The 284,244-nt window shown below is 49.6% G+C and overlaps 5 protein-coding genes and 1 long non-coding RNA gene across 24 annotated transcripts; 2 read left to right on the forward strand and 4 right to left on the reverse strand.

Moving 5' to 3' along the window:
• Window positions 1-21,998: 21,998 nt before the first annotated feature.
• On the reverse strand, window positions 21,999-61,622 carry RNF8 (ring finger protein 8). Of its 8 annotated transcripts, none has more exons than XR_016234614.1 (8): window positions 61,416-61,622; window positions 52,626-52,754; window positions 39,362-40,102; window positions 37,092-37,154; window positions 33,802-33,891; window positions 30,958-31,196; window positions 27,650-27,854; window positions 21,999-22,488 (listed from the first exon to the last, which is right to left on the reverse strand). XR_016234614.1 is itself a non-coding variant. In XM_008262860.5 (8 exons), exons 1-8 carry the CDS (start codon window positions 61,518-61,520, stop codon window positions 22,472-22,474), a joined length of 1,458 nt encoding a protein of 485 aa, XP_008261082.2. In that variant the 5' UTR covers window positions 61,521-61,622; the 3' UTR covers window positions 21,999-22,471. The 8 variants fall into 8 exon arrangements, 4 of the variants coding, with proteins under 4 accessions (XP_008261082.2, XP_017200579.2, XP_089190108.1 ...); XR_016234615.1 differs by having other exon boundaries at window positions 31,089-31,196; window positions 33,770-33,891; XR_016234616.1 differs by having other exon boundaries at window positions 33,770-33,891.
• Window positions 61,623-88,513: 26,891 nt separating this feature from the next.
• Window positions 88,514-165,441, reverse strand: TBC1D22B (TBC1 domain family member 22B). 9 transcript variants are annotated; one of them, XR_016234621.1, is made up of 13 exons: window positions 165,244-165,441; window positions 149,190-149,246; window positions 134,055-134,362; window positions 131,693-131,872; window positions 131,121-131,191; window positions 129,293-129,421; window positions 127,683-127,748; window positions 123,145-123,194; window positions 105,799-105,905; window positions 105,321-105,396; window positions 103,444-103,571; window positions 103,080-103,175; window positions 88,514-90,401 (listed from the first exon to the last, which is right to left on the reverse strand). XR_016234621.1 is itself a non-coding variant. In XM_002714652.6 (13 exons), exons 1-13 carry the CDS (start codon window positions 165,297-165,299, stop codon window positions 90,273-90,275), a joined length of 1,518 nt encoding a protein of 505 aa, XP_002714698.1. In that variant the 5' UTR covers window positions 165,300-165,441; the 3' UTR covers window positions 88,514-90,272. The 9 variants fall into 9 exon arrangements, 2 of the variants coding, with proteins under 2 accessions (XP_002714698.1, XP_069930228.1); XR_016234619.1 differs by having other exon boundaries at window positions 105,799-105,943; window positions 123,080-123,194; XM_002714652.6 differs by having other exon boundaries at window positions 123,080-123,194.
• A 102-nt stretch (window positions 165,442-165,543) lies between these two features.
• TMEM217 (transmembrane protein 217) lies at window positions 165,544-204,278 on the forward strand. Of its 3 annotated transcripts, XM_008262852.5 has the most exons (4): window positions 165,544-165,649; window positions 184,265-184,333; window positions 197,195-197,232; window positions 203,228-204,278. In XM_008262852.5, the coding sequence occupies exons 2-4, from the start codon at window positions 184,296-184,298 to the stop codon at window positions 203,812-203,814; spliced, it is 663 nt and encodes a 220-aa protein (XP_008261074.2). In that variant the 5' UTR covers window positions 165,544-165,649; window positions 184,265-184,295; the 3' UTR covers window positions 203,815-204,278. The 3 variants fall into 3 exon arrangements, 2 of the variants coding, with proteins under 2 accessions (XP_008261074.2, XP_069930230.1); XM_070074129.2 differs by lacking the exon at window positions 197,195-197,232 and having other exon boundaries at window positions 165,580-165,649; XR_016234625.1 differs by lacking the exons at window positions 197,195-197,232; window positions 203,228-204,278 and adding an exon at window positions 194,639-194,778 and having other exon boundaries at window positions 165,586-165,649.
• Window positions 176,451-178,349, reverse strand: LOC127493045 (uncharacterized). Its single transcript, XR_016234626.1, has 3 exons — window positions 178,220-178,349; window positions 177,836-177,965; window positions 176,451-177,110 (listed from the first exon to the last, which is right to left on the reverse strand). It is a non-coding gene; the product is annotated as an uncharacterized LOC127493045 (long non-coding RNA).
• Window positions 204,279-213,071: 8,793 nt separating the features above from the next.
• On the forward strand, window positions 213,072-214,515 carry TMEM217B (transmembrane protein 217B). The gene has a single exon (XM_089333985.1). The coding sequence runs from the start codon at window positions 213,803-213,805 to the stop codon at window positions 214,355-214,357; it is 555 nt and encodes a 184-aa protein (XP_089190111.1). The 5' UTR covers window positions 213,072-213,802; the 3' UTR covers window positions 214,358-214,515.
• A 32,439-nt stretch (window positions 214,516-246,954) lies between these two features.
• PIM1 (Pim-1 proto-oncogene, serine/threonine kinase) lies at window positions 246,955-252,059 on the reverse strand. 2 transcript variants are annotated; one of them, XM_017345082.4, is made up of 6 exons: window positions 251,544-252,059; window positions 251,320-251,426; window positions 251,169-251,219; window positions 250,651-251,017; window positions 249,152-249,328; window positions 246,955-248,478 (listed from the first exon to the last, which is right to left on the reverse strand). In XM_017345082.4, exons 1-6 carry the CDS (start codon window positions 251,623-251,625, stop codon window positions 248,321-248,323), a joined length of 942 nt encoding a protein of 313 aa, XP_017200571.2. In that variant the 5' UTR covers window positions 251,626-252,059; the 3' UTR covers window positions 246,955-248,320. The 2 variants fall into 2 exon arrangements, with proteins under 2 accessions (XP_017200571.2, XP_089189386.1); XM_089333260.1 differs by lacking the exons at window positions 250,651-251,017; window positions 251,169-251,219; window positions 251,320-251,426; window positions 251,544-252,059 and adding an exon at window positions 249,489-249,755.
• Window positions 252,060-284,244: the final 32,185 nt, after the last annotated feature.

Consider the following 284,244-nt stretch of genomic DNA (forward strand, 5'->3'; position numbering starts at 1 on the left):
ATCACTTTAAATAAATAAAAACAAATAAATAAAATCGCAGGTGGAGGATTAACCAAATGAGCCACGGCACCGGCCCCACCTGTAACTTACTTTCAAATGGTTCATAAAAACCCTATGTATGTGGCCAGTGCTGTGTCATGGTAGGTTAAGCCACTACTTTCATCAGTATCCCATATGGGCACCTGGTTCATGTACTGGCTGCTCCACTTCTGATCCAACCTGGGAGAGCAGCAGAGAACTTAATCTCTCTCTCTCTCCCTCTCCTTCTCCCTCTCCCTCTCCCTCTCCTTCTCCCTCTGTCTCCCTGCTTTAAATAAATAAAATAAATATTTTTTTAAAAACACTATGCATTCATACAGATAAATGAATGAGTACGTGCATGTCAAATGATAATGAAAAAAACCATGGGTGTATAAAGAGATGTATTTAGTGAGACAGAAAATAATACAAAGTAAATGTGGCAAGCTGTTAGCAATCGGGCAATGTAGGTCACAGGAATACATGGCAATCCCTTGTATTATTATTACAATTTTATCTAAGTCTGTGGGCAGGCATCTAGTGATAAAGGTGCTGGTTAGGACACCAGTGTCCCACATTGAGATAACTGGGTTTGACCTCTGTCTCTGGCTTCTGACCTTCAACTTCCTATTAACAAAGACCCTGGGTGGCTATGGTGATTGCTGCCACCCACCTGGGAGACCTGGATTGAGTTCCTGGGTCCTGGGTCCTGGGTCCTGGCTCCAGCCCTGGCCCAGTTATGGGCATTTGGAGAATGAACCAATTGATGGGAACTTTCTCTCCCCCTCCCTCTCTCCCTCTCTCCCTTTCTCCCTCTCTCCCTCTCTCTCTCTCCTTGTATCTCTCAACTAAAAATTTTAAAAAATACATGTTTATATGTCTGAAATCAAAAACAAGTAAGTTAAATCAACGGTTTCATTTTTTACTTATTTTGTATCTTTTCTGTAAAGCCAATTTAAAATGAAATGCCAAAGACAAGGACAGATGGTGGAAATCAAGTATCACTTTCATTACTGAATATTATGGGATGCTGAAGCCAGGGTGGGGTGTGTGTGTGTGTGTGTGTGTGTGTGTGTGAAAATTAATGTCAATTGCAGTGCCCCATGCGCCCAGCCTGAAAGGGCGCCTACATCAGATGTTTGTGGAGGGACATCTCTCAAGGCAGCCAGCTCCCTCTTTGTTTCCTGTACGCACGCGGCTGCCATCAAAGAGGAATTCTTATTTTGTGAGTCCCTTTTTTAAACTACACAGGCTGTGAACATTTTGGAGACGGTGAAAGGATTTTTTGCCAAGTAAACTTTGGAGTGAAAGCCTTCCTGCTCTGCACAGCTGGGGCCTCTGCCGTGCTGGGTAATACATCCAGTGTCGCTGCCTTAATGAGCAAGCGAACACTTCATAACAGCACCACTTTATTTATTTATTTATTTATTTATTTATTTATTTATTTATTTTTACACAGGCATGCACTGACAACAAAGATTCGCCTAACAATCCTGGAGAAGAGATTTTGCCAAATGCTATCAATGGCATCAACTTAATTAGAGGCAGATCTTTGAGTCAAACACACTTAAAATGTTTTCATCAGGATAGGAAAGCACAAACATGAACTGCGTCTCTGGGATGCCCAAGTTCACTGTGGGTGGGTTGAAGCACTCTTTCACACTAAGGGTAGAAGTCTTTTTTTTTTTTTTTTTTTTTTTACAGGCAGAGTGGACAGTGAGAGAGAGAGACAGAGAGAAAGGTCTTCCTTTGCCATCGGTTCACCCTCCAATGGCCACTGCGGCCAGCGCACCGCGCTGATCCGATGGCAGGAGCCAGGTACTTATCCTGGTCTCCCATGGGGTGCAGGGCCCAAGCACTTGGGCCATCCTCCACTGCACTCCCTGGCCACAGCAGAGAGCTGGACTGGAAGAGGGGCAACCAGGACAGAATCCGGCGCCCCGACCGACCGGGACTAGAACCGGGTGTGCCGGCGGGCGCCGCAAGGTGGAGGATTAGCCTAGTGAGCCGCGGCGCTGGCCAGGATAGAAGTCTTAATTTACTGAGATAAGGGCGGATTCGAAGCCAGGAGCCAGGAGCTTCTTCCGGGTCTCCCACACGGGTGTGGGGCCCAAGCGCTTAGGCCATCTTCCACTGCCTTCCAGGCCATTAGCAGAGAGCTAGATCAGAAGTGAAGCAGCTGGGACTCAAACCAGGGCCCAAATGGGATGCTGATGCCACAGCGCTGGTCCTGAAAATCCAATCTTGAGACAGTTTGAGGACAGGAATTTCATGGATGTGTCAGCTCACATGGCTGGCACCCAAAACCATGTTGAATGGGTTTAATCTTTCAATTTCATGTCATGAATTCAAGATTATGGATGTTATTGGAAAAATTAAAAACATTTTTAGCCAAGTGGTTGATAAGGAAGAAGCTGGAAGATGCAGACTTTTCTGAGATGGAGCTGTAATAGAAAATTCTCTGTTATTTTCTTTGAAAAGAGAAATCTATAAATTTCTGGAACACTTCAGAAGTCTTCCAAAAACAGTTTCTATCTTCATGGCTTCTAAGTTGAACCACAGATCTGCAATCCATTTCTTTCTCATCTACACAGAATCAAAGATGTTAAGATGTTGACCTAGCTGAAGAGGAATTCTTGATCTTAGGACCAAAAAAAAAAAAAAAATACAGTTGAAGTTGAACTCAAAGATCCTTGGAGAATTACTCTATTCCTTGAGGATTATTCTTGCCTTGATTAAAACAAAAACAAAACTCTGGAAGTTTTCATCGTCTTTGCAATGGTAGTTTTTTTGAATCTACAAATGTGGATTTTCAACACTTACGACCATTGAAACACAAAACTAGAAACTGAATGTCCAACAAAGCATGCATGTCAAAAATCATCTCACAACTTTGTTTTATTTAGGCTAAGTAATGGGCTTCTCATTGATAAGGAATTTTTATTTAGGTAAACTTTACATAAAGCAAAATTGTGGAGAGACGAGACATCGAGGGCTTTAACAGGAAGTAGTCTTTTTTTTAAAAAAAAAGATTTTATTTATTTATTTATTTATTTGAGAGGTAGAGTTACAGACAGTGAGAGGGTCAGAAAGGCTTCCATCTGCCGGTTCGCTCCCCAGATGGCCACAATGGCCAGAGATGTGCTGATCCAAAGTCGGGAACCAAGAGCTTCTTCCAGGTCTCTCATGCAGATGCAGGGGCCTAAGGACTTGGGCCAGTTTCCATTGCTTTTCCAGGCCACAGCTGAGAGCTGCATCAAAAGATGAGTAGCCAGGACTAGAACCAGAGCCCATATGGGATGCTGGCACTGTAGGTGGAGGATTAATCTACTGTGCCACAGCACCGGCCCCAGCAAGTAGTCTTTCATTATTATTTATGCCAGCATAAAGCCCGGGTGGAGTTTCATCCCAAAGCTTGAGCCGGTCTCGGCTCTTCTCTCCTGCTCTCTGCTCTCTCTTGGCTCCCCTCCTCCTCTCGTCTTTTCCTCTCTGTCTCTCTCTCTCTCTTATACTCCCCTTCTCTCCCTTTTTCCCTCTTCACCCCTTCCCTCCGGTCTGCTGGGTTTTCTACAATAAACCCTTTCCCTTAAAAAAAAAACTTGAGTTGGAATCAAAGAGGGGTCTTTCCTTACCTATGGTTTCAGCCTCTTTGTCTCCCTGATATGGCTACATGCATACATTTGATTGGATGTTCTAATGTTACAGCCACAGGAATTGATACAATACCGTGCATGGGTACTTAGTTACTGATGGTGTTTCCTCCCCCACACCATCTCTCAGTGCTAACAAGCAGATAATAACCCCACAGGCAAGCAGGTGACAACCACATTGCATTCCCAGGACAGGGCCCTCCCTTCTTCTCCTCTGACCTTGGGAAGGCCTCTACCACACTTCAATTGTATCAGTTAGAAACAAGTTTAATGAATAGACAAAGGCCTCTACTCAAAACCACAGATCTGAAGTGAACAGTTCCCTGAGTTTTTTTGTTTTGTTTTGTTTTTGTTGTTGCTGTTTTGGTTTGTTTTGTTTTGTTTTGACAGGCAGAGTGGACAGGGAGAGAGTCAGAGAGAAAGGTCTTCCTTTGCCGTTGGTTCACCCCCCCAAATGGCCACCACTGCCTTTTGTGTGGTAGTCAGAGCCCACCCTGGGGTGAGCATTCAGCACAGCCACTAAAACTGCTGTAGGGGACACCAGTACCCCACATCACAGTGCCAGCGTTTGAGTCTCTGCTCCACTTCTGCTTCCTGTTTCCTGCTAATGTACACCCTGGGAGGCAGCAGGCGATGGCTTAGGTAATTGGGTCCCTGTCACCCACTTGGGAGACCTTGATTGGGTTCTAGGCTCCCAGCTTCAGCCCCAGCCCACAGCTTTGGTTGTGGGCATTTGGAGAGTGAACCTGAGGATGGGAGATCTAACTATCTGTCTTCTCTCTCTCTCTCTCTCTCTGCCTTTCAAATAAAATAAATAAATAAACACATTTTTACCCTCACTCCCAAGTCCTAGCAACCACTCGTTTATTCTCTGTAGTTTTCTGTTTTCCAGAATGTGGATGGAATTGTATATTATGTAGCTATCAGAGCCTGGATTCTCCCACTCAGCATTTGAAATATGTTCATGTCATTACACATGTGGATAGTTTGTTCTTTTTATCACTCCCATACTATTCCACTGTATAGTCATACACAGTTCATTCATTCATTGTCCTGTGAAAAGATATCTGAGTTGTATCTGGATTTTGACAGCTACAAATAGACCTGCTACAAACATTCATGTATGGTTTTTCTGTGGACATAAGATTAATTTATCAGTGGTAAATAGCTCGTGAGACTGCTGATCATAAGGTAAGCAGATGTTTAAGTTTTGTCATAAGAAACTTCCCAACTGTTATTCAACATGCCTGCACCATTTTGCTTTTCCACCAGCAGTGTATAAAAGTTCCAATCGCGGGGCCGGTGCTGTGGTGTGGGGGGTAAAGCTGCCACCTGCAGTGCAGGCATTCTATATGGGCGCCGGTTTGAGACCTGGCTGCTCCTCTTCCAATTCAGCTCTCTGCTGTGGCTGGGAAAGCAGTAGAAGATGGCCCAAGTGCTTGGGCCCCTGCACCTAAGTGGGAGACCCAGAGAAAGCTCCTGGCTTCTGGCTTTGGATCCACACAGCTCTGTCCATTGCAGCCATTTGGGGAATGAACCAGTGGATGGAAGATTTTTTCTCTCTCTCTCTCTCTGCTTCTGCTTCTCTGTAACTCCACCTTTCAAATAAATAAATAAATCTTTAAAAAAAAAAAAAAGTTCCAATTGCTGGGGCCAGCATTGTACTGCTGTGGGGTCTGCCACTGCCTGTGATCCCAGTATTCCATATGAGTACTGGTTCATGCCCTGGCTGCTCCACTTCCAGTCCAGCACTCTGCTAATGTGCCTGCAAAAGTCAGAGGAAGATGGCCCAAGTGCTTGGGTCCCTGCCACCCACATGGGAAACCCAGAAGAAGCTCTTGTTTTCTGGCTTCAGCCTGGCCCAGCCCTGGTCGTGGTGGCCATTTTGGGAGTGAACCAGAAGACAGAAGATCCCTCTGTCTCTCCCTTTCTTTCTGTAACTCTGCCTTTGAATTCTTTTTTTAAAAAGTTATTTAGTGGGGCCGGTGCTGTGGCGTAGTGGGTAAAGTTACTGCCTGCAGTGCCAGCATCCCATATGGGTGCCAGTTGGAGTCCCAGCTGCTCCACTTCTGATCCAGCTCTCTGCTATGGCCTGGGAAAGCAGTAGAAGATGGCCCAAGTCCTTGGGCCCCTGCACCCACGTGGGAGGCCCAGAAGAAGCTTCTGGCTCCTGACTTCAGATCAGTGAAACTCTGGCCATTGCAGCCATCTGGGGAGTAAACCAGCGAATGGAAGACCTCTCTCTCTCTCTCTCTCTCTCTCTCTCTCTCTCTCTCTGTCTTTGCCTCTATGTAGCTCTGCCTTTCAAATAAATAAATAAATATTTTTTTAAAAAAGTCATTTAGTTATAGAAGACAACCTCAGTTACATTTGCCTAATGTTTCCCCATGATTAAGTTGGAGTTCTGCACTTTTGGCAACAATACCATAGACATGACACTGGGACCCTCGTATCAGGACCACGCCTGCAGTTGACACCATTACCAGGGATGTGCACTCTGAGCCTCTGTCAAGTTTCTCCACTGTGAAGTTATATTTTTCCCTTTGTAATGAAGCATTTCAGCACCACGTGCATGTTCTGTGCTCATTAAACTGAGCAGCTGGCTTTAGCCTTTAACAGGGAATCTCGCCTCAGTCAGTGTTTACTGTGGCATCTGCCAACAGCTGCTTTCCCGCACACCCTCCCTTCTTCCCGTGCAGGTTAGCTGCTTTTTTTTTTTTTTTTGGTAAGATGTATTTTTTTTTATTTGAAAGGCATAGTGACAGAGAGAGAGAGAGAGAGAGAGAGAGAGAGATCTTCCATCAGCTGGTTCACTCCCCAAATGGCCACAATGGCCAGAGCTGAATCAGGCAGAAAGCAAGAGCCAGGAACTCCATCTGGCAGGAACTCAAGAATTTGATCCATCACCTGCTGGCTCCCGTGGCCCACGTTAACAGAAAGCTTGATCGGAAGTGGATGTAGGAGTCAAACCAGGCACTCCAACATGGCATGTGGATCCCCAGTAGCATCCTAACCGCTTGTACCAAACACCAGCCTTGTTTTGTTTTTAGTAACACTAAAGATTTAATATCACTAGGGATTTAATATGCATTTCCCCAAGAAGTTATGTTGTTTTATAGTGATTAGTGCTTAATAACAATTTGTATATCTTTTTTGGGGTAAATGTCTATTGAAATCCTCTGCTCATTTTAAAAATGGGCTTGTCAGAGGCTGGTGCTGTGGCAGAGTGAGTAAAGCCATTGCCTGTAGCACCAGCATCTCATATGGGCACTGGTTCGAGTCCTGGCTGCTCTTCTTCTGAGCCAGTTCTCTGATAATGCGTCTGGGGAAGCAACAGAAAAAGGCCAACATCCTTGGATCCCTACACCCATGTGGGAGACCTAGAAGAAGCTCCTGGTTCCTGGCTTCTGCCTGGCCCAGCCCTGGCCTTTGTGGTCATTTAGGGAGTGAACCAGAGGATGGAAGATCTCTCTTTTTTTTTCTCTCTCTCTCTCTCTGTAACTCTGCCTTTTTAAAAAAAATGTTAGGTTGTCTGTTTCATTCTTGTTTAGTTGCAGGAGTTCTTTATATATTCTGAATATTAGTCCCTTCAGATACATGATTTGAAAATGTTTTTGTCATTCCATAGGTTGCTTTGTTATACTCTTTTTTTTTTAAACAAGACTTAATTATTTATTTGAAAGGCAGAGTTACAGAAAGAGGGAGAAAAACAGAACTTCCGTCTGCTGGTTCACCCCCCAAATGCCCACAACAGCCAGGATTGGCTCAGGCTAAAGCCAGGAGCCTGGAACTCCATTCAGGTCTCCCCAGTGAGCAGCAGGAACACAAGCTTTTGGGCCATCTTCCACCGCTTTCCCAGGCACACCAGCAGGGAACTGGATAGGAAGCGGAGCAACTGGGATTCGAACCGATGCTCATGTGGCATGCCTGCATAACCCACTGTGCCACAGCGCTGGCCTCTCCTTGTTATACGCCTGATAGTGCCTTTGATGCACAAGTGTTTAATTTTGATGTGGTTCAATTTGCCCTTTTTTTTTTGCTGTCTGTGTTTTTGGCATCACAGCCAAGAAATCATTGCCAACCCCAATACTGTTATGGTTTATTTTTCCCTTATGTTATCTTCTAATAATTTTATAGTTTTAGCTTACATTTAGGCCTTTAATCCATTTTGAGTTAATTTTCTATGTGGTATTGGGTAAGGGCTCAGCTTTAGTCTTTTGCATGTGGGTGCCCAGTTTTCTCAGCACCATTTGTGGAAAAGGGCCGTTCTTTCTCCACTGAATGATTTTGGCACCCTTGTCACAAAGCTTTTGACAAAAGATGGAGGATTTATTTCTGAGCTATCTATTTCATTTGTCTGTATGTCTATCTTTATGCCCTACTCATTTGCCTGCCTCTTTAAAAAAAAAAAAAGTATTTATTTGAAAGGCAGAGTGACAGCGAAAGAGGGAGGGAGAGACAGAGAGAGAGATTGTATCTGCTGGTTCACTCCCCAAATGGCCCCAGTAGCCATGACTGGACCAGGCTGAAGCCAGGAAACAAGAACTTCTACCTGGTCTCCCACATGTGTGGCAGGGACCCAAGCTCTTGGACCATCTTCTGCTGCTTTCCCAAGCACATTAGCAGGGAGCTGGATCGGAAGTGGAGCAGCCAAGAACCCGCTGCTCTGATGTGGGATGCCGGAGTCACAAGTGGCAGCTTACCTGTTGTACCACTACACCGGTCCCTGAGATTGCCACTTTCATCAGTGCCACTGCTGGACCTGAACATTGTCCACTGCTCCAAACTGAGTGAGTCCTCCATTGACCAAAGCAGAGAGGCTACTGGTCCTGACAGGCTGAAACAGAAGCAGCAGCCCCGGGCCAGAACACTGCAAAGGCCTTCTCTTACCTGAAGGTCAGCAGTTTTCCAAGCATCAATATTTCCCAGGTTGATTTCTGACTCCGGGTGCTTTCTAGGGCTCTGGAATGCTTGCTTTTGTCAATTCCGGTTCTTGTCAACTACTGCTCTGGTCGATAGCTTCCTTTTTGGCACGCTGATCCCAGTTGGTTATCCTTAAAAGTCTTGCCTCTGGACTTTTTAATGCTCAGTATTTTTCAAGGAAAAATGATACACAAATACTACCTGTACAACACACCATGTGTTCATGCCTTTACTTCAAAACACAGAGCAAGTACAAAAGGAGAGTTGAAAGCAAAATTTTTAAAAAAGAACTTTGCGGGGCTGGCACTGTGGCATAGCAGGTAAAGCCGCCGCCTGCAGTGCTGGCATCCCACATGGGTGCTGGTTTGAGTCCTGGCTGCTCCTCTTGGGATCCAGCTCCCCGCTGATGGCCTGGGAAAGCAGAGGAGGATGGCCCAAGTCCTTGGACCCCTGCACCCGTGTGGGAGACCTGTAAGAAGCTCCAGGCTCCTGACTTTGGATCGACCCAGCTCTGGCCATTGAGGCCATTTGGGGAGTGAACCAGCAAATGAAAGACCTCTTTTTCTTTCTGCCTCTGCCTCTGTAACTCCGCCTTTCAAATAAATAAATAAATCTTTAAAAAAATAAAAAGAACTTCGGCTTTTTGCAGAGCTTGTAATTGTAAATGTAACAGGTGCACCACGCGCTAGCACTGAGAAGTGATCTTAGCTAGTGCCCTGCAGCAGTGACCTCAACCGTTAGACATGCTTGCTCTTCCTTAGTCCGCACCCTGAGAACGCACGCCTAGCCACGCTTCCAAAGGCCACGCTGGCTTCTGGAGAGCCAGGAGTTCCCCTTTGAACTGTCTTGTTTACAGACCACACAATGGAGACAACTCACCTCTTTTTTTCTTTGGTCAGCCAAAAATTTTTGACAGAAATTCCTGGAAAGCAGCAAAGAGATCTGGGTTATCAAGAGGAAAACACAGCTTCACTGCTTGCTGGCTATTTTTATTTTTTGACAGGCAGAGAGAGAGAGAGAGAGAGAGAGAAAGGTCTTTCTTCCGTTGGTTCACCCCGCAAATGGCCACTACAGCTGGCGCACCACGCTGATCTGAAGCCAGGAGCCAGGTGCTTATCCTGGTCTCCCATGTGGGTACAGAGCCCAAGCACTTGGGCCATCCTCCACTGCACTCCCTGGCCACAGCAGAGAGCTGGACTGGAAGAGGAGCAACCGGGACAGAATCTGGCGCCCCAACCGGGACTAGAACCCGGGGTGCTGGTGCCGCAGGCGGAGGATCAGCCTAGTGAGCCACGGTGCCGGCCCACTACTTGCTGTCTAAATGATTACTTGATTCAGAGTGGCCCGAGGGTTGCACTGCATATGCCTAAGCAGATGGAAGACTGTAACCATGTGTGATCCAGTGGTGGGTCTCGTCTTACTGACAGCCTGCAGTTATGAGGAGGAGCAGGGATATTTTGAAACAGCCACAAGCTTAATACCCAGGGCCTTCAAAAAGTTCATGGGAAAATGTGCATAATGCAAAAACTATGAATAGATTTCAAAAGGTTGTGTGCCAAAATGAACTTACATTTTTAAAAGTTGAGATAGTAATTCTATAAAATTTTTATTTATTTACTTGAAAGGCAGAGACAGATGGAGAGAGATTGTCCATCTGCTGGTGTACTCCTCCAGGTGCCCACGATAGCCAGAATTGTGCCAGGCCAAAGCCAGGAGCAGAGAGCCTCCTCTCGGCATCTTTTGTGGTGTGTGGAGTACAGCATGCCCTATCGGCTTCAAGTCCTGACTCTGATCTGATTCCAGCTTCCTGCTATGCTCACCCTGGGAGACCAAGATGGAGTTTCTGGCTTCTGACCCAGCCCTGGCTGTTGTGGGCATTTGTGGTAGTAAACCAGCAGATGGGATCTCTTTGTCTCTCTCAAATAAAATGAAAATAAGTAAATAAAAATTACAAGATTCTGTATTAGCCTAACCCAATTCTGATATACATACAGCATCTAATTTCTCTTTTTAAAAAAATAATTATTTATTTTACTTGAAAGTCAGAGTTATACAGAGAGATGAGAGGCAGAGAGAGAGAGAGAGAGAGAGAGATAGGTCTTCCATCCAATGGTTCACTCCCCAATTGGCCACAATGGCTGGAACTGCACCAATCTGAAGCCAAAAGCCAGGAGCCTCCTCCGGGTCTCCCATGCGGGTGCAGGGGCCCGAGGACTTAGGCCATCTTCTACTGCTTTTCCAGGACATAGCAGAGAGCTGGATCAAAGTGGAGCAGCCACGACTCAAACTGGTACCCATATGGGATGCCAGCACTTCAGGCCAGGGCATTAACCAGCTGCACCACAGTGCCGGCCCCTTACAGCATCTAATTTCAATCTCACATAAACTCTGGGAAAGATTGTATTAGCCTCATTTCCTAGAAAAGGAAATCATAGGATAGATGAGTTGATTTGCCCAAGTTCATGGACAGAGCAAGAGTCCAAATCCAGGCATGTGACTCCCCAGCCTGTGCTCATGGCTATCAGCAATCTCAATTCTCTGCAATAGCAATAGAGGTAATCATAGCAAGAGCCCACACTCAGTGAGTTCTGGTCGTGTGCCAGGCACTATACTACCACTCATACACTTGTCAGTTCATTTAATCTCTGCAACAACTCCGTGAGGTAGGGGTGACTATGACCATTTTACAGGCGAGGAAACAGGCCTGGACATTTTAAGTCACTTGTGCATGACTCAAGCAGATATACAGGTGACCACAGCATGATCTCATGGATGCTTTAGAAAGTGAACCCTGGAGGTGGGCACTGTGGCGCAGAGGGTTGAGCCACTGCTTAGGATGCCTGCATCCCATGTTGGAGTACCTGGGTTCAAGTCCCAGCTACTCTGCTTTTGATCCAGCTTCCTGCTAATGTGCTTGGGAGGCAGCAGATAATGGCTCAACTACCTGAGTCCCTGCCACACATGTGGGAGACCCAGGTGGAATTCCTCACTCTCGGCTTCACCCTGGCCAAGCCCTGGGCATTGGGTAGTGTCAGCAGATGGAAGTGCGCGCGCTCTCTCTCTCTCTCTCTCTCACCCTGCCTTTCAAACAAACAAACAAACAAAAAACAAAAAGTAACCTCTGGGTAAGGTGTGCAAATGGGCTGGCGAGGGAGCGAGCAAAGCGCAGAGGCTTAGACATAGGGCTGCTGCCAGATTCTGGGAAGCAGGGAGGAAGGCCCACGCACTTGCCCACTGTGTGCCAGGAGCTCACTTCAGCTCCCGAGTTCTGTGTGCCCCGAGGCGGCTCCTTGCAGGACAGCTCTCTGCAAGACGTGAGGTTGAGGACGTGTTCGCCTCTCTCTTCTCCGAGTTTCTGGGGAGCTCCTGCAATCACCTCTTTCCTCTCACCTCTGCAGCCTCTGCGATGTCCACCAGAGTCTGTGAAGGGAAGAGCATGTGGGCAAGAGAAGAGCTGGTAAACCCATTTGCTTCAGAATGTCATGGAAGAGGGGCTGGCACCCACTGTGGGGTAGCCGGTGGAGCCACTGCCTGCAGCACCGGGATCCCATACGGGTGCCAGTTCAAGTCCTGGCTGCTCTACTTCTGATCCAGCTCCCCGCTGACGCTGCCTGAGAAGGCAATGGAGGATGGCCCAAGTGCTTGGGCCCCTGCACCCATGTCGGGGAGGAAGCTCCTGGTCCCTGGCTGTGGATCGGCTCAGCTCTGGCCATTGCAGCCATGTGGGGAGTGAACCAGCGGATGGAAGACCTCTCTCTGTCAATGCTTGTCCGCAGTTGTGCAGGAGAGATCTCGAAGCAGCGGCTCACCTCTCCCGAGCTCACGCACATTTATCTCAGTGACCGATGCAACAGAAGTTGGAATGGCGGGAGGGTGTGACATCACGTGGCACCCAAAACATGTGACCGTTCACCCGTGGGCATGGCAGATGAGTACGTTTTCCAATCCGTCTAGTGTAGCTCTGCTTTAATAACGTCAGGTTTTGCCATGGAAGATAAGCGTCCAGGTGATGAGAAAGAACTAACGTTTGTGTGGATGTCGGAGGGGAACACACTGATACACGCGCATCGGCATTTTGTAGCCACTCCGCGCAGTTTTCTTTTTTGGCATCTCATTAGCCTCAGTACTCACTGTCTTCACCCCAGATGGTTTTCTCTTTCTGTGTTATTTCAGTGCACACTATCACCAGGATTATCATACAAAGCCGACAGAACCCACGGTTACCCTGAACTCCAGGCTCTCCTCCCCGCCCCCACCTCCACGGAGTCACAAACCTTGTTCAACACACCTGCCCCATATTTGTGAGATTCTCCACTCCCACTACCATCTAACATCTTGCCTGCATTACTGCAGCTGCCAAAGAGGTCTCGCTGAATCCTCTTGTCCTCCCCCCAACCAGAAAAACCTTCCCCAAAACAATGGAAAATGACACCCTCACACACACACACGCCCCCATGGTGACCTCCAATGGCTTCCCCCTGTCCTCAGGGTAGAGTCCTAACTTCCTCACAGGACTTCTCCAGCTTCACTTTCTCCACTTCGGCTGGGGTGTGCGGCCTTGGACAGGCACTTGATCTCTCCGTTGCCTTCTGCAAGCTGAAGGTACTAACAAGGTTGGTACAGAATGTGCCAGCAACAATGCATAACAAATTGCATTGTGCTCTTAGTGGCTGACTTTCTTCTCTCCCAGAACTCTGCAAGCCAATCACACAGAATGCCTTTCCCTCCTTCAAAGAAGCTATGCTCTCTCTGGCTCCCTGCCACACCTTTCCGCGTCTCTCCTTTGCCCCTCCCCAGCCTACTCTCTTCCTACCCTTACTCTGCTGAGCCCTAGCCTCCTTCGGGTCTTGGACTCCAGGAAGGCTTCCGTGCCCCTCAGTCTGGGCTAGGAGCTCTCACCGTGCTTTCCTGGCTGCCAGTATGCACCCCCCCCCCACTGGCACATTGCTTATTCAGTGTGTGCACCACCAGACCAGGACTGTGCCTGTTAGAGTCCTGGCACCTACCATAGTGCCAGGCCTGTAGAAGGTATTCAGTGAATATCTGGAACAAATGGATGAATGTTGAGAACTCCTCCTCCAGGGGATGTCAAGGATTCAGCCAAGTTCTGGGGCCAGCACTGTGGTGTAGCAGTGAAGTCACCAAGTGCAGTGCCATTATCCCATGTGGGTGCTGGCTCGAGTCCCGGCTGCTCCACTGCTGGCACAGCTCCCTGCTTGGGAAAGCAGCAGAAGATGGCCAAGTCCTTGGGGCCCTGAACACATGTCGGAGACCCAGAAGAAGCTTCTGGCTCCTGGCTTCGGATCAGCCCAACTCTGGCTGTTGTGGCCATTTGGGGAGTGAACCAGCAGATGGAAGACCTCTCTCACTCTCTCTTCCTCTGCCTCTCTGTAACTCAGCCTTTCAAATAATAAACAAATCAAAAAAATAAAAATAAAAAGACATTCACTTCTCAGAAAGGTTGGCCCTCAGGCCCCATTGCCTTTTTATCATTTAAATTTTAATTTATTTAATTTAATGTTATGTAAAAGGCTGAGACCAGAGACATCTCATCTGCTGACTCACATCCCAAATACCTACAACAGCCAGGGCTGGGCCAGGTTGAAGCCAGGAGCCAGGAACTCCATCTGGGTCTCCCACGTGGGTGGCAGGAACCCAAGTACTTGAGCCGTCACCTGCTGCCTCCCAGGGTGCACATTAGCAGGAAGCTGGAATCAGAGGAATGGGGACGGAATCCAGGCATTCTGATTTGGGATATGTGTACCCCAAGCAGCATCTTAACTGCTGCACCGAATGTTTGTCCTTGTTCAAAGATTCGTGCAGGAAGACAGCTTGAAGAAGTATAATGGGGCACACTCACTGACTGGCTGTGCCGAGGGCTGAGTCTCTGCTGCTGCTGACTGCATCCCTTCCCCCTACCCTCCTCTCCCAACTGTCTGTCTTACCTACATGGATGGCCACCAGGTTCAGGTAACTGAGGAAGCAAATGGCGGCGGCGGGGGCAGGTGCGGATCCAGAGGGTGGCATGACACCCATCTTCTCCTGGGCCTCTGGGATGCAGTTGGGCCCCAGGAGTTGTGAGACTGGTGCTCAAGAGCTGTTTTGGTGACTCCAAGGGTGGCCTTATAGGACCCAGAGCCGTGGGCAGAGCTGTTCTCCTGGCCTCTGTGGCGCCACTGCAGAGCTCCGGGCGGGAGACAGCTCCTTGGGCCTGAATGGTGGCTTTCTCACCAGAACTGGGACGACGCAGGGTGAGAAGGCTTCAGGAGGTAACACGTGAGGACACGCCATGATGCTCCAGGAGACGTTGCACTGGCTTTGGGGTAGGCTTTGTGGCAACTACCAGTCTGTGGTGTGACTACTCCCACCATGGCTGATGTCAAACTACCAAGGCGACCCTGCTGGTGGCAGGGTTGGGGAGCCAGGGGAGGAGGGGAGGAGGAGAGCTAAGTAGCAGCGAGGAAAGGGCTGTGAGGTCAGGAGAGGACCTCACCGCCAGGTATAAACACAAAGACTTGCAGTCCAGCAAAGCTGTCCAGCCCCAGGTACCACCAGGTTCAGTTCGGTGTCTTTATTCAGCCAGAAACAGTCAGTTGTGCCTACTTTGGTCCAAGTAGCATCACTGGAAGCTTCCTCGGGAGGCTCCTGGGTGCCTGCCTCCCCAAGACTGCAGGGTGTGGTGCTTCAGGGCTATTCATGCAGAGAGCCCCAACATGCCACACATGTCCTTGATGGCCCTGGCTAGAGCCGGGGAGGGCAGGCGAGCGTGAGCTCTAGGGAGCTCTCTGCGCCCTGATGGGGGAGGTGAAAGCAGCACACTGCAAAGGCTCAGGCTGCCCGGGTCCCGCCTGCTGGCGGAAAAGCCCAGCTTTGGATCTTGCGGTGGGCCCGGGGGGATGCGCAGCAATACCCAGGACTGGGCTAGGTCAGTAGGCGGTACACCTGAACCCCTGCCACACAATCTGTCCAGGCTTCTGTGAGACGCTTCTGACCTTTTCACTCCTACTAGAAGGCTCGTTCACAGAGGGCAGGCTGTTCTGCTCTCTACCAAAACACCTAGGGCAGTGCTCAGTTTAAAAAAAAAAAAAAAATGCGAGGGTCGGTATTGTGGTGTAGCATGTTAAGCCACTGCCTACAACACCAACATCCCATATGGGTACCAGCTTGTGTGCTGGCTCTCTACTTTGGATTCAACTCTCTGTTCATGCGCCTGGGAAAGCAGCAGATGGCCCAAGTGTCTGGGCCCCTGCCACCATATGCGAGGCCAGGCTCCTGGCTTCAGCCTGGCTCAGCCCGGGCCATTTCGGTCATTTGAGGAGTGAAAGAGTGTCTGGAAAAGATCTCTCTCTCTCTCTCTCTCTCTCTCTCTCTCTCTGCCTCTCCCTCTGTCTCTGTCTCTCTCCTCTGCCCTTCAAATAAGTACTCCTTTAAAAAAAAAAAAAAGTAGACATTCCATAACTATTGCTTAGACTGAGTGTCTTGGAACCGTGGGTGAAAAAAATCACACCAGATTCAAGTGTTCATAGAACTGGAAGGAAAGGGAAGGGAAGGGAAGGGCAGGGTGGGTGCGCGAGAAAACTGGATCTGAGGTTGGGATCGGGTTAGAACTTGTAACGCGGCACCAGAGGGGAGAACTGCTTGGGGCTGAAATGTGCTCCTGCGCCTCTGCGGTACCTTGTGCGGGCCGCAGTAGAAGGATCGACAACGTCCGAGTGCTCCTTGGGCACCGGATACAGGCCCAGCCCTTTCCCAGGGTCCACAGGCTTTTCTGACCTGAAGAGCCGACCGGACAACAGTTCCTTATTCTTCACCCACACAAGGCCCCATTTTCTTTCCAGGAGCACCCTCCCGCCCACTGCACTCCCAACGCCTCAACTCCCATTTACAGAAAAAGCTGAAAACTTAACCAGGAGGGATTTTTATTTCTTCTCAGAATGAAGCTAACTAGTGTTCAGAAAAACAAGCCCCTGGCCTGCTACACCCAACGGCAGCATCCTGCCCAAATCCCGCCACTGCTAAGACTGCATCTCTGGGTTCTCCTGTTCTTCCTGGGCCTTTCTTAGATTAGAACCACACTGCAAGCTAGACATTTCTTCTCTTCCTTTCTATGTCAAATTCAGCTAACTGCAGAACTCCTCAGAGGCCTGGGGTCAGACATCTCTAGGTTACCCTCAGATGCAGGGTAGGCAGATGCCAGCCAAAGAGACAAGCCGTAAAAAGCACACAGGCAGAGGGAGAGCTGCCCAGCCCAGGCATTCCTGCAGCCATGCTGCCTGCCTGGATGGTCACTCACAGAGGAGAATGGAGTGAGAAGGGCTGGACACAACAAAGGGGTTAATCAGGTCTTTCTGTAAAAACAGCAGCTTCCGGGGTTAAACTGCTGGGGATGCCTGCACCCATGTCAGAATGCCTGGGTTTAAGACCTGATTCTGCTTTCTTTTTTTTTCTTTTTTGACAGGCAGAGTTAGACAGTGAGAGAGAGAGAGACAGAAAAAGGTCTTCCTTCTGCTGGTGCACTCCCCAAATGGCTGCTACAGCTGGTGCACTGCGCTGATCTGAAGCCAGGAGCCAGGTGCTTCTTCCTGGTCTCCCATGTGGGTGCAGGGCCCAAGCACCCGGGCCATCCTCCACTGCTTTCCCAGGCCACAGCAGAGAGCTGGACTGGAAGAGGAGCAACCAGGACAGAACCCGGCGCTCCAACCAGGACTAGAACCTGGGGTGCTGGCGCCACAGGTGGAGGATTAGCCAAGTGAGCCGTGGCGCTGGCCCCTAACTCTGCCTTTTTTTTTTTTTTTTTTTTTTTTACAGGCAGAGTGGACAGTGAAAGAGAGAGAAACAGAGAAAGGTCTTCCTTTGCCGTTGGTTCACCCTCCAATGGCTGCCGCGGCCGGCGCACCATGCTGATCTGAAGGCAGGAGCCAGGTGCTTATCCTGGTCTCCCATGCAGGTGCAGGGCCCAAGCACTTGGGCCATCCTCCACTGCACTCCCGGGCCACAGCAGAGAGCTGGACAGGAAGAGGGGCAATCGGGACAGAATCCGGCGCCCCGACCAGGACTAGAACCCGGTGTGCCAGCGCCGCAAGGTGGAGGATTAGCCTAGTGAGCCCCGGCGCCAGCCTAACTCTGCTTTCAATCCAGCTTCCTGCTAATGTGCACCCGAGAGGCAGAAGATGATGGCCCAAGTGCTTGGATCCCTGCCATCCCATGTGGGGAGGTTTGGATACAATCCTGACTCCTGGTTCCAGACTGGCCCAGCCCCAGCAGTTGCAGGCATTTGGGAAATCTCTCTCTCTAAACACAAAACAACAGCTTCCAATCAGAAAAACAGATGACGAGCAGGCAGCAATCTGGCTCACACTGGGCAGGGTTCCGCCTCGCACAGTGTGACTGCTGGGATGTGGGTAGCAGGCCTAGAGGTAGCAAGTCCATACTAGGTTAACATAAGCAGATGAATATGAAAACACCTGCCATTCATGCAAAGGCGCTTTGTATAGCTGGCTGCATTCACGGGCTCCATAAAGTCAGGATGTGAAACAAATCCTCTTTACCCATTTCTCAGGGTCCTGTTGTAGGGAACATGCCTTTAATGAGAGCCAGCCTGCAGAGCAGTGGGTCTCAGCTATACTGCAGTTTGGTGCTGCAAGGCAGAAAAGTTACCATGTATTTTTCTAGGCAAGCAAAATGTAGATATTTAATATCAAGTATCTCTCCAGGGAAAGAACTTTCTGTAGCTCAGAGAAATAATGCAAGTTTGGTTTAATTTTTTGGTTTGAATCCTTTAAAAATAGAACATTCGGGCTTTTGTTTGTGAGTAGTGTCAAAATAATGGGAATATAGGCAATTATTTCAGCCTTATTTGGCAATAATTTAGAGATGAAGGAACCAAGAATCAGAGGTTGAGTAACTTGCTTAAGGGCGCACAAATGATAGGGCTAGAATTCAGACCCAACTAGGTTGGCTTTTATTTATTTATTTTACTTTTTTGAAAGGCAGAAGTTATAGGTAAAGACAAAGTGAGATCTTCTATCCTCTGGTTCACTCTTCAAATGGCTGCAACAGCCTACGCTGGGCCAGACTGAAGCCAGGAGCCAGAAGCTTCTTCCAGGTCTCCCGTGTAGGTGCAGGGGCCCAAGTACTTGGGCCATCTTCCACTGCTTTCCCAGGCACATTAGCAGGGAGCTGGATCCTAAGTGGTGCAGCTGGGACTCGAACAAGCATCCATATGGGATGCTGGTGTTGCAAACGGTGGCTTTACCTGCTATGCCAGAACACTGGCCCCATAGTGTGACTTTTAAATTGTAAGGTTTGGGGGTTGGTGTTGTGGCTTAGTGACAAGCCGCTGCCTGCAATGCTAGCATCCCAGGGGCACTGGTTCATGTCCCGGATGCTCCACTGCCAAATCAGCTCCCTGCTAATGTGCCTGGGAAAGTAGTGGAGGATGGCCCAAGTGCTTGGGCCCCTGCACTCACATGAGAGACCTGGAACAAGCTCTTGGCTTCCGCCTGGCCCAGCCCCAGCCATTGCAGCCATTTGGTTAGTGAACTAGCCCATGGAACATCTCTGTCTCTCTCTCCCTTTCTCTCTATGTAACTATGCCTTTCAAATAAATAAATATTTAAAAAAAATAACAGCTCCTAAAAAATAAAAAAGAAATTAAGGTTTAGGGCCAGTGTTGTGGCTCAGCAGGTTGAGCCACTGCTCACAAGGCCAGTATCCCACGAGTGCCAGTTCAATTCCTGCCTGTTCCACTTCTGTTCCAGCTCCCCACTGATATGCCTAGGAAAGCAGTATCAGATGGCCAAAGTACTGGAGTCCCAGCCACCTACGAGGGAAACTCAAATGGAGTTCCAGACTCCTGGATTTGAGGACCAGCCCGAGCCACTGGAGCAATTTGGGAAGGGGACAAGTGGGCAAAGATTATGTCTCTCCCTCTTTGTCAATTTGCCTTTCAAATACATGAATCTTTTAAAAAATTGTTTTAAAAGTTTACTTTTATTTGAAAGAAGAGTAACAGAGAGGGAGAGATAGAATCTTCCTTACACTGGTTTACTAACACACCAGCAACAGCCTGGACTGAGCCAGGTCAAAGCCAGGAGCCAGGGACTCCTGGTAAGGACCCGAATACTTGAGCCGTCATCTACTGCCTTTCAGGATGTGCTTAGCAGGAAGATGGATCCAAAGTGGAAGCAGGACTGGAACACAAGCACTCTGATTTGCGATGCGGTGTCTCAACCCACTGTCCCACCACATCCACTGTATGTTTTCAGTCTGCCTTGTAGAGCTCACTTTTTTAAAAGACGTGGCACACTTGACGAGGAAGCAGCGGTCTGAAAAGGGGATCGTGACTCATTGTGTGTCCAGGAGCTGTGGGAGGAAACAGGCAGTCTGCGAGGCCAGTCTCGGCGGATGGTCTTCAGGCTCTCAGTCGAGAGGTTTTTTCTTGAAGGATCCTTCCCCTGGGGCAGGTGTCTGGCCTGGTGGCTAAGCTGCCAGCCCAGCCACCCGCATCCCACACTGGAGTACCTAGGCTCAATTCTCAGCTGTAGCTTCTGACTCCAGCTTTCCACCAATGCCAAACCCTGGAAGGCAGTGGTGATGGCTCAAATAATTGGGTTCCTGCCACCGCATGGGAGATAGGATTGAGTTCCCAGCTTCCGGCTTCAGCATCCCCATGTTGTGGACATCTGGGGAGTGAACCGGTGGATGGGCACTCTCTATTTGTCTCTCTGCCTCTCATGTAAATAAAAATATTTTTTAAAAAAATTATAATAACTTAAAAAGACAGGATATATAAAATTTATATATACACATGTAATCATAAAAAAACACATATGGGAAACCGTAAGTTATTTCAACAACACTATAACAATTGTTTCCTTTTGTTATCTATTTTTCCAGAGTTTTATGACATGGCTATAATAAATATTTTTAAAGTATTATTTCTAGGCTTAATTTTACTTCTTTGACTCTACAGTACTTGAATCAGTAAATCATGGGGAGAAAGAGGAAAACAAAGATCACGGACTTGGGGCCTGTGCTACGGCATAGTGAGCTAAGATTCCACCTGCGGCGCTGGCATCCCGTATGGGTGCCGGTTTGAGTCCTGGCTGCTCCTCTTCTGATCCAGCTCTCTGCTGTGGCCTGGGAAAGCAGCAGAAGATGGCCCAGGTACTAGAGCACCTGCATCCGTGTGGGAGACCCAGCAGAAGCACCTGGCTTTGGATTAGCTCAGCTCCGGGCATTTGTGGCCACTTGGGGAGTGAACCAGTGGACAGAAGACCTTTTTCTCTATCCCCCCCCCCCAACTCTCTCAAATAAATAAATAATATCTAAAAAAAATGATCAGGAATTCAAGCATCAGATCATTCACAGTATTTTCAAAAAGGAACAAAGCCCTAACATCTCTAAAAAGCTGGCAAGTCAACAGTTTCCGATTCTCTACACATGGGCTAGGGATAGGTGTGTGGCATAGTGGTTAATTCACCATTTGGGGTGCCTGCATCCTATATCAGAGTGCATGGGTTCAAGTAACCGCTCCACTTCTGATCCAGCTTCCTGCTAATGCAGACCTGGGATGCAGGAGGTGATGGCTGCACTACTTGGGTCCTCTGCCATCCACATAGGAGTTCTGGGTTCCTAGCTTTGGCCTGGCTCAATGCCAGCTGTTGCAGGCATTTGGGGAGTGAACCAGCAGATGGATAATCTCTCTTGGTTTGTGTGTGTGTGTGTGTGTGTTTTTCTCCGTTGCTTTTTCAAATGAATAAAAATAAATAAAAGTTCAAAAAGAAAATATATGAGGTATAAAGAACTTCAAAAGAATGGCTCTCTAGGTAGGCAGTAAAAAGGGAAGGACAGCAAATCACTAAATGCAGTCTCACATCCTGCTAGAGGGCTCCTAGTTTCCAGCGACCCTCATGTTCTGTCATTCTATCAGAGGTAGCCAAGATACCACGGGCTGACCTTCAGTCACCACCAAACACCCAAGCTGGTTTTGTTTCTGTTTAAAAAGGTGAGGTGGATGAAGAGAGGTAACTTTCAATTAAAAAAAAAAAAAAAAAGGCAAAAATCCCTCAACAATCCTCATAGAATCATTGTTGTGCGTTCATGACATGGGGACACAGATCTGGAAGCCTCTTCAGAGTGCCAGCTGAAGGGAGCACCCAAACACCAAACCAGGGAAGCAGGGACCCACCCCTGGAATAAGGAGGGAACCCAAGAGCCGGGGGTTTCACAGAGCCCTTCTGCTGTGGCCAAGATCTCAGGCCCAGCTTCCTGGGCTGACGTTTACTTGAAGTCTATCATCTGATACAGTCACTTTCTGGGTTGTAATCCATGAGCTGCCAGTGTTTACTTGTGAGACTGTCTGGGAGCTAGCAGGGAAGGAAGGCAAATACACCAAAGCCCAGCTGAGCAACTGATAGGTTTTACACTTTATTTCCAGGAAATGACATCTTGTTTTTACAAAGAAGAGTTAAGATATCCTTTCAAAACAGAGGTTACCTTCGGGGTGGCCATGAATGCACCCAACTTGTCCAAAACAAATGTCAACAGAGGTGCTTCTAGGGTATCAAAACAGTAACAATAACAACAAATTTCAAAAAACAAAGCAGAACTCCAGTAATCCATTCAACACGTAACGAAGCCAAGTCTATTAAGTACCCTGAAGCAGCCGGTGCCAAGGCCCACTGGGGCTGCAGACCATGATGGCAGCAGGGCTGGCCAGCATGGAAGGTGAGTGACCGAGGGCTTCCCTCTCAGTCTGTCCCAGGTGGCCTCTTGGATGATCCCTGGTGCAGCCTGCGTCACGTCCAGAGAAAAGCCTCCAGCCCAGGCCAAGCTCCCACTGCTTGGCAGTCTTTCGAACACCCTTAGGGCAGTCTTCAGGAGAGCCTCTTTGCTTTGGAGAGAGAGAAAAGAGAAATAAAGGAGGAACCTACGTTTCTCTTCCCTGTGCTCCCTACCTACCTTGCCACACAGCAGGCAGGGTGAACCCGAGAACGTTCGTCAGATCTTATCACTCTGCTCCAAGCCCACCCACTTTGTCAGAGTCAAAGCCACACCATCTGCCCCCTGCCCAACCTTCCTCGCCTCATCTCCTGTCCTCCCTGGTTGCTCTCTCCCTCTGGCCAAGGTGGCCTTCTGTTCCTGCTCTTCCCTATTTTCCTCTTTCCTGCAAAGCTGTTCTCAGAGACGCCTCCTCAGAGACGCCTCCCTCGACTGCTCCATCCAGAGTTGCCAAGTTTTCCCATCACTCCTTCGCCCTCGCCCTTTTCCTGCTTTACTTTCCCCCACAGCACTACTCACGTTCAACTCACTAGAGCTTCCCTTCTCTATATTTCCAGCATCTAGGATAGTGCCTGGCACAAGTCGGGCCCTCAACAACTCTGCCGAAGGAGACCATGAATCACAAACCCAGGAACACTCCAGACAAGTTCTTCCTCTGTCCTGAGAGGGCGGGGCTAAGAGCCTCCAGGTTTTTCTGGTATTTTCTGCTGCCTTGGCCTTGGAAAAGCAAGGACCCTGGCCTACATGGGGATACAATATGGACACAATAAAGCCATCAAACTCCCTAACAATGACATCTGGAGTGCTCTGGAGGGGGGCTGAGGAAATTATAAAAGTTATTTGTCTGGGCTGGTGCTGTTGTATAGCAGGTAAAGCCACTGCCTGCAATGCCACATCCCATATGGGCGTGGGTTGGATTCTCGGCTGCTCCACTTCCGATCCAGCTCTCTGCTGTGGCCTGTGAAAGCAGCAGAAGATGGCCCAAGTGCTTGGGTTCCTGTACCAGCGTGAAAGACACAGAAGAAGCTCCTGGCTTCAGATCGGCCCAGCTCCGGCCGTCGTGGCCACTTAGGGAGTGAAGCAGTGCCTGAAAGGCCTCTCTCTCTCTCTCTCTCTGCCTCTCTGTAACTCTGCCTTTCAAATAAATAAATAAATCTTTAAAAAAAAAAAAAAAAGGCTATTTGTCCCCTACTTCTGGGAAGCCTTTGACGTCAGGCCTTGGGTTGGGCGTGCCTTCAGCCGTGAAGAGATGGGATGACGCAGAACCCCCTTTGCTAACAGCCTCATCTATTTGCTTGCTGAAAAACATGGAAGCCACAGAAATACTCTCTTGACTCCTCTACGGCAAACTTTCTTGTCTGCCCACTGTCTCACCTCTTCTCTGGTCACAGAGGACAAATCCTCCTGGTGTTAACTCCAGGGCCCCGCTCTGCTCTCCCTCTCCCTCCCAAAGCACCGTGCCTGACTCACTCTCCCTGCTTTCCAGCCTCCCCTGCTCCGCAGGCTCCTTCTGGTCAGCACCTGAAGATGCTCAAGGCTCTCCTGTCTTACACTGAGGGCTCCTCAACTCTTTCTCCTCCAATGACAGCCTCCTTTTGGTGCTGGTCCCACCCTCGTAGTCACAGCAAGTTCTTGAAGAAGGTGTCTGTTCTTGCTCTGCTCTCTCACCTCACACCCAATCCCCAATTCACTCCAAACTGACTGCTGACCCCACCCGTTCCCAGAACTTGTACTAAAGTCGCCTCTTACACACTTGCCACGGGCAGTTTTTCATCTTTATTTTATTTAACTCTCAACAGCACTTCAACTGCTGACTTCCCATTTCATAACCACTCACAAACATCCCTTTACTGAAGACATATTATGTGCCAAACCCTTTTCTGGTTCCTGAGAAGACAGCACCGAGTAAGTTTCAATCCCTGAATCCTGCCTCTAACGTGCACCCCGCCCCTCAGTGCCTCAGGGCGCCTCCCCGAGGCCCGTGCCTAGTGTCCTTTCTCAGCCGCCCCTCGCTGTAAGGAGCACAAGCTCTGTGCCCACACGGAAAGCTCCCGAGGGCAGGGGCTGCACACGCCCTGCTCGCAGCACCTGGCACTTAGTAGGTGCTGACAAGGAAAGGCTCAGAAGCAAGCAAGCACAGGAGAGCTGTTTTTTGTGGCCGGATCTGGCTGTGGTTTGAAGGGAAAAGGGTGGAAGAAGTCCCAACTCTCCAGGGTAGGAAAAGCAGAAAAGCCTTGGGTTGAAAGTCACTTCTCTAAAGGATTGCCAAGATTCTATTTCTAAATTATTGGCTTTTTTCTTTTCTGAGCTCAACCCAAAGACACTGCTAAGGAAAGCAAAAAGTGAGAGCGTTAGCACTCTTGTCAACCAACTGACATCTAATGAGAAGGGAAGAAATGGGGTGGGGGAGCAGCTGACAGAAGACTGCTCCCTCCCTCACCAGCTACCCTTTGGGGAATTCCAAAAACCTCTTTCCTCCAGAAAAATCCCATGTCAAAATTCCAGAGAGCCACATGAGACTAACTGCACGTGTACTGACACCTAGCCCCACAGCATCCTCCCATGGCTCGGGACCTGGCATCCTAACTTCCTCCTCGCCTCTCCTCGGCCTTACAGACTTCACAAGAGATCAGGGGCTGATCAGTTAAGCACTGCTCCTCAAGACAAGCACCAGCTGGGGAGTCCCAGGAGCAGGGCTGCTCTTGATGAACTCAGAGCACAAGGCCCATCTGCGGGGGAGCCACGCGCTGCCACAGGCAGGCAGGCCGCCCTCTGAACTCATTAAGAGCAGACCCCGCCAGGCCCTGCCAGAGTGTCAGAACTCTGATGATTATAGGCTTGTCAATCCTACTTCCCAGATCCTAAATTTGGCCCCTTTTTAAAAAACTTCCCATGCACTGGGGATTAAATCAGCTTTCAACTGTCCTGGAACTCATAAGGAAGGTTGGTGTTGGAGCTGAGAATTTTCCCCAAACGCCACACTGCAGCACAGCGAAGCTGCTGATGGCTCTGGCACGTCCCTCCCTAAATCAGGTCTCAGAACCTCTGTCTGCCTCTAGAGAAAACCTCAAAGCTGCTCTCACTGCGATAACTGCAGAAACCAAGATGGGTGCCAGAACTGCTCTCAGTCAATGTGCGCAATAGGCAGGCAGATTTGGTTTATCCTGTGGCCCCCTAGTGTTCCAGAAAGGCTGGGAGGCGGCTCTGATATTAGTTACTCTGTAGAATTAACTCCCTGTAAGGGGAGTCAGAGGTGAACTTAGGACATGGCCCCTCTTTGCCTTGGCATGTTCCACTGAAGCCATCTATGAAGCTTGTGGGCCAGCAGAGGGAACACACTGATGTCCCCCTGCCCACACAGACCCAGCACAACACGTTTCACAGGCCATAATTTGATCTTGGTCACATCTAGATTCCAGGTCACTGCTGCTCTAGAAAGGGCAGAGGAAAGAACAAAGTGTTCACAAGGTCTCAGGTACTCGCTAAGCCTGGGCTGTCGTCCCGATGCAAGGCTGGCACCATGTACACATGACGTTGTACACGGCCGCCAGGGGAAGGGCAGGGCCGGGCCGCTCCTGTCTGTGCTTTGCTCGTGCTGCTGCTTGAGCTAGGGAACCTTCAAGGCGCAGTTCAAACGTCACATCCTCTGTGAAGCTCTCTCCCCTACCTCCTGCCCAGGGCAAACTGAGTGAGCCCTCTTCTGCCGCTTCACAGCACCCTGTCCTGGAACCACCAAACTGCTTTCCTTTCTGTCTCTTGTATCAGACGGCGAATGTCGTGAAGGTTGGGACAATGTCTTATTTATCTCCTTAGCCTGATGTCTGGTGTAGTGTCCCTACAGATGCATATGGAGAGATGGGAAGTGAAAAGGAAAGACAATGGGAACCTGTTAGAATCAAGTGGCTTTTGGAGGTAAAAATCTGTGGGGCTCAAAACCGGGCACAAAATCTTATTGGACACAGGTGTCAGAAAAGTGAGAAACACTTTGGTTCCAAAGAACCAACTGAAGGCCACCCAGCCTCCCCTCAACCTCGGGTCAGAATGTCTTTCTTGGCAATAAGAGGCTCAGGCACACTTCTGTTCAGCATCTATACTACCTGGCTGTGTGACAAGCCTGCTGCTTCTGTTCTGCCTGACTGACCAAGGGCCAGTTTTATACCACAGCTCCCTACAAATCAGCATCAGATTCCTGGCCTCACTCAAAGTGCTGACATCTGTCAGTAAGGGTTAGAAGGAAGGAGGTAGACACAAGATCCTGTTCTGAGAAGCATGTGGCCTTAAATCTCTCAGCTTCTCTGCATTTAGAGAAAGGTACAAGCCAAGACAAGTGCACATGGGTTTCCACAGGCCAGGCGGTGGGAAGCCTTCCGCTTCTTCTCCTCTGATGGGCCCGTTACATGCAGTCAGTGCACACCATAGCACTTTGGCTCTGAAGCTTTCCTGCATAGCAGTGCTTTACCGGACTATTAAAGGGACTGAACATGATAACTGCATCCACTCTGCTTCTACGCACTCTCATCCCTGCCCATTAATCAGTCCTTTCTACCCATTAGCTTCCAGGTGCTGTGCCCCAGGACACGTTCTTTTGTCACAAAGATTTCAAGTCTCAAGCAGAGAGGCTCTTCATAGCCTTTAAGTCAGCAAGCCCCACGTGTGCTGAGATCTCTTAAATGAACAGATACTCACTACAGAAACATAACTCATTAGGGAAACTCACCTGTTCCTCCCCCATCTCTTATCTACATTCTGACTGGGAGACTTGTCAGCAAATCCCTCAGGACCCTCAAGGACAGCACAGAAAGATGATGTTGATAATCTCTTTAGCTTAACATTATGCCCAATTTGCCTAACTAGGCTTTGACTCTTAGAGATAAAACCTGTATATGTGTTTTCTTTGGGCATTCCTCAGGTTGAGATTCTGACTTGTAACATGCTATTTAGAATTCATAATCCATTGTCTGCCTGACTCAAGGATAGCAGTTAAACTGGCTAGAGCAACAGCACCCTCTGCTGATCAGGACAGTAAACCATCTCTGGTGAGTTTGGTAATCATATTTTTTAATCGCCCACAACCCAGGCATACACACTTAAGCTCCCTTTCCAGCTGTTCAAATAACAGTTAATTCCACCTCAACTCTTTCTCACACATTGATGACCTTTAGCTCCTTTAGTCTTTCTCATTTCTTCTACCTCTTCCTTAATTTAAGAACTGTTTGTATGACTCCCTCTCTTCCCCAACCAAAAATCTTTGAAAGTCAGTCAGTGCTACTCACCTTTCCGTTCCCTGATGAGGGCAATTCGTCGCTCTTTCACTTCTGAGCTCAGATTATCTACCATCTTATTAATGCAGTTGTCCAGGACCAGGGAGTAGGTTTTGGACTCAATGTCCTTGCGACAAATGGGGCATTCTATCTTCCTCTTCATCCATTCTTTGATACAGTAGGAGCAGAAACTATGGGCACAGTTCAAGGTGACAGCCTACAGTGCGAACAGGAACACACATCACAACTTTCACACTTACTTTCTTGGCAGTTAATTCTCAAAGCTAGGACAGGAGCTATTTTCCAAGGCCAACCAAAAAGATAACTACACTTCTATGTGGATTGTAGTATCAGAATCATTCTTGGGCTGGGAAATTTTAGGTTTCATGTTAGACGATCTGTGCTGTCCCTTCTCAAAGTTAAGGTTATAGACTCAGGTCCTGGATAGGCTGATTTGTCTGCTTTGTTCCCCTAAGTCAACCACACTGCCAATGTGGGTCAACCATCCTGAGAGTGACAAATGCCACTGGACACAGCAGGATGAGTAAGTGTATGAACATACAAATGTAAAACTAATTCTCTTATTAAAAACAAACTAATTCTATAATTAAAAACAAACAGCTACTGCTACTTGTGAGTTACAACCTCAATTTTAGTATACCAAGTGTAAGTGAATACTGACCACTTAATGCATAGAATGGTAGGAGGTATCATCTTTAAAGAAGCCAAAATGTGAAATACATAATGGGTTCACTGACAGTGCCTGAACTTATAGGCAAACACATCCACAAAGAGAGACCGCAGGACAAAGCCTGTGATTCAGGGCTTCTCTGAGCACTCCCTCTGGTCAGATTTTTTTTTCACTCCCAAGAGTATAAACCATTCTCTCTCTCTTTTTTAAAGATGTGTTTATTTATTTGAAAGGCAGAGGGGCAGAGAGAGGGATAGACAGAGAAAGAGAGAGGTCTTCCATTCACTGTTTATTCCTCAAATGGCCCCAACAGCCAGGTCTGGGCTAGGCCAAAGCCAGGAGCCTGAACTTCATCCTGGTCTCCCACATGGTTTCAGGGGCCCACGTATCTGGGCCATCTCCTGCTGCCTTCTCAGGCTCATTAAGTAGAAGCTGAACCGGAAGCAGAGCAGTGGGGACCCAAACCAGCACTCCAGTATGGGACACTGGCATTGCAAGCAGCAGCATAACCTGTGGTGCTACCATGTTAGCTCCTTCCTTGTCACTCTTGTTCATACATATATATATATATTATATATATAATATAGATACACATATGTATGGATGTATGTATCTTCTAAGATACAACTTTTTCTGAAGTTTAAAAATCCTCATTTCTGCTTTTAAGATAAGCAGTGGAAAATAACATCTAAGTTATACATTTTTCAATAGCAAGCTGAACTCACAAAATCAGAAAACTAGAATATATTTTTCATTATGAAGTGTTATGAAATTCATGAAGTAAACCCTCATAAACAGGATTAAAAATGCTAAAAATGCTTTTTTTAATTTTTTTTTTTTTTTTTTTTGGACAGGCAGAGTGGACAGTGAGAGAGACAGACAGAGAGAAAGGTCTTTTTTTTCCATTGGTTCACCCTCCAATGGCCGCTGCGGCCGGCACACCGCGCTGATCTGAAGCCAGGAGCCAGGTGCTTTTCCCGGTTTCCCATGCGGGTGCAGGGCCCAAGGACTTGGGCCATTCTCCACTGCACTCCCGGGCCACAGCAGAGAGCTGGACTGGAAGAGGAGCAACCGGGACAGAATCCGGTACCCTGACCGGGACTAGAACCCGGGGTGCCAGTGCTGCAGGTGGAGGATTAGCCTATTGAGCCGCAGCGCCAGCCAAAATGCTTTGTTAAAATGAAACATCTAAGACTGACTTTAAGCGGTTGCTAGCAGAATAGGTCAGTACTCCGTGACAAAACATAGGTCAAAGCGTTTGTCTCTTTCATGTCTATGCAAATACTCTGAGTTGGATAACTTATCACCCATTCCAACGTCCCTTTCCTTGTCTTTCTTTACCAGAGACCATAAGCCCTGTCAAAACAACACTGAGTTTCTCCAAAGTAGGGAATCATCTAGCTAAAAACTATGCAGGAAATTATGACCAGAAGTCAAAATGAATCCAGAAAAAAAAAAAAGAAAAAACAGGTTGCCCAGGAGAGAGAGGTTTTTTCAGGAGGCTAACAGACTCAGCCTCCTCAAAGACTGCTTGAGAAAAGGATGCAGTGTGTATGTGTGTTTGCCTTTGTTAATCAGTCAGAAAAGCACTGTCGTCTAACAACCTGAGTTTAACACTTGTGGTCTAAGCTGTACTGGTCACAAATGGGAGGACCTGTGAAAAATACAAGAGCTGGTGCTTGTATTTATCTTGTACAGGGGCCAGCACTGTGGTGTAGCAGATAAAGCCACAGCTTGTGATGCCGGCATCCCATATGGGTGCCGGTTCAAGACCCGGCTGATCCACTTCCGATTCAGCTCCTTGTTAGTGCAGTTGGGAAAGTGCTTGAGGCCCTGCACTCATGTGGCAGATTCAAAATAAGCTCCTGACTCCTGGCTTTCGCCTGACCCAGCCCCAGCCATTGTAGCCATTTGGGGAGTGAATCAGTGGATGTAAAATCTGTTTAAAAAAAAAAAAGAAAAAGAAAGATGACAGGACAATAAATGGGAGCCTTGGGGAGAGGTATTTCATTTCACAAGGAGCCTGAAGGTCCTGAAATATATTCTATGTGGCTTTTGAATTCTGAATTCCCAAAATGACCACACATCAATGGCACTGACCATTCTGCTTTGAAAGGCTGCATGGCAGGAGCAGGTATTTAGTTTAGCAGTTAAGATGCCAGATCTCACATCTGAGTTTGATTCCTGATTCTGGCTCCCGATTCCAGTTTCCTAACACAGACCCTGGTAGGCAGCAGTGAAGGCTCAAGTAATGGAGCTCCTGCCATTATGTGGAGACCTGAACTGCAATTCTGGCTCCTGACTCTAGTCTCCTGCTAACTCATACCCTGAGAGACAGTGGTGATGAAGCAAGTGAATGGGTTCCTGCCATCCATGTTCTGAGGCCTGTCACTGTGGGTATGTGGAGAGAGAACCAATGGATGGGAGCTTTCTTCACCTGTTTCTCAAATAAATTTAATTTTAAAAACTACACTACAAGCCTACTCTTAGCTTTGTGTCCATTCAGAGTAAAGAGAGAGAAGTATTTCCAGGCTGCTTCATTCTGATACTTCGGCTATGTGATCTGGTTTCCCCCATCCTAACAACAAAGAGAGAAAGGCTTTATTGCAGCTAAAAATGTTAACCATACCAAACAAATAGTTATAAATTCCTAGAAGAAAAATCTCTTCAGAGTGTTTCTTTGGCAGAAGCAGCATGCATGGTCCAGGTTCCGTTCCGTGCTGGGAGAGTGAGAAGGGGTGCGCCACTGGTCATAATTACCTCAATGAAGTATTCTGAGCAAATAATACATTGGAGTTCATTTTCTAGCACGTCATTCATCTGACTAAGAACTTCCTCCTTCTGTGCTTGTACCTTCTCCTTCTCTTCCTGTGAAAACACACACAACCCTGTCTGTCATCTGGGAGAACCAAAAGGAGCACAAAACAGGACGGGGAACTGGGTTAATTGTCTGGAATAAGCTTCAGAAGGAATCTAAATTAAAAATTCATTCTGGCACAGCAACTCAAGAATAAAACACTCTCCCTAAGGGTTGCTATTTCTCAAGAATTGCTTTCTAATATAAAGCATGAACTCCCTCTCTCTCCTCTCCCACTTGCTATGGTCTGAATGTTCGTGTCACATCCTGCCCCTCACCCTTCATCTGTTGAAATCGAATTCCCATGTGATGGCACTAGGAGATGGGACCTGTGGGAAGTGACTAGATCATGAGAGTTCTGCCTTCATGAACAGGATCAGAACCCTACTCAAAAGGTCCGAGTGACCCTCTCTGCCCCATCCACCATGAGAGGACACAGCAAGGCCAGGCCCTCCCTGGACACTGAATCTGCCAGCATCTTGATCTTGGATTTCTCAACCTGAAGAACTGTGAAAAACAAATGCCTGATGTTTATAAGCTACCAGTTTATGGCATTTTATTACAGCAGCTGGAATGAACTCAAACACCACTTTGGAGCCTTTCCCCAAAATTAACCAAACGAGAAAAAATGAAGGCAGCACCCCATCCCACCACAGTAAGAATGAGGCAGTAAACATTCTGTATGGCAAGTAGTGGTGATATAAAATTACCCCCAAACAACAAAAAACTCAGACGTGCAGTGCTAAAGGTCCAGAGAGAACTAAAGAACTCAAGTCGAGAGAGGCAGGAGGCTTGAATTAGTTATCAGGGCCCTTGTGTTCTCTGCAGCTGACTCTGCTTAACGTAAGGCGCCTGCCCACGTTCCCCAGAGGCAGGAGGCTGTAGAGACAGCCTCTGAAGTCCCTGCCAGTTCCAGCCTTGGATGCTTGCCACATGCTTCTCCCACAGAGGTTAGCTGTGCTCGCATTCCTTGTGGACATACTTTTTAGGACACCTCCTAGGTATACTCTCTTGAAGTATTTAATACTTCATTCCCCAGACAGAAAGGATCAAGAGCCCCTGAGGCGAGGACAAGCCATTTGGGGTATATAAAAGTGCTTCAGAAAGTTCACGGAAAAGTAGAGTTAAACAAGTTTAGAGCAAGCGCTGTGGTACAGTGGGTTAAGCCGCTGCTTGTGACACCAGGATCCCACTTCAGAGTACTGGTTCAAGTCCCAGCTACTCTGTTTCTGATCCAGCTTCCTGCTAATGTGCCTAGGAAGGCAGTGGAAGACAGCCCAGGTGCTTGGTTCCATGCCAGTCATGTGGGAGACCCGAAAGGGGTTACTGGTTCCTGTCTTTGGCCTGGCTTACATTTGCTGGCGTGCCCATTTGGGGAGTAAATCACTGAATGAAAATATCTCTCTCTCTGCCTTGTAAATAAATCTTAAAACAACAACAATAAAAAAGATAAATCTTATTTTGGTGCCAAAAAACTGAGATCTATGTGGTTCCATGCATTTTGAAAAATCCTCCTAAATATAATTTCAAAAATATTATGCACCAAAATGAACTTGTCTTTTAAAAAATTCCACATTCCATGGACTTTTTGGAGCACTCTCGTATGTCAGTGGTGGGTTCATCTTTGACTTTCCTTTCTCATCAAGGCAAAGAATGTCAGACTGCTGAGGGCAGAGAACAGGGTTGGGACCCACTTCTACTTAAAATTAATCTTCCTGAAAACTCACCCATCAATGAGTTTTAAAAGTTGCAGTGGTCTCTGAAGCTGGGGAAGAAGATACCACATGAATTAACCAGAGGACAGGCCATCAGACAAACTGAAGGAGGAAGTCTCCTGCTCCTCTATGTACTCAGCTCTAGGTCTGTATGTGGAGTGGGGTGGGACGAGAGATGCAGTCGGACTCATGTAATTTCAGGTCAGCGGTAGCCTCCAGACTGGGCTTCATGGTATTAATAGACACAGGCCAAAAAAATCTGAATTTGTTGCTAACATTTGAAAACTGAGGTTTTCAAATAAACATTTTGGTTTCTTCCTGCCAGGGGAAAACCGAAGGACCTGACAACACTGAGTCTGCACTTCTGGATACAACAGCTGGCTGAACAGAGAGGTGCTGCCTCCTGGGGTTGGGGGGGGATGAGCACCCCCCCCCCCCCAGCCCACCACAGTCCCCACTGCCTGTCTCTGTGCTCCCATAATGAGACGGCTTCACTCTTGTTAGCGACCACGGCCTGGTGGGCATTTAAGCTCGAGAATTCAATGATCTGACAGGAGAAGAAATCAACATCAGTGCATCCAGATGAACTGTTCAGTACTCTGAGTCCACCACCCTTCAGGAAGCATCAGTGTCGCACCCTGAAAGAGCACCCACCATGCAGAAAGGATTACAGTGCAGGATGCTAGTCCTCGGCCCAGCAGTTTGCTTCAGAACAAGGGAAAGAACCAAACGTTGTCTAAAGGCAGAATCACCCACAGGCTTGGATATTCTACAGATTATTTCCCCTGAGGCAAGGAGCACCCATAATCTTTCTTCATTCTCCACAGCAACCCCTGCTCTGCTGGAAATGCTGAGTTGCATGTACTAACCAAATTCTAAACCTCCATCTTCCTTCCAGTACCTTGGTCTGCTCCAGCTCTCTGTTCTTAGCTTGAATGATTGCTTCGAAGTCCTTCTTGCTGCGGTTTAGCTCCTCCATCAGGGCCCGATGCTGCAGAAACACGGCAGAGTGACACCCAGCATGAGCTACAGTGTACCCCACCCTCCAGCCACATACCTGCTCTCTCTCTCTAGTCTGTTTCTTTAGTTCAAGGATCAATGAACTGGCAATTAAACAATATCACCTTCTATCTTCTGTTTTGTTTTGTTTCCCCCCCCCCCCAGGAAAGGGGGCAGACAGGAAGGGAGGCTGTCAAATCCATTATCCCTCAGGAACTTAGCCAACCTGTGACCAAACAAGATCAGCTGAAGAACTTTCACTGTCTTTGAGAATCTGATTCAGGAGGTTTGGACTGAGCTCCAGAAACAAGTATTTTTTTTTTCGTTAAGATTTTATTTATTTGAGAGGCAGAGAGAGAGAGAGAGAGAGAGAGTGAGTGTCTTCCTGGGGCCAGCGCTGCCGCACAGCAGGTTAAAGCCCTGGCCTGCAGCGCTGGCATCCCATATGGGCATTGGTTTGGGTCCCAGCTGCTCCACTTCCGATCCAGCTCTCTGCTATGGCCTGGGAAAGCAGTAGAAGATGGCCTCTGGGCCCCTGAAGACCTGGAGGAAGCTCCTAGCTCCAGAGCAGCACAGTTCTGACCGTTGTGGCCAACTGGGGAGTGAACCAGCAGATGGAAGACCTCTCTCTTTCTCTGTGTCCCTATCTCTCTTTCAAATGAATAAAGATATATATATTTAAAAAAAGAGAGAGAAAGAGAGAGAGAGAGTCTTCCATCCACTGATTCACTCCTTAGATGGCCACAATGGCCAGAGCTGTGCTGATCTGAAGCCAGGAGCCAGGAGCCAGGAGCTAAGGAGGGAGCTTCCTCAAGGGGCCCAAGGACATGCGCCATCTTCTACTGCTTTCCCAGGCCACAGCAGAGAGCTAGACTGGAAGTGGAGCAGCTGAGACTCGAACCAGTGCCCACAGGATGCTAGCATTGCAGGTAGCTACTTTACCCACTATACCACAGCGCTGGACCCAAACATGTATTCTTTTAAAAAGCTACCCACATGATTCTGGAAATGGTACTTAAGAACTGGTAAGCATCCATAAGGCGACCCTGTACTCAAAGTGGCTTTTAAGAAACAATCATGGGGCCGGCACCATGGCGCAGCAGGTTAACACCCTGGCCTGAAGTGCCAGCATCCCATATGGGTGCGAGTTTGAGTCCGGCTGTTCCACTTCCCATCTAGCTCTCTGCTATGGCCTGGGAAAGCAGTAGAAGATGGCCCAAGTGCTTGGGCCCCTGCACCCATGTGGGAGACCCAGAAGAAGCTCCAGGCTCCTGGCTTTTGATCAGCGTAGTTCCAGCTGTTGTGGCCAATTGGGGAGTGAACCAGCGGATGGAAGACCTCTCTCTCTCTCTCTCTCTGCCTCTCTATAACTCAGCCTTTCAAATAAATAGATAAATCTTCAAAAAAAAAAAAAAATTCGTGGGGAAATGGGATTTGGGAAACCTAGACAGCCACTTTCACTGAAGTAAAAAAAGCCATTTAGCCTATTTATTCACATGCCTATGAGGCAACGCTGCCTGCACTCTGCCAGTATCTGCTGGACGATGGCGTGCCCAAGAGCTAACAGCTCATCCACTGGGACCAAAGGCCTACCTCAAATGTCAAGAAAGTCCATGTCTGTGAAGCACACTTTATGAGTTTATGCTCTCACCTCACTTAAAATTCATTTTAAAGGCAGGTGGTATAAAAGTATGTTTGTTATTATCAGGAAACAAATGGTAAAATGTGTGATGTCCTAAAGAAAGCAGTCATGTCAGAAGGGCTGGGTCTTCATCTTGACCACTAATTAGATGTTTGTGGCTTAACTTTCTCAATATAACATCAGAAAACAGATGCCCCCCTCTCCACCTTGATGTTGATAAGAAAATAAGAGGTATGAGAAGCATTCAGAAACGTTTTTACAGCTCTATGACGATCTGTTTTTATAAGAGCCTGGTAAAGATAACAACTTCAAAGGACCAGCAAGATGGAACAAAGACAACCCACTGCTTCAGTTGAGAATGGCAGCCCCCAGGCAGGATGGTATAGAACCATGACCAGGAAGTCCGACCTTTCAGCTGAATGACTCCTAGGCCAAGCACCCCCTGCTCCATAGCAGTGTGCTCCTGTCTGTCTCAGGACAGGGCGAGGCACACTGAGGTGCAGGTGTTCAGGGACCCCTCAGGGATCCCCACCAAGCTGAATGGTTCTTTTCCAGCCAGTTTTTAAACATTAGGCTTGAAACAGTATCTGAACATTAATTTAGTAACGCCTAAAGGGAAACATACTTACTCCTCACTCTACAAAGTAAACAAACTCAGAAAATAAAATTCTCAGAAGATTGAATTAATGTCCACCTAATTCTTTCCAAATTTACTTGTGCAGCCGTCAAGGGAATCAAGGTGGGTACCCTGTCATGCACATGAAACTGTGACTGTGAGCACTGTGCAGCGGGAGACAGGCGACAGGCATGCAATAGAAGCACATAAGGAGATGTTCCCCTGAACACATTCTAATGCAATCTGCTCGGTGTGCTAAGGGAAATTCGAACCACCCCATTTACCTCCTGACTAAACTTGCAACAAACTACTAATTGTAATACAGGAAGGACAGAAGATAAAGCAGGCTTTAAAGATGCAAGAGAACACATAAAAAGCAATCAAATGAGAGAAGTAGTCAAGTTAAATGAAACAAATTACAGGCAATCTTTTAGGAGCATTTTATTCCTGGGAGCTTTACTCCTGCGTTAAATCAATGTTTTGCTGACTATTAAATAGCACACTGTCAACCTGACCTAAAATGTTTAATGGCAACATTGCTGAATGGTTTCTGGATGTCTAAAGCTCAGGGACAGTGGGGTAATGGAGGCCCTCCCCAGCCCTAGCGGCCAAGTCATAGCTTGCATTCCCCCACCTTTCTAGAGAAGTAGAGCCACTTCCCCAGAGAGCCTCCTTCCTAATTGCTACAGGCTCTGTTCCATCTTCGCCAGAGCAACTTCTGCTCAGATGAAGATGTAAGTTTTCACGCTGAGAGCTGGCATGTCTGTGAAGCTCCAAATCTCTGGCCTGATGTCGTGAGCAGCTGCCACCTGCTCTGTTTGCAGACTGGAGATACCACAGAGGTGTGGGCTGAGCAGCAGTGGCCATGTGATACCTGGCTGCTCCCCACTCGCAGCTCACTACAATCTCAGCACAGTGGCAAGAATTAAGTTACCTCCTGCAGAGCCTGGACCAGCTGTTGCTTCAGGTCCTCTTCTCCTTGCTCTTTCTCCAAATCCTGCAAAGCCAAAACAAAATGGAAGGTTGCTCTGAAGGGAGGGGGAAAGGGGAACAAAATCCACGACAAGCAAAGCAAACTAGCTGCTGTGAGCATCTGGAAACGACAGGGGGCAGGGAGCAGGTGGCAATCTCCCATTTTACTTCAAGCTGCTGGCAGTAAAGGATTTGAGCAGAGTTATCTGCCCAAATACTGCACCCCTCAGCTCAGGACTGTCAGCTTCAAGCCACCATTTGGGTGGTTCTGGAAAAACGATGAGCTAACAGTCTAGGTAGGCCTCCATCACTGGCTGATGCATGCTCTGACACACTGAGAACTGAGTCACCAAATATTTACACTCAGGTAATAATCCCCATGCCAGCATGCATGAAATCCACACTCATGCTGTCAATTCTGGCCACCCCATCACCACTTTCTCCTCAGTCCCTATCACTTTCAGCCTATAAACTGTCCTTTCTTTCCTCCACTGGCCCCTTCTGATGTGGGCACCATCCGTTTAGCATAAACCTATGGCCAGCACCTTCCACAGGAACCTCTGGGCCCTTCTTTCCTTTAGAATTACCTACCCACTTAATATGCCAAATTGAAACTGTTGTCTACTTCAACATATTGACTGAAATTGTTCTCCAATTATGTGACGCATATGACGTATCTTGTCTCCTCAGTAAGATAATTACTTAACAGCAAAAACCACTTAGCATTTTTACGTCCACTAGAACTCCCTAGTGCCAAACCACATGGATGCTCAAAATAAAGGTCTGTGTGAGGCAGTAAGGGTTAAATGAGTTTTTGAACATATAATAGGGGTAGACAGATCCCCCAGGGCTTGGTGGGCAGAGGGAAATGCAGCTGATACAGGAGACTAGATGTACTTCACTACCAGTGATTTATACATGACCTTATACCTAGAAAATTCTCTAAACCAATCTTTTTTGTCTTTTTTTAGCATTTTGGTACAGAGAGAAATTTTGCAGTTGTGCCTTGAAACATGCCTAGAGCAGTCACAATTATTAACTAATAGTGACTTTTATGATTTAAAGAGAATTCTGCTCTGGTGGAGGTGCGAAACACTAAATATGCAAAGATAAACCACCCTGTATTAATCTCAGCAACTAGTTTAGGTTGGATAAGGGAAGCAAAAAGATGTACACATGCAATCACTGCATACCCTTAAAAGATCCATTTAATCCATGGCCTTTGCTAATACTAGCAGTTCAAGGGGCCAGCAGACATTAGAACAAAATCTGTCAATTGCTCAGAAATAAGCCAACACTATTCCTGGTCATTCCTTCCCCTGAGCAACTCACACAGAAAATAAAGGCTTATTTGCTTCAGTTGTATAGGTCCTTCTTAGTCCTAAGTCAACAAGGGGGAATTCTTGACATTCAGTATTACCTGAACAACTGGTGGGAATAAAATGTGTTGTTCCTGCCAGATGGGAACTGACATTTTGAATAGGGACGGGATCAGCTCTACCCTGAAGCTCTGTGTTAGAGCTTGTCATCTAAGCAAACGACTCAGGGATGGGGACACATTCGGTCTTTCCTTGACAACAGCTAAGATAGTCATTATTCTGCTTTCCTACTAAAGGCATGATGGAAGGTGGCTTATCACTCAAACCAAAAACAGAGTCTTGGTGTGTCCAACCTCTCTCACACTGGCTGCTTCAGATATAAACAAAAACACTTTCTGCCCTTGTAGCCTCTCAACTCCTAGGTTAGTTGCACAACTAATGCTCACAGCTAACAAACTGTAAGGCACAACAAGGGCAGAGTGACCAGCTGACCTGCATGAGCCTTGAGGTTAGGTGACTTGGCCATACAGAAAAGATAAGTCAAGTGGAGAACTAAACTACTGGATTGATTGGAGGACACAGGTTTTGTGCATCCTGATCTTCATTCACTTATCCCTGAATTTACCTTGGTTCTGAGATGCCTCGGCTTTGCATCCTGAGGTCAATTATGTCCTGGATGGCTTTGCAGGTCACTTTACCTTTCCTGTCTTGATACCCCAACTCCTGCTCCTGATGACAATCAGGCATGCTTACACTTTAATCTTCCACTCAACCTCTTAACAGTATCCTGTTCTCATTCCATATCCTGTTCTTGGTCCTCAGCATTTGGTCCTTGACCCAAACACAGAGGGCTCTGGCCAGAAGCTCACAAACCGCCACCCACCCTCAGGGGCCTTTCCCGCCTGTCTGGTACCTGGAGATGCTGTTCCTCTTCTTGGAATGTCTTCTCTAGTTCTTCCATTCTTGCCTGCTGCTGGGCCTGCTCTGCACACAGCTGGGACTGTAGAGCCTGCAGTTCCTCCTCCATTTTTACAATTGTCTTTGAGTTCCCCTTTTGCGTCTGCCTCTTCACATTCAGAACAGCTATCTGTTTTTCCTGCAACTCTGTTTTCAGCTTCAGAATCCTGGACATGGTCATCTTAAACAGCTCTAGGCTGCTCTGAGATGTTGAAGGGTTTGAGCCTTTCTGCTTGTTATGGTGAGGGGCTATGATTTTGGGAGGGGTGGAGTAAACATCAGCCCCTGAGACTTTCTCCTGTGCCTCAGGAGAGGTCAACTTAGGATCCAAATATTTGGAGGGTAGACTGGCCACTTTACCGTTCTCATGTGACTGCACAGGCTGGCCAGGTTCACAAGACATCTCATTCATTTTCGATTTCAAATTTGAGGGGCCTTCAGCTCCAGAACCCTCTAATTCATCCAAACTAAACTTGCGTTTAGTTCTCAAGCTCTTATTTTTTTCCATCATCTGCTTACACTTCAGGGCAAGACGAGGTACCACCTGCTCCCAGTCTTCTTCAGAAACTTCATATTCATACTCTGCATTCTCTTTATTATCCAGAGGTACCCCAAGCTGGATGTGGTCTCCCTGACGGATGGCATAAAACTTCAAAGGCTCCAGACGCACTCTGTTCAGCCAAACACCATTCAGACTCTGGGGAGAGGGAAAGAAGACAAAATAAGCTTTATGATTTTCTTCCTTTTAGTGGGATTTCTCTCCTGTTGCTGCAAAACCTTCTGCCTCTTCAGAAGGAAAACCCTTGAGAACAAATAGAAAAGAAAGGTTCATAAACTACCGTCCTTAGAAACAGAATTCTTCAGAGCCGGCGCCGTGGCTCAATAGGCTAATCCTCCACCTTGCGGCGCCGGCACACCGGGTTCTAGTCCCGGTTGGGGCGCCGGATTCTGTCCCGGTTGCCCCTCTTCCAGGCCAGCTCTCTGCTATGGCCAGGGAGTGCAGTGGAGGATGGCCCAGGTGCTTGGGCCCTGCACCCCATGGGAGACCAGGAAAAGCACCTGGCTCCTGGCTCCTGCCAGGATCAGCGCGGTGCGCCGGCTGCAGCGGCGGCCATTGGAGGGTGAACCAGCGGCAAAGGAAGACCTTTCTCTCTCTGTCTCTCTCTCTCACTGTCCACTCTGCCTGTCAAAAAAAAAAAAATAAAAAAAAAAAAAATAAAAAAAAAAAAAATAAAAATAAAAGAAACAGAATTCTTCAAAGAGTGTGTTGGCTTTTTACCTGTATTTCCCATTCATGCCTCCACAGAGGACTGCCTGTACAACAGCAGGAATCACCTTAGTACTGGTACATGAATCACTCAAACAAATGCAACAGCACCAAAGGAAACAAAGTGAATAGCTCCTACTGACTTGCACTGGAGACAACTGCCCAAGACTGCAAAAAACACTGCTAGTGAAGGAAGCAGCCTCTAGGGGTGAGGTCCAGGAAAGTCATTCAAGTACTATTTCTGGATGTGGCCGTCTCTCAATACGTTGGTGAAAGAGCAAAGCACTTCCCGGAACACACAAACCCAAAAAAGGGAGCACTAACACCCTGTACTGAGGGTCAAACTGCAGGTGGGACCTGACCCAACTAACACCAGGGGAGGTCCGTGTGCATTCCAGTACAGCGGTTAAGACCTGGGGCTCTAGATCCAGTTAGACTCGAGTTCATGGCCCAGCTGCACCACTTTGGGTTTATTAGTTGCATGATCTTCAGCAAAGATCCCTGTCTATAAAACAAGGATAATGTAGAGACTACCTCATGCTATGCCTATGAGGAAAAATTAAGATAATACATAAAATACTTAGCACAGTGACTGGTATATAATAAATGCTTGATAAATGCTTACTTTTCTGGTTTTAAAGAAGTCATAGTGAGGCCGGTGTAGCGGGTTAAGCTGCCACCTGAAGTGCTGGCAGCCCATACGGGTGCCAATTCAAGTCCTGGCTGTTTCACTTCCAGTCTGTGCCTGGGAAAGCAGAAGATGGCTCAAGTGCTTGGGCCCCTAAACCCATGTGGGAGATCCGGAAGAAGCTCCTGGTTCCTGGCTTCAGATCTGCACAGCTCTCTGGGCGTTGAGGCCATCTGGGGAGTGAACCAGTAGATAGGAGACCTCTCTGTCTCTTCCTGTAACTCTGCCTTTCAAATAAATAAATAAATCTTAAAAAAAAAAAAAAAAAAAAGAAGTCATAGTGTAGGGGTGAAGAATATGGACCCTGGAGTCAGACTGTCTGGGTTTATAATCTGGCTCTGTCATTTAACAGCTGTGTGACTTTTAAAAAAATTTAATTAATTATTTTTATTGATTTAAAAAGCAGAGACACAGATACAGAGAGATCTTTCATCAGCTGGTTTATCCCCAAATGCCAGCAACAGCTAGAGCTGGGCCAGGCCACAGCCAGGAGCCTCAAACTCAATCGAGGTCTTCCACATGGGTAGCAGGACCCAATAAATGAGCCATCACCTTGGTATCCCAAGGTTTTCCTTAGCAGGAAGCTGGACTCAGAAGTGGAGATGGGATTCAAACTCAGACACTCTGATATGGGATAAGGTATCCTAAGGAGCATCTTAATCCACTGTGCCAAACGTCTACCCCCCAGGCAGATTTCTTGATCTCTCCATGGATCAGTTTATGCATCTATAAAACAGTGGATAACAGCAGTCTTTCCCTCATGGTGCTTGTGTGAATTTAACATAAGGAATGCTCTTACAAAAGTGCATGGCATGTAGTATTATATAAATGTTCACTACAATTATTATATCCTGGTTCTACTGAATGATCACCAGTCACTTCAATTCCATTCTTAGTACTTACAAGGTAAATAGATCAAGTGCAAAAATAGAAGAAATGAAGACAACTTTTAGCAGCTGACTATAGAGAGGACATCAGAAGGGCACAGATAAGTAAATGTGGAATTACATGGCACAGCCTATAAATGCAAAGGAGCAGCATGTGGAGCTAGCTTAGCTACGGGATGCTAAGTGAAGATGACAGGTCTGAAAACAGACTTGAAATAAACACAGACTTCAGAGCTAAAGATACTGGTAAGCATTTTAATGCAAATCAAAGACTTACCTTTGGGGGACAGGCCAGAAATGCAGCTCATTCTGAATCAGCACTAACACTCAGGTTTACATTGACAATTACAGCTACCTACTTTCAGCCAGAAAAAAAAAATCTTTTTCCCTGGTCAATGCGGTATGAGGAGCAGAGGGCTGGACCACAAGGCACAGAGGACAAACGGGGAGTGAAGCTTAGTTATTGGCTCTGGTTTGGTATTAAGCTTTTGCTTCTGTTTTATAGTATTTGATTTGAGCTGGAAGTGGGCGAGAAAGACTGGCACAGATACATACCGACTGGTCTCAACCCACCACCTTGGACCTAATCTGGATCCTCTGTCAAACTTCTCGCATGCACCCTTTCTATTCAGCCTCAGAAACTAAAGTCACGTCTGCTGACTTCTGAACCAACACAGGGGCAACAATACAGGGGGACAGAGCAATCTACTTGAGAACAGTTTCGGAGAACAGTCACATGCACAGGACACGGTTCTCAGGAAAAGTAACTTGATGAGAGAGCACCTACTGCCAACATTTAAGAAAAATCTCAAAGGCAAATATAAAGTAAGTAAGGTTACGGAAGAATCCCTGAACTATGGAAAACAAGCAATCCTAAGAAACTGGGGCAGCAAGCCTTTAATACCACAGGCCATTAGACCCCTGGCATTAACCCATCTCCTGCAAAGTCCTTTTGGTGTGGAAAATAAGCTGTTAGAATTCTCCTATCACAGTTTACCCTTGGATCCCTTTATGTTTACCCACTCATCACTTCTTGGTGACACCCAGTGGTATAACTTGGACCGCAGCCCTCCTGAGTCAGGTGTGTTCACAAGGTGACTGCAGAAAAAAGATGAAAATTCTATGGCTGCCTAAGAACACTATGGCACAGCCCAGGAGATATGATCTTAAATACAACTGTTTAAACAAATCACAGTCTGTCAAGGCTTTCTTGATGGTGGTGTTTTCAGTCACCAGCTTCAACAATGTCAGCAGCAGCAAAATGATACCCAAAGGAAAACCTGCCCAATGTCTCCTAGCCATCAAGGGGGAAAAGGCGGAAAGTTACTTCACTTGATGCTCAATCTCTCTTTAAACAGATGTTGAGAGTGGAAGTCCAAAGCCGAAGGTAATATTTTCTTGGTGTTTTCTAGATGATTTATGTAGCTCAGTGGTTCTCAATTCTGATTGTACAGAAAAATCACATAGCTAAACAGAAAAATCACCTGGGAAGAGTTAAAGCAAATAGTGCTGAGGTCTCATCCTAGACTAAGTTAACTGGTCTGAAATTGGGATGAGGTATCCATATATTTTTTTTTAAGCCTTTTTACGGGTTTAAAAAAAATGTTTACTGGACTGGCATTGTACGTAGTGGGTTAAGCCACCTAGGATGCCAGCATCCCATATCAGAGCAGTGGTTCGAGTCTTGGCTGCTCTGTTTCCAATCCAGCTCCCTGCTCCTGTGCCTGAGAAAGTAACGGAAGATGACTCAAGTACTTGGGAGACCTGGCCCAGCCCCGGTCACTGTGGCCATTTGGTGAGTTAGTCAGCAGATAGAACTCTGTCTCTCCCTCATAGTCATTCTGCCTTTCAAACAAATAAATCTGTTTAGAAATATTTCTTATTTTCATATTTGAAAGGCAAAGTGAGAGAGGGAAGGAGATAGAGATTGGGTGGGAGGAGGGGAAAAGGGAAGCTTTCAAGCTTTCATGCACTGGCTTACTCCCCAGAAGCCTGCAACAGCCAGGACTGGGCCAGGCTGAAGCCAGAAGCCAGGAACTCCATCCAGGTAGCCCACATGAGTGGAAGGGGCTCAAGCACCTAAGCTATCACCTTGGGAAGCTGGATGGGAAGGGGAGGGACCAGGATTCAAACCAGCACTCCAGTGGCATGTGGGATAAGAGCCTACGTCTTAATCCACTGGGCCATACCACCTACCCCAAGTACCAGCATTTTAAAAGTCACCTTTATCTATAAACACATACAATTATGAATGTATCATAGATGGAATCATATACCATGAATATTCATTTGAGTCTGGCCTCTTTTATGTAGCATAATTCATCTATGTTGCTGCTTGTTATTTTTCATTGCTGGGTAGTACTGACAGTATGGGTGGACCAGCTTATCCATTCTATAGTAGTGTTTTTCAGTTTGGGAGATTACGAATAAAATCACTATAAACACTCATGTACAAGTTTCTGTCAGAGCATAAACTTTCATTAACCTAGGACAAGTACACAGACTGGATCACTAAGTAAATGTGTGCTTAAGTCCAAGAAACCACCAAACTATTTTTCAGAGGGCTACTTTGTTTTCTCACTTTCGATGTTTAGAGTTCCAGTAAAAGGGCCAGTACTGTGGACCAGCAGGTTAAGCTGTCACTTGCAAAGATAGCATCCCATATTGGGGCACTGGTTTGGTCCTGGCTTCTGATCCAGCTCCTTGCTAACGTATCTGGGAGGGCAGCAGAGGATAGTCCAAGTGCTTGGGCCTCTTCCACCCATGTGGGAAACTTGAAGAGTTCCAGGCTCCTAGCTTCAGCCTGGCCCAGCCAGCTATTGCAGACATTTAGGGGCTGGACCAGTGAATGGAAGATCTCTTTCTCTCTTTCTCTCCCTCTCTCTGCCACTCTGCCTTTCAAATAAATAAAATAAATCTTAAAAAAAAAAAAAAAAAGGTCCAGTTATTTACTGGATGCTCTGTTTGCGATCCAGCTCTCTGCTTCTGTGCTGGGAAAACAGCAGAAGATAGCTCAAGGACTTGGGTCTCTGACATCCATGTCAGAAACCCAGGTGGAATTCCTGGTTCCTGGCTTTGAACTGAACCAACTCTGGCTGTTGTGGGCATTCTGGGAGTGAATCAGCAGATGAAGATCTATCTCTGTGTCTCTTCATCTCTCTGTCATTCTACCTTTGTAATAAATAAATAAATAAACAAACAAACCTTTAGGGGAAGTGTTCCAATTTTGGGGCAGGCATTAGACCTAGCAGTTAAGCTGCTGGTTAGGAAGCCTGCATCCTAGTCCCAGTCTTGTCTGCTAATTCCAGTTTCTTGCTAAAGCACAAGCTTGAGACTTTGCCATCCACGTGAGAGACTGAATTCCTGGCTCCTGGCTTCAGCCTTGCACAACCCAGCCCTGAGTGTTGCAGGCATCTGAGAAGTGAACCAGTGGATGGGAATGCTCTTGCTTGCTCTCTCTCTCTCTGCCTCTCAACATAAATTAAATAAATGAGAGACTAAAAAAAAAAAAAGTTCTAGGGGGGCCGGTGCCGCGGCTCAATAGGCTAATCCTCTGCCTGCGGCGTCGGCACACCGGGTTCTAGTCCCAGTCGGGGCTCCAGATTCTGTCCCGGTTGCCCCTCTTCCAGGCCAGCTCTCTGCTGTAGCCAGGGAGTGCAGTGGAGGGTAGCCCAAGTGCTCGGGCCCTGCACCCCATGGGAGACCAGGAGAAGCACCTGGCTCCTGCCTTCGGATCGGCGCAGTGCGCCGGTCGCAGTGCCCCGGCCGTGGCGGCCATTGGAGGGTGAACCAACGGCAAAAGGAAGACCTTTCTCTGTCCCTCTCTTTCATTGTCCACTCTGTCAAAAAAAAAAAAAGTTCTAGGGGCCAGTGCTGTGACACAGCAGGTAAAGCAGCCACCTGTGGTGCTGGCATCCCATACGGACACCAGTTCAAGCCCCAACTGCTCCACTTCTGATCCAGCTCTCTGCTATGGCCTGAGAAAGCAGTAGAAGATGGTCCAAGTGCTTGGGCCCCTGCACCCACATGGGAGACCTGGAAGAAGCTCTAGGTTCCTGGCTTTGGATCGGCTCAGCTCCAGCCGTTGTGGCCATTTGGGGAGTAAACCAGAGGATGCAAGACCTTCCTCTGTCTCTCTCTGCCTCTGTAATGCTGCCTTTCAAATAAATATTAAGAAAAAAATTCTAGCTACTTCACATGTTCATAAGTACTTAGTATTTTTAAGCAACTATAACACATTATGTATCAATTTTTAATAAAATTAATAAAAAATAATAAAAAATAAAATTAATAAAGAGGTCTTCCATCCGCTAGTTCACTCCCCAGATGGCTGCAACAACCAGAGCTGCGCCGATCCGGAGCCAGGAGCTCCCATGTGGGTGCAGGGGCCCAAGGACTTGGACCATCTTCCACTGCTTTCCCAGGCCATAGCAGAGAGCTGGATTGGAAGTGGAGCAGCCGGGATGCAAAATGGTGCCCATATGGGATGCCAGCACTGCAGGGGGACAGTTTTACCTGCTATGCCATAGCGCCGGGCCCATCAGCTCAGCTTCTGATTCCAGCTTCCTGCTAATACACACCCTGGGAGGCAGCAAGCGATGGCTTAAATACTTAGGTCCATGCCACCCATGTGGGAGACATGAATTGAGTCTGGTAGCCAGCATGGCCCAGCCCTGGCTATTGCCAGCACTTGGGGAGTAAACCAGTGGACTGAAGATCTTTCTGGCTGTCTCTTTTTCTCTTTCTTTGCCTTTCAAATAAAATGAAAAAATAGAAAAACAAAAATCCAGGGTGGGCATTGTGGTTTGGCAGGTGAAGCCGCCGTTTGGGGGTAACCAACATCTTTACCAGGGTGCCTGAGTTTACTGAGTCCTGCCTTCCAACCTGGCTCCTGCTCATGCACACTCTGCAAGGCACAGGTGACTGCTCAGGTGCTTGAATCCCCACCACCCATGTGGGAGATCTGCATGGAGTTCCTGGGGACCTGTCTCCCTCACTGCCCATGTCTTCCAAATAAATAACAACAAACTTAAGAGAGAGGGAATTTAAACACAAAGAAACATGTTATCAGCATTCCAGAAATCCCTGGAGCCTCCTTCTAGTCAACAAGCCTGTTTCCCCAAGAGGGTAGTTACTATCCTGATCTAGCAGCACGTGTTGGTTCTGCCTCCTTCCACTGGATCAATGGCATCATATAATATAATACGTATTCTTTTGTGTCTGGCTTCTTTCCCTCAGTATTATGCTTGTGGGAGTTCACCCATGTCGTTGGATACAATAGTGGTTCATTCATATACCTTGCAGTATAGTGTTTCACAATTTATTTATACACTGTGGTTGTTTCCTGAAAGTGAAAATACAGTGTCAAGAGCTACATGGGTATACTTCAGGGTCTTCCATGAACTTTCTGTAGTGCCTTTGTATATACATTCAACTTTAATAAACAATGCCAAGTAATTTCCCAAAGTATTTTTTTTATCAATTTACACTCCTACCAAATATGTAAAAGAGTTCTATTTGCTCCATATCCTTGCCAATTCCTGGTTTGCCAGCTTTAACTTTTCCCTCTCCGGAGGTGAATGCGTAGTAGTGTTCTGTTGCAGTTTTAATTTGCATTTCCCTGACCATTAATGAGGTTAAACAACTTTTCATGAATATGGAACATTTGTATACAATCTTTTGTGAAGTGTCCATCTTTTGCTCCTTTTAGGAATTGGGCTACATCTTTTCCTTATTGATTTGGAGTTCTAAATGTATCTGAGTACAAGCCCTTAATTAGGCCTATGGATAGCAAACATCTAAACAGAGTTTGCCTTTGACTCTTAATGGTTTCTTTTGATGGATGGAAGCTTTTTTTTTTAATTTGAAAGTCAGATTACCAAGACAGAGACAGACAGAGAGACAGAGAGAGGGAGAGAGATCTTCCATCTGCTGGTTTACTTCCCAAATGGCTACAATGGCCGAGGCTGGGCCAGGCCAAAGCCAGGAGCCAGGAGCTTCATCTCGGTCTCCCATGTAGGTGCAGAGGCTCAAGAACTTTGGATCATCTTCTGCCGAAGCAGCAGATGACAGCTTAACCTGCTGTGCCACAGCACTGGCCCCATGGATGGAAGTTCTTAATTTCATTGAATTACCATCAGTATACCAGGTAAGGGCAAAACAGGAAACAGGGTTAAGAACCACTACTCCAGCTGCTGAATGGGCAGAAGCTGAACTGTAGTATAAGCAAGGTTTGTTCACACAGAAGAAACAATGTCTTCAAATGCCGCAGCCTGAAGGGCCAAGGTAGGAATCTCCAAGCAGCAGGTGATCAGCAATAGCAGAGGGTGTGAGGAGAATGGGAAAGGCTCACTCACATAAGACATGTCTGAGCCTCTACAGCATTTCAGATTATAACTCTGAAATGACAGATTTCCTAAAGAGCTGGATACCTATACAAAGAAAGCATGGACCATCTGAAGAGTTTCCCAATTAATTGCAACCTACAAAGCACAGAACCATTTGTATATTTTGTGTGCAGGTTTAGCCTCCCTCCCAGTTTTGTTTCGTTTTTAAGAATTATTTTATAGGCCTGGTGCCGTGGCTCATTTGGCTAATCTTCCACCTGCGGCGCCGGCATCCCATATGGGCACCGGGTTCTAGTTCTGGTTGCCTCTCTTCCAGTTCAGCTCTCTGCTGTGGCCCGGGAGGGCAGTGGAGGATGGCTCAAGTGCTTGGGCCCCTGCACCTGCATGGGAGACCAGGAAGAAGCGCCTGGCTCCCGGCTTTGGATCGGCACAGTGCCAGCTGTAGCGGCCATTTGGGGAGTGAACCAACGTAAGGAAGACCTTTCTCTCTGTCTGTAACTCTACCTGTCAAATAAATAAATTAAAAAAAAGAATCATTTTACTTTAGGTTCTTTAAAGTCAATTTTAAACCAAAATGTACTTGTTGCAATTTTTTATTCTATACTTAAGCTCTTAGTTTCTGGCAATTCCAGTATGAGAGTTTTATCTTTTTATGACAAAAGAATGTAGCTCTGAGCTTTGGACTATTAGAAACAGCTACCCCTTGAAAGAGATTTGGCAAAAGACTTCAAACATGACCCTAACAATAAATTCTGCAGCTGAAATTCAAATCCCTCATCACCAGAAGAGGGCTGAGGTGGCACCACTCCAAGAAATGGCAGAAAGAAGGACAGCATTTATTAAGCCAAAAAAAAAAAAAAAAAGTAGGGAAGTTTATTTGTAAGTATTGCTCCAGGCCGGCGCCGCAGCTCAATAGGCTAATCCTCCACCTAGCGGCGCCGGCACACCGGTTTCTAGTCCCGGTTGGGGTGCCGGATTCTGTCCCGGTTGCCCCTCTTCCAGTACAGCTCTCTGCTATGGCCAGGGAGTGCAGTGGAGGATGGCCCAAGTGCTTGGGCCCTGCACCCCATGGGAGACCAGAAGCACCTGGCTCCTGGCTCCTGCCATTGGATCAGCGTGGTGCGCCGGCCGCAGCGCGCCAGCCGTGGCGGCCATTGGAGGGTGAACCAACGGCAAAAGGAAGACCTTTCTCTCTCTCTCTCTCTCTCACTATCCACTCTGCCTGTCAAAAAAAAAAAAAATTGCTCCATTAGACATCTCAGTCACAGCTTCTTTAATAAATCAAACCAAGCTAAGAGGTTTAAAACAACTGCACAGAAAAGACTTGAAACAATCAGGAAGCTACTTTTCCTTGTTATTCTGAGAGGTAACAGCCCTAGAAGAAAGAGTGCAAAGCAAACCCTGGAGGGCAGCCCCAGAGCACGGCTGTGATCTGTCTTTGGAACAGGCTGCTTCTGTATCCCCATGGCTGACCTTCAGAGAACACTTTCTAACCTATCAAAATCTGTGTGCCTCAGAGACGGATCATGTCCATCCTGCACACAGTCCAAGAAAGCAGCTGCAGAGAACCCACTTCTATAATACTGCAAGCCACATAATTATTTTCTATAATAATACAATTATAGTTTTGTTTTAAGTCAGGAAGCCAGTAGAGCCAATTGCTTACGTCCTTTATTGCTATCTGACAATAGGGTACAGCAGGAAGGCTTAGTCCTGGTTCATTCACTCACTCACCAGTTATATGGAAGGCTTTGGCCAAGATGTTTTCTCTCTCTGTGCCTCAGGTTCATCTATATTCACATAATAAGGGATTAAACTAAATAATCTCAATGCTAATTTCTCTTTTCTTTTTTTTTTTTTAAGATTTATTTATTTGAAAGGTAGAGTTACCAAGAGAGATAGGGAGAGACAGAGAGAGAGTGATCTTCTATCTGCTGGTTCACTACCCAAATGGCCACAACACCAGGGACTATGCCAGGCCAAAGCCAGGAATCCAGAGCTTATTCAGGGTCTCCCATGTGGGTGCAGGGGCCCAAGCACCTGGGCCATTTCTCACGGCTTCCCCGGGCATACTAGCAGGGAGCTGGATCAGAAGTGGAGCAGCTGGGACACAGCTGGCGTCCATGTGGGATACTGGGGCTGAAGGTGGTAGCATAACCCCTTACACCACAATGCTGGCCGGCCCCTCAATGTCAATTTCTACTCTCCTCATACTGCCTTGGTAAAAGTGCTGAGCAAATTTATTTAGCATTTATACCGTCTTCTTTAACACAGTGCCGATTCAGTTCCAGAGCAGGAAGGTATGAAAAAGCTAGAACTTAGTGGTTTTTAAAAACACTTATTTATTTATTTGTTATTTTTTTTGACAGGCAGAGTGGACAGTGAGAGAGAGAGAGACAGAGAGAAAGGTCTTCCTTTGCCATTGGTTCACCCTCCAATGACCGCCACGGCTGGCACGCTGCGGCCGGCGCACCGCACTGATCTGAAGCCAGGAGCCAGGTGCTTCTCCTGGTCTCCCATGGGGTGCAGGGCCCAAGCACTTGGGCCATCCTCCACTGCACTCCCTGGCCATAGCAGAGAGCTGTACTGGAAGAGGGGCAACCGGGACAGAATCCGGCACCCCAACCGGGACTAGAACCTGGTGTGCTGGCACCGCAGGCGGAGGATTAGCCTATTGAGCCGTAGCGCCACTCTATATGTGAGAGAGACATACAGAGACAGACAGACAGACAAAGCTCCCATCCACTGGTTTACTCCCCAAATGCACAAAACAACTAGGGCAGGACCAGGACAAAGCTAGGAGCCACAAGTCAATAAATGTCTCTCACATGGGTGGCAAGAACCTAACAACTTGAGCCATCACCTACTGCTTCCAGGATGCACACTATCAGGAAGCTGGAATGGTGACCAGAGCCGGGATTCAGACCCGGGTCCTCTGATAAAGGGATGTGGGAAAACACTTGCCCCAATCTAGTAATTTTCTTCCACGCAAAATGAGGCTGCTGGGCAAGCAAGTTGGATATCCTGGTTCCTTCCAACTAGAGCAGTGAAGTAGTGTGAACGGTTGTCTGAAGAAACTTCATTGAAATGACAGATACACTGTATACACGAATACATTGTACACCTGCACTTTAGCTACTTCCTAATTGCTGAGTTCTATATACTACTTTACCTCCTTCAGTAAATTCACCATTAGACTAGTGGTTTTCAATTTTTTTAAAAAAGCAGAAAAACCCTTTATTCAAAAGAAATCTCCCTCAGAATGAACAATATGAAAACAGCAGGCATTGTGGTACAGCCGGCAGCAGGTTAAGCACCTACTTGATACCTAACCCATCATGAAAGGCAGCAAATGATGGCTCAATTGCCTGGGCCCCTGCCACTGAGGTGGGAGACCTGGCTGGCGTTCAGAGCTACTGGTTTCAGTCTGGCGCTAGCTGTTGTGGCAATCTAGGGCCTAGTAGTTGTAGACATCTGGGGAGTGAACCAGCAGATGGAAAATAACCCACTGTCTCTTTGGATTTGTCGGTCTCTGTTTCTCTGCTGTTCAAGTAGGTGAAAATATATAAAATAAACATAAAAAATGTGAAAAACAGGTCAAGTAGGGGATGGGAGTTTGCTCTGATTTAAAGCAGTGGGGAAAGGAAGGAGCTTAATGCAATCAGCTCACTTTCTTTCTCCTCCCTCTGGTGAACTCCAAAAGCTGCAAAAGATTCTAGAGTTTCTGGATCTTGCATCAAAAGGGTCAATTCCCACAGCAATTTAATCTAGTTTCTGGAACAGGACCTACGGCCCCCAACGCAAATGTTCACTTTAAGGGCACCAACTTCAATTTAAGTCTTGGGAAATTATTTTAGCATCATCTAATCTCTAGCAAAACAGAGCAGTAGTTGCCTCTGGGAAAGAGAATGGGGTGGGAGGGCAGCAGGTAAACCATTTGCATTTTGCTTCATAAATTATCTATGCAAAAAAATTAATAATAAATTAAAAATTTTAAAAATCTTTAGTCCTCTTTCTGTGATTTCCTGTACCTTGTTGTCCATAATTGTCCACTGGCCCTCAGGATTCTGCTTCAAAACACAGTGCTTTCTGGAAATCATCAAAGGGCAGACTTTTGACACCAGTTGGTATGTGACACTAAATCCTCGTCCCAGAGACACCTAGGAAGGTAACAACAATGAAGAGACACAATCAATCATTATGCGGAATAGGGAGGCCCTCTACAAGCTTATCAACTAGTGTGGTACACAGATCCTGACCTACGAAACCCGGATTCCTGCAAAACCTACATAGATCCTCGGCGATTTCCTCTTCAGCTGCCACAAAGCCAGCACACAGAAAAAGGAAAGAAGTTACAAAAAGAAGAAGCTGAAAGGGATTAACCATGGAATGTAAAGGTTAGGAGGTCCTGGAAAGGTCATCTGGTTCAATCACCCATGACATTAAGGAATTATTTCCACACATCCCAATCAACAAATCTAAAACACAGCCAAGAACCACAGCGTTTAGATGAGACAGGCCCCCTGCTTTTCCAGTGGTCCTTTCTCCCTATACATTCCATCCATTGGCTGAGGCTCTGTCCTGGGCACTATCAGAAAATCCCCAACTCCCTTTCCAAGTCACAGCTATCTGCCAAGTCTTCTCTCTTCCTGGCTCAGGAACCTAGTTACTTTAACCTTCCTCCAATGTACGGGTTTGAATCTCTGTCATTCTGATTGATCTGTGAAAGGACTCCTAGCTTATCTTTATTCCTGGATGCCATATTAAGAAAAATAAACTTAATTTCCATTACATAATCAAGGCCAAGCATCACTTTCCCAGTTCTTGATATTACCACTGCAGCATATAAATGGCATTAGCTTTCAAAGCAGATCCAGTGCCCTGGCAGGATATCCTCAAACTTAGAGATGTTTCCCCTCCCCCAAGAACTGCTATGCTAAATCATGTTTCTTCCAGCCTGTACTGACTAGTTGGAAAAATCTGGATTCCAGTGCAGGACCTTACATTGATCCCTATTAAATTTCATCTTGTTAGTTCAGCCTATCACACCGGCTTGTCAAGACTTTTCTGATTTTTAATCCGCCATCAGATCAGACATACTCAATATTCCTTGCAGCTTTAAATCATTCACCAAATTGATATGCTTTCTGTACCTTCATCCAAGACACAAATATACTGAAATGGGATGTAGCCAAAGACAAAGCTCTCAAGAAAGCTTCTACTAAACAGTCTGAGTGTAGCCTCAGTCATAATCCAATCCGAGTTTCTGCACTGAGTCCAAGTCCTCTGTCTCCCACAGGGACAAGGCTGAAAAGAACGCTAATTCCCAACTGTCATGCTTTCCTGACTGACCTGTCTGGTTCACACAGCCCAGCGAAGGTGGGAAGTGAAACTCTTCTGTCATCTAGGCTTAGAATTCCATGCTTGCTGTTCTCAGTGCATAAACCACCTCCTTAATGATCCACATTGTAAACGTAGCTGGCAACATTAAATTAAAACCTGTGGTTTTTGAAAAACTACTCTTTATCGATTTTAAAATCTTCAGATTCACGCCTGTTTTCCTCTGTCCCTCAGACTGAGGACCGTGACTCTCTCTGACCTAATCTATTCGGTTTCCACAAACTCTCATCTCAGTAACCGACACTGCCATCTATACAAACTGCTCAGCCCCAAACCCACAAGCCCTCTTTGATCGATCTGTTCCTCAGCCCCAGATGTCAACTGGCAGCGATTCTATGGCAGTGACTCAAACACATCTCAGCCTACTCATTTCTATCCCCATGACCCCTACCCAAGTCCAAACCACTGGGCTTCTTGTTCCTGTTCTCATCCTCCTTAACTCTGTTCTTCACACACACACCGGCTGAAGTGGTAATAAGAACTTTAAATCAGGTAACTTCCTTTCTTCCTTTAAAATCTTTCAATGATCCAAACTTCTTCCCAAAGCCGTAAAGCCGCCAATGTCCTGACCGCCTTCATGCCTTTCCCTTAGTGCCATGCACAGCCCAGACGCTAGTTGTTTCAGCCATCAGGCCTTCTCTTCATTCTGTCACCTCCCGCTCCAACATCCACTGACCTGGGAGCCTTCTCCCTTGTCCACTTGGCTTGGGGCACTCACTTCTCAGATCTTTATGCGGTGCTTTGTCACCTTTCAAGTTTCAGCGCCTCAGGTCTTGTTGCTATCTGCTCCCCTCCCCCATTGTATTTCTTCATGTTATTAGCATGCAGTTACCATGATCCAAAATTATCTTGTTTTACTTTTCCCTTCCCCTTTACTAGAATATGAACATCATAAGCAGGCACTTTATCTTTTTTTTTTTTTAACAGCCAGAGTTAGACAGTGAGAGAGAGACAGAGAGAAAGGTCTTCCTTCCTTTAGTTTACCCCTCAAATGGCCACTACAGTCAGTGTGCTGCGCCGATCCGAAGCCAGGAACCAGGTGCTCCTGGTCTCCCATTCGGGTGCAGGGCCCAAGCACTTGGGCCATCCTCCACTGCCCTCCTGGGCCACAGCAGAGACCTGGACTGGAAGAGGAGCAACCGGGACAGAATCTGGCGCTCCAACCAGGACTAGAACCCGGGGTGCGCTGCAGGTGGAGGATTAGCCTAGTGAACGGACAGAATAAAGACAACTTGCTTGGGGGTCCTGCTAAACTCCAGGATGCGAGTTTTTGTTTGTTTGTTTTACAGGCAGAGTGGACAGTGAGAGAGAGAGAGAGAGTAAGGTCTTCCTTTACCATTGGTTCACCCTCCAATGGTCACTGTGGCTGGCACGCTGTGGCCGGGCACTGCGCTGATTCGAAACCAGGAGCCAGGTGCTTCTCCTGGTCTCCCATGGGGTGCAGGGCCCAAGCACTTGGGCCATCCTCCACTGCACTCCCGGGCCACAGCAGAGAGCTGGTCTGGAAGAGGGGCAACCGGGACAGAATCCGGCGCTCCGACCGGGACTAGAACCCGGTGTGCCGGTGCCACAGGCGGAGGATTAGCCTAGTGAGCCGCGGCACTGGCCCAGGATGCGGGTTTTATACGTCAGAAGTTGAAAATTGGATTATCACAAGAAAACAAAGTAGTAACGAGGAACTCTCATAATCTGATTTGTTTTCCTTTAAAATGTTGCGGGGATTCTCCAAAACTCTTATTCTGAAGTTTTTCAGTTGATGGTTTGCTACAATTTCACTAATTAAAGAAGTTCCCCTGAATTAATACATATTTTCTTTTCTTTTTAAAGATTTATTTGAAATGTAGAGTTAACATAGATGGTAGAGACAGAGAGAGGTCTTCCATCTACTGGTTCACTCTCCAAATGGCCACAACAATGGGCTGGGGCTGAAGCCAGGAGCCAGGAGCTTCTTCCAGGTTTCCCACATGGGTGCAGGGGCCCAAGGATTTGGGCCATCTTCTACTGCTTTCCCAGATGCATTAGCAGAGAGCTGGATCAGAAGTGGAGCAGCAGATTTGAACCAGTGTCCATATAGGATGCCTGTACTACAGGCTGGGGCTTTAACCAGCTATACCATAGTGCCAGCCCCCATATTTTCTTTCAAAATGGAATATTTAAGAATTTATCTGGGGGCCAGCACTGTGGCATAACAGGTAAAGCCGCCGCCTGCAGTGCCGGCATCCTATATGGGCACCGGTTCGAGTCCCGGCTGCTCCACTTCTGATCCAGCTCTCTGCTATGGCCTGGGAAAGCAGTGGAAGATGGCCCAAGACCTTGGGCTCCTGCACCCGCATGGGAGACCCAGAAGAAGCTCCTGACTCCAGTCTTCGGATTGGTGTAGCTCCGGCCGTTGCAGCCAAATGGGGAGTGAACCAGCGGATAAAAGACCTGTCTCTCTGCCTCTGCCTTTCAAATAAATAAATCTTAAAAAAAAAAAAAAAAAAAAAAAAAAAAAGAATTTACCCATAGGGCTTGGCATTGTGACCTAGAGGGTTAAGCAGCTGCCTGCAACTCCAGCACATTTTTTTTTAAATGATTTTATTTATTTATTTGAGAGGCAGAGTTACAGACAGTGAGAGGGACAGACAGAGAAAGGTTTTCCTTCTGCTGGTTCACTCCTCAAGTGGCTGCAATGGCCAGAGCTGCACCGATCCAAAGCCAGAAGACAGAAGCTTTCGCTGGGTCTCTCACACAGGTGCAGGGGCCCAAGCACTTGGGCCATCTTCCACTGCTTTCCCAGGCCATAGCAGAGAGCTGGATTGGAAGAGGAGCAGCTGGGACTTGAACCAGCACCCATATGGGATGTTAGTGCTACAGGTGGAGGATTAACCTATGGCATCACAGAGTCGGCCCCTGCTCCATTTCCAATCCAGCTCCCTGCTAATGGCCTTGGAAAACCAGCAGAATATGGTCCAAGTGTTTGGGTCCCTGTTAATCACATGGGAGACTCAGAAGAAGTTCCTGGCTCTGGGCTTCACCTAGCCTGGCCCTGGCAGTTGCAGCCATCTGGGGAATGAACCATCGGGTGGAAAAACTCTGTCTCTCCTTCTCTCTATATATAACTGTAACTTTCAAATAAATAAATCTTTAAAAAAAAAAAAAAAAGAATTTACCTGTCATCCATATTCTACAACACTCTCCAGTTAGGTGGCTTCTTTTCTAAGAGAAGAAGTATTTCAGATTCCATTTTAACAGACTGCCACCACGGGTAGCTGGGGCAAACAGTACAGGAAAGGTAGGAGACGACGGTACCTTTTTCTGAAATTGCCTCCTATATACTTTGAGTCTAGAGAAAGAAGGAGATATTATTTTCCATCTTTCCCTTCGCTGTCTGGTGCGAGAATTTGCTGTATGCTGATGTTTCACCTACACTACAGTTAAGAGTGCAATCAGCTTGCCCAGAAATCTTAGCACTACTCAAAACATAAAATGAGGGGTGGGTACTTGGTGCAGCAGCAGCCTGAGTTGCTGCCTGCGCCATCTGACACCCACATCCTGCGTCAGGGAGCCTGGCCTCAGGTCCAGCTACTCCGCCTCCGATTCAGCTTCCTGCTAATGCACATCCTGAGGCAGAGGATGCCAGCGCCAGTACTTGGGTTCCTGTCCTGGCACTCGGAATCCAGATGGAATTCCAGGTTCCTGGCTTCAGCCTGGCCCTGTCCTGACTGTGGCAGGCATTTGGGGAGGGAACCAGCACAGAGTTCTGCCTTTCAAACAAAATGAAAATGAGTAACAACCTGAAAACAAAAACATAAAACTAAATTTCCTATGGAAACTGAGTGTCAACAAAGTGCCAATTCACACTGGACGTTGTTCCCATCGACCACAGCTTCACAAGTGTTTGTACTTGATGACACTATTGATCTAGATCAACCTAACCTTGCCCACCTTGACTACTTCGATCTCTTTCCTCCTAGGCATGGCATCCAGAAGACCAGTGAATTCTCTAGAAAAGAGAATTGTCTCTTTCCCTTAGGGGAGGAAGCTTCATGAAAATCAAACTAAAGAAGAAAAGGGGAAAAAAGACGCTGTGGCTTTCCCACACCCTAGGTATTTACACGGCCTGGGAACTAGCTCATGGGCAATAACTCTAGTTATTTTTTCGCCACAAGTCTTTGGATTAACTTAAGAAGTTTAAAGACATCCATCCAGATAATTTGCAACGGTCCCTTCAATAAAATGGGAGGAACCCTGAGAATTTGAGGGGAACTGGAAAGGGGGGAACCAATCTTTGTTACAAATGTAGCAGCACACCCCCTGAAGTCTTATGCAAACCAGCTTGTGCTGTGGTTGGAGAGCCATTACACCAAGACTTCACTTCCTAGCTTTGATTCAGATTTCTCTTCACACACACTATAGGCCATGCCCCAGCTATTGCCTTTGACCTGATCCTGCAGGTAGCCAGGCCTGGAGGGCCTCTCCTCCACAAGGGTCCTGAGTTAAGTCTTCCCAAGATGTTTTTACCATTCACTTAGTTTGTACAGTCTTTCCCCCACAGGAGTGGCCCCACTAATCTACCCAATAGTTTAGAATATGTCCGGGAGTGCTTTATAGTCTTCCTGCCCTTGCTACAGGTACTTTCATTCTGCCCATCCCACTGCCCCAAAACTCCAGTGCTACCACTTAGTTTGTACAGTCTTTCCCCCACAGGAGTGGCCCCACTAATCTACCCAAGTTTAGAATATGTCCAGGAGTGCTTTAGTCTTCCTGCCCTTGCTACAGGTACTTTCTTTCTGCCCATCCCACTGCCCCAAAACTCCAGTGCTACTGAGCTATTCTGGAGAAGAAATAAACTAATCAATAGCAATTAAACCTAAAGGAATGAGTTAACACCTGACTATTCTACAGTTAGGTGTGAAAGAGCAATGAATGTGCAAGGTCTTGATGCAGTTATGTGTGGACAGGTATCTGGCCCAGGGTTTAAACATTGCTTGGGATGCCCACATCCCATATCAGATGGCCTGGGTTTCTGTCCTGCCTGGCTCCAGTTTTGTTTTAAGATTTATTTATTTGAAAGACAGTTACAGAGAGGCAAAGGCAGAGAGAGAGAGAGGTCTTCACCTCCTGGCTCACTCCCCAGATGGCCACCACGGCTGGAGTTGGGCCGATCTGAAGCCAGGAGCTTCTTCTGGGTCTCTCACAGGGGTAGAGGGACCCAAGGACTTGGGCCATCTTCTGCTATCTCAGGCCATAGCAGAGAGCTGGATCGGAAGTAGAGCAGCCAGGACTCAAACTGGCACCCATATGGGATGCCGGAAACTCCAGGTGGCAGCTTTACCAGCTCCGCCAGTGCTGGCCTCTGACTCCACTTCTGATTCCAGCTTCCTGCCAGTGAATACCCTGGAAGGCAGCAGGTGATGACTCCAGTACGTAGGAGCTTGCCACCTACACAGGAGTACTGAACTGAGTTCCAGCCTCTGGTCTTGGTGCGGCCCAGCTCTGGCTGTTGCTGACATTTGGGGAGTGAACCAGTAGATGGAAGATCTGTCTGTCTCTCTCTGCCCTTCAAATAAAAAACAAATTGAATAGGTATAGGAAATAAATTCTATGTGTACACAAAAACAAGTGACCGTGTAAGTTAATTTTGTGTATAACTACATTACTCAGGTGCTAGTGTCTTACTCGGTTAAGTTTCTCAAAGGTATATGCCTTCGGAAAGGGCCATGCAGAGAAAGGGCAGCAGGGCTCAGGCTACAGGAATGAATGCCTAATGTGACTCCCAGAACTAACACCTGGACAGCAGAGACACTTGGAGGCAGAGAGGTCTTGCTGATCTTAACCAAAGCACAGCATACAAAGTCACCCTCTGCTACCCCCTCCTCTGGCAACATTTAAGGCCGGACTGAATCCCTGCAGGACTGGAAGGATCACCCCTCTAGCACAGAGCAAATAATCCAGCACTCCATCACACAGCCCCCAGGTTGTTCTCAGACTGCTGTCCTGTGCCAATCCCCTTTCCCCACAAGCCAGAACAATTTTTTAAAAAAGATTTATTTATTTTATTTGAAAGGCAGAGTTACAGACTGAGAGAGGGAGAAAGAAGAGAATATCTTCCATTGCTGGTTCACTCCCCCAAATGGCCACAATTGCTGGGGCTGTGGCTGGGCCAGATATAAGCCAGGAGCCCAGAACTCCATCTGGGTCTCCCATGTGGGTGGCTAAGGCCCCAGCACTTTGGCCAGGCACATTAGCAGGGAGCTGGATGGCAATGACGCAGGCGGGACTCAAACAGGGGGCTTGTATGGCGGCAGGTCCTGGCTTAACGGCCTGCGCCACAATGCCCGGCCTGAGTTCTTTGAGGGCACAAGTTGGCATCTGTTCCTCTCAGCGTTCAACAAACATTTGGAAGACTAAATTAAGACTATCTAGCTTAAAAAAAAAAAAACACTAATTAAACATACCTAATAATCGAAGTGTCTTTAAGGCATAATAACCTATCACCAGTATTACTGCCAAGTGAACCTTTCATACGTATTATCTCTAAAGTCCAGGGGGCCCCCAGTCACCCCGGTTCTCCTTCCCAAACTGACAGCAATCGAACTCTAGCGATTCCCTCGGCCTGGCTAGGCCCATTACCCAGAGCTAGCGGCCGCCAGCAGGAATCGTGCCTTGCCTTTCCTCAAAAAAAAAAAAATTTTTTTTTTAATTTGACGCTGATGCCTTTATTAACAAACACCAGCCACCTCCGGGGAGAATTCTGAATCCCTACCCCTGTCCCACCTCAGAGGGATGCCACTCGGCGGCACCCAGAGTCACGGGATAAACGGGATCCATCCCCAAACGCCAACACCCCCCCCCCAATAAAAAAGTTGAAAAGAAGGAAGACGGTTCTCCATTAAAGTCTGAGTATTTTAAGGGGCACAATCCCAAACTCGGGATCATCTTCGAAAGAAACTCGACAAAGTCGGCGCCCTTGCCCTGCGTCCGCCCCAGCCCCGCGACAGTTCCTCCGTGAGACCCCGGCCCCGGCCTTCTCCTCAGCCGCCGCACGCCCCCTCCCGCTGGGCCCCTCCGCACGGCGGCTGCCCGCTCGCCGGCCTCCAGCTCAGCCCGCCCCCCGGGCCCAGGCCTCTCGGAGCGGCACCTGCTGGCTCGGCTGCCCTCGGCCCCGGAGGGCCCGTCTCGTAACTCCGCGGGTCTCCCCTCGAGCCCACCCCGACTTTCTTCCCGTCCTCTACTCGATCCCCAGTTCGCCCCGGTCCTTCCCACTTCGGACTCCTCAACCATCGGCACCAGAACCCCTTTCTCCCTTCTCCCTCCCAGGACCCACCCGTCACGCCTCGCTCCCCTCCCGGCCCCCAGCTCCCTTCCCCACCCCCGCACCCGGCCCCCCGGCTTCCTTCAACCCCTTCCTCCGCTTCAACGGGACCCCTCCCCCTCACCTCGCGCCCGTCCTCTAGCAGCAGCCACTCGACGTTCATCCCCACCCGCCGCAAGCACCAGCTCTGGCACCGCAAGCCCGTCGCCAAGGAGCCGGGCTTCTCCATAGCCCACTAGGCCCCGCTCGGCGCTCAGCACTGAGCGAGACCCCGACTCGCGTTCCAGCAGCCTCTGTGTGGCCCGGCGCGCGCCATAGCTAAACAACAGACAGAAGCAATCGCCGAGCGACCGCGATCGATGCTGCGAGATCGGGCTGCGAGCCCCGCCTGATCCGGTAGGAAGAGGGAGCGTTGCGCCTGCGCAACAGGAAGGCTTGGCAGGGTGGGGCGCGGACGCCCGACCCCTGCGTGGGCGGAGGCGCAGGTGTGGTGGGCGTGGCCAGAGCCTGTAACTGACCTGGCCCACCGTCCAGGTTCTACCATACCCAGACTAGAGTTTCACTTCAATTTTCGTCTTAGAAAATTTGTTTTCGCATTATGAACGCGTGATAACGATGATGGCCGCCTTTATTTAAAACTAGCCCACTTTTCAACTGTAGGGTTGCGATAATTTTTAAGCCTGTTTGTACCTAAAAAGCATCTATCTTGAGAATCTCCTTTCATTGCCGGATTTTAATTTTATGTATTTGAAAGGCAGAGAGAGACGACAAACACAAAGCTCCCCTGTGCTGATTCACTTCCCCGATTCTGGCAAAGCTGGAACCAGGAGACAAGAACTCAGCGGGAGTCTCCCACATGGGTGGCAGGGACCTAATCACTAGAGCCATCACCTGCTGCCTCCCAGGTGCCCGTTAGCGGGAGGCTGGAGTGGAGAGCACTGCCAGGGCTGAACTCAGAGTCCGCTACGGGATCAGGGTCCCAGGTGGCATCTCGACTGTTACACCAAATGCTCACCTCTGATTACCAAATTTTTAAAAAATTATACTGGGCAAAACTATATAAACACAAAGCAGCTTACTTGGGGCTGAGGTGGGAGCAGGACTGAATGCAGATGGGCTTAGAGGAATTTGGGGAGGTGATTAAAATGTTCTGAAAGTACACACGTGTACGGATTTATGGATATGTCACTGAAATACACACTGCCAATGGGTGAGCTTGATGGTATGTAAATTATTCTCAAGTCTTCTTATGTTAAATTAAGGGAAGTATATATATATGAATCATGCACAGTACAACAGTAAATTATTAGTGTTTACTAAGAGGTAAGTGGGAGGCTGGTGCTGTGTTGTAGGGGATAAAGCCACTGCCTGAAGCGCTGGCATCCCATCTGGGCACTGGTTTGAGTCCTGGCTGCTCCACTTCCGATCCAGCTCTCTGCTGTGCCCTGGGAAAGCAGTAGAAGATGGCCCAAGTCCTTGGGCCTCTGCACCCATGTGGGAGACCCAGAAGAATAGCCTGGCTCCTGGCTTTGGATCAGCGCAGCTCTGACTGTTGCGGCCAACTGGGGAGTGAACCATCGGATGGAAGACTTTTCTCTCTGTCTCCTTCTCTCTCTCTCCCTCTCTTTCTCTCTCTCTCTCTCTCTCTCTCTCTCTCGACAGGCAGAGTTAGACAGTGAGAGAGGGAGACACAGAGAAAGGTCTTCCCTCCATTGGTTCATCCCCCAAATGGCCGCTACGGCCGGTGTGCTGTGCCGATCCGAAGCCAGGAGCCAGGTGCCTCCCCCCATCCCCTATGCGGGTGCAGGGCCCAAAGACCTGGGCCATCCTCTACTGCCCTCCCAGAACACAGCAGAGAGCTGGACTGGAAGAGGAGCAACCAGGACAGAATCCAGCACCTCCACCGGGACTAGAACCCGGGGTACCGGCGCCACAGGCGGAGGATTAGCCTATTGAGCTGCAGTGCCAGCCTTCTCTCCCTCTCTTAAAAAAAAAAAAAAAAAAAAAAGGATAAAAACAAGGCCCATGGCCGGCGCCGCGGCTCACTAGGCTAATCCTCTGCCTAGCGGTGCCAGCACACTGGGTTCTAGTCCCGGTTGGGGTGCCAGATTCTGTCCCGGTTGCCCCTCTTCCAGGCCAGCTCTCTGCTGTGGCCCGGGAGTGCAGTGGAGGATGGCCCAAGTGCTTTGGCCCTGCACCCCATGGGAGACCAGGAGAAGTACCTGGCTCCTGCCATCGGATCAGTGCGGTGCGCTGGCCGCAGCGGCCATTGGAGGGTGAACCAACAGCAAAGGAAGACCTTTCTCTCTGTCTCTCTCTCTCACTGTCCACTCTGCCTGTCAAAAAATTTAAAAAAAAAACCGAGGCCCACAGGAGGTCAAGAAAATTGGTGGGAGCTGCAGCTAGACCCATGGACACACTTCCCTAGGCTGTGTGTGGGTGCCTGTTAGTGCACGCACCTCACCTGAGCCTTCTGCCCCAGGAACAGCAGGTGCACCTAGAGGCCATCCTTATACTCAGTCTGTATTTCTCTTTAGGCTGCTCTTGGCTTTGATGGCTTTCCAGGCTTTCTGTTTTTGAGGCCTTGACAACTTGAGGCACACTGGCCAGGTACTTTGTAGAGTGACCCTCAGTTGAGATTTGTCTCATGTTTTGCTCACCATTAGACGGGAGTTCTGGGCTTTGGGGAGGAAGACTGCAGAGGTTATGTGCCATTTTCATCACATCATATCAGGGATACATGCTGTCAACACAAATATCACTGTTGACACTCATCTTGATCACCTGGCTGGAGAGGTGTTTATCGGGTTTTCCCCTCCTTTCATAGTGTACTCTGCGACAGGAAGCCACCACTCACAGTCCACACTGCAGGAGTGGGGAGTGATGCTCCATTTCCTTAAAGACAGGGTTTCTACGTAAACCATTTGGGTTTGTCAAAGCAGGAGGTTTGTCTCTTCTCCCCTGTTTATTTATATTAGAGCAGATTCATGGATATTTACTTTATACTTTGGGTTATAAACCAATACTGCCTTATTGATTGTTAGTCAATTCCTATTTTAGCCACTGAGAACTCTTTCAGTTGGTGGTAATAGCCCTTTGTACATACTCCTATCACTGTGTTTTATTGAGGAGCTCCTTAACTTCTGCACAGGATGCTCTGGACTTAGGACAAGTCATTTTCCCAAGGAATCCTGGTTCCTTTTATTGGAAAATGGCGTCAGACACCACGGTGCATAGGGCAGGTTTGGTGGTGCGGGTTAAACTGCCACTTTCCATATCAGAGTGCCTGGGATCATGCCCCACCTCTGCTTCTGATCCAGCTTCCTGCTAATGCACCTGAGAGGCAGCAGATGATGGCTCAAGTACGTGGGTCCCTACCACCCATGTGGGAGACCAGGGTGGAGTTCCTGGCTCCTGGCTGTTGTTGGTATTTGAGGAATGAACTAGCAGATGGAAGTTTTCTTTCTCTTTCTCTGTAAATCTACCTTTCAAATAAGTGAATAAATACAGCTTTAGAAACCTGAATTTGGGCACCACCTGTTCTCATTGCTACTAGGATTTTTTTTTTAAAGATTTATTTTATCTATTTGAAAGACAGAGTTACAGAATAAGGTAGAGACAGAGAGAGAGGTCTTCCATCTGCTGGTTCACTCCATATGGGATGCTGGCTCTTCCGGCCAGGGCTTTAACCCACTGCACCCCAGCGCTGGCCCCACTAGGATGTTATTGCTTCTATGCCCCCTCTCAAGTGACAGAGACAGAAAGTCTATGGTGAATACTAACCCTGTTATTAATGCCCTGGCCTGAAGTGCCGGCATCCCATATGGGCATCGGTTCGAGACCTAGCTGCTCCACTTCTGATCCAGCTCTCTTCTATGGCCTGGGAAAGCAGTAGAGGATGGCCCAAGTCCTGGAGCCCCTGTACCCACATGGGAGACCCGGAAGAAGCTCCTGGCTCCTGATTGGCACAGCTCCAGCCGTTGTGGCCATCTGGGGAGTGAACCATTGGACGGAAGACCTCTCTCTCTCTTTGCCTCTCCTCTCTCTCCTCTCTCTGTGTAACTCTGACTTTCAAATAAATAAATATTTAAAAAAAATACTAGCCCTTTTATATATACACACTCATGAATATTTATACATACATACAAGAATATGTGTGTACAGCTGTCCCTTGGAATCCATGGAGACTGATTCCAGGACCTCCCACAGATGCTAAAACTCACAGCTGTTATATTTTCTTATACAAAATGGCACAATATTGGTATATAACTCTACACATATCCTCCCCTTTGCTTTTAATCATCTCTGGATTAGACATACTACTTAACAAGCAACATAAATGCCATGTAAATGGTTGTTTTACTGTATTATGTATGGAATCCTAACAAGAAAAACAGTCTGTACGTGTTCAGTACAGACGCAATTTTCCCCAAATATTTTCAGTTTGAGATTGGTTGAATCTATGAATTCAAAGCCGGCAGCTATGGTGGCCAACATGCTAACCATGCGTCCATACTGATTCCTTTTTTTTTTTTTTTTTTTTTTTTTTGACAGGCAGAGTGGACAGTGAGAGAGAGAGACAGAGAGAAAGGTCTTCCTTTTTGCCGTTGGTTCACCCTCCAATGGCCGCCGTGGCCGGCGCGCTGCGGCCGGCGCACCACGCTGATCCGATGGCAGGAGCCAGGAGCCAGGTGCTTTTCCTGGTCTCCCATGGGGTGCAGGGCCCAAGCACCTGGGCCATCCTCCACTGCACTCCCTGGCCACAGCAGAGAGCTGGCCTGGAAGAGGGGCAACCGGGACAGAATCCAGCACCCCGACCGGGACTAGAACCCGGTGTGCCGGCGCCGCTAGGCAGAGGATTAGCCTAGTGAGCCGCGGCGCTGGCCCCATACTGATTCCTAACACTCTAACCCACGACCGCCTGGATCATTCCAGCTATCTGCTGTGCTTAGCTGTCACCTTGCCCTGGAAAAGTGAGAAACATGACCCACACCGACTGTCAGCCCTTTGCCTGGTGCTTAATTTCCAGCTGTAGCAGCGGCAGAATTGTTGGCCTATACATCTATGGAAACAAGTTTACCAACTACAGTGTGGTGCTCCTATGCAGGTCTTTTGCTGTGAGTCTTACAAACTCCACTCATTTCCAAAGTTACTCAGCTCAGCAACCCTTTTCCCTAACCCCTGCAGAAAGGTTGTTTCATATATTTGTAATACAGAGTCCTTTTGTTAAAAGGTTTTATTTATTTATTTATCATTTATTTGAGAGGTAGAGTGACAGAGAGAAGGATATATATATATATATATATATATATATATATATATGTGTATGTAGGTAGGTAGGTAGGTAGGTATCTGCAGATCCACTCCCCAAATGCCTGCAACAGTTAGGACCGGGCCGGGCTGAAGCCAGGAACCAGGAACTTCATCCAGGTCTCCCACAGGGATGGCAGGGGCCCAAGCGCGTGGGCCAGCGTCTCCTGCCTCACAGGTGCATTAGCAGGAAGCTGGATGGAAAAAATAGAAGCAGGATGCAGAGGGCATCCTAGATGGTAGCTTGGCTTGCTGTGCCGTAATGCCTGCACCCAGAGAGTTAAGATTCTTTGGTCACAATCTGCATTTTTATCTAGGATCCCTGACTTATTAAATGATCCTTTATAATGTGAATAGTTGGCATTAATAATTATTGGTTAATGTATACATTAAGGTCGATGTATAATAAAGATTCACTCACTGCAAGAATCTATGGGTTGTTGATAAATGCAAATTGTCACATATCCACTATTAGAGTGTCACAGAGACCAGCTTCACCCTAGAAAAACCCTGCCGTCTCCACTGACTCAGTCCCACCCCTACGCTCAGCACCTTGCTTGGATTTATGTCTTTCTTTCTTTCTTTCAAGATTTATTTTTGTTTATTTGAAAAGCAGAGTGACAGAGAGAGAGGAGACACACAGAGAAAGATCTTCCATGCACTAGTTCACTCCCCAAATGGCTCTGGCCAGAGCTGGTTCAGACTGAAGCCAGGAGCTTGGGACTCCATCTGGGTCTCCCACATGGGTTGTGCAGGTCCAAGGACTTGGGCCGGTTTTTGCTGATTTGCCAGGTGTGTTAGCAGGGAGCTGGATTGAAAGCAGAGCAGCCAGGGCTTGAACAGGCACTCCGATACAGGATGCTGGCATGGCAGGGGATGGCTTAACCCACTTCACTACAACACTGGCCTCATCTTGTTCATTTTATTTAAAGTATACCCTGGATGTGCTCACTTCTGCAGCACATATACCAAAGTGTGCCCTGTAGTTTACTTTGTAACAATGTATAATATAGGCCTGCGCTGCAGCTCACTAGGCTAATGCTCTGCCTGCGGCGCCAGCACCCCGGGTTCTAGTCCCGGTTGGGGCACCGGATTCTGTCCCGGTTGCTCCTCTTCCCAGGCCAGCTCTTTGCTTTGGTCCGGGAGGGCAGTGGAGGATGGCCCAAGTGCCTGGGCCCCGCACCCACATGGGAGACCAGGAAGAAGCACCTGGCTCCTGGCTTTGGATCGGCACAGCCTGCTGGTCATAGCGGCCATTTGGGGGGTGAACCAACGGAAGGAAGGCCTTCTCTCTGTCTCTCTCTCTCACTGTCTAACTCTGCCTGTCAAAAAAAAATGTATAATATAAAGTTCTATTCTGTTGCATAGATGTACTATTGATTATTCAATCAGTTCCCTGTTGATACATAGTAGTATTATTCCCAGTCTTTGCAGAGTTCAATGATGAATTAGTAGGTACCACTTTTGGCTGCCTGTTATATACTTTTCCTGCATTATCACACTTAATACTCACTATTATCCTGAAAGATATCCTCATTTTACCCACAAAGGACCTGAGACTACTGGGTCACTCAAGGTCTCACCTCCATGGGCTCCTGAGGGTTATGTCTTCTTTTCCGTGTAAATAAATGGAACTCAGCTAGCAGATGGCAGTTCAGGCAACGGAAGTCTCCCTGCGAACGTAGCTTTGTCCAGCCCCAAAGGTTATGTTCATTACAATGGAGCAGTCGGAATGGCCATCCTCAGGGCATGTACAGGATGACCTGTGTATGGTCAGAATACATCAGGATGTCTCGTTAGGTTTTTGCCCCTCCCCCTCCTTTTTTTTTGGTTTTTTTTTTGTTTGTTTTTTGTTCAGGCAGAGTTAGACAGTGAGAGAGACAGAGAGAAAGGTCTTCCTTCCGTTGGTTCACCCCCCAAAATGGCCTCCACGGCCAGCGCACTGCGCTGATCTGAAGCCAGGAGCCAGGAGCTTCTGATCTCCCATGCGGGTGCAGGGCCCAAGCACTTGGGCCATCCTCCACTGCACTCCCTGGCCACAGCAGAGAGCTGGCCTGGAAGAGGGGCAACCGGGACAGAATCCGGCGCCCCGACCGGGACTAGAACCCGGTGTGCCGGTGCCGCAGGCGGAGGATTAGCCAAGTGAGCCACGGTGCCGGCCATCCCTTCCTTTTAAAAACATCTGCTTTGTTAGGCCGGCGCCGTGGCTCAATAGGCTAATCCTCCACCTAGCGGCGCCGGCACACAGGGTTCTAGTCCCGGTCGGGGCGCCGGATTCTGTCCCGGTTGCCCCTCTTCCAGGCCAGCCCTCTGCTGTGGCCAGGGAGTGCAGTGGAGGATGGCCCAAGTGCTTGGGCCCTGCACCCCATGGGAGACCAGGAAAAGCACCTGGCTCCTGGCTCCTGCCATCGGATCAGCGCGGTGCGCCGGCTGCAGCGGCGGCCATTGGAGGGTGAACCAACGGCAAAGGAAGACCTTTCTCTCTGTCTCTCTCTCTCACTGTCCACTCTGCCTGTAAAAAAAAAAAAAAAAAAAAAAAAAAAAAAAAAAAAACATCTGCTTTGTGACTATTTTATAATTACATTTAAGAACAACACGAATAGCAAATACTTGAGCAAATGGGTGTGCATATGTTGAGGCTGTGCGCTCAGACATTGTTTTGTTGCTAGGAGTGGGTAATCAGCTTGAAGACCACTGTCCTCTAAGATTTTTGGAATTTTACTGACTCCACCTTCTGTGTATATCCTCTTGTAACAGAGGTTCTTATGGGGCATTGATTTTACCCCCTGCCAAAGCACAATGTCTGAGGACATTTTTTATTGTTGTGATAAGGGCAGGGGAGCCACTGGCATGTCAGGAGTGGAGACCAGGTATGCTGCTAACCAGCCTCCAACTCACAAGGAGTTAGCCAGTCCAAACTGTCAGTTACTTAGAAGGTGAGAAGCCTCATCTTCTGCCCACCTCAAGAGGGAAAATAAAGGGGAGAGAGAGCAGATGTAGAAACGCAAGGTGTTGTGTGGTGGATCTGATGCCTGTCAAACGTTATGCTCAGTTAATGTCAACTGGATAGAGCTGAGGAATGCTGGAATGAGCTGACTGTGGAGCGGCTTGGAGACTGGGGGAGGGAAATGACAAGCAGAGGAGAGAGCACAGGGCAAGAAGAAAGGGAAGTGGAGGGGAGCCACCTGGGAGCAGGTGTGGGAGCTTCCGCTTCCACACGGTGGTTACAGGCTCTCCCGTCCCACGCGCTCACTCCTCCCCGTGCAAGAAGGAGCCTGTATTTCCTCCCCTTGGATCTAGGTGAGCCTACAACTCCAGCAGCGTGACCATGTGGCAAAGGCGACAGAGGTTGCACTTGGTGGAACTCACCCAGTGTAAGTGGAGAGATCAGAGGGAGAGGTGATCTGCAGATAGTCCAGCTGATGATCCAGCCGACAACCACACGGGGGTTCGAACAGACATCTAGCATCCCCCGCCAGACGTGAGAATGACGAGGCCCCCTGACGATGCCAGCCCCACACAATGAGTCACCCCAGCCTTTGGGTCTTTGCAGCCAAGGTCCCAGACATCACAGAATCAGTCCAAACCATCCTTGTTGTGCCCCGTCTGAATTCTCCACCCACAGAGTCCGTGAGCCCAATCTAGTGACTGTGTTAAGTCACGTAGATTTGAGGTGGTTTGTTACACAGCAATAAAGATTTATTTTTATTTATTTGAACAGGGATCACTGTTTTGGTGCAGCGGGGTAAGCCGGCATTTGCAATGCCAGCATCCCATACCGGAGCACTGGTTCAAGTCCTGGCTGCAGCTTCCTGCTGATGCACCTGGGAAGGCAGTGGAAGATGACCAAGGGGTCCCTGCCATCCAAGTGGGAGACCCGGATGGAGTTTCAGGCTCTTGGCTTTGGTCTGGCTCAGCCCTGACTATTGTGAGCATTTGGGGAGTGAACCAGCAGAGGGAAGATCTCCCCTCTACTCCTACCCCATCACTCTGCCTTTCAAATAAATAAGTAAGTCTTTCTAAAAAAGAAGAAGAACTGAAACAGGAAGGATGTGGGGATGTATTGGGGACTCTTGGGCAGTTAGTTGTTGGTTGTGTGCTTTATCTATTAGTTAAGGTAGTGCCAACTGCAGAAACACACAAACTGCAAGTTTTAGTCATTTAGCACTATGGGAGCTTATTTCTTACTCACATGCAGTCATCCCTTCGTGTCTTTGGGAGATTTGTTCCAGGATCCTCGTGTATTTGCACATAACCTATTCACATGAGAGAGAGAGAGAGAGAGAGAGAGAGAGAGAATATGCACAAATGAGCCAGAGTTCTCATCCACTGGTTCACTCCCCAAGGCTGAACCAGCTGAAGACAGGAGATGAAAACTCACTCCAGGTCTCCTAACTAGAGGGCAGGGACCCAATTATTTGAGCTATCACTGCTGGCCCCCAGGTTCCATATCAGCAAGAAGCTGGAGTCAGAAGCCAGAGCTAGGAATCAAACTCATGCACTCCAAGGTGGGACCCCGGGATCCTAACCTGTGGTTTAACCACTGGGCTAAATACTCAGCTTTTCAGATGCAATGGTTTAGTTGAACTCACCGAGAAGAAACACACAGACATGGAACTGTGTTCAGTGCAGTGTCCCCAGTAGGTGGACGGCCCTCCCTGGAACCACTTAGGAAGCTGAACCACCATCCCGTGGTGGCTTTGCTGTTCCCCAAGGCTTGGAGTACTTTGCATTCAAAAGCAAAAACAGGGAGAGAGAATACAGAAGGCACACCAGCATTGTGTCCCATAAGTGGCATACACTCCTGCTCACGGGGACACAGGCCACACGACCGCACCCACATCTGAGGATGGTTGGGAGGTGGAGCCCCCCCCTCCATCAGCCACTCCCCAGAAACAACTCTGGCATGGGGCGCAGGACGCTGCCAGACTTTAGGACTTGGCCTTGATGAATTACAATGATGATCATAACAAAATGCTCTCTCTCCAACCTATTTCCTTTCTTTCCATCTCCCTGGAACAGAGGAGAGTGAAAGGGTAGGATTAAAGAATGACAATTTGCTCCCTCTATGGCTGCTGTGTGAGGCTGGCTCCCCAGGTTTCCCAGCGAACTAGAGGCTGCTGTAGCATGGTGGTCGGGTGTGTGGACTCTGAGCCAGGCTGCCTGAGTTCAAGTCTAAGCTCTGCTGCTTTTTAGAGCTGAGATCTTGAGCCAATGGCTTGGCTGCTCCAAGCCTTGCTTTCCCTACTTGTGAGATGACAATGATGCCAACCACAGCACCTGATTGTTCTGAGGGCTAATTCTTGTTAGATAATTATGCCTGGTACTTAGTAAGTGCCGGGTAATCGTTAGCTATTGTCCCAGGAGAACAGAACAGAGGGTCCGCTTCTGCAGAAGCTGTCTCCTGCAGGTATAAACGCTGGCTCGCCGGGCCTTTTTTGTGCTCCAAGAGATATAAAAACAAGATGTTTTCCCCTCTTTAAATTGGTGAGGTTATAAAGTAGAAATCCCTTCAATCAATTTTAGACTTTTTTATAACCTGTGTCCAAGCAAGATGAGTTTTTAAAATGTCTACACCAAATCGCTCCCTCGGAGAGCCGGGGCTGATCCACTCTGGGGCACGGCTCTGCCAATTGATTCGCAGTGTGGCTCCCCTGGGTGAGGTTCAATAAAGGTGAGATGGAACTTTTTCATTATGTTTGTGAAAGACTGAGCCGGAGAAGGCGGGAGTCTTGCTGTGGCGCCGCAAGCAAAGCCCCGAGTTGCTCCCAGAGCGCTGGCTTTTCCTGAGGTCACAGGTCGCACGCCAGCTTTCCCACGGTTTGCCTCACTTAGCCGTCCTGTCCCGGGGGTGGGGTGGGGTGGGCAGTGAGTGCACAGATGGGTGCGACAGACTTGGAGGGATTAGGGGGTCCCCGCAGAGGCTGCGGGGATGTGTGTGTTGGGGACAAGGCTGGGGGTGGGAGTGGGGGAGGAGCGAGCCAGCTCCACATCCTCACTGGTTCGTCCTTTTCTCTCACCCTTTTATTCCGCCACCATTTCCTCTCCAACCACCCCCAAAATGTCAGACTCCGTGCTAAAGGGACCAGGGGAAGATGGCTTCTACTTATGAAACATAAATATGTCCATAGCATATGTTTTGGACAGCTTGTGTATTCAGCGCTATTTTATATAAACAGAGGGTCTCTGTTTACACAGTTGTAAGGGATTTCTGATACCTTAAATCAAGTTTATTAGATTCTGGAACTACTTAAAAAAAGGAATTATTTATTTGAAAGGCAGAGTGATACAGAGAGAGATCTTCCACCCACTGGATCACTCCCCAGATGGCCACAATGGCTGCGGCTGGGCCAGGCCAAAATGAGGTCTTCTGCATGGGTGTGGGTGGCAGGGGCGCGAGCACTTGGGCCATCTTCCACTGCTCTCCCAGGTGCATTGTCAGGGAGCTGGATCGGAAGTGGAACAGCCAGGACTCGAAGCAGCACTCTGATGTGGGATGCCAGCATTGTAAGCAGTGGCTTACCCTGCTGTACCACAACGTCAGACCCTGGAAGTACTTACAACGAGTCATCCAGTTTGTTATATTCTGAAGATCTCTGTCGTCAGTCTTTTAGGTGGACAGTCTGGAGGTACTCCAAGTTAGTATCGGAGGGAACCACTGCATATCTTTTTAGTTGGTCCCGGCTGGTCAAGCATCCACCTCCTTTAACTTGCCAAGGATCAGTCTCCAGCTCAAATATTTATTACCCATCTGGGTTTATTAAGGCGGTAGAGGAGGAGGAAGGGAAGACAGGAGGGAGGCAAGAGAGTGAAAGAAGGCAGGAGAACGGGGCACCAATTACGCAGCCATTTCCCTCGCCGCTGCAGAGCGGGCTGTGGGCTGTTTGTTTTCTAAGTTATGCATGATAGTCAAGCACCTGATAGGAGGTGGAGGCCTGAAATGACTTACGAATGAATCCCAGCACTTGGAATTGTCTATTTCTGGACTAGGAAGATCTCTGGGTGAGCTCTCTTCTGTCCAGGGCTGGGGAAAGGGGAGGTGAGAGCAAGGGAGTGCTTCCCACAGCCCAAGGTCTGCAGCCCAAGGTCAGGATGCAACTCTCATCACGCTTTTTCCAACTCACACATTTCTTGTACCGTCAGCTGCGCTATAGGTTATTCAGGACTTGTTGAAATGCGCTTCGGTTTATTTCAGCAGGAAGCAGCCTGAGCTCTTGTTTCAGTAACAGCTGTGCTTTTCAAACATGGCTCACGCTGAGTAACGAGTTTTAACCATCATTTAAAAAAGAAATATAATAGGACAGGTTAGAGGCCGCCACACAAGGATACACACTGTGAAACACTGATCAAATCTCTCTGTGTGTGTGTGTGTGTGTGTGTGTACTGGGTCTCAATGTAAAATGTGTTTTTTTTTTTTTTTAAAGATTTATTTATTTATTTGAAAGTCAGAGTTACACACAGAGAGAAGGAGAGGCAGAAAGAGAGAGAGAGAGAGAAGGAGAGAGAGAGAGACAGAGAGAGAGGGAGAGAGGTCTTCCATGCACTGGTTCACTCCCCAAATGGCCACAATGGCCGGAGCTATGCCGATCTGATGCCAGAAGCCAGGAGCTTCTTCTAGGTCTCCCACATGGGTGTAGGGGCCTAAGGACTTGGGCCATCTTCTACTGCTTTCCCAGGCCATAGCAGAGAGGTGGATCGGAAGTGGAACAGCCAGGACTTGAACTGGCAACCATATGGGATGCCAGCACTGCAGGCCAAGGCTTTACCCACTACGCCAAAGCGCCGGCCCCTGTTTTTTTTTTTTTATTTATTTTTATTTTTTTAACTGTATGTTGTGGCTTAAAAAAAAAAGACTCTGGAATCAGATAGGATGGAGTAAGTTCATTGTTTTTTTTTTCTCTTTTTTTTATTTTTTTAATTTTTTGACAGGCAGAGTGGACAGTGAGAGAGAGAGAGAGAGAGAGAGAGAGAGAAAGGTCTTCCTTTTGCCGTTGGTTCACCCTCCAATGGCCGCCACGGCCGGTGCGCTGCGGCCGGCGCACCGCGCTGATCCGATGGCAGGAGCCAGGAGCCAGGTGCTTTTCCTTGTCTCCCATGGGGTGCAGGGCCCAAGCACCTGGGCCATCCTCCACTGTACTCCCTGGCCACAGCAGAGAGCTGGCCTGGAAGAGGGGCAACCGAGACAGAATCCGGCACCCCAACCGGGACTAGAACCTGGTGTGCTGGCGCCGCTAGGCGGAGGATTAGCCTAGTGAGCCAAGGCGCCGGCCCATTGTTGTTTTTCTCTGCCACTGATTATGACTAATAATTGGGGACAAAACATCAAACTACTTGAGGTCTCTGAAAAATAAACAAGCAGGACCAGCACTGTGGTGTAGCAGGTAAAGCCACTACTTGTAACGCCAGCATCCCTTGTGAACGCTGTTTAGAATCCTGGCTGCTCCACTTCTGATCCAGCTCCCTACTGATGTGCCTGGGAAAGCAGTGGAAGATGGCCCAAGTGCTTGGGCCCCTGCCACCCACATGGGAGACCCAGAAGAAGCTCCTGGCTTCTGCCTGGCCCAGTGCTGGGCATTGCTGCTATCTGGGGAGTGAACCAGCAGATGGAAGATCTCTCTCTCTCTCTGCCTTTCCTTCTATCTCTGTAACTCTGACTTTAAAATAAATAAATAAACCTTTAACAAAAATAAAATGAGCAGGCCGGCGCCGTGGCTCAATAGGCTAATCCTCCACCTTGCGGCGCCGGCACACCGGGTTCTAGTCCCAGTTGGGGTGCCGGATTCTGTCCCGGTTGCCCCTCTTCCTGTCCAGCTCTCTGCTGTGGCCCGGGAGTGCAGTGGAGGATGGCCCAAGTGCTTGGGCCCTGCACCTGCATGGGAGACCAGGATAAGCACCTGGCTCCTGTCTTCGGATCAGCGTGGTGCGCCGGCCGTGGCAGCCATTGGAGGGTGAACCAATGGCAAAAGGAAGACCTTTCTCTCTCTCTCTCTCACTGTCCACTCTGCCTGTAAAAACAAAACAACCCCCCCCAAAACAACAACAACAACAAAAAACAAGCAGACAAGTTAGGGGAGGGAGTCAAAGCTTGAAGACACTAGTAAATGGGGTGACTGTCCCAAGATGGTTTCCTCTTTTGTCCCTGGGAGTAGGCCCCAGCTGGGGACTACATGGGCAGAGAGAAAACTTGTAAAAGCCCCACCTCCAAGCAGAGCCTGGGCAGAGGGTCCCTGCCAGCCCGAGAGGAGGGAAATCCCCTCTGAACACCTTTCTTTTACTCTCTCCCAGATCTGAACCAGGGCAGGTTTCAATCAGTTGGTGGCAGCAGTATGAGCAACTGAAATTTCAAGAGAGGGGCTGGTGTCGTGGCAGGTTAAGCCACCACCTGAGACACTGGCATCCCATATATGCGCCGGTTCAGGTCCTAGCTGAGCCCCTTCCCATCCAGCTCTCTGCACATCTGCCTGGGAAAGCAGCGGAAAATGGCTCAAGTGCCTGGGCCCCTGCCCAGACCTGGAGGGAGCTTCAGGCTCCTGGCTTTGACCTGGACCAGTTCTGGCCATTGCAGCAATTTGGGGAGTGAACCAGTGGGTGGAAGATTCTCTCTCTCTCTCTCTCTCTCTCTCTTGTTCTCACTCGCTCTCTGTCACTCTGCCTTTCAAATAAATAAGTACATCTCTCTTTTTTTTTTAATTTTTATTTTTGACAGGCAGAGTTAGACAGTGAGAGAGAGAGACAGAAAGAAAGGTCTTCCTTCCTCTGCCGGTTCACCCCTCAAATGGCCGCTGTGGCCTGCGCATTGCAGCCGTCGCGCTGTGCCAATGTGAAGCCTGGAGCCAGGTGCTTCTCCTGGTCTCCCATGAGGGTGCAGGGCCCAAGCACTTGGGCCATCCTCCACTACACTCCTGGTCCATAGCAGAGAGCTGGACTGGAAGAGGGGCAACCGGGACAGAATCCGGCGCCCCGACTGGGACTAGAACTGGTGTGCCGGCGCCGCAGGCGGAGGATTAGCCTAGTGAGCCACGGCACTGGCCAATAAGTACATCTTTAAAAAAAATTCCAAGGAAAATCCTGTTATGTTGGCAAATCCACTAGGGAAAGGAGCGCCTATGATCCGAGAGAGTGGGAGGAACCCCGGAGGGAAGGTAGATAGAGAAGGGGTTCCTAGTTCTCTGAGTGAGTTTTGCATGATCCAAACAAACCCATCCCAGCACACCAAAGCCTTTGAAAAACAGAAATGACATGGGAACTGCCGCTCACAGCTGGGGAGGGAGGCGGAACCTGCAGCTGGAACCTAACTGGAGTGCTTCCTTGCTTAAGCAGAACAAAACCAAACCAGTGTTTTCTAGGGCCAAGTGGTCAGCACACTTGTTCCATAAAGGTCCTGAGAGTAGATCTCTCCCTCTTTAAGATTTATTTTACTAATTTGAAATGCAGAGTGACAGCGGCCAGCGCTGTGGCGTAGCTGGTAAAGCTGCTACTTGCAGTGCCGGCATCCTGTATGGGCACCAGTTTGGGTCCCGGCTGCTCCACTTCTGATCCAGCTCCCTGCTATGGCCTGGGAAAGCAATGGAAGATGGCCCAAGTCCTTGGGCCCCTGCACCCGCATGGGAAGACCCGGAGGAAGCTCCTGGCTCCTGGCTCCTGGCTTCAGATCAGTGCAGCTGCTGCTGCGGCCATCTGGGGAGTGAACCCGTAGATGGAAGATCCCTCTCTCTCTGCCTCTGCCTCTCTGTAACTCTGTCTTTCAAATCAATAAATCAGAAAGAAGGAAAGGAAAGAAGAAAGGAAGGAGGGAGGGAGGAGAAAGAGTGACAGAGGGAGAGGGAGAGAGAGATCTTCCATCTGCTGGTTCATTCCCCGAATGGCCTTGATGGTCAGGACTTGGCCAGGCCAAAGCCAGAAGCAGGAACTCCACCTGGGTCTCCCACGTGGGTGGAAGGAGCTCAAGCACTTGAACCATCTTCCGTTGCTTTCTCAGGCACATTAGCAGGGAGCTGGCTTGGAAGCGAAGCAGCCAGGACTCAAACCGGCACTCTGAAATGGGATGCTGGATGTAAGCAGCAGCTTACCCTGCTGTGCCACGACACGGCCCCCAGATAGCGGATCTCACAGGCTCCATGGGCCAGACACTCTCTGTTGCAATTGTTTGACTCTGCTTCTACCCAAAGCAGCCACAGATAGTATGTAAATGAACGGACAGGGTTGTGGTTCAATAAAACTTGGTTGATTTAAAAATAAGGGGCGGGCTAGATTCAGCCTACAGGTCAAGGTTTGCTGAAACCTGCTATGGAGGATTTAAAAAAAATTATTTATTTATTTGAAAGAGTTACAGAGAGAGAGAGAGAGGTGTTTCATCTGCTGGCTCATTCTCCAGATGGCCGCAATAGCCGGAGCTGTGCTGATCTGAAGCCAGGAGCCAGGAGCCAGGAGCTTCCTTCGGGTCTCCCACATGGGTGCAGGGGCCCAAGGACTTGGGCCATCTTCTACTGCTTTCCCAGGCCATAGCAGAGAGCTGTTTTGGAAGTGGAGCAGCTGGGACTCAAACCGGCACCCAGATGGGATGCCAGCACTGGAGGTGGCAGCTTTACCCGCTACGCCACAGCGCCGGCCCTGGTGTGGAAAGATTTTAACAGGAGTCAGAGTTGCACAATACATTGAAGGTGTCCAAGACATAATCCAAAATGACTCAACAAAGACACGGGAACAGGTGACCAATTTTAATGGGAAAAGACGATCAAGAGGTGCCAACCCCAAGATGACTCAGAGGCTGGGTTTATCAAAGACTTAAGGCAGCTATTACAACCTAGAGGAAAAAGCAAGCATGCTGTACATGACGGGAAAGAGAGGAGCTCTCGGCGGAGAAGGAGACACTATAAAAGAGCGTACACGAGAACGTCAGAACCTACAGACACAAAGTCTGAAATAAAAATTCCCGGGATGGGCCTAACTGCCAAGTGGAAACCATGGAAGAAGGAGTCGATACCTTAGAAGACAGACAGGGAGAAGTGGTCTGATCTGAAGAGCAGTGCGCCCTCCCCTGCGAGGAAGCATCCTATGCCCTGGGGGTGCCCTTCGGGGTAGCCCCTCCCTCTGTAGGGGAACCCGGGGACACACCCAGCCGCATTGACCCGCGTGCACACTGCCCGTGTGTGCACATTGGCTGCTTGCTATTTAATGCCTCGCACTCTGCCACAGTGGTGTGCATTCCTGCCGCCATTGGCCACTCCAGCAGTAGAACAAGCCCGTGTCTCCCAGTCAGCCTGCGGGGCTGTGTCTCTGGAACAGGCGAGCACTATGCCTGTGTCCTCTTGAAGCTGGGGCTCCTGTAGCATGTGTAGCATGACAAATAGGAAAAAAAAAAAAAAAGACTGCAACAATGATCCCAAGAAAATGACCCATAGTCTCAGGGATGGAAGTTCTAACATCCTGATTTTGGAGTCCTGGGGGAGGGGCAAGAGGTTGGTGTAGAAAAAAAGATTTAAAGAAATATTCTCAAATTTGGTGAAAGACATAAAACTACAGATTCAAGAAACTCAGTGAATCCCAAACAGGACGAATGCATCTGACCGGGGAAGAAATCAGTCTCTCCGTCCTCTCACCCAACACAGGTGATTCTGATGCCACGTGTGCGCATGTGTGGGGGCTTCTCCCCAGCAGCAAGCAAGCGATCAGGATCTCCAGCTACTTCTCAGAAAAACCGTGGCTCCCCCGGGACCCTGGGGTGGTGAGAGTGCATAGTCCCCACAGTGCAGACACCAGGGGACTCACACACCGCTGGCAGTCCGAGGGCACTGGTAGGACACAAACTCACGCAGCACAGGAGGCCAACTAGGAAGTCAGTCTCTCAACCTTAATGGAGGTGTCTTGCCTTCCCTTTTCATATTTTAACTGATACTGTGGGTTACCTGTGGCTGGTCTTGTGAGTGAAGACAGACACTTATTCCAAGGCACATCCTTGCCCAGGTCTCTAACAGTCTAGGATCCTAAGAAACCCAGAAGGGCAAAGAATATCAAGTCTATGCAAATAAGACTCAAAGACCCCACCTCTTACCCTGGTAAAGGACAACATTCCATTCGACCCAAGGGCAAAGGGGACCTACAGACCATAATCCCAATGTTCTTCAAGTATGGGCTTATGAAGCCTTGTTAGCTGCTTGTAACTCACTTGTTCTACCCTTAAAGAAACCAAATGGGGGATACAGACTTGTGCAGGATCTGAGAATAAGTGAGAGTGTGACCCCTATACACCTGGTATGTCTTCCTCCACCACCCTATTCCTGTTTATTTTTTTTTATTATTAAAGATTTATTTATTTGAAAGAGTTACAGAGAGGCAGAGGCAGAGGCAGAGAGAGAGAGAGAGAGAGGTCTTCCATCTGCTGGATCACTCCCCAAATGGCCCCAACAGCCAGAGCTGGGCCAATCTGAAGCCAGGAGCCAGGAGCTTCCTCCAGGTCTCCCATGCGGGTGCAGGGGCCCAAGGACTTGGGCCATCTTCTACTTTCCCAGGCCATAGCAGAGAGCTGGATCAGAAGTGGAGCAGCTGGGGCCGGTGCCGCAGCTCACTAGGCTAATCCTCCGCCTGCAGCGCCAGCACACAGGGTTCTAGTCCCGGTTGGGGTGCTGGATTCTGTCCCAGTTGCTCCTCTTCCAGCTGCAGTGCACCAGCTGCAGCAGCCATTGGAGGGTGAACCAATGGTAAAAGGAAGACCTTTCTCTCTGTCTCTCTCTCTCTCACTTCTAAAAAAAGAAGTGGAGCAGCCGGCACTTGAACCAGCGCCTCCATAGGATGCCAGCACTGCAGGCAGCAGCTTTACCTGCTATGCCACTGTGCCAGCCCGCCATTCCTGTTTCTTAAGTGTAATGCCTCTTCCGGGTCCGATGCAACTGTTGAGGTTTCCTTACAAATACACTTAGGCCAATTCCTTCTTGCCCATGCACTCTGAACTGCACTTGATGGCTTCCCTTGGGTTGGAGCAATCTAGTGTTCTCTCTGGAGGGGTGACTCACCCTTTGTTTTCCCACTACCACCTGCTATAGTGAAACCTATGGAGGCCTGACAGATGGCAGCAATGACCAAGGGTCTGTGGGAAGGCTGCTCTCTTCCTGCCGCAGATTTAATAACTTACCTGGGTAGACCAGATGGGGAGACTTGGAAACACCAATGCATTGACAAATATCAACATTGGGGTGAATATTCAGTGGGAAACTGGGCTCCAAAAGGTGTCTCTCTCCTCCAAACATCAATGCTGACCTGCAAGAAGTGGGCCATTGGGCTGATCTTTGCAGGCAAGAGGGCAGCTATTGGATAGGCCGCTTCTAGGGGGAGGCTATGCTTACCCTTAGGAAGTGTAGAAAAAAAAACCCAATCTCACTCTGGCTAGGAGGGATCTGGCCCAAACCACAGGCAATACTCATGTCACCTACAGACCTGTCTTGGCCCTGGCAGGTTTGGTTCTTGATAAAAAAAACTTGGCCTTGAATGATAGTTGAACAAGGTGGAATATTCACTGTAATCAACAAAATCTGCTGTACCTGCATGAACTGCTCAGGCACAGTGGAATTAGATATTAAGAAAATTTATGACCAAACTAAATGGTTACACTCCTTTGGACAAGGAGCGCCAACAGTTAACTCCATCTGGCAAGCGGTGAAGGCTGCCCTTCCAGGCATCCTCTCCTAGGACCCCTAATGGCTGGAATCCCGTTACAGGTTTTCAGGCCAGGTCTTCTCAACCTACTTGATGAGTTTGTCTCCTCTAGAACTCAGCAATAACATGGTAAGATGATGACCATGCATGGATTCCAACCATGGGCAACTGAGCCAGACCTGGCTCCTCACTCAACGGCTCGCCACGGGGACCCCTAGATCAGGTGTCCAGAGAATTCCATGCCCTGGATGACCAGTCCATACACAGCACTGCAGACCTTCCCCCTCATCAACCCCTTAAGATGAAGGGCTGGAACTCCCCAAGGCATAGCTCCTGTAACCTCAAGGCCTACAAGATCTGGGTCTGGTTCCTCTTGTTCTGAGGATAAATGGATTCTCTTCCTGGACCAGGTTCATACCAGGCTAGGTGGCCAAGGCTGATCTAGATTGTACGTTCACTGTAATACATCAGCATGCTGAATGACACACCTACCAGCTGCCAGGACAGGAGACGCTGGACCATGTGGGGAGTGCGACAGAGTGGCAGCTGGATTCCAGGACATCCCTGTCTGCTTCCCAGGAAAGCCATGACTATTCTGCCCCTTTATTAGAAGGTAGCTCCTCATTCATTAAACGAGCCATTTAATGTGAAACACGGTTTGGCAGTGGAGCCACTGCCTCCCCTCCCCCCAGGGAGTCTACAACTCTTTGGAGCGTGTACTTTTGCCTTCTCAATACAACACTTACTGCTTGCTATTTTTCATTCTCCAATTAGCTCCTGAACTTTTCCTGGAGGCAACAGCAAGAACCTGGGTATCTGGCAGTGAGCACTTGCTGTCCGGGGCCAGTATCATCTCACCCCACACAAAAGAAGGGTGAGTATAATGCAATATGCTAATCTGAAAAAACCATATTGACATAAGTAACCTTTATTATAGCATATTTTTTATATATATATTTTTTAGTTATTACTGCTAATATCCCATGAGCTCAGTTTATAACTTACACCATCTCATAGGTGTGAATGTATTGGAGAAAACATGGTATATGTTGGGTTTAGTGCTGTCTGTGGTTTCAGCCAGCCCCATCACCATCAAGGGATGTTGGAACACTCCCCTGCTGGGGTAAGAGAGGACAGTTGTACCACATTTTGGCTATCTGTCCACGGATATGAGGACTGCCTGCTCCTTTTGACTGTCCTGACTAATGCTGCCATGACCATGTGTGCGCAAATATTTCTTTGAGATCTGCCTTTCAATTCTTTGGGTTATGCCTGTTACAGAACAACCGCCAAAACTGGCTGCTTGCCCAATGCTCAGAAAGCCGATGGCTGAACTGAGGTGGTGGCAGAAGGATTTATTGCAAAGCACAGAACAGAGAGCTGGGCAGCCATGGCTTAGCTCCCGGGCTCCCCAAGGGGTGAGGGTCAAGGTTCCTACAGACCGCAGCTGGGACTGAGTGCTGCATGTTCGGCTCATGTCCAGGTTCCTGGCTGCTCCGCAGTGCCTGCGCCGCTCCCTTGATGGGTCAGCAATATTGTGTCCTTTAGGGAACTCTGATGATGGTCAGTCTAGGGGCCACCTGAAGGTGGTGTTACTTTTTGCTCAGGGCCTGGGATTTCTGGAAAGGAAATTCCTGAAGACAAGACTAAATGTCAAGATGTCATCTATAGGGAAATAAATGATCTCACAGGTCCAGTCGGTAGAACCTTACACTGGTGGTGAGCAGGGGCTTTGTAGGGCTGGCTTACCACCCCCTCAATTCGGTGAGTTCATTTTATTTTTAAAGATTTGTTTATTTATTTTAAAGGCAGAGTTACAGAGAGGCAGAGGTGAAGAGAGAGAGAGAGAGAGAGAGGTCTTCCATCCACTGGATCACTCACCAAATGGCTGCAATGGCCAGAACTGTGCCGATGCGAAGCCAGGAGCCAAGAGCTTCTTCTGGGTTTCCCATATGGGTGCAGGGGCCCAAGAACTTGGGCCATCCTCCACTGTTTTTCCAGGCCATAGCAGAGAACTGGATCAGAAGTGGAGCAGCCGGGTCTCAAACCAGTGCCCATATGGGATGCCAGCGTGGCATGTGATACTGTGAAATGTGTACTTGGTCTTCACCTCATTTCTAGGCTTGCAACTCCTGAAATCCTTAGAATCCTCAGGGCGTTGGTCTTTTGTGTACTACAGAGCTGAGGGCTGAGCACTGGAGACATCAAGGCAGGCTTGGAGGGTGGGACTTCCAGCCTTACACTCAGTCTGGGGCTGGGGAGAGGTTGAAGGTTGTCAATGCAATGGTCACTGACTTAACTAACGGTGCCTTAGTAATGCAGGCTCCACAGAGGCCCCAAAGCACGGGGCTCTGGAGGGGGCACGGGAGCCCCACACCTTGCCCTGGGCAACCTTGCACGTGGCCTTCACAGTGAGCCAGTGAACATGGAGCAAGTGCCTACCTTCCCCCCGGCACCATGAGCTGCTGGCGCAGGTGAGTGGAAGCTCGAAGAGGCGTGGTGGAACTGTGGGGCACAGTGGGCCAGTCAGAAGCACAGGTTAGACAACCCAGGGCTTGCTATTGGCATCTGAAGTGGGATTGGGGGCAATCTTGGAGGCGGAGCCCACCCACTGTGGGATCTGATGCGGTCTCCAGTGTCAGAACTGAATTGGACTGGAGGATGCCCAGCTGGTGTCCCCCACCACCCCCGCCCAGACCTGACTACTTGTTTGCTTCTGGGGAGAAATCCCCACCCACATGGCATCAGAATCATCTATGCTGGTGGTGAGAGGACAGGAGAGACCGAGTTTGGTTTTCCCTATATCCTATCCCTAAACATCGGAATGGTATTTGACCTTTACAGAAGGGGGCGATTCCGACCCAGGTTATGCCTTAGAAGAAGCTGGGGAACATTAGGCTGAGTAAAATAAGCCCGTCACCAACAGACAAATACTGTGTGACTGCATTTATAGGGAGGACCTGGGACAGTCAAGTTCAGGGACAGAAAGTGGCACAGTGGTTGCCAGGGGCTGGGGGCAGAGGGGAAGTGCGAGCTGTTGCGTCATGGCGAGAAAGGGTCAGCTTTGAAAGACAAAGGCTTCTGCAGACATTACTAAGGTGCAGGCCAGGCTTCGGCACGGTGTTTAAGTCTCCTGCACCCCATATCGGAGTGCCTGGCTTAACTCCCAGCTCCTCTGCTTCTGATCCAGCTCCCTGCTAATGAACAGCATTTGACAGCTCAACTGGTTGAGCCCCTGCTTCCCCTGTAGGGGACCCAGATTTAGTTCCAAGTTCCTGGCTTCAGCCTGGCCCAGCTCTGGGTGTTGTGAACCAACAGATGGAAGGCCTTTGTCTCTCTGCCTCTCCTCTCCTCTCCTCTCCTCTCCTCTCCTCTCCTCTCCTCTCCTCTCCTCTCCTCTCCTCTCCTCTCCTCTCCTCTCCTCTCCTCTCCCCTCCCCTCCCCTCCCCTCCCCTCCCCTCCCCTCCCCTCCCCTCTCCTCTCCTTTCCTTTCCTTTCCTTTCCTTTCTTTTTTTAGTTTTGACAGGCAGAGTGGACAGTGAGAGAGAGATAGAGAAAGGTCTTCCTTCTCCGTTGGTTCACCCTGCAATGGCCACTGTGGCCGGTGTGCTGCAGCCGGCGCACCGCGCTGATCTGAAGCCAGGAGCCAGGTACTTATCCTGGTCTCCGCGGGTGCAGGGCCCAAGTACTTGGGCCATCCTCCACTGCACTCCCAGGCCACAGCAGAAAGCTGGACTGGAAGAGGAGCGACTGGGACAGAATCCGGCGCCCCGACCGGAACTAGAACCCGGTGTGCCGGCGCCGCATGGCGGAGGATTAGCCTAGTGAGCCACGGCGCCAGCCTTTGCCTTTCAAATAAAATGAAATGAACTTTAAAAATTTTAAAATAATCAAGCTGGTACACTTCATGGTAGATACATTTTATCACAGTTTTTTTCTTTAAAAAGTCTGAGAAAAACAACAAATGGAATAGAAACAATGACTTCGATGACTATGGGCTTAGCAGAAATCATGGAAGAAAGAAGTGGAGTGGCATCTTTATAAAGAGCCAAGAAAAAAAGTAACCAGAGGCAAGGAATTCAGGAACCAGCCACATAAAGACGCTATCACACGGTGACAGCTGGGAGAATGCTGGCCGCCCGATGGCCCGCCGGAAGGAAAGAGCTCCACAGGAGCCAACTTGGAACTGAAGGAGGGAGTGAAACGTAATTGGTCGCTGTCACCTCCTCAGTGCTGTAAGCATTCGCGTGGTCACTGAGGACAAAACTGTAGAGGATCTGGTGCGGTTTCTCAGAGGACGGAGACGTCATTCACACGGCGGCCCCAGCATCCATGGAGATGGCCGCGAGGCTTCCACACTGGACTTGAGGGGATAAGCCAGCAAGTTTAAACAGAGCATGCATGGTCCGCTGGCATCCTTAGAGCAACCTCTTAAAAAAGCCCAGCCCAAAGGCAACCGACAGAACATTCAAATCATTCAAAAAGGATTCCGCTGAACAGAAAAACAGAAAGAAAACAAAACGGTAGAAATAAATCTAATCCTATTTACAATCTTTGTATATGGCCTAAATGAGCCATGAAAACAAGGGATTGTTACACTGGAGGGGGGAACAAGACCCAACTGTATCCTTTCTTTAAGAAATTCACATTAAATACAGAGACACAGATAGGTGAGAAGTAAAGTGTGGAGACCAGTGGCTTGAAGAGCAGCTCTGGGTTTTCCTCCTTGGGGTACCTGCGAGGAGGGACAAGTGATGTGGGGCTGTCCTTGAGCCATCATGCTCCGACCCTACAGGCAAAGGCAGCCGAGGGGCTGGCTCCCCACCCCCACCACCGCTGTCACTTCTGGGAGAGGCTGTCACACTCACCCCCTGCGGAGCCATGGACAAGGGGTCTCCTTGCTTCCAAGCTTACTCAGCCTTTGCTGAAATAAGGAGGGGGGGCTTCCTCGGGGTGTGGGCTCGTGGCAATGGACTCTGTGCTCTGTGCTTCGGCGTGGAGCTCATCTTTTTCATCATGAACCTGAAGTCATCACCTGTGTGCGTAGGCGGCTTCCCAAACTCTCCAACCAGGAAGTGAGGGTTGGAAGTCCTGAGAGAGGTATGAGGGGCTCAGTTTCTGGGGCTCTGTTCCTGCCCCTATCCTCGGAGCTTCACACGTGCAAAACCCAGCCATGCGCTGGCAACCAGAGGCTGTTGCCTGGAGCAGCAGAAGAGGTTACAGTTCGAACATCCGTGCCCGATCTTTTCACAGATGAATGAAAACAGAGGTCAGGCCTATTTAAGCACAACTGTAGACATTGCGATTGCATATATATCAGACACCATGCAGGCCAGTCTATGCCGGAATTAGTTTCAAGGATTTCACCAACTGTCCAGTCATGAGCAAACGCTATTTTAGAAAACGCCCGACTTCAAAGCCGAATTTGTGAATGAAGACTAGCTCATGTTACTTTCAGCCTCAGGGAGTTAGTGGCCTCGGATATGGATAATGTTAAGTAGAAATAATGTCCATGTTTCAAGGCAAAGGTTAAGTTACAAAGTCGCCTGCAACTTGTCACTTGCATTTCAAAGTCAGCTTTCCCTGGGAAAGTTCTGTCTTCCCAGATTTCAACTGGAAACATTGCTCCCCACGCCCTCGCGTCTGTTTTCCTCTTCCCCCACAGGAACAGAACCCTCATTTTCAGCCGGGGTATTGTGGTTGCCTGGAATGCACCTCCCCTTGAACCTGCAGTGACCTACTGGAGGCTACTTCTGCCCAGTGCATTGCAGGAGGAAACACGACAGGGCGGCGTCCTCACACCTTCCTTCAAACACCGCCGTGGGCCGTGGGACAGCCACTGCAGGCACAGTGGGTTAAGCTGCTGCTTGGGACGTCTGCATCCCGTATCAGTATGCCTGGCTCGAGTCCCGGCTACTTCAAGCTTCTGTTTCAACTCGCTGCTAGTGTGCCCAGACAGCTCATGTACTTGGGCCCCTGCCACCCACACGGGTGACTCCTGGCTTCAGCCTGGCACAATCCTGGCTGTTGTGGGTATTTGGAAAGTGAACCAGTGGATAGGAAACCTGTCTCTCCAGGCCGGTGTTGTGGGATAGTGGGTTAAGCCACCTCTTGCGATGCTGGCATGCCATAGGGGTGCCAGTTCGAGTCCTGGCTATTCCACTTCCCACCCAGCTCTCTTGCTAATGTGCCTGGGAAAGCAGTGGAAGATGACCCAAGCCCTTGGTCTCCTGTACCCATGTGGGAGACCTGGAAGAAGCTCCTGGCTCTAGTGTTGCAGTCATTTGGGGAGCGAACCAGGGGATGGAAGGAAGATCTGTCTCCCTCTCTGTAACTTTCAAATATATAATCTTTTTAAAAAATCACTGGTGGTGCATTTGCCCCTTCTTCTTGGTCCCCTCTTTAATCCATCCTGTTGCTGGGAAAGTGGGTATAAAAACAGCTGGGGTTACCATCCTGATCACGAAGACTGAGGAAGGATGCCGGGGCAGGCGGCCAGGCTCCCAAGGGCTGCGTGAATCACATCAGCACACCAGCCCTAGGTTTTCCACTTCTGAGCGTCATCAAGTGTAAGCCATTGTTATTTTTGGTTTCTGACACGTGACTGAATTTAATCCTTATTTGGGTCCTAACAACTGAAACCAAGAAACTCTCCCAGATGAGCCCTGGGGGAGCAGGCGTCTGGCACAGCGGATGGGACACTGCTCGGCACCTGCAGCCCATCCGAGTGCCTGGGTTAGAGACCAGCTCCACTCCAGACTTCAGCTTCCTCCTCATGCGCATCCTGGGAGGCAGCAGGGATGGCTCTAGTGGTTGGGTCCCTGCCACGCAGGAGGACCCGGATTGAGTTCCTGGCTCCTGGCTTTCACCTGGCCCAGTCTGGGGTTACTGTGGGCAGTTGCGGAGTGACTCGGAGGATGGAAGATTGCTGTATCTGTCTTTCAAATAAATTAATAAATTAAAGAACTTTAGAAATGAGCCCTTTGAAAAATGAAGTAGGAAGAAGTTTGTTTTGTATTAAGGAAATGGCCGCGCCAAGCGCTCATCTCCAGCAGGGCGCACAAAGGCCCTCTGTCAGTGGTGAGGGACCCTGGCCCACACTTCGCCGAGCAGGCGTCGCACCGAGTGGCCACTGGCATCCTCTGGCTGAGGCCCTGCTTGCCCGACTGAAACCTGGCCCTGTACTTACCAGGAGGAACAAGAAAAACTCGAGAAAAGGAGACCACAGGGGTTATGTGAATTGGCGAGAGAGAAAGCAGCAGATAGAGGAGGAAATACACTATTTATTTACAGTTCTTTCACTTTATCCACAATTTCCCATACAAACATGAAAACTAAAAAAATAAAACCACCACTTGGGAACACAAGTGTCTGTCTCTTGTCAGTGTCGGGAGGGCGGGCCGCAGCCCTCCCACTGTGTGGAGGGGACTACTGAGGCCCACTGACGGGCAGAGGAAGAGGGCTGGGGACAAAGAACGCCTGAGAAACAGCTCCGGAGGACCTGACCCTTCCCAGCGGGCTGTGGGCGGGGGCGAGGCAGGCTCCATTGGCAGAGAGACTTGAGGGTGGTGCCCACTGGGGACGCTGCTCGGCTTCAGGAGGGTGACAGGTGGTGGCCAACCTCCCACCACCAGAAACCAAATGGGGTCACGAGCTGTGTGGGGTGTGATGGCGGCGGCAGGGGACACGGAACGCCGCTCTCTGAGAAGAGCCCCCGGCCCAGGGACACGGGCAGCCTTTGCCTTGGCACTGACTGGTCAGCACAGCTTCTGCCCTGAATTCCACGCTGACCTAAACGTGTGAGGTCGAAGGCGCTCTGCAGATCCTGAGGGAGGGGCAGGGACCAAATACTTGCAAAAAGGGCTTCTGCCCCCACAGTCCGTTCTAGGGGAGGCTGCTGGGGGACAGGTGGGGGCTCTGTGTGCTGCGGGGGGAGGGCAGGGCAGTGCTCCAGCAAGGCCTGGGACGGGTGGGAAGGAAGGGGAGGAGAGAAACAGAGACTGAGGCTTGGAGGGCTGCTGCTGGCTCCCAGGCACGGCCACACTCCGGCTGGCAGCACCCCCGCGGCGCCTCGGTGCAGGGCATCCTGACACCCAGCTGGGGGCGCGGCAGCCCCGCGGGCACCTGCCTCTGTGCCAGCGACCTACACTGCGTCCACATGTTGATGCACATTATAAATATAAAATCATATCTGCTACAAAGAGGACATATATTTGTACATCTTTACCCATATACATAATAACACAATTTACACATAATATCTTGGAGTGGGTCATCATGGAAAAAGGTTGAGAGGGAAAGAGCCCCTTCTCCCTCCCGCCCTGATCCTTCTCAAGGGCCGCTCGGCCGCTGGGCCCTGGGGCCCCTCCCAGCTGGGGCGGTCGGGCTGGAGGGGACGTGGAAATTCATCCGTGTAACTAGATGCGGAGGGCGTGTGCGCACACAGACGTCTGGTGAGGAAGGAGGAACAGAACTCCTAGCTCTGGGGTGCCGGCCTCCCTCCTCTGGGAACCACAGTCTAGCAGGCTGCCCCTCACTGGCTCAGACTAGGCAGAAGGGGAAGGGCTAGGAAACCAGGGAGAGGGATGAGGGCCAGGAGACTTGAAAACATAGGTGTTTTTGACCTGTGATCAAATCAAACTAAGTCACAAAAAGCAACAGTATCAGTTGGGGCCTGGAGGCAGAGACATAGCCAGCCCTGGTAGGGACAATGTGAATGGGGACCCTGAGCCTTCCCCTTCTTTTGTCCAGTTTGTTTTGAAGGGGCAGACAACCCTGTACCTCTTCTTCTGTCCTCTCCCAGAGCTGGGCCCATCCGCACAGCATGGAATACTGACAGTGGTCCAAGAGACGCATCCAGAGACTTGGAGTGCTGGATGCCAACAAGTTAAGACCTGGGCGGTGGGTGTGAGCTTTGTACAGCACGAGTGGTTCCTGGCCGGGGTCCGCGGCTCGCACAGTGGCCACAGTGATCAGATTGCCATCACTGATGGGGCAGTCTGGGTCCCCAGGGAGACAGCACCTATCGGCGGTAGTGATTGGGGGCGTCGGCAAACATGTACTTGAGTCTGTAGGCCTCGGCGAGCAGCAGCCCGATCTCTTCGTTGCCCCAGTGTATCGTGGGCAGGTTCTGCAGCAGCATGAGCAGCCCCTGGAATACGAGAAAGGACTTTCACACCAACCCACACTGCAGACCGAGGCCTGGCATGGGGCCCTGCCTGCCGGCTCAGACTCCCAAAGGCTCTCCCCTTCCTCGGCGCCCTAGGCTCTAGCTCGCCTCAGGAACACTCTGAATGCTTTGGTCAGTTCTCTGGTTCACTAACACCTGCCTCTTTAAAAATAGCAGAGACAGAAAGATTGGGAGAGAGTGAGCGAGCTATCTTCAATCCACTGGTTCAACAAAGTACAACAGCCCAAAGTACAACAGCCAACAAGGCTGGGCCTGGCCAAAGCCAGGAGCCAGGAATTTAGTCTGGGTCTCCCACATGGGCGACAGGGACCCAAGTACTGGGGCATCATCTGCTGCCTCTCAGGTGCATCAGCAGGAAGCTGGACTGGAAGCAGAGCAGCCAGGACTTGAACCAGATTCTCTGAGATGGAATATGAGCAGACCAAGCAGTGGCTGACCCTGCTGTGCCACAGTGCCTGCCCCAACAATAAAGATTTTTAAAAGAATTTCTTGTCATCCAAACATACCTCTCTTAATTTTCAAGTATGTATTTTCAGTCTTTTTCTGTGCATTCTTTCTTTCAGTAGATATAATCGTAACTACTGACTTAGTACGTGCTTTAATCATCACTTGGTACTACAACTTTCATGTTTTTCCACAACAGCCTTCAAACATGATTATTCTTGGGGCAGGAACTGGCCCGGCAGTTAAGACACCGGGAGTACCTGGATTCGAGTCCCAGCTGCACTCCCCCATCCAGCTTCGTGCTAACGCAGACCCCGGGAGACAGGAGGTGATGGCTCAAGTAGCTGGCTTCCCAGAACCCACGTGGGACACCTGGACTGAACTCTCGCCCCTGGCTTTGGCCCAGTCCAGTGCCAGTCACTGCAGGCATTTGGGGAGTAAGTCATTTGATGGGAGTTCTCTTTCTGATCGTTTCTGTCTCTTGACCTCTCAAATAAATAAGAAACAAAACATTTTAAAAATTATTCTTAATGCTACTAGTCCATCATGTGCTATATGCTCACTTACTCAACCATTTCCTTTTTGTTAAATACTTAATTTGCTACTTTAAAAAGCTCCCTATTGATAATGACTGTAGCACACACCCCTTGGCATCTGACACCTTTCTCCACATCTTGCTTTTCAGTAGAGAGCCCATGGTTGCCCTTGGCCTGGTCCCCAGAGGCTGGCCTCTACCTGCCCGGCCAGCTCATCCAGCCAGGCCTACTTCAGCCATATTTACTACACCTGCATGGTTTAATTTTTGCTGTCCTTTCACTAGGAACACTTTTTTCCCCCTTCTACTTATCTAAATCCTATTGTGGGGTGGTGAGAGGCGGGGAGCACCTGGCCTTGTGGTTAAGATGTTCACACCCACCTCTGAGTGCCTGGGTTTGATTCTGGCCTCTGGCTCCTGACTCCAGCTTCCTGCCAAGCTGAAGTGATGGCTCAAGCTATTGGGTTCCTGCACCCACATGGGAGACGTGAATTGAGTTCCTGACTCCCAGCTTTGGCCGGCTGAGTGTCAGCCATTGTGGATGTCTGGAGAGTGAACCAGTGAATGGGAACTCTGTCTCTCAAATAAATAATTTTCTTTTCTTTTTTTTTTAAAGTTACTAAGGGCCGGTGCTGTGGCGCAGTAGATTAATCCTCTGTCTGCAGTGCTGGCATCCCATATGGGTGCTGGGTTCTAGTCCCGGTTGCTCTTCTTCCAGGCCAGCTCTCTGCTGTGGCCTGAGAGGGCAGTGGAGGATGGCCCAAGTGCTTGGCCCCTGCACCCGCATGGGAGACCTGGAAGAAACTCCTGGCTCCTGGCTCTGGATTGGTGCAGCTCCGGCCATTGCAGCCATCTGAGGAGTGAACCAGCAGATGGAAGACCTTTATCTTTGTCTCTCCCTCTCACTGTCTGTAACTCTACCTCTCAAATTAAGAAAAAAATAAAGGTTACTAACAAAAATTTATTTTAATTACTGACAAAAATTCTCTCCAGTTTTCAAAGTCCATGTCCCTTAAACAGCTCCATGGAAACAGCCTATTAAAAAGAAGATTAGAATAAAAAATGAATGTGACATTTTAGGTTTTCTCTACATAATTCTGAATCTATTTAGCATTTATCATGAACATTTCCTCTAATATTAAATACTCCTGTAGACATTTCAATGACCAAAGAATTTTCCATGATGTAAGGTGGACCATAATTATCTTCCTGTTTTGAACCCTTAATTATTTCTGGGTTTTCACCTTAATAAAATTATAATGAATATCTTTGTGCAAAAAGCCATATCTTGGATTGTTTCTTTGGGCTAGGTTCCTAGAAATGAAATTACTGTGGCAAAGGGCACCGAATTGTAAAGGCACTTAATGTTCATCCAGAAAAAAGTGCATTCCAGAAAAAAGCCCATATTCCTGGGTCCCCGCCAGCACTGACCACTCTGAGTAAACATGTGCTTCATTCACTGCAACCACTTTCTCTCAGACCCCTGGGAACAAACGCCTTTGTGGACACAGAGGTGAGCCCACAGGAAGAGGACAAGCAGAAGGGAACTGGGGTGCCCTCCACCGGTGCCAGCAGTCAGCTCCCTCCCTGGGCCCTCAGGGCAAGGCCCCTCCCCACCCTGCTGCTGAAGGTCACTCATCAAGGCCACTTCCTCAGCCAGGTGCTGGGCTCCCTCAGCCCTCCACACACCTCTGGAACGCCCACTCCTCACCCAGCAGGTCTCCTTCGGCCCGCCCTCGGCCTCTGTCCTATGTCTGTCACAAAGCTGCTGCTGCTTTTTTTTTTTTTTTTTAAAGAGAACCACCATTTCTATCTCAACTTCAAAAAAAGTTGACATTGGAATATAATGCCACCCATGAGCTTCCTGACCCCCGGGCCCTCTGCTTCCGGCTTCCTTCCCCAGTGCCCGCATCCCTGTAAAAGGGGTTGGTCCCACGCAGGGAGCAGGTTCTGAGGCAGGCAGCCTCTCTCCCCGGGGTCTTAGCTTCCACACTTCAGACACCCTTGGATGTCTTTGGGTCCCTTCGCAGGACAACAGCTTTACAGACAGAAAATAAAACACAGAGTAAGCACAGCATTTCAAAAACAAACTCATTTGCTTACTGGAATGTTCTGCTTTTTCTACAATGGTTACTATACATGAGTTTAACTGGTAAGAAACACAACCAGCACAGGGCTGAGCTTCTAGAAGGGAATAGTATTTGCCAGGATGGGAACTACCTGTAATTTCTAACTCTTCTACCGGCAACAGAAACCTCCCAGAAGCTTCCAAATAATTCTACCCCTGGACAAGTCAGTGTTCCACCTCCCCCAGGGAAGTGAGGCTTAGTTATAAGGAGCCACTCTGCCACCATGTGGCTGTGTCTGGGAACTGCAGCATCCCCACCACCACCCCAAACCCCTCCAATGAATGGAGCAGAAACTGAATGACAGCGGCTGGGGGACAAAGGTGTTACTCGCAGGTCAGGAGTAACCTAGGGGTAGAGCAGAGGCACTCCTGGGGCAGGGATGGCTGGTGGTGACTGGCTACAAAGCCAGTTCGTGGGAACATTAAGCATGACATGCAGTCAGAGGAAACACTAGCTGGGAGAAGACAGCTTGTAGGGTAGGCATCAAGCAGCGGTTCCTAATTAATGCAAAGGGACAATGGCCTTCCACAGAAGGGCCTGGCACCGGGACCTGCAGGAAACCCTCACGCTGCAAAGGAAAAGGAAAGGCAACAGGGGAGGAATCTAAGCCTTGTGTGAGGAGTGGGGAAAAAACCCAAACAAACAAACAAAAAAATAAGTTGAGGGGCAAAAGGAAAGAAGCAATATTACATAATAAGCAAAGAGACTTTACTTTTTAAAAATTATTTTTGAAAGACAGAGGGAGAGAGAGATCGACCTTCCATCAGCTGTTTCACTCCCCAAATGCCTGCAACAGCCAGGGCTGGGCCAGGCCAAAGCCAGAAGCCCGGAGCACCATTCGGATCTCCTACATAGGTGGCAGGGACCCAGAACTCGAGCCATCATCTGTTGCCTCCCAGGGTGAACATCAGCAGCAAGCTGGACTGGAAGCAGAGTTGGGACTCGATCCCAGGCACTCCAACATGGAATACAGGGGAAACAATCAGTGTCTTGGGCCATTTTCTACTGCTTTCCCAGGGCACAACAGAGAGCTGGATCAGAAGTGGAGCAGCCGGGACTTGAACCGGTGCCCATGTGGGATGCTGGCACTGCAGGTGGTGGCTTTACCCGCTGTTCAACAGCGCCAGCCCCCCAATCAGTGTCTTAACCACTGCACCACAACACCTACTCCAAGACTTTTCTTTAAGTAAGGAAAAGGTACACGGGAACCTCATTAGAGCATGCTCTGGGCTAGAAATGAGGGGCAGGGGAGAACTCAGGGATTCTTAGAGGGGAAGTGACCATCGATTGAGCACCTGTTACAGGCCAGGTGGGGCTCTAATGCTTTACACATAACTTGGATTCATTCACTGAATCCTCACATCAACTCATGAGATGCATATTATTAAATCCATCCTACAGATGAGGAAATTGAGGGACACAGGGTAAGGAACTCGTCTAAGATCACAGAACAGTCTGGGCTGGGAGTGGAACCCAAATAATCTGGGCCAACCCAATAATCGATGCATATAACCACAATCCTCTATGAAAGTACTTCAAACAGCGTGTGGAAAATGGAATTACAAAATGAAATTTAATTTGGTGCAAAAAAGACACTGAAATCCATGCATAGATTTTTCATAGTACACACTGTCCATGAACTGTCTGAAGGCCCTGGAGGGAGAAGAGAAGCAGGGGCCTAGAGCAGAGGAATAAAGGAGTCAGAGAAGAGGCACTCTGAAGGAGCGGATTAATTTTACCTGGAGCCAAGGGCAGTGCAACCAAGGACAGGCGAGTAATCATTAACAGCAAAAGGCCGTATCAAACACTTGCTATTAAATGAGACTCTTACAGGGAGTCACTGCGCAATGCTGGAACACATTCTTTGCAAGTGTACAGTGTATTTAGGCATGAAAAATACTTTCCTAGTCAAATAAGCGCTATGCAACAAACCTCTTGTGTTTCTGAGAATCAGCGAAGTAGCACAACACTTCCTGTGGTCACAGTGCATTTTCACAGATGCATCTCTGCCTGTTAGTTTCTGGGTCCATTCACTGGGGTGTCCCCCTGCCCCAAAGCACTCAGTGCACTCGGCGAGCTGTCCCATCAGAGTGCCGTCAGAGCGCCCCCAGCGCTTCCCTGAACCTGAGCCTGACCCGGCTGAAAAGCTTCAGTCCCCCTGAATCTCTCTTACGGCAGGATGTAAACGGCCAAGTCAGCAAACGTCTGTAAAGACGGGGTTGGGCTCGCTTCCACATCGCACCCTGGAGTCCCTGCAGAGGCTGTGGGTGGATGCCATCTGGTTCAAGGGAATTATTTACATTTAGTGTGTGATTTAGGCCTGGAACATCCCACGGGCCTGCACTGTTTCATTTAATAACCCCAGCCTGTGTCCTCAAAAGACACCTTCGGAGTGGGAACCTCGCCAAACTTATCTTCCCTAAGACAGAAGCAAAGAATTCTGAGACCACTTGGCGCTCTGGTTTGAGGTCCTCAGCTGGTCCCACTTCCTGCCGTTTCCCTTTTATGTACTTAAAGGCACGCTATGAGCGCCCAGAGGCCCTGGCAGGTGCTTCTCAGAACCAGCTCTGAGCCGCCGATGCCCTGGCGGCACTGCCCCGACATCTTCATGGGCTACCACGTGCTCCCACAGGGCCGCTTTCCCAGGACGGCTTCCGAGACTGCGGCGCCCGAGTGCGTGCTCAGACGCCGACACAGGCGCACTCTGCTCCTGGAAACGCCCTGCTGCAGTGAGACGGCTTCCAGGCCTCCTGTGGGGCCCTTTCTTCCAGACCAGTTTCCGGCATGCTTTCATCTGGGAGCCTACGGGCCTCTAAGCACACACTGAAGCCTGCTTCCCTTCCTCCAACCACTCCCCGAGTCTTGGGTATAGTTCTGGGGGCGGCCGCTGCTCCTTCCCCCTCATGGAGGGCACTCGGCACTGGGCCATCCTTCTGGGTTTGACATGAACCTGCTGTGGGACGTCTTCCTCTCAGTCTGACACCTGTGACCTGCTCTGATGGTGTACTCTGCCGAAGGCTGTCAGGAATAAAAATGTTTCCCCGTGACCTGATTCCAGGGTTCTGCCAGTCTCTTCTGGTACTCTAGGGTTAGCCTGGGCCAGAGGTGAGAAGCTGAAAGTCCACTCTTAATGCCAAACTTTTGTTACTGAACAATGGAGTGGAGGCTGATGTTGTGGTGCAGTGGGTTAAGCCACCACTTGAGATGCCGGCATCCCATACTGGAGTGCCAGTTCCAGGCCTGGCTAATTTACTTCCAACCCAGCATCCATGAATGTGCCTGAGAAGGCAGCAGAAGATGGCCAAGTACCTGGACCCCTGCCACCTACATGGAAACCTGAATGGTGTTCCAGACTCCTGGCTATGGCCTGGCCCAGACCTGGCTGTTGTGGCCATTTGGGGAGAGAACCAGCAGATGGAAGCTACATTCTCTCTCGCTCTTTCAAATAAATAAATTAAACAACAACAACAGAATTTATGTCTGACACTCCCCTGTGCACTCTGCTGGCTTTCTGAGATGGGAACAGGTACCCTCCTCAGCCCACCCCAAAGAGTAAGCAGTGTAGGTCAAGGCCTAGAGAGTGCTGGGCCAGGCTTAATGATGGGCACTGTGGATGGACCAAGGAAGGGGGCAAAAACGCCTCTGTGTTTCAGAAGAAACCCCATTTCCTGCCCTGGCCTTCCCTGCAGTGGGCCTGGCTGGGCCTGCCTGGCGCGCTGTGTCCTCTCTGCCTAGCTCCTGCAGAGCCTCGGCTCCGGCGGCCTCTGTGCTAGAACTCTTCTGCAGGGCTCCGGGGGCTGGCCATGCTCTAACATCCCTTCCTCGCCATCAGGCGGATGACACCTGGCCCAGTGCAGGCCGGGGGCGGGCGCTAGGAAGGGCTCGCGTCAGTGTGGCTTCCATCAGGCAGCCACAGCAGCCTCTCCCCACCACATCTCCACCCTCCATCCCCTGAGGCCCCTTGGCTTCCCTCCTTCTTCCAGGACTTGGGGGGGCAACAGGAAGTCTTAATGGGAGGCAGATTCCCTACTGCCAGCCTAGACACAGTCCTCCTGAGGCTCACGTGGGGAAGAGGAGTGGCTGCTCACTCCCTTGGTGGCGCACCACTGAACATGGCAGTCATGGGAACATGATGGGGTGGTCCCGTCCCAGGCAGACACCTTCCTGACCATGACCACGGCTGCCTGTAGCAGGGAAGGTTTCCCACCATTACTGCTCGTGTCCCGACACACTCGGTGCTGCACACTCCCCTGCACGGCCACCGCCCCGCACCCAGGTCCTGGGACTTGGCAGTCCTGGATCCCAGTGGGCTCACTCAAGCATGCAAGATGCTAACAACTTGGAGACCCCCACTTGGGCCCAGGGGTCCAACACTCTTTGGCCTTCCCACGTGAGAAAGGCAGCATCTATCCGCTCCGCTCTGGGCAGTCTTTACACGGTCAGCTGTCTACTCAGCAGGTGGCCTCATGACCCAGGTCTTAAGTGTACAGTGGACAATGTTTTACACATGTACATCCCCAAGGAAACCACCACCCAGGGCTGACATGGAACACCTCCTGGGCCTCAGAGGACCCACGTCCCTCCCCACTCAATACCACCATCCTCCACAACCATGCATCTGACCAAAACCCAACCAGAACCTGACCACTCCATGCAGCCTGGGTGGTGGGATCCCACACACAGAGTCACTCTCTCTCTCGAGGGACGCCTGCTGCAGTTAACCCTTAAATATTTCCTTAGCGACAGCCAATGAGGGGGAGGCTAACTGGTGGGTGAGGAAGTCTGGAGAGGAGGAGGAGGACTACGCAGATCCTTGCCTGGGAGCAGCCCCTCGTGTGTTTGTCTCAAGTGCTCCAGGAAGCACCCAGCAGTCTGAGCGAGAGGAACCAGAGCACAGTGGTCCAGAGACAGGGTTCTAGGTCTCTGCCACTAGGGCCTAGTCACACAATGCTCGCTGTTATGGTCTGCTCACAGGGCTGTGTGAGGAATAAAGGAATTACTATACATAAACATTCAGAATAGTGCCCACACACTGGAAGTGCTAAGGAGGAGCTATTATTAAGAGTGGGTCTTATGAATCTGCCAGAAATAATCCCATATGATGCAACCTAAATTATCACCATTGTTCTGTGACACCTGCCCAGCCTGCTGGTAGGTCCTCCTCCTACCACAAAACAACTCTGGCCCAGTTCTGCTGGAAGCTCAGGCCATGCAGCCAGGGGCCCCGGAGGACCTGGTCATTCTGCCCCCAAATGCCTCGGGTTCCCCTGCTCAGAGGCCTCAGGGAGGAAAGCCCTTAGGGAGAGCCTCCCATCTGCGTCTGTCTCCAGCAGTGACCCCAGACAGCCGCTTGGCCAGGGAGACACAGGGCCCCTTCCTTCTGGGGGTTCCTGTAACAGCACGCACAATGCCTTTCACCTCTGCACATCTGCTGCCTCCTCCCCTGGCTCGGGTTTCACCCAGGATGAGCCTGCCATGGCCTCATTTTTTGTTATGTCAAAAAAAATTACTTAATTAGAAACTTGGGGTCTTAAGGCTCTGTATTCACTTCATTGATCCTCAGATTTGGGAGTATGGTGCACATAATAATGACATTAAGGAGAAAAAGCATGCTGCTTTGAGAACTAAGTCAAGCGCTCCATTCCTTTTTTTTTTTTTTTTGACAGGCAGAGTGGACAGTGAGAGAGAGAGAGACAGAGAGAAAGGTCTTCGTTTTGCCGTTGGTTCACCCTCCAATGGCCGCCGCGCTGCAGCCGGCGCACCGCGCTGATCCGAAGGCAGGAGCCAGGTGCTTCTCCTGGTCTCCCATGCTGGTGCAGCATGGGCCATCCTCCATTGCACTCCCAGGCCAGAGCAGAGAGCTGGCCTGGAAGAGGGGCAACCGGGACAGAATCCGGTGCCCCGACCAGGACTAGAACCTGGTGTGCCGGCACCACAGGCAGAGGATTAGCCTATTGAGCTGCAGCGCCGGCCCAAGCGTTCCATTCTAACTGCTTCACATAGATTAACTTGTTTAACCCTCGTAATAGCCCTAGGAGTAGGTATTACTGTCCCATTTTACAGACAAGAACTCTGAGGCACAGAGAGCCAAGTTACTTGCTTAAGGTTGCATATATAGAAGAGCAGCAGGGCTGGGATTTGACCAAGGCATTCTGGCTCCAAAAACTGTGATTTAACACTGGACTATCTTGCACAGCTCCCACTCCGGCAGCAGGGACAGGTGGCTCTTACCCCTGCTCTTTGAAGCTGATGGTGGCAGGTCTGATCAGACTCCCACTTGTACTTCCATAACCACTTCACCCAGTTTTTCTCCAAGTCACTCACTGAAGCTTTTAGCCCGGAAATGCTGGCTTTCCAAGAGACCTGTGTTCATTCCCAGAGCTTCCTTGGCAGTGATTTAATTGCAAGCGGCCCCTTAGCAGTGAAGAAGCACACGCCTACTTTGTCATCAAAGGCTGCACGCAGTGGCTCCCAACGCTACACAGTGCTCTCGTGGCCTTGTTCCTCACACCTCTGCCGTAATTCTGTCTCCTAAAGGGTACTGCCTGTCTGGCCCAACACAGTCTTTCACTACTTAGAGAATTTAGAACTGGGCCAGGGGGTAGGGGGAGAGAATGTGCAGATTACCCCATCTAACTGCCTATTCCGTTCTGTGTAAAACAGAGTGAGACCCCTGCGCCAGGATTACCGAGACACTGACACAGCACACACAGCAGGCCCCGGGTTCCTCTGGGTCCCAGCTGAGACCTCCAATCCATCAGGTAAGGAATGTGCCACCTGGTCAGTAATGTCTTCATGATGAACACTGTCTTCAAGTCATGGAGTCTTGTCCTCTGCTCTGTGGACACTGAGTCACTGAGAGCCATTTCAGGAATCGCCTCCACCTCCCTCTGCCAACGCAGGGAGCACTCTGATCCGCTCTGACACGGCTCGCCCAGCCTGGCTCATGATAACTCAATTAGACCTCATGCTCTCGATACCCTGCCCACCTCCAGCACATTACCAGGATTGATAGCTCACCCGGCACACGGCCGTTCCAGCCCCTTGTCCTCATTTATCTCAGAACATCACTTACGCTGCCGCCTGGCAGAGGCTGTGGGTCTTAATCAGCAGCCTGTGGCCTTGGCACCACGGCTAGCATCTACTCTCTGATGTCGACCCCTCCAGAAGATGTTCCCTTGCCTGACAGGTCCTGTCTCCCTCCATCTGCTGAGTGGGCTTCTGTTCTCTCGTCACCTAATACCAGCTACAGAAGGGCACTGCTTGGGGACCACACGGAGACACTGCCACTCCTGACAACACCTATGTTACAGTTAGAACTCAGAAAAATGTTCAGCCTTCTCTGGCTTTCTTTTTCCTATAAAGAATATATCTTGAAGGCTAGTGCTGTGGTGCAGCGGGTTAGGCTACCACCTGCAGTGCTGGCATCCCATACAGGTACTGACTCAAGTCCTGGCTGCTCCACTTCTGATCCAGCTCCCTGTTAATGTGCCAGGGAAAAGCAGTGGAAGATGGACCAAGAGCTTGGGGCCCTGCACCCATCTGGGAGACCTGGAAGAAGCTCCTGGCTCCTGGCTTCAGCCTGGCTCAGCCCTAGCCATTGTCACCATTTGGGGAGTGAACCAGTGGATGGAAGACCTCTCTCTCTAGAGTCTCTTCTTCTTTGTAACTTTGCCTTTTAAATAAATAAATGAATCTTTAAAAATATGTTTATTAAAAACAAACAAAAAGCCCATTCAGTTCAGAAACATACAAAGTCTGCCCCCACATGGATGACCTCGGGCTGGTCTCCCTCTGACTGCAGAACCTGAGGAGACTGCCTGCCCCCGCGAGCAGCTGCCCACCACTCCCCACCTGACACAGGCCCTTCCCCAGTCTCCTCACCTAGGGCTTCCAGGAAGCTGCTGTCTCACTGGTCACCCCCATTCGGCCTTCTAGGCACAGTCCACCTCTTCTCCCTGACCTCTCGATGGAGGAGTGTGCCAGGCCTCGGTCTGTTTCTCTTTTCAGTCCACACTCACTTCCTTGGCAACCTCACTCAGAATCCGGCTTTAAGTCCAGCACCTGGCCAATGGCTCCTAAATTTCTGTGTCCAATCTAGACCTCTCCCTGCTGACCCCCAGACTCATCAGCTTTATCTGTCCAGTCCACGTCTCCGTTTGGCTGGCTAACAGCCCCTCACACAGAAACTGCTGCCACCGGGACTCCCCGTTAACCCACCACTCCACAGCCCTATCCCCTTCTGTCATACTCCGTGCTCAATTCACCAGAAAATCCTGCTGCCTTTATTTATGAAGTAGATCCCCAACCTGGCGCTTCTCACACCCCTACTGTCCCCCACTCCACGTCCTACCTAGAAGACCACAAGATGGTCCCTTGTGGTTTCTGTTTCCACCTTCCCTACCCCAACTGCCTGCACAGGCACCAGAGCAAGCCTCTGAAAACGGGTCAGTTCATGACCCTCTTGGGGTTCGACTAAACTCAGAGTAAAAGGCAAAAGTCCTTGCAGTGGTTTTGATGTCTTTTTTTTTTTTTTTTTAGGACAGGCAGAGTGGACAGTGAAACAGAGAGACAGAGAGAAAGGTCTTCTTTTGCCGTTGGTTCACCCTCCAATGGCTGCCGTGGCCAGCGCACTGCTGCCGGAGCACCGCGCTGATCCGAAGCCAGGAGCCAGGTGCTTCAACTGGTCTCCCATGGGGTGCAGGACCCAAGCACTTGGGCCATCCTCCACTGCACTCCCGGGCCACAGCAGAGAGCTGGCCTGGAAGAGGAGCAACTGGGACAGAATCCGGCGCCCCGACCGGGACTAGAATCCCGTGTGCCGGCGCCACAGGTGGAGGATTAGCCTAGTGAGCCGCGGCGCCGGCCGGTTTTGATGTCTTATGTGACCTTGTCTCTCTGCCACACTGGTCACCACCATGCTCACTTGGCCCAGCCATGGGCTGCACTGGCCAATCCTTTGGCCCCAACTCCTCCCTGAGAGGTCCCAAGGCTCTCAAGCCCTTGCCCAATGTCATCTTCTCATTGGGCCTATCCTGGCTACTGTATTCAAAATTGCAATCTCTCCCTTCCCTGCCACCTAATCATCCCTTTACCCAGTTCTACTTTGAAATATTACTTTTTTCTTACCACTTTCTGGCATTTTAAAACATACTGTTTACTATGCTTTTGCTTATCACATGCTTCCTCCCCAACTAGCACGTCAGCTCTATGAGAACAGAGACTCTGACTTCTCAGGACACCCTGCACCTTCGCCATGCCTAGCACACAGCAGGCACTCCACAAATGCTTGTTGATGAATGAATGACAGACCTCGGAGGCTTGCCCAGTCACTCTGTGGCCTTTCCTGCACAAAGACCCTTTTCATATGGACAACGCTACTGGGGGGGGCAACCTCTTCTGAGCACCCCTCCTGTCTTCCTACTCCTAGCTGGACACCTACCGCAGCACCCTTGTTCTGTCTGCCCACTCAGGGACCAACTCCCATTCTGGCATTCTCCCCAGCCCAGGCCAAGCTCCTTGGCTGCTCACCTGAAAGTCCTCCTCATCCAGGATCTCTTTCCTCCACTTGATCAAGAAGGCTGCACACACGTAGAGATGAAAATGAGAGAACCCTTCTGGCTCAGACTAGGAAGGAAAAAAAAGAGACGGCCTCTAAGCCCTGATAAGGAGCCAGCTCTGGTCCTCTCACTCCAGGCCTTCTGGACAGTGGGAGAGCAACACCTGTTTCATGGTTGGAATAACAGGGGCCTGAAAAGATCCACCCGGGGCCCTGCCTGCAAGGCTACGGCACACACGGAGGCAGAAAGGAGGCGGTGGGGAAGGCCTGTGCCGCTCACTGTACGGCAGGGCAGGCAGTGAAGCCTGGAGGGAGGGGGCATGGGTCTCTTGGTACCTGGTAAGTGTCCCACAGGCGGATGGTGCAGCGAAGGGGAAGCTCCCGCATCAGCAAGTTGTTCATCCAGCGAAAGGCGAACTGCAGGTATTCGACCTCGTACCTCCTGAAGTGGTTATGCACCTGCTCTGAAACAGGAAGCATCGTTGGTCCCATGGGCACAGACCAGGGGCTCCGACCCTGGAGGGCCACAGGAATCTAAAGGGCAGTTTCCATTTCTTCACCCCCCAGACACAGAGAAGCAAACAGGCATCTGCGTCCTTCACGTTTGAGTCCACCCCTCGCAGCAACACTGCACGGAGCACAGCGTATCATCACACAGTGACTTCTGGGTACTCGTCTTCCTTCACGGACTGCTCTGGCCACAGAGCAGGAGATGGAAGGTCCGTGCAGCTGCCTGACCTATTACTCATCAGAGGAGCTGGACTGGGAAAGAGGGTTGAGGGCACCTTAGTCACCCTTGTGCGGTGTGCACTGCTCTGCAGCACCCCTGACAGATGGCAGCTGGCAGGGCCTGAACGACTGGCTGCACTCAAGGGCAGTCTCCTGCGTGGACACGCTGTGTGATCACTGCCGGGTGTCTCCTGTATCCACAGGACCAGCTGCCTGCCAACCCCCGCCACTTGGGATCTGTGTGCGCTTCTGCAGCAAGCCAAAATAAGCCTGACTTCCATTCTACATGACAGCCCCCCGATCGATGTTCACTTAGTCACTGTCCTCCTCAGTTTCCTAGCCTAGAAAATGGGGACAAGTGTTCATACCTCTGTGGGCTTGGGGGATAAAATGAGAAAATATAAGTAAACATAGCAGCACCTGGCATGTGGTAAATATTTAATAAAGTTCTTGAAAGAACTACTAACAATGACTACTTCTGGTAAGTAGAATTTAAGGAAGGGAGATGATGCCTACTAATTTTGTGCTTTTTTTGAATTGTTTTAATTTTTGGAATGAGCAAGTCTGAGTATTACTTCTCTAAAGCCAAAACCAATAAGGATATATCCATTTAAAAGTCCTCACTCCTGGGGGTGGTGTTGTGGCACAGCAGGTTAAGCAGCTTCCTACAATGCTGGCATTCCATATCGGAGTACCAGTTCGGGTCCTAGATGCTCCACTTTCAATGCTTCTCGCTAATGTACCTGGTAAGGCAGTGGAAGATGGCCCAAGTGCTTGGGCTCATGCCATCCATGTGGGAGATCGAGATGGAGTTCCTAGATCCTGGCTTCAGCCTGGCCCAGCTCTGGCTATTGTAGCTATTTGGGGAGTGAACCAGCAGATGGAAGATTTCTCTCTCTCTCTCTCTCTTTCTCTCTGTTACTATGCTTTTCAAATGAATAAACAAGCAACTCTTTTAATGATAAAGGAAGTCCATATTCCTGAATCGCTGTGCCTTTATTTATTAGGTATGTGTAAGGGAGGAAAAAACAAGGATAGGACAGAAAGTGGACAAAACCACCGCCTCCTCCCACTGGCAGCCAGCTCAGCACCCAGGAGAGGGCAGAACACACCTGTACTGGGCTGGGGTGAGGGATGCACTGGCCCAGGCTTGCACGGGGCCCCACCAAGGGAGCCAACAGCAAGTCATTCTCAGAGCAAACTGCAGAAACCTAGGGGTGGCTGGGCCAGAGCCGCGGCTCGAGAGAGGCAGCAGGGTGAACTGTGGAGAGGTGCTGAAGCAGAACGGCTGCAACTCGGATGCAGAGCACCAGGGGAAGGAAGCTGACATGGCAGCAGAGTTCTCAGCTCCCTTTCCTGAGACGCGGGACACTGGAGCTGCCCCAGCAGTGAGTGCACTGGAGAGAGAGGGCCATGGCTGGGAAAGGAGCTGGATCATGTCAGAATGCTACCGGGCGAGGGCAGGAGAACCGCCCAGAACCTACCATCGATCCGGCTGACAAGCTCTTCCAGTGCCTTGACTTTCTTCTGGATCCCTGGCTGTGCAAAGGTGTAGTTATCCTGCAAACGATACAGAGCCAGGGTGAGCAGGGACTCCCTGCTGTGCCATTGTCCCTCAAGCTCACTGAAACATGTTTAAAAGCAAAAGCTGTCTTTCCAAAGCCAGTGCCAGTGTTTTGTGGAGAATGAAGGGAAAGCCTAATGGAGCTTTCCACTGTGCTGTGGAAGCAAACCCACATGGCTTGGGGTGCCCAGGGGGAATTTATTCCATTGGCAAAGCCGGCACACACAGGGCCATGGCTGTTTGAAAACTGTAAAGCTAATGAAAGTCACGGAGACAGATCAGAAGTGTGTGTGCGTTATGTGTGTGGTGGGCAGACCCTGGGGGTGGGTGGTCCTGCCTGATACAGAAGAGAAATGAGGAAAGCAGAGGCCTGCAGGCAGCTCTGGGCCCACACGCACCTGGATGCCGTCCAGCAGCTTGCTCATGCACCAGAAGCTGTCGGCCTCAATGCTTCGCAGCATGTCCTGAGACAAGTTGGTCACATCAAAGTTCTCCACATCCTCTTCTGTAAAACAAAAGGTGAAGAGAGTCCAGAGGTCTTATCTAAAATGGAGAGAGAAAACAGAGCCTAGTGTCTTCAACAGGGTCCTCAAGGCCAGGGAGAAGCAGGCTAAGCCAGTGCCATGGGACCAGCACCTGCCCTCCCACTCCCACTGTTGGGTGGGCAAACGTGTCCCACATCACAAGTTCTCGAGCACCTGAACCGGTGGTTCCTCACATCAGTCCCTCCGGCTGGGCGCTCTGCATCTGTCCTCTCAGTTTGAGAAAATGACAGTGAGCTACACTCTGCTCCCTGGTGATGGTCTGGGAAGTCTCTGATTTCAGAAATGCAGAGAGCTGTCTAGCACCCTGACACTTACATGCAGTGAGAACAGCTGGCATCAGAGCCCCCATGGTTGAGTTCAAAGACAGAACCCCCGATTCTGATAAGGCAGACCTGTGGCTTTGCCACTCACAAGTGTGCGTGGAGGAGGATGAACCAAGCCTGTGGGTGCCTCTGGAATTTAATTCCCCCAAGACAGTTTCCCAAGATGAGTTCTGATGCACCAACCCCAGCAGGTACTCCAGAAATAAGTCTCATAGACAACATAGCTGAGAAATGTTACATAGCCCCATCTTGGAAATTCACAAAGATCACAGCATACAAAATGATTTGAGACGCTGTAGGAAATTCAGCATTAAGTGAATCTACTTAAGCTTGTTTTTCCAGCATTTCCCACACTTAAGAGGGTACTTCCAAAGGCTCATGGAAAATGAAATTAAGACAAGCTGGGCTGGCGCCGTGGCTCAATAGGCTAATCCACCACCTGTGGTGCTGGCACACTGGGTTCTAGTCCCGGTCGCTCCTCTTCCTGTCCAGCTCTCTGCTGTGGCCTGGGAGTGCAGTGGAGGATGGCCAAAGTACTTGGGCCCTGTACCCACATGGGAGACCAAAAGCACCTGGCTCCTGGCTTTGGATCAGCGTGATGTGCCGGCAGCAGCGGCCATTGGGGGGTGAACCAACAGTAAAAGGAAGACCTTTCTCTCTGTCTCTCTCTCACTGTCCACTCTGCCTGTCCAAAAAAAAAAAAAAAAAAAGAGAGAGAGAGAGAGAGAGAGACAAGCTGGGGCCAGCACTGTGGCGTAGCAGGTAAAGCTGCTGCCTGCAGCGCTGGTATCCCATATGGGCACCGATTCGAGACCAGGCTACTCCACTTCTGATCCAGCTCTCTGATATGACCTGGGAAAGCAGTGGAGGATGGTCCAATCCTTGGGCCCCTGCACCTGCGTGGGAGAGCCAGAAGAAGCTCCTGGTTCTTGGCTTCGGATCGGCACAGCTCAGGCCATTGCGGCCAATTGGGGAGTGAATCAGCGGATGGAAGGCCCCCCACCCCCTGCCTCATTGCCATGAACTTTGAAAACTCCTTGTATTTAGCCATAGAATTTCTTTTACAATAAATTTTTTTTTTTTTTTGAGAGATGGGGATGGGGGTGATATGAGAGAGGGAGAGAGAGAGAAAGCACTCCCATCCACTGGTTCATTCCCCAATTATCTGCAATGTCTGGGGTAGACTTGGGGCTGGGCCAAAGCCTGGCACTGGGAATGCAATCAGATCTCCCAACTACCTGGGCCATCACCACTGCCTCCCCAGTTTGCATTGGCAGGAAGCTGGAGTCAGGAGCAGGAGGCAAGCATTTGAACCCAGGCACTCTGATGTGGGATACATAGGTGCCCTAACCGCTGGGCTAAACATCTGCTCCCCACATGGCTTCCACAAAAAAGGACTACCAGCTTCTCATAACCCCAAGCTGAGTAACAGGTGAGAGCAGTTCTAGTCTGAGATTCAGTGGGAGAGAACATAAGAAGCTCTTAGGAAACTTGCAGAAGGAAAAGGCCAAGTGATATTTGCTTCCTAGCCATCACCAAACACTTCCCTCCCGCTGCAGAGAGGTGCAGCAGTAAGAAAAGCACTCTCTGCCCAACCAGACAGGCCACCATCTATCTGTGCCAAAGGCAGCTTTTCTCCTCAGACCCGCAAGCCCTATTTTGAAAACAGGTCAGTGCTATGGCATAGTGAGTGGGCTAAGCCTCCGCCTGCGGTGCCAGCATCCCATATGGGCGCTGGTTCATGTCCCGGCTGCTCCTCTTCCGAACCCACTCTGAGCTATGGCCTGGGACAGCAGTGGAAGATGGCCCAAGTGTTTGGCCCCTGCGCCCACATGGGAGACTTGGAAGAAGCTCCTGGCTCCTGGTTTCGGATCGGCCCAGCTCCAGCCATTGCAGCCATTTGGGAAGTGAACCAGTATATGGAAGACATTTCTCTCTGTCTCTCCTTTTCTCTGTAACTCTACCTCTCAAATAAAGAAAGAAATATTAAAAAAGAAAGAAAAGAAAAAAGAAAGAAAACAGGTCATTGCAGCCCCTTGTGCTACACAGACACAGGTGTTGGACCAGATGCATTCAGAAGCCACCCCTTTCATTTAAGGGAATGATTACTAAGATCTGTATCTGAACCTCCTCATGACAACATAAACACTCCTGGATTCTCATCCTGCTTAAAGAGCTGTTTTTTATGGACATCAAGGGCTATAAAAAAACCTTTTTGGGGAAGCTGGGGTACTTTGCCAGAAAAGCTATGACCCTGGAAATGACCTAACAGTCTGAGCTGACGGACGTATGGCCACAGTTAATGCACATAAAGTGCTGACCGCGGAGCCTGGCATGCAACAGGCCTGCTGCCGTTGTTTTAGGTGTTTGCTAGGAGTGTGCAGTGACATGGGACAGTGTTACAGGGAGAGAGCAAGGCACAGATGATTTACGGAATACTTTCAACTACTGTACATGCAATATTTATGTGTTTATAGAAGCACAGAGGAAAGAAAATATATCACAAGGTTTATAGTGTTTATTTCCCGGGTGGCAGGGATAAAGGATTTTATTTTCCTTAGGCTTTACTGGAATTTTCAAAATTTCTATAATAAGCATAATTTTCAGTCAGAAAAAAATGCACATTATTTTAGAAAAAAAGGAGTCACAACTGACTACAATTTGCCTTTTATGACAAAAAAAGAAGATTTTATAAAATTAGCTTGCAGAAGCTAGTTAAAATCTGGTAATATAAATTTGAGAAATCACATTTTTATAAAACTCTTCTGAGAAGCATCATTTTCCTACCTTAAACATTTATTATGTAATGATTTGGGGGGTATATATATAATTATTACATACAATAATATCATTTAATATTACATTTATTATTAATTTAGTTAAATGATACTGGGTTTTAACCGCCAGCTCAGAACCATCTGTATTCTTTTTGCTTCAGATCATATCCGTGTTACTCTACACGCCTCTAGTTCTTGCCACGTGAAGTGCCTGCACCACACGTGACATATCCATTCCCCCATCCAGGAACAGGCACCCAGGTTGCCTCCAACCTTCACAAGCACCAACAAAGCCCTGAGGATTTGCACCTTTATGAGACGGCTATGGGTCAGGGGCTCAGCCAGAGCCCTACCAGTGTACAGGAAGGGGCGGCCTTGCCTCATTAGCAAGCGAGGTGGCTCGTGCTAACCAGCGGAGGCAGCAGCTCCCTCTTTGTGAACAGGAAAAAGCAAAACCCACAAGGATGGCTCAAGGCAAAGTTATCTCACAGCTCATACACAGTTCCCAAAGGAAGGCAGAGCACCGGAGGAACCTGGAGGGTCTTTTTCTACTTGGGGATGCTCCGTTCCAGATCCCGGCAACAGAAGCGCCGCAGGAGTGGGAGACACCTGCTGCAGAGCAACAGGCGAGAGAACCGGGTCCCCAAGCACGATGGGGACACAGCTGCATTTCAGCCCTGGCGTACCTGCCATTTCAACCACAAAGCCTACAGTTGCTTTGTTCGACAGAACAGGACGTGGTTAAGCCCAGACTCTGGAGCATAGTTCCTGGCTTTGTCACTCACAAGCCATGTGACTTTGGGCAGATGGTGTTACCCTCCGTGCCGCAATTCCTCATCTGTTAAGGTGGGAATATCAGTACCAGAGTCTTAGGATATTGTAAGGATTAAAACAGTAATACATGAGAAGTGCTGACAACAGTGCCTGGCATTAAAAAACACTTAAATGTGAGCTGGCACTATTATGATTATTGCTATTACACTAGGGACAAACACCTCTATCTTGTTTAAGCCACTGATAACTTGGGTATCTGTCATACCTGCCATCCCAAGATGTACCTTAAAGATAAGTCGTTCTCCAAAGCTTCCCACTTCTGCCCTTTGGACTTCGGAGGAAAAGCTGAGAAGTGACAGGAGGTCACAAGTTGGCAGGGGCCACACTGAGAACCTATACCGACCCCAGACCTTTAGCTGTCCAGGCAAGGCACCAGCAGACAAGGCAGTGGGCCCTATCTGGGGGCCCTGAGTTGCGGCTGGGGGCTGTGCTCTGCCCACTAGCCCTTTGCTCTGTTGACAGCAGGATGGTTCGCCAGCATTTTGGAGAGCAGGAGGGAGCGTTCAGTTGTTTTTCTGCCTGCTGGGAGGATAAGATTCACAGATTCAGTCAAAAACTGAGCTGCCTGCACCAGCAGAAAGCGGCGGAGAGAGGGGGAGCGAATCTCTCTGCAGGCCTCACTCGGCATAAACAGTCTGTTCAGAAGGATCATTAGTGTCCACTTGAGGAAACTCAACACATAATTGAAACTGGGACGGGAAACCACACCAGTGGCACGGTCCCGGGTGAGGGCAGCATCTGTGGTTGTCATGGCAGAGCCTCGGCCTGGAGGGACTGAGACTTAAAGGGATGTTTTATGGCGATCTTTAAGAGGCAGAGCATCCGAAAGGAGAAAACCCAAAAAGCTCTTTATAAAAATCAAATTGCCCACTCTGGGCTTGACAAGAACATGTCCATTTATTAGCTGATAAAATCCACTTGAGTGGCGGCCCCAGTCAACTATTTATTTTGCTGGAACTCTGAGTCCCCGGCCTGAAATCAGTATAATGCGTGCTTTTAAACACTCCCGACAACTTTGGGAAGAACTGCCTTTGCCTCAGCCTAGGAGAGTAACTGATCTCTGAGCTGCTCCAGGCATCTCCCGGGCAGTCTGTGACCCCAGGGCGACTTCCACACTTCACAGGCTCGTGGGTCACAAGGATCCAGCCTCACTGCTGGGGCCTGAAGGATCTCAGCTGATGGCTTTTCTGTTATTCCGGTTTACCTGATGCATGTATTAAAAAAAAAAAATTCAAGCCGGCGCCGTGGCTCAATAGGCTAATCCTCCACCTTGCGGCGCCGGCACACCGGGTTCTAGTCCCGGTTGGGGCGCCGGATTCTGTCCCGGTTGCCCCTCTTCCAGGCCAGCTCTCTGCTATGGCCAGGGAGTGCAGTGGAGGATGGCCCAGGTGCTTGGGCCCTGCACCCCATGGGAGACCAGGAAAAAGCACCTGGCTCCTGGCTCCTGCCAGGATCAGCGCGGTGCGCCGGCTGCAGCGGCGGCCATTGGAGAGTGAACCAACGGCAAAAAGGAAGACCTTTCTCTCTCTGTCTCTCTCTCTCACTGTCCACTCTGCCTGTCAAAAAAAAAAAAAAAAAAAAAAAATTCATACATTCATGGGGCAGGCCTTCTGGTACAGCAGGTTAAGCCACTGCCTGTAACACCAGCATCTCATAAGAGTACAGGTTCAAGTCCCAGCTGATCCACTTCTAATCAAGCTCCCTGCTTATGTGTCTGGGAAGGCAGTGGATGATGGCCCAAGTACTTGGGTCCCTACCACCCATGTAGGAGACCTGAGGGAGCTTCTGGCTCCTGGTTTTGGCCTGGCCCAGCCCTGCATACTGCAGCTATTTGGGGAGTAAATCAGCTGATGGAAGCTGTAACTCTAGCCTTTCAAATAAATAAGCCTTTTTAAAAAACCACCTAGATAGGGCCAACACTGTGGCGTGGTGAATGAGGCTGCCACCTGTAGTGCCGGCATTCCATATGGGCGCTGGTTCAAGATCTGGTTGCTCCATTTCCGATCAGGCTCTCTGCTATGGCCTGGGAAAGCAGTGGAAAATGGCCCAAGTCCTTCGGCCCCTATACCCACATGGGAGACCCGGAGGAGGCTCCTGTTTCCTGGCTTGGAATTGGCACAGCTCCAGCCATTGCAGATAACTGGGGAGGGAACCGGCAATGGAAGACCCCCCATCGCCTCTCCTCCTCTCTCTGTATAACTCTTTCAAATAAATAAATAACTCTTTAAAAATAAATAAAAAACACCTAGATTCATAAGAATACCTTACATAATATTTTATGATCACAAAAGTAAACTCAGAGAAAAATAAATCTTTTTGGCCATTTATCAAAAGAACCTGCTTACTGCCACGGATGAGGCGGCTTCATCTATGAAGACGGAGCCAGGAGGCATCTTGGTGATAGGATCAGTGTCCCAAATAGGGTGGGTGCTAAAAAACCCAGCATCAACCCTACTACTCAATTCCCTCCAAACCAACAGCATTAAAACACACACTGCTTACCACATGACTCAGGTGGACTCTAGAAACAGGCAAAATCAACTTAGGTGTCACAAGTCAGTAAGGCAGTTACCCTCGCGGGGCAGGGGAGGAGGGGACAAGGACAGGGCCTGGAAGGCACCCGGGGGAGTTCTGAAGGGCTCGAACGCTCTGTGTCTTGAGATGGGCACTGGTTATTCTGAGGGTATCTGTTGAGATGTCCCTGTACCACAGGACACTTTGCTAAATGTATGTTATATCCAATGTAAGGTTCACATTTTATAAAGCAATACAGGACTGTCCTCTTGAACAGTAAGGAAAACCCACCAGTACCATGGTAATTTGTCAGTTTCTTCTTTGGCCTCAATACCAAGCTAGACCAGGAAGAAGAGGCAGAGTGGATGTGACACGAGGAGGAGCACAATCCACCACAGCCCTGGGCAAGGCAACAGGCCCCGGCTGCGGGCAGTGTGCAGCCCAACTCCTTCTCCGTGAAAACAGGGCTGACTATCAGGGCTCCCTGCTGCCCCCGCCCTGGCTTCAGCACTCTGCTCCGGCGCGTCACCTCAACATGACCCTGCTCTCCAGCCCCGCTGAAATCACCCTTGCCCCCATGGCTCACCCATGCCCCTTTCCCAGCTTTGTCCTCATTCCTAGCACCTGCCACAACTTAACAAACCCTTTGTTGCTTTTTTCCCCCCCAATGTATTGTCTATTTAAACTCTATAAGAAAGGGATTTTTAAAAAATATATTTATTTAAAAGGCAGAGTTGGGGCCGGCGCCGCGGCTCACTAGGCTAATCCTCCGCCTTGCGGCGCCGGCACACCGGGTTCTAGTCCCGGTCGGGGCGCCGGATTCTGTCCCGGTTGCCCCTCTTCCAGGCCAGCTCTCTGCTGTGGCCAGGGAGTGCAGTGGAGGATGGCCCAGGTGCTTGGGCCCTGCACCCCATGGGAGACCAGGAAAAGCACCTGGCTCCTGGCTCCTGCCATCGGATCAGCGCGGTGCGCCGGCCGCAGCGCGCCGGCCACGGCGGCCATTGGAGGGTGAACCAACGGCAAAGGAAGACCTTTCTCTCTGTCTCTCTCTCTCACTGTCCACTCTGCCTGTCAAAAAAAAAAAAAAAAAAAAAAAAAAGGCAGAGTTGGAAAAAGAGAGAGAGATAGAGAGGGAGAGAGAATCTTCCATCTACTGGTTCATTCCCCAAAAGGCTGTAACAGTTGGGGAAGGGCCAGGCTTAAGTCAAGACCTTCTTCTGGGTCTCCCACATGAGTGGCATGGGCCCAGAAACTTGGGCCATCTTCTGCTGGTTCCCCAGGTACATTAGCAGGGAGTTGGATCGGAAGTGGAGTAGCTGGGACTTGGATCAGCACCCACATAGGATGCCAGTGCTGCAGGCGGCAGCTTAACCCAGTGCGCCACAGTGCTGCCCCCTTCTTTTTAAATTTTATTTATTTTCATGTTAATTGAAAGGCAGAAAGAGCCAGGCTCAGAGAAAGGAGAGACACAGATGGACAGAGAATCTTCCATCTACTGGTTCATTCCCCAAACGCCCACAACAGCCAGAGGCTGAAGCCAGGAGCCAGGAATTCTATCCAGGCCTCCCACGTGGGTAGCAGGAGTCCAGGCACTTGGGCTATCACCTGCTGCCTCCCAGGGTGTGCATTAACAGGAAGCTGAATCAAGGGTGGAGCCAGCACTTTGAACCCAGGGCTCTAACATGAGATGCAGGCATTCCAAGTGACAACTTAACTGCTGCACCAAATGCCTACCACCCCAGGAAGAGATTCTTTAAAGGTCTAATTTATACACAGTAAATTGTACTTTTGTAAATTGTACTTTTGTGCAGTGATGTGTTTTAACATATGTCTACATCTACATTAAGAAACTGCCCCAGTCCAAACAGAGAACGTTTCTATTGCCCTAGAGAAGTCTCCTGGCTCTCCTGGCCCAGGCAATCTCCCATCACAGGCAACCCTTGTTCTGACTCCTGCAGCCACGTTAGCTTGGCCTGTTTCTGTGCTCCATACAGACAGCATCATGAAGCATGTGTTTTTTGTGCTACGAGGCTTTTTCTGCTCGGCTCAATAGTCTCTGAGACGCTTCCAGATTGCTGCACTTACTGCTGGTGCATTCCCTCTTATTGTTGAGTCCATGGTTCAAATATCTCTTCTCCTGTTACTAGATATTAGGGTCGTTTCAAACTTCTGTCTAGGGAAAAAGTTGCTATGAATATTCTACTCCAACTCTTTTGGGGGCTATCAGCTTTCATTCCAGAACTCTTAGGAAGCATGACATTTTGTCTGCTTTTTGCATGGTTGTTAACCCTAGCGCCTAGATCAGTGCCCAGCCCAGCACAGGCGCTCAGCAAATACTGGTTGAATGGTGGTCGGCGTCTCCTGGGAGAGAGAACTTTGGTGAAGTCAGAGCAGTATCAGGAAAGAGTGATTCACTGCCCTCCAGTGGCCAAGCCCAGGCAAGCTGCACTGACTCCCAGGCATCCTGCAGTTTCACTCTCATTCATCTGGATGTGTGTGCCGAGCCTACTGTGGACACTAAAATGCAGGCACTGGGAAGCTAAAGACATTTTAAATAGTCTCTGGCCTCAAAGAATCATAGAACCAGTGGCAGAGGGCAGAAAGGAAACACAAACAACTGGTGTGGTACAGTGCTATGGAAGAAAGGCACAGAGCTGTGGGAATGCCACACAGTGACACGTACAATGGCCCCTAGGATGATACCACCCGGTGACATCACAGTCAACTTAGTCTCTGTGAGCACGCTCAATGACGTTCACAAAATGACAAAACTGCCCCACGGCGCCGTCTTCTTTCTCACATCATGTTCCATCATCAAGCAACACAACCGCGGTGCTACTGGGAAGGCTTCCAGGAGGAAGGCAAACCTCAAAAGGCACACATGGATTAGCCCAGGGAAAAAGCGATGTCACAGGGTATCAATTCTGGATTGCTGATTTTAAGGGGAGAGGCGGGGGCAGATCACACGGGGTCTCACATGTCGAGTCAGAGAAGCTGGGTATTTCAAGCTGTAGGTGGTGGATGCTACCCAAGGGCGTTAAGTGGAGGAGCTGCGTGGGCAAGGTAGTTGAGTTTGAAGGGAGTGAAGATGGGTTTAGAGGGATGAAACCAGAGACAGGCAAACATGCTTGTCCATTTCAGCAAGCCAGGCCTGACCTAGGGCAGTCCTAGGGCAGATGGAGGGCAATAGTTTCAGGAAACATTTAGGACATAAAATCAAGAAAGAAGGGGCCGGCGCTGTAGTACTATTGGTTAAAGCCCTGGCCTGAAGCACCGGCATCCCATATGGGCACCAGTTCTAGTCCTGGCTGCTCCTCTTCCGATCCAGCTCTCTGCTATGGCCTGGGAAAGCAGTAGAAGATGGCCCAAGTGCTTGGGCCCCTGCACCCAGGTGGGAGACCCGGAAGAGCTCCTGGCTCCGTTTTCAGATTGGCGCAGCTCTGGCTATGGATGCCATTTAGGGAGTGAACCAGTAGATGGAGGACCTTTCTCTCTGCCTTTCCTTCTCACTGTCTGTAACTCTACCTCTCAAATAAATAAATAAAAGCTTTTTTAAAAAATCAAGAAAGAAAAGAGAATCATGAAAATTTTTGCCATTTCTGACCTCAATGACAAGAAGCACTGCCACCTGGGAGCAAAGGGTGGCCGGTGCGAGGAGGAGACGGGTCAAACGTGGGGGCTGAGGAACCGACGGGTAGCACAGGTTGCAACTCTCTGAAAGTTGCTGCTCCTTCCTTCCAACTTGGTGGTGGGGCCCCTAAGGGGACTGGCCACCTGGAATAGAGACTATTTTCCTGCCCCCTTAGAGTGAGGTGTGTCCCTAAGACTAAGTTTACACCAAAGAGATTCAAGTGTAAGCATCACACAGCTTGGGGAAGTGTCCTTAAATGGAAGGAGTATGCCTTGCTTCCTTTCCTCCTCCACGGTGGCAGGAACACAAACGTGATGGCTACAGCGCCAACAGCTATCCTGAATATGAGAACAAGAGCAGAGGCTGGATTCATGGAATCTTGGAGCAGCACACAAGCTGTCTAGTTACCTCCGGACTTCTAATGTGAGAGAAGCAAGTGATCTTATTTAAGGCACTATTATTTGGGGTTCCACATCCCATGCAGCCAAGATAATCCTAACTGCTGATCCATAACATATCCAGGTGGAAATGCCACGCAGGGAACTGGGCACACGAGTCAGAGATCTGGGAAGGATTTCCCTCCGGGAGTTCCACTGCCTTCTTGCTCCTAAGTAAAACCTGCACAGCTGCACATGGGGGAAAAGCGCCTGATAATTAGCGTTGCATTCTGCATTGAAGCAGACCACCAGGCAGCACTCTTTTGAAAACAGAGCCCAACACGATTTCCTCACACGCATCATGTCCACTGTGGCTGTGAAGCAGTTTATCTCGATGACCACATGGCCAATTACACGGGAGCTTAATCTATTCAGGGCTAGATGAATGCTGCTGCCTGAGCCCCAGGTCTAGAAGTCAGCCACAGTCTCAGACGGGGATCCAGCGACCAGTCTCCCCAGGGTGACTCCTAGCTGTCACCACTTATCTGCAGAGGACTGTTCTACAGGAGCAGCTGGCTGTAGCAGATAACGAAGCTTCGGGCTGTCAGGCTTGGTATAGACTCCTCTATCAACCCGCAGCGGAGTCACTGGGTCCTTCTGTGTTCAGCTCTAGCTGAGTATCCCTGGCTGCCACGCTTGGGACCAGAAGTATTTTTCCAGATTTTGGAATAGCTGCATATACATAATGAGCTATTGCAGGGATGGAATCCAAGTGTGAACAAGAAATCCATTTGTTTCATATCTTATGCACATAGCCCCCACTGTGTGTTTATATTCTGACCACAGGCATCCCATGGGCTCAGGTACAGAGTTTCCCACTTTCTGAGCCACGCTGGCCCTCAAAAGTTTCAGATTTTGGGGCATTTTGGATTTGGGATGCTCAACTTGTATTTTACAACAAACATGACAGAAAGCATGAAGCAAACTCAGGCACTCACTTATGAGAGCTGCAGAGGTGGCAGAGAATTGATGGGAGGGGGGGCAGAGGTAGGAGCGGCTCCACTATGTCCCCGTGGCACACAGATCCCATGGCTCCATGAGGCCGACTCCCCAGGCTAGGCCTCAGTGAGATGAGGCAGTGGGGTGAGGTGGCCTGGTAAGACCTGCCCAGGATGACAAGGGCAGCTGCTGGCCTGACCCATGGGGGAAGACTGGCCATTTAATGACTTAAAACACAAACATACCACATGAAGCTCAAAAACTCAAGCCCAGGGGTCAGTGCTGTGGTGCAGTAGGGTAAGCTGTCGCTTGCAGTCCTATCAGAGTCCCAGCTGCTCTGCTTCCAATTCAGCTTCATGCTAATGTGCCTGGGAAGGCAGCAGATGATGGTCCATGTACTTGGGCCCCTGCCATGTGGGAGACTGGATGGAGTTTCTGACTTCTGGCTTTGGCCTGGCTTAGATCTGGCTGTTGTAGCCATTTGGGGAGTGAATCAGCAGATGGAAGATCTCTCTCCCTATCTGTCTCTGTCTCTCTCTCTGCCTTTCAAATAAATGAATTTAAAAATAACAATACTTTGAGCCCTATGGTACTTGGATAGGAATGAGGACAAACAGAATAGAAAAAAGAAGTAGAACCATGTAAATAAAGGAGTTTTTATGATATTATAGAGATTTCATATCAGTGAGAAAAGGATATAGACAGGGTTTATAAATAGTGTTGAGGCAATTAGGTATCTAGTTGGAATAGTGATTTTAAATATCAATCCCAACCATATAGGAAAATAAATTAGTAATGGTGTTGAAACAGCTAACTATAAAAACATACACAAGGGGCCAGCGCTGTGGCATAGCAGGTAAGGCTGCTGCCTGCAGTGCCGGCATCCCACATGGGCGCCAGTTCGAGTCCTGGCTGCTCCAATTCCGATCCAGCTCTCTGCTATGGACTGGGAAAGCAGCAGAAGATGGCTCAGGTGCTTGGGCCCCTGCACCAGCATGGAAGGTCCCGAAGAAGCTTCTGGCTCCTGGCTCTGGATTGGCCCAGCTCCAGGCGTTGTGGCCATCTGGGGAGTGAACCAGCAGGTAGAAGACCTTTCTCTCTCTCTCTCTTTGCCTCTGCCTTTGTGTAACTCTGCCTTTCAAATAAATAAATCTTTAAATTCTTATCAAACAGGCCGGCGCCGCGGCTCACTAGGCTAATCCTCCGCCTAGCGGCGCCGGCACACCGGGTTCTAGTCCCGGTCGGGGCGCCGGATTCTGTCCCGGTTGCCCCTCTTCCAGGCCAGCCCTCTGCTGTGGCCAGGGAGTGCAGTGGAGGATGGCCCAGGTGCTTGGGCCCTGCACCCCATGGGAGACCAGGAAAAGCACCTGGCTCCTGGCTCCTGCCATCGGATCAGCGCGGTGCGCCGGCCGCAGCGCGCCGGCCGCGGCGGCCATTGGAGGGTGAACCAACGGCAAAAGGAAGACCTTTCTCTCTGTCTCTCTCTCTCACTGTCCACTCTGCCTGTCAAAAAAAAAAAAAAAAAAAATTCTTATCAAACAGACAGATTTAACTACATAAGAATTAGTAAGGTCCACACAAGGAGATATAATAAACAAAGCGAAGAGATTAAAAGTGTTTTGGGGAAAAATATTAGACTGGATTATATAATATTTCTATGTTGGGGGTGAAGGCCAAAAGCAGTCAAATTTCTGTGAATTGACCTAATATTCATACTTCATCTGATATGTGTTAAAAACATCTAATCTATGAAAAGCTCTTACAAAATAACAAGACAGACCATGAGAAAAAATCGGCAAATGATGGGAACAAGCAGAACTCAAGCAAAGCAAACGATAATATATGTAAGAAAAGAGGCACAACCTTCCCTGATGAGCAAGGAGAAACAAAAACTGAAACAGAAACAGTGGTGTATTTGCCAAACTGGTGAAACATAACTAGACTGAGATACTTGGTTTTGCCAAGGTGTAAGGAAAAGTACATCCACACATTAAGGGCTGGAGTCACTGATGGCACAGACTTTTAAGATTATTTATTTATGTATTTTCATTTTTCTTTAAAAGGCAGAGAGACCGATAGAAAGAGATCTTCCATCTGCTGTCTCACTCCCCAAATGGCTGCAAACAGCCAGGGCTGGACCAGGCCGAAGCCAGGAGCCAGGAACTCCATCTGTCTCCCAGGTGGTTGGCAGGGACCCAGGAACTCAGGCCATCACCTGCTGCCTCCCAGCATGTGCATCAGCAGGAAGCTGGATCAGAAGTGGAGGGAGCTGGGACTCGAACCCAGGCATTCCAATACGGTAAGTGAGATTTCCTAGTGGTATGTTTATCACTGCACCAAAAGCCTGTCCTATAATTCCTTTTAACACGGGATAACTGCAGTATGGCGCTGTGTTTTTTATGGATGAAATGGTAGGATGCTTGAGACCAAGACCTGCTTCAAAATAATTCACCACAGTGAGAAGTGGAGAATGCACAGGGGTTGGGTGAGGGGTTTATGGGGATTTTTGGAATTTTTTTTCTACCTTCACATGTTTGCAACTTAAAGTTTTTATAAAAACAAAAAGACTGGGCCCCGTCTTCTTAGGTCTAGAAGGTACTGAAGCCTACTGTGAAGTCCGTTCAGAGGTAAGGCGAAGGGCAGCCTGACCCAGAGTGGCCTCTAGGAAGGGCAGAGGCCCATCCCTCCCTGGAGCGTAAACACTGTGGGTCAGCACCAGTTTCACTGGTCATCAGGTGCGGCTGACCAGCAATATCAGAAAGCAGCCTTATCCATCACAGAAAGTGCTGGATGGAACTTAGGAGGCTGAGGTACAAAGGAGATGGGTACTTGTAGGAAGTAAACAAAAACCTGGTACAAAATATATGTGGCAGTTAGCGACATAATTAATTATGCAAACAGAATTGTACCTGCTGAGGATTTGTTTCAAACATGTGCTAGTGACTACTTTTTATTTTTAGTGTTTTTTATTTATTTGAAAGGGAGAGAAAGAAAGATATCTATGCATATTCCTTCCCAAATGCCTGCAACAGTTAGGGTAAGCCAGGCTGAAGCCAGAGCTAGGAACTCGATTCAGGTCTCCTGTGTGGGTGTCAGGGTGCACGAGCAGGAAGCTGGGTCACAGCAGAGGAACTGAGCCTGACCCAGGCACCGTGACAGGGCATGCGGATGTGGCAGCTTCACTGCTGCACCAAATGCCCACAACCAAGCAGTATGATTATCCTTTTAATTGAGTTATTTTCATTTCATTTCAGAGATAGGAAAAAAAAAATGGAGAGAGAGCTTCCATTTAATGGTTTATGCCGCAAATGCACACAACAGCCAGGGCTGGGCCAAGCCAAAACCAGGAGCTAGGACCTAGGACCTCCATCCGGGTCTCCCATGTGGGTGGCAGGGGTGCACAGAGCACACGGAGTACTTGGACCATCCTCTGCTGCTTTCCCAGGAGCATTTGCAGGGGAGGTGAATCTGAAGTGGAGCAATCAAGACTAGAACTGGCACTCCAATATGGGGTGCTGGTATATCAAGTAGTGGCTTAACCTGCTGTGCCACAGTGCCAGCGTTCCAAGTGGCATCTTAACTGCTGCTCCGAACACCCACCCTTTCAATGCTCTTAGTTTAAGGGAACCTCCAAGGGGACAACCTGGCAGTGACACGTAGGTATTCCTCTCTGCAAACCTCTGTGCACAAGTGATTAAGAAAACCAAAATGGAGACACAGAGGATCCGCAGCTCCTTCTGACTCTCATGCAAGAGAAGTCTGGGGGGTCGGCACAGTGGGTGGGGCCACCACCTGCTGTGCTAGCGTCCCACATGGGCGCCAGTTTGTGTCCTGGCTGCTCCTCTTACGATCCAGTTCTCTGCTATGGCCTAGGAAGACTGTGGAAGATGGCCCAAGTCTTTGGGCCGCTGCACCCGCATAGGAGACCCAGAAGCAGCTCCTGGCTCCGGATTGGCACATCTTTGGCCATTGTGGCCATTTAGGGAGTGAACCAGTGCATGTAGGGCCTCTCTCTCTCTCTAACTCTGCCTTTCAAATAAATAAATAAATAAATCTATCTTTAAAAAGAGAGAGAGAAGTCTGGGACTATAAGAAAACCCACAGCTGGTGCTGTGGTGTAGCAGGTAAAGCTGCCGCCTGCCGTGCCAGTATCTCATATGGGCACTGGTTCCAGTCCTGGATGCTCTACTTCCCATTCAGCTCTCTTCTATGGCCTGAGAAAGTAGTAGAAGATGGCCCAAGTCCTTGAGCCCCTGCCCCCATGTGGGAGACCTGGAAGAAGCTCCTGGCTCCTGATTGGCGCAGCTCTGGCTATTGAGGCCATCTGGGGAGTGAACCAACGAAAGACCTCTCTCTCTGCCTCTCTATAACCCTTTCAAACAAATAAATAAATCTTAAAAAAAAAACAAACAAAAAAAGAAAAAAAAAAAAAAAACCCAGCTGCCACCAGGAAATTAATCACTCAAGGGACAAAAGCCTAAGTGGAGTAAGAAGTGAGAAGGAGTGGGGAGAAATCAGGGCCCTGCAGCTCCCCTGGAACACTCCACTGCCTGGGGTATGGGCTGGACTCTGGGGTCCCACAACCTTGCATCCTCCACATTCTCACAGCCCACACCTAACACACAACACATGAACTGCAGCATGGAGGCCTGATCCACAACTAGAATCCCAGCGCTCCTGGAGAAAGGCCGCATTTGAGAGAGCTCACTATAATCCTAAAATAACCTGGTAACAGCAGAACAAAAATGTATCAATTTGGTCATTTTAAGACAAAATAGGTCTTTTTAGATGCGATCTGTCACTATCTTAAGATATAAGCTGCTTCTACTGTTAAAATAGGGTTAGCTATGTATTTCAAAGCTACCATTTCTCTCTTCTTGTTTTTTAAAGATTTATTTATTTACTTGAAAGTCAGAGTTATACAGAGAGAAGGAAAAGCGGGGGGGGGGGGGCGGAGAGGGAGAGAAAGAGGGAAAGAGGGAGAGAGGGAAAGAGAGAGAGAGAGAGAGGTCTTCCATCCGATGGTTCACTCCCCAATTGTCCACAACGGCCAGAGCTGTACTGATTTGAAGCCAGGAGCCAGGAGCTTCCTCCAGGTCTCCCACATGGGTGCAGGGGCCCAAGCACCTGGGCCACCTTCTACTGCTTTCCCAGGCCATAGCTGAGAGCTGGATCAGAAGTGGAGCAGCCGGGTCTCGAACCAGCGCCCATATGGGATGCCAGCGCTTCAGGCCAGGACATTAACCCGCTGCGCCACAGCACCGGCCCCTCTCTCCTCTTTCTGAAAAAGATTTATTTATTTGAAAGGAAGAGTGACAGAGAGAAGGAAAGACGGAGAGAGATATTCCATCCAAAATGGTTCATTCCCTAAATGCCCACAACAGCCAGGTATGGGACAGGCCAAAGCCAGTGAGCCAGGAACTCCATCCTGGTCTCCCACATGACAGGGACCAGAGTACCTGGGCCATCTTATACTACTTTGCTGGTCATGGTATTAAGAAGTTAAATCAGAAGCAGAGTAACCAGCACTCCAATATGGGATGCCGGCCTCACAAGCAGCAGCTTAACCCACTAAGCCTCAAGGCTGGCCCCCATTATCTTTTCTGCCCTGTGAAAAACCAACAGTTGACAGATAAGAAAGAACAATAGCTTGTTCAACTTGGTACTCATGCTTCTTACCCACATATTCTGAGAGGAAGACGACAAAGAACGGAGTGACCAGGTCATTAATTCCCTGGACATACCCACTGGCAGGATGTCGGATGGCCCAAATAAATAGAATTCTTTCAAAGATCTAGGAAAATGAGAAAGAAAGAAGATACGGGTGTTAATTCATGGGGACACACTCCTTCCCTCCACTTAGCTACGTCACAATGAATGCATCTCAGGGTTAGTGCAGAGCTTTCAGGAAAATCTTAAAACACAGCGAGACAAAGGGAATTGATCAATGCGAAAAATTTTCACCACATTAGCTGTTTTCAAGTAGGGGGAGATGCTTCTCGACCTTTGTTTATTTTGTCAGTACCTGGTCACTGCAACATAAAATTGGGAAAAGGAAAAGGTGGTGGCACAAATGACTTCGACAAAGGTTTGCTATGGATGTCATTATTTAAGTCACCACATTCTCATTTGTGGATTCTGCTTCTCTATTTCCAAGCACAAGATATCAGAACTCCCTAGTTCTTATGCTTTTTGCTAAGTCTTTTTCCATCATGATGGGATTGAGAGAGGAAACCCTTCTCTGGCACTCCCACCCCCCCCCCCAATCCCCCAATCCTCTACCCACCCCAGCCCCACTGGGAAGGAAGGAGATCTGGATTTAGTTCTAACCCAGCCTGACTAGGAACAAGTGACAGACTACACATGCAGGAAGTTGCTTCACATACCAGGATGCACCTCAGACGTTCACTGAGGATAGGAAGTTAAACAAACCAAATCCTGGGGACCCCTAAGGCTAGGAATTTGAGAACAGAGAAACCAGCAGAGGCCTCTGCGGTTAAGTATATTCACCATAGGAAGCCGAAGATCCAGGCTGGGGACAGAGGGAAGATCTTATGGCTCCTTTACAGAAACCCGTCCAATTCAACTATCTTTTGTAGTGATAGGGAGATTTAGGCAGGGACAGGCACGGTCCTGGAAGATGGAAATTTCCCCCTTCTTCTCCCTCATTTCGTGGGCCCACCCAGACCAGGCCAATCGTACCCCTTCCATGTTCAGAAAGGGCTTGGGAACAGCTGGACCTCACTGATCCCAGCCCAATCAATGACCCTTACACACTATGTTCAGGGCAGGGGTGACTACACCAGGAGAGGGGCAGCCACCCAGGTGACAGAGATGAAAGGGAAGTTACGGTACCTACTCCAGGATCGTACTCCCCTACCAGACATCCAGTTCTACAGTCCCCTCTCTGCGTCTTGCAACCAAGAGTCCTGCGATTGCTTTCTCCCGCTTTCCTCTGTTCTCTCCCTGGCTTAATAAAATACTCTCATTTTGCATCTTGGACTTTTTCCTTATTTCTATACAGACAGAAGTCAAGAACCAGGGCGCACGCCCCCACTGATACACTTTCATTAGACCCTCTGAGCTCTCCCCATCGTCCCTCACCCTGATGATACCCACTGCCTGACTCCACTCTGGAGACGGCAACTCCTGAGCCTGGCTTTGACTGAGCCGTCTCGTGACTCTGCAAGTCCCACCACAGGAACAGCAGGGGCATGGAGAGCACATGCTGCCGGGACAGGAGGTGAGAGGGCCTCCACTGCACAGGGACTCTGCAGTCAGACTGGAGAGACCCTCTCTAGCTGCTGCAAGGAGAAGAACCTCCCAGGGAGGCCAAGAGAAAGGAAATGTGGCATGATTTTGGAGATGGTTATCTAGTACAAACACAAAAAAGGATGCTTCCTAGCCACTGCATCATAGACAGTGGAGCCTACAAGCATCTTTCAGGTTTGCAAAGCAAGCCTTCTGATATTCAGTATTACTCGTACTCTGCTCCTTGGCTGGCATTTTTTCTGTTTAAGACGACTATGGCCTGCTAGATGAAAAGGTGATTTAAGGAAACTAGAAAGAAAAAAATCTGTTTCCATCGTGGTTTTCAGATCCAACTACTAGGAAAAGTCTTTTAGATTACTCTACCTCCAAATTTAGAAGCAGCAACAGGTAAAGAAACAGTATCTGAACATCTCCACTTTAAAATGAGGAGTGAGCAGGCTGTGCTGTGGGAAACCGAATAGGTCTTTAGCTTCCTTTGAGCAGGATCTTACAGGTCAAATGCTGGCATCACTCTCAAAGGCTTCTTTATGCTAACGGCAAGTCATAAAGAATTCAACCAGCTGAGGTTTCTATGTTTAAGCAGAATTATGAATATAATCCCAAATCAAAGAGAAGCAATCTCAGCGTTCTTATCACAACCTCCCCGAGGACTGAAAGCTCAATTCAAGGGACACCAACACACAGTGTCCTGGCTGCTGCTAATCTGTCAAGGAAACCCCAGACCTCAAGGACTTCACAGTTACTGCCCACCCCGCCCCCCAGACCTCCCATGTGCTTCATTAACTTGCTCGGTCTCATTATATCTATCACAGGGCTGGTGCTGTGGTGCAGTGGGTTAAGCTGCCACCTGCAACACCAGCATCCAACATTGGCACCGGTTCCACTGGTCCACTTCTGATCCAGCTCCCAGCGAATGTGCCTGGGATAGCAGTGGAGGATGGCCTAACTACTTGAGCTCCTGTCACCCCCGAGACACCAGGCTGGACTTCTTGGCTGTTGGCTCCTGGCTTTGGCCTGTCCTGTTGGAGCCATCTGGGGAGTGAACCCAGCAGATGGAGGAAGATCTCTCTCTGTCACTTCCTCTCTCTCTCTGTAACTCTACCTTTCAAATAAATAAATCTTTAAAAATACACACACACACATACCCACACACATATAGTAATACCACTTCTGGATACATACCCAAAAGAATTTAAAACAAGGATTCAGAGGCCAGCATTGTGGCATGGTGTGTAAAGCTGCTGCCTGTAATGCCAGCATCCCTTACGGGCACTAGTTTGTGTCCCAGCTGTTCCACTTCTGATCCAGCTCCCTGTTAATGCGCTGAGAAAGCAGCAGAGGATGACCCAAGTGCTTAGGCCCTTGCACCCACATGGGAGACCTGGAAGAAGCTCCTGGCTGCTGGCTTTGGCCTGGCCCAGCCCCCACCATTGCGGCCATGTGGGGAGTGAACCAGCAGATTGAAGACCTCTCTGTCTCTGTCTTTCAAATAAATAATAGCAATCTTTCAAAAAATTTAAAAAAGCACTCAAATAGATGCTTATACACCCATAATATTACACTTGATCTTAGCCAAAAGACCAAGAAGTGATACACCCATAATATTAAGAGTAGCATTATTCATAATAGCCAAAAGATGGAAAGCAACCAAAATGTCCATCGTCAGATGAATGGAGCAATAATGTGCTATATTTCCATATAGAGAATATTTTTCAGCCTTAAAAAAAGAAGGAAATTCTGAAACATTCTACAACATGGATGAACGTTGATGACAATATGCTAGCTGAAAGAAACCATTCACAAAAGGACAAATATAGTATGATTCCACTTATCCGATGTTACCTGGTATAGTCACATACATAGAGACAAAATGCAGAAAGGTGGCTTTGAATGGGGAGTTGCTATTTAATGGGAATGGAGTTTCAGTTCAAGAAGGTAAAAAGTTCTAGAGATGAATGCTGGTGATGGTCGCACAACACTGTGAATGTATTTAATAGCAGTAAACTGTACACTAAAAATGTGAAAATTTTTAAAAAGGGGAGGGGGCAGGTGTTCAATACATCAGTTAAGACACCAGCTGGGATACCCTTGCCCTACCCACGTCCCACATCAGAGTGCCTGGTTTGAGTACTGGCTCCTCCACTCCGGATTCCAGCTTTCTGCTAATGTGCACCCTGGGAGGCAGCAGATAATGGCTGGAGTACATGAGTCTGTGCCACCTATGTGGGAGACCCAGAGAGAGTTCCAGGTTCCTGGCTTCAGCCCAGCCCAGCCCTGGCTATTGTGGGGATTTGAGTAGTGAAATCAGCAGATGGAAGATCTCTTTCTGTCTCTCCACCTTTCAAATAAAATGACAAAGAGACATAAGGAAAAATTGAAAGTAGAGCAAACACAGGAACAGCAATTCTGAGATATGGGTTCTTCATTCTGTCACCAGGTAGCCTCAAGATTCTGGGTAAGTTCCTTAACTTCTCAAGGTGCTACTTGGCTCACAGGTTGGCTTTGAAGATCAAACGAGAATGCACAAAAAAGTGCTCTAAAAGAACCAAAGCTGGGCTGGTGCTGTGGTGCAGTGGGTTAAAGCCCTGGTCTGCAGCGCTAGTACACTATCTGGGCACCAGTTCGAGTCCTGGGTGCTCTACTTCCCATTCAGCTCTCTGCTATGGCCTTGGAAAGCAGTAAAAGATAGCCCAAGTCCTTGGGCCCCTGCACCTGTGTGGGAGACCCAGAAGAAACTCCTGGCTCCTGGCTTTGGATCAGTGCAGCTCTGGCTGTTGCAGCCATCTGGGGAATGAACCAGCAGATGGAAGACCCCCCTCTCTCTCTTTCTCTGCCTCTGCCTCTCTATAACTCTGTCTTTCAAATAAATAAATTAATCTTAAAAAAAAAAAAAAGCTCCATAGCTGAACATGAGGTACTACCATGGTCAGTGGTAAATCTGTGAACAGGTGCCACAGAACTGGGGACGGGGCGGGGAGAAGGACCAAAGAACATCAAGTAATCCCCTCACCTCCTGCACAAGTGGCTGCTGGAACAATGGAATGAGAGGATTCGTCCTTGGAATGTCAATGTGAATCTGAAAAAGAGAAGCCACGTCCAAAAACACAAATGCCAGTCTATTCTTTTGACAAAGTTATTTTCTTATGAAATGAGAACAAAGAGACTAAGAGTTACACTGTAATTTTATCTTCAGCAAGAACTGACAGACCCAGAAAAAAGTCCGCTTCAGTAAACTTAGCTGTCCACGTGGAGTGTGCTTTCATGAGGGCAACAGCTTGTCAAACACTGAGGAAACCTCCTAATGTCAACCATGTAAGCCAAACAGCAACAGGTTTCAGGACCCAAGAGTACCACTTGCTTTGTCCTTGGCTCTGGAGTCAGTTTTGCTCTGGGCCGGCACTTAGTTAATAAGTGTAGTCAAAGTATCTACCCCCCTGTCAGAATCTTACCCATCAATACTTCCTAAGAACTAAAAGGTCTCTGACAGCCATAAAAATGAGCCAGAAGAGGGCCGGCGCCGTGGCTCAATAGGCTAATCCTCCACCTTGCGGCGCCGGCACACCGGGTTCTAGTCCCGGTCGGGGCGCCGGATTCTGTCCCGGTTGCCCCTCTTCCAGGCCAGCTCTCTGCTATGGCCAGGGAGTGCAGTGGAGGATGGCCCAGGTGCTTGGGCCCTGCACCCCATGGGAGACCAGGAAAAACACCTGGATCCTGGCTCCTGCCATCGGATCAGCGCGGTGCGCCGGCTGCAGCGGCGGCCATTGGAGGGTGAACCAACGGCAAAGGAAGACCTTTCTCTCTCTGTCTCTCTCTCTCACTGTCCACTCTGCTTGTCAAAAAAAAAAAAAAAAAAAAAAAAGAGCCAGGAGAGGGAATCGAGGAGGAGCTGCTAATGAAGTCAAGGTCTTCTGTTAGCAAAGAGGTCATTCTGCTGGGTTCAGCTGTGGGGATTTCCCAACGCCAGTCTGAAAGAGGCTCCTTAAGTTCTTGGGGCTGTTGTGGATAGCCGCCTACCCCCACCTTCTACAACCACCTGCTGCTCTCCTGCTCCCTCCATGTGAGTGCAGCAGACATTCCTGCATAGGCAGTGAGGGGAGACTCCCACAGGCAGACACAGACAGAAATGGGAGCTGAACAGGCCCAGCGGCTGCCAGAGGGCACACTGACATCACAGCCCAGAGGGACTGGACCACTCCAGGGCGAACTTACCCTTCTTCTCACACTCCGTAACTGCTACTACTCACAGAGTGGCCTGGACTGGCAGCGTCAGCGCTGCTCAGGAGCTTGTTAAGAGCAGGCCTCGCCCCAGACTCCTGAATCAGAACCTGCATTGTTTCCACAACCCCCAGGTGGCATTTTCATGAAGACCCTGGGTACTGCACGCACATTAAAATTTGAGCACTCTCAGGCCACTAATTAGTGACCAAAAAAAGTCTATTTACAATAGCTAGACTGGGATGTTATGAATGAAAAGGAGGTGCAGAAAAGAGGGGAATAAACTGAATTCCTGAGCAGCATGCCACAGCCTGAAGACCTAGAAATCTGTACCCTGCTGGCATTCCCAGGAGACACACCTGCAGTGTGACTAATAGGCAAAGAGGCTGCAGGTGACGACCCTACCTGTCTGTAGGTATCCTGATGGTGTTCCTCATTCCGAGAGTCATAATACTGCTCGATGAAGCCAAAATACTCCTCACGCTTCCGCTGCAGAGTCAGTTTCCTCCTCTCCGTGTTTGCTGGGAGATAGCCCTGGGGACAAGACTGCCCGTCAGAGGGGAGCAGATACTGGCTGGGTGAATCCTTGGTTTTTTATTTTAGCCTGAGCAGAGGCGTGGAAGCTATCAAAGGAACAGAAGGAGAACGGCCAGCGGACAGGATAAATCCCTCGTTTTGGCCACCCAGTGCTTCCCTCTCTCTCAATGAGATCCACATGTGGGCGGATGAAAGCGGGCCAGCTTTCCCAGGGTTATTTACTCCTCTGGCGCAGTGCTGCACTTGGAGCGCACACTGCTGCTGAGCCTCCATGGCTCCCGGAGTTGGCACAGCGAGCGCTGAAATGTAGGTCAGCAGGAGGGGACTGGACCCCAGTCACGGCCTGTGAGGCCTGCGTCTGTTCAGGGCCATACTGTGAGAAGCACAGGGATCTGGCGACCTCCAGGCTGCTTCTCAGTGGTGTGCCAGTTACACATTCTTTCTGTGTCACAGTCAGAACCACCAACTTAGGAAGCTGCAGGGCATCTGGGAAGTGGCAGCTTCAAGCCCAGACAGAACTTTTGGCAGCAGCCACTCCTGGCCACCGCTCCAGGCCAGCTTTCATTCTTATCCCTGCCCTAGATGCCACTCGCATTCTTACAACTCCTGTTCTGCTTCTGTTCTTACCAAATCTACTCTGCATCATTCAAGCTTACTAGAAGTGGCAGGAGCAATGTCAGTAAGGTTACAAGGCTGGGGGTGGGGAGCACGGTTAGGAGAGACCCCTCCTCTGCAGACAATTATGCCAAGCATTTCTCAGGGAGTGCCTGGGAGCAGGGTCCGTGGTTCATGCATTTTTGTACTTGTTCACAGCACCTGGGGCCGTGCCTGGCAAACAGCAGGCCCTCGGTAAGTCCTTACTGGATGGATGAATGAATTTCATAGGCTCAGAAAATCTAAGTGTCCTATCGCAGGGGCTGGCACAGTGCCCCGCCCTCAGTGAAAACAGGACTTACAGCAAGGCTTCTAAGGAAGGTCCGCTGATCAATGCTTCCAAATGATAAAGTGGGGTTCAACCACTTTGGCTATTGCGACTGATAGAGCAGTGAGGCGCAGGGAATGTGAGGGCTTGCTCAAAGTAAGCACTGGGATCACCCTGTCGTACTTCCTCGCTGCTGCGGAGAACGTGAGATGGTGACTTCAGGAGCAAGTTGTGCTCTTCTACATGTGTGGAATAAGAACATATTCCTGCTGTACGCATGTGGAAATAAACGCTAAAGGATGTGTTTCAGGGCTGGCGCTGTGGCATAGCAGGTAAATCCGCCGCCTGCACTGCGGGCATCCCATGTGGGCGCCAGTTCAAGTCCTGGCTGCTCCTCTTCCGATCCAGTTCTCTGCTGTGCCCTGGGAAAGCAGCAGAAGATGCCAAGTGTTTGAGCCCCTGCACCCACATGGGAGACCTGGAGGAGGCTCCTGGATCCTGGCTTCAGATAGGCTCAGCTATGGCCGTTGTGGCCATTTGGGGCGAGAACCATCAGACGGAAGACCTCTCTCTCTCTGCCTCTGCCTCTCTGTTAACTCTGCCTTTCAAATAAATAAATAAATCTTTAAAAAAATAACAAAAGATGTGTTTCTGTATGCACAGAAAAGGACCGTGGTCCCTCTGTCACACCCCGCAGGACCAGAGGCGTCTGTGAGGAAGACCACTGTGTCCAGACTAACTGCATCAGGCCTCTACACAGCGGGCAGAACTCACCGACAGGAGTCTCCAGGTTACAGGTCGTACTTCCCTGGGAACACCTGGCCAGCTACACTTCCTCAGTTCATCTGCAAACAGAAAACAGCCTGGTCGGATTGGCTTTCCCCACCAATATCCTAGAACAAACGTCATCCAGCACTGCCTGATCACTCCTATCAGTCAAGTAAAACCACCACCACCACCACCACTGCCTGCTATCGACAAGCACAGGGAACAGCCCGCAACAGGCCTGAGCAGCCAAGTGCCAAGGACACAGCCCTGCGGCAGCGATCCAGTAAGCTCAGAGGAGAGAAAGACCCATGGGTTTCACTAAGAGTCACCTGGAGGTGGGGAAAACCAAAGCCAGATGTGTGCACTAAGTCTACAGGCCACAGAAACCAGCCCAGCTCCTCGGTCCCTGACCTCTAGTGACACACTTCTGACTGAATACCTGCACATCACTGCAACGGACACCAGATCAGGAGATGCTAAAAAGTAAAAGAAGGCAGAATAAAGAGCAGTAGCTTCCGGTCTCTGAGAATTCCAGTCACCGAGCACACCTACCTCGCTCAGGGCTCCTGAGGACTCACCTAAGTCGGTGTTGTGGCTGGAGAGCAGCTGACGGAACTTTTCTAGGCGGGTTTTCTCGCGGACCGTCATGGGAGGGGCTCCAGAGGCGTTCTGGTCTGAGATCCGGGCAACGAGGGGGATGATGGGTCGGAGAGGGAGTGACTGTTGTTTGTGGAGTGGGTTCCTCAGGCATGTGTCACCTGAGATCATTTGAGAGAAGAGCAGGGATTCTGAGAAACCTTAACTCCTACAGTGCTGGGTGGTGTCTCCTCCAGAGCAGCTGTGCCCAGCGGGACCCCACTCACCCGCTGGGGGGGCCCTGTCAACATCCTCCAGCCTGAGGCAATTCATGAGCTAACACAGCCTTCTGAGGCTATGGCAACCCCCGGGACTTTTTGGGAGATCCCTTCAGAAGAGCAAATGTTTTCTACCCCAACCTGAAACCTTTCTCAGTGCCTAACCGTGAGCGTGTGGGCAATGCAGCTGAGGCAGTGTCTTCCTCCCCTTCCCCCATCACAGAGCACGTGAGCAGCAACACTACTGTGAAGTACAGTGCAATAAGAGGAGGAGGCTGCTGGACACAGGTCCCACCTGCCTGCCCCAAGGGCTGAGGGACTGGGTGCCCCTGGCACAACTCGGACTTGTGCCTGGCATCCCGCACAAGAAGGCTTGCCTTAGGCAGTCTTGTCTTGGGTAGTTACAGTCTCTTGGTGCTCCTGCATTTCCCACCAGAAGGAACCAGGTTTTAATTCTGCTGGTACGTGACTGAAAGAACAGGGACACAGACTCAAGCTGCATGCAATGTCTAGTTCTAGAGATTTCTAAACCAGACGGTGGGTGGGAGCAATAGGCAGTGTGGCACTAACATTTATTAAGTGCTTACTAAGCAGAAGGCACCACACTGGTCATTTTTATGTGTGATCTCATATTTGATCCTTGCAACTTATGATAATCTATGACAATTTTACAGCTGAGGAAGCTGCAGCTCAGAGAACTCAGTAGCACTGAGATGCTACCTCGAGTATGTCCAACTCCAAAACCCTTGTTTATTGTACCACGACAAAGAAAGGGTCTGTTTTTAATAGTCGGTGTCTTTCATGACTATTTCTTATTCTTAACATGTCCAGGCCTTAAAAATTAGTAGTCACAACAAAAACGAAACAGTGGCTGCTGATCAGCTAGCACTACAAGAAGGTTTGCAAAAACAATTGCCACAAGGTACTTGGATGGGATGCTGGGGTATAGTGACAGGGCCTAGAGAATGCAGGCCATGCCTGCTGAGACAGACACACATCTCTGCTATTAGCCATAAACAGACAGATGCACGCAGGAGGGAACCTCCACAGGGGGTCCAGGCTGAACTGGATAGCTCATCAGGGATCATGGCAGGGGCCTTCTTCACGCCGGAAGCCCTTGATCAGTGTGTACTTTCCAAAGTCAGTGCCTGTGGCCACCCAACCAACTGACACCAAACGCCTGTCTGTGCCTGGCACCGAAGGCTCAAGCTGGGGCCCAAATCTGTGACGGAAACTGACTGTGGAATGACTGTAAAGACCTCACAGCCTAACTGCATAACCACACGTTTAGTCTGAAACTGTGAAAAGAATTCTCTTAGGCGGTGAGCCAGGACACACTCCAGGGCCCTGACACCCTTCTTCCCTTTCATCCTTAGCCCTCTGTTTCAACTCTCAGTTTTAACATCTCACTACAATGACGGAACTCACAATCACCGACTTCCATAAAACCCTTTAGGGCAATATGAAATGCAGCGCTGGGTACTTAAAAGACTACACTGAGAGTTCTCAAGCATCTTGTAAAACCACCATCACCCCCAGCCGTCACAGAGGCTAGTTTCCTGGAAAGAATCAGAATGGGCCTCTCCTCCCAACCTGATGAGCACACCACATGGTCAGGGAGCTGTGACCTGGTGCCTTCAGGCACATGTCGATTCCTCCTGCAAGAACAGGTAAAACAACCTTACACTAGTGGCTGTTCCCAAGGATGAGAAAGTCAATCAACAGCCCCAAACACTTGTGAAATTTAGCCACTAACAACTTTAGACAAATATCTGTACACCTGACGGAGGTGAAAGCCATGTGCAGCAATCAGACCACAGAGAAAGAGAGAGAAGAGGAGGAGAATGGCAGGTGATGCTTGAGTGTCAATAAACGAAGGCCCAGGTCCTGGGCAAAGCAGCCACCAAGGCGGGAGGGGCAAGGACAGCTAGTGGTCAGCTAGGCTCGTGGTGTCATACCTCAGGCTTGAGCGCACTTATTTATCAGCCAGTGGGAGATCTGAGTGACGCCCTAAAGGAAAACCATTTTTACCTCACTTGCACTCTGACAAGAAGGCTGGGGCTGCGGAGGGGCACAGTGGACTTACTGGAGTTTCTGGACAGCTGGGCATCGCTGCTGGACTTGATGACCTTGTAGTTCACAGGAGCGTCAGATGTCGTCGACTGCGACCGCTCTGGCTTTACCCTCAGCTTGCTGTGATTTTCTAGGACTTGAGCGGCAGTTGCCAAAGCAACTTTTGAGTTTAAAGTCTGGAAGGAGGGTGAGGAAAAGTCCTCTTCCTCATCATCGCCAATGTCCCAAGCGTCACTGGTATTCCGGGCAAACTCATGAAAACTGGAGGCCTTCTTACTCTTCAGAGGAACAGTGTTGACTTTTGACCTTTCTTTAATGAAACTTCAAAAAAGGAGACACCATTACCAAAGAGTGGCCGAGACGTCTGACCACCTTCAACTTGCTTGATATTTTAATGTTAACAATTCTTTTTTTTTATTATTTATTTATTTATTTGTTTATTTGAAAGGCAGAGTTACAGAGAAGCAGGGGTAGAGGCAGAGAGGTCTTCCATCCGCTGGTTCACTCCCCAAATGGCTGCAACGGCCAGAGCTGAGCCAACCCAAAGCCAGGAGCCAGGAGCTTCTTTTGGGTCTCCAGTGTGGGTGCAGGGGCCCAAGGACTTGGGCCATCTTCTACTGCTTTCCCAGGCCACAGCAGAGAGCTGGATTGGAAGTGGAGCAGCCAAGACTCGAACTGGCGTCCACGTGGGATGCCAGCACTGCAGGCAGCAACTTTACCTGCTACACCACAGTGCTGGCCCCTAATTTTAACAATTCTACGAAGTGCTCCACGTGCAGCCATAACCATCTTCAAACCCAGGCCACCTGTTTCCATTCCTTTCTGGGTACAGCCAGAGCAGCCTAAAGCAGCGACAGATGCAGCAGACACAAAGGTCGCCAAGCATCATCCCACGTGCTCCTCTATATTTTCCGCCCCCGTGCACTTAGGTGAGGCCGTGTGACTGGTTCTGGTCAATGGGCTGAAGAGAAGTGAGGTAATCATTTCCAGGCCAAAGGACAAAAGAACAAGCTTAAGTTCTTCTGGAACCTCTCCTCTACCGTGGTGACTGGCAACGTTCCAGAGGGCAGACATCTCTCTTAGCCTTGGACACTCAGTGACTGTGTGGAGCATGGCCTGTCCTCCACCCTTCCCCCAGCCCATTCTGGACATGTAGCATAAGCAAGAAATAAAACTTTCACTGTGTTAATCCACTGAGATTTGAGTTAATTTGTTATGCCAATGTAACTAATGGTAGAACAGAGAAAGTTTTACGAAAAACCTGCTGCCTTTTTTTATCCAGTTAAAGTCCTTCGTTAGCCTTGAGGAGAAAGCCCAAGTTTGGTGCTGCTCTGTACTTAAAACTCCATTCTTTAACAAAGTGAGGGCAGCCTCAGGAGGAACATATCTGCAAGTAATAGGATCTAGCTTCAAAGTGAATAAGACTACTTTGTTTTTCACTGTGATTATTTTTAAAATCATTTAATTTATGACAAATGATAATGGTCTTCCATTTATAGAATAAGATTTATTTTAAAAAATAAATCTGAGTAAATAAGTATTTCACAGATGTATTTACTAAACAATAATACAGAAAACGGCAAACAATCATTAAGATGATATGGCTGGTGTTTGGGAAGCTCCAGATTACCCTACCAAGGAAACAGCCCTTAGAGCCCTGTAAACAATTCCTACTTTCCAGGACCAGCATTGTCGTGTAACAGGTTAAGCAGCTGACTATAATGCCATGATCCCATAAGGGCGCCTGTTGGAGTCCTAGCTGCTCCACTTCCAATCCAGCTCCCTGCTAATGCACCTGTGAAAGCAGTGGAGGATGGCTCAAGTCCTTGGCTCTTGAACCCACATAGGAAACCCAGATGAAGCTCTTGGCTTCTGGCTTCAGATCGGCTCAGCTCCAGCTGTTGTGGCCATTTGGGGGAATGAATCAGCAGATGGAAGACCTCTCTCTCTCTCTCTCTCTCTCTCTGTAACTCCTCTCAAATAAATAAAATACATCTTTTTTAAAAATCCTACTTTCCTGAACCTTCCCCTTTATGACCCAAGTCCCACTGCCTTAGAGTTCAGGAAATTCTGTCAGGTTCCAGGGGACTATGTGGTTTAGACATTGCTAACTCAGTCTCATTTGGCATCCCAAAGACTCCAACCAGCAAAACAGAGGGTACAGCCTCGTGGAGGTTCACGGTACTAGGGGACTGGAAGGCAACAGGCTGAAAACATCATAAAACACTCAGTGTTTTCCCCTGCAAGGCGAAGAGGACTCTAAAGTGAAAAACAGAGCTGGCCAGGAGAGCGCAGTCCCTATGCCAGAGGCGTCTTCTCCCTAGGAGTGGAGAACGGTGGCCTGCTAACCCATCCTGTCTCCGGAGAGGAGTTCTTCACTTACTGCAAATGATGGCTTAAATGATGGACATTGACTCTCACAGCCTACTAACTCACAGAGCTTCAGAATGCCCACTATGAACCACTCCAAAAAAGGGCGTGCAATACCTCTGAGGCACCATTTGCAAACTAGCCTCAGAGGGTAAAGGAAAATACACCACACACAATGCGAAAGAAAGCAAGACTGCAAGGATGCAACAGGTCAAATATGATGGAAACAAGAGATCATTCTTTACCCATTAAATTAGCAAAGATTTTTTTAAAGATGTATTTATTTGAAAGGCAGAGTTAGAGAGAGGCAGAGGCAGAGAGAGACAGAAAGAGGTCTTCCATCCACTGGTTCACTCCCTAGATGGCCACAATGGCTGGAGCCAGAAGATTCTTCCAGGTCTCCCACATGGATGCAGGTATCAAGGACTTGGGGTCATTTTGTACTGCTTTCCCAGGCTATAGCAGAGAGCTGGATCAGAAGTGCAGCAGCCAGGACTGGAACTGGTGCCCATATGGAATGCCAGCACTGCAGGCAGCAGCTTTACCCATTAGGCCACAGCGCTGGCCCTAGCAAAGATTTAAATAAAGACTTATTGTCTCCAGTGAGGAGCAGGGTGTAGCAACAGAGGTGTGCATTGCACCACCCTCTCGAAGACAATCTGTCAACACATATGTGAGCCTTAACACAGCTCATGATCTCTGACCACAGAAAACAGATGGAGATGAAGATGATCAAAATCAGTTTATATCAGAGTTACTGATCTTGTTTTAAAAATGGCAAACAACATAAACATCTAGAAATTAGAAATGATGAGATAGGTAAATTATGGCTTAGCCACCAGATGTAATGTAAGGCTACTTAACATCACAAGAAAATGATCTTAATAAAATGAAAACAGGGTCAAAAATTATGTTTCTTATGATGTGTGTAATTTTTTTAAAAAGTATATTTATAGTCAAAATAAAAGTATATTCATAGGGGCCAGTGCTGTGGTGTAGTGGGTAAAGCCACTGCCTGCAGTGCCGGCATCCCATATGGTTTCTGGTTTGAGTACTGGCTGCTCTACTTCCAATCCAGCTCTCTGCTATGGCCTGGGAAAGCAGTAGAAGATGGCTCAAATCCTTGGGCTCCTGCACCCACACTGGAGACCCAGAAGAAGCTCCTGGCTCCTGGCTTTGGATTGGCTCAGCTCTGGCCATTGCAGCCATTTGGGGAGTGAATCAGTGGTTGGAAGACCTCTCTCTTTCTGTCTCTGCCTCTCTGGAACTCTGCCTTTCAAATAAATAAATAAATATTTTTTTTAAAGTATATGCATAGAAAGACCAGGAAAAAATGTACAGAATGTTAACAGTGCTCATCTTTGGGCTGTGGAATTATAGGTGATCTTTAATTTCATTTTTATACTTCTCTGAATCAGATTCATTTTCTACAGTGAGCATTATTAGTTTTATTAATCAGAACAGGTTGTTCAGCTGGTTTTCATCAACCTGCAAAGTAAGAGTACTTGGAAACCTATTGAAAGAACAATCATAAATGAATGAGGCCAAATCAAAGAAAATGAAGGGGCGGCAATGCAGTGCTACTATCTGCACAGGTGAGGATCCACCTACTGGCCAAAAGGCAGATCACTCCTCTGTAGACACACGCTGAGGCTGCACGTTCCGGACTCTGCTACGATTGCTTCTCCTCTGTGAAGGAGGACCCAGGTTCTGCCACCTGCAGTGCCACCTCAGAGGGTTCACTGCCAAGAACAAACAGGTGGACATGTGAAAAAGACCTGTCACCTACAAAACAATGCACCGGAGTATGGGGCTGTCCTTCCTGCCTTCATCCTTGGAGCCCCGTGTATAAGATTGCACAAATACTGAAAGTTTGGCGAACTCCTTAAATAACCATCAAATGAAAAAGATGAATTCTAACTCAGACTGGAGTTGAGCGGATGCTGATGGTCTAATACCCAGAGAAGCACATGTGCACATCTTAGCCTGGATGAAACCACTGCACAAGAGATAGGTCACATTTGAAAATAAAATGACACATATCCAACCCAATCTAAGTTTTTATTCTGTCACCTAAAAGAGTCAACTTCAGAATAATCTGATTACTGAACTATAATCTTTACTTTTTAAAAGATTTATTTATTTATTTACCTGAAAGGCAGAGTGATAGAGAGAGAGACAGAGACAGAGAGATATCTCCCATCTCCTACTTCACTCCTGGAACAGCCACAACAGTCAGCACCAGGCCAAGCTGAAGCCAAGAACTTCACCCTAGTCTCCCACATGGATGGCAGGAGTACTTGGGCCACCATCAGCTGCTTTCCCAGGTACATGACCAGGAAGCTGAATTGGAAGCAGAATAGCCAGGACTTTAACCAGACACTCCAATATGGGATGCTGGCATCACAAACAGCAGTTTAACCCACTGCACCACAGCACCAGCCCCTACTGAATCTCAATCTATAGGGGTGAACTCTTTAGTGGATACACTAAAGATTAGAAAACTGGGGCTGGAGCTGTGATGTAGCAGGTAAAGCTACCCCTGCAGTGCTGGCATCCTATATGGGCGCCAATTTGAGACCCAGCTGCTCCACTTCCGACCCAGATCTCTGCTATGGGCTGGAAAGGCAGCAGAAAATAGCCCAAGTCCTTGGGCCCCTGCACCCATGTGGGAGACCCGGAAGAAGCTCCTGGCTTTGGATCAGCACAGATCCGGCCATTGCAGCTAACTGGGGAGTGAACCAGCAGAAGGAAAACTTCTCTCTCTCTGCCTCCTCTTCTCTCTGTGTGTAACTTTAACTTTCAAATAAATAAATAAATCTTTAAAAAAAAATTAAGAAAAACTGCCCTAGAACACTGCAATAACTCTAAGTCATCACAGGTAAAAGAACATTTCTTTTGCTCATCAACAAAGACTGCATTTTTTTCGCACCAAGTGTTACTACTAGACAACACACACAAGCTCCCTGGCCTCTGGGAGCTCATATTCTCAAGCGGCAAAAGAATAAACTGTAAATGAGACAGTCACAGGGTATGGGGGAGTGCTAAGAAGGAAATAAACCAGACAATACGATAGATTAGATTCAGAGAATTCAATTCTAGCCCTCCCCCTCCCTTGCAGGCATCCATTGTGTATAATGAGTTCACTTCTCTCCTAAGCAACAGGCATATGTAATCCTTAAGAGAACCAAGAAAACACTTTCTGTGTTCTGTAGTTTAGATGAGAAATAGAGGCTGATAGAGGCCACAGCAAGGAAGGGGTAGAAACCTCTGAATACAGAGGTGGTTGGGGCAGTCCTTGACCTAAGGCCTCAATGTGGAGAAAGAATCAGCCATGGAAAGAGCTGAGGAAGCCTTTTTCAGGTAGGAGAAAATGCAGCTGCAAGGTCTTGCAGCAGAAAGCAGCTTGGTGAATTTCAGATACAGAACAGAAGCCAGCAGAACAGTGAGCAAGTATTAAATAGCAAGATTAGAAAGCACAGATGGGGCTAGTGTGTGTGGTTAAGCTGCTCCTGCAATGCTGGCATCCCATTTCAGGGTGTCAATTCAAGTCCCTGTGAATGTGCCTGAGAAAGCAGCAGATGATGACCCAAGAACAAGGTCCCTGTCACCACGTGGAAGACCCAAACGAAGTTCTAGGCTCCTGGCTTTGGTCTGCCCAGCCCCAGCTATTGCAGCCATTCAAGAAGTGAACCAGAGTATCTCTCTCTCTCTCTCTCTCTCTCTCTCTCTCTCTCTGCCACTCTGCCTTTCAAATACATAAACAAACAATAAATAAATAAATCTTAAAAGAAAACAGTTAAAGGCTGGTGTTGTGGCATAGTAGGCTAAGCCTTTCCCTGCAGCACTGGAATCCCATATAGGAGCCAGTTCAAGTCCCAACTGCTCCTGTTCTGATCCAGCTCTCTGCTATGGCCTGGGAAAGCAGTGGAAGACGGCCCAAGTCCTTGGGCCCCTGCACCCATGTGGGAGACCCGGGAGAAGCTCCTGGCTCCTGATCGGTGCAGTTCCAGCCGTTGTGGCCATCTAGGGAGTGAACCAACAGATAGAAGACCTTTCTCTCTCTCTCTCCCTCTGTCTGTAACTCTACCTCTCAAATAAATAAATAAAAATCAAGAAAGAAAGGAAGAAAGCAAGCAAGCAAACAGTTAAGCCTGATGGGAGACTGGAATTTGTGGTGTCAATGAGCTGATACATGATATAATAACTCCAAATGAAGGCACTGAAATGAAATTATTAAAAGATAAGTGAATGTGGAGCTGCCTTATTAGCAATAAGGATTCCAGCATATATAACATTAAAATTAAAAAGTATGACTGATTTGGGGCGGGTGCTGAGGTGTGGTGGGTAAAGTCTCCCCCTGCAGTGCCAGCATCCTATGCGGGCTCCAGTTCGAGTCCTGGCTGCTCCACTTCTGATCCAGCTCTCTGCTGTGACCTGGGAAAGCAGTAGAAGATGCCCAAGTCCTTGGGCCCCTGAACCTGCATGAGAGACCTGGAAGGAGCTCCTGGCTCCTTTGTGGCCATCTTGGGAGTGAACCAGTGGATGGAAGACCTCTCTCTCTCTCCTCTGCCTCTCTGTAACTCTGCCTTGCAAATAAATAAATACATCTTCAAAAAGAAAAAAAAAAGTATGAATGTTTTTCCCTTTGTAATCTTCAATAAACCAAAACAGAGAGTGGCTCAAAAAAGTTAAAGAACTTGACAAGGGAGAGCTGGAGCCCTGGGACGAGCTGAGTGCCAGCTTCTAACGGATGCTGAGCTTCCTACAAAAATGGGGGGGAAAAAAGGCAGCTGAGTGGTGGGTACATGGACTTTGTTATTTTTTCCTTTACAGCTTTTAATGTGTCTGAGCATTTAATTATGTTTTTGTGTCAGAAGATGTTCCAATGTAATTGAAGTGGATTAAGAACAGGAATTTACTGAAATGAAGACTTGCAAATAGAAACTGGAAGGACACATTCCAATACAAAGAGAAGGGAAGAGGGGTGAGAAGGCTGCCATTTCCTGTGACAGAAAGACAATAGATTTAAGGCAGACCACTTGGAGGCTGCCAAAAATAATTTAAGGACACCTAGCTTACAAAACCCAGAACCCAACCAACCAATTCAGAAGTCGGTTCTGTCTTGAGGGAAGAAGGCTTTGCGGATGGAGGGGGTTGGGATCCCCAGGAAAGGGTAGAAGTGTGAGGACAGAACAAGGTTGTTGAGAACCTCCCACAAGAATGGAAGTGGGAAGCAAGGAGTGAACTTAGGGCTGCCAGTGAGAGGACAGGGAATTCTATAGACCAGGGAAGATACTGATTAGCAGATTTAAGGCTCTGAGGCACTTCCACATTCATTAATTTTGAATTTTGTTCTCTCCAAAGACACATGAATTCACACACACATGATAGCTGACAGTTATTGGTCACTCACCAGGAACCAGGCCCAGTGCTAATTTTTATATTTACCCATTTCCACATTTAGTGCTTGCTAATAAGCCTCTGAAATAGGTAGTATTATTATTCTCATTTCCAAATGAGGGAACTGAAGCTTACTGAGGCCATGAGCAGGTAGCGCAGCCTGGGCTCAAATCCAGGCCAACCTGCCCCCAAAGCCAGTATACAGACTCTCTACTCTGCGAAAATAGTGATGAAGAAGAGGGTCAAGGCCCGGAGGGATCTCCAGCCCGGGAAGAAGGGTAGTCAGGTAAACTGAGCCACAGGCCACCACTGCTGTAATCTTCCCCAAGAACACAGAGATGACAGGAACTCCCTCACTGGTGGGACAAACTTCCTGTCTATTCAGAATGGGGCATGGGAGTCAGACCTAAGTCGGAACAGAGGGAAGAAGCCACATCTAGTGATGGGGTCCTTGGGAGAGAACGGTCTCCCCTCCCCCATGACTCTAGTAGTTGTAGTAATTAAGTTAACCCAGGTCATTCTAGCTGTGGGGTGCCTTGGGTTTATAGGCTGCCTCCTTTAAACATGGTATGAAACCAATTTATACCTAGCCCAAGTACAGGAATGCCACCTGTGGCTTGAAGTTTAACCAAGGTTAAACACAACCACGACAAAGCTACATCCAACTGGCCTCTGATGACCACCTTCCCCGTATGCCTTTACACCTGTATGCTAATTAGTTTAGAAAGCACCATCATAGATACTGCCTGTAACCCTCACAAAGCTCTGTGAGATGAGTCTTATTTTATGGATGAAGAATCTAAGGCTCAGAGAGGCTAAGCGATTTGACTGAGGTCATGGAGCTAGTAAAGGGCAGAGAAAAAGGGATTCAAGAAGTAGAGGCACTGTGCTGGCATTGTGTTGCAGTCAGGCTTGTGACGTCAACAGCTCACATTGGTATGTTGGTTATAGTCCCAGTGCTTTGCTTCCAATCCAACTCCCTGTTATTGGACCTGAGAAAGCAGCAGATGATGCCCCAAGTATTTGGTTCCCTGCCACTCATGTGGGAGACCTGGATAGAGTTCCTGGCTCCTGGCCTCAGGCCTTTGAATAAATAAATAAATCTTAAAAAAAGCACAAGTGACACTAAAAATGCTTCATAATAAATAGGACATTTGAACAAAACCTGATGAAGGATTTGGTGACTATTTGGTAAAGAGTAACTTGTTAAATGGTTAAGTGGTAACATAAAAACCTAACAGTGTTTTGAACAAGAGTGGCCGCAGGTTATACAGGTAAGGAACACTAAAGATCAATCACTCTGTAATTTTATAACACAAGACTGTCTTATTGCGGCCAGAGCTGTTGTGTAGCGGGTAAAGTTGCTGTCTGCAGTGCCAACATCCCATATGGGCACTCGTTCGAGACCCAGCTGCTCCACTTCTGATCCAACTCTCTGCTATGGCCTGGGAAAGCAGTGGAAAATGGCCCAAGTCCTTGATACCTACACCTGCGTGGGAGTCCTGGAAGAAGCTCTCGGCTCTTAGTTTCGGATAGGTGCAGCCTTGACTGTTGCAGCTATCTGGGGAGTAAACCAGCAGATGGAAGACCTCTCTCTCTTTCTCTGCCTCTCTGTAACTCTGCCTTTCCAATAAATTTTTTTTTTTTTTGGAAGATTTATGGAAAGGCAAAGTTACAGAGAGGCGGTGTGGGGGGGTCCTCCTTCCGCTGGCCCACTCCCCAAATGGCTGCAATGACTACAGCTGAGCCGATCCAAAGCCAGGAGCCAGGATCCTCCTCCAGGTCCCCAACACGGGTGCAGGGGCCCAAGGACTTGGGCCATAACAGAGAGCTGGATTGGAAGTGGAGCAGCCGGGACTCGAACCGGTGCCCATATGGGATACAGGCAGCAGCTTTACCTGCTATGCCACAGCGTTGGCCCCTCAAATAAATCTTAAAAAAAAAAAAAAGACTGTCTTATTGATATGTTTCTTTCACTTCACAAAATTTTTAAAAGTTTGACACTGATAAGTAATGTAAGACAAGTGGGGAAATTTAGTAACAAATAGATCCAATCATCTTAACAGCTTAGGAACTACAGTGGTTTCACATGAACTAGTTTTATATAACTCACAACAAGACCGATCATACCTTAGCACCAATTCAGAAAACAAATTTAGAAGCTTGTCCTACCATCAAGTGGCCAATGGGGCCGTGCAGCAGAAAGACTAGTTTTATCTGAGCTATAAAAATTACCGCAGGCAATATTATTGCTATTAGTAATAACTTAGCAAATTGAAGTCAATATACATGGACAGGAGTGACCTAACTGCGCTTGTGTAGTTTAGATGATTGAGGACACAATGTAAAGGCTTCTGCGGTGATAAGGATTAACTCCATAGCAATTAATGATGGTCTGGAGTGGAATGATAACCATGGAGTGGAGAATGTAATAAAAATGTCCCAACAAAGGTACTAATCTAAGGGCCATAAATGTTTTATGGCAACAATCTGGAATTGTAAATGGCCTGGTGCTTCCCAGATGTGGTCTCCTGTTGCAGAGTATTAACACCAAACCACCAGGTACCTGAAAAAGGCAGGCAATTAATGCAGTGGCAATCAAATCCCTCCCAAACTGCAAAGCTAAGTGATTACTTCCATTGAAAGCACGACTACAATTCTGCAGAATGGTTGGTGAAAATATTTAGTTTTGCATCATTAACAGGTGAGAAAACAGGAGTATATAAGTTCATATGGGCAGCCTAGAATATGGAGATACACCTGAAGACCTGCTGACACAGGGTGAGGGGAAACTGAGTGACAGGTACAGACAAGGTATGCTGACCCTGGTCCTCAGCCCTGTGTAAGGGTGGATGAGCAGATTTATAGGTTAGTCACGTTTATCAGAGGCTTTTACAAAATGTGCTGCAATGTATCTACTGCTAACCAGCAACTCCTGCCTGTGACCAGAATGCTTTTGGCTCCAACTGACAGGACACTCAATTACAACACTTAAATGGTGAAGACCATGATGTCAGGAGGCTGGGCTGTTATCTGCAGCTCTCTGGGCCTTTGTCTCAGGTTCTGAGGCAGCCGCTGCAGCTTACAGCACGTCATGCTCACACTGCCACATAAGAAGCAGGAAAGAGCTGAGTGGCAGCCAAAGAGGTTTTCTTCCCAGAATGCTTTCTGACCCAAAGGACCATCTTTCCAGGAACCCTCAGGTGACCTTTTACATCTCACTGGCCAGAACCAATGAGATGGTAATCACTGGGATTACCAAAAAATTATAACGAAAGCTTTAAAATAATCCTGGTATCTGTCCTAAAATTGTCACATATTCCACATCCAAATAAAATCATGGTCCTTGAGCAAGAAAGAAGCAGGGACAGGACTGACATTGTGGCACAATGGGTACAGCCTCCACTTAAGAAGCCAGCATCCCATATGGGTACCATTTCGAGTCTGGATTCCTCCAGTTCTGATCCAGCTCCTTGCTAATGGGCCTGGGAAAGCAGTGGAAGATGATTCAAGTGGCTTGGGCCAGTGCTGTGGCATAGAAGATTAAGCTTAGCCTGCAATGTCCCCATCCCATATGGCACCAGTTCAAGTCCCAGCTGCTCCACTTCCAATCTAACTCCCTGCTAGTGTACCTGGGAAAGCAGTGGAGGATGGCCCAAGTGCTTAGGCCTCTGTACCCACATGGGAGACCCAGAGGAAGCTCCTGGCTTTGGCCTGGCCCAGCTGCAGCTGGTGTGGCCATTTGGGGAATGAACCAACAGAGAGAAGATCTCTCTCTCTCCCCTTGTATTTCTGCCTTTCAAATAAAGAAATAAATCTTAAAAAAAAAAAAAAAAAGAAAAGAAAAAAGATCTCTAACTCTGCTTTCAAATAAATCAATGAAAAGGGAGGGAGGGAGGGAAGAAGGGAGGGAGGAAGGAGGAGGAACAGGCAATGGACCAGAAAGCCTATTATTGATAAAGATGCAAACTAAAGAATATTAAAGAAAAGCTCATTGAGTTAATGAATTCCATTTATTCATGCTACAAATAAATATTCACAATATTTACTCAGTGCCTGCTCTGTGCCTTGTGCTGGTCTTGGTGCCAAGGGAACAAAACAAAGTCCTTGCCCTCAAAGAGCTTGTGCTCCTTTTTAAAATTTGCGATTAGGGGCTGGCACTGTGGCATAGCGAGTAAGGCTGCTGCTTCAATGCTGGCATCCCATATGGGTGCTGCTTTGAGTCCCGGCTGCTCCACTTCCAATCCAGCTCTCTGCTGTGAACTGGGAAAGCAGTGGAAGATGGCCCAAGTCCTTGAGCCCCTGCACTTGTGTGGGAGACCTGGAGGAAGCTCCTGGCTCCTGGCTTCAGATTGGCTTCAGACTGTTTTGGCCAGTTGGGGAGTGAACCTGCAGATGGAAGACCTCTCTCTGTCTCTCTCTGTCTTTCCTTCTCTGTGTAACTCTGACTTTCAAATAAATAAATTAATCTTTAAAAAATAAATAAAATAAAATTTGCGATTATTTGAAAGGCAGAGAAACATAGATAAAAACAGATAGGAGATAGGAGAAAGAGAGGGGTAGGGGCTTCCACCTGCTGGTTCACTCTCCAAATGCCCACAATATCCTCAGCCAGGCCAGGCTGAAGCCAGGAGCTGGGAGCTCAATCCAGGTCTCCCACTTGGGTGACAAGATCTACTACTTTAGCCATCATCTGCCATCCCCTAGGGTCCATATTAGCAGGAAGCTGGAATTGGGAGGTGGGATTCAAATTCAAGTACCCCATATGGCCCATATGGGATGTGAGCATCTTTTTTTTTTTTTTTTAGAAAGATTTTATTTATTTACTTGAGAGGTAGTGTTAGAGAGAGGGAGAGATGCAGAGAAAGGTCTTCCACCCACTGGTTCACTCCCCAAAAGGCTGAATGGCGGGAGCTGGGCCAATCCAAAGCCAGGAGCCAGGAGCTTCTTCTGGGTCTCCCATGCAGGTACAGGGGCCCAAGCACTTGGGCCATCCTTCACTGCTTTCCCAGGCCATAAGCAGAGAGCTGGATTGGAAGAGGAGCAATCAGGAGATGAACTGGTGCCTATATAGAATGCCAGCGCCGCAGGTGGAGGCTTAGCCTACTATGCCACAGTGCCAGCCCTGGGATGTGAGCATCTTAAGCACTAGACCAAATGCCTACCCCCTCTAGTGGTTTCTGATAGAAAAATTGTGCATCTTACAGATATGAGAGCACTCTTGCATCTACAGCAATTCAGAAGACTATCATTCTACATAGTCACCAAATCACAAAAAGACGACTGTCCTTCATACTCACCAAATACCAAAAACAAGTTGGTAGAATTTTACAAAGTACACCATAGTTAGCTATGTTGTTTAAGAATACTTTAAAATACTGATAATCCATACTTGTTATAGCACTTTTCTAGATATTCAAAATTATTTAATATACATTATCATTTTTTGCCTTTTAAAAAGAGCTTACTTAGAGCAGTTTTAGGCTCACAGCAAAATCAAGAGGAAGGCAGCGTTTTCCTTCCCTGACTGAACAACCTCCCCCATTCTGACATCCCCTACCACAGGGTCCGTATGTCACAACGGACATACCCTGGCACATCCCAGTCACTCAGAGCCCACGGACTGCGGGAGACCCACTCTTGGTGTTGTACATTCACAGTTTTAGACAAATACATAGTGTTTCTAGTATTACAGTATACAGAGTATTTTCACTGCCCTAAAAATCCTCGGTGTTCCACCTATTCATCCATCCTCTACCCCCTGATCCTTTTTCTTGTCTTTACTTGTTTATTTATGAGACAGAGAAACAGAAAGAAACAGACAGAGATCTCTCATCTGCTGGTTCACTCCCAAAATGCCTACAACAGCTGGGGCTGGGCCAGGCCAAACCAGGAGCTGAGATCTCCAACTGGGTCTCCCACATGGGTGGCAGGGTCCCAACCACTGAGATATCACCACTGCCTCCTATGGTACATACACATTAGCAAAAAGTAGGGATTGGAAGTGGCACCAGGACTCAAACCCAGGCACCCTGATACAGGGTGCAGACATCCCAAGCAGCATCCTACCCACTGCACCAAATGCCCTTCCCACTCATCTTCTCACTATCTCCAATTCCACCTTTTCCAGAATGTCACATAGTTAGAATCCTAATTATAAATTATCTTTACTTCTCCATTGTGAAAAAAAGAACTAGATTATTACACAGGCCCCAAGAGAGTGAAAACCTGGGTGTGTTCCTCCTAAATCACTCAGCTTACCTTACAAAGTACAGCTTTCTCAGAAACAAGGCTCTGAGATTAAACATGCCCAAAGATAGAGCCCAAAGTTTTTAAAAAACTCAAGTTGATCTACCTCTTTATTTAACTCACTATGGCGGAGTGACGGCCCTTGAGAGAGGTGGGATAATGTGACACCCTGGGGGGACAGATACACCCACACATCTTGGATTTCACTAGGGCCCTGGCTGTGTTAGAAAATAATTTATTAGAGTTTTGCTAGAGAAATAGCCTCTAGGGAGTCTACTGAGTATGTCAAGGAATAACAGGGCCTGGATAATGCCAGCCATATTCTATTTGCCCTACTTCTCACACTTCCCTAAGTGAGGGGAAAGTGGCAGACCCACCTATATTCAGAAACAGTGAGTCCCAGAAAACAGATGCCCTGAGAGGAGATCTGGGAGGGTCATCCGTCATCTGCCTTTCAGGGACAACATGTAATCAATAAAGACCTTTTAACAAGAAGAGCGCATGCAATGCCAAATCCTCCATATACCAGCTCCCACTATAGGAAAACACAAAATTCCTATGTCAGCTAGTTTCCCATTTAGCAATAAACCATTTGGAGGTAGAAAGATTATTAATTTCTTGGTCCAAAACAGGGCAGAGGAGAAGCAAGAAAAGGTTAAGGTGGGAATGATCATTCAACAAAAAAGGAGAAATTGCAGAGTTATCTATGAAGGTGATGGAAGAAGCAGGTGAATAAAAAGAAAAATGCCTAGGGGTTGGCGCTGTGCTGAAGTGGGTTAAATCTGCAGTGCCAGCATCCCACACAGGCACCGATTCATGTCCAAGCTGCTCCACTTCTGATCCAGCTCTCTGCTAATGCACCTTGGAAAGCAGTAGAAGATGGCCCAAATCCTTAGGCCCCTGCACCCATGTGGGAGACCCAAAAGAAGCTCCTGGCTCCTGGCTGCAGCCTGGCCCAGCCCTGGCCGTTGTGGCCATTTGGGGAGTGAACCAGTGGATGGAAGATCTCTGTCTCTCCCTTTCTCTGTAACTCTGCCTCTCAAATACATAAATCTTTAAAAGGAAGGAAGGGAGGGAGGAAGGAAGGGAGGGAGGGAGGGAGGTAAAGAAAAGTGCCTCAACTTACTTTTTGGTGAGCCGAGGGTCCAGAGGAGGGTGCTGTGCTCCATATACAGGCTGGATGCTAAAAGTAAGAAAAAAGGGAAAAGTAACCTGTCAGGAAACTAAATATGTTGGCTCAGTACCATCCACATCACAAAACTGGACAGGACTTTGAGAAGCTGGTTACTTCCAAGACCAGCTAAACACTCGAGCCATCCCCCAAAGATAATCATCTACTCTTTTTAAGAAGTCTTTGATAACGTCCATTTTCCCTGATGATGGACTTTAGTTTAAAGAGGGCAGAGGTCAAATGTTAGATCTGGTATCCAACATGAAAGTGCAGAGTTATCTAACTACTCTGAGCCTGTTTTCTCATCTGTAAAACATGAACGTTGCCTACTTTAAAGGTTCCTTGGACTAAGGCAATGAAGCCACACTATATTGCAAAGAAAGGGTGGCCCAATGAGCTCTCACACACTGCAGGTGGGATGTAAAGTGACAGGATCACTTCAAAGTAACAGTTTTGTCATTCTAGGAAGAATGAAACATACATACCCTAAGACCCAGTTTTTCACTCTCATAAATGTGTCTTAAGAGAAAGATATGCATATATCTATCAGGAGACATACAGAAAGCTATTCAAAGCCCCAAACTTGATATATCTCATATGTCCATCAACACTGAAGAGAGAAAGAAGCTGCAATATGTTCCGGAAACAGAACACTATACATTGGGGCCAGCGCTGTGGCTTAGTGGGTAAAGCCGCCGCCTGCAGTGCCGGCATCCCATATGGGCGCTGGATCAAGACCCGGCTATTCCACTTCCGATCCAGCTCTCTGCTATGGCCTGGGAAAGCAGTAGAAGATGGCCCAAGTCTTTGGGCCCCTGCACCCGCATGGGAAGACCAGGCAGAAGCTCCTGGCTCCTGGCCTCAGATCGGTGTAGCTCTGGCCATTGCGGCCATTTGGTAAGTGAACCATCGGATGTAAGACCTCTCTCTCTCTGCATCTCCTTCTCTCTCTGTGTAACTATGACATTCAAATAAATTAATTAATTAAAAAAAAACTATACATTGATGACTATACAGGAAGCAGGGCTGCACATAACAATGTGGATGGAGCTTACAAATGTCATGTTGGACAAAAGAAGCATCGTATAAAAGGGTAATACTTGACAAGTCTACTGACAGACACTTCAAAAATAATTCCCATTGTTTAGAGAACGCATATTTGTAACATAAAGAAAGCAAGGGGTAATTAACATAGAAGTGTGTGGTTCTCTCAGGGGGAGAGAAGGGACTCAAAGCGGACACAGGGTTTCCGGGGCATCCACCTTGTGGCCATTCATCAAGCCATCATACCACCAGCCCTGTAGGGAGTACGCCACAATTAACAGCAATAAAGAGTGATGTGGGAATAACCGTGCCAAGCGAAACTCATGGTCAAGCACAGAGGGGACAGAACACGTTTTTCAACATGCAAGGACTCAGGGAATGTGCTTTCCTCACTGCTACCTGAAGAACCTCGGACAGGGCAAACGTCAGTGAACTATGAGACGAACGGAGAGACCTCGCGAGAGCACGGGCACAGGGTGGTGAGCTGGCCTACCCTCAGAGCTGAGTCTGAAGTCTGAACCTGTGTGGCGCAGAAGAGAATGCAAAAGCAATGTAACTGACACATGTTAGAAGGGGAATGGAGGAAATGGGGGCCAGGGCATACAAGATACTTAAAGCTGATAGCTCAAGAAGGAGAGGCACGTGTATGCTTTAAGATAGAAAGTAAAACTAAGAAAACGAGTATGCTCAACCAAAAGCAGGTGGAGAAGAAAGGGGCAAGAAATATAACTACTGGGGCTGGCGCTGTGACCTAGCTGGTAAGGCCTCTGTTTACAGTGCCGGTATCCCCTACGGGTGCCGGTTCGAGTCCCAGCTGCTCCACTTCCGATCCAGCTCTCTGCTATGGCCTGGGAAAGCTGTAGAAGATGGCCCAAGTCCTTGGGCCCCTGCACCTGCATGAGACCTGGAAGAAGCTCGGGGCTTTTCGGACTGGCACAGCTCTGGCCGTTGCGGCCATCTGGAGAGTGAAGCAGTGGATGGAAGAGCTCTCTGTATCACTCTCTGCCTCTGCTTCTCTGTAACTCTGCCTTTCAAATAAAGAAACAAATCTTAAAAAAAAAAAGAAAAAAGAAAGAAATATAACTACTAGTTTCATGGTAGGGAGTCAATAGATACTGTCTGAGGAAATATAGTATGATGTTTTACAGTTTGAGCAACCCTAATCAAAAAATCCAAAGCCTGAAACATTTTCAGTGTCAACATAAACAGCACAATGGGAAAATTCTACACTATGAAACATTGTTTCATGCACAAAATTATTAAAATTATATAAAACTACCATCAGGTTATGTGTGTAAGAACTGTATAAATGAATTGCATGTTTAGATTTGGGTCCCATCCCTAATATATCTCATTACATATATGCATATTTCACAAAGTCTGACAAAACCTGGTATCTAAATAAAACATTTCTGTCCCAAACATTTTAGATAAAGAATACTCAATCTCTACTTAGAAACACAATCACCAGAATAAAAATTATCAGAATATAAACATATATGTCCCTGCAAAACAAATACAGTCCATATGATGAAAGACTTTTAAAGAAAATATTAAAAATGGAACCAAACCAAATATATCAGTTATTCTAATAAATATAAATAAGCTAAACTTACTAAAGAGAAAAGGATTATTATTAACAAGTAACTGGTTAAATAAATTACAGTACATCTTTTAAAATGAATAAGGCAGTCCTATATCAACATGAAACAGAGAGGGTAATGGAAAAAAGATGCAGAGCTATATGTATGACAGAATTTTTATAGAAGTCTTTAAAACATATACACATATTTACACGTGATGAGGTGAATGTATTCATAGAACCTCGTAGAAAGAATACATGAAGGGCTGGCATTGTGGCGCAGCGTGTTAAGCCATTGCCTTGCAAGACCAGCATCCCATATGGGTACTGGTTAGAGTCCTGGCTGCTCCACTTCTGATCCAGATCCCTGCTAATGACCTGGGAAGGCAGGAGAAGATGCTCCAAGTCTTTGGGCCCCTGCACCCATGTGGGGGATCTGGATGAAACTCCAGGCTCCTGGCTTCAGCCTGGTCCAGTTATGGCTATTGTGGCCATTTGGGAAGTAAACCAGTAGATAGAAGACCTCTTTCTCTAACTTTGCCTTTCAAATAAATAAAACTTTTTTAAAAAGAGAAAGAGGCTCCAGCAGCATGATTTGGAAGGTGAGCCAGCTGACTGGAGGATGGGCTGCCCAACAGACTCAGTGTGCACCGTGAACCCTTCTGTGTCTTTTTTTTTATTTTTATTTTTTTTTATTTTTTTATTTTTGACAGGCAGAGTGGACAGTGAGAGAGAGAGACAGAGAGAAAGGTCTTCCTTTTTGCCGTTGTTTCACCCTCCAATGGCCGCCGCTGCAGCCGGCGCACCGCGCTGATCCGATGGCAGGAGCCAGGAGCCAGGTGCTTTTCCTGGTCTCCCATGGGGTGCAGGGCCCAAGCACCTGGGCCATCCTCCACTGCACTCCCTGGCCACAGCAGAGAGCTGGCCTGGAAGAGGGGCAACCGGGACAGAATCCGGCGCCCCGACCGGGACTAGAACCCGGTGTGCCGGCGCCGCAAGGTGGAGGATTAGCCTATTGAGCCACGGCGCCGGCCCTCCTTCTGTGTCTTTCTGATGTGCATGTACAAGGATATGCTAAGAAATAAGCCACCTGAAGGGGGCTGGGAGGTTTAAATGGAATGATGACTCAAAAGCCCTCGGGCACAATTCCTGGAGAGTGCTACCATTCATGCAGACTTGCAAACACACACAGTGCCCAGGAAATGTTAGTTTTCTTCCCTCCTTCCACTTTTATAACATAATCCTCCCCCAGAGTTTAGAAAACAATAAATTTACCAAGTCCTTTGAGTCACATAACAAGGTGATCCCAAAGATGCTTTTGAACACAAATATAGGCAATTTAGTCATTTTCACACTGATTTCTATTAAAATTTTAGAGGGAGGAGCCAGCATTGTGGTGTGGTGGATTAAGATACTACGTGTGATGCCTATACCCACATGAGTGCTATTTTGAGTCCTGGTTCCTCCACTTCCAAATCCAGCTTTCTGCTAATACGCCTGGGAAAGCAGTGGAAGATGGACATGTGCTTGGGCCCATGCCACCCACGTGGAAGACTGCATGGAGTTCCATGCTCCTGGCTTTGGCTTGGCTCAGCCATGGCCTTTGCAGCCATCTTGGGAGAGAATCACCAGATGGAAGATTCTCTCTGTAGCTCTGCCTTTTGAATAAATAAAAAAATATTTCAGAGAGAATCTAAGTTTTTAAAATTTTGTTTATTCATTTGAAAGGCAAAGAGAGACAAAGAGAGCTCCCATCTGCTGATTCATTCCCCAAATGCCTACAAAGGCTGGGACTGGAATTCACTCCAGGTGTCTCATGTGAGTGGCAGGAACCCAATTACCTGAGCCATCACCACTGCTTCCCAAGGTCTAGATTAGCAAACACCGAGATGAATACACAAGTCCTCAAATGAGTATGAGGTCATGAAATCTGTGTAGTAAAATACAAAAATCAGGGCAGGAACTCTGCTGGAAGACCTCCTCAGCTGGTTACGCTAGGGAACTGGAGAGAAGTAAGAGGAACATAGATCCTCTCCTTACAAGATTATTACCACCTTCCATAATCCGTACAAAGAAAAGCAAACCTAACTGTGCAGGCCTAAGGGCCAGAGGCCATTAATTACCATGCAGGAACAGCATCTTAAAATCACAGTAGATTACTTTTAAAGATGTCAGCCCAAGTGCTGCACAGCCAGGAAGGCTAGGATAAATGATGGCCTTCATCAGCAGCAGTATCAGAGCCCAAATTGAATTTGTTAACACAGTCTTGAACCAAATCATGATGTATCTGAACCTGGAACACTTTGTATAATAAATCTGTTTTCTGCACCTTAAAAAGGACAGACAGGAAGTTAGAAAAGAAAGAGAAACCAAGATGATCACGGAGACTAAATGAGGATAGACTAAAGATTCTGATGATTAAAGTACTCAATTTCCTGGCCTTTATAACTCACCTATCAGCCTGTACTCCCCCCATTCCCCATCAAACTCAGCTGTGGAGAAGGCTGCTCTTCCAATCATTGCCTAATTATTAACCTTTCCCTACTCAGAATGCTTTTCTATATCCCTTTTCAAAATTGTATCCATCCTGGCCGGCGCCGTAGCTCAATAGGCTAATCCTCCGCCTAGCGGTGCCGGCACACCGGGTTCTAGTCCCGGTCGGGGCGCCGGATTCTGTCCCGGTTGCCCCTCTTCCAGGCCAGCCCTCTGCTGTGGCCAGGGAGTGCAGTGGAGGATGGCCCAGGTGCTTGGGCCCTGCACCCCATGGGAGACCAGGAAAAGCACCTGGCTCCTGGCTCCTGCCATCGGATCAGCGCGGTGCGCCGGCTGCAGCGGCGGCCATTGGAGGGTGAACCAACGGCAAAAGGAAGACCTTTCTCTCTGTCTCTCTCTCTCTCTCTCACTGTCCACTCTGCCTGTCAAAAAAAAAAAAAAAAAAAAAATTGTATCCATCCTACAATGTTCCCTTCAGGGACAGATGTCCGGCCTAGCGACTAAGACTCCAGTTAAGTCGCCTGTGCCCCATATTGGAGTACCTGGGTTTGATTCCTGGCTCTGGCTTCTGAATCAAGGTTCCTGCCAGTGGGCACCCAAGGAGGTGGTGGTGATGGCTCAAGTAGTTGGGTCCCTGTCACCCACATGGGAGACTTGGATGGAGTTCCAAGCTTGTAGGTTAGACCCCTCCAGCCATTGTGGGCACGTGGGGAGTGAACCAGAGGATGAGAGCTCTCTGTGTCTCTCTCTCAGAAAGAAAAAAAAATCCCTTTGAATTCTACAACCCCCCATGAGGCTTTCCTGCTCCCAGTGTACATTAACCCATGACTTCTCTAATTCACGAGGGATTACTTTACTTTGGGGGCGGGGGGGGGGGGCAGGTCCTGTGGCGTAACACATGGAGCCACTGTGCAGTGCCGGCATCCCATGTGGGTGCTGGTTCGAGTCCCAGCTGCTCCACCTCTGGTCCAACTCTCTGTTATGGCCTGGGAAAGCAGTTGAAGATGGCCTAAGTCCTTGGGCCCCTGCGCCTGTGTGGCAGACCGAAGAAGCTCCTAACTCCTGGCTTTGTATTGGCCCAGCTCTGGTCATTGCAGCCACTTGGAGAGTGAACACCTCCTTCTCCCTCTCTCTCTGTGCCTCTGCCTCTCTGTAACTCTGCCTTTCAAATAAATCTTTAAAAAAAAAAAAAAAAAAAAAAAAAAGGCCGGCGCCACGGCTCAGTAGGCTAATCCTCCACCTTGCGGCGCTGGCACACGGGGTTCTAGTCCCAGTCAGGGCGCCGGATTCTGTCCCGGTTGCCCCTCTTCCAGGCCAGCTCTCTGCTGTGGCCAGGGAGTGCAGTGGAGGATGGCCCAAGTACTTATGCCCTGCACCCCATGGGAGACCAGGAGAAGTACCTGGCTCCTGCCATCAGATCGGCGCGGTGCGCCGGCCGCAGCGTGCCGGCCATGGCGGCCATTGGAGGGTGAACCAATGGCAAAGGAAGACCTTTTCTCTGTCTCTCTCTCTCACTGTCCACTCTGCCTGTCAAAAAAATAAATAAAAAAAAAAAAGGGAGGGGGTACAGTGTGTTGTGGCATAGCAGGTAAAGCTGCTGGCTGGAATGCTGGAATCCCATACTGGTGCCGGTTTGAGTCCCGGGTGCTCCACTTCTGATCCAGCTCCCTGCTCATGGTCTGAGAAAGTGCTGGAAGACAGCCCAAGTACTTGGGCCTCTGCACCCATGTGGGAGATCCAGATGAAGTTCCTGGCTCCTGGCTTCACCCTGGCCCAGCTCTGGCTATTGTGGCCATCTGGCAAGTAAACCAGCAGATGGAAGATATCTCTAACTTGGACTTTCAAAATTTTCAAATAAATAAATCTTAAAAAAAAAAAAAAAAAAAAACCAAACACCAAACTAGATTTAGATCATAACATAAGGCACACTTGCATTCCACACCCAGCTTAAGAAATAAAACTTCAGGGTGGGTGTTGTGGCAAACACATTAAACCAATAACTGAAGTGCCTAGGATCCAGTCCCATCTCTGTTTCCAATCCATCATCCTGCTAATGGGCCTGGGAGGCAGCAGATATTGGCCCAAATACTTGGGTCCTGCCATAAACATGGAGGAGTTTCTGGCTCTTGCCTTTGGCCTGGCCTAGCTCTGACTGTTGTGGGCCTTTGGAGAGTGAGCCAGCAGATAGAAGATCTCTGTCACTCTGCTTTTCAAATAAACAAATCTTAAAAAAAAGGGGGGGGGGGACAAGACAATATGGGTTGAAATCCCTAGCATACCCACCTCCCTTCCTAGGAGGCTACTCTACTGAATCTAGCATTTTTCACCATCATCTTTTGGTTTTATTTTCCAAGCATGTATTCCTAAACAGTATTGCTTTGCATAGTTTTTAAATTTTATATAAAAGGCATCACTTTGTATATAAGACTTACTTAGACTCTAAATGATGTTACCTTGGATTTTAATTTCATGGTTGCCTATCTTCCCTACATATTAAAAAAATTTGCTCTAACATAAATGTAAACACATTTAATTGACATTTTCAAACATAAAGGACAGAGCATAATATAGCAAGTATCCATGAACCAATTACAATGATTTAACATGTTAATATTTGTCAAATTTTTTTTTAAAAAAAGGAAAGGTATTTATTTGAAAGGCAGAGTTAGAGAGAAAGAGAGATCGAACTTCCATCAGTTAGTTCACTCCCCAAATGGCCGCAATGGCTGTGGCGGAGCCAGGTCAAAGCCAGGAGACAGGAGCTTCTTTCGGGTCTCCCATATGAGTGGCCAGGGCCCAAGCACCTGGGCCATCTTTCTGCTGCCTTTCCCAGGCCACCAGCAGGAAGCTGGATGGAAATGAGGCAGCTGGGACCCATGGAATGCCTGCACTGAAGGTGGCGGCCTAACCTGCTACTCCACAGCACGGTCCATGTTGCTTTAAGTGTTAGAGACTACTGGTATCCCAGCTGCAGTACCCAGTCATGCCTCCTCCCTCCCCAGGAGACAACCACTACTCTGAAGCTGGAGGGATCCCTCCCATCTGTTCTTACACTTCTACATATATTCATAGAGCCATAAAAACACATAGAATTTTTCACATTTTTAAACATTAAAGACTGCATACTATACATATTCTATATCTTGCTTTTTTTCACTTAACAGTGTGTTTGCATCCAGCTCCACTTTTAAGTTTTATTGATTACAAAAGTAACATATGCTTAGCAGAAAAACCGGAAAGTCAGTCACACACAGCACCCTAGCAGGGGAGGCCACCGTGCTGGGGAGGTGCCACGTCTTTTCCCACGGGCCCTGCCACCTGGCAGAGTGTGACACATACCAGCAGCCCCTTAACCACACTTAGTGGGGAAGACTGGAACTCCATGCAACCCAGGCTCCTGCTTACCCAGACTTTCCTGCTAGATGAGGAAACCAGAGGCTAATCCAGGGCATCTCATAAGACTCACACTGCACACACACAGAAAAGAATGCTCTGGACGTGCTGCCAAGAGATCAAACACAGCAAAAGTCCTGCTCCACTCCAGCATTCTCTTTAATAAAACCCGCACCCCAGAATGTGCCGGCGTAGCTGCTTCACCTAGCTGGAACAGTGCAAAAACCTGGGTAGGAAAAATCAACAGGTGTTTGTTTAGTGCTAACAAAGGAGCTAAAGCAAATACGGGAATGGGGCTATCAAATTTAAGGGCAAAACATGGTGGCAACAGATTCAGGTTCACACTCACCCCACAGAAACTGTTCAGAAACTGGGGAGCTACCCTACTCCACGGATAATTTCGTATCTTTGAGTCACTTACTTTATCAGTAAAACATTTCCCAGCCAAGAAGAGGTTGTAATGAACTTGCCAAGACAAGCTGGGACCATTGAGTCTGCTATCAGATTCATTAATGTTATAATAACTAACTAAATGACAGAGATGGTTATAGTTAAAAATATATGGGCACCTAAGAAATTCAAGTGATTAGACAGTTTTGTCAGCTTCATATAATGCTAATGAGATTTCCTTGACTTTAACAATAAACATTTTGCTTGAAAAGAGGAAGGAGCCTTCTCAGTAGAACTGGAAATAAGAATGTAGGGAATGAACCAGGCTCACATTTCTCTCTCCTATTCCAAATCTCATCGGCATCTTTTTGCTGGAAGGGTCCACACCCTTGGACTGGGTGAGCTGCTGTGACAGAGAGTATCTTAACCTTAGAGGAGACTGAGGGAAGGGGGAAGCAGCAGTAGAAAGAAACTGGACTACAGGTCCAGAAATCCACAGGGATTCAAGGGAATCCCTCCCCATCTCTGGCCTCAGTCTCCTCATCTGCAGTAGTCTTAGTCTCAAATTCTAACATCCTCCAATTCCAGGATAGACGTTCACCAGGGCCAGCACTTTGCTACTTTTAAAAATTTTTTCTTTCCATTGCTTTATCAGTGTTTTGCATTTTATTTGAAAGTCAGAGAGACAGACAGACCTTCCATCTGCTGGTTCATTCCCCTAAAATGGCCATAACACCCAGGGCTGGGCTAGGCCAAAGCTGGAAACCAGGTACTCAATGTGGGTTTCCCACGTGGGTGGCAGGGACCTAAATACTTGAGCCACTACCTGGTGTCTCAACATAGGCTATATGTTAATGGTAGGCTGGAACCCAAGCACCCCAATATGCGATGTGGGCACCCCAAGTAGCATCTTAACTGTTGAACCAAACATCTGCTCCACAATTTTGTTACTTCAAATGCACAACTCGAAAAGCCTCAGTCCCTTCCCTCTCAAATCCACTCCAATCTATTAATTACGCCTGGTAAGACAGAGCAAGACAGAGATATCCACTGACATGAGTGGGAATTGGTAAGCTCAAACTTACCTCTCAACTTCAGAGTTGGCAAGACCCTTAAAGCTCACTTAACCCAAATCTGTTTTCACAGGTAAGGAAACCAAGCATGGAGTAGTTAAGTGTTCTCTCAAACTTGGTTTTTCCTCTGAAGGTATGACACCACAATCTACCAGGTCAGCTATGTCTGGGAGTGACACCTCCCTGGTACTCCCTCTTCTTACTCCCTAAATATCATGATTTGCTATGAGTTATTCATCTCAGACCTGGCCACCACCCTCAATTTCCACTGCCACTAAGCCATCATTGCTTTTCTTGCCGTTGACGACAGTGGTGGCCACCTAACTCTCTTGCTACACTCACTCTGACCTTCATGGGGGGGGGGGGGGGTTGAAGTGTAGCTGGAGTATCTGGAAATTAATGTGTGGCAAAGGTGTTTGTCCCAATAACTGCAGCCTTCCGGACACTTAGGGGCAGGGGCCAGAGATGTTAAATGCCTTGTAGTCCAGTACAACCCAAAATACACACATCAAATAGCAATTGTGTGACCTTCCCAGTATCAGCCATTGGAAAACATTGGCCAAAGCCATTCTCCTCAGGGCAGCCAGAATGGATTTCTTCAAAAATTTATTTATTTGAAAGGTGGAGGTGGGGGTAGGGAAGGTACGACATACCTCTTATTCCCTGGTTCACTCCCCAAATGCTCACAACAGTCAGGGGCTGAACACCATTTGGGTCTCCTGCATGAGTGGCAGAAACTCAACTAAATGAACCATCACCTGCTGCCTCCCAGGGATTGCATTAACAGGAACCTGGAATTGGAAGTGGATCCAAGATGCAAACCCAGGCACACCCATGTAGGATGCAGGCATCCCAAGTGGTATTTTATTTTTTTAAAGATTTATTTAAGAAAGGCAGAGTTATAGAGAGGCAGAGGCAGAGAGAGAGAGAGAGAGAGAGAGGTCTTCTATCTGCTGGTTCACTCCCCAGATGGACACAGTGGCTGGGGCTGCGCAGATCCAAAACCAGGAGCTTCTTCCAGGTCTCCCACACGGGAGCAGGGGCCCAAGGACTTGGGCCATCTTCCACTGCTCTCCCAAGCCATAGCAGAGAGCTGGATCGGAAGTGGAGCAGCTGGGATTCAAACCAATGCCCATATGGGATGCCGGCACTAGAGGTGGCAGCTTTACGTGCTACACCACAGCACTAGTCCCACAAGTGGCATCTTTAACAGCTGTGCCAAACACTTGCCCCCAAAATGGATTTTTTAATAAGTCCAAATCTGATTATGTCATATCACTCTTATAAAGGTACCCACTGCTCTTAAGAAACACCAAAGTTCTTAACTTGGTCTATCTTTCCAACTTTAGAGGGCCTGGAAGACTTAGAAAATTTTCATTTTATTCTAACTATAAGCAAGATCCTGTCAAGAGGCAATAAGAAGCAGAAAGACCAATCAGGAGTCTATAGTAGTAGTCCAGGCAAGAGAGGACTCGGTTTGATCAGGGGATGGGGTAGAAGGGGAGAGAAGAGCTGGGATTTAGGATACACTTTGATGAGCCATAGATTGTATCACCTAATGACACTGTCACTGTCTTAGTTTGTGTAGGTACACTCTGATGTCTGCACAATGACACAATCACCTCACAACACACACCTCAGAACTTATCCTATCATTAAGTGACACATGACTACCCGCAAAAGGATGAAAAACATCTGTCCACACAAAGACCTGTGTATGTTCATAGAAGCGTTACTCACAGTAGCCTAAAAGTAGAAAACAACCCACACGTCCATCAACTGATGAATGGATACACAAAATGTGGTAATCAAACAAAGGAACATTATTTGGCATCAAAAAGAATGAAGTGCTGGCTGATAATGGATGAGCCTGAAAACATTACACTTAGTAAAAGCCAGTCACAAAAGGCCTCATATTATACTATTCCATTTATATGAAATGTTCAGAATAGCTAAGTCCAGAAACAGAAAGTAGATTAGTAGTTTCCAAGGTTTGGAGAGGGGAAGGAATGAGGAGTGACAGCTGACGGGTATAAGGGCTTCTTTTCTTTAAAGATTAATTAATTAATTAATTTGAAAGGCAGAATGACAGGGAGAGACAGAGCAAGCTTCCATCTTTGAGTTCTTTCCTCAAATAGCCTCAACAGCCAGGTCTGGGCCAGACTGAAGCCAGGAGCCAGGAACACCATCCTGGTCTCCCACATGGGTGGCAGGGGCCCAAGTACTCAGATCATCATTTGCTGCCTTCCCAGGAAGTAGAGCAGCTGGGACTCAAACTGGCACTCCGACATGGGATACGGACATCGCAAGCAGTGGCTTTACCTGTTGTGCCACAACACTGGTCCCTCAGCCTAGGGTTTCTTTTCAGGGTGATAAAAATGTTCTGAAGGGGCCGGCACTGTGGCACAGTGGGTTAATGTGCTGGCCTGAAGCGCCAGCATCCCATATTGGAGCCAGTTCTAGTCCTGGCTGCTCCACTTCCGATCCAGCTCTCTGCTATGGCTTGGGAAAGCAGTAGAAGATGGCCCAAGTCCTTGGGCCCCTGCACCCACATGGGGACCCAGAAGAAGCTCCTGGCTTTGGACTGGCACAGCTCCAGCTGTTGCAGCCATTTAGGGAGTGGACCAGCGGATGGAAGGCCACTCTCTTTCTCTCTCTCTCTCTCTGCAACTCTTTCAAATAGACAAAATAAATCTTTTAAAAAAAAAGTTCTGAAATTAGTAGTGATGGCTGCACAAAACTATATATAGATGGATTTTGTAATTCAAAGAGGTCAGTTTTATGGTGTGTGAATTGTATCTCAACAAAGTTATTGTTTTATTTATTTATCTTTAAATTTGTATTTATTTATTTGAGAGAAAAGAGACAAAGTGCGTGCTCTCATTCGCTAATTCACTCCCCAAATGCCTGCAAGGGCTGAGGCCAAAGCCAGGAGGCAAACTCAACACAGGTCTCCCTCATGGGTGGCAGGAACCCCATTACCTGGGAGAGCACACTTGCCTCCAGAAAGCTGAAGTGAGGAGCCACAGGCAGGCACTGAACTCAGGCACTCCCATACGGCATGCAGAAGTCTTAGGTGGCCTCTTAACTGCTAGGCCAAATGGCTGCCCCAAAGCTGTTGTTTTAAAAAAGAATGTTTCATTTGTTTTCAACTTAGGCTGTTTTATTTAATAAAATTCCTATTTGTTATTGCTGGATCATGATCAAAGAAACTGAAAGTAACCTGCCATCACTTTGATTTTTTTTACCTTTTATTTGCAAAAAAGACACTGGTTTCACATATAGGTTGCCATGAACCTAGTACACAGTCCTTACTCTACCCAAGACAAAGTTTTTCTTCGCTAAAACTGAAAGAACCAAAAAATCCCTTCTTGGCTTTTTGGCTAAGATCAAGTGAAGAGTCAAAAGATATATTGGGGGCCGGCACTATGTTGTGGCAGGTAAAGCCGCTGTCTGCAGTGCTGGCATCCCATATGGACGTTGGTTCAAGTCCCGACTGCTCCACTTGCAATCCAGCTCTCTGTTGTGGCCTGGGAAGGCAGTAGAAGATGGCCCACGTTTTTGGGCCCCTGCACCCAAGTGGGAGACCTGGAAGAAGCTCCTGGCTTAAGATAGTGCAGCTCCGGCAGTTGTGGCCAACTGAGGGAGGGAACCAGAGGATGGAGAACCTCTCTCTCTCTCTGCCTCTCCTTCTCTCTATGTGTAACTCTGACTTTCAAATAAATACATAAATCTTAAAAAAAAAAAGTTATATTGAGAAAATGCTCTAACATTTTCCTTTCATCAAGGCACCTTTCCATCTACAAGATGCCTGGGTAGTTTTCTCCCATAATCAGGAGCTCCTGGGGCCTCGCAGATAAAGGCACACAGCTGAACCATATTTCTCTTCAACAATCAAAGTACTAAAAGCTAGTATGAATTGTGCCAGTATTTTATGGTTAGAACAAAGAATGAAGACTTGAACTAGGGCTGGGGTAAGGGATCTGAGCAATATTCTTTTCAACAATTACTTGCTCTAGAAACAGCAATACTGAGCAACTATAATGTGTTAAATAAACGGTCCTAGGTTCTTTACAAATAGGGTATTTTATTAGTAATCCCAGGAACCCTGAGGGAAGTATTTTTATTTCTCATTTCACAGATAAGGAAACAGAGGCCTGGATGTCAATCATTTGTCTTTGACACACAGGTAAGAGAGTTCAAATAATGAGCCAAGGCTTTTTAAACCCTAAGGTTCTCTCCTCTTCCCTTCTGTATTCTTCAAAATGGAAGAGTCAGACACTTGAAGAAATGAAGACTCCTCTCCCAGAGCCCAAGTGCTTGGGCCCCTGCGCCCACGTGGCAGACCTGGAAGAAGCTCCAGGCTCCTGGCTTCAGATCAGCTCAGCTCCAAGTTGTTGCGGCCATTTGGGGAGTGAACCAGTGGATGGAAGACCTCTCTCTCTGTCTCTCCCTCTTTCGGTCTGTAACTCTACCTCTCAAATAAATAAATGAATAAAATCTTTCTTTAAAAAAAAAAAAAAAAGACTCCTCTTCCTATCTCACATAGTGCTTTAGAAAAGTTGACTGTTTCAGTATTAAACAGAAGCCAGTGAACAGCAACCAGTGTCAGAAGGCACAAAGGACCATGCCATGTCCCTCATCTCCTGCACTGCTTCCTGTTGGAACAGTTTTCCTGCTGAGTCTCATTATAACCTTAGGACATCAAAATTTAATGATCTCATGATGGAAAACCCCAGAGAACAGCATTTAGCATAACTGGAGAGTTCACTAGATCAGGAAGGAAAAGAAATCAGGTGGCAGGAAGCGATGCTTATCTAAAGACACACAACATCTTTAACACGATATTAACAGTCATTCCAGTGTAATTTCCATGTTAATCTGAGGCTGTCTTTGCATTGCCTTCTATTAATATGTATTACTAAAAGCTGATCCCCACTCCATTTCCCATATGTTTAATAGGATCCTAAATAAGGTAAGACTGCCAAGACACTACGGACTGTTCATTTCTCTTTGCTTTAGAGGAAAATACTCAGTCATAAGTTCAAAGAATTACCAATTATCCCAGAAAGAAAAGAACTGAATCAATTAGGAAAGGTGGCAGGGGAGGGCACAGCCAAACGTGAATTTCATCACCAACTGGACTGTGGCTGGCAGAAATCTTAAATTCACAATTGAAACACACTTTCCTCCTTAGACTTCTAAGGACTCAGCCCAAAACAACCCAAACTGTCAACTAACGGCAGATTGGGGGATGGACAACTGCTAAAAAGTCTCAACACATGCCAAAATGGAAAAAAAAAAAAATCGCTTAGAAGGTCTGCCCTCCACGAAACCACTGAAGAATGAAAGAATTCAGTGTGTGTGCACAAGAAGACCATTACAATGCAGGGGGTGGGGGGAAGAGGTCACTTGGAGTTGGACAAATCCCTAGAAAATGCTAGAGAAAAACACCGACTCTGTGGTCTCCCTGTAAGAAATCCTTGACGGGAAAGGGTCAACTCAAGATAAAGTGGGGTCAGGCTGCAGAACTGCTCTCACTTTTCCTGGACCCCCACCCCCCGCCCCGACCCCTTTCCTCGCAGGCGGCCCCAAGCTCCCACCAGAACCCTTTGGGAGAAGATTTGCACCTGAGGAGCTGGGGGAGCCAAGGAAGGGGCCACCCTCGAGTAAGCAACCACCTGTGCATGCTGGAGACCCCCGAGGAGTTCTCTTCAAAGTGGGAAGTGGCTCTGGGAATGGCCCCCCAAGCCCCGGGGGCGACACGGGGTTCTCCCTCAACTCCTCTGCCCCCTGTGCCCGGTCGTCGGCCACCCCCCAGCTGAGGTCACCTCTCCTGAGACCTCCGCCCTCAGACCCCGGTCTGTACCTCACACCCAGCCGTCCCCGCTCCTCTGCCTGACAGCCGCCCTGCCGCTACCAGGCAGCCCTGACTGCTCGGTCCTGGGGTCCCCACATCAGTCGCAAGATTTAGGGATTAGGATTTGGAAGGGTTTGGTCCAATCCCGGCTCCCTCTCAGCGTCCTGGGCTCACCTCCCCGGCAGCTTGGCGCTCCTCTTCCAAAACTGCTTGCTGTTCTCGGCGGCCATTGCTCTGGCCCGGGGAAGGCCTTGTAGGTGGGTCAGGGGGTGCCCGACGAGACGCCCCCGAGACCCCGCAATCTGAGGGCCAACCCAGGCCGCTTCCCCGTCGCCGGTCACCCGCTCCCAGCTCCTGGGGGCGCCATCTTGGATGTGGGCACCCGCCCACCCAGCGCAGCTGCCATTGGTGGGCTGCGCCAGCCGTGAACAGACGGGCCAATCGGGAGCCGGAATCCTGTAGGATGCTGAAGCCGAACGGTAACGTCAGGGGCTGGGCACCCAGGTGGGCCGGGAAGGCGGAGCTTGAGCGAGCCGGGAGGCGGGGCAGAAAGTTCCTACCCACGAGAGGGAAGAAGCAGGTAAAGAAAGCGACCCACGGGAAGGAGGCACGGGGGCTGTTTTCTTCTGGGGAAATGAGATCCCGGAGTCTGCTATTATTTGTAAGGAGGGCCATAGTGTGTATTTATAAACATAAATCTTTGACCTTGTTGGTTGTGACCCATTTTTAACGACACCCAACTCAGTGACACTTCGGTGATAGCCACCCCTTCCTCGTTCCGGTTCCGTTTAGGTCCGGAGTTTTTTTTTTTTTTTTTTCTCCCTATGAAGGACTCAGTTAACCCACGCTCCCTAACTGTTCAACATGTGACAGTGGGTTCAGGAGTCTCCCTCCTCTGTTGACTGAATACTTTTAAAGGATTTGTGCTGTGAATGAAACGCCAAGGATCGAATCCTGTTTTAATCCGTAACTCTCACTTTCTGACAGTGAAAGCCTAGATACTGACTGACAGACGTGTTTAGGGAATGTGGTTGCGTCCATCCAATCCACATGACCAAGTACCCCATTTCTTTAGAGCATATCGTGTATCTCCATGATGTGAATCACCAAGATGCGGGTGTACCCCCACACACTTATCCTTAATTTCCCTTCTTAATCTATTGTAAATCTTTCACCCTTGAATTTGTTCTCAATCTAATTTTGTCTCAGAATGAAATTTAATATTAGCATTTTAAACTCTTTGAAATGTTTTGTCTGCGCTTTGTGCTTTTTTTTTTTTTAAGATTTGTTTATTTATTTGAAAGGCAGAGTTACAGAGAGAAGAGAGAGAGATCTTGATATCTTCCATCCACTGGGTGTCACTTCCCAAATGGCCAAAATGGTCGGAGCTGGGCTGATCTGAAGGCAGGAGCCAGGAGCTTCTTCCTGGTCTCCCGTGCGGGTACAGGAACCCAAGCACTTGGGCCATCTTCCACTGCTTTACAAGGTGCATTAGCAGGGAGCTGGATTGGAAGTGGAGCAGCCAGGACTCAAACCGGTGTCCATATGGGATGCTGGCGCTGCAGACCACGGCTCAACCTGCTATGCCACAATGCCAGCCCCTTGTGCTCTTTTTGAGATTTTGTGGACTGGGGAGAAATAGAAAGTACACTCCATCCACAGTAATTTTTGTTCCAACAGAGGATGGTTGAGGTGGCTGATTGTCTCCATCCCTAGCCCATTGACTTTTCACAAGTTGAATACTTGAGGACTTCCTATCTAAAAAGAAGGATGTTTTATATGCCCTCCAATGACCTCTTTCTTTTTTTTTTTATTTATTTTTTTTTATTTATTTATTTTTTTGGACAGGCAGAGTGGATAGTGAGAGAGAGAGACAGAGAGAAAGGTCTTCCTTTGCCGTTGGTTCACCCTCCAATGGCCGCCGCGGCCGGCGCGCTGCGGCCGGCGCACCGCGCTGATCCGATGGCAGGAGCCAGGAGCCAGGTGCTTTTCCTGGTCTCCCATGGGGTGCAGGGCCCAAGCACCTGGGCCATCCTCCACTGCACTCCCTGGCCACAGCAGAGGGCTGGCCTGGAAGAGGGGCAACCGGGACAGAATCCAGCGCCCCGACCGGGACTAGAACCCGGTGTGCCGGCGCCGCTAGGCGGAGGATTAGCCTAGTGAGCCGCGGCGCCGGCCTTCCAATGACCTCTTTCTACAAATAAATGTTACCACCCATTTTCTTCCTTCTTTTTTTTTTTTTTTTTTTTTTTTTTTTTTTTTTTTGACAGGCAGAGTGGACAGTGAGAGAGAGAGACAGAGAGAAAGGTCTTCCTTTGCCGTTGGTTCACCCTCCAATGGCCAACACGGCTGGCGTGCTGCGGCCAGCGCACCGCGCTGATCCGAAGGCAGGAGCCAGGTGCTTCTCCTGGTTTCTCATGCAGGTGCAGGGCCCAAGCACTTGGGCCATCCTCCACTGCACTCCCTGGCCACAGCAGAGAGCTGGACTGGAAGAGGAGCAACCAGGACAGAATCCAGCGCCCTGACCGGGACTAGAACCTGGTGGGTGTGCTGGCGCCGCAGGCGGAGGATTAGCCTATTGAGCCGCGGCACCGGCCTCTTTTTTTTCTAAGATTTATTTCTTTGAAAGGCTGAGCAACAGAGAGAGAGAGAGAGAGAGAGAGAGATTGAGAGAGAGAGAGAGGCAGAAACTGAGAAAGACAGAGAAATCTTCCATTTGCTGGCCAACTCCCCAGATGGCTGCAACAGCCAGGTCTGAGCCAGCCTGGAGTCCAGGAACTCCATCCTGGTCTCCCACATGGGTGGCAAAGGCCCAGGTTCTTGGGCTGTCTTCTGTATTCTCCCCAGGTACAATTGCAGAAAGCTGGACATGAAGGGGAAGCACCCAGGACTCAAACCAGCATTCCAATATGGGGTGATGGCATCACCAGCACCCCAATGCTGGCCCCTACTTCCCATTTTCAAGCTTCTTTTGGTCCCCAATTTCAAAATTATGAGATTAAATGAAAAGGGTTATTTTTACTCCCTCTGAAGCATTTATGCTTTTATAGACTTTTATCTTCTTTATGAGCATTTAACCCATCAAACAAAAGCCTCTCTCTATCCTTTTAATCATTTTACCTACATTTCTGTGGCTCTTCTTAAGATGCACTGGCCAACCCTACACACTGGGCCATGAGAAAGGTGTTCTGAGGTTTTGTTGAGGCTACCTTTTGTATTTCTGCTGAACAGCCAGAATGCTTTGCTGGTCTTTTGCATTTTAGAGGAGTTGATGTGTTCAAGGAACAATCCACGGTGGCTTCTAGATCCCTGTCCTGGCAGGTTGCAGTTGTTCTAAAACTATCACTGACTGGTCCCTCCCTGTGTGCACAGCCTTACCTGTGCCCATGTACAAGGCACTGCTACTTTCCGGCTTGTTCATAAAGCTTTAGGACTGTGGAGTGGAGGTTTCACTGGATAGTATACCTAGTGTACCTTGAAATGTCTCTGTGTATGCTTTCTTTTCTTTCTAAAGATTTTTATTTATTTATTTGAGAGATACAGTTTCAGACAATGAGAGGGAGAGACAGAGAGAAAGGTCTTCTACCCACTGGTTCACTCCCCAAATGGCTGCCACAACCAGAACTGGGCCGATCTGAAACCAGGAGCCAGGAGCTTCTTCCGGGTCTCCCAGGCAGGTGCAGGGGGCCAAGGACTTGGGCCATCTTCTACTGCTTTCCCAGGCCACAGCAGAGAGCTGGATTGGAAGTGGAGCAGCTGGGACTAGAACCGGAGACCATATAGGATGCCGGCACTTCAGGCCAGGGCGTTAACCCACTGCGCCACAGCGCCGGTCCCATCCTTTTTCTTACCTGTTCATGAAATGTTAGTGAAGCACTGATCCTCAGGGAAATGCACTTAACAGTACTCAACCTAGAGAAGCCCTAATATGCCTACTGATTTCCCACCCAAGATTTTAAAAATAAATCACTCCAGTAGCTCCGTGATAAGTGTTTAAGCAGTTACTTGTTAGCAGAGTCGAGATTGTTGGACCTTCTCTCCCTCAGCACCAAGACCGCCCTAATCTAAATCAACCACACCCTTGTAGCAGCCTCCTGTTGGGCCTCCTTGTTTCCACTCTTGCTGCCAAGAGCAGGCAGAGAGCCTTTTACCATGTAGCTCCTGTCAGATCCTCCTCTGCTCAAACCCTTGCATAGAACCCATCACACTTGGCGTAAAATCCCAGACCCTTAAAGACCCTGCAGCCTTTGTTCCCACCCAAGTCTCCTATCTCATCTTGTTTCACTCACTTCCTTGCTGAATCTGCTCTGGCATGTTCCCACCTCAAGGCCTTTGCTTTAGCTACTTCCTTTGCTTGTACTTCTTTCTCCCCAAATACTCTGACTGGCTTCTTCCCTCATTTCATGCAGATGTATTCCCAAATGTCTTCTCTAACCACCTATTTTACTTTTTTTTTTAAAGATTTATTTATTTATTTGAAAGGCAGAGTTACAGAGAGGCAGAGGCAGAGAGAGAAATCTTCCATACACTGGTTCACTCCCACAATGGCCGCAAAGGTGGGAGCTGCGCCTATCCAAAGCCAGGAGCTGGGAGCCAGGAGCTTCTTCCAGGTCTCCCATGTGGGTGCTGGGCCCCAAGGACTTGGCCATCTTCTACTGTTTTCCAAGGCCATAGCGCAGAGCTGGATCTGAAGTAGAGCAGCGGGACTCCAGCTGGTGCCTATATGGGATGTCAGCACTGCAGGCGGTGGCTTTACCCACTGTGGTGGCCCCTAACCACCTATTTTAAATAGCAAGCTCTACAACCCTACAGGGGGTATGCACAAAGTTCAGGGAAAATGTGTATCATGAAAAAGGATTGTGGAGATATTTTAAAACGTTTTGCACCAAAGTAAATGTACCTGGCCATTTCATTTTCCCATAGCATTCTGAAGCTGCTGGCATTTTTCTGTTAAGCTCCCTCACGGCACACCACCCTAAGTACAGTTTGCAGTCCTTTTCCAGCCCCTAGACTGTAAACTTTACGAATGCAGGGACTGTGTCTTGTTCCCTTCTGTAGCCCCAGCACCCAGAATAGTCTGGTACATAGTTGGTGCTTAGTAAACAATTACCAAGTGAGAGAATGTAAACAATTCTTTTTTGGTTCTGTGTTGTTCATACACATTTTTTATTGGGATAGATTAAAGAAATAATATTTCCTAGCCTACTTTCCTAAAGATTAAGCTTGCCTATATTCTTGGCTGAAGAACAGTCTTTTTTTTTTTTTTAAGGGTTTATTTATTTGAAAGGCAGAGAGTGAGAGATCTTCCTTTTGCTGGTCACTCCCCAAATGGCCACAATAGCTAGGGCTGGACCAGTCCAAAGCCAGGAGTCAGGAACTCCATCCGGGTCTTCCATATGGGTGGCAGGCACCCAAATGCTTGGGCCATCATGTGCTGCCTTCCCAGGTGCCTTAGCAGGGAACTGGATCAGGAGTAGATGAGCCAGAACCCAAACTGGCACTCTGGTATGAGATGCTGGCATTTTAAGCATGGCTTAACCCACTGCACCACAATGCCAGCCACTGAAAAACAGTCTTTGTCTCTTCAGAAAGTTTATCTTCTTGAAAGCCTTTTTGCAGCTTCAGAACTAAGTACTTGTACCTGGAATGATGACAGAGGGAGGCCACCCAGCTAGCCAGGAAATAACTGGACACCCAATCTAGCAAAGGCGTGGCGTCTGTGGCAGTTCCTCACACCAAACATTGCCCAACTAGAGGTGAAAATCATTGACTTGAGGCCCTCAGGGGTTCTTGGGGTCCCTCTGATGGAGGCACTTTATGGCAGACACTACTCCACCTGGCCAGTACTTCTCACTCTTCATATACAAGAATCACTGGGGATCATGTTAAAAACCCAGATTCTGATCCAATAGGTCTGAGGTGGAGCCTACAGTGTTGCATTTCTAACAAGCTCCCTGGAGATGCTGATGCCGCTGACCCGTGAGCTCACCGAGAGTAGATCTGTTACCAGCATGGAATGGCCTGTGGGCCTTGAATTTTTCCCCCCTGTTAGATTACTGAGGACTCTGAATGTTGTCTGTGCGCAAGTTCCTGCCTTAACTTCATCTTCACTCAAAGGAGAGTAAAACAACTTAGACTGGAGCAAAGCAGAGTTAAGGGAACCAGCCGTGCATGGATTCAATGCAGATTCAAAAGAGGTTGGCATATCTCCACCCTTAGCGAAAGTTCACGGAAGTCATAAGCCCTAAGGAGGGTCAGGAAAGGCCTGAGAAACAACAGGGGCTTCATCTCAAAGCAGGAGCTCCACTTTGAAGATAAAAACAGAGAAGAAAGGCTGTGGACTTACACAGAGACTGCTGGAGGGTTTTAGCCACAGCACAGGAGCAGCGAGGAAGAAAACAGGCACTGTGAGGAGAGGGAGGGCTAAGAAAATAGTGCATTGGCGAATGTCGGACCCCCAAAGAGGCGGCGGGGTCAAGCTGGGGCTCAGAGCGAGAGGGCTTTCTCAGCACTTACACACCGCAAGGAAGAGCCAGTGAGAGAGATCAGTTATATCGGAGGAGATGAAGGAATAAGCACACAGGTTGAAGAAGCAGGAGACCACTGGAGTAAAGAGAAGAGGGAGTGAGTGGTTGGAATTTGGGGAGTGGAGGGAAGAGGAGGTATTCACTCCTAGGAATTTGCTAAGAAAAGTCTAAAGGAGGGCTAAAAAGCTGTGTGCATGAAGCTTCCCTTTGCTTTATAACAATAATAAGCAGGGGAAAGGAGAAGGATGTAAGAGTTTAAACTTCAGAAGGCAGTTACACAGATTAAGCTCTGTGCGGTGTGTAAACAGCAACCATATTATGCCATCAAACAGTGCCTATTTGCTGAATGGCACATTACAAAGGTGTATAAAAGGAAGTATAACAGGAAAAATAATGTAAAATTTCTTTGCCTGATTTCAATAAAAACATAGGGTGGGTATTTTAGCCTGATGCCAGTTAAGACACCAGTGTCCGATATTGGAGTCCCTGGGTTTGATTCCCACCTCTGGCTCCTAATTCCAGCTTCCGGATAATGCAGACCTTGGAAGCAGCAGTGATGACTTGGGTATCTGGGTTCCTGTCACCCACATGGGAGACTTCATTGAGTTCCTGCCTCCTGGCTTTAGCTGGCCCAGTTCCAGCTGTTGTGGGCATTTGGGAAATGAACCCGTGGATTCTCTCTCTCTCTCTCCCTTTCAAATAAATAAACATCTACTTTGTCAAAGACTGAAGAAAACATGGAAAAATTAAGCAAATTTTGCTAGATAGTAGAATTATGTATCTTTTTGCTTCTGTAAATTAAACAATACCACTATAAAGCGTGTGCCGGGGCCAGTGTTGTGGCATAGCAGGTTAAACTGTCACTTGTAATGCTGGCTTCAGTATGGGTGCTGGTTGGAGTCCTGGCTGTTCCACTTCTGATCCAGCTCCCTGCTAGTGCATCTGGGAAAGCAGCAGAGGCTGGCCCAAGTGCTTTGGTCCCTGCACCCATGTGGGAGACTTGGAGGAAGCTGCTGGCTCCTGGATTCAGCCTGGCCCAGCCCTTGCCATTGCGGCCATTTGGAGAGTGAACCAGTGGATGGAGGATCTCTCTCTCTCTAACTCATTCAAATAAATAAATAAATCTTTTAAAAAATTATTAGACATATGTCATACAATAAACCAGGGGTCAGCACACTTTTTCCATCAAGGGCTGGATTATAACTATTTGGGGCTTTACAGGCCCCTAATCCCTGTTGTAACTGCTCAAAACTTTATTTATCAGCACGAAATTTAAACTTTATATAATTTCTACACATCACAAAATAGTCTTCTTTCCATATTTTTGGATCCTGGCTTTGGATCGGCCCAGCTCTGGCCATTGCAGCCATTTGGGGAGTGAACCAGCAGATGTAAGACGCCTCTTCTCTCTCTCTCTCTCTCTCTCTCTCTCTACCTCTCTGCCTTTCAAATAAATAAATAAATCTCCAAAAAAAAAAAGTTTATGATGTAAATAGAGTTTGGTTTTGCCGTGCTCTGATCCTGTTCCCTTCCCTCTCTCCAGTGGGCACTGCAGTCCTGGGTAACTCGTGTGGCGTTCCCATGCATGTTGTAGACTTTTGCTACATATGTGCAATCCATAAACAACATGCTTGCCATGTTTTGCAACTTTATAAATAGCATTGCATTGTACATATGCTTCAGCAACTGGCTTTTTCACTCAACATTCTGTTAATACTTGGAGCTCTGCTTACTCATCTTAACTGCAATATACTGTTTTACTACGTGAGTATTCCTCAACTCTCATTCTCACTTGTTTTGAACAGTGCTGAGTCACCTATAAGAGAAAAACTGATCTCCCTCACACCCTTGGCCAGTAGCCATCTGATAGCTCATGTGTCATTCTTCTAGAGCAATTATTCTGGAGCCCCTAACCGCCGGCAGGGACATTCAAGATCGTTTTATGGATCTCAGGGAGAGGAAGCACTTTGCCCAAGGTTGTCAGTGCCGTAGATGAACAGCCAGGCTTCCTCTCTCTCGTGCTTCTTTGCTATAAGAGAAGTAGCTGGGAGCGGATTCTGATGTCAGGATGGGGAGAGACGAGGAGGGCACGGGTGAAAGAAGGAAGGGGAATGCCATGGGGGTGAGAACAGGGTACAGAAACATGGCTTCAGCTCCCTGCAACCCTGCACCAGATCACTGCCAGGCTGTGTAGACAGAAGCTAATCTTTCCACCCAGCTAGCTTTTCCTGAGAAGCTACTGTGTTTTCCAGGCACCAAACTGTATCAAGAGCACTTTCTCTGCCTTCAGCAAGTATGTGAGGGTACTTCAGATGGTTTGGAAAAATGGAGTGAAAATAAAACTTTATTGTAATACCAAAAAAAAATATTGAAATCCATGCATAGGTTTTCCATAGGATGCATTTTTCCATGAACTTTTTGGAGGCCCCTCCAAAACCTAATAGAGTAGAAAGTAAAGCAGTTAACAAGTGATACAAGTAGAAGTGTTCTTTGTGTCCTAAGAAAACACGGAGTTAAACACACACACACACACACACACACACTCACACAGGAGCATGGTGCCCTCTGCTTAGGAAGCTGGGGAAGATTTTGAAGGATGAGTCGTTCACCATGAGAGGGAAAAGCATTCTAGGCAGAAGGATGAAACATATATGGAACCATGGCGTCTCAACATTTGAGAAACCATGTAGGAGTCGCCGTCGGAGCCTCACTCGTATCCCTGGACGTCCCAGCCCCCTCAGTGCATCTCTTCATGAAAAGACCCCTTCCCTAACTCCCAGGAACCACAGAAAACCAGGCTCCCCACATTCAGGGCACACTGGACGCCTCCTGGGAGTGGCCCCGAGCAAGGACTCTCAGGAACTGGGACATACATGCCATAGCTGCTTCCGAGCTTAGGCAGGCTGACTGGACAGTGTCTGTTTCACAGAGCCTCTTCAGAGAGTTGTCCATTGTGGTGATTGGCTCATAGTGCACCCTTTGTTGACTGCCTTCCTTCCCTGCATCATTTCCGCTCTTCCTTGTGGGTGTTTCTGTCACCTTCAGATAAACCACTTGCACCTTTTCACCTTTGTCTTAGGGTCAGCTTGTAGGAGGACACAAATTAAAATAGACCATAAGCTGCTCAATATGGTGAGACCAGAGAATACTGAGAATGGGGTGCAGTGACAGGGATATGGGGCCAAGGCTTATCATGGTCTTCTAATGTCCTACAAGGCTTGTGCTATCTTCTATGGGAAACGGGGGCATTCGTTGAGATGGCTTGTTTGTTTGTTTGTTTTACTTGAAAGGCAGTGTGACAAAGGGAAGGAGAAACAGAGAAAGCTCTTCCATCCGCTGGTTCCCACCCTAAATGGCTGCAACGGCTGGGGCTGGGCAAGCCGGAAGCTGGGAGCCAGGAAATCACTCCTGGGTCTTCCACCTGAGTGGCAGGGGTCCAAGTACTTGAGCCATCTTTTGCTGCCTTCCCAGGTGCATAGCAAGGAGCTAGGTAGGAAGCAGAACAGCCAGGATGCAAACTGGTGCTCTGATATGGAATCCTGGCATTGTGAGAGGTGGTTTAACCCACTGTGCAACATTGCCAGACCCCAGTCATTGACAGGCTAAGCAGGGATTTGACATGAGCAGATTTGTGTTATAGATGCAAAGTATTCATATAGCCAACCATTAAGTGGCTTCTATCACACATAGAATGAAGTCCAAATTCATACCAAAGCCTGAAGGGGAGTTAGATGACCTGGCATCTCCAGAAGTGTCCATTGGATTTGGCAACTGTGAGGTTATTGTTGTCTGTAACAGCGCAGCAGATGAAGAGTTGCAGTAGACTAGATTATTGTTCTTGGGTCTCACCCACTGTTGCCATGTACCTCACAGTACACAAGGGTGGAGGGAGTATATTTCTCTGCCTGCTAGACTTCTGGCCAGCAGTATGGGAGTAAAAGTGACCGTGTGCCGTAAGAGACACCGCCCGTTCCCACTCCTGACCTTCCCCGGGTGAGGAAGGTGCCCTGAGGAGCTACTGGTCCAAGGAAGATGAAATGTGTGGCGCAGACAAAAGCTCCAACTGGTGGCATTTGGCACAGCAGTTAGGTCCTCCCTTGGGGCTGCCACACCCCATACCAGTGCCGGGGTTCAAGTCCCGGCTCTACTTCCAACTCCAGCTTCCTGCTAATACACATCTTGGAAGGCAGCAAGTGCTGACTCATGTAGTTTGGTCCTTGCCACCCAGGTGGAAAACCTGGATTGAGTTCCTAGGTGCTGCCTTCAGCCTGGCAGAGTCCTGGCTGTTGTGGGCATTTGGTGAGTGAATCATCAGTTGGGAGCTCGCTCTCTCTCGCTCTCTCTCTCTCTCTGCCTTTTAAATGAATACAGTTAATAAACAAACAAAAACTAAAGCTTGACCCCAAACCCATTCATCTTGAAGACATTCTGAGGCATGAATGAGAAAACAGCAGCTCGTGGTTGTCGGCCCTTGAATTCTGCAGCGTTGCTCTGGCTACAGCTCATCACCCCGGGAGTGAAGCGGAGAAGGAGAGTCAGCCAGTATTCTCTGAAGAAGCCTAGCGGGGAGAGGAGAGGCTGGCAGGTGTCTCCCTCCTCATCGCCGTTGCTTTGTGGTGGCCTTTAGCCACCTGGGATATAAACGCCTTTGCCATCCACGGAGAATTTCTCATTCCCTGACTCTCGGTGGGCAGCAGAGCCCATCTCCCAGGAGCATGGCTGATAATGCCACTCTCCCACCCTCTCTTGTGAGTGAATCAGGGGCACGGGTCGTCTACTCTGCGAGGAAGATACACCCACCCCAGGCTTTGAGTCAGGAAGAGCTTGTGAGGCAAAGGAGCAGAAGAGAATCTGTTTTTTTTTTTTTTTTTTTTTAAGATTTATTTATTTATTTTAAAGTCAGAGTTACACAGAGAGAGGAGAGGCAGAGAGAGAGAGAGAGAGGGGTCTTCCATCCGATGGTTCACTCCCCAGATGTGTTCACTCCCCTGGAGCTGTGCCGATCCGAAGCCAAGAGCCAGGAGCTTCTTCTTTGTCTCCCACGTGGGTACAGGGGCCCAAGGACTAGGGCCATCTTCTACTGCTTTCCCGGGCCATAGCAGAGAGCTGGATAGGAAGTAGAGCAGCTGGGTCTCGAACCGGCGCCCATACGGAATGCCAGTGCTTCAGACCAGGGTGTTAACCCACTGTGCCACAGCGCTGGCCCCAAGAATCTTTTTTGATGGGCACCGGCAGCAGCAACATCTGGGATCTGGTGCTCGAAGCACTGTCAGTGTAACTACGGAGTCACGTGCTCACCAGTGGGGCCGGCCTTGTGGCCTTGTTGCTGTCTGCAACGCTTGCCAGTGGCAGTGAGCTGAATCTGCCGTGACCGGCTCTGTGGTGTGACATTGGCCACCACCCTGTAAGCCAAACTCTGAACATGGCGTGGCAGGTTGACTGCGAGAAGGGCCTCGGTTCCTCACTTCAGGGCCTCGTCTTGCTGGACCTCCCGATGCCGGTTCTGGGCTCATCCTTACTGACAGAAATGAGAAATCTTCATGAAAAGGCTCAGATAAGGTTTATTCAGGGAAGATTGAGTGACCCAGGCCTGGCAGACACAAGCTCAGTGGCATTTAAAAAAACAACAACAACAACAACAACAAAAAAGACTTATTTTATTTCTTTGAAAGGCAAAAGAGACAGAGAGAGGGGGAGAGACAGAAACAAAGAGAGAAAGCGATCTTTCATCTGCTGGTTCACTCCCCAAATGGCTGCAAGAGCTGAAGTTGGCCCAGGCCAAAGTCAGGAGCCTGGAACTCCATCCAGGTCTCTCCCTGGGATGGCAGAGAGCCAGGCACTTGGGCCATCTCCTGCTGCTTTCCCAGGAGCATTAGCCAGGAGCTGGATCAGAAGTGGAGCAGCTAGAATTCAAACTGATCTTCATAGGGGCTACAGATGTTGCTGGCTGCAGCTTAACCCACTGAGCCACAGTGCCTGCCCCAAGCCCAGTTACTTTTAATAAGACTTGGGAACTGTTGCAAAGGGATCACATTCTTTTCAGAATGTATATATTCCATGATGGTAGATTTTCATTTATCATCGCACAGTGAACATTGCGTGGCCTCAAAACCCAGACTTTAGCTAAGCAGGAGTGAGGTTCTCACAGGTTTGGAGATTAGCTTCCCTTTTAAAAGAAATATTTATTTGAAAGGTAGAAAGACAGAAATCTTCCATCTGCTGGCTCAACCCCCAAATACCTGCAACAGCTGGACTGGGCCAGGCCAACGCCAGGATCCAGGAACTCAATCTGAGTCTCCCACTTAGGTGGCAGTGATCCAAGCACTTGAGCCATCGCCTACTGCCTTCCAGGGTGAACACTGCATAAGGCTGGTGTCAGAAACAGAACATGGACTTGAACCCAGGCATTCCAATATGTGATGCAGACGTCCCAACCAGCATCTTCAACACTGTGCCAAATGCCCAACCCTAGTGCTTACTTTCTGTAGGATATGATTGGTTATAAACATCTTCAGAGGCAGGGAGGAAAGAGGTTACTGAAAAGAAGGCTTCTGATTTAATTTGCAAAAGGACCTTTCTGGGAATAGGTAATAAATAGTTAGATAAAGAACAAAGGACTGTACCTGGTTGCTCCAGCTGGCTGAAATGAAACAGTCCCTATGTGCACATCACCCAAAGTAGAACTGCCCCGGTAGATGTGACTAACAGCTCTGTCTGGACGCTCAGATGGCCCCAGTGTCTCTCAGATGCTTTGCAGGGTTTTTAGAGGCAGTTTGTTTTCGCCCTTGTGACTTCCTTTGGTCATTAGCATGTTAGTAAACATTACACGAGCAGAGGACTAAAAGCACTTGTGTAATTGGACTTGCTCTCCGCCATTGCCATGAGAACATGTCTAGGCTAGCCGGAGGGATGATGAGACAGGTGGCACCAGGCCAAGGCTGTCTGAGTTATCCCAGCTGGGGCCATCCTAGATCAGCCAACAGCCAGATGAACCTCAGACACAGCAGTGAGCTCAGCCGAAAGCAACAGCGCTGCCTGGACAACCAACAGCTGACCCCGGACACACTCGCCGGACTCCAGCAGCCATCAGCCCTGCTCGGCCCGGCCCACAGACCCAAGGCTAAAGCCACGTTCGTGGTATGCTGCTGAAGTCTTTGCGCTTGACTTCATGGTGTCATTGTGGTGATTGAGAGCTGATACAGATGACCCCTCAGCCTTCTCCACAATTCTACCAACTGTGCTTTTTCTGCAGAAATCAGCCAAGGGTTGGTATCTGTTGCTTGCCCTGACACAGAGAAAGAGTGAAGGTAAATGAAGAGGAAACGCAGGGTCAAGGGAGAGGTAGGGGGAAGAGACTTCAGCATTGCCTGCAGGCACAGAGAAAAGGAGAAATTTGTGTTTGTTAAGATGTGAGTGTAGCTGCAAAGTCACAGGGCTTTTAACCTAATGGAAATTCACAGCTTTTCTCCCCGCCTGAGCCTAGGCAGGTGTGGCTACATGCTCTGTGAAATCTTTGGGCCCCAAGCCCCTCTTCTCTGTTGTTCCATTGTGTGAAGACGTGGTGGCCCAAGATGGCTCCCTACTCCCCCGGCATTTTAACCACTGAGAGGAGGATGCGGGAGCACATGACCCTTCTCCTTAGTGAGCAGTGGTTATCTATTTATTTATTTAAAAGATTTGCCGGCGCTGTGGCTCAATAGGCTAATCCTCCGCCTGTGGCGCCGGCACACTGGGTTCTAGTCCCAGTCGGGGTGCCGGATTCTGTCCTGGTTGCCCCTCTTCCAGTCCAGCTCTCTGCTGTGGCCTGGGAGTGCAGTGGAGGATGGCCCAAGTCCTTGGGCCCTGCACCCATGTGGGAGACCAGGATAAGTACCTGGCTCCTGCCTTCGGATCAGCGCCGGCCACAGCGGCCATTGGAGGGTGAACCAACGGTAAAGGAAGACCTTTCTCCCGTCTCTCTCTTTCACTGTCCACTCTGCCTGTAAAAAAAAAAATAATAAAAAATAAAAGATTTATTTATGGGGCCGGGGCTGTGGTATAGTGGGTAAAGCCCCTGCCTGCAGTGCCGGCATGCCATATGGGTGCCTGTTTGAGTCTCAGCTGCTCCATTTCTGATCCAGCTCTCTGCTATGGCCTGGGAAAGCAGTAGAAGATGGCCCAAGTGCTTGGGCCCCTGCACCCATGTGGGAGGCCCAGAAGAAGTTCCTGGCTCCTGACTTTGGATCGGCCTGGCTCCAGCCATTACGGCCATTTGGTGAGTGAACCAGCTGATGGAAGACCCTTCTCTCTCTCTCTGTCTCTCTCTCTGTCTTTCCCTCTCTCTCTGTGTTTAGCTCCATCTTTCAAAAAAATAAATGAAAGAGTTACAGAGAGAGAGGTCTTCCATCTGCTGGTTCACTCCCCAGATGGCCACAACATCCAGTGCTGGACTGGCCGAAGCCAGGAGCCAGGAGCTTCATCCAGGTCTCCCATGTGGGAGGCCGGGGCCCAGGTACTTGAGCCATCATCTGCTGCTTTTCTTAGACACATTAGCAGGGAGCTGGATTGGTGCCCATATGAGATGCCGGTGTTTCAGCCGGCGGCTTTACCTGCTGTGCCACAACGTCAGCCTCTATTTATGGGGTGTGTGTGTGTGTGTGTGTGTGTCTTGTTTAATATTTATGTATTTATTTGAAAAGCAGAGTTACAGAGAGAGAGAGAGAGAGGAGAGATTTCCCATCTGCTAGTTCACTCCCCAGATGGCTGCAATGGCTGGGCTGAGCCAGGAGCCTGGATTTCCATCTGGGTCTCCTATGTGGGTGGCAGGAGTTCAACCACTTGAGACAAATTCCGCTGCCCACCTAGGTGCAATAGCAGGAAGATGATCAGAACTGGAGCAGCCAGGACTCAAACCAGCACTCATATGGAATACTGGTGTTGCAGGCAGTGGCTTAACCTGCTGTGCCACAAAGCTGGCTCCTGTGTATTTATTTTTATTTGAGTAGCAGAGGGATGAGGGTGGGGGGAGAGTATGGGGGTGAGAGAGAGTGTGTGTTCTTATCAGTTGGTTCGCTCTCCAAATGCCCACAATGGAACTGGGCCAGAGCCACAGTCAGGAGCTGGAAATGCAATCCAGGTCTCCCATGTGGGTGACAGGAGCTCAATTACTTTAGTTGTCACAGCTACCTCCGAGAATTGGCATTAGCAGGAAGCTGGAGTCAGGAGCCCGAGCCAGGTATCACACCCCCAGGTACTCGGATGTGGGACACAGGATCTTATCCAGTGTCTTAACCACTAGGTTAAACATCCACCCCAACTTCATTTCTTAATCTTTCAACGTAGGCCGGCACTGTGGCACAGTGGGTTAAGCTTCTGCCTGCAGCACCAGCATCCCATATGGGTGCCAGTTCAAGTTTCAGCTGCTCTACTTCCGATCCAGCTCTCTGCTAATGTGAATGGAAGGGCAGCAGAGGATGGCCCAAGTGCTTGGGCCCCTGCACCCACGTGGGAGACTCAGGGGGTAAAAAAAAAAGCAGACTTAAAGAGAGAGAGAGGAAGAGACACAGAGAGATCTTCTATCTGCTGTTCCACTCCCCAAATAGCCGCAACAGCAAGAGCTGGGCCAGGCCAAAACCAGGAGCTTCATCTGGGTCTCCCACATGGTTGGCAAGGACCCAAACACTTGAGCCATCCTCTGCTGCTTTTCTCAGGCCATTAGCAGGGAGCTAGATCAGAAGCGGAGCAGTTGGGATTTGAACAGGTGCCCATATGGGATGCCGGCGTCACAGGTAGTTGCTCAACCTGCTATGCCATGATACCAGCCCCCAACCTATTTGGTCACATGGCCATGCTCAGCTGCAGGGGAGGCTGGGAAAGCCAATCTTATTCTAACCAACCACACGTATATCCAAACACTCTGCTTCTGTGGGAGAAGGGGCAAGCAGTTAGTAGTAGTCTGTCACGTTAAAGGAGAAGGGTTAACTAACAGGGCCAGGTCTATGTGTGTGGGAGACTTTATTGGCCATTTCTTTCCTTCTTCCTTGTTAAGGAGGCTCATGTTTTGGAGGGGTGGGGCGTCTGTGTTTCCAGTGTGGGTATCAATCATGATTTGTCTGAATCAGTTATGGAGATGCTGTCAGCTCTCCGTCTTCCCTGTGGTTGTGAATGGGCACGCGACCCTGTTCTGACCCATGAGCCACGGAGGGAAGAGTGTTCAGGGTTTCTGGGCACTGCTTCACTTCCTGCGGGAGAGACAAGCATGGAGGCGGGCTTACTGGCCTGCTCCTGCCTGCGATGCTGGTGTGTGGTGTGTGGCACTGATGGGAGGCAGTCGGCTTGTGACCACGAAAGAAAGGTCAAGGGGAGCCTAGCAGTTAGGATGCCTGGGTCCCATGTCAGAGTGTCTGGTTTGATTCCCAGCTCCAGCTCCTGACTCCAGCTTCCTGCCAGTGCAGACCTTGGGAGGTAGCAGCGAGGGCTCCAGTGATTGGGTTCACCCGTGTGCTTGAATTCCCAGCCCTGTCCCAGCTGCTGTGGGTATTTGGGGAGTGAACGGGGGAGGGGAGGCTCTCCCTCCCTCTCCCCATCACTCCGCCTCTCAGATAAACAAAATCTAAAACGCCAAGAGAAATACCAAGAGAACTGCAAATGTGCACCTAGAACCCTGACGCCTTGTTAAGGATCCAAGTGACTTTGAGGGGCCAGCAGGTGGAGAAGGGGAAAAAAGAAATGTGAGGAAGTGAGAGTGCTACATCCGGGAGGAGGAATGCGCCGCCCCCACCCCCGCGCCCCAGCCGCCCCCGCCCCGCGCCCTCTCTCCCGCCCCCGGCGGGGCTGGGCATCCACTCCGGAGGACTTCGTGTACAGCAGTGTGATTTATTGGCTCGATGACCTCATTCCCAGTCGGGGCAGGTTCCCCTGCTCGCGGACTGATTCACCGCCAAAGCGTGACAGGCATTTTCTCTTTGGAGGTCTGAGAGGTCTTCCACCGCTTCCCTCAGCGGGGATTGCCGGGCCTTTTGTTTTGGCAACTCTGGGTCTGGAGCTCTAGATTCTGTGGGTGAGGAGGGAGGGCCGCCTGGAAAAGCTGAGGGAGAGGAACGCGTCCAGCCCCTGCAGCCAGGGGGAGGATGGTGCCCACCCTGGGGCTGTGTCCGGCTCCTCCCCAGACCCCAGGGTGACGAGCTGGACACTTGGCCACGCCCCTCAGGGCTGTGAGCGGCAGCAAGCCCCTCCCAGGAGCAGCACCAGCCCTTCCCCCAGACGCCATGACTGGGTGAACTCGGGGCTTCTCTGTGGTTTCAGCAAGGGGTGAGAGGGAAGGAGAGCAAAACCAACAAATGCAAACCCAGCAGGTTGAGGCAGACTTTCTCTTGAATTCTGTGAGGACATGGGCAGAGTCAGACTACATATTAACTTTTAAAGATGAAGATAAGATCCTGAATCACTTTCTGCATTAGATGGTGTGCGATATGCCTTCGGTGATGGTGCAAATTCAAATTCATGCCGTGGTTATACAGAGCCAAGGAAGTGAGAAAGGTCATGAATTATCTTAGCGGCTTTTTAAAGTTGATGGATTTGTTTTTTAAAGAAAACGTGGAAGGTACATCTCTAGGAATTCACTCATTTGTACTATATACAAAGTGTCCATTTTCATTTAAAAAATCTAATTGAATTGACCTGATCCTGCCAGACTAGAAGGAAATCCAACCTCTGTTATCACTGAGGCTGCCCTGGTTCGCTGGGAGGCCTCTGAAGCTGGATGTAGACCCCACAGGGAAACAGGAGCCAGCCTCTCACCTGCAGCTTTACGGCCGCCTGGACCAGCCACACGATGGGGCCCCGAAGCCCCCGAAGCTCCCCCCATCCTGCTTCCAGCCCCAAGTGGGTGACAGACATAACCTCAGCAGGCGTGGGGCAGGGAGTCCCTAGCACCTGAGGTCCATTCCGCTCCCCAGGCACAGTGCTCCCTCCCTGGAGGTCTGCCACTGAGAAATGGGGGTCTCCCTGCTCTCCTCTCCTAGACAGAGAGTAATGCCCTTGTTGTATAAGGAACTTACACATGTTGGGAAAAAACACAAAACCACAAACATCCTAATACCTGAGCATATTAAATAAAGGGCATTGCTTGCAAAAACAGCAGTAAAACTGTGAACAAGGAGAACAGGTTGGGCACAGCAGTTGTCACAGCGTAGAGCACTTCCGCCCCATGTCATAGAGCCTGGTTTGGGTTCTGGCTCGTCTGCTTCCAACCCAGCTTCCTGCTGATGCACACACTGGGAAGCAGCAGGTGACGGCTCAGGTACTTGAGCCCCTGCCACCCAAGTGGGAGACCCAGACTGAGTTCCAGACTCCTGGCTTCACCGGAGCCAAGCCTGTTACAGGCATTCGGGGAGTGACCCAGCAAATAAGAGATGGCTGTGTGTCTCTCTGTCTCCGTGTCTTTCAGTTGAGTTAAAAGTGAAGGAATGGATACATAAAAAACACTCCCTGCCTCCTGCTGTGTACACTCTGTTGTGCCCTCCTGTGGTCCCCTGCAGGGTCCGTGTGTGTGAGCAATGGAACCTGGCAGAAGTGACGGGTGTCAGATCTGAGATGAGGAGTTAAGAGGCACTGCAACTTCTGTTTTAATCCCCCTCCTCTCTCTCTCTCTCTCTCTCTCTCTCTCTCTCTCTCTCTCTCTCTCTCAGAGCTTGCTGCTGAGAAGCCAGCTCCCATGCCATGAAGAAATTCAAGCACCATTCAGAGAGACCGGGCAGGTAAGAAATTGAGGTCCCTGGCCGATCGCCCGCTGAGGGCTAGGCTTTCTGCCAACTGCCCTGTTTGTGAATTTGGATGAGGACCATTCCCCAAGGTGGAGCCATGAGTCCTAGTGGTAAAGTGCCTGTGACAATAGATGAAATGTGTCCCACCTCTTTAGCCACCCGGACATGAGCCCCAAGTGCTGAACTACTGCCAGGTTTCCTGTTAGGAAAAGAAAATCTCTGGGCCCTTGCTGTGGCACAGCGGGTAAAATCGCTGCCTGCGACGCCAGCCTCCCACATGGGCATGGGTTCCAGTCCTGGCTGCTCCACTTCCGATCCAGCTTCCTGCTGACATGCCTGGGAAAGCAACAGAAGAGAGCCCAAGTGCTTAGGCCCCTGCTACCCAAGCGGGGGACCCGGAAGAAGCTCCCGGCTCCTGGCTTTGGTCTGGCCCAGCCCTGGCCATCTGGGGAATGATCCAGTGAAGGGAAGATCTCATTCTCTCTCTCTCTCTCTCTCTGAAACTCTTTCAAATAAATAAATCGGTTAAAAATAATAATTTTTAGATTTAGATATAAATTATTTGCCACACATCAATACTTATGCTCAATCTCAAGAGTAATCAATAAAATGCAAAGAGTAAAATAAGGTTCTTTCTCTCTTGGTGTTGACATCCTTAGCATATCTACTCATGTCTTCATGCCTGTTGCCTCAGTAACAAAATAGCTGCTGTAGCTCCAGGCATCACACCACATCAAAGCCAAAAACAAAGAAGATGTAAGGATGGTGCTGGCCATATCATTCTCTTTTCTCAGTTAAAGCAAAAACTCTTCCAAAGATTCCCCCCACAAATTCCTGCTTGTGTGTCATTTGCTAGGACTGTGTCCCACGGACACTACTAATACAAACCAATATTTTATCAGAATCTGGGCTCACTGGCCGGCGCCGCGGCTCACTAGGCTAATCCTCCGCCTAGCGGCGCCAGCACACCGGGTTCTAGTCCCGGTTGGGGCGCCGGATTCTGTCCCGGTTGCCCCTCTTCCAGGCCAGCTCTCTGCTGTGGCCAGGGAGTGCAGTGGAGGATGGCCCAGGTGCTTGGGCCCTGCACCCCATGGGAGACCAGGAAAAGCACCTGGCTCCTGGCTCCTGCCATCGGATCAGCGCGGTGCGCCGGCCGCAGCGCGCCGGCCACGGCGGCCATTGGAGGGTGAACCAACGGCAAAGGAAGACCTTTCTCTCTGTCTCCCTCTCTCACTGTCCACTCTGCCTGTCAAAAAAAAAAAAAATTTAAAAAAAAAAAAAGAATCTGGGCTCACTGTCATCCTGAGCAAAAGCAGACTTCTGTTAGCAAAGAAGGGGGAAGAGGTATCGAGAAGGAAGCTAATGCTGTCGGCTGCAGCACCGTTTAATAAGTAGGGCTTTCACCTGTGTGACAAATAGCTGTCAGCCCTTGGCATCAAGGGTGCACATGAGTAGGAAACTGGATTGGAAGTGGAGGAGCCAGGACCGTAACAAGGCACTCCACTGTGCAATGTGGGCACCCCAGGCACATGACTGCTGAGCCGAACGCCCTCCCCTCCTTTTAGATTATTAGTTATTTTTAATAATGAAGTCTTCCACCCAAAGTAAAATTAGGATCTTGTGGAATAACTTGCATCTGACTGCATGGCTGCCCAATCCGTTTCACTTCCTCCCCTTGGTTTAGATGATCTTCGTCCTCAATCCTGAGTTTGTGACTCCTTTCCTCTCCAAGTGTTACCATTTTATTGTGTCTATTTATAACCCTAAAATGCGTGTGTGCATAGTTCTTGATAACTGAATTTCTTTGTCTACTTTTCTCACTATTTTTTAAAGATTTATTTATTTATTTGAAAGAGTTATACAGAGAAAGGAGAGGCAGAGAAAGAGAGAGAGGTCTTCCATCCGCTGGTTTACTCCCAGAATGGCCTCAACAACCGGAACTAAGCTGATCCAAAGCCAGGAGTCAGGAGCTTCTTCCGGGTCTCCCACATGGGTGCAGGGGCCTAAGGACCTGGGCCATCTTCCACTTCTTTCCCAGGCCATAGCAGAGAGCTGGACTGGAAGTTGAGCAGCTGGGACTAGAACCAGTGCCAATACAGGATGCTGGCACTGCAAGATTCAACCTTATTGTGTTGCTATAGTCATTCATTTTGACAACAATTGCACCCTCTAATTGTGTGGCCGTGTAGCAATTTATCGGACACCTGTTCCAATCTCCTGGTTTTCTCTTTGCTAGTTAACCAGTCTAACTCGGTCACACCCGTGTTTGCCAGGAGCTTTGCGTGTGGTCCTAGCAGGTCCCCTGCACCCTCTGTAAAGGCTGCAGGGGCTCCCGCATCTACTCCAGACTCTCACCATGGCTTTGCAGGCAGTTGCCTTGCTCAGTGTGCTGTCCATTATTCACACTGGGCTACCAGCCAGAGGCTGACCAATAACGACGCTGGCCTGACAGGGCCGGGTGCCCACGGAGAGCCCTTAGCTTCAGTGAGGATGGATGGAGGGGGAGGAGGAACATCAGTTGGTGGGTGAATATTTCCTTGCTTCCCTGGGAAACCTGGGAAAGGCAGGGACGTGGATCATGAACACTTGGAAAAGCAGAATCCCCTGCACCTTGGCAAATTCTTTAACCACGCCTCCAGGGAAAGGGAAAGGTGGGACCGGACCCCCCTTCCCTGTCTACAGGCCAGCCTTGGGGCTGTGCTCCTGCAGGAGAGTGCAGGAGAAGTGTCCCTGTGGGACTGCTGAGGTTGCATTGGGAGAAGGGAGGCGGCTTCCACCTGGCTTGCTCTTCTCTGGACGCTCACCATTGGGGAGCAGCCATCAAGACATGAAGAAGCCAGAGGCACGCATGCAGAGCCCCTGTGGCGAAGCCGTGTGCACAGGAACTGGGGCCCCCAACTGATGCTGATGGAGCCAGCATCAGTCACCAGCCAGGAGAGGCCCAAATCCATGGAGCCCTGTCCAAATCCCCCACCACACCCAGAGGTAAGTTAACCCTCTGTGCTCCGTCCAAAGCTCTCACTCACAGAATCTGTGCACATACTAAGTGTTCGTGTTATGCTACTATGTTTTGTTATGCAAAGTTGCCAAATTAGGGAGCTGTGGCCTGAAGACAATACGTTTCCAGTAAATGGGGAAGCCAAGGTTTGAACTCTGGCCATTTGACTTGAAAACATGCTACTCTTGACCTCAAACATCCCTTCAAATTGTCTAGAATCTGTTTTTCCCCTGAGCTTTCAGGATACCCTTGGTGACTCAGAACATGACTAATGAACCCACTCCTCTAACGCAGGGATTGAGCCCGGGAGAACAATGCTGCCAGTGAAAACACAGACTCACCCATGCCCTAAAATAGTGCCCTCAGAAAGGGATAAACTCAGCTGCAGATTGGCAAATGAGATCTGTCCAAGGAAGATAAAAGCTTAGCTCAGGGCCTAAAGAACAAGGAGTACCTTTAAATAAACACTGGTTTTGGAGTTCCAGAGCGATACGAGGGTGGGGAACCTTTCTTCTGTCAAGGCCATTTGGGTATTTATAACATCATCCAAGGGCCATACAAAATGATCAACTTAAAAATGAATTAGCCTACTACAGATTTATTGAATGTCGAGTCCCACCTGCAGCTGCCTCAGCAGAGCCAAACCATGTAATTTCTTTTTTAAAAAAAGATTTATTTATTTATTTGAAAATCAGAGGTAGAGAGAGAGAGAGGAGAGGCAGACAGAGAGAGAAAGAGGTCTTCCATCCGATGGTTCACTCCCCAGATGGCCACAATGGCCGGAGCTGCGCCAATCCAATGCCAGGAGCTTCTTCCGGGTCTCCCACGCAGGTGCAGGGGCCCAAGGCCTTGGGCCATCTTCTACTGCTTTCCCAGGCCATAGCAGAGAGCTGGATTGGAAGAGGAGCAGCCGGGACTAGAACCGGCGTCCATATGGGATGCCAGAGCTTCAGGCCAGGGTGTTAACCCAGTGTGCCACAGTGCCGGCCCCCAGACCATGTAATTTCACAGACCTTATACAGCCTGTGGGCTGGCATTCCCCACCAGTGTGGGTGGACAGATAAAACTCAACTTCATTCTTACAGTGTCTTGTTATAATAATCAGATTTTGTATTCTAGTATAAACAGTTAATGTACAAGTCTGAGTGATGAGATTGCTATGGTTGGAAAGGGTTTATGAGCAATTCAGGTGCTGAGATTTAATCCTTTTCAAGAGGCGGTATTGGGGCTGGCGCTGTGGCATAGTGGGTAAAGCCATGTGGGTGCCGGTTCAAGTCCTGGCTGCTCCTCTTCCAATCCAGCTCTCTGGTGTGGCCTGGGAAAGCAGTGGAAGATGGCCCAAGTGCTTGGGCCCCTGCACCCACACGGGAGACCTGACTGGAGGAAGCTCCTGGCCCCTGGCTTCAGATCAGTGCAGCTCCAGCCATTGCAGCCATCTGAGGAGTGAACCAGCAGATGGAAGTTTTCTCTCTCTCTGCCTCTGCAAAGTCTGTAACTTTGCCTTTCCAATAAATCAATCTTTAAAAAAAAGTCCTTATGAAGAGGCAGGTCCTTTTGGGGGTGATTAAGTTGTGAAGGTTCCATCCTCATGAATGGGTCACTGGACGGCAGGGAACTCGCTTTCTGCCACACGAGGATCCAGCAACGAGACTCCAGCCCAGCAGCAGAGAGCAGCCCTCAGTGGGCACTGGTGCTGACCTGTGGGGAGCAACCGAGACTAGACTAAACTACTGGAACTGCTAAGACTAACTCTATGCATCTGATCTCCCACCATATGGCGCTGAGAGGGAGTAAACAACTTCACACAGCTGCCTTATCAATTCGACTAACAAGCTGCAGGAGCTGATCCTGCTCCTGATTGGAGGAGAGCAGCGTGCTCAGCGCGTGGGGAGAGAACAGCAGCAGAGTTGGGATTGGTAGAGGACTATAAAGGAGGAGAGAGACAACATGCAGGAGGAACATCTGAGGAACCCCTGAGAGAGCCGGCCGGCGGTGTGCCACTACTCTGCAGAAGCGGGGGCGGGGGCGGAGGCAAACCCAGGAAGGGCCGGGAAAAGAGAACAGCACAGGGTCCGGTGTCTTGTCATTCCTCCGCGAGTGGGGGAGCGACACTGACCCTTGGATCTGGGATGTGCCAGCCCCCAGAACAGAAAGAAACACCCTCAGTGCATGGTGTCTTGTGATACCAGAATTAGGAGTTGCTGCACAGTTGGATGAAGGCAGGTATTTTTAACTTCAAATAGTTCAAAATGTTGTGGGGGCCGGCATGTGTAGCCACCTGTAGTGCTGGCATTCCATATGGGCGCCGGTTCGAGACCCAGCTGCTCCACTTCTGATTCTGCTTTCTGCTATGGCCTGGGAAATCAGTAGAAGATGGCCCAAGTGCTTGGACCCCTGCACCCACGTGGGAGACCCAGAAGAAGCTCCTGGCTCCTGGCTTCAGGTCAACCTAGCTCCAGCTATTGCGGCCATTTGGGGGATGAACCAGCAGATGGAAGACCTTTCTCTGTCTCTCCCTCTCTCTCTCTAACTCTGCCTTTCAAGTAAGTAAACAAAATCTTAAAAAAAAAAAAAAAAAAAAAAAAAAAAGAAAAAGAAAGTGCCACATAACACATAGGGTGCCTTTTTCTGTAGCTTTACTCAGCTGCCCAGTTTCAGGTATGGAGGAGGCCAATAATTATGTTCATTAGGCTTGGGAGTTCTGCATGGTCTCACTGCTGGAGATGCTAATTTCACCTGGCTAGGGACTGAAAGCCTATCATGTTTCCTTCCTCCTCCCTCCCTCCCTCCCTCCCTCTCTTCCTTCCATTGTATTCATTTATTTGAAAGGCAGAGTTACACACACACACACACACACACACACAGAACAGGAGAGACAGAGATCTTCCATCTGCTGGTTCACTCCCCAAATGACTCCAATAGCCAGGGCTGGACCAGGTCAAAGCAAGGAGCCAGGAGCTTCTTCTGGGTCTCCCACATGGGTAGCAGGAGTCCGGGACTTGAGTCATTTTCTGCTGCTTTCCAAAGCACATTAGCATGGAGCTAGATCAAAAGTAGAGCAGCCAGGACTTGGACTGGTGCCCATATGGGATGCCGGTGCCACAGGCCATGGCTTACCCCGATGTGCCGAAGTGCTGGCCCCTTGTTTTTTGTAATATAAAAGCTACACATCGCTTCTCGGCCTTTTGGCTAACATCAAGTGTAATCTATAAGCTACACAATCAGAAAGGACTACACGATCTGAAGGGCAGGGGGCTGAGGAGGAATAACCCAGTGGTAAGAAAATCCAGGAACAGAGAAGCCTCACCTCCTGAAAACAAAATGCATCTGGCCTCTCCATGTTGGAAAAAATAATGTATCAAAGACCAAGCACCCACGAGTATAAGATGTCTGTAGATTTCAAAAAAAAAAATCAAATGGATGGAGTTTACTGAAAATTACTCGATTATGTTCTTGAAATAATTTGGTTTAATCCTACAGCCTAATTTAAGAAAGAAATCTTTGTAAGGGTGAGTGACCCTAGCATCTAGGATGTCCAGTAATTGAGACATCAGAGTACCTGGGTTCTATACCTGTCTCTCACTCCTGACTCCAGCTTTGTGCCAATCAGACCCTGGGAGGCAGTGGTGATGGCTCAAGTGATTGGGTTCTTCCTCCCGCACGGGAGACCTGGGCTGAATTCCCTGTTCCCAGCTTCAGCCCAGCCCAGTACCAACTGTTTCAGACACTTGGTGAGTGCACCAGTGGTGCTCGCTTGCTCTCTCTGTCGTCTGTCTGTCTCTGTCCCTTTGCCTCTGCCTCTCAAATAAGTAACATTTTAAAAAAATTTTAATTGTATTATTTGGCTGTTTGAATTTCAAAGAGATTAATTACTAAAATATCTTTTTTAAACTAAATGAGAAGTTCAAATGGTGACATTAGTTTTTGTAAGAAAATTGCCCAAAATTGCCCAGTTATCTATAGGCAACTTAGTTTGGTCCAAAGAAGGGCTAAAAGACTATTCCCAACTATGGTGGACAGAATTCTAGCAACGTGTATGTGTTCTCTAGGGCTAACTTAACAACAGATCACAAACTAAGTGGGTTATTTTTTTAAGACACACAGGTGGCTTTTTAAAAAAAAAAATTTTTTTTTTGAAACAGAGACAGAGATTTTCCATCCATTGGTTGTGCCAGGCACTCCATGATATGTACTGCAAGGATCCCAAGCAGTATCTTTTTTTTTTTTTTTAAGATTTTATTTATTTATTTGACAGGTAGAGTTACAGACAGTGAGAGAGACAGAGAGAAAGGTCTTCCCTCCATTGGTTCACTCCCCAGATGGCCGCAATGGCCGGAGCTGTGCCGATCCGAAGCCAGGAGCCAGGTGCTTCCTCCTGGTCTGCCATGCGGGTGCAGGGCCCAAGCACTTGGGCCATCCTCCACTGCCCTCCCGGGCCACAGCAGAGAGCCAGACCGGAAGAGGAGCCAGACCGGAAGAGGAGCAACCGGGACTAGAATCTGCACCCATATGGGATGCCGGCGCCGCAGGTGGAGGATTAACCTAGTGCACCATGGCACCAGCCACCCAAGCAGTATCTTAGCCATTGCACCCAATGCTGGCCCCACACCGAGTGGTTTAAACAACAGATATGATAATTTTCCCACAATTCTGGAGGCTGAGATCAAGTGTCAGATGAAGTGGCTTCTTCTGAGGCCCCCTCCGTGGGGTGTAGACAGCTGTCTCCACCTCCCTGATTCCTCACGCAGTCATCTGTCTCCACCTCCCTGATTCCTCACGCGGTCATCTGGGGTGTGTCTGTGTCCTAATCTGCTCTTCTTCTAAGACACCAGTCAGGTTAGATTAGGGCTGACACTAATAGCCTAACTTTAATTTAACTGCCTCTTTAAAGACCCTATTTCCAAATGCAGTTGCATTCTGAGGAACGGGGCGGCGGTTGGGCATCTGAATTTTTTGAGGGTCACAACTCAACCGCTCACAGCCCCCGTGATCTTTGTCCTCTGGATGACAACTGTGAGCACGGCAGAGGGACTTTATGGATCTAGTTCAGGACCCAGAGGCAAAGAGATCTGTGGGCCATCCCAGTGGGTCCACTCTACTAACCACGTGAACCCATTCTGAAGAAGGACTTTCTCCAAGGAGGCAAAGAGGAGACTCCCAGCATACAGAGTATGCACCGCTGTAGGCTCTGGGTGTACAGGAGGAAGGAGCTGAAGCCCACACACCTGCCGGGGCTGGCAGGGCGCCTGGAGCGGCAGAGGCAGCCCCTCACCAACAGCCGGCACGGAAGCGGGGACCTCAGTCCCATCACTCAAAGGAGTGGAATTCAGCCGACCTGAGCGCCTGGCAGCAGATTCTTCCCAGGACGAGTGTGCCCCCCCCCCCCCAGCCCCGGGCAGCTCGATCTCCACCCTGGGAGCCTCGGGGCAGAGGAAGCAGGTGACTGTGGTGGCAACCAGTGCTTCCGACCCTCCCTGTCTGTGTACGTCACGTGCAGCATGACCATGTCTCCGTTGACGATGGGCTGCGAATGCGATGGTGGCCCCAGAAGACTGTGTCACGTCTCCGCTGGTGTAGGTGACTCCAGAAGGCTGGCAAGAGTCAGGCAACACGTGACTAATCTGTCACAGCTGCAACAGGCAAGTCAGCAAATTTACAGAGCAAATCAAGGGAAACGGCTAGAAACTAAATCTACATGTGCCTTTCACTTAGGGTGAGCCAAGGGACAACATGATCAAGGGAAGTTGCAGTAAAATTGAAAGTTGCTTGGGAAATGAGTCGCATTCTTCAAAATCAGCAAGTTAACCGAATGGCCTCCCACAGGCCTGGAGTGCTCCACTCAGGTCCAGTTGGAGCTGACTTCTGAGTGTTTGTCAGTAACTATGGAAGATTACTCCCTTGGCAGGTAAAAAAAAAAATCTATATCTGAGTGCATAAGTAATGCAAGTCTATCCCCTTCCCTCACCACCATCAATGAGAAAATAGGTTCATCCAGTTCCAGGTGGGTGTTTGGCGCAGTGGTTAACTTGCCACTTGGGGCTCCTACATCTCTTTCATATTGCCTGGCTGCAATCCCGGCTCCTCCCTTCCAATCCACCATCCTGTTATTGTGCAACTGGGAAGCATCAAATGATGGTTCAAGTTCTTGGGTCCCTCCCACCCCCATGGGAGACCTGGATTGAGTACTGGGCTCTTGGCTTCAGCCTGGCTCAGCCTTGACTGTTGCATGCATTTTGGGGGTAAACCAATGGATGGAAGATCTCTCTCTCTCTCTCTCTCTCTGTCCCTCTCTTTTCAAATAAAATGAAGGTAAATAAAAATTGAAATATAAAAAATGCATTCTGTTATAGTATATAGCTATATTGAGAAGACTTGTGAAACCTTAACACATGCCTGGCACAAAGGAAGCTTTTAGTAAATGCTTATTATTATCATTATTGCTTAAAGATGTATTTATTTATCTGAAAGGCAGAGTGAGAGAGAGAGAGAGAGAGAGAGAGAGAGAGAGAGAGAGATGCAAATAGTCACAACAGTCATGTCTAGACGAGGCTGCAGCCAGCAACCAGGAACTCCATCCAGGTCTCCCACATGGGTGGCAGGGATCTGAGTGCGTGGCTTATGATCCGCTGCCTTCCCAGATACATTAGCAAGAAGCTGTATCAGAAGCAGAACAGTTAGGACTCAAATCAGCACTCCAGTATGGGATGCCACTGTCTCAGTCAGTGGCTTAACCCACTGCACCACAATATTGGCCTCATCATTATTTCTAAATATTTATGTATTTATTTCCCTGAGAAGTAGAAAGAGAAAGAAACTGAGACAGAGTTCCCATCTGTTGCTTCAGTTCCCAGGTGCCCACAATGACTGGGATGGGCCAGGCCAAAGCCAGGAGCCTGGAATTCAATTCAGGTGCCCCCATTGGGTGTCAGGGACCCAACTGTATAAGCCATCACTGCTACTGCCTGGAGTCTGTCTTGGTAGGAAGCTGGGGTCAGGAGCTGAATCCCCCAGCGTGGGATGAGGCTGTCTTAACTGCTAAGCTAAATACCTGCTCCCTATCATTATCATGATTACTGTTACCTCATTTCATTTGACTGATACATCATGAGCGGCAAATATTTTAATTTGTTAAATTAAGGAATAATTCTCTATTGACTTCATACATAACTTGAGGGAGAGCTCATTCTACCGGGAAAACAAATGAACCAACGCCAAGATTTTGAGTCACAAGTAGGAATACAGAAACCCCAAAAGATAGTAGCTTATTTATGACCACTATCTTTTATTTCTCTGTCAAGTAGCAATGACCCGGGGCTGGTGCTGTGGCGTAGTGGGCTAAGCCTCCACCTGCTGCGCCAGCATCCCATATGGGTGCCAGTTCGAATCCCAGCTGCTCCACTTACGACCCAGTTCTCTGCAATGGCCTGGGAAAGCAATGGAAGATGGCCCAAGTCCTTGGGCCCCTGCACCCATGTGGGAGACCCAGAAGAAGCTCCTGGCTCCTGGCTTCAGATTGGCTCAGCTCCAGCTATTGTGGCTACTTGGGAGTGAACCATCAGATGGAAGACCTCTCCCTCTCTCCCTCTCTTTGTAACTCTGCCTCTTAAGTAAATAAAAATCTTTTAAAAATAATGCATGGGTTTCAGTGCTTTTTGTACCAAAATAAACTTGCTGTTCAATTCCATTTCCACCAGCTTTCTGCAGCTCCCTCATACATTTCCCAGCTTTTCCTGCAGGTTGATGTGATCACGTGACCAATGGGGTGTCAGCAGAAGTGATGGCTGCCTGTACTTGCTCATGGAAGAATTAGGAGTGCTGACACTTTCTCCCTTTCTTCCTTCCCATTGCATAGCCATGAACAGAATTCATTTTTTTTAAAAGATTTATTTATTTGTTTTGAAAGCCAGAGTTAGAGAGAAAGAGAGAGAGAGAGAAAGAGAGATCTTCCATCTTCTGGTTCACTCCCCAGATGGCTGCAACAGCCAGTATTAGGACAGGCTGAAGCCAGGAGTTAGGAGCTTCATCTGGGTCTCCCATGTGGGTGACAAGTGCCCTAGCACTTGGGCTGTCTTCTTTTGCTTTCCTCTGGACATTAGCAGGGAGCAGGCAGGACATGAACCCATGCCCATATGGAATACCTCTGTTGCAGGTGGCAGCTTTACCTGACATGCCAAAACACCAGCCTCAGAACTGATTTTTTTTTAAGCAAAGTGAGAGAGAGAGGCCTTCCATCTTGTGGCTTACTCCCCAAATGCCTGTAGCAGCTGGGACAGGGCCTGGCTGAAGCCAGGAGGCTGGAACTCCATACAGGTTTCCCACATGAGCAGCAGGAACCCAAACATTTGGGCTATCATCTTCTGCCTCCCAGGAGCATTAGCAGGAAAGTGGATCAGAAGTGGGGGAGCTCGAATCAGCATTCTGATATGGGATGTGGCCTAACCCGCTGCACCATGCCCTCCCCCAGACCTGACCTTTGACCCAGACTTAGAAGCTTTTGCTGAAATGGCAAATCCCTAATCAGTCATGGGTCATTGCTAGAGTTTTTTTGCTTTTTGTTTTTTAAGATTTATTTCTCTGACAGGTAGAGTTACAGACAGAGAGAGGGAGAGACAGAGAGAAAGGTCTTCCATCTGCTGGTTCACTCCCCAAATGGACGCATCGGCCAGAGCTGGGCCGATCCGAAGCCAGGAACCAAGAGCTTCATCTGGGTCTCCCACATGGGTGCAGGGGCCCAAGAACTTGGGCCATCCTACTGCTTTCCCAGGCCATGGCAGAGAGCTGGATCAGAAGAGGAGCACCTGGGATATGAACTAGCAACCATATGGGATGCCAGCACCACAGGCGGGGGCTTAGCCTACTATACCACAGCACTGGCCCCCATGCATTATTTTTTAAATGTGTTTTCCATGGAAATTTTTCATTTTAAAGAGTGGAAATGCAAATTTATATTTTTTTGAAAGGTAGAATAACATAGAGAGAGAGAGAGAGAGAGAGAGAGAGAGAGGAAGACAGAGATGGATTGGAGGTCTTCCATACATTGCTTCACTCTCCCAAAAGCCTGCAACAGCCAGGGCTGGACCAGGCTGAAGCTAGCAGCCTGGAACTCAATCCAGGTCTTCCACATTGGTGGCAAGGACCAAGAACTTGAGCCATCACCTACTGCCTCCCCAGGTGCACATTAGCAGAAAGTTGGACTGGAAGCAGAGCAGGGATTCAAACCCAAGCACTCTGATAAGGAACGCAGGCATCACAAAACAGTATCTTAGCTACTGCACCAAACACCTGCCACCCACATTATCTTTTTTTTAAAGATTTATTTCTTTATTTGAAAGTCAGAGTTACACAGAGATAGGAGAGGCAGAGAGAGAGAGAGAGAGAGGTCTTCCATCTGATGGTTCACTCCCCAATTGGCTACAATGGCCAGAACTGCGCCAATCCAAAGCCAGGAGCCAGGAGCTCCTTCCGGGTCTCCCACATGGGTGCAGGGGCCCAAGGCCTTGGGCCATCTTCTACTGTTTTCCCAGGCCATAGCAGAGAGCTGGATTGGAAGTGGAGCAGCCAAAACTAGAACCTGTGCCCATATGTTATGCCGGCGATTCAGGCCATGGTGTTAACCTGCTATGCCACATTGCCGGCCCCCCACATTATCTATTAATTCAATTTTTCCATGAACTCTTGGAAGCTCCTCACAGTTATTAGCTGGGTGGCCATGTGTCTGGCCAAAACTAAAAATATGCAGGGGAAATGGGTGCTGGGAGAAAGTGATCAGTCTTAACCAGAGATACACAACTGACAGGAGCCCAGAATCTGTGTGAGCTTCTCAAGAATAGTAAGAGGAAGTCTTCTATCTGTTGCAGGTGGATGAGCAGCAGTGAATATGGCAACTATGCTGCAGGTAGGAGACTAGATTACATGTCTTATTCCACCCAGGTTTTCCCTTTGTGAACCCACGTGTACAGAACTGGATTACTCATCATCCAGGGTCATACCAAGCAATCATCATTAAACATGCTTTATGAACTGGTTTGTTTGCCTGTTTTAAACTTTAACTCTTGTGACTCCCTTGCCCAACCCACTCCTCTCCATGCCCCTGCCGTACCCCTGGCCCCTGCACTTCCAGGCACCTACTAACCCAAACTGTGTGTCTGTTGTACCTTGACTTTTTACATAAAGTCTTTCCCACATGTTATGTATGACTGCTATGGTTTGAATATTAAGTTGGCTGTTCCCCAAGGATCCCTGTATTAAAGGCTTGATCCCCAGGGGCACAGCTCAGAGGCGGTAGACTCCTGAGGAGGTGGGGCCTGGCCTTCAGGTCTTGGGTTGTGCCCTTGTAAGGTAGTTCTTGTATGGATGAGGGAGTTCTCCCGAGAGGGCTGTTATCAAAGCCTGAGTCTGAGCCCACCCACCCTCTGGGCTTCCTGGGTCACCATGCGTTCCTCTACTCCTGTTCTCCCATACCCGTGGGGCCTTCATCAAAGCCTGAACTTCCAGAACTGTGAGCTAAATAAACCTCTTGTCATCGTAAGTCAGTCATGGTAGTAACCAAAAAACTGCCTTAAATAACAGTCCAGCAGTATGCTATTTGATTTTACTTATTTCTAAATTCTATAAAAAAGGGTACCACACTGGGTGCTCTCAATCTTGAAAAATATTTTAGGGGCCAGCATTGTATAGTAGGTAAAGCAGCTGCCTGTGATGCTGGCATCCCATATGGGCGCTGGCTGCTCTACTTCTGATCCAGCTCCCTGTTAATGGCTTAGGAAAAGCACCAGAAGATGGTCCAAGTGCTTGGGCCCCTGCCACCCACTTGGAGATCCAGAGGAAGCTCCTGGCTTCTGGCTTCAGCCTGGCTCAGCCCTGGCCATTGTGGCCACCTGGGGAGTGAACTAGCAGGTGGAAAATTACCCCCCCCCCCCCGCCGGCGCCACGGCTCACTAGGCTAATCCTCCGCCTAGTGGCGCCAGCACACCGAGTTCTAGTCCCGGTCGGGGCGCCGGATTCTGTCCCGGTTGCCCCTCTTCCAGGCCAGCCCTCTGCTGTGGCCAGGGAGTGCAGTGGAGGATGGCCCAGGTGCTTGGGCCCTGCACCCCATGGGAGACCAGGAAAAGCACCTGGCTCCTGGCTCCTGCCATCGGATCAGCGCGGTGCGCTGGCCACAGCGCGCCGACCGCGGCGGCCATTGGAGGGTGAACCAATGGCAAAGGAAGACCTTTCTCTCTGTCTCTCTCTCACTGTCCACTCTGCCTGTCAAAAAATGAAAAAAAAAAGAAAATTACCCCCCCTTTCAAATACATAAATAAATCTTAAAAAAAAAAAAAAAGAAAAAGAAATGTTCTATTCCCTGATAGAAAGGAGTCTATCTTGAAAAAAAGAAAGAAAGAAAAACATTTTATCTGGACATGGACTCCTAGGTTGACAGTGCTTCATACAGTTAAAATATAATTCCATTTCCCAACCTTGGCAGCACAGCACAGAGAACCATAGGCACTGGGGAGCAGGGCAGACAAAGTGAGCACAGTCTACACTGCAGAGCACATAGACCCACAATGGTCTCATACAGAGGGAACTAAGCACTCAGCATCTTCTAGCTCCATCTCTCAAGATCTCAAGATCGAGCCTGGGGCCCGGTGCTGTGGCACAGCGGGTTAATGCCCTGGCCTGAAGCGCCGGCATCCCATATAGGTGCCAGGTTCTAGTCCCAGCTGCTCCTCTTCCAGTCCAGCCCTCTGCTGTGGCCCAGGAAGGCAGTGGAGGATGGCCCAAGTCCTTGGGCCCCTGCACCCATGTGGGAGACCCAGAAGAAGCTCCTGGCTCCTGGCTTTGGATTAGCGTAGCTTCAGCCAGAGTAAACCAGTGAATGGAAGATCTCTCTCTCTCTCTCTCTGCCCCTCCTCTCTCTGTGTAACTCTGACTTTCAAATAAATAAATAAATCTTTAAAAAAAAAAAGATCGATCCTGAGCCAAGAAGGGCTTCATTCAACTGGAAGAGAATAAGCAGGAGGCCCCGGCAATCCCCACTCACACCAGACACCAAAGAACCCGGGCCTTCATGGATCCTGGGGCCAGTGTGGGGAGAAAGAGTCCAGCCCATGTGGTGCCATCCCTCACCCAAGTTCTCGCTGCATGGCCCCATCTTGAGTCCATCCACCCAGGGTCCAAAGAAGCAGCTGGGCAGCTGCTCCCAGCAGCTCCATGGACCCAGCCCTGTGCAACAGTCAGGAGAACCCACCCTGCCATGGTGCTGGGGAGAATGTGAGTGGCACAGCCTGAGTCATGAATCATGCCGCAGAGGCCCCCAGAAAATAGCCGGGAGGCCCTGCCCTTCCTCCTCCCGCGCTGAAAGCAGCCAGGCAGCCCTGCCCACCTGCCCTTGGCCTCAGGAAGCAGCATCCACCCTCTCACTGACCTGGAAATACCCAGCAGGCAGCCCCATCCTGCTTTGGCCCCAGGAAGCAGGCAGGTGGCCCTGCCCACACACCCTCAGCCCTGTGCAACAATCAGGCCACCAGCCCCAAGCCACTTGACCCACGGAAGCCCAGAGAAGCAGATGAGCAGCTGTGCCCAAGTGTCTTGGCCTACTAAGGCAACTGGGTGGCCCCATCCAACCCTCCATGGCCCCCAAGAGGCCACCACCCAGCCCACTCTCAGGAGCTTGGCCTAGCGAGGCCCCGAAAAGCAGAGGCCCGCCCTGCCCCTACGATCTCAGCTCAGAAAGCAGGTGAGCAGGCACATGCACCAACTCCCAGTGAACGCGCCCCACCCAGGGGAGCAGTGCAGTCCTGCAAGCCCGGCAGCCTCAGCGAGGAAGACCCCTGTGATCTCACTCAACTGATTACAGCAGAAGCAGGTGCACAGCCACTCCACCAAAGCCCCCACCCAGCCCCCAAAGCCTGCACAGCACACCCAGCCAACTGCCTAGGACACAGCACCAGGAGGAAAGTCTTCTGCTACAAAAGCCACCCGATAAAACTGGTAGAAGCCACTGACCCACCAGATGCACAAAAACCATCTTAGGGACACAGAAGCATGAAGAAAGGTAACATAATGCCTCCAAAGAAACCCAGCAGCTCCAGCAATAAACCACAAAGTAATGTAAATAGACACTTGGCCTGGCAAATAAAAGAATTACTTCTACAAAATGTAATAAGTTACAAGAGAATACAGACAGAGAATTCAACAAGACTATGAAAGCAATTAATGAAATGAATGAGAAATTCAGTAAACACAGAGCATCAGAAAGAACCAGCATAGGGCCAGCGTTAAGCCACCACTTGGTGGCTGTTCCACTTCAATTCAGTTTCCAAGAAATCACTAAATGAAATTTAAAATATAGCTGGGGGATGGCATTGTGGCATAGTGGGTAAAGCCACAGCTTGCGACACCGGCATCCCATATGGGCGCTGTTTCAGGTCCCGGCTGCTCTACTTCCCATCCAACTCCCTGCTGATGCTCCTGAGAAAGCCAGAGGATGCCCCAAGTGCTTGGGCCCCTGCACCCATGTGGGAGACCCAGAGGAAGACCTCTCTTCTTATCTCTCTCTCTCTTTCTAACTCTGCCTTTCAAATAAATAAGTAAATCTTTAAAAAAAAATAGTGAGCAAAAACACAGTTGAGAGCCTCAGCAGAACTGAGCAGGCAGAAGAAGGAATTTCTGAGCTTGATGTCAGGTCTTTTGAAATATCCAGCCAGACAATATAAATTTTCTTTTGGCATTTTTAAAAAAGATTTTATTTATTTATTTGAGAGGTAGAGTTACAGACAATGAGAGGGAGACGAAGAGAAAAGTCTTCCATCCATTGGTTCACTCCCCAAATGGCTACAACTGCCGGAGCTGTGCCAATCCGAAGCCAGGAGCCAGGAGCCAGGTGCTTCCTCCCGGTCTCTCATACAGGTGCAGGGGCCCAAGGACTTGGGCCATCTCCTACTGCTTTCCCAGGCCATAGCAGAGAACTAGATGGGAAGAGGAGGAGCTGGGACTAGAACTGGCGCCCATATGGGATGCCGGTGCCGCAGGCGGAGGATTAACCTACTGCGCCATGGCACCGGCCCCCAGTCAGACAATATAAATTAAAAGGAGTGAAGAAGGCTTTTGGGACTTATGGGACACCACAAAGTGAGGAAATAGTCCCATTACAAGTGTTCCAAAAGAGAAAGAGAAGGAAAAGTCATAGAAAAACTTCTTCAAACAATTGCCAAGATCTTTCCAAATTTGGGAGAAAATATAGACATCCGGGTCCAGGAAGCCCAGAAGACCCCTAATTGATGCAACCAAAAATATTGTCTCAAAGAAAGAGTATTAGAGTCAAACTGATGAAAATACAAGACAGAGGATTCTAAAAACAGCAGGAGAGGACCGACGTGGCACAGTGGGTTAGGCCGCCACTTGCAATGCCACATCCTGTATCAGAGTGCAGGTGCATGTCCAGGCTGCTCCACTTCTGAGCCAGCTCCCTGCTAGTGTGCCTGAGAAGCAGCAGATGGCGCAAATACTTGGGCCCCTGCTACCCATGTGGGAGACCCAGATAGAGTTCCAGGCTCCTGGCTTCAACCTGACCCAGTCCCTGTTGCAGCCATACAGGGAGTGAGCCAGCAGATGGAAGACTTTCTCTCTTGGTGTAACTTCTCTCTTGGTTTAACTCTGACTTTCAAATTAACAAATAAATCTTTTTTAAAAATGAATATATAAGGAACTCAACAACTCAGAATAAGAAAAAGCAAATAATAAAATGAACAAATGACTCAAACAGACTTTTCTTGAGGATATACCAACGGATCACAAGAATATGAAAAAATGCTCAATGTTCTTAATCATCAGTGAAATACACATCAAAACCACAATGAGGGATTGTTTCATCTCTGTTAGAATGGATATTAACAAAAAGACAAAGTAACAAATGATGGTGAGGATGAGGAGAGTGGGATGGGTAACTCTCATGCAGTTTGTGAGAATGTAAGTTAGTACGGCCTTTATAGAAAACAGTCTTGAGGTTCCTCCAAAAACTAAAAACAGAACTACCATATGATCCAGCAATGGATGGATGGGAAGTGGAGCAGCTGGGTCTCCAACCGGGGCCTGTATGGGATGCTGGCACTGCAGGCAGTGGCTTAACCCACTACACCACAGCGCTGGCCCCTAAAATCCTCTTTTCTTTCTTTCTTTCTTTCTTTATTTTTTTTTTAAGATTTATTTATTTATTTGAAAGAGTTACACAGAGTGAGAGGAGAGGTAAAGAGAGAGAACTAGGACTCCCATCCCCTGGTTCACTCCCCAGATGGCTGCAATGGCTGAGCTGCGCCCATCTCAAGCCAGGAACCAGGAGCTTCTTCTGGGTCTCCCACAAGGGTGCAGGGGCCCAAGCACTTGGGCCATCTTCTACTGCTTTCCCAGGCCATAGCAGAGAGCTGGATTGGAAGTGGAACAGCTGGACTTGAACCGGCGTCCCTATAGGATGCCGCCGGCACTGCAGGCGGTGGCTTTACCCCCTAGGCCACAGTGCCAGTTTCTGAATTCCGCTTTTCTAACAGTGTTTTCCAACACTGGATGTACCTGAGAATTCTGAGGAGGTTTTGAACAACACTGCTGCCTGGGTGCCACCAGGAGAATGTTCCCGTTGGTGCGGTGGGAGCTGGGCACAGGGGCTTCAGTGACCCTAAGGTGTGGCCAAGGCTCAGAGCCAACGCTTTTCTTCACCCGCTCAGAGCTCCAGCCCCAGACCGAGCCCGCCGTCCACCCTCTCCCCAGGCCACTTTGAACAGTCCCCTGTCTTCCACACGCTGCCGTGTCCGGGCTTCCATCTCTCTCTCCCTCCGTCGTCCCTCAGACCGCACGTGGGGACCGAGGCATTGCTCCCCGCAACCTCCCGCGCCTCTCCTGTTCTGTCTCCGCAGCAGGGTTCAGCACGAAGCCGCTGCGCTGGTGCGGGATGACGGCCAAAATGGGCACCGTGCTGTCGGGCGTCTTCACTATCATGGCCACCAAAATGTACCTCATCTTCGAAGAGAAGCACCTGGGGAACCACAACTGCTTGAAGACCGGCCCCCAGGACAGCGCAGACGACGCCATCAACGAGTTCATCATCTGCCACAGCTGGAAGATCGTCTTCTACCTGTCGGCCTTCACCATCCTCGTCAGCGTCTTCCTGCTGTACTCCGTGTACATCCAGCTCTACAGGGGCCTGATGACCTACGTCATCTGGATCCTCTTCTACGAAACCGTCAACATCATCATCCAAGTGCTCACCAACACCGACCTCAGCCCCACGGAGGTCAGAGTCTTGCGCTGGTTCGGCTTGGTGTCGCGCGCCTTCATGCACTGCTTCTGGGTGTTCTACGTCATCGCCTACGCGCACATCATCTACAAAACCCAGAGCCAGGGCAACATCCTTTACTACAACAGACGCATCTCCATGGGGGGCGGAGAGGCCCCGCGCCGCAAGTCCAAGATCATCAGCTTCATCCACCACTACAAGGACTAGCGCCGCCCGCCCGCCCGGAGGCCAGGCCGCCTCAGGCTCCGCGGGGCCCGCTCCGTGTTCTTCCCTTTGGTGGGGTGGGGGTGGGGGTGCTCGGTTTTGTGAGCCTCTTGCCACTCTGTCCGGGGAATGCAGGCAGCAGCTGTGAGTAGGACCCTGCTCCCTGAGGGTGTTCCACTGGAGGACTCTGTCAGGGAGCTAGCCTGGCTCTTAGGTCAGTCCCGCCAATTGCCTCAAGAGGAGGAGGGCGGGGGAGCAGGGTGCAGCCCCTTTGCTTCGCCAGCCTCCACACCACAGCCGTCTTACACGGAACCCTGACGGGGACAAATCCATCCCGTGGCTCAGATTTCTGTTGAATGAAGGCTCCGGCTGGTCTCGCGGTGGGTTTGTGCTGTGGTTTTCCCCCTATGTCTTCTCTGCTACATTCCAAATAAGAGAAAGACTAAAAAATAAATCATTTTCAAGCCTTTGTCTTGAGTTCTGCCCGTCTCAGATGCGTCAGAAGGACCCAAGGCAGTCAGTGATTCAGGAGTAATTCAGACTTCTCTGTTTGTCACCGTGCTGCACACTACAGGGGCACACAGAAAATACATATGGATGGAGGTGTGACCTTGAGGACTGTGAGGAGTCAGTAAGCCACCCACCCAAGACAGCGTTTGAGCACATGGTGTCACAGCTCAACAGAACTGTCAGTGCACTTCCGGCTGGGGTGGGGGACTGTTGTACCTGAGCGACGGCAAACAGAGGAGCACCACACACTGATAAAAATTTGAAGGTCTTTCATTGCCAGAGGTGGAGAGTGGGCTCGTGCCCTAAAGAACTCTCGAGCCTGAAGCCCAAAGCAACAGGGTTTTTAAAGGCAAAAACCACAAAATTGGGAGGGGAATACATGGTTGCTAGGATCAGGGGGAATACATGGTTACCAGGGTCAAGCTGACCTAAAACCTATGTGAAGCGAGTATCAATTATAATCTTGACAATACCAGTTACAATCTTAACAATTTCAATTGTAATCTTACATTAATCCAGGTATTGGCTTAAATCATATGTAGGACATAGACAAATTACATCTTTATCATTAGCCCAGGAGCAGCCTATCCGCTCCAAGCTTGAGCAATCATGCTAGGGGGTTTCTATGCTCTGCCAAGTGTGATGGAGGTTGTCAGGTGTGATGTAGTAGACTACTATTGTCCGAGTGTTTTAGATCATGGTTCTAGACCAGAGTCTCATGGTGGGGGGAAGGGAGTGCTTTCTCAAGATGGAGTCTCAGGTGCTCCAAAATGGAGTCCCCACTGTCAAGGTGTTACTTCAGGACAATGGGGGCATCCTCTGTTTCCAACATTAGACATCATGCTGGGTTTCTGTTTAACAGCTTTCTTGAGGTACAACTGGCATACAACAGACACATATTTAAAGGGTATAATGGGACAAGTTTATTATTATTTTTAAAGATTTTATTTAGTTATTTGAGAGGTAAGTTACAGACAGTGAGAGGGAGAGACAGAGAGAAAGGTCTTCCATCCGCTGGTTCACTCCCCAAATGGCCGCAACGGCCGGAGCTACGCTGATCCGAAGCCAGGAGCCAGGAGCCTCTTCTGCCATCCTCTGCTGCTCTCCCAGGCCATCAGCAGAGAGCTGGATGGGAAGTGTAGCAGCTGGGACTCGCACTGGCACCCAGACGAGATGCTGGCGCCACAGGTGGACACTTAGCCTACTATGCCACAGCGCCAGCCCCCCTCACCCAGCTTCTCCTAGTGCATCCCGGAAGACAGAAGACAACGGCTCAAATCCTCGGGCCGCTGCCACCAGATGTAGTTCCAGGATCCTGGCTTTGGCCTGCCCTAACTCCGGTTTTTGTGAACATTTGGCAAGTGAACCAACAGATGGAACATTTCTTTCTCTCTCTGCCTTTCAAATAAATAAAACTTAAAGAGAGAAAAGAAAGAAAGAAAGAAAGAAAGAAAGAAAGAAAGAAAGAAAGAAAGAAAGAAAGAAAGAAAGAAAGAAAGAAAGAAAGAAAGAAAAGATATGCTTAGGACACCTGCATATTGTACGGAAGTGCCTGTGCCCAAGCTCCAGCTTTGCTCCCATTTCCAGCATCCTGCTAATACGCACCCTGGAAAGTGGCCGTGAGGACTCGAGGAGGTGGGCTCTTGCCACCCAAGTGGGAGACCTGGACTGAGTCCCTGGCTCTGGTTTCAGCCTGGCCCTGTATCAGCTGTTGCAGGCATTCAGTGAGTGAACCAATGGATGGGATCTCTCTCTCTCTCTCTCTCCCCTTTTACATTTATAAAAATGTAAATAAATTTAAGTGTTTTTAAAAAAAGAAAAAAAGGAGGAATCAATCTTTCACCATGGAGTGTGAGATCAGCTGTGGACTTTGGAAATAAAACCTTTGTTAGGGCTGGCGCCGCGGCTCACTGGGCTAATCCTCCACCTGCAGTGCCAGCACTCCGGGTTCTAGTCCTGGTCGGGGTACCAGATTCTGTCCCAGTTACTCTTCTTCCAAGTCCAGCTCTCTGCTGTGGCCCAGGAGTGCAGTGGAGGATGGCCCAAGTGCTTGGACCCTGCACCCGCATAGGAGACCAGGAGAAGCACCTGGCTCCTGGCTTTGGATCAGGGCAGCACCGGTCATAGCGGCCATTTGGGGGGTGAACCAACGGAAGGATGACCTTTCTGTCTCTCTCTCACTGTCTAACTCTGCCTGTCAAAAACAAACGAACAAACAAAAAACCTTTGTTAGGAAGTAACAAATTCCCACCTCACTGATTGCTTAATCATGAAAGGTGTTGAATTTTGTCAAATGCTTTTCCTGCATCAATTGAGGTGCTCACTTTTTCCCTTCATTCTTGCAGTGGCCAGTGATGCTTTTTATATCTTGTGCCATCCTTGCATTTCTAGAAAAAATAATACATGTCACAGTGTATAATCTTTAGAGTTTTTATATTGCCCATGTATACTTAGTTTTTGGAATATATAGAATACAGTTATTACTGAGTTAATATCCTTGTCTGCAAATTTAGCAATCTTGTCCAGGCCAGTGTTGGGGCACAGTGGTTTGGCCACTCCATTCCACATCAGAATGCCCATTTGAGTCCCTTCCCTGCCACTCTGCTTCTGATCCAGCTTCCTGTGAAGGCACCTGAGAAGGCAGCAGATGATGGCTCCAGTACTCGGGCCCCTGCCACCCATCCACCCATGTGGGAGATCAAAATGGAGCTCCTGGCTCCTGGCTTCCATTTGGCCCAGTTCTAGCTGTTGTGGCCATTTGGGTAGCAAACCAGCAGATGGAAGCACTCTCTCTCTCTTTTTCTCCAGCTCTCCTTTTGTCTCTGTTACTCTGCCTTTCAAATAAATAAATCTTAAAAAAAAAAAAAAAGTGTCAATTCTGGATTGCTTTTGATGGATTTTTCGCCTGGTAGGGCTCCTTTGCATGTCTATTAATTGTTTGTTCCGAGGCAGACAGTGTGCTTTCTGCCCTGCTGGGGGTGCTGGTTATCTTTGTATCCCCATATAAATGCTTGCTCTTTGTTCTGGGATGCAGCTACCTTAGCTGGACACAGTTTGATCCTTTCAGGTACTGTTTTCATCATGGGTCAGGCAGGGCGGATGTGCTGCTCAGCCCAGGGCCACTCATTCCCCACAATGGGGGTGAGGCCTTCCTGTGTCGCTGCATAAATCCCCGTGAATCATGAGGTTTTCCAGTCTGGCTGGTGAGAAAAGACACTGTTTCCGGCTGTGTCTGAGCACTGGACACAAAGAATTGTTACCTCTAATCCTTTGGAGCAGCTCTGGGGGGCGTTTGTTCTGCTCTCCCATGATGCCCCGGAGGGGGCGGGGTGGGGGTCCCTCCGCAGATCCCCAGCATTCTCTCTAGCCTGACTCTGAGCCCTGCGCTTGCTGGGCTGGAGCCCTGCGCCTCCCAGGGCTGCAGCCTGACCCTCTCAGGAAGCCTGGAGCTGGGGTGATCACAGCTTCACCTCCTCTATCCCGCTTCCCAGATCAATGTCCTCACTGCCAGACAGCCAGTGTGTCTCATGTATTTTGTGAATTTCTTCTTTTCAGGTAGGAAGATAAAAACTGGTCCTTGTGACACCCCGCCCTGGATGGAAGTACAGTCACGTATTTCTATTGGTAATAATACAAAGACTCCAGCCTTGGGTGGAGGCAGAGAAAGGAAAAAAGACGAGCCAATGTATCATGAATTCATTTATTTCTTAAGGGAACAGTGAAGGGTGGCAGAACAATACACCGATTCACTGTACTTTACATTAGCATGCTTTATGACATCCTGCTGTTGTCTAAAATATGCCTCACAGACACACCTATGCAAACCAGGGTGTAGGAATTACATTTGAAAAAGAGAAATATGGGGGCTGGCACTGTGGTACAGCAGGGAAAGCCGCCACCTGCAGTACCAGCATCCCGTATCAGCACTGGCTGGAGTCCCGGATGCTCCACTTCTGATGCAGCTCCCTAATAGCCTGGGAAAGCAGTAGAAGGTGGTCTAGCCTCAGTGGATGAGACCCCAGTAAAAAAGAAGAGGTTATCAAAGGAGATATTTTTCTCTGAAGGGAGGAGAGAACTTCTATTTGCTTATGGCCTTGTCTAAATACTGAAGGAGTTTGTGGATTCAGAAGGCTTCCATAGCCTAGGCAGCTCATGTCAAGAGCCAGTGGTGATCAGTGACGTCATACCTAAGAGTGTTAATGTTAAATTAAGAACAGGAGTCACTGTGCACTAACTCCCCATGCAGGACCTCTTTTCTCAAAGAGTTGTATTATAATTATGTCTAAGTGCTTGCAAAAGATGTATTATTCTTGGGTGCTTCTTTAAAGTTAATTAAGTTTCTGAAAAAAAATAAAAAAGAAGTGAAATTAACTTCAAGATGCAATGACTTTGAATAGCCCTTGTCTCAACTATTGAGGAACAGTTTGCTTTGTTTTGTTTTTTTGTTTTTTCTTTCTTTCTTTTTTTTTTTTTGACAGGCAGAGTGGACAGTGAGAGAGAGAGACAGAGAGAAAGGTCTTCCTTTTTTTTTGCTGTTGGTTCACCCTCCAATGGCCGCCGCAGCCGGCACGCTGAGGCTGGCGCACCGCACTGATCCGAAGGCAGGAGCCAGGTGCTTATCCTGGTCTCCCATGGGGTGCAGGGCCCAAGCACTTGGGCCATCCTCCACTGCACTCCCTGGCCACAGCAGAGAGATGGCCTGGAAGAGAGGCAATCGGGACAGAATCCAACGCCCTGACCAGGACTAGAACCCGGTGTGCCGGCACCACAGGTGGAGGATTAGCCTAGTGAGCCGCGGTGCCGGCCTGTTTTTTGTTTTTTATTCTGTGTAAATTGTTGAACTCTACTTAATATAGAGTTGGTCTTTTTTTTTTTTTTTACATTTATTTATTTATTTGAAAGAGTTACCGAGAGAAAAGGAAAGGCAGAGAGTGAGGTTAGAGTTGGTCTTCTGTGTATAAAGTTATTTGAAAATAGATCTTAGTGGAGAATGGAACTGGGAATGGGAGAGGGAGGAGGAAGAGAAGTGGGAGAGTGGGTGGGAGGGCAGGTATGGTAGGAAGAATCACTATATTCCTAAAGTTGTACTTACAAATGCATGAAGTCTGTATTCCTTAAATAAAAGGCTTCTTTGGGGGGAAGAATAAAAAATAAAAATAAATTTTAAAAATACATATTTAGCTAAAAAAAAAGATGGCCCAAATCTTTGGGCCCCTGCCCCTGCATGGGAGACCTGGAGGAAGCTCCTGGCTCCTGGCTTCAGATCGGCCCAGCTCTGGCCATTGCGGCTGTCTGGGGAATGAACCAGCAGATAGAAAACTCTCTCTTTCTCTCTGCCTCTGCCTCTCTGTGACTCTGCCTTTCAAGTAAGTAAGTGCGTATTTAAAAAGGAGAGCGAGAAATATAGCTCAGCACACTTTGGTGGCTCTTTACCCACTTTTCCCATGGATGTCAAGACTGTTCACGTGACTGACAGCACAGAAGAAGGAATCCAGCATGTGGCAGAATGAATGGGGCCGGGGACGTGAGCCCACGGAGTGCCGGTAGAGGCTTTGGGCCTGACAGGGTGTCGCAGGATTCCCTCTTGGCCTGGCCCCTGCCAACCTGTGTCACCGCCCCCTCAGCTCAAGCCACACCACTGTGCTGCTTCCAAAATGACTTCTGCCTATGCCGGTCTCTATCTGCATGTTGTTCCTGGGCTGAGAAACAACATGGGGGCTGGCACTGTGGTACAGCAGGGAAAGCCGCTTTTTCTCTTTTCCTCCAGTTAATACCCACATCCTTTAAGACACAAGCTCATGGGGTGGGCACTGAGGCACAGTGGGTTAGGGTACTGCTTGGGATGCCCAGCTCCCATATAGCAGTGCTGGTTAGAATCCTAGCTGCTTCACTTCCGATCCTGCTCCCTGCTAATGTGCCTGGGAAAGCAACAGAAGATGGCCCAGGGGCTTGGGCCCCTCCACCCACGTGGGGAGCCTGGATGGAGTTCCAGGCTCCTGACTTTGGCCTGGTTGCTGTGGTCACTTGGGGAGTAAATCAGCTGATGGAAGATCTTTCTCTCTGTGTGTTTCAAATAAATAAATCTTAAAAAAAAAAAAAAAGACACATATTCACACACACTCCAAGTTTCAACATGGACACAACATTCAAACCATGGCACCCACCGCTTGCTAAACCATCCTCCTCCTCATCTTCCCCACCCATCCTAAGTGGTTCATACTCTCCAGCTTAGTATGTGAGCCACCAAGGGTATCCAGTGCTCACACCAGACTCCTTTATCATAGTCCCAAACCTATCCCCTGCCACCCTCTACTGCCTTTCAACTTCTCTGCCGGGGTCGGCACTGTGGCGCAGTGGGTTAAAGCCTCAGTCTCCCATATGGGTGCCGGTTCAAGTCCCAGCTGTTCCACTTCTGGTCCAGCTCCCTGCTAATCCACCTGGGAAAGCAGGGGAAGATGGCCCAAGACCTTGGGACCCTGCACCCATGAGGGAGGCCCAGAGGAAGCTCCTGGCTTTTGGCTTCAGATTGGCCCAGCTCTGACCACTGAGGCCATTTGGGGAATGAACCAGCATATGGAAGACCTCTCTCTCTTTCTATACCTATCTATAACTCTGCTTCATTAAATAAAATAAATCTTAAAAAAAAAAAAAAAACTGCTTGCCTACCTGTATCCTTGCCTTTTCTGATCCATGCCCCCAAAAAGCAGAAAGGAAGATTTGCTCTTAAAATTTCTTTCTTGATTTATTTTAAAAGAGGTTTCACTCACTGAGACTTTCTACAAATGCCAGCAACAGCCAGGGGCCCAGAACTCCATTCAGGTCTCCCACATGGATGACAGGGACCAGGGCACTTGGGCCATCATCTGCTGCTTCCCAGGGGCATGAACAGGGATCTGGATTGGAAGCGGAGCAGCTGGGACTCATGTCAGCGCTCCGACACTGGATGCCAGCAGCACCACAATGCTGGGCTCCCAGGCGGCGCCTTAGCTTCCACACCAGACACCTGTCACAGAAAGACTATTTGTTAATGCAGATAGATCATGTGTCTCCCACTCAGACGACACCATGTGCACATGCACATCCTGCAAATCCGCTCTAGTCTCCCCATCGTCTGCCAGAGAAGCCTTTGCCTGGGCGGTGGCCATAAGGCCCTGTCCCCTGCCAACCTGTGTCATCCCCCGTCCCTCCCCCAAGCCACACAACTGCCTTTACCAAAATGGCTTTTGCCAGTCCCTGTGCCTGCCTGGAGGTTGTTCCTGTGCTGAGAGGGAAGTCCCTCCTTTTTCCACCCAGCTAATGCTTTAGGACTTGAATGTTAACTCTTTAGGGCGCAGCTCAGCTGTCGCCTCCCCGACAGCCACCCTGGGTTGGGAGCTACTCACGACTGCATTTTAATGACCCTGGGCCGCCTCTCCCTCCACACCATGGACCTCACTGCACTGAAAAGTCTCTTTTCCTTTTTCTTAATTAAAAAAGAAGACATTTCATCCACATGTTTTCTTATTTGTTTTCTGTCTATATATGTCCAGTGCCAACCTCAGCTGCAGGCAGAGAGCAGAGACACAGCAGGTGTTCACTAAGTAAGAGAAGTCAGGGGGTTATACAGCGGCTGGGGAGAGAAGTACTGACGGAGGAGACCATGCCTGGGGCAGCAAGAGTGTGGAAACAGACGTGGCCTTGAACCCTGCAGCATGGATGGATAGCAAAGGCCCGCAGTTGTGGTCTGGGATCCTATTTCTGGACAGCCTGGGCGGGCACCCACGGTTGGTGGCTGCTTTGGAAGCTACTCAGCCAGCAAGTCACCGGGGAGGTTTGCCTGGTAGGGTGGGGAAGTATCAGAGTGCATGGCCTCTCCCACCATGGGGCCCCAGGGTGCCTGGGTGCAGGGAGAGGTTAGTGTATCCAAAGTCCCACAGGGCTGGGAAGACGGAGGGGACAAAGTCTAAGAATAGTCGGGATGCAGTTTGAAAACAGCACACTCAGCGAAACAGGCCAGGGACAAAAGGACAACTGCTGTAGGGTTCCACTAAAACTCCATGAGTTCCCTAGAAGGGTTAACTTCTCAGGGACCGAAGTAACCCGGGGATGGGCTGGGGCTGGACCAGGGCCGTGAGGGCTTAGTGTTAATGAGTGTAGAGTTTTGTTGGGGAAAAAGCCCTGGAGACGGATGGTGGTTCTGGTTGCACAATAGGCATCTACTTAATGTCACTGAACTGTGCACTCGAAAGGATTAGATGGCTAATTTTATGTGAGTTTTTTTTTTTAATTAATTATTTGAAAGGCAGAGGGGGTGAGAGAGAGAGAGAGAATCTCCCATCCACTAGTTCACTCCCCAAACAACCAGGGCTGAGCCAGGCCAAAGGCAGGAGCTGGGAACTCAAATCCAGGTCTCCCTTGTGGGTGGCAGGGACCCAAGTGCTTGGGCCATCACCTGCTGCCTCCCAGGATGAGCCTTCGCAAGGAGCTGGATTGGAGAGCAGAGCCAGACGCAAGCCTAGTATGGCAAACAGCGTCAACCGCTGAGCCAAATGCCCCTCCCATTATGTGTTACGTATATTGTACCACGTTTGGGGCTGGCCCAGTGTGTGTGTGTGTGGGGGGGGCTATGCAGCCTATCTCTGGCTGCCTGAGAGAGAGGGGATAAGGCGGGCTGCCAGCTGCCCTCTGGCTGTCCCCCTCAAGCAGAGGACAGACCTGCTTCCCCTCCGTGTGTGACCGCCCTCGTCTCTCCCTCACAGGGTAGCTGGCCGGCGCGGTGTGTGAAGAGAGAGGCCTCCTGAGGAGTCTTGTGAAGTGGCTGAGAAGGCAAGGTGGCAGTGGAAGGACCCTGGCCTGGGGCCCTCTGACAGACACACCCTCAGCAGCCTCTGCTTGGGCTTGGAGCCAGCCTCCACCAGGGTTCAAGTCCAACCTAGGTTGCAGCTGGAGGCCACCTGCTGGGCCTGTGCCTGTTGTCAAGACAGCTGTGCCCGGCAGACAGCAGCAAGGGCAGTAAGTCCTGCAGGCACGGCCTCCCCGCTTCCCACCACTGCCGACCCAGCCCGGGGCTCACCCAGCGAGACAGGCACCTGAGGGCCTGGAGAGGAGGGAAGAGGTGGCTGGGGGCGCTAGAGCAGGGCCAAGGATGATTCTGTGCTTCAACCAGGGAGTCTGGGGAGACACACATTCCCCGGACAGCGCCCAGAGCTCACGCCATCATTATCCCAGATACGGGAGCTTCCTGACTCCCACAACAATCCCTTCCCCAACACACACAGCAGGAGAGCTCCTTCTGACACCTTAAAGCCAGGCTGCAGCCAGCACAGCAGAGCCGGGAACCACGCTAGGGTCATCCCAGGCCGAGGTGCCGTGTCTCCAGCCTGTGCGTCCCCAGCCACAGGCCACCACTGCGCGGGGAGTTTGTTTGGACTCGCTCTGCTGTCCAGTCATGGAACTGCCATGCGTCTGTCTCCACAGGAAGCCCCCCTAACACGAGCACGAAATGCAAGCCCGGATGTGGTCCTCCATAGCGGGCCTCTTCTCCGTGCTCAACACCATCCAGTTCCTCATCTTCGATCTGAACCAGCTTACCCACATTGGCTACGAAGAGAAATACAGCATCTACCTGGAGACCAACTCCAGGCTGGCCTCCTGGGTCATGCTGTACCGGCAGAGCATCTGCACGGGCTTCTCGGTCATGACCATCCTGGTGGGCTGCTTCCTCCTCTACTGCATCCACAAGAACGTCTACACGGGGCTGCCCATCTACACCATGTGGATCCTCACCTACGAGTTCACCAGCTTCTCCATGGTCCTGCTCACCCACGGCCTCATCAAAGAGCAGTTCAGGGGCCTGGGCTACTTGTACCTCGTGCTCCAGGTCTCGCGCATGACCCTGCACTTCGGCCTCCTGCCCTTCATCGTCAAGCACGCGTATTCTCTCTACAAGGACCCCGGGTCCATGGGCAAGGTGGGCCGCCGCAGGCGCTCCTCCATCAGCACCGTGGACTCCTGGCCGACCGCTGGGCGGGGGATGCTGTACCGCAAGTTAAACTGAAGGGCGCCGGGCAGCAGAGAGAGGGAGGGGCTCCCCCCACCCCCCCGCACCGCCTCACAGGGGTCCTGGACTCAAGCGGCGGGCATGGATGGGTTAGTGTGCAGGTGTGTGTCCGCGTGCCTCCTCTCAGGTGTTCGTGATAAAGTGCCTTTGTGTTGATGTCGCTGTCCTGCTGCCGCGTGTCTCTTGTGGGCTGCTGCACGTGGTGCTCCCTTCCTTGCTTTCTGGTTCCTTGTGGGTTGTCCCCCCAGGAGCACAGCTCTGCAGGACTTCCTATGCTGACGGCCACATCCCGTGTCTGTGGCTACTGGGCCACGGCCACCCAGGGACGGGATTTTAGACTTTAGTCCACTTCGTTTGGTGTAGCCACTGGTGGCTGGTGTGGGTGGCAGGCGCGGTGCTCAGGAGATGCACCCGGCGCCTTCCCTGCGCCCTCTTTCCGGCTCCAGGCGTCCCTCTGCTTCCTGCCCATGTTTCAGAAAGCAGGTCCTCAGACCAGCTCATAGCGATACAGCAATGACAGCCCCAGGACTTCTCCACTGATGCGTGATGGGCACTCTGCACCAGGCGGCTCTGTCTGCTGGGGGCTGGGCTGCACACGTAGGATGTGACTGACGTTCCCCCACCTCCCCACGTTGTGACAACCAAAAACATCTCCAGACCTCACCAATGTCCCCTACAGGGCAAAACTGCCCCCACTTGAGAACCACTAGTTTATTTATTTTTTCTATTTTATTTGAAAGGCAAAGAGAGAGAGAGAGAGAGATTTCCATCCGCTGGTTCACTCCTAAATGGAGTGGTCTGTCTGAAGCCAGGACAGTGAACTGCATCCCGGTCTCCCACATGGGCAGCAGGAACACAATTACTTGAGCTATCATCACCGCATTGGCAGGAAGCTGGACTTGGAAACGGAGCCAGGACTCAAACCAAGCACTCTGGTGCGGGATACAGGTGCCCCAATGGCATCTTACCACTGAGCCAAATGTCTGCCCCAGAACCGCTATTTTTTCTTTTTCTTTTTTTTTTTCTTTTTTTTGACAGGCAGAGTTAGACAGTGAGAGAGAGAGAAAGAGAGAGAGAGACAGAGAGAAAGGTCTTCCTTTTCCGTTGGTTCACCCCCCAAGTGGCTGCTGTGGCTGGTGCTGCGCCGATCCAAAGCCAGGAGCCAGGTGTTTCCTCCTGGTCTCCCATGTGGGTGCACTTGGGCCATCTTCCACTGCCTTCCCGGACCACAGCAGAGAGCTGGACTGGAAGAGGAGCAACCAGGACTAGAACCCGGGGTGCCGGCACTGCAGGCTGAGGATTAGCCTAGTGAGCCACGGCACCGGCCCCAGAACCGCTATTTTAAAGGGCCACACCCCAGTGTTGAGAGCTGCAGGCTGGTCCTGTTAACCATTTCCTGAGAACTCCGCATTCACCACCTCATGCAGCTTTAGTCTTAACACCTCCAGAAGGAACCAAGGCTCGGGGGCTTTAGTGATGGGATCAGGTGATGCAGCAGCCAAAGCAGGACTTGGGTCCGGATCGGCTGACTCCACGCACAGAAGTCTAACCTGGCTTACTGAAGCAACCTTATTTTTACCAAGATAAAAAAAAGAAGGACCTCCTCTTAGGGTAGTTCTTTTTCTCTCAAAGCTGTCTAGAACGTTGGACCCCTCCAAACCACGCGCAAAATGACAATAGCTCCCTTCACTGCTTTCTTCTTGCCTAGAGCGGGATACATGTGGACCGGAGCCAGTTCCCCCAAATGACCACAAGAGGGCGGTCAGTCATAAGCTTTGCTTGGCACTGTTTGCCCACCAATCCTGATGCTCTGAAGGGGACTGATGGCTGGGAGCTAACAGCATGTGTCTCTGCCCGACTCACTGGCACACCTGGGCAGCCTTCCGGTTCTGAGCCCCCATCCCATTTTGGGCACCTAGGGTGGGGATGTGGAGACCTGTGTGTCTCTAACTGGGCTCCCCTGCAGGCCCAGGTTCCTCAGAAGCCCTGTGGCCTTGGCCTCCCATCTGCGACTGGACCCTTTCCCTGCCTTTCTGCGGGTACCCCTCAGCTCAAGGACAGCCGCACGCTGCATAATCGCATGGCCAGATCTCCGCCCTCGCCCCCCCACCCCGCCCCACCCTGGCCCCTTGTAGCTCCAGCCCAGGCCTCTCTTCAGGCACAGGGGCCACCAGCACAGCACCCACCTCCCCCACCCCTACCCCCTTCCTCCTGAACTGCAAGCACAGAGTGCCCGGCTCAGCCCTGGAGCCATTCTCGTCCCTCTCTCCCCCTTCCACCCTGCCCAGGCCCCTCCCTGGAGGGGAGACAGCCTCCAGCATGGGCAGCAGCTCCCCAGAACTCCACTTGGCACCTCCCTCAGATGTGGGCCGGGCCAGGCAGTCCTCTTGCGACCAGCGGGCGCGGCAGAAGGGACTGGGCAGCACTCCCAGGACCCGGTTACAAGGCTGCAGTGTTGCCGGCTGTCTCCTTGTCTCCGACAGAGGCCAGCGGCCGCACCGAGAGAACCCCTGTGGGGAGGCCGCAGACCCAGGAGCTGATGTCACCAGCACACCAGGCGCCCAGCCTTGCCCATGGCCCCCTGGGAAGCAGATCCTCCGCCAGTCACACACGGCAGTGACTGTAGCCCTGGCCAATACCTTGACTGCAGGTGGCAGACCCTAAGTCAGAGGACCCACGAGAAGAGCACCCGGGTTCCTGACCACAGAAACTGACAGAATCCAGGTGTGACGTCTCAAGCTGCTAGGTTTTGGGGCAGCTCGCCAGTGCAAGTAACACCGGAAATCAGTGCCTGATAGCCGCTCCACACTCATCCTAGTCCACACCCCCAATTTCCCCCCACAAACCTGCCACGCCCCCAGTCTTCCCCACCTCTACCATTCCAGTTGTGCAGACTGAAACCCCAGGCATCCCTGGGTGGCTCACCCTGAGCCCCGCCTGCATTGCAGATCCGCCGTCCCCGCTCCTCACCACCTCCTCCTCTACCCCATGGCCTGGGCCATCTCCTTGCAGCTCCTGCCCCATTCCCACCCCATCGCCACCCTTGCTCCCCTACAGTCAGTTCTCCTAGGGGCCAGAGATCCCATTGCAACCTGGGGCAGATCACGGGCCTGCCTACCCGTGCCACTCAAGAGTCAAGTTCCTAAGACCTGTCACGCCACGCCTTCCCTGTCAGCCCTCTGAGCTCTCTATTTATCTACAAGGCATCCAGAGACGGAGCACCGGCATCCACTGGTTTACTCACCAGTGCGCTGGGCCAGGCCAACGCTGGGAGGCAGGATCTCAACCCAGGACTCCCACATGGGTGGTAGGAATCCAACCACTTAAGCCCTTGCTGCTGCCTCCAGGGTCTGCATTGGAAGGCAACAGGAATTGGGAGCCATAGCCAGGATAGGAACCAAACACAGGTACTCCAATGTGTAGGTGCAAGTGTGTGTGTGTGTGTGTGTGTGTATTAAGATTTATTGGGGAGGGCCGGCGCCGCGGCTCAATAAGCTAATCCTCTGCCTGCGGGACCTAGTCCTGGTTGGGGCGCCGGATTCTTTCCTGGTTGCTCCTCTTCCAGTCCAGCTCTCTGCTGTGGCCCGGGAGTGCAGTGGAGGATGGCCCAAGTCCTTGCACCCTACACCCGCATTGGAGACCAGGAGAAGCACCTGCCTCCTGGCTTTGGATCAGCGTGGTGCGCCAGCCACAGCGCACCAGCCGCAGCGGCCACTGGGAGGTGAACCAATGGAAAAGGAAGACCTTTCTCTCTGTTTCTCTCACTGTTCACTCTGTCAAAAAAAAAAAAAAAAAAGATTTATTGGGAAGTGAACCAGCGGAAGGAAGACCTTTCTGTCTCTCTCCCTTTCACTGTCTATATCTCTACCTGTCAAATAAAATATTTGAAAGTCAGAGTTAGAGAGAGTCATAAAGAGAGATCATCCATCTATTGGCTCACTCCTCATATGGCCACAACAGCCAGAACTGGGCTGATCTGAAGCCAGGAGCTTCTACCAGGTCTCCCACTTGGGTCCAGGGGCCCAAGCACATGGACCATTTCCACTGCTTTCCCAGGCCATTAGCAGGGAGCTGGACTGGAAGTGGAGCAGCTAGGACTTGAACCAGCACCCATATGGCACTGGCCCCAGGGGCAAGTATACTAACTGGTGTCTTAGCCACTAGGCCAAGCGCTGGCCCCTGAACTTATCTTTTAGTTCTATTTCCCAAGAACCTTTTATCACCTGACTTACTATGTATCATTACTCCTCCATCCCCACAATACGTGGGTGCCACATTGATCCCATTGCTGTTTCTCCAGCATCTAGAATGACGCCTGGCACACAGTAGGTGTTTGATAAACATCTGTGGGAGAGAGGGCACAGATGCCCAAGATAGAGCCGCCCATCACCCTTGGTCTGCCGCTCACTGAGATGGGCGGGCCAGGGACACACATTCCTACTGCTCTTTTGGTCCCCTCTGCTGCTTTCCTCTCACTCACTTGGGCGGCCCTGAGGAAGAATCTAGATGGGTACCGGTAGGAAAATACCCACAACAGGTGAGATTTCGGCTTACTCCCCCTTGCCTTGCACCAGCTGCTGAGCCTGGGACACCACCTCTCCCCAGCTCCACCTCACCAGGTGGGGAACAAGCCAGCACAGGCACAGCTGAGGAGGCAGGGCCCCAGAGCCGTCGCTGCGCCGGCATCGGCTTCCTCCGGCTCTGCACGGTTATTACCATGTCGTACACCCTGGGCCCAGCTTTCAAGGGGCGCCCTGCTTAGCAAGAGCCACGTCACTGGGGCTGTTTGGATCTGGGGTATAGGTGCTGGGGGAAGAACTAGAGGTCACCGCATAGCTGGGTGAGAATCAGGGAGGTCTTTCGGGGAGAGAAGACCAAGTCCTGGAGGAAAGGGGAGGAGCGGGAAACGGGGGAGCCAGAGAAGGCACAGGGACTCTGGGAGAGTGAGGGTGTGCTCCTACGCTCCTGTGGGCCGTTCCCCCAGAGCACCGTGCAGGCGACAGGCACAGCGACCTCCACCACTGCGACTCTGTGACTGCGTCCCCTGGAGGGGGGACTGCCCTGCTGTGGGGTTCCCAGGGTGCGAGATGCCTGAATGCCTCCACTTGGCCTCCTTCTGTCCCCTGGAGGCCGTGGCCTCTACCACCTTGGTGCACCTTGGTGCTCCTTGGTGCACCCCGTGCTGTCATTCCTGGCCTTCCAAGCCCCGTGTTCCTTCTCCACCAACTGCTGCTCTCCATGGGTGGCTAGTGCTTGTCTTTTCTCCGAAGCAGCATGTCCACCCAAATGCTTTTTAAAATAATTCCTTAAGGGCTGGCACTGTGGTTCAGCAGGTTAAAGCCCCAGCCTGTAGCACTGGTGTCCCATATGGGCGCTGGTTTCAGTCCCAGCTGCTCTACTTCTCATCCAGCTCTCTGCTATGGCCTGGGAAAGCAGTGAAGGATGACCCAAGTCTTTGGGCCCCTGCACCCACGTGGGAGACCCGGAAGAAGCTCCTGGCTCCTGGCTTCAGCCTGGCCCAGCCCTGGTTGCTGCAGCCATTTGGGGAGTGAACCAGCAGATGGATGACCTCTGTATCTACCTCTCTTTGTAATTCTGCCTTTCAAATAAATAAATAAATCTTTAAAAAATACTTTAAATATATATGTAGTTTTAAAATTTCCATTTTATTTGAAAGGCAGAGACAGATTTTTCTATCTGCTGGTTCATTCCCCAAATGCTGCTGCTGGGGCTGGGCCAGGCCAACGACAGGAACCAGGAAACTCAAATCCAGGTTTCATATGTGGGTAGTAGGGATGTGAACCACTACACTGAATGCACACCCAGACACAGGGCTTTCCGGGGTGAGGCTGAGCCCTGCCCCGCACACGGGCCTTCCCTCGGGTGGTGCTCGGGGACAGCCCCTCAGCCTCTGTCCTCTCCTGACCCTCCCTGCTTAGCAAAACTGAAACTTGATGAAATGCATGCATTTTCCCTTCCACAGTAGACTGTGATCTTCCTTGAGAAACAGGCTTCACAGACACCATGGGAGCATGGTGATCTTGTTTAGTACACAGAGGCTTTGTGCCATGTGTGCGCGCGTGCGCATGCGTGTGCGTGTGCACGTGTGTGTTTCTGAAAGGTCATCGCTTGGTGATCATCAGAAGGAACTTATAAAGAGACAGGTCGACGCTCCGGGGTCTCCTGCTGCCTCCTCCCGGGCCTGCCTCTTCTCTTCAGTGAGAGACCCCGCGGGGGCAGCCATAGAAGGCACCTTGCTTGGAGGGGGCCTTTGATTGTCTCTCGGCCCAGCGGTGCGACCCTGACAGGATGTATTCTCTGAGTGATGCGACAGAGAATGGAACTTGAAAGCAGTCTGCTTCTCAAACACCTTCCTGGGGACGTGCAGGCTGCCTTTCGGAGGCGCTGGAAGTGGTGTCCAGCTGGGCCAGGCCTTGGGCACAGCAGTTAAATCGTGGTTTGGGACCTGGAAGGAGTTTCAGGCTCCTGGTTTCAGCCTGGCCCCACCCTGGCTATTGCAAGCATCTGGGGAGTGAATTGGTAAACGGAAGATCTCTCTGTCTCTACCACTCCCTCTCTCTCCCTCCGCCACTCTGCCTTTCAAATAAATAATGCGGCGCCAGCATTGTGGCATAGCGGGTAAAGCCAGCACCTGTGACGCCGGCATCCCATTTGGGAACCAGTTTGCGTCCCAGCTGCTCCACTTCTGATCCAGCTCCCTGCTAATGTGTCTGGGAAAGGAGTGAAGATGGCCCAAGTGCTTAGGCCCCTGCACCCGCATGGGAAACCCAGATGAAGCTCCTGGCTCCTGACCAGCCCAGCCCTGGCTGTTCCAACCATTTGGGGAGTGAACCAATGGATAGGAGATCTCTCTCTCTCTCTCTCTCTCTCTCTCTGTAACTCTGCCTTTCAAATAAATAAAAAATAAACCTTAAAATAAAAGATCAGGGGGCTGGTGCTGTGGCTTAGTAGGTTAAGCATCTGCCTGAAGCACCAGCATCCCACATGGGTGCCGATTCAAGTCCTGGCTGCTCCACTTCTGATCTAGCTCTCTGCTATGGCCTGGGAAAGCAGTAGGAAATGACTCAAGTGCTTGGGTCCCTGCACCTGTGTGGGAGACCCAGAAGAAGCTCCTGGTTCCTGTCTTTAGATCAGCCCAGCTCCTGCTGTTCAGCCATTTTGGGAGTAAACCAGCAGATGAAAGATCTCTGTCTCCCTGCCTCTGCCTCTGTAACTGTGCCTTTCAAATAAATAAATAAATCTTTAAAAAAGAATGACTTGTGGCCAGCACCGCGGCTCAACAGGCTAATCCTCCGCCTAGCGGCACCGACACACCAGGTTCTAGTCCCAGTCGGGGCGCCGGATTCTGTCCCGGTTGCCCCTCGTCCAGGCCAGCTCTCTGCTGTGGCCAGGGAGTGCAGTGGAGGATGGCCCAAGTGCTTGGGCCCTGCACCCCATGTGAGACCAGGAGAAGCACCTGGCTCCTGGCTTCGGATCAGCGCGGTGCGCCTGCCGCAGCGGCCATTGGAGGGTGAACCAATGGCAAAGGAAGACCTTTCTCTCTGTCTCTCTCTCTCCCTCTCACTATCCACTCTGCCTGTTTAAAAAAAAAAAAAAAAAAAGGAGTGAAGAGAATAGAATAGATCACATTTCTGCTCTTCTAAAACTCACACTCTAAGGAGGGAAGACAGGTGAACACACAAATCTATAAATTCTAGCCAGCGACAGGTGCTGTGTAGTCTAATAGAGATTTTCCCCAGACACGGAGGCGCAGCCAGTCCTAGCAGTCCCATTCTCTGGCTGACAGAGTGGCAGCCGGGAGGCCTCTGGGCAAGGAAATGTCCCTGGGGGAGGTGATGCTAGCAGAACTGAGAAGTTCTGGGGTAGGGCATTCAAAGCAGAGGAACAGCCAGTGCAAAGTCTCCTGTGCTCAGAGAACAGTCGGGAGCCTACACTGGGTGCAGTGGGCAGGGCCTGGGGGAGGAGCTGACCATTTTCTCTTGCTAGCGTTGACTGCCACAGAATGGGTGCATCACCAAGAGTTTTCCTGGGGGCTGGAGGCACTGCGTGGTGAGACAGGCATGGTGAGACACGAGGAACTCACCACAGACCTAGCCCAACCGGCTTCCAAAGCAGACGCGCTCTGAGATAGCCCGCCAGCTAATCCATTAATCCACTCAGGAGGGCAGAGTCCTCATCGCCTCTTAAAGGGCCCACCTGGTCCCACTTCGAACCTCACAGTGGGGATTAGCTTCCAGCGCAGGTTTCAGAAGGGATAAACCACATTCAGGCCGTGGCGAGGGATCAACGGCTCCAGCGCCCATGTCGCCTCCTGTGCCTTCGTGTCCCTTGGGGCAGAGGGCTGACGCCAAGTTCTAGCAGCTACAGTCCTGGAGGCGAGACGTGGAGTGTGCAGCGGGGGAGGCGGCTTCAGGTCCATCTTCTCCTCCTGGACCTCGGCGCCCGGGAAGCGGGCGTGGAGACACCTGAGTCTCCGCAGCAGCATCCCTGTGACTCTGGCTGGCCTGTGGGCCGTTGCGGCCTGGGGAGCCCCGGGTTGCGGCCATGTGGTGCCGTCTGGAAACCCACAGTTCCTACGGCAGCTTCCTGATCCCCTTCCTTCTCGTGGGGTGGGGCAGAGCTCTCTTGCGGAGCCAGTTCAGCAGGGTCACTGGGAGTCATTTCCAGAGACCAACACGAGCCTCTTGTGCTCTCCCAAAGACGGATTCTGAAGGAAGCAATTTCCTTTTTTCAGTCCCTTTCTGCTTCAGAAGACCTGGAGCAGCCTCCGGTCCTCTGCAGCTGGTCCTGAGAGGTGCAAGGCGTTGGACAGCTTCCACCTCTGGGAGGCTCCACAGAACAGACAAGCGCCCACCTAACCCGGTTCCTGGTTCCCAGGACACAGTCCGCTGCCTGCTCCTCCCTGCAGTGTACTTCCAGCTGGGTCAGCTGATTGTGGTGGGCTCCATACACAAGTCCACAGCTTTCTCTCTGCTGTGTTTGCTGAAACGCTCAGATGACCTCAGTGGACACGGCAGGCTCAGCGTCCTCCGGCCATCTTTCTCCCAGGCAGGTGCACCTGGCTGGATGCTCAGTGATCTGCCCTTTATCACAGTTCCGAGGCCAGCCAGGTATGGAGGTGATACCAGTCTGGATTCCCAGGTAGCTTGCCAGCTACAGTCAACATTTATGGAGTGTTACTGTGAGTAAGATCTATACAAAAAGCACCGAGTAGCAGGATGGGCATGAGCGCACAGCTCCAGACGCTGCTCAGGGCACCCAGGTCCCATATCAGACTGCCTGAGTTCGAGTCCTGCCTCCCCTTCTGATTCCAGCTTCCTGCTAATGTGCACCTTGGGAGGCGGTGAGGATGGCTTGAGCACTTGGTTCCCTGCCACCCATGTAGGAGACCCAGATTGAGTTCCAGGTTCCTGGTTTCAGCCTGGCCCATCTCAACCTGTTGGAGGCATTTGGGAAGTGAACCAGTAGGATGAAATCAATCAATCAATCTCTCTCTCTCTCTCTGCTTTTCAAATAGAGAGATGAAAAGCACTGGAAGAGATATGAAGCTTCTGTCTAGGTGCTAACAATTGAGTGCATGGAAACATGTGGCTAGAGCTTAGTGACTGGATGCTGGCTGCATGTTCACTAGGCACACTTCAAGAACTACACATGAATGAACTGACTTAATTCTCACAATGGTGCCATGAAATCAATCATGCTGGGGCCGGTACTGTGGTGTAGTGGGTTAAAGCCCCGGCCTGCAGCGCCAGCATCCCATATGGGCGCCGGTTCGAGTTCCAGCTGCTCCACTTCTGATCCAGCTCTCTGCTATGGCCTGGGAAAGCAGTAGAAGATGGCCCAAGTCCTTGGGCCCCTGCACCCACATGGGAGACCCGGAAGAAGCTCCTGGCTCCTGGCTTCGAATCAGCACTGCTCAAGCCACTGCAGCCATTGAAGCAGAGAACCAACGGAAGGAAGAACTCTCTGCCTCTGCCTCTCTGTAACTCTGCCTTTCAAATAATAAATAAAATAAATCTTTAAAAAAAAAAAAAAAGAAATCAAGGGGCTGGCGCTGTGGCGCAGTGGGTTAATGCCCTGGCCTACAGCACTGGCATCCCATGTGGGCGCCGGTTCTGGTCCCAGCTGCTCCTCTTCTGATCCAGCTCTCTGCTACGGCCTGGGAAAGCAGTGGAGGATGGCCCAGGTCTTTGGGCCCTTCACCCACGTGGGAGACCTGGAGGAGGCTCCTGGTCCTGGCTTCGGATCGGCACAGCTTCGGCTGTTGCGGGCAATTGGGGAGTGAACCATTGGATGGAAGATCTCTCTCTCTCTGCCTCTCCTCTCTCTGTGTAACTCTTTCAAATAAATAAATAAATCTTTAAGAAAAAAAAAAAGAAATCAATCATGCTGCTTCCCCCACTTTACAGATGACACAACTGAGACCTGGGAAGGTTAAGTCCTTTGCCTGGGTCCTGCTGGGATCTGAGCCGAGGAACGGGCTCCAGAGGCCCCATTTGGGTTAACAAGTAAGAGTGCCCATGGTTGCCCACTCCTGCCTTCTCACTCCCAGCCTGCCCTCCGGCCTCACTGGCAGCAGCCTATGATGAGCCGGCAGAGGAAGGGAGGAGGTGGGCTTGGTTCAGAGATGGCTTCACGCCACAGGCAGCCATCGCTCGAGCTGGGCAGCTGTGGCTTTACAGCCCCTCTACGGAACAGCTCTGATGGACGGTGGTGATGGGAAATCTTCTCGGTGGGCAGAACTGCAGGCAACACACCTGGTCATGTGCTTTGCCTGGAGATATAAACAGGCAGATGTGCAAATACGTGAGCCATTTGTGAATGGACATTCAGGGACTTGGAAGGAGCGTGACTGGAAATTTGGTGACAAAGCAACCTGGGGAAGAGGTGTGTGGACAGACCTCTCTGAGTGGACAAGGGACATGAAGATGCCTGTGTCCTGTGTGATTGCTCACCAAAAGGTGGCCTCCGTAGGGGAAGACTCTCATAATCAAGTGGACAGCGTGGCCCATTCAGTGGGCACCAGGCAGGCTCTCGCTCCAGCCAACCCTGGTGTCACCTGCTGGACTCATGGAGAACGGGGCCATGGCGGCGGGGGTGAAGGCAGTGCGTGGGCCCAGCATGGCCCAGTGCCTGATCTGCCAGAAGCAGAGACCTGCACGGCGCCCCGACATGGTGCCCTGGCCCTGGTTTATCCGTCAGCTCTGCGGCAGCAGGTGGACCGCGTCAGGCCCCGTCCATGGTGGACGAGGCAGTGCTTTGTCCTCTCTGAAACAGACATCTGCTCCGGATGTGGATTTGCCTTCCCTGCAGACAGTGCTTCTCCCAGAACCACAGAGCGGCTTATCCAGTCTTAGTATCCCACAAGGCATTGTGTCTGAGCAAGGAACGCACTTCACAGCCAGAGAAGCGCTGAGTCGCGGGCCTGCCATGCCCCCCACCCTCCTGAAGCAGCTGGCTAATTAGAAGGGAAGGGTCTTCTGAAGACATAGCTACAGGGCAGGGACTGTGCTCCCTGAGGGCTGGTGATGCTTGTTCAGCATCCAACCTACAGTACTGCTTCTGCCACAGCCAAGACTCACGGACACCACTCACCATTCCCCCTAGTGGCCTGCTAGCACAATCTCTGCTTCCTGTCCCTGGGACTTTATGATCTGCTGGTCTGGAGGTCTCAGTTCCAGGACACACAACAGTGATGGCTGTGAACTGGGAGTCAAAACTGCCCCCTGGCTCCCCAGGACTCCTCACACCCCTGAGAGAGCCTGCTGAGTAGAGTAATGGTGCTGGCTATGGTGACTGAGCCAGGATGCCACGGGGAAACCGGGCTGCTATTCCATAACAAAAGTGAGGGAGCCTATGTCCAGAATGCAGGAGATCCCCGCAAGGCTGCCCTTAGTGCTGTTGTGCCCGTGATCACCACCAGTGGGAGACCACGGCCAGCACCACAGAGGGTGCAGACCTGTCGGGAATGAAGGTTTGGGTCACTCCCCCAGGGAAAGACTCAAGAACAAACAGCTGATGAGCTTGCTGCAGGCCAAGGGAATACAGAATGGGGAGTAGAAGAAGGCAGTTATAAACACCAGCTAGGACCACTTGCAGAAATGAGGGCTGAGACTGACATCAGTATCCTCCTCTATTTTGTTAAGAATATATTTGTGAGGCCGGCGCCGCAGCTCAATAGGCTAATCCTCCGCCTTGTGGCGCTGGCACACCGGGTTCTAGTCCCGGTCAGGGCACCGGATTCTGTCCCAGTTGCCCCTCTTCCAGGCCAGCTCTCTGCTGTGGCCAGGGAGTGCAGTGGAGGATGGCCCAAGTGCTTGGGCCCTGCACCCCATGGGAGACCAGGAGAAGCACCTGGCTCCTGCCATTGGATCAGCACGGTGCGCCGGCTGTGGCGGCCATTGGAGGGTGAACCAATGGCAAAAGGAAGACCTTTCTCTCTGTCTCTCTCTCTCACTGTCCACTCTGCCTGTAAAAAAAAAAAAAAAAGAGAGAGAGAGAGAGAGAATATATTTGTGGGGACTGGCATTATGGTGCAGAGGGTTAACCTGCCACCTGCCATGCCAGCATCCCATATTGGAACACCAGTTTCAGTCCCAGTTACTCCACTTCTGATCCAGTTTCTTGCTAATAATGCACCTGAGAAAGTAGCAGAAGATGGCCCAAGCACTTGGGCTCCTGCCACCCATGTGGGAGACCCAGATGGAGCTCCTGACTCTTGGCTTCAGCCTGGCCCAGCCCTGGCCATTGCAGCCTTTTGGGAAGTGAAGCACCAGATGGAAGATCTCTCTCTTTCTCTCTCTGCCTTTCAAATAAAACAGATCTTTAAATTTATATGTAAATATTTGTGTATATATCTACCTATATTAAGCAAATATATAGATGTTCTTTCCTGTTATTCCTTTTTTAAAAAAAGATTTATTTATTTGAAAGGCAGAGAGTTTCAGAGAGGCAGAGGCAGTGAGAGAGAAGTCTTCCATCCCCAAATGGCCACAACAGCTGGAGCTGGGCTGATTTGAAGCCAGGATCCAGGAGCTTCTTCTGGGCCTCCCAAGGACCTGGGCCATCTCCTACTGCTTTTCCAGACCATAGCAGAGATGAGAAATGGAGCACCCAGGACCCGAACCAGCATCCATATGGGATGCTGGCATTGAAGGTGGTGGCTTTGCCTGCTATACCACAGCACTGGCCCCTCCTGTTAGTCCTTGTCATATCACATGAGGTGAATTGAGTTGATATTAGCAGTTGAGAAGTATTACGTTCACATCATGGTCTCTGAGCTGAGATATGGAGAGGAGTCAGCATGACTGGAGGACTTCACCTGTCTCCTGGGGAAGGGATCACTGTATCACCATAATGATCTTGCTATTGTCTCTCTGTGGAGATTAAGTATGTTTAGGGAGATGCCAAGCTGACCAGGGGTGGACTTATCATGGTTATTTTGGGCGTTGCCCTGCCTGGATTAAGGGGTATCAGATGGCTGGTAAGGCACGGATCCTTCCCCACGCTCCAGTGGGCACTGAGCCCTCTCACTCCTCCTGAACAGGACACCTAGGTGACCTGGCTCTGATTCGAACGACTGGACTGCGTGAGGGCATCTGAGGCTGAGTGGGCAAGATCCACCTGCAGACTGAGCTGGGGCCCAGAGGAAGGAAGAGGTGGAGGAAGGGGAATGCTCGCTCTCCCTTCTCCTGCCCTTCAGGCTCCGCAAGGCCTTGGACTGAAGGTGACAGCCCAGGCTTCTGTGGTCCTGAGGCGTTCCAGACCCGGACTTGCCGCTCCACCTGGTTCTCCAGCTTGCAGAGGGCCTACTGGGGAACTTCCCTCCCTCCTGCTCCCATGCCTGGTCTCCTTGGACGAATACAGAGAACACAGAAGCAACGACATCCTAGTTGCAACTGAGCACAACTAGAGCCCAGATGTGGTTTATAAACCCCATTCTTCAATAAAAGGAGCCAGGGTGGTGACTGGGTACAGCACCCACATCCTAGAGCAAAGTGCCTGGGTTGCAGCACTTGCTCTGCTCCCAATTCCAGCTTCCTGGGAGGCAGCAGCTGAAGACGCACTCAAGTAGCTGGGTCCTTGCCAGTCACGTTGGAGACCCAGATGGAGTTCCCAGCTCCTGGCTTCGGCCCAGATTGGCCCAAGTCATTGCAGGCATTTGGGGAATGATCAAGTAGCTGGGAGATCTCTCTTTGTTATCTCTGTCTCCGTCTCTCTGGCTTTCAAATAAATAGAAATTTTTTTTTAAATAAAGGAAACAGAAGTTCCTTGGAGAAGTGGCTGATTCTAGAGCTGAGAAGGAAAACACAAGATGAGCCTTGGAGCACCTTTTTATGACATTAGGCTCTTTATGATTTTGTAAAAGATTTATTTATTTATTTGAAAGGCAGAGTTACGGGGTGGTGAGGGGAGACAGGAAGGTCTTCCATCTGATGTTCCACTCCCCAAAAGCTGCAATGGCCAGAGCTGGGCTGATTGGAAGCCAGAAGGCAGGAGTTTCTTCTGGGTCTCCCATGTGGGTGCAGGAACCCAAGCACTTGAGCCATCTTTAGATGCTTTCCCAGGTGCATTAGCAAGGAGCTGGATTAGAAGTGGAGCATCCTAGTCTTGAACTGGTGCCCATAATGGGACGCCAGCATCGCAGGCAGCAGCTTTACCCACTATGCCGCAGTGCCTAGAGCATCTTACAGTGCAGAAAGTAAGAACGTGCTCAAAAAAGGATGAGATCTTGTTGAAAGGACACAGGAGTCAACTGGAAAGAGCTCAAACAGTGCTTGATCCACACAATAATAACAACAGCAATGAGTTCTATGACCCACAGAGAAAACCCTTATCCACAGATCATATTGAAATGCAAAATTACTACTTTACTTTTAAAATTTTATTTATTCTCATTTATTTGAAAGGCAAAGTGACAGAGAAAGCATGCTTCCATGTATTGATTCACTCCCGAAATGCCCACAATAGTCAGGGTTGAATCAGGCCAAAAACCAGGAACCTGGAACTCCAACCAGCTCTTGTACACGGGCGACAGAACCCAACCATTTGAGACATCTCCAGTTGCCTCCCCGGTCAGTGCTTTGGCAGGAAGCTGGACTGGAAGCAGGGGTGGCACCTGAACCCAGCACTTTGATACAGGATGTGGACGTCCTAAACAACAGCTTGACCATGCACTACAGCTTCCACCCCCTACCTCCTTAAGTTATATAGATAACGGGGAAAATGAAGATTTTAAGAGCCAGTACCTGGGGCCGGCGCTGTGGCATAGCAGGTAAAGCCACTGCCTACAGTGCTGGCATCCCAAATGGACACCAGTTTGAGTCCCGGTTGCTCCATTTCCAGTCCAGCTCCCTGCTAATGTGCCTGGGAAAGCAGTGGAAGATGGCCCAAGTACTTGGGGCCCTGCACCCATGTATGAGACCAAGAAGAAGCTCCTGGATTCTGGCTTTAGATGGGCTCAGCTGCAGCCATTGTGACCATTAGGGGAATGAACCAGACGGAAAAGCTCTCTGTCTCTCTCTATATATATAACTCTGCCTTTGAATTAAATAAATAAATATTAAAAAAAAAGACTCAGTACCACTGGACAGGCTTTAATAATTACACTTGGCAGTAACGAGAGCTAAAACCACCTACTGGTTTACTGGACCAGGAGGGAAAAGTCTGGTCCCAGCCCACTTCTACCACTGAATAATCTTGTCATCCTCAACATTGAAAATGGGAATAAAACCATCCACCTTGCTCATCTGATCATTCTCCAAAGAAATACAGTGTATGAAAGTGAAGGGAGGAAAAAAATCTTACTTCCAATAATCCATAATACAGGTGAACCTCAGTATTTATGGCTTCTAAAGCTGTGAATCTGCTGACATGCTAAAATTTATTTGTGACCCCAAAATTAGGATTCATCGTGCTTCCATAGTCATTGAGAGCATATGCAAAGCAGCTAAGAATCGGAGTCACACGATGCACCTGATTTGTCAAATGTCTGCAAATGAGGCTGGGGTGCTCTGCCTTCTTTGGGCTCTCCTACTGTAAATAAGTCCTTTTTTGATACATTCAGTGCACATTTTTCATGCTCTGTTCATGATTTTGCTGTTTAAAATGGCCCCCAGGGGCTGATGTTGGGGTGCAGCAGGTCCTTCTGCTTGCAAGGCTGGCACTCCACATCAGAGCATCAACTGCTCCACTTCCGACCCAGCTCCCTGCTAATGAGCCTGGGAGACAGCAGATGACGGCCCAAGAACCTGAGCCCCTGCCACCCACATGGGAGACCTGGAGCTCCTGGTCCCTGGCGCTGGCACTAAATAAATAAACCTTTAAAGAAAGAAAACAGCCCCCAAAATATTGTCCTTAAGTACTGTGTGGTGTTCCCGCACCAGAGGCTGGCTGCAATGTCTTATGTATAAAATACACGTGTTGGATAAAGCTCACTAAAGCATGAGTTATAGTGCTGTTGGCCATGAGTTCAATGTTGATGAGTCAACAATGCATATTGCGTAAGATGTCTTCAAACAGAAACACACATAAAGTTCTATATTGATTGATGGAAATGTAAGCAAAGGTTTGCAGGAAGCTGGCTCTGTATTCTCCTAGGAGCAGTGGTTCAGGATTCACTAACTCAATGTTCATGGCAACTTTACAGGACATGAATGCTTCGAATAATAAGAACTAACTGTGGGTGCGACAGGTTGAGCTGCCTGGGGCACTTGCATCCACCACGGAAAGGCCTGGTTCGAGCTCCAGCCTCTACTTCCAGTCCAGCCTCTTGCTAATGTGCACCTGGGAGGCAGCCAGTGATGGCTCGGGCTCAGGTACTTGGAGCCCTGCCACCGACATGGGAGTCCTGGGTGGGGCTCCTGGTTCCTGGCTTTGGCCTGTCCCAGCCTTGGCTGTTGTGGGCATTTTGGGGGTGAACTAGTAGACAAAAGATCTCTTTCTGTTGCTCTGCCTCTCAAATAAAGAAAACATAAATAAGCTTTAAAAGCCCTCCTTCATGTTTTTAAAAAATAATTATCAGTGTTTAGTCGCACCTTCTCTGCACTTGGCCTATTCCATGCTTTCATCAATTCCTTACATCCCAGAAAAAATGCATTCATCCAAGGCTTCCACCAGCCACCTACATACTGAAGTCAGTTGGGCTTTTGGTCATTTTGTCACATCTCACAGACGTCTGATCAGCTGAGTACTTTGTGGTCCTAATTTTTCCTCAAATAAATCAATAATTTTTCCTGATTGCTATATGTAGTCTTTGCCAGTTTCACAGAGAAAATCTTTTCCCAGGTGTCAGATACTGACAGTTCTTTAAAATTCCTGTAAATTTTTATATTAAAGATTTCAGGGGCTGGCACTGTGGCGTAGTAGGCTAAGCCTGTGGCACCAGCATCTCACTAGGCACCGGTTTGAGAGCCGGCTGCTCCACTTCCAATCCAGCTCTCTGCTATGGCCTGGGAAAGAAGCAGAAGATGACCCAAGTCCTTGGGCCTCTGCACCCAAGTGGGAGACTGAAGAAGGCCCTGGCTCCTGGCTTCAGATCAGTCCAGCTCCAGCCTCTGTAGCCATCTGGGGAGTGAACCAGCAGATGGAAGACCCTTCTCTCTGTCTCTCCCTCTTTCTATCTGTAACTCTGCCTCACAAGTAAATAAATGAATTTCAACTATACAGAAAAACTGAAAAAGTAATAAAATTAACACTCAGATACTGTCCACTTAGATTCCATGATTGCTGACATTTGTCAAGTTTATCTTCTCTCTCTCTACACACACACACTCTTGTTTTGCTTATATTTGAAAGAAAGCTGTGGAAATCAAATCCCCACCTCTGAATATTACACATCTCCTAAAAAAAAGGACATTGTCCTGTACCAATAGTGTCACTATCACACCTAAGAAAAATAGCAATAATTGCATAATACCTTTTAAGACCCAGTGCACATTCAAATTTTCCCAGTTGTCCCAAGAATGACAGACACATGAGATGAACTCTCCCCATCTGCCCAAACCGGAAACCAGATGTGTGGCCTACCTGGGTTTATGGGCCAGAAGATCCTTTGATTGCCCTAAGGTCTCCAAGAGCAACTTCCTACAAGCGGTTTTCTCCCTACCCCCACACAGAGGAACCCGTGCACTGACCTGAGTCGTCTCCACCCATGGCCCCAGGAATGTTCTGGACACACTTCTTACCGGATACAGAAGCTGGGGACGTCCCCAGGCCTCTCCCTCTGCCTCGTTTTTATGATGCTCAGTTAATCCCACTTCAGGAAATCCTAAACACAACTCCTCTCTTCTTTCTATTACTTTGGTAGGCCTTGTGCAAGAGGCTAGGTAGTACCACACCCTTATCCAGGAAGCAGGAATCCACGCGGCCAACCCCTGGGGTGAAATTAGATACAACCAGAGCTCAAGATTCACCAGATCATTTCCAAGTGCTGTAACCCCAGAGAGCACAGCCTCCGGCCCACCTGGCCTCCCGCTCTCCACCAGTCAGGCCTGCTGGCGTCAGAGCGTCGGCCTTCCAGGGGCTTCCTGTCATTTGGCTACTGAAGTGTGGTTGTCTCCAGTGAGACTTGGCCCTGTCCTGTCCACATCTCAGTGTCTCAGCCAGGTGGGTCCCATGCTTCTGTGGCTTATAGGCCTTGTAAGAATCCAATGGGCAGCCGGCGCTGTGGCATAGTGGGTGAAGCATCCGCTTGCAGCGCCAGCATCCCATATGGGTGCTGGTTCGAGTCTCAGCTGCTCCTCTTCCAGTCCAGCTCTCTGCTATGGCCTGGAAAAGCAGTAGAAGATGGCCCAAGTGCTTGGGCCCCTGCACCCACATGGGAGACCCGGAGGAAGCTCCTGGCTCCTGGCTTCACATCGGCCCAGCTGCAGCTGTTGCGGCCATTTGGGGAGTAAACCAGTGGATGAAAGACCTTTCTCTATCTCTCCCTCTCTGTAACTCTGCCTCGCGAGTAAGTAAACAAATCTAAAACAAACAAGTAACATAGAATCCAGAGTTACAGACACTGTGCCTGGACAAAAGCACGTGCTCACAAAACCTTCCATGGAAGCTTCTCCCTGGGGTCAAGGTGATGTAGGCAGAGTGTATCCATTTTTTCATCCAGGTCCTCGGGTCCAGCAGACAGAACGACTGTGTCGCGTGCACACAGGAAGAGTTTTGGGGCAGTGAGGGAATAAGCGTACATTCACCCGCGCGTGTAGGCCGTCCCACACTGAGAAACTCCTCACAGGAGCAGGCCACGGAACTGCCCATAAACCAGAGAGAAAAGAAAAACCAAAAATTATACCGCTGTCAGTTCTGTCAGGTCCGCGATGGAACGAGGGAGAACAGCACTCGGAGCCAAGTGCTGGCCGGAAACAGCTCTCGGCCCCGCCCACTTCGCTTTATAAGGAAGGGGAGGAGCCCAATAGGATATGCAAATGATGAGCCTGCGCCGATGCGCCGGTGCATCCTGGGAAGGTGGGCGTATCAAACCCTCGGTTAAAGAGAGTGTTACATGCATGCTGGGAAGGTGGGCGTATCAAACTCGCGGTTAAAGAGATAGCGGTACATTGCAGGTTAACAAGAATTCCAGCTCGCCTTCACTCACTTCCTGCCTGCCTATCCCACATCAGAGGGTCTCATGTTAAGAAGAGGATGTAGAAGACAAGCTTGTTGAGTCTGTAGATGACACTGAAATAGGAAGAATAATTCACTTGTTAGGTATTGGACTACCCCATCAGAAACGGGCTTTCCAGAAATGGGCAGCATTTTCTGATTTGCACAATATAAATACCCCTACCATGGCTACCAGTGTGATGTCCATGGGCCTGCAGAACTCCTAAGTATTTAACACTCGGTTCTCCTAAGCTTGCTTGAGCCGGCTGCAGCACCCCACAGCACGAGGACCTGGAAGCCGGGGCCTTGGTCAGGTCGGCAGAGGACTGAGGCCCCCCGGTCGCGAATAAAGGCTTTTCCGGGGAACAAGACAAGGGTCTTGACCTACTGGAAGCCCTGTCACCAGGGAAAGTCATCAGATTCGGCGGAATGAGGCCCAAGAAGCTAGCAGAAGATAAAGGTCGACTTGAAACAAGGAAGCCTTCCCTGTCTTGCCAGTGGAATGGACTCCACTGAGGCAGAATGAGAATGGACAGGGAGGGACGCAGCCCTGCCCGGGGTGGGCGGAGCTGCGGCGGCAAGACAGCCCCAGGGCGGCAGGGAGCCGCCGCACTGGGCAGTGCACAGGTAAGTGGGTGCGCGGGCTGTCCTTCTGTCTGAGCCCGTGGTAGCCGCAGCCTTCCCTCGGCACTTGGGAGCAAGCTGAGGCCAACCTCGTCTGCAACATGGGCTCTAAGGGCAGATGAGTTGGATTTCAAACCAGTGATATGCACTCTTTGGAAACTTGACCTTCATAAGCTGTCTGATCTTCCTCTCACTTGTCCTTAAACTCTTGGAAGTGTCCAGCTGCCCTCCTAGGGCTGCTGTTTGGGATTTGGAGACCAACCTTGTTTTTGCCCTGTTACATTACAACTTTCTAAACTTCAGATTCCAACAAGGAATTGATTGCTGGGGAAGGAAGAGGACTCCGAGCCCCTACTGAGTCAGGTGGGCCGGAGCTAGCTTTGGATCTTTTTATAAGATTTGTTTTTTATTTATTTGAAAGGCAGAGTTACAGAGAGAGACGGGGAAGGAGGGGGAGAGAGGGGGAGAGAGAGAGAGAGAGAGAGAGAGAGAGAGAGAGAGATCTTCCATTGACTGCTTTATACCCCAAGTGGTCGATACAGCTGAGGCTCAGCTGGTCCAAGCCAGGAACCAGTAGCTTCTCCCAGGTCTTCCATGTGGGTGTCAGGGACCCAGGCACTTGGGCCATCCTCTGCTGCTTTCCCAGGCCATGAGCAGGGAGCTGGATCAGAAGTGGAGCAGCCGGAACTCGAACCAGCGGAGCGGCCATATTGTTAGCTGGCGCTGCAGGCAGCGGCTTTACCCATAGTCCTCGGCGCCGGCCATCCAGCTTCAGATTTTGTCCGAGGGGAATGCTCAGGATGACACATAACCTTAGCCTGCTCAGTACCTATGGTGGCCGGCGCCATGGCTCAATAGGCTAATCCTCCACCTAGTGGCGGTGGCACACCAGGTTCTAGTCCTGGTCGGGGCGCCGGATTCTGTCCCGGTTGCCCCTCTTCCAGGCCAGCTCTCTGCTGTGGCCAGGGAGTGCAGTGGAGGATGGCCCAAGTGCTTGGGCCCTGCACCCCATGTGAGACCAGGAGAAGCACCTGGCTCCTGCCTTCGAATCAGCGCGGTGCACCGGCCGCAGCGGGCCAGCCGTGGCGGCCATTGGAGGGTGAACCAACAGCAAAAGGAAGACCTTTCTCTCTCTCTCTCACTGTCCACTCTGCCTGTCAAAAAAAAAAAAAAAAAAAAAAAAAAAAAAAAAAAAACACACACACACACACACACACAAAAAAAAAACACCTATGGTGACACCTGAAGACTGCAGTAGCGATTTGTAACCCAGGCAAAATATGTTGGTTCTTGGTTACAGTTTATTCTGTCATTTTATTATGTATCCTCTTGCCTGTTCTCCAGCTGCCCTGTGTGCCTTACCCTTGCCTTCTCCTAAGACGGTGAGCCTTAACCTCACACGTGCTTCTAACGCATTGGTGGTTTACAGTCTCCATAACCCTGAGGGCAGCGGCAGTGCAGAGTGGGAGGAAGGGCCCTGGACTTGGAGGCACGTCAAGCCAGCCAGAATTCTACCTGCCACCTACCAGCCGTGTGTTCCTTGGTAAATTATTTAATTTCTGAGTCTTGGTTTTCTTCCTCCTAAAAGGAAAATGATTGCACACTTGTGAAGTGTCTGTCACATGCTAGGAACCAATAATAAATGATTGTTCCTGCAAGTGAGCACATGCTATACGACACCATTTAAATGAAACTCTAGAGCAGGCGAAACTAATCTACTACAGCCACAGAAAGTGGATCAGTGGTTGCCAGGGGCCGCGGGGGTGGGTGGGGAGCTCGCTTGCCAAGGACCCAGGGAGCTTTCGAGGGTGGTAGAAGTGTTCTGTACGCTGACCACGGTGTGGCCACACAGCTGTGGACATTCGTCAGAACTCCTCAAACTGTGCCTTTAAAAGGAGTGTTAGTGATTGCATGTGAATTATCATCCAGTAGAGTTGAGTTAGAAAAATGTTCAGGGACGGGTGTTTGGCCCAGTGGTAAGGACGCCCGTGAAAATCTCTTGTCGGAGTGGCTGGGATTGCTATGCTGCGCCAGCTCCTGACTCCAGCTTCCTGTTATGCTGCCCTGGAAGCACCAGTGGAGCTGTCTCTGAGCAGTTGCAGAGTGGGACAGCAGACAGGAGTTATCTCCCTCCCTCTCCCCCCTCCCTCCCAGATAAATACATACAATTTTAAATAATTTTTTAAAAGTTCATTTATTTTCTCTATCAAGGACAATGCATTGGATTGGGGGTCAGGGTTGTGGCGCAGTGGGTTTAGCATATGCCTGCCCCTGCCGCCTGCATGGGAGACCCTGGTGGAGTTCCAGGCTCCTGGTTCCAGCTTGGCCCAGCCCTAGCTGTTGAACCACTTGGGAAGAAAACCAGAGGATGGAAGATCCCCACCCCCCCACCCATGACTTTGTCTTTCAAATAAGTAAATAGATCCAAAAAACAAAAATAGGGGCCGGCATTGTAGAGTAGTGGGTAAAGCCACTGCCTGAAATGCCGGCAATCCCATATGGGTGCCGGTTGGAGTCCTGGCTGCTCCACTTCTGATCCAGCTCCCTGCTCATGGCCGGGGAAAGCAGTGGAAGATGGCCCCCAGTGCTTGTCTCCCTGCCTGCTATCCATGTGAGAGACCTGGGTGAAGCTCCTGGCTCCTGGTTTCAGCCTGGCCCAGCCCTGGCCGTTGTGGCCATTTGGAGAGTGAGCCAGCAGATGGAAGATCTCTCTCTCTCTCTCTCTTTGTCTCTCCCTCTGTAATTCTGACTTTCAAATAAATAAAACTTAAGAAAAAAGATTTGAAAGGCAGAGTGACAGAGAGAAAAAGAATCTTTTTTTTTTTAAGATTTATTTATTTATTTGAAAGTCAGAGTTACACAGAGAGAGGAGAGGCAGAGAGAGAGAGACAGAGAGGTCTTCCATTCGATGGTTCACTCCCGAATTGGCTGCAATGGCCGGAGCTGTGCCGATCCGAAGCCAGGAGCCAGGAGCTTCTTCCAGGTCTCCCAAGCGGGTGCAGGGGCCCAAGGACTTGGGCCATCTTCTACTGTTTTCCCAGGCCATAGCAGAAAGCTGAATTGGAAGAGGAGTAGCCGGGTCCCAAACCGGCACCCATATGGGATGCCGGTGTTTCAGGCCAGGGCATTAACCCACTGCGCCACAGCACCCACCCCATGGTTTACTTTCCAAATGGCCACAAACCTAAAGCCTGGAACTCCTTCCTGGTCCCCCAGGTGGATGCAGGGGCCTAAGCACTTTGGCCATCTTCTGCTGCTTTCCCAGGGGCATTAACAGGGAGCTGGATCAAAGTGGAAAAACTGGAACTCGACCTGATGCTCATATGGGATGCCAGCGGAAGGCAGCTTAATCTTCTGCACCACAATATTGGTCCCACCTGCATTTTCAGTCTGCAGATGTAGAACAAAACTCTATTTATGGGGCGTAGAGGCTAAAGCTGCCACCTGCAGTGCCGGCATTCCATATGGGAACCGGTTCAAGTCCTGGCTGCTCCACTTCCCATCCAGCTCTCTGCTATGTCCTGGAAAAGCAGTAGAAGATGGCCCAAGTCCTTGGGCCCCTGCACCTGCACGGGAGACCTGGAAGAAGCTCCAGGCTCCTGGCTTTGGATTGGAATCATGGAATCTAAGTGGATAGCATGTGTTAATTTTATTATTTTGTCAGTTTTTCTACATATTTGAAATTCATTTATTTACTTTCGAGGCAGAGTTACAGAGAGAGGGAGAGACAGAAAGAAAGTTCTTCCATATGCTGAGTCACTCCTTAAATGGCCGCAGTGGCTGAAGCTGGGCCAACTGGAAGCCAGGAGCCAGGAGCTTTCTTCCCGGTCTTCCAAGTGGGTGCCAGGGCCAAAGTTCTTGGACCATCTTCTGCTGCTTTCCCAGGCCATTAGCAGGGAGCTGGATTGGAAATGCAGCAACTGGGACTCCAACTGGTGCCCATATGGGATGCTGGCGCTGCAGGCAGAGGCTTAACCTACTAAGCCACAGCACTGGCCCCAGGTCACAAGTCTTGTCACAGCCTTCTCCACACCTGCCTGGTGTCCCCAGCCCCCTTCTCTGAGGTCGGGGAGGGACAGCTCCCCCTGGGTACACCACAGCCCTTTCTCTCTCCCAACACCTGCCCCCCACTTTTGTGAATGGCTCCTCTAACCCTCTTCTCCCATGACCCTGCCCGCTGCTGAGGTCCTGCCCCACACTGGGACTTGGCAGTGAGGAAGGGAAAGAGCACTCAAGTTCAGAGAGCAAGGAGGAGAGGAAGCTGGGCTGATGTGGCCGAGAAGGGTAAGGCAAACCAGCGTGAGGAAGCCAGGCCGGAGGTTAGGAAGGAGGCAGTGGCTAACAAGTTTATGAAAATTGTGGAGATAAAAAGGTTAAGATCAGTGCTGGTAGTACGGTGCAGAGGGTTAAGCTTCTGCCTGCGATACCAGCATCCCATGTGAGCACCAGTTGGAGCCCCGGCTACTCCGCTTCTGATCCTGCTAATGTGCCTGGGAAAGCAGCAGCAGATGGCTCAAGTGCTTGGGACACTTGCCTCAGGCTTAGGACACCTGGATGGAGTTCCTGACTCCTGACTGCAGCCTGGCCCAGCCCTGGCGTGGCATCCATTTGGAGAGAGAATCAGCAGGTGCAAGATCCCTCTCTCTCCTCCTGTCACTCAGGCTTTGAAATGAATAAATAAATATTTTAAAAAAAGAAAAGAGTGATGAGGGGAGAGAGAGAGATCGATCACTCTTCTATTTTCTGATTCACTCCTCAAATGCCCACAACAGCCAGGACTGGGCCAGGCCAAAGCCAGGAGCCAGGAATTCTACCCAGGTATCTCATGTGGGTGGCCTCATCTGCTGCCTCTCAGGCACATTAGCAGGGAGCTGGATCGTTAGTGGGGTAGCTAGGCCTTGCACCAGTGCTCTGATGTGGGATGCCACATTGCCAGTGGTGGCCCAACCCGCTGGCCACAGCGCTGTCCTCAATCCATAGTCTCAGTAGAATCCATTGAACAGCAGATCTTTACTTTGCTGTGACACTGTCTATTTGCTGACATCATGTTGAACCCTGATGGGGGCAGGAGAAAAAATCCTTGGTTCTGTCTACTTGTGCATGGACAAGGAGCTCTTGCAGGTGCTCCATGGATGGAGCTGCCTTCCAGCTCCCACCCTACGGTGGGAACAGTCTGGACTGAAAATGAGCTGCAATACGTGTGCATCCTTGTAATGCTGAGTGGAAAGGGCAAGTTCCAGATTACTACATAGTGTTTTTTATAAAGTTCAAGAACATTTCAAATGAAGCACTCCATAATGTAGGGACGCATGCTGGTAAAATAAAAGCTTTTTTTAAAGTAGGAGAATGCTAAACACAGAAGTTCAGGGCAGTGAGCTCTGTCTGGGGGAGGCGGGTGATGGACTCACAGGGGCCTACACACAGGGATACCAAGGGGCAAGGGGACTGTGTCACAGCAGGTGAAGCCACCACTTGTGCCTGTATCCCACTCTGGAGCGCCTGGCTTCTAGTCCTGTCTCTGCTTCCCATCCAAGCTCCTGCTAACGTGAACCAGGGGAAGCAGCAGCTGAGAGTTCAAGGACTTGTGTCCCTGCTGCCTGTGTGAGAGACACAGACTGAGTCCTGGGCCCCTGGCTTCTGCCTGGCCAAGCCCTGGCTTTTGCAAGCATTTGGGGAGTGAAACCAGCAGATGGAAGATCGCTGTTCTCTGTCTCTCTCTCCCTCTCCCCTTTTCAAATGAAAATAAGCATTAAAACAAAGAAGAAGAAATCAAATTGCAAAGTAATTTTTGGGTTGGCATTTCATTCTAGCAGTTAAGATACTGTGTTCCACATACAAGTACCTGGGTTCCATACCCAGTTCCTGACTCCAGCTTCCTGCTAATGCAGGCCCTGGGAGGCAGTGGGATTTGGTTCCTGCCACTCACATGAACGTCTGGATTGAGTTCCCAGTTCTTGGCTCCAGCCCTGGCCCAGCCCCAGCCGTTCCAGGCATTTGAGGACTAAGCCAGTGAATGAGAACTCTGTCTTTTGCCTCTTGAATAAATAAATAAAAATTAAGAAAAAAGCATTGTTTATTTTAGGCAAAGATTTTTGAAATTCACGCACACAAGGATTCTTCAAAAAGTTCGTGAAAAATGCATAGGATGAAAAAACTGCACATGGATTTTGAATTTTTTTTTGTACTGAAATAAACTCGTTTTTAAATTTTATTTTCCCATGAGTATTGGAAGTACCCTCCCAGAGTGACAGATGTCATCATTAATGTCCCAAGTCTGGAGCTAGGTGGTGGGCTCACTTTCCAATATAATCCAACGGACCAGCAAGCCGCGCTCGGGCCGAAGATGAGGCTGTATTGTGAACGAGCGATTATGATTCTTCCCGGTCTGTCCATCGGATGTCCTACTACAATAAATAAAAATAAAGTCCCCCGGACTTGACCCTGGTTCTGCTTATTTTTGCACTTCCTCCCACAGTGATGTGGAGGGGTCCCTGCAACCTTGCTCTTGGCAATCGGGGTTTGTAGCGCAAGGCTGGGCAGGAAATGAAGTGGGGGGTGAGGCCATATCTGCTGCAACACTGTTCTCGATAGGTCCTTGTGGTGAGGGTTTCCAAGAACCAGCCCAGCAGTTGAAGGAGCTGAGCAACATTTACAAGAAATGGGCCCCGCCCTGCCCCCACCCCCCTCCTGCCACTCTTCCTCCCCACCCAGCCCCGCCAGGAGAGCTCAAGAGTCAATAATGAGCATTTCCACAGAACAGAAAACTGCTTCCCTGGCTGCAGCCTGCAGAGGAGCCGCCCGGGCTTCCAGATCCTGGGCACACAAATGTTTGTGTGGCAACAGAACAGGGCGGTAATGAGCAGGGGCTGCCTCAGACCAAATTCTGACCTTGTCGCTTCTTAGCGACACAATACTTAACTGCTCTACACCTCAGTTTTTCCAATCTGTAAACTGGGGATTAAATAATAGCATCTAGGACTGGTGTGGTGGTGCAGCCTGGTAAGGCACTGTTTGCAATACCGGCGTCCCATGTCGGAGCACCAGTGCCAGTGCCAGCTGCTCTGCTTCCAATCCAGCTCCCTTACTAATGCACCTCGGAAGGCAGTGGAAAATGGCCCAAGTATTTGGGCCCCTGCCACCCATGTGGGAGATCTGGATAAAGTTCCTGGCTCCTGGCTTCATCCTGGCCCGGAACTGGCTGTTGCAGCAACTTAGGGAGTGAACCAGCAGATGGAAGGTTTCTCTCTCTCTCTCGCTCTACCTTTCAGATAGGTAAGTTATTCTTTAAAAAAAAAATAATAATAATAGCAGCTATGTCACGGAGAGCTGGTGTGAAGATGAATATGTTAATATGTGCAAAGACACAGAACGTGCCAGGCACAAAGCAGGTACCGGATGATCATGAAGCTATGAACACTTAGGAGCTGCTGCATACCTGGCACATGGCTAAGTGTTGTGAAAGATGCAGATGAACCCCTGAGACCATGATCCAATGCACACATAGCAAACTTTTCTGTAGAGGACAAAATACTGTCATTTGGCCTTTTCTAGTCATTTAAAGATGTAGGGGTGGGGGACAACATTGTGGCTCAGTGGCTTAGGCTGCCCCTTATGGCAATGCCATCCAATATTAGAGTGCTGGTCCGTGTCCCAGCTGCTCCACTTTTGATTCAGCTCGCTGCTAATAGCCTGGGAAGGCAGCAGACGACAGCCCAGGTGCTTGGGCTACTGCACCCGTGTGGGAGACCTGGGTGCTGTTACTGACTCTAGGTTCCGCAATTCCCAGACCTGGCTGTTGTGGCCATTTGAAGAGTGAACCAGTATGAACCAGCAGGTGTTCTCTCTGCTTTGTCTGTCCTCTCTCTCTCTGTCATTCTGCTTTTCAAATAGATACTTTCTAAAAATAAGTTACTAAAAATTAAAATGTAGGTGTGGTTCTTTGGCCTGGAGGTTAAGACATCCACATTCCACTGGGTTCTAGTCCTGGCTCTGCTCCCTAGTCCAGCTTCCTGCCGGAGCAGCCCTGAGAGGCGACAGGTGATGGCTCATGTGGTTGGGTTGCTGCCACCACTGGGAGACCCCGATTGAGTTCCTGGCGCCTGGACCCAGCCCTGGCCCAGCCTTAGCTGTTACAGGCATCTGGAAAGTGAAACAACAGATGGGGCTCTCTCTCTCTCTCTCTGTTTCTCTCTCTCATCCTCTCAAAAAAATTTTTTTAATTAAAAAAAAAAAAACATGTAAACCCAGTCTTAGTATGCAAGGGGTACTAAAGCAAGGTGTATAGCAGACCCACTCAGCAGGCCGTGGGTTGCTGATTCCTGAGCTAGTAGAGGAAAAAACACTCCTCTGGACTTTCCTGGTCTGTGCGTGTTCAGCGCATCACTTCTTGGTTGAACAAACTGAGGTTTGTCTTTCAAAATCCACCTGAAATGCCTTCTCCTCTTTGAAGTCTTCCCAGATTACCTTAGCCAAGGGCAGGGATAACTCCCATCTGCTGCCTCCTGTGGGAAAAGCACAAGGAGGTTCATTATTACTAAAAACTCACTATGAGGGGCCGGCGCTGTGGCGTAGTCGGTAGCAGGCTAAGCCTCTGCCTGCAGTGCCGGCATCCCATATGGGCGCCAGTTTGAGTCCTGGCCGCTCCACTTCTGATCCAGCTCCCTGCTGATGCACCTGGGGAAGCACTGGAAGATGACCCAAGTCCTTGGGCCCCTGCACCCACGTGGGAGACCCAGAGGAAGCTCCTGGCTCCTGGCTTCAGCCTGGCCCAGCCCTGGTCATTGTGGACATTTGGGGAATGCACCATTCATTAGAATGAACCAGAGGATGGAAGATCCCCCCCCCCAACCTCTCTAACTCTGCCTTTCCAACAAATAAAATAGATCTTTAAACAAAAGAAAAAAGAAATGCTTAAGACAAACCTTTTACTGGGGTCCTAACCACCTAGCGTATGAAATAAAGCACTGCCCAAACAGCTGGGTGTTCCTGTTCAGACCCTAGTCCCCGCCGCGAGGTCATGCACCCCGTCCTTCCCCTGGGAACGCCCTGCCGCCCTGAACTTCCTTGTACTTTACCCCACGCTGCACCCAGAAGCAGCAGATGGGATTTGCTCGCTTGTTCTTGTATCCATCATCTAATCCAACCCTCCTAAAAAGCAATCAAGGAACAGTCTGCTGGGAGGCTTGGCTCAGAGGGTGTGGAACCCGCCAGAGGCACCTCGCTGAAAGATCTAAGCCCAGGGCCTCGTCCCCAGTGCGGGCTCCTGAGGGCCCATGGGAAGCCACTACAGGGGACGTCGCACCCTTCCCTCACAGCCCCTCACAGCCCCTGGCATCTTGGCATTTTTTTTTTTTTTTTTTTTGACAGGTAGAGTTAGACAGTGAGAGACGGAGAGAAAGGGAGAAAGGTCATCCTTCCCTTGGTTCACTCCCCAAATGGCCGCTACGGCCGGCACGCTGCACCTCTCTGAAGCCAGGAGCCAGGTGCTTCCTCCTGGTCTCCCATGTGGGTGTAGGGCCCAAACACTTGAGCCATCCTCCACTGCCTTCCAGGGCCACAGCAGAGCTGGACTGGAAGAGGAGCAGCCGGGACTAGAACTCAGTGCCCACATGGGATGCTGGTGCCGCAGGCAGAGGACTAGCCAAGTGAGCCACGGCGCAGGCTCCATGCCCCTGGCATCTTGTCACAATGTGCACTCCCTCAGACACGCTCTGGTCCATCACCTCCAGCAGTGCCGACATGGGGAAACCTTCAGGGGAGAGAAGGGGCACTTGGCCAGAGTTCACGGTTAGTTTGGAGCCAACCTTAATTGTGCAAGTACAGCTCCACAGGAAGGGATGAGGCGAGTGACTTCCAGCCTCCAGGAGGTTGGTGGTGAGCATATTGGGTGGGGGCAGGAGGGGCTTGCTGAGGAAAGGGGAAGCTCAGGAAACCGCCCCCCCAGGATCAAGAAAGCTCTCCTTCCTCTGCAGTCACATGGGGCCATGCTGGGGTTTGGGACCCAGTCCCCGCTTAAGGGCAGACAAACCCCGGAGCCTAAGGAGGCACGAGGACGCTGTGGCTGGGATGGCCAAGCAGTCTGCCAAGAGTCCACATAGGGGCTGCTGCTGTGGTGCAGCGGGTTAAGCCATGGTCTGCAGCGCCCACATCTCGTTTGGACAGCAGTTCAAATCCAGGCTGCTCTACTTCTGATCCAGTTCCCTGCTGATGCACCTGGTGTGAGGCCATCCTAAAACACACCAAACACTGGAGGAGACCGGAGGGAAGGGGTGAAGAAGGGAAAAGAGAGAGGAGAGTGTAAGAGAGAGAGATCGAGACAGAGAGTCACATGTTCAGGAAAAGGTCCTCTTAAAACTTTGCTGGGGGGAAGGCAGGGAACTAGGGTGGGGGTGGAGCTGATACCTGTGGTTGAGCCATGTGGTCACCTGGCTTCCAGCAATGGTGGCCAGGGTGTAGATCGCGCCATAGATAAGACTGCACCATTTTACTAACACCTGGGAAAGTAGCGGAGGATGGCCCAAGCGCTCGGGCCTCTGCACCCACATGGGAGATCTGGAAAAAGCTCCTGGCTCTTGGCTTTGGATCGGCTCAGCTCCGGCTGTTGTGGCCATTTGGGGAGGGAACCAGCAGATGGAAGGTCTTTCTTTGTCATTCCTTCTCTATGTAACTCTGCCTTTCAAATAGATAAATCTTCGCTGCTGGCACACTGGGTTCTAGTCCTGGTCGGGGTACCGGATTCTGTCCCAGTTGCCCCTCTTCCAGGCCAGCTCTCTGCTGTGGCCAGGGAGTGCAGTGGAGGATGGCCCAAGTGCTTGGGCCCTGCACCCCATGGGAGACCAGGAGAAGTACCTGGTTCCTGCCATCGGATCAGCGCAGTGTGCCGGCCACAGCGCGCCAGCCGTGGCGGCCATTGGAGGGTGAACCAACGGCAAAGGAAGACCTTTCTCTCTGTTTCTCTCTTTCACTGTCCACTCTGCCTGTCAAAAAAAAAAAAAAAAAAAAAAAGAACCGCGGTTGCTGTTCATAGAGAAACAAGGAACCAGTCTGTACTGATAGCAAACGCACGGACGACAGCAGCGCACGAGCCAGCACGCTTTCTGAGCACCAGGATGCATTCAGGTCGCAGTGCCGATCCGCAGTTTCTGCCATCCAGTTTAAACCGAATGAACACAACACGAACAAGGAGCCTATGAAGCAGATTCCTGCAAAGAAACCACAGACTCAAAATACTAATTATCCAAGAGCAAGCAGTGAGAAAGCAGTGGCGCTCACATCTCACCTTCTACGCCTGCTGTAAGCTGTTTGGGAAGCACTCGGCCGCCTGCTGAAGTCGAAACTCCCCACCCACCCATGACTACTTAAGGACAGCTCAGGGGGATTCGCCCCAGGAAGGAGCCTGTGCCCTGGAGGGTAACGCTACACGTGGCTTTCCAGCCAACATGCGTCAAGGCCACACGTGCCACACACGTCCCAGCGGGAGGCAATGGAGAAAAAGGCTTCAAGGGCTAGTTTATTATAAGAGGGATGGTACCCACCATCTCTAGGCCAGCCCTGTCCAACTGAACTTTCTGCAACGTCAGAAATGTCCTGTTGGGACTGGTGTTCCTGAATCACAACACTGGTTGGAATCCTAGCTGCTCTGCTTCCAGTCCAGCTCCCTTCTAATGAGCCTGGGAAAACAGCAACAGATGGCTCAAGTGGGCCCTGCTACCCACAGGTGGGAGACTGGATGGCGGTCCAGGCTCCTGGAGTCAGCCAGCCCCCACCCGGGTACTGTGACTGTTTTGGGGAGGGAACTGACAGATGGAAGGCATTTCTCCCTCTGCCTTTCAAATGTCTTTTTTTTAAAAAGGAAATAAAAAGTTCTATAGAAGGTAACCACTAGCCACAAGTGCTGTTGAAAACTTGAATTATTTGCATACTCTAAAATTTGAATCAGCAGAAGTTAGGCCCCTCCCACATCTTACCCACACGATACACATCCTATCCCTTAACCTGTGGCATAATGGGTTAGGCTGATGCGAGACACCCCAGGCTGGTAGCAATTCCAGCTCCAGGCTGCTCCACTTTCAGGCCAGTTCCTTGCTAAAGTGACAGAGAAAGTAGCAGACAGCCCAGGAGCTTGGGCCCCTGCACCCACGTAGGAGACCCAGATGAAGCTCCTGGATCCAGCCCTGGCCATTGAGGCCACCTGGGGAGTGAACCAGGGAATGGAAGATCTGTCTCTCCATCTTTAATCTCTTTCAACCAGTGAGCCTGGAAGCCTTTCCTAACACAGGACTTCAGCACTCAGCACGCGCTCGGTACGGGTTTAGCTTGCTTCTCCAAGGACAACAATCAGAAACCACAAGTTAAGACAAAAGGTTTTTATTCAAAAACGCCAAGTATAAAAAAAAAATAAGATCTCTTTTATTCCCCTGTACAGTACTTCACTCAGATAAAACCAGCAGGCTACATGCTGCTCACACAGCCCCAGAGAGGATCCGGAAGGCACACCATCCAGAATCGATTTCCATCACCTAGCCTATATACACAAGTCAGCAAGGCCCTCCCTGCCTCGCCTGGGGCCTGGACCCACTTGGGTGTGCAGGAGCAGGGCCCCACGGAAGCCAGGGAGCTGCAGCAGCTGTCCCGCCTGAGTCCCGTCACCCACAAACAGAGCAAGCGTCACTGCCCTCCCGGAAGGTCCAAGTCAGAGGAGGAGAGGAGGAGAGAAGACCAGGGCAGCAGCTGTGGGAGCTTGGAGTGGGAAGGGAACCAAATAAATAAATAAATAAATACATAACATCGACCTCCAGGTTAGAACGTACATCTTCCCCAAAAAAAAAAAAAAAAAAAGAAAAAGAAAAAGAAAAAAAAAAAACAGGAAAAATAACTTAAAGGCGAAGTTTTTAAAAAATTAGATCCACTACAATGCTTTTGTATACTACCATGCCGACTGTACACACATTTACAGCTTCTTCTGGTGATTTGCATTGTTTGTGCATTTTGTGTGTGTGAGGTCTGGGCTTTGAAACAGTTTTAAGTAAAAACCAAAAAGGAAGACCAGTTCGCTCAGTTTTACTCAAGGAGGCAGAGAAAGGGCAGGTGGCCCAGCGTTTTGGCCCTGTAGCCTCTTCCATGGCACCTTTCGTAGGAAGGGGGGAGGGGGAGGAGGGGAGACACGTAGGGAACCAAAACCCGGGCAGATTTTTTTGGAGAAGCAGCAGGTAAAAGAGGCAAGTTCAAGTATTTCTCCCAGCACAGCCGGAGTCCCCACAGAAGGCACTCAGAAGAGTCGGAAGAGGTGACAGGGACTTAAAATGGTGCTAGTCCTATCCCATCCCAACCTGTTTCCCCACTACGACCCATGGCGGCATTCAGCAGAACTCGTGATGAAGGGAACAGTTCCACGGCAGGGTTCCGACCCCCCACCCCCCACCCCCGGGTTTTTGCGAGCCCAGCGGTGCTGGACACCTATGAGAAGGAGAGAGCATCTACGGGAGGAACTGAGGCCTAGGGCACCTGGAGTGCAGTCTCTTCCCGCCCCCCCCCTCCGTGGTGGGAGGCAGCCTCCAGGGGCCTGGGGTCTGGAATGAGTTGTCAATGTTGTTCCTGCGCCAAGCACTGTCCAGCTTGGCGAGAAGTGTCACTGGTCATCAGGAAGCTGGAGACAGCCGCTTCCGCTCCCACAGCCATCTGCCGGGGAGGGCAGGGCCGGGCCGGCCGGGAAGGCTGCTATTTGCTGGGCCCTGGCGACAGGCTGTGGAGGTGGATCTCAGCAGTCTCCTGGGGCAGGAGGACGTCCTGCATCCACGGGTGGTTCTGGATTTCTTCGAAGGATGGCCGATCCGATGGTCGCAGGGCCAAGCACCATCTGATGAGATGCTGACACTCTGCGGAGGGCAGGACAGACCAAGGTTACGAATGACTCACTTGCTCTGGCACGGAGAAGGTTTTCTGAGGCTGCCCGCCAGGGCAAGCCTGGCATTGCCAGCAGGCCAGGCCCCCCCCCTTTCTGGAGTAGCCGGCCGGGCCCTCTTCCCTGGGAAGGTCTGCACCAGCTTCGGGATCCAGCGGCTGGCTCCCCCTCCTAAACGTGGGGCTGTCACACCTCAGTAGCTGGGGCCTTTCCCACGCCGCCCACACGGCCCACACGGCCCACACGGCCCGAAATAGGAAGGGTGATGACAAGGGATTCTGATGAGACACCAGAGAGCTCGCGGAGGTGACTCAATTCACCTCCCGCCGTACAAACACACCACCGCCCACAATGAGGTCACTGGGACCACAGCATTTAGAGACTGCTTCTACAAGGGGGTGGCTCACTGGCACGAGGGCCGGGAGCGGAGTGATTCCTCTCAGGGGCTCCTTCTTCAAGCCACCACACAAACCCCTCCTCCAGCTCCCAAGGGAAGCTCCAATGCAACCCCCGTGGGGCTGGGGCCAGCCCGGGGGGGCAACGTGTCGGCCCTCAGTCCCACTGAGCCAGGGTCACAGCATCTCCTGGACAGCGAGGTCCCCACACTGACAGCCCTGCGTGAGGCTCCTGGGGCTCCCGGAAGTTACCTGAAGAGACCCTCTGCCTGAAGAAGACCTGGCCCCTGATGATCTCCTCGTCGTGTTCGAAAGGAATATCCCCGCACACCATGTCGTAGAGCAGGATCCCCAGGGACCAGACGGCTGCCGACCGGCCGTGGTAGCGATGGTAGCGGATCCACTCGGGAGGGCTATACACCCGGGTCCCTAGGAGCAAGCACAGGAGGAGCCGTCGTTAGCAAACGCCAACAACAAGGAGGCTCAGAAGCGGCACCTCCTTCCCTGGGGAGCTGGGTCAGCGCCCTCTGCCTCCTGGCTGAAACGCAGGGTTGGTGGGTGGCTCCTCTCCAACCCAAAGCACCCCCACCTCTCCGCCAGCCCCGACCATCCCAGTGGAATTCTTCACAAATGGTTCCCAGAGACAAACAGCGCTGGCTGCAGCCCCACAGCCCGAGGCCGGCAGTGCGGTGGGCCACCCGCAGAGGGACCGGGGCATGAATGTGAGCACTGTGGAGGGAGGCATCCCGCAGGCTGGGCTGAACCTGGGCGGCCGGGGTGAGCCTCAGCTCACACAGGAGCCAGCCTGGGAGACTTGCACAACACCCCAAGTCAGCGCGCCCTCCGGGAGGCCTTCCTCCCCGCCCGCCGAGGGCAGGGGCACACACCCACACTCCTTCCTCCCCAGCCAGGAGCGGCAGAGCTGCTGCAGGGCTGGTGGCAGGCCACGTGATTCCTGTTTACAAACTTTGGGTAGTAAAAAAAAAAAAAAAAAAAGGAGAGGCCATCCCGCGGGTGCTCACCAGGGGGCAGCAGAGACCAGGAGGGGGAGGAGAAAAAAAAAAAAAAAACATGGGAGGACCCGGCCAGCCATTAACTGTTAAATACAAAAAATGCAGCCCAGCCCAGCGTCCTCCAAGGGCAAATAAACACAAACCACAAGGCGAGTCACAAGTTTTGAAAGGCCGTCGTTTGTTGGGGGAAGCCGCTCGGAGGCTGACCCACCCCTCTGCTTTGATCCCGGCCTCTCCATCCCCTCTGCGCTCAAAGAACGCGCTGCAAGCCCCTCCCTGATGGGTTTTCATCCTTGCCCGCGGAGACACCCAGCTAATTTTCGAACCGGCGACAGATCTTATTTCACAACACTCGTTCCCGGCTCCCTCGCCCCACAACACTTAACAAAAAAAAAAAGAAAAAGAAACACGGCTCCCGTTTCTCGACTCCCCCCCCCCCCCCAGACCAAAGGCGAGCCGGAGACGGCAGCCCGGAGAGAGCCAGCTCCCTCATAAAACAAAACAAAAATGACCGAGGCGGCGGCGGCGGCGGCAGCCACCCTCCCGTCCCCACCCCGCGCCTCTCCCTGCCGGGGAAACTGGGTCAGACTCCAGAAATCTGGGCTACGGCCCGGCGCCCACGGCCTCTTATTCATGGCCAAGGAGCCCCCTGGGTGCCACGCAAAAAAAAAATAATAATAATAAAAATAATAATAGTAATGCAATAAAAGCCAGCAGGCCCGCCGGCGCCCGGCTCACCGTCGAAGTCGGTGTAGACCGTGTCCTTGAGCAGCGCGCCCGAGCCGAAGTCGATGAGCTTGAGCTCGCCGCGGCTGAGGTCGATGAGGATGTTCTCGTCCTTGATGTCACGGTGCAGCACCCCGCAGCTGTGGCAGTGCCGCACGGCCTCCAGCACCTGCCGGAAGAAGCTGCGCGCCAGCTCCTCCTGCAGGGCCCCCCGCTCCGTGATGAAGTCGAAGAGGTCCTGCACCGGCTCGGGCCGCTCCAGGATCAACACGAAGCTGTCGGGCCTCTCGAACCAGTCCAGCAGCCGGATCACGCCCCGGAAGCCCGAGCTCACCTTCTTCAGCAAGACCACCTCCATGGGCACGCGGGTGCCGTTGGGCTGCAGGGGGAGGGGGCGGCGAGGCGGCGGCGTGAGGGCGGGCGGCGCGCCCACCCCCTCCCCAGCCCCCCGGAACCCACCCACCCAGCCAGCCAGCCAGCCAGCCAGCCCGCCCGCCCGCCCGCCGGGGCGCGCCCCTCGGGGCACTCACCAGCTCGCCCCAGTCGGAAATCCGGTCCTTCTCCACGTGTTTGATGGCTACCTGGAAGCCCCCGCCAAGAGGGTCTCTGTTAGCTCCGCCGGGGCCTCGGCACCCGCCCGCCCCCCACTCCCCGCCGCCGCCGCGGGGCGCCCACACTCACCGGCAAGTTGTCGGCGACGCGGATGCCCGAGTACACCGAGCCGAAGCCGCCGCTGCCCAGCAGCGGGCCCACCTGGTACTGCGACTCCAGGGGCTCCTTCTCTTTGCCTAGGGAGAGCAGCGGGCACCGGCGGCTCAGTGCCGGCCCGCGAGCCCCCCGCTGGCCCGGCCCCCCGGCCCGGGGCTCCCGCCCGCCGCCGCCGCCGCCCCGCGGGGGTCGCTCACCGGGCGCCAGCTTGGTGGCGTGCAGGTCGCTGCAGGGCGCGGCGCGCAGGTGGGCCAGCGAGTTGATTTTGGACAAGAGCATCCCCACCTCCAGGGTGTCGGCGCGGGGACCGTGCCTGGAGGCGCCGCCGCAGGAGCTGGCGCTGGGGCTGCGGGTGGCGTTGCGGCTGCCGCTGCGGCTGGCGCGGAAGGCCGAGGGCGAGTCCGAGGACAACTGGGGGCGCTGCCGGGACTGGCGGCGGGAGGGCGCGCCGGTGGGGTCAGGCGGCGTGGAGGGCGGCTCGTGGGGCTCGGGCGGCGGCGGGGCCGCGGGGCCGGGGGCTGCTGGCGGCCGCTGCTGCTGCTGCCGCTGCCGCTGTCGCCGCCGCTGCTGCTGCTGCTGCTGTTGCTGCTGGTGCCTCTGCTGCCGGTCCCGCCGCCGCTGCCGCCGACTCCTCTCAGGCCTCCGCCACCGCGGCCGCTGCAGCAGACGCCCGGCTCGCCCCGCCGCCAGGAGTAAAGGGGCGGAGCGCGCCGGCGGGGAGGGCGCGCGGGCGGGCGGGGACGGGGCGGGGCCTCTCCGGGAGGCCGAGGCGGGGAGCTGGGCTGCCCGGCCGGTGGAGAGAGGAGAGGGGGTGGGGAGGCGGCGGGACGGGGCGACTCCCCTCGGCCCCCGCCCCGCGCGCTGGGTCGCCGCGCCCCGGCCCCGCCCTCGCCGGCGCGCCTCCAGCCAACCAGAGGCCGACTGATCTGCATAGCGCGGCGCGCCCCGCCCCCGCCCCGCCCCACTCTCGCGGTCAGAATGGTCTCTACGCCGCCACGACGTGGCGGGAAGGAAAAGGCGCCAAAATGGAGGGGGAGGGGCGCGGGGCGTGCGGGGAGGCGGGCGCTGGGTGTCGGGCCGCGAGGGAGGAAGGATGGGGAGGGGCGTATCGATTCAAACCCAAACAATAACAAAGCCATCAAAGGCCGCCCGAGGCCGGCTCTGCGGCGCTCGGTGTCTCGGAGGTTTTTGGGTCAAGGGCTCCAGAGCCGCGCAGCCTCACGAGTGGCGCGGAGACGACGGGCGTTGGTGTGTGAGGCGCGGAGGCCGGCGCGGAGGCCGGCGCGGAGGCCGGCGCGGAGGGACTGTGTGTGTGTGTGTGGGGATGCCGACGAGGGTGGTCTTTTCTGTGTGACTCAGACCCGAGACCTCCACGCCTGCCTGGGCGGGATGACGCCGCGCGCCGTGGGCTGGGGGTGCGTGGCGGGGGAGGGCGAAGATCTGCAAGGCGTGAGTCACGGCGGGAGCGGGGGAGCCCCGGGCCCGGAACAACACGGGGGCTCTGGGTTCCCCGCGCCAGAGGGTGCAGACCTCGGCCGTTCCCGCCCGTTTCCACGGTCGACCCCCGGGGGTTCCGTTTTAAAAAGAAAGGTGGCAGCGGCCGTGCGTCCTTGAGAAGCGGGGTGTGTGTGTGTGTGTGTGTCAAAGTGCTGGGGAAGGGGGAATCACGAAACAAATGTCAGCATTGTGATGCCAGCTGCTGCCTCAGCCCGCTTGTGCGGGCGGGAGAGGGAGGAAAATTCCTCATTTACAACGCGGGTGGGAGGGTGCGCTCGATTTAATCCGCGTTTTCACGTCGTCGTCACCTTCTCATGGGCGGGTTGCCATCAGCCCGGCAGTGCCAGCAATCACCGGGCGACCCCGCGTGCTCGCCAAGAAAAGCCCCCCACCATGGAAGTCACGCGGAAGACAGGACCAGTCCCACTTTCATCCTTTGTCCTTTTAAACTTCTCCAGGAGTTGATAACGACGTGTGAAATGAGTAAATTAAAATTCTATGGAACCCATAAATTGAATTGTCAGTGGCCAACTATATCCCATTTCAGTTTTTTTTTTTTTTTTTCAAGTTCCTGCCATTTAAAGGGAAAATGAGGATCTTACTGTATGGCAATAGTCATTACTGGATTTAAAAGGTTTCTTTTAAAAGTTTTCTTCAGTACTTATTCTATGAAGATGCCCAGATATGCCACACTTTTATGAATTTGTCTCATAAAACATTACACATTTCCCTTTTGTTTGTGTACTGTGGCCTAACTCATTCATTTTTGATGATTGGGAGAAAACACAGGGGAACCAGAATTATTCCCCTTTTGCTGATAGGAAAATGAAACCTAAGCAGGAACACAGGGTCATACAATACTAGCTCAGGGAGGAGGTGAAAGGACTCAGCCCCGCGGGGTCAGAGCTCTCTGCTTCCTGGAGGCTCAGACTCCTTAGCACTGAGTAGAAACAGCAAATGTGCAAAGAATCTTCAAAAAAAACTCATGGAAAAAATGTGTATTATGAAAAAAATGCATGGATTTCAAAAATTGTTCACACCAAAATAAACATGTTTCAATTCCATTTTTCCAAGAACTCTTTGAAGTCCCCCTGTAGGTGAATACCTTCTTTTTCTCAAGACCTCTGGCCTAGCCAAAGGGGACTACTCCTGTTTATTCCCATGTCCCTAGAACTTTCCAGACTTTCTGCCTTCGCAGAGGCAGCCAACCTGTCCTGGCAGTGCCCTTCCCTCCACCCCCACATTTATTCAAAGCCTTTCTTTCTGCCCTTCAGGAAACAATTGTAGTTCCACCACATTTTGCTGAACAAACTCCAAGCATTTGTTCACTGTCCATTCCTCTGACAGTCATATGGGACTTTAATTTTTTTTTTTAATTCATCTTATTTATTTGAGAGGCATAGAGTATGAGATGGAGCTCCCATCCACTGGTTCACGCTCCAAGTGCCCAGAACTGACAGGCTGGAATTGGCCTGGCTAAAGCCGGGATCTGGGAACTCAGTGCAGGTCTCACACGTGGAATGCAGGGCCCAACTGCTTGAGTCATCCCTACTGCCTCCCAGGGTCTACATGAACAGAAAGTTGGAATCAGGAGCCAGGGGCTGGCATCACACCCAGGCATTCTGATATGGGAGGCAGGTGGCATTCCAAGCGGTGTCTTAATTGCTGTACCAAACATCCACCAAGTCATATGGGTTTTAAAAATTGCTCATTGGGGGCAGTGCCGTGGCATAGTAGATTAAGCCTCTGCCTGCATCCCAAATGGGTGCCAGTTTAAGTCCCGGCTGCTCCACTTCCAATCTAGCTTCCTGCTTTTTTTCTTTTTTTTTTCTTTCTTTTTTTTTTTTTTTTTTTTTGAGAAAGCAGTAGAAGATGGCCCAAGTCCTTAGGCCCCTGTACACATGTGAGAGACCTGGTTGAAGCTGCTGGCTCCCAGCTGCAGATTGGCCCAGCTCCAGCCCTTGTGGCCATCTGGGGAGTGAACCAGCAGATAGAAGACCTCTCTCTCCCTGCTTCCACCTCTGTAACTTTGCCTTTCAAATAAATAAAACTTTTTAAAATTATTTTTAAAATTGCTCATTAACTGTTCAATTATTTATACTTTGTCTCATTACTTGAATGCATACCTTGTCCAACATTTGTTGATGGAGAAGACCATAATGACTGCTAACAAAAAAGTCAACTTAAACCAAGTTGAAGTGAATTGAATGAGCTTAGGTAAACTAAAGATTAGGGGCGAAGGCTTTCAGCTGAATTAGTCTGGTTTCAAATCAGGCATCTGGCACCTACTATTTCTGTGACATTGGTCAAGTTACTTAACCTTTCTAAGCTCTAGAGGGAATGGAGATAATAGCAGGTACTTGTTGTAAGGAGCAAATACTATTCAGCATGTAAGGTGTTTAACCTAGCACAGAGTAAACTTCTAATAAATATCAGGTATGATGATGGCAATAATACTAATGGTGATTATGACAACAATAAATAAAAAGGGGAACATTTTTGAAAGGGTTTTATACTTTGAGGTTCCCAAAGGTGAAATGCTGGTCGAATAATTGGACTTTAACCACCTTAAGAATGTGATTCAAAGGGCCAGTGCTGTGGCACAGGTTAAAGCTGCTGCCTGCAGTGCTGGCATCCCATATGGGTACCAGTTCGAGTCCCGGCTGCTCCTCTTCCGATCCAACTCTCTGCTGTGGCCTGGGAAAGCAGTAGAAGATGGCCCAAGTCCTTGGGCCCCTGCACCCACGTGGGAGACCCAGAAGAAGCTCCTGGCTCCTGGCTCCTGGCCCCTGGCTCCTGGCTTCGGATATGCAGCTCCGGCCATTGGGCCATCTGGGGAGTGAACCATCGGACGGAAGACCTCTCTCTGTGTAACTCTGACTTTCAAATAAATAAATAAATCTTTAAAAAAAAATAAATTAATCCAAAGCTAAGTATTTGATTATCTGGAGCTACTGTGATTAACATTTAATAGATCTACTTTTTATGGTGGGGGATTCACAGCTAGAAGTTACAAAACATGGACCTTGCTTGACAAAGAGCTTCTGTTTACTTCAAATGCTTTGAAGACAATCACCCAGGATCAGCGCAGCACAGCATGTTAAGCTACTGCTTGTGATTCCAGCATCCCATATTCCCACATGTAGAGTGCTGCTTCAAGACCCACTGGCTACTGCTCTGATACCCAGGTGGGAAACCAAGGTGGAGTTCCTGGGCTCCTGACTTTGGACTGGCCCAGACCTGGTTGTTGCAACCATCTGGGGAGAGAATCAGTGGATAGAAGCTCTCCCTTCCTGTCTCTCCCTCTTTGTAGCTGTTTCAAATAAATAAATCTGTTAACCAAATATAATTATTAAAAATCAGGTGTGTTTTGTGTTAAAATATTATCTTCAGGGATAGAGAACTTGATGTTTTACCTTAATAGTAAAACAAGCACTGCTTGTACTGTCCCAATCTAACAAAGAATCAAAAAAAATCACACTACTAATTAAATAACAAGTGCTTTTGGAAAGATAGAGGCCATGATTATACTAACAGATCTCTGGAAAAGAGAACACTTATTTATATTAATTTGAGGATCACCCAAATTAATTCTTAGGTGGTTTCTATGTTCTACCTGACAGAGATTGAATCAAATCTTTGTCAGAGGAAAGACTTCAGCAAGCTCTGTAATCATGGCCATTTAGAAGTAAATCTGAGGCTGGTGCCTCGGCTCACTTGGCTAATCCTCCGCCTGCAGCGCCAGCACCCCGGGTTCTAGTCCCAGTTGGGACACCGGAGTCTGTCCTGGTTGCTCCTCTTCCAGTCCACCTCTCTGCTGTGGCCCGGGAAGGCAGTGGAGGATGGCCCAAATGCTTGGGCACCTGTACCCACATGGGAGACCAGGAGGAAGCACCTGGCTCCTGGCTTCAGATTGGCACAGCGTGCCGGCCGCAGCGCGCCGCCCATAGCGGCCATTTGAGGGGTGAACCAACGGAAAAAGGAAGACCTTTCTCTCTGTCTCTCTCACTGTCTAATTCTGCCTGTCAAAAAAATAAAAAATAAAAAAAAAAAAAAGTAAATCTGAATGGGACACCTACCCATAATTTCTTCAAGGACCTCTAAGTCTAGTCAATATACTTTATGGAACTGTAGATATTTTTCATTATAAGCTATTTGCTATTAACCAACTGGAAATAATTTGGTCTGCTTATTTCTCTCCTTAAAAATTACTCTAGAGGCCAGCATTGTGGGGTAGTAGATTGAGCCTCCACCAGCAGCACTAGCATCTCATATGGACACTGGTTCGAGTTCCGGCTGCTCCATTTTTTTTTTCCCAAGATCTTTCTTCTTTTTTTTTTTTAAAGATGTATTTGATTTATTTGAAAAAACAGAGTTATAGGGAGACATAGAGACACAGAGAGAGAGAGAGAGAGAGAGAGAGAGAGAGGCCTTCTATCCACTGGCTCACCCCCAAATGGCCACAATGGCCGAAACTGAGCCTAACTGAAGTCAGGAGTCAGGAGCCAGGAGCTTCTTCTGCGTTTCCCAAGTGGGCCTGAACCGACATCCATATGGGATACTGGCGCTTCAGGCTGGGGCTTTAACCCAATGTGCCACAGCACTGGCCCCTGATCCACTTTTGATCTAGCTCCCTGCTAATGCACCTGGGAAAGCAGCGGAAGGTGGCCCAAGTGCTTGGCCCCTGCACCTGCGTGGGAGACCTGGAAGAAGCTCCTGCTTCTAGCCTCAGACTGGCCTGTCTTCTGCTGTTGCGGCCATCTAGGGAGTGAACCAACAAATGGAAAACCTTTCACTCTGTCTCTTCCTTTCTGTGTCTGTAACTCTACCTCACAAATAAATAAATAAGATTTTTTAAGTAAAAAAAAAAAATTATTCCTTTTTTTAAGTGTAAGCCTTCATTTTGAAAACTCTGCTGTTTTCTATTTTATTCTTTCATTGGGGCAACCAGAGAAATCTAACTGCAATATATTTCTTTCTATCCCTTAAAATATCTCATTATCTTAACAGTTATAAAATAATTTAGGAAAATTAAAATCTTACATACACAAAGATACTTCAAAAAGTTCATGGAGGGGCATGTATTGTGCACAGCAGGTTAAACTGCCAGTGGGGATGCCCACGTCCTCTATTGGCTGGTTCAAGTGGTGGCTGCTCTGTTTCTGATTCAGCTTCCTGTTAATGCAATTGTGAGGAGGCAGTGCTGACATCCACATGGGAGACCTGGATGGAATTCAAGTCTCCCGGCTTCAGCCTGGCCCAGCCCTGGTTGTTGTGAGCATTTGGGGAATGAATCAGCAGTTGGAAGGTCTCTCTGTCACTCTGCCTTTCAAATAAACAAATAATATTTTTTATAAAAATTTGTGGAAAGATGGGAAGAAAAGGTATGTTTATCTTGATGCAAAAATTTTGAAACTAATGCATAGTTTTTTCATAATGAACATTTTCCATAAACTTTTTGAAAGCCCCTTCATACTTTATTTGTGTGAAATACATGTGAAAATCCACTGCTAAGACATTAAATAGTCTGCATTGAAGTTTTTGTCAGTTGTAGTAATTGTGGTAGTGGTGGACAGTTAGGAAATCCTGGGCCTCCAAGTTCAAAGCCTTCAGGGACCACACTCTGGTTGAGTTAGAAGCAGCTTTGTCCTTCATAAAATGCGACATTTGTTTCAGGTTTGTAAATCTCCGAGCCATTTTTCAGTTTCCTCAGCAAGGTTAGAGAAAGAAAGGGTTTCTATTTTACAGGAAAGTATATTTAAATTCATTTCCAATTCATTTGTTTTCTTAAGGGAAATAAAAGTAACCTAGACTCATTTTTGGAATTTTACATATTCAGTACTGACAATTTGAGTAAAAATAATCAATATTTATTGAAGGTACTGTACACAAAGATTTTATAGTTCCTGAGTATTGCTGGACAGGTAAAAATAAAAAAGAGAAGCTTAGAATGTGTAAAAGCTGCAGGAAACCTGGCGACAGTTATCAAATACTCTACTAGGAGACTAGCAAAATGCATGCCCCAGATCAAAAAGACTAGGCAGTGAACAGAAACTCTGCAGGTTTAACTAACAAGAAAAAGGGCCCTGTGTGTGAGAGAGAGAAAGAGAGAGAGAGAGAGACAGAATGTCATACGTCTAGGAGTTGGTTTGGGGGTTGCCACTATCTTTAAGAAGTGAGGGTGGGAGGCCAGTATTGTGGTGCACAGGCTAAGCCACCCTCTGAGCACCAGTTCCAGTCCTGGCTGTTCAGTTTCCCATCCAGCTCCCTGCTAATGTGCCTGGGAGGGCTGCTGACCCCACCACCCTACCATCCATGTGGAAGACCCAGATGGAGTTTCTGGCTCCTGGCTTTGGCCTAACTCAGTCTTGACTGTTGCAGCCATTTGGGAAGTAAACCAGCAGATGGAAGATATTTCTCTCTCTCTCTCTCTCTCCTTCTCTATCTCCCTCCCTCCCTCTCTCTCTCTTTCTGTTATTCTACTTTTCAAGTAAATTGGTTAATTTAAAAAAAGAAAGAAACTGGGATGTTTGGCACAGAAGTTAAGACACCATTTGGAACACTTGCATCTCACATCAGAATACCTGGGTTCAAATGCTGGCTCCACTCCTGATTCCAGATGATTCCAGATGCACCCTGGGAGGCAGCAGGTGGTAACTCAAGTAGCTGGGTCCCTGCCACCCATGTGGAAGACCCACCTTGAGCTGTTGCAGGCATTTAGGGAATAAACCAGCACATAGAAGATTTCTCTCTCTCTCTCTCTCACCTGCTCTGCCTTTCAAATAAAATAAAAAATAGCTTAAATTGTTTCAAAGAGGGACAGACTGAGGCCAGTGTTGTGGCAAACCAGGTTAAGACTCGCTGGTGGGGTTGGCATTGTGGCGGAGCAGGTTAAAGCCCTGACCTGCAGTGCTGGCCTCCCATATGGGCCCTCTGGCTGCTCCACTTCCCATCGAGCTCGCTACTAATGTGCCTGGGAAAGCATCAAAGAACGGCCCAAGTCTTGTTTCCCTATACCCACATGGGAGAACTGGAAGAAGCTCCTGGCTCCTGGCCTCGGACTGGCTCAGCTCTGGTCATCATGGCCATTTGGGGAGTGAACCAGCAGATGGAAGACCTATCTCTCTCTTTGTTGCTACCTCTCTGTAACTGTCATACAAATAAATAAAATAAATCTTAAAAAAAAAAAAAAAAAAGACTCCCCCATGTGTGTTGCGGGGAACAGACGCCGGCTGTGACTCTGGTTGAGATGCCAGCATTCCATACGCAGTGCCCATTTGAGTCCCAGCTGCTCTGCTTCTGATCCAGACCCCTACTAATGTGCCAGGGAAGGTGGCAGAAGATGATCCAAGTACTTAGGCCCCTGCCACCCACGTGGGAGACCCAGGTGGAGTTCCAGGCTCCTGGCACAGCCCAGCTGTTGCAGCCATCTGGGTAGTGAACCAGCAGATGAAAGATATCTTCCTCTCTGTCTCTCTCCCTCTATCTCTGCCACTCTGACTTTCAAGTAAATAAAGCAAATCTTTAAAAAGAGAGAAAGCAGTGATATAAAATTACTAAAATGAGGCTTTGGAAAAAAAAAAAACCACAAAGAAAGTATATCCAGGTAAAGGAAAAAAATGTTCTCAAAACAGACTATCTTGCCAAGTACTACAGAGAGGCTTATGAAAGCATTGCTGTATATCCATTTTCATCTAAGAGTATGCTCATGCAGCCTTACTTTTCTGTTTTTGTCTCATCTCTGCAACTAGATTATAAATGTGTGGAGGGCAGAAACCATTATCTTCTTATTGACTATAAACACTAAGTGTTGTGGCGAAGTGGGGATAGCTGATGCCTGTGACGCCAGCATCCCCTACGGACGCCGGTTCTTCCACTTCTAGTCCAGCTCCCTGCTAATGTGCCTGGGAAAGCAACAGAGGAGGGTCCAAGTGCTTGGGCCCCTGTATCCATGTCAGGAGACCAAGAAGAAGTTTCTGGCTTCTGGCTTCAGCCTGGTCCAGCCCTGATCACTGTGGCCATTTGGGGAGTGAACCAGTGGATGGAAGACCCCTTCTGTCTCTCCCTCTCTCACTCTAACTCTTTCAAATACATAAATATTAAAAACAAACAAACAAACAAACAAACAAGCCTAAATGTTAAGCATGAGTCTGTGGAAGGAGCAAAAGAGACGCCATTCGGACAGCCAGCGATGACTGAGCATCGGGGGCACGCTAGCCATTCTAAGCACTTTTTCCTTCAAAATCTTATGACTTGCACAGTTTTAACCATCTTCAGAAACTTGCCCCAGGCTACAGAACAATGCCCTCCCCACCCTGCCTTTCCAAGGACCATGCGGCGTGTTCCAGAGAGTTAAGAAGGTGTTCTGCCATTACGTTCTGAAAGGATCACCCACAAGGCCAAGGTTCAGAGGAGGCCGAGGAGGTTCACACAGGCCCTGGGGGATCTTAAAGGAGGAGCGGTGAGTAGGTAGGAAAGAGAGAGGGAAGGGGGTGAGTAAGATCAGGAACCGAAACAAAAGGCGCTTTCTGTTCTGTTCTTTGTATTCCCCAATACATGTGAAATGAATGAATAAAAGTTCCTTTAAATACATCAAAAGCAGAAAGCCACAGAGGAATCAGGAGGAGCTCCTGATGTCATGATACAGAGATGAAAAAGTTGGTAGCTCTACCGAAGCAGCGAGGAGCAGTCCCCGTTCAAAAGGTCTTTGGAAGCGTCTGGCTTAGGAATGCTGTGTTAGCTCCCATGGTGGTTAACACACAGGGTGTTCAAGTTCCCAGCGACAAGGAGGACGTGCAGTCACACGATGGAGTGTAACGCACTCCACGCTGTGGAGAAACTTACTTTTTCCACATGGACTTCCTCTTTCCTACTTTGGTCCTCTTGTTAGGCGGTGGGCTGCTAAAGCAAACACGCACGGCTCACCACAGCGAGAACTAGAACAAGTGTCCTACAGATACGGAGCTGGGTTTTATGGCCTTCTGTGTGCACGCTTGTCAAAGATTCTTTGACTATCTAAAAACAAGCTTGCTCATTCTGGAGGAAGAGGGAGCTGTGCCATCTCCTTTATAGAAACAGTTTTATTTTTGCCTGCATAGGTTAAGGCGGCTGCTGTGTTCAGCGACTCTGCTTCATTAGAGAGACACCCACTCACTAGATGAGAAAGTCACTTATCATTGGCAGTCATCGGACGCACGTCTGAAGTCACTCCAGACGCAGGAGCCATTGGCAAATAGCCAGGCCTGGGATGCGGGGCTGTAAGGACGACACCCATTTTTTTTTTTAATTTTATTTTTATTTATTTTTTTTTTTTTTGACAGGCAGAGTGGACAGTGAGAGAGAGACAAAGAGAAAGGTCTTCCTTTTGCCGTTGGTTCACCCTCCAATGGCCGCCACGGCCGGCGCGCTGCGACTGGCACACCGCGCTGATCCGAAGCCAGGAGCCAGGTGCTTCTCCTGGTCTCCCATGGGGTGCAGGGCCCAAGCACTTGGGCCATCCTCCACTGCACTCCCAGGCCACAGCAGAGAGCTGGCCTGGAAGAGGGGCAACCAGGACACCCAATTTTTTTTAAAGATGGATTTAGTTATAAGTTAGAGATACAGAGGGATGGAGACAAATACACAAAGAGAAAGAAATCTTCCACCTGCTGGTTTACTCCCCAGATGGCTGTAATGGCCTGAGCAGGGTCAGGCTGAAGCCAAGAGCCAGCAGCTTCTTCCAGGTCTCCCACATGGGTCGCAGGAGCACAAACACGTGAGCCATCTTCCACTGCTTTTCCCAGGCACATAGCAGGGAGCTGGTTAGGAAGTGGAGCAGCCGGGACATGAATGGGCTCCCCAGTGGGATGCTGCCATTGCAGGCAGCAGCTTTAGCTGCTATGCTACAACACCCACTCCTAGAGCCAATACTTTTTATACTTACAGCAGTTATTTGAATTAGTAATCTAGCACCATCCTATTCTTTGGTTGTCTAAGTATTTATTATCACCACAGCATCATAGGGAAAGAGAGAGAGAGAGAAAGACAGAGAGAGAGAATCTTCCATTAGCTGGTTGGTTCACTCCTCAAATGTCCACAACAGCCAGGGTTGGGCCAGGCTAAAGCCGGAATCCTGGAAGTCCATCTGGGTCTCCTATGTAGGTGCAGGGACCCAAGCCCTTGGGCCATTTTCTGTTGCTTTCCAAGGCGCATTAGCAGGGAGCTGGATGAAAAGTGGAGCAGCCTAAACTCGAACTGGCACCCATGTGGGACACTGGCATCTTAGTTGGCAGCTTAACCCACTGTACCACAAATGCCAGCCCCAGCGTCATTTTAAGAACAATGTGCGATAGAGTGCTGGCCATGAGAGGACCCGTGTTCCCCCCATGAGAACATCAGCTCTCAGCTCTTCAGATGTAAAGACCACACTGTAAAACTTCTAAGACCACATAGTTCCCTTTGGAAGACATTAGTGGATATTTTGAATTATTTATTTATTTATTTGTATTTGAAAGGTAGAGAAATTCACACAGACACACGCAGAGAAATCTTCCATCCACTGGTTCGCTCCAAAATCATCTGCAACAACCAGTTCTGAGTTGGACCAAAGCCAGGAGCCTGGAACTCAATCCAGGTCTCTCACATGGGTGGCGGGATCCAAATACTTGAGTCATTGCCTGCTTTGTGCGTTAGCCGGAAGCTAGAATTAGACACTCACCAGGGATCAAACCAGGCACTCCAATGTGGGGTGCGTGTATCTCAAGTGACATCTTAGCCACTGAGTCAAAAGCCTCCCCAGATACTTTTTCTCTCTCTTTTTAAAAGACTTATTTATTTAACTATTTTATTTTATTTTAATTTATTTGACAGATAGAGTTAGACAGTGAGAGAGAGAGAGACAGAGAAAAAGGTCCTCCTTCCGTTGGTTCACCCCCAAATGGCCGCTACAGCCGGAACTATGCCAGTCCGAAGCAAGGAGCCAGATGCTTTCTCCTGGTCTCCCATGCGGGTGCAGGTGCCCAAGCACCTGGGCCATCTTCCACTGCCGTCCCGGGCCACAGCAGAGAGCTGGACTGGAAGAGGAGCAACTGGGACTAGAACCCGGCGCCCATATGGGATGCCAGCACCGCAGGTGGAAGATTAACCAAGCGAGCCATGGCACCGGCCCAAGACTTATTTATTTGAAAGGCAGAGCAACAGAGAAAGAGAGAGAGAGAGAGAGAGAGAGAGAATCTCGTATCCGCTGGCTCATTTCCAGATGCCTACAACAGCTAAGTCTGGGTCACACCAAAGACAGAAGCCAGTAACTCCATTGTGGTCTCCCACAAAGGGGGCAGGGGCTCAAGTATTTGGGCCATCTTTTCTTGCTCTCCCAGGTGCACTAGCAGGGAGCTGGATCAGAAACAGAGTAGCTGGTACTCAAACCTGCACTCCCATATGTGTTGCCTGTGTCTCCTCACCAAATACTTTTAAAAATAGAATTGAATTGAAACCCAAAAAGAACACATCTAAGATACTATGAATTTCCCTGCCTCCGTGTTTGCCCCGTCACTTGTATTTTATATTAAAATGAAAAGACAGATGGCTATTTGTTCTTTTAAAAATATAGATTTCAGGGGTTGGCGTTGCAGTATAGTGAGTAAAGCTGCTGCCTACAGTGCCAGCATCCCATATGGAGTCTGGTTCATGTCCCAGCTGATCCAGCTTTCTGTTAATGACCTGGGAAAAGCAGCAGAAGATGGCCCAAGTCCTTGTACCCCTGCTACTCACATGGAAGCCCTAGAAGAAGCTCCTGGCTCCTGGTTTTGGCCTGGCCCAGTGCTGGCTGTTTTGGCAATCTGGGGAGCAAACCAGCAGACAGAAGATCTCTCTGTCTCTACTTCTCTCTGTAGACTCTGACTTTCAAATAAATAAATAAATCTTTTAAAAATATAAACTTCAAAGCAAATTTTTGCCATTTTCACAAAAGCAAAGAAAAGAATTTCCAGATTCCTAAAGACTTAAAGAAGTAGGTACAGTAAATAAAAGGGGCGGGCGCAGTGGCATAGCGGGTAAAGCCGCCGCCTGTTGTGCAGACATCCCATTTGGGCGCCGGTTCGAGTCCCGGCTGCTCCACTTACTATCCAGCTCTCTGCTATGGCCTGGGAAAGCAATGGAAGATGGCCCAGGTCCTTGGGTGCCTGCATCCAAGTGGGTGGCCCAGAAGAGGCTCCTGGCTCCTGGCTATGAATCAGCATAGCTTCAGCCATTGCGGCTATCTGGGGAGTGAACCAGAGGATGGAAGACCTCTATCTCTCTCTATGCCTCTGCCTCTGCCCCTCTGTAACTGACTCTGCAAGTGGATGCAAATAAATAAGTAGAGGCACTAACTTTCAAGTGGATAAAAATAAATAAGTAGGAGCCAGCATTGTGGTGCGATGGGTTGAACCACCACCTGTAATGCGGCATCCCTTACTGCCGCTGGTTCAAATCCTGGCTGCTCTGCTTCTGATCTAGCTCCTTGCTAATATGCCTAGGAGAGAAGTGGAAGATGTCCATCCATGTGGAGTTCCAAGTTCCTGTCTTCAGCTTGGCCCAGCCCTGGCCATTATGGCCATTTGGGGAGTAAACCAGTAGATTGAAGATCTTTTTATCTCTCTCTGTCTCTTCCTTCCCCTCTGTAACTCTGCCTTTCAAATAAAATAAATTAAGTATTTAAAAAGGAAATAAACTTTCAAAATTAAATAAAAAGCTAACATCTAATACTGAGTATTTCGTATCTGCTAAGCCCTATTCTATTTAACCAATTTTTGTGCCACATCCATGGCACATAGATATTTATGCATATTATATAGTCATATGGCACATACAGTTATATATTTGAAAGCCATTTTAATTATTATCATACCTGGGGAAGTAGACAAGCTGGCCAGGGTCCATGAGTGAGAGAGACAAGGGCTGAATCGTGGACAGTGTGGGGGGTGGCCTCGTGCGTGTTAGAGGTCGCACTTGGAGCACGGAGGGCTCGGAGCCAGATTCAATAGAATCAGGAAATAAAGTCATGAATGGAAAGACAATAGAGTCAGTGGATGATTTCCTTCAATATTGTGCCCAAGAGAAATGAATGGAGACTGGAACAATGTAACGAGTTAGCCCCGTGGGTGAGTGGTGGCAGAGGAAGGACTGCTGGAGTAAGAGTGGCCGGCGGCCCAGCACACAGGGGGCCCAGCACACAGGGTAAGGGTTAGCTCTCCTCAGGGGAAGCGCAGAGCTTCCCAGCGCAGAGATAAGAGTTGTGTTTTGCAGTGGTATTGACTGATTTAGTGAATTAATTAATAAATGTGCTGAACAGCCACAGCGTCCAAGGTACCATGATAAACACCGCAGAGCTACGCAGGGGAAAGAGACGTGGTCCCAGTGCCTGCTTAGAGATCAAGCGTGGATATGATTCTTTCTGGATAGAGAGAGAGATCTGGAGCTGGAAGGTAACTTGATCTTTTATTTTACAGATGACTAAAGCCAAATCTCAGAGACAGGAAGTGATTTGTCAGAGTTCCCACAGCATTTTCAGAGCACAGATAGGACTCAGAGCTGACTGCAGCCACAAGCTCTCTCTGTTCTCTTATAAAGATATAATTAGGAATGAAAGGTAGTATTTGTCGAGTGGCAAATTAATGGCACAGGCGACACAGGCTTCTTACTGTAAGTTGTTTACGAGTTCGAGATCTAAATGCTAACTCAAACTTTTTCTGGGGAATTCTCAGGTGCAGAGGGACTTTCCCAGTTGCTTCCTCAGATGGTTTAGCATGAAAACAGAAAGTGGCCGGCCCTCCGTGCTCTGGGTGCACCTGTGCCACCTCAGTCCTCGACTTCACATGTGATCTTCCTGCGTCCAGCTCAGCAGGACTGATCGCAGCACCTGGAAACTTGTCAGAAACGGAAACTCCTGGGCCGAGTCCAGACTGACTGAATCAGAAAGTCAGGGGGCGGGGCCGGGGATCCTGTTTTCTCAAACCCTCCTGGCTGCTCTGAGGTGCTGTGGAGTCTGAAAACCCCTAAGGGCTCCCCAGGGGGCCTGAACTCCTTGAGGGATCCAAAGCCAGTCCCAAATCTTGAACTTACTGAATAGTAATAAATATTTCTGTTTGCAACCTTCTTCAAAAGATATACACACATAAACACATAGACTGCATTCCTTTTTTTTTTTTTTTTTTAGATTTATTTTATTTATTTGAAAGGCAGAATTTTAGCAAGAGAGAGAGAGGTCTTCCATCTGCTGTTTCACTCCGCAGGTGGCCATAGCCACTGAGACTGGGCCGAGCCAAATCTAGGAGCCAGGAGCTTCCTCTGGGTCTCCCACGTGGGTACAGAGGCCCAAGCACTTGAGCCATCTTCCACTGCTTTCCCAGGCACAAGAGCAGGTAGCTGGATTGGAAGTGGAGCAGCAGGGACTTGAACCAGCACCCGTATGGGATGCTGCCACTGCAGGTGGAGGCTTCACCTTCCACACCACAGCAAGAGCCCCCACGTACAGCATTCTTACACCATAAATTACTGTTGCTTACTTATGAGACTCATGTAAATTAAATAAAACAGATATTCTTTTTTTTAAAGCTTTATTTATTTATTTATTTATTTGACAGGCAGAGTAGACAGTGAGAGAGAGAGACAGAAAGAAAGGTCTTCCTTTGCCGTTGGTTCACCCTCCAATGGCCGCCGCGGCCGGCGCGCTGCGCTGATCCGAAGGCAGGAGCCAGGTGCTTCTCCTGGTCTCCCATGGGGTACAGGGCCCAAGCACTTGGGCCATCCTCCACTGCACTCCCGGGCCACAGCAGAGAGCTGGCCTGGAAGAGGGGCAACCAGGACAGAATCCAGTGCCCGACTGGGACTAGAACCCGGTGTGCCGGCGCCGCAGGCGGAGGATTAGCCTAGTGAGCCACGGCACCGGCCAATAAAACAGATATTCTTAAAAAAATAAATTGGGGCCAGTGTGGTGGTGCAACAGGTTAAGCCACCGCTTGCAACATTGACATCACGTATTAGCACTGAATTATGTCCTAGATGCTCTGTTTCCCATCCAGCTCCCTGCTAATGTACCTGGGAAAGCAGTGGAAGATGGCTCAAGTGCTTGGGCCCCTGCCACTCACATGGGAGACCTGGATAGAGTTCCAGGCTTCCAACAGAAGGAAGATCTCTCTGTCTCTCTCTCTCTCTGTCTCTCTCTGTCTCTGTGTGTGTGTGTGTGTCTGTCTGTCTCCATCTCTCTCTCTCTGCCTTTCAAATTAATAAAAATATATTAAAACAACTTTAATATGTGAATAAACATTTCTGAACCTGGACTGGAGGAGTGGCCATGACAAAGCTGATGCCTACCCTCCCCTTATCCATCTCTCTTATTCTAACCATCAGCACCTTTAGACTGACTCCATGTTATGGGCTGAATCGTTTCTCCCCAGACCCATAGGTTAAAGTCCTAACCCCAAATGCCACAGAATGTGATTGTGTTTAGAGGTAGGGCCTTTAAAGGGAGAACTAAGATAAAATGAGATCCTAATACTTGACCCTAACACAGAATGAACTGGTGTCCTTATAAAAACTTGAGGGCACAGACACACCCAGAGGGAAACTCTTTGAAAACACGGAAGACAGCCACGTGCGAGCCGGGGAGAGGCTGCGCAAGAAACAAACCCATGCACACCCTGACCCCAGACCTCAGCCTGCAGCTGTGAGAAGAATCAATTTCTGTTGTTGAAGGCAGTCAGATGATGACCCATTTGTTACACAGATCTCATGTATTCATTTTGAAAGGCAGAGTGACGAGAAGAAAGAGGGAGAAACAGAGAGAGAGAAAGAGAGAGAGAGAGAGAGAGATCTTCCATCCACTGGTTCATTCCTTTGGGCCAGGCCAAAACCTGGAGCCGGGAACTCTATCCTGGTTGCCCACAGGAGGACAGATGGTCACTGCCTTCCCAGGCACATGAGCAAGAAGTTGGATTGGAAGTAGAGCAGCCCGGACTCAAACCATCATCGCTCAGGTGTTGGATGCCCGCATCACAAGCGGAGGCTCAGTCAGGTGCGTTGTGGCAAGGCCCCAGTCGTGGCCCTTTGTTGTGGCAGCTCCAGTTAGCTAATAAACCTAATAAAAATTTTTCCAAAAATACTGGCTCTGAAGTCCAGGAATTCCTGTTGGGGCCTATGACAAGACAATCCTATTCTAGATGCCATGTGGGGTGTAGACGCTAACCATTGAAGCGTCTAAGAAATTCCTCTGTATGCTCAAGATGACCACGGGTTTGGGAGTCAGGCAGAGGTGGGTTTGAGTCCTGTCCCAGTCACTTAGGAGTTGTGTAATCTTAACCTCTCAAGACTCAGTCTCCTCATCTGTAATTGGTGGCTAATAATAGCTCCTTCTGGATGCAATTCAATAATTGGCAAGTATAGCATTAGCACTTGGCACATGGTGATTGAAAAATGATAATTAACCAAATTATTCATGTTGGAGCTCTCTGAGGGAGACAGGATTATAGCGAAATGTTACCATAATGCTTACATCGGTTCAACAAACATATAGCGTGGTAATTTAAAAAAATAAAAATAAAAGACTGTATAAAATGACAGATGAGCCATCATCTGCTGCCTCCCAGGGTGCATGTTAGCAGGAAGCTGGATCAGAAGCAGTAGCCAGGACTCAAACCAAGCTCTCCAATATGAGATATGGGCATTCCAAGCAACTGTTTAACCCACCTAGCCACAATATCCACCCTAATAAATGTTTTCCTTTTTTTAAGATTTATTTATTTATTTGAAAGTGAGAGTTACACAGAGATAGAAGGAGAGGCAGAGAAAGAGAGAGAGAAGTCTTCCATCCACTGGTTCACTCCCCAATTGGCCGCAACAGCCAGAGCTGGGCCGATCTGAAGCTGGGAGCCAGGAGCTTCTTCCAGGTCTCCCATGGGGTGCAGGGGCCCAAGGACTTGGGCCATCTTCCACTGCTTTCCCAAGCCATAGCAGAGAGCTGGATGGGAAGTGGCTCAGACAGGACTTGAACCAGCACCCATATGGGATGCTGGCACTTCAATCAGTGGCTTTACCTGCCACAGTGCTGGCCCCTACCCTAATAAATGTTATTTTAGAAAATAAAGAAATCCATCTTAGGCCAACATTGTGAAACATCCGGTTAAGCCGCCACTGGCAACACTGGCATCCCAGATCAAAGCATCCACTGCTCTCCTGCTCCAGCTTCCTGCTAATGTGCCTGGGAAGGCAGCAGATGGCGGCTCAAGTTCTACGGCCCCTGCTTAATTACGTGGGAGACCAGATGAAGCTCCTGGCTCCTGGCTCCCGGCTTTGCCAAGCCAGCTCTGGCTCTTGGGGTCATCCGAGTGAATCAGCAGGCTTTCTCTTCCTTTGACTTTCTTTCCCTCTGACTCTCTGTGTCTTTGCTTCTCTCTCTGTCACTCTGCCTTTTAAATATATATATGTTTTAAAAATATATATTTAAAAAAATATATATATATAGGCCGGCGCCGCGGCTCACTAGGCTAATCCTCCGCCTTGCGGTGCCAGCACACCGGGTTCTAGTCCCGGTCGGGGCACCGGATTCTGTCCCAGTTGCCCCTCTTCCAGGCCAGCTCTCTGCTGTGGCCAGGGAGTGCAGTGGAGGATGGCCCGAGTACTTGGGCCCTGCACCCCATGGGAGACCAGGATAAGTACCTGGCTCCTGACATCGGATCAGCGCGGTGCGCTGGCCGCAGTCTGCCGACCGCAGCGGCCACTGGAGGGTGAACCAACGGCAAGGGAAGACCTTTCTCTCTGTCTCTCTCTCTCACTGTCCACTCTGCCTGTCAAAAAAATTTTTTTAAAAATAAATAAATAAATAAAAAATAAAAACCATAGTCCATAGGGCTATAAAAAATATATATATATATAGAGAGAGAGAGATTTAAGATTCTCCATTGTAATAATACTAAAAAGAGAAATCCTGGAATTCTCTGTAGGGCTCCCGACCCACAGTCTCCATCTCCCCTCTCTCACCTTTGGACCAAGCCCGGTCAGGTGCCCCCAAGCTGAGTGTCCTTGCAGCCGTTCCCTGAGTGGCCCCGCACCCCATTCTTCTGACCCTTCGGGATCAGCTTCCTCATTAAAACTTATTTATCTTGTGCCTGCTTATCTTTGGGACTCTACTCAGCCAACTAATCTGCTAAGTTCATTTGAACTGAGGTGCTAATGAGCGGTCATGGCTGAACGTGAGTCCTGCCGGGCGGGTAACCTTTGCCTTCCAGCAGCATCTCCCACGCGACCGTGAGGAACACATTTCAGGCATGTGGCAGGGCTGCTGGGGGAAGATATTTTAAGCAGGGGGATTTCCTCAGACCCCTCAAATTACACCGTGAGGACAGCTGCCTATCCCACAGGAGCTGGCCAGCTCCTTGGCGTCCAGCGACACCAGAGGAAACAGGTCTGTTCCTCCTCCTGACAGAGCCTGGAGGCCGAGACTGGAGCATGTATGTCATTTAAAGGAAGATGCATTCACTCTGCAACTCACCCAGGAGGCACATACTCCCTGGGCTCAGAGGAAATGCTGTCTACCTATGATTCTAGGTACAAGGGACGCATCGTTTGAATCTGAACCCCCTGCAAAATGAGCTCTGAACACAACGTGGAGCTTTGTAGGCACCTAGGACTTTCTCAGAGGATGGCTAAGTGACTGGTGCCTTCATTAACCAAAACGAGTGAGCTGGCACCGAACGGGGGTTGGCAAGGTAAGCTTCGCAGGTGAAAGGTTTCTAGATGTCGATATGAATCTACTTGAGCACACACATGACAGAACATTGAACCTGATTTTAAAAAGTTTCCTTTTATCGGGCGTCAACTATGTTAATTGTGCTAAGCATTTTACATACATTAAAAGATCTAATCCTCTGATCCTGAGGAAAATAGGGGTTGTTATTCTCATTTCAGATAAGGAGACAGGCAAAGATAGGCCAAGTGATTATCCTAAATTTAAAGAACAAATCTGGGATTGGAAGCCAAGACTTTGAGCTCCCAAGTTCATAAGTGGAGCAGGTGTTTAATAGTCTTTTATTTTTTTATTTTTATTTTTGACAGGCAGAGTGGACAGTGAGAGAAAGAGACAGAGAGAAAGTTCTTCCTTTTTGCCCTTGGTTCACCCTCCAATGGCCGCCGCGGCCGGCGCGCTGCGGCTGGCGCACCATGCTGATCCGATGGCAGGAGCCAGGAGCCAGGTGCTTTTCCTGGTCTCCCATGGGGTGCAGAGCCCAAGCACCTGGGCCATCCTCCACTGCACTCCCTGGCCACAGCAGAGAGCTGGCCTGGAAGAGGGGCAACCAGGACAGAATCCGGCGCCCCAACCGGGACTAGAACCCGGAGTGCCAGTGCCATAGGCAGGGGATTAGCCTAGTGAGCCGCGGCGCCGGCCAATAGTCTTTCCTATTCCAAAATCAAGGGTTTTAAAGCTGAGGATTCTAGAACATCGTTTTGGATTATCCAAACCCTGATTGTGGTTCACTGAAAAGGAGACTGCTACCTCCCACGGCGGCCGCTGTATATACTAAACTTGTTGAAAACTTTTATGGGCCAGCAATGTGGCTTTAGCAGGTTAAGCTGTCGCCTGTAGTGCCGGCATCCAATATGGATGCTTCACTTTGGATCCACCTGCAGCTCCAGCCATTGTGGGCATTTGAGGAGTGAACCAGTGATGGGAATCAATGGCCAAAGCTGGGCCAATCCGCAGCCAGGAGCCAGGAGCTTCATCCAGGTCTCCCACATGGAGCCCTTGGGCCATCTTCCACTGTTTACCCAGGCGTGACTGGAAGGAAGCAGGATCGGAAGTGGTGCAGCTGGGACTTGAACTGGAGTCCATACGTGATGCCAGTACTGCCCATTGCACCACTGCACCAGCCCCAGAAAGTTTTTAATGTTAAATTAAAATGTATTTCCCTTTAACTTCCCCTTTAATTGTGTCCTCCGGAGAAGACAAGACAAGGCTGCTTCTCTCTGTGAAGTCCTCCTGGAATGAGATCATGGCCTTTCTCCTCCCCATCATTCCAGTGCTCTCAGTCCCAGGAGTTCTCACTCACTGCAGCCTGCCTGCCCCACTGTTAGACTCACCAGGAACACAGCAAACCCTGAAATGCCACTTGTGCCTTTCCGAGATCTTGGGTCTAAGTCTGGGTAATTACTAATCAAAGGACCTGTGCAACATCACCTGGTAAGCCATATGCCTCCCCTTCAGAAGCATGGGAGGGATCCAGTATAACAAATGTAAAAATATAAATTCCCTAACAAGGTTCACACCTCCCTTATGATGTATCTCGTGTAAAGAGATAGATAGGCCTGGGCCTCATAACTGGCAAGACCGTAAAGTCCACCTGATTTTTTTTGGACAGGCAGAGTGGACAGTGAGAGAGAGACAGAGAAAGGTCTTCCTTTGCCATTGGTTCACCCTCCAATGGCCACCGCAGCCAGCAGGCACACCGCGCTGATCTGATAGCAGGAGCCAGGTGCTTTTCCTGGTCTCCCGTGGGGTGCAGGGCCCAAGTACTTTGGCCATCCTCCACTGCACCCCCTGGCCACAGCAGAGAGCTGGCCTGGAAGAGGGGCAACCGGGACAGAATCCGGCGCCCTGACTGGGACTAGAACCCGGTGTGCTGGCACCGCAAGGCGGAGTGAGCCGCGGCACCGGCCTCCACCTGATTATTTTTAAGCCTTTTCTGTCTGTTTCTATTTGCCTCTCAATGAGAAAACTTGCTCTTAGTTTAGACACTTTTCTTAGGGCCTCTAATAATGACTCTGCCCCTGGTTTTAGATCCTGTTGAGTTTAAACTGCCTATTAGATTTGTTTTCTACAGACTTGAAAAAGTAAAATTCTAGGTGGCCATGCGCGGGAAACCTCTGATGGGAGCAGTTTCTGCAAGCTGCCACTGCATCCGGTGGAGAAGCCATCTCCTGCTGGAACCCTGTCTGGACTCCCACTCCCAACGACGCCCCTTTTCAACGTGAAGCAGCCAGAGCGATCACTGCCCAGTCCCCCTAACAGATGTTAGGATCCGTTCTTGTTGAGGGGAGAATTGAGGAGTCAGATGGGTTAATAGATAGTCAGGGTGGTCCCAGTGGGATCTGGGTGTAGAAAGCTTGCTTCCCCAAAAAAGTTATCTTTAGCAAGGTCCAAAGTACCTGCCTGCCCACTCTTTGGAATCTCCCAAATTTACCATGAGAATAGCAAGGGAGTAGTGATTTCAACCTCCCCGAGCTCATAGTTTATTGTGAAAATAATAGGTGCCCCACCCTTGTGATAAAGAATTGTAAATGAAGTCTTTTGTTGGGGTTAGCCGCACCTTATTGACTGACAGTTTCATCCCCCAAATTGTACTTAAAAGCCCCAGTGCCAAGGGGTCCTTTGGGTTTTACTTCTCTTGCAGCCCCCCACCCCCTCCATGCTGCTCTGGCTGGAGGTCTTTGACTCTAATAAATTTTCTATTAAACCTTTAAAACAAATAATCAAACAAAAAATGTAACACTCACTGAGCCCTCCTTTCTGTGTGCCTAGAGCAGCCCTGAGTGTTGGTCACCAACACTGCCACTCCCTGAGGCAGCCACTGTCATTCTCCCAGTTTTGCATAGAAGGAAACTGAGTCATAGCCATTCTGAGGTCTTCATTGTGTGCCTTTCTCTCCCTGTGACGGCGAGGAGAAGGTAAGGGCAGGTGGCATTGCTAGCCCTGGAGTGAGACCAGCATTTACCCCTCTCTCTGCTTATCCACTGCTCTCCTCTTGAACTCATTCTTTTACACACAGGGCATGAGCCTCTCCGCTGTGAGTAGGCCACCCCCTGCCCCCCAAAATCATGCGGAAGTTCAACCTCCAAAGTCATACATGAATGGCACTCAGAGGGTAGAAGTTTAATCTGGCCATAGTGTTTGGTGGTGGGGGCCTTTGGAATGTGATTGGATTTAGATGAGGTCATGATATGAAGCCCCTGTGACTGACTCCTTAGTGGCTTTGTAAGAAGCCTGACAGAGAGCAGATGCGGGCAGAGATGCACCTGTTCCTACCGTAACAGGATGCAGTCAGCGGCAGGCGGCGGGGGCGGGGGGGGGGGGCTCGCAAGAACCTGCCATGCTGTTTGGACTTCCAGCCTCCAACAAAATGGTGCACAGAAGAAATCTCTTTTCTTTATGAAATGGGCCGCCTCTATTATTCCCCCGCAGTCACAGAGGGTAGAATGATACAGCCTCTCACACAGTCCAACGTCCCTTCTCTAGTGATTAGGGTTAGGGCAGAGAGTGCAGAGAAATCGGTTGTGCCCTCCAAATCTCATTCCAGGGTCAGGGAAGGCTTCTGAGAGCAGTAACACCTGCTATGAGTATTTTTTTTTTTTAAAGATTTATCTACTTACTTGAAGGTAGAACCACCGAGAGAGAGAGAGAGAGAGAGAGAGAGAGAGAGAGAGGTCTTCTATCTGCTGGTTCACTCCCCAGATGGCTACAATGGCCGGAGCTGCACCAATCTGAAGCCAGGAACCAGGAGCTTCTTCCGAGTCTCCTGTGTGGGTGCAGGGGCCCAAGGACCTGGGCCATCCTCCACTGCTTTCCCAGGCCACGGTAGAGAGCTGGATCAGAAGTGGAGCGGCCGGCGGCTTCACCCACTACGCCACAGCAACGGCCCCTGCTATGGGTCTTGAAACATGAAAGGGAATGGAGGATGGAGTCCAAGACAGGACAAGATGGGAAAACTCAACCTTCACCAATAGGAGCAACACGCGCTAAGACCCAGAGGCATGAATTTGCCAGGAACAGAAAGCCCATCATGTTGGGGCGGGCATTTGAAGCAGCGGTTAAGACGTCACTTGGGCTATCCGCAGCCCGTGAGTGTCCAAGTGTCCAGCTCCAGTTCAGACTCCTGCACTTAAGGCACCCTGGCCCGGTCTTGCCTGTTGGGGAAGACCTCTCTCTCTCTCTCTCTCTCTCGTCCTTCAAATAAAATGAATAAAAATTTAAAGGAATATGTATTCTAATTTTTTTATAAAATCAAGTCCTAGTAAGTACTTTTCAAAAATTTTATAGGCACAAAATAGAGGGAAAATTGTGAGGTTACGGAAAAATGGTCATTGTTCAGTTGGGACTCTTGTCACCAATAGCACACAAGGTAAGCACAGTGAAATTCATAAGGTACACACCAGATGCTCACTGAAGTGAGAAAATCCAGGTCCTCCCTTCCGGCTGCCCCATCCCCAAAGCCGCTCCTGCTCCCAGGAGATCTGTAACCGGTCCCCGTTTGAGAGAGGGGTGGGGGCCTGGCAGGGAGCTGTCAATTGCGGTTGCATCTGAAATCCGCATTATCACATGCTCTGTCCTGCTCCTGAGCAGGCCCTTGGGTGAAAGGGAATAGAGAGAAATCCAAGTGACAGGTAACCATAGGTGATCATAAAAGCTGTGTGTGGGGGAGGGAAGAGCCGGGGGAATGGGTGGGTGGGGCTGGCGCTGAGGCGTAATGGATTAAAGTCTGCACCTGCAGCACTGGAATCCCATATGGGCGCCAGTTCAAGTCCCAGCTGCTCCTCCTCTGATCCAGCTCCCTGCTGTGACCTGGGAAAGCAGTAGAAGATGGCCCAAGTGTTTGGTTCCCTGCACCCACGTGGGAGATCCTGAAGAAGCTCCTGGCTCCTGGCTTCGGACATTCAGACAGGCTCAGCTCCAGCCACTGTGACCGTTTGGGGAGTGAACCATCAGATGGAAGACCTCTCTCTCTCTCTCTCTCTCTCTCTCTCTCTCTCTCTCTCCCCCCTCTCTGTAGCTCTGTCTGTCGAATAAGTAAATAAATCCTTAAGAACAAAGCAAAACAAAACAAAAACCCTGTGTCTCCCATTTTGTGGAGTGTGCATTTTATCTGAAGGGTATTGGAAGCCGTGGGAGGGTTTTGAGAAGTCCAATTCGGTGAAAACATTCCCTGGTCACCACCATGTGGTTTGCAGTCATGTGTTCCCATCCCCCTTTAGGTTTCAACATCCTGACTCTTTTTTTTTTTTTTTTTCTTTAAAGCAGAGAGGGAGAGAGGGAGACACGTCATTTGCTGGCTCATGCCCCAAATGCCTACAACAGCCACGGCTGGGCTAAGCTGAAGCCAAGAGCCTCAAATGGACTCTGGGTCTCCCATGTGGGTGGCAGGGACCCAAGTGCTTGAGCCAGCACCTACTACCTCCCCTGGTGTATGTATCAGGAAGCTGGAGTCAAGAGATGGAGCCGGGCTGGAACCCAGCCACTCTGTGGTACCTTAACTGCTGCTCCAAAGGCCCACCTCTGAGTAATTTTTTAAAAAATATTTTTATATATATATATATATAAAAAGGCCATCGCCGTGGCTCACTAGGCTAATCCTCCCCCTGCGGCACTGGCACTCTGGGTTCTAGTCCCGGCTGGGTTGCCGGATTCTGTCCTGGCTGCTCCTCTTCCAGGCCAGCTCTCTGCTGTGGCCCGGGAAGGTGGTGGAGGATGGACCCAGTGCTTAGGCCCCTGCACCCGCATGGGAGACCAGGAAAAGCAACTGGCTCCTGGCTTCAGATCGGCGCAGTGCACTGGCTGGCTGTGGTGGCCATTTGGGAGGTGAACCAACTGAAGGAAGACCTTTCTCTCTGTCTCTCTCTCTCACTGTCTAACTCTGCCTGTCAAAAGAAAAAGAAAAAAATATATATTTATTTTATTTATTTGAAAGGCAGAGTTAGACAGAGAGACAGAGAGAGGGAAAGGTCTTTTATCTGCTGGTTCACTCCCCAAATGGCTGCAACAGCCTGAGCTGCGCTGATCCGAAGCCAGGAGCCAGGAGCTTCTTCCTGGTCTCCCATGTGGGTGCAGGGGCCTAAGCACTGGGTCCATCCTCCACTGCCTTCCCAACCTGACTTATGTTTTTATAGGTGTTCTCCATATATACAACATATGCTCCAAATATTTGTTTTGCTGTTTGAAGGGAAAAAAAAAAGGGAAGGAAATCTTTTGGGTTTCTCTTATTTCAGGGTTCAGTCAGAGTTGAACTCACCATGAGGGTAAACCGATGAAGTTGTGCAGAGGCAAAACAAAACTCTCCACATGTTTATAAATGTGAATGTGCCTTAAACATTTATTCCAGGGCCCCTTTTACTGTCTTCCTGCTTCTGTGGAACGCAGCAGTGCCTAGGACTGTGAGGGACACAAGCTAAGTGTCCCAAGTGTTAATTAGGAATAGAGGTGATTTATCAAGTCAAGTGTATTTTGCAAAATGGGTGAAAGTGATAACCTTCATTACAACCCAGTCAACACCCCTAACCTTCCAAATCTCCATCCCTTGTCCTGTGTCTACAGAACCCACATCAGATTCCAGGGAGACCCACCCTCCAAGCCAGGGTTCCTCAAAGTGTGGGCCTGAGGCTGGGGAATATGTCTCAGGATGCAAATTCACTGGCCTTCCCCCAGGACCACTGCTAGGGGCAGGGCCTGGCACTCCCAGCCCTCCAGGCTCTCAGAGCGGGACCCTCGGGTGGTAGAACTCCTGTGCCAGCAGGAAAGGGTGGAGACGGGGGTTTGGGAGTCCCTCGCTGCTCTTCAGGGATCCTCAGGGTCTGGACAGCCACATGAGGCGGTCAGACGGACCGTGCAGCAGACCTGTTCCTCAGAACTGTGAAGTCAGTCTGCCTTGGCTTCATCTTCGGTCATTTAGAAAACAATGATTGCTTCATGAGCCGCGCTGGTCTCTGAACTTTTCCCTTTTCTAGTAAAAGGACAAATTCCAGCCGGAGCCCTTGGCCAACAACATCTTTCTACAGAAGTTGCTGTCTTCAATGCTTTGCTGAGTTCCAGAGATAAGATAAATAATTTACCAAATGTAGGTTTCTGATTACTCACTCTATTAGCATTTAGAGCAGAGAGCTCCAGCCCCTGCGGAGTTTGATTTGTTCAGATGCAACCCATCTGCTTTTTTTTTTTTCTGGGGAGTTTTTGGGGGTGGGGTTGCCTGGAAAAGCCAGGGAGCTCCCAGCATCCCACACATACTTTGTGGATGAACTGCCTAAATCTTATGGTTTTACTGGAAATTCTGGGGAGTGCTACTTTTCTTATTATTTAAAAAACACACAGTTACTCAGGCTCTTCTCCCCCCCCCTTTTTTTTTTCTTTCTATTTTTTTAATAAGCTGAATAAAAACAAAACTCCACAATTCATTTTTAAAGATTGTACAAAATAAGATATCTGACGGGTATTTTCAGTCTTGTGCAATTTATTTATCTTAAACCCGGGCTGCACACTCGGAGAGTAATTTCAGGGAATTTTATAGAAAGGATTGAGTCGATTTCTCCTAAATCAAGTGGCACTGCTCGGAGAAAGAAGAAGAGTGTGTTATATGAAAGCATCATTCTTCACTCACACAGCTTCTGCAGTGCAGTGGCAATATTAGCAGTGACAGATGCAAGCGAAGGTTTGCAGCCACAGTTACCCCACAGGCTCTTTCCTTCATGCAGAAGCAGGTCATTATTATTTTATGCAAGTCTTAGGAATACACTGGAGTTGCGGGAGAAATCACAGTGAAGGGGCACACTCCGGGGGCGGCCCGCTGCAGGCTCAGAGGCACAAGCTGAGGTGCACCTGAGAAGCCCTGTGCTGGGTCTGTAACCAACGCTGCTCTCCTTCCTGCAGATAGCCTGATGGATAATCCATCTCCTCCATTTGGAAAAGAAACCCCCTGGACAGCAGGGTGCAGTGCCTGCATAGTGTAGCCCAGTGGGGAGTGGGTCTTATTCTGGGCACTCTCAAGGAGCAGAAATTGCGTGTAGATGCTCATATAAGATGTTTATCTCTTCTTGGACTTCCTTGAGGCGGAGTCAAGCCCTCGCATCCTACTCTCTATGGCGCATCCTACTCTCTATGGCGAGCACCCTGTGAATAAGTGAAATAGCAGGATGATGTCTTACCGCTACATACCTTTTGTTTTCTGGTCCATGATTTATTAGAAAGTTGATCATCTGCCAGTACCAAGTTGTATTAAGTCTCTTGCGTGAAAATTAAAGTGTGTGGGGGTGGGGTCGGGTTGAGTGTGCATTTAGCTGAGCAGTTAGCTCAAAACCGTATGAGGGGGCTGGCACCTGCAGTGCCAGCATCTCGTAGGGACACCGGTTTGAGTCCCGGCTGCTCCATTTCCAATCCAGCTCTCTGCTGTGGACTGGGAAAGCAGTAGAGGATGGCCCAGGTGCTTGGGTCCCTGCACCCATGTGGGAGACCCAGAAGAAGCTCCAGGCTCCTGGCCTCAGATCAGCACAGCTGCGGCCATTGTGGCCATCTGGGGAGTGAACCAGCGGATGGAAGACCTCTCTCTCTCTCTCTCTGCCTCTCTGTAACTCTGCCTTTCAAATAAATCTTAAAAATAAAATAAAAAAGAAACCATATGAAGACTCTTCAGAAAGTTCACAGCATTGCACACTGGGAAGAAAAACTCGGCATGGGCTTAAAACTTTGTTGTGTGTGTACGAAAATGAGTTTCGTTCCATTTCCCACAAACCTGTAAGAGACCCGGTGTCTACAAGAACAGGAGACATGGCTAGAAGAGTGAGCGAGGTAAAGTGAGGATACAAAAGGAATTCCTGTGCTCCACAGCTCCGGGGCTGCAGCAATTAGAGGGAGAGGTGTAAAAAAGCTACCTGCTGCCTATTTTGTGTTTCTCTGGGAGATTAACCTACTTTCTGGGCTCATTTTCCTCTGCTTCCTACATCCATCGATATGAAAGCTGTATCGCTGCAGCCCCGCATGACTCCCTCAGCATCTGTGGCCTCTCAGGGATGCACAGACGAACGGGCTCCCCACAGCAGGTAGACCCCTGGTCGCCAGGGCCTGCTGAGGCGCGAGGGTGACGAGTTCCCAGCCTGGGATGTTCCCTCCTTCTCACCTCTTGTCTTTGGCCAGATCCAAGAGGTTGGGGCGGTCCATCTGAGAAAAGCAGCACACACACACACACACACACACACGCACACACACACGCACTCGCCGCATGCTGAGTCTGGGAGGGTTTCCTCTTGCTCCGGCAGCATTTTGTTGGTTGATTGGATGGCTGAATGAAACACAACCTTCCCCACAGACATCAAAGCCGGGCTCCAGCACAGCGGCTCCCCAGCCAGCCTCCGTCTCTCCGGCTACGTTCCAATTTAAGCGGGGCTGCCTTGCATGATAATTAGGCCTAATTACCGCTTTATCCCTTGATTGTTGTGCTGAGTTTTGGAACTGCAGAGTTCTTTTCTCAGCTTGGGTTCGGCCTTCTCCCCACCTCCCCAGCCCCTCCCGTCTTGAGCGTCCCCCTCGGAGCGCCGAGATTTAGCCATTATAATTAGCGGAATAGGTGAAGAGGGCAGCCCTGTGCCTTTGGGATACCGGCGCTCGGTCCCCTTAGTAAACTTGAATTCCTTTCACGGCTGTGGGAAGACCTTGCCTGGTGCAGGATATTCTGAATACCCCAGGAGCTTGAGATTTTTTTTCCCCCCGCTGGGCTCAGGAGTAAAGCGGAGACCAGGGGACAGCAGCTTCAGCTCCCAGAGGTGGTTTCCCAATCTTCTCTCCCACCCCCCACCCTCCCCACCCTCCGCCAGGCACAAAATCTCTTAGAAAATGTTGAGGCCAGGAGGAAATCGATGCAAACCAGGACTTGGGAATCCTTTTAATTAAAGATTTTCATTTGTTTAAAAGGCAGAGAGACAGAGACAGTGAGAGATTTTTCCCTCTGCTGCTTCATTCCCCAGATGCCCAAAACAGCCAGGGCTGGGCAGGGTTGAAGCCAGGAGCCCAGAACTCAAACTGGGTCTCCAGTGTGGGTGGCTGGGGCTCGAGTGCTTGAGCCATCACCTCTGACATCGCCTCTTGGCATGCATGGTAGCAGGAAGCCGGAACAGAGAGCAGAGCAGCCACTTGAACCCAGGCACTCCGACTAGGGATGTGGCAGCCTAAGTGGTGTTTTAACAACTGCGGCAAATGCCACCCCAGGAGGCTTTCTTTTCTTTCTTTTTTTTTTTTTTTTCTAAAAAGGGAAAGTGTATTTTGATGCCTTACTCTCCCTCACTGTAAAGGGACTCCCAGACAAAGAACTGAAAACAGGGGACCACTTTAATCAGATCCATTTCCTTGCTAGGCAAATGACAATTTATGTTTCCTTTAAGTTTCTTCTGCTTTTTTTCTGTTTGAAAAGATTTATTTATTTATTTATTTGAAAGAGCTACAAAGAGAGACAGAAAGACATAGAGATCTTCCATCTGCTGGTTTACTCCCCTAATGACCGCAATGATTGGGCTGGCCAGGCCTAAACCAGGAGCCAGGAACTTCTTTTAGGTTTTCCATGTGGGTGCAGGGGCCCAAGCACTCGGGCCATCTTCCGCTGCTTTCACAGGTGCGTTAGCAGGGAGAGGGATCGGAAGTGGAGCGGCTGGGACGCCAGCATCGCAGGCAGCCCCCAATAAACTCATATTTTAATTCCATTTCCCTGACTTTTTGAAGTCCTCCCACGTGTCCCGGGCAAGGTATTAGACACCGGGAATTCGAATTCACGAGGTCACAACTGCTGCCTTCAAGTGGCAGGAACCAGGAAGATGTGGAGGGTTGAAATGTGAGAGTTTGCAAAAATAGAATGTGAGTGAAACAAAACGGTCCTTGAGTTGACAACTATTGAAGCTGGGTATGGAAATAGGATGCCTCTTTCTTATTATTTTGTATATTTCTTTCTATGTGTGCAATCTTACCTAATAAAAATTTTTTTTAAAAAAGTTGAAGACAAAAATGCATTGGGGGCATAATCTGAAGAACCACCTGGCGGACGCTGGCTGCAGCCCAGATGCCCTGGCCTCACCCCAGGCCTGCTCCGCTCTCCACTGAGTTCAGGAATCTACACTGTAAACAAGCTCTTCATGGGAATCCCGTACCTACTACAGGCTGAGTTCCTGGGCACAGGGCGCTGTGCGTGCCAAGCCTGCAGGCAGAAAGATGAGGAAAAACGACTTCTCAGAGGAGGAAAACGGCTCCAGACAGCCCTTCATGGACAGAAAGAGGACCCCAGAGATCGGCGGTCTCAGGCCAGTGCCTCTCTGATTGTGGGGCACGCAGGAATCCCTACCCCGGGGTGGGGGGCGATGCAGCGGGTGGGGGTGGGCCTGCAGACTGTGGAGGCAGCACTCCAGCCAGCCAACAGGTGCAGATTGGGCTTGCAGTTCCATTAGCAAGGAAATGGAGGCCTGCAAAGATGAGGGCTGGCTGCTCTGTAGGCGCTGTAGCCAGTTCCCAGCGGGGTGCGGGGAGCGGCCGCTGGGCCACGGGGACCTCCTAGGTGGGGCGGTCCCGGGCTGAGCGGCAGCCCTAGGGATGATCTGAGGAGCCGCCGTGCCTTCTGCCAGCAGTCTGTTATTTCTTATCAGGGCTGCCTAATCTTCCAGGTCTCGCCTCTCGCATTCTTCACGGGATTCCATGAGGCTTCTTGGGCAATAATTAGACCTACTGAATGCATGACCTTATGCACGAACATGTGCCCAGTCTTTATCGTATTTCTGGTCCAATGCTAGTGCATTGAGCAAGGGAGCCAACTACCCTGAGTTGCAAAAACAGTGTAGACTAGTAAGCTATTAAATATACTCCTTCATAACAGGACAGGGAGTCCTGTCGCACACAAAGCTGGCAAACTCGGGGAGCTGATGGAGATTCAGAAGGGCTTTCTCACCCTCCTTGAAGCAGGATAAGATAGTTAATCATCCTTCATGAAAAGGGATACTGGGGAGGGGGCTTGGGGGCAACTTCCTGACCTCGGAGGCTGAGGTCAGAGAAGCCGCCTCCGCCCTCCGGTTCCCAGTTGGAGAGGCAGTGGAGGTCTCGATGGGGTGGTGGTGGGGGGAGACACGTGTTCTAACCATCGACCTGCAGGTAGCCAAAACTCTTTAGGAATGTTACAAGAATCTACACACACGTCCACCCTCTGCTTATTGCCTGCAGACAAAGCCTGGCTTCCTCGGCCTCCAAGCAATGTCTCCTGGAAATAGATGCCTCCCTGTGATCAGTCCCAAACGCGGGAGCGAGCCGCCTGGCTTGCCCGGTTGCTTTTATATCATTTCCCTGATCCAATGACACATTTCCCCCCACCCCCCAAACCCTTTGATCTAGAAATGGGAAAGAGCCGCGGCTGAATGGGAGACAAGCTCTCAATCCCCACCGGGGTGAGGTTCCGACGCTTCTCTTAGGACCAGAGAGCAGGGAAAAGTTCATTTTTGGCTCTGCGCAAGTGGACTGGGGCTTTTGTGTCGGTGGGGAGTGAGGATGTGGACTGGCCCGGGTCCTGGGAAGGGGGGGGCCTCCGGGGAGCCCAGGCCCTCGGTAATCTGCTTTGTGAATGGAGTTCGAGGAGGAGGGGGAGGCGCATACTTGGAATTCCTTCATCTGGGTGGGCT

Source organism: Oryctolagus cuniculus, chromosome 5, assembly GCF_051225735.1.
Source record: "Oryctolagus cuniculus isolate XC-2025 breed Fujian yellow rabbit chromosome 5, ASM5122573v1, whole genome shotgun sequence".
NCBI classification, from domain to species: Eukaryota; Metazoa; Chordata; class Mammalia; order Lagomorpha; family Leporidae; genus Oryctolagus; species Oryctolagus cuniculus.

Bases quoted from the DNA above. Each gene is read 5' to 3' on its own strand.
- RNF8 (XM_089333982.1), bottom strand. From the start codon at position 61,520: ATGGAGAAGCCCGGCTCCTTGGCGACGGGCTTGCGGTGCCAGAGCTGG. The intron at 52,755-61,415 runs GTGAGGGGGAGG...TTACCTTCCTAG, and splicing joins TGCTAGAGGACGGGCGCGAG to GTGTCTCTGGGACGAGGATT. The intron at 31,197-33,801 runs GTACTGGAAGGA...GTGTTTTCACAG, and splicing joins GAGAGCTGGAGCAGACCAAG to GAAGAGAAGGAGAAGGTACA.
- TBC1D22B (XM_002714652.6), bottom strand. From the start codon at position 165,299: ATGGCCGCCGAGAACAGCAAGCAGTTTTGGAAGAGGAGCGCCAAGCTG. The intron at 123,195-127,682 runs GTGAGGGGATTA...TCATTTTCCTAG, and splicing joins AGCAGCCACTTGTGCAGGAG to ATCTTTGAAAGAATTCTATT. The intron at 105,397-105,798 runs GTGCGTGTGGGC...TATCGTTTGCAG, and splicing joins AGCTGCTGGACGGCATCCAG to GATAACTACACCTTTGCACA.
- TMEM217 (XM_008262852.5), top strand. From the start codon at position 184,296: ATGAAGAAATTCAAGCACCATTCAGAGAGACCGGGCAG. The intron at 184,334-197,194 runs GTAAGAAATTGA...TATCTGTTGCAG, and splicing joins CATTCAGAGAGACCGGGCAG to GTGGATGAGCAGCAGTGAAT. The intron at 197,233-203,227 runs GTAGGAGACTAG...CTGTCTCCGCAG, and splicing joins ATATGGCAACTATGCTGCAG to CAGGGTTCAGCACGAAGCCG.
- TMEM217B (XM_089333985.1), top strand. From the start codon at position 213,803: ATGCAAGCCCGGATGTGGTCCTCCATAGCGGGCCTCTTCTCCGTGCTC.
- PIM1 (XM_017345082.4), bottom strand. From the start codon at position 251,625: ATGCTCTTGTCCAAAATCAACTCGCTGGCCCACCTGCGCGCCGCGCCC. The intron at 251,220-251,319 runs GTGAGTGTGGGC...GGGGGCTTCCAG, and splicing joins GCGTCGCCGACAACTTGCCG to GTAGCCATCAAACACGTGGA. The intron at 248,479-249,151 runs GTAACTTCCGGG...TGCCCTCCGCAG, and splicing joins CAGGCAGAGGGTCTCTTCAG to AGTGTCAGCATCTCATCAGA.